This window comes from Trichomycterus rosablanca, chromosome 18 (genome assembly GCF_030014385.1).
Source record: "Trichomycterus rosablanca isolate fTriRos1 chromosome 18, fTriRos1.hap1, whole genome shotgun sequence".
Taxonomy (NCBI): Eukaryota; Metazoa; Chordata; class Actinopteri; order Siluriformes; family Trichomycteridae; genus Trichomycterus; species Trichomycterus rosablanca.
Window position 1 is genome coordinate 5,350,177 of NC_086005.1, and position 288,246 is coordinate 5,638,422.

The 288,246-nt window shown below is 39.9% G+C and overlaps 8 protein-coding genes and 1 long non-coding RNA gene across 9 annotated transcripts; 5 read left to right on the forward strand and 4 right to left on the reverse strand.

Moving 5' to 3' along the window:
- The first annotated feature begins 1,982 nt into the window (after positions 1–1,982).
- slc27a4 (solute carrier family 27 member 4) lies at positions 1,983–31,044 on the forward strand. The gene is made up of 13 exons (XM_063013718.1): positions 1,983–2,107; positions 10,391–10,552; positions 13,551–13,945; positions 17,611–17,769; positions 17,873–17,942; positions 18,531–18,622; positions 19,750–19,859; positions 20,986–21,195; positions 22,805–22,931; positions 24,280–24,417; positions 24,518–24,682; positions 26,373–26,519; positions 27,655–31,044. The coding sequence occupies exons 2-13, from the start codon at positions 10,392–10,394 to the stop codon at positions 27,810–27,812; spliced, it is 1,932 nt and encodes a 643-aa protein (XP_062869788.1). The 5' UTR covers positions 1,983–2,107; position 10,391; the 3' UTR covers positions 27,813–31,044.
- Positions 31,045–34,420: 3,376 nt separating this feature from the next.
- LOC134332186 (uncharacterized) lies at positions 34,421–41,394 on the reverse strand. Its single transcript, XR_010015226.1, has 3 exons — positions 41,292–41,394; positions 35,940–36,188; positions 34,421–34,828 (listed from the first exon to the last, which is right to left on the reverse strand). It is a non-coding gene; the product is annotated as an uncharacterized LOC134332186 (long non-coding RNA).
- ptgdsa (prostaglandin D2 synthase a) lies at positions 36,105–41,152 on the forward strand. Its single transcript, XM_063013717.1, has 6 exons — positions 36,105–36,197; positions 37,946–38,085; positions 38,372–38,448; positions 38,593–38,703; positions 40,172–40,273; positions 41,073–41,152. Exons 1-6 carry the CDS (start codon positions 36,105–36,107, stop codon positions 41,096–41,098), a joined length of 549 nt encoding a protein of 182 aa, XP_062869787.1. The 3' UTR covers positions 41,099–41,152.
- An 828-nt stretch (positions 41,395–42,222) lies between the features above and the next one.
- On the forward strand, positions 42,223–51,824 carry ambp (alpha-1-microglobulin/bikunin precursor). The gene is made up of 10 exons (XM_063013715.1): positions 42,223–42,354; positions 47,455–47,597; positions 48,586–48,662; positions 48,779–48,892; positions 49,119–49,220; positions 49,587–49,633; positions 49,839–49,917; positions 50,263–50,430; positions 50,678–50,851; positions 51,494–51,824. The coding sequence occupies exons 1-10, from the start codon at positions 42,244–42,246 to the stop codon at positions 51,520–51,522; spliced, it is 1,044 nt and encodes a 347-aa protein (XP_062869785.1). The 5' UTR covers positions 42,223–42,243; the 3' UTR covers positions 51,523–51,824.
- A 25,136-nt stretch (positions 51,825–76,960) lies between these two features.
- On the reverse strand, positions 76,961–78,224 carry nrarpa (NOTCH regulated ankyrin repeat protein a). Its single transcript, XM_063014144.1, has one exon. The coding sequence runs from the start codon at positions 78,079–78,081 to the stop codon at positions 77,743–77,745; it is 339 nt and encodes a 112-aa protein (XP_062870214.1). The 5' UTR covers positions 78,082–78,224; the 3' UTR covers positions 76,961–77,742.
- A 12,357-nt stretch (positions 78,225–90,581) lies between these two features.
- exd3 (exonuclease 3'-5' domain containing 3) lies at positions 90,582–172,295 on the reverse strand. Its single transcript, XM_063013982.1, has 20 exons — positions 172,211–172,295; positions 166,132–166,197; positions 154,190–154,254; positions 152,362–152,709; positions 150,884–150,937; positions 150,637–150,776; positions 150,135–150,241; positions 149,579–149,652; positions 148,255–148,293; positions 148,002–148,168; positions 147,729–147,876; positions 147,027–147,225; positions 146,678–146,787; positions 145,037–145,214; positions 144,080–144,243; positions 142,161–142,364; positions 141,954–142,007; positions 140,891–141,022; positions 93,622–93,688; positions 90,582–91,382 (listed from the first exon to the last, which is right to left on the reverse strand). Exons 2-20 carry the CDS (start codon positions 166,154–166,156, stop codon positions 91,042–91,044), a joined length of 2,616 nt encoding a protein of 871 aa, XP_062870052.1. The 5' UTR covers positions 166,157–166,197; positions 172,211–172,295; the 3' UTR covers positions 90,582–91,041.
- Positions 172,296–175,260: 2,965 nt separating this feature from the next.
- Positions 175,261–186,537, forward strand: cdc37l1 (cell division cycle 37-like 1). The gene is made up of 8 exons (XM_063013936.1): positions 175,261–175,485; positions 178,669–178,944; positions 179,048–179,144; positions 180,567–180,682; positions 181,770–181,892; positions 182,844–183,014; positions 183,174–183,245; positions 184,134–186,537. Exons 1-8 carry the CDS (start codon positions 175,384–175,386, stop codon positions 184,248–184,250), a joined length of 1,074 nt encoding a protein of 357 aa, XP_062870006.1. The 5' UTR covers positions 175,261–175,383; the 3' UTR covers positions 184,251–186,537.
- A 2,562-nt stretch (positions 186,538–189,099) lies between these two features.
- On the reverse strand, positions 189,100–203,022 carry ak3 (adenylate kinase 3). The gene is made up of 5 exons (XM_063014151.1): positions 202,758–203,022; positions 198,744–198,863; positions 194,515–194,687; positions 191,704–191,822; positions 189,100–189,702 (listed from the first exon to the last, which is right to left on the reverse strand). The coding sequence occupies exons 1-5, from the start codon at positions 202,903–202,905 to the stop codon at positions 189,585–189,587; spliced, it is 678 nt and encodes a 225-aa protein (XP_062870221.1). The 5' UTR covers positions 202,906–203,022; the 3' UTR covers positions 189,100–189,584.
- Positions 203,023–220,548: 17,526 nt separating this feature from the next.
- On the forward strand, positions 220,549–264,177 carry ugcg (UDP-glucose ceramide glucosyltransferase). Its single transcript, XM_063014038.1, has 9 exons — positions 220,549–220,662; positions 233,639–233,780; positions 250,215–250,317; positions 252,485–252,586; positions 254,031–254,143; positions 255,452–255,630; positions 256,958–257,044; positions 257,979–258,165; positions 258,462–264,177. The coding sequence occupies exons 1-9, from the start codon at positions 220,565–220,567 to the stop codon at positions 258,630–258,632; spliced, it is 1,182 nt and encodes a 393-aa protein (XP_062870108.1). The 5' UTR covers positions 220,549–220,564; the 3' UTR covers positions 258,633–264,177.
- The last annotated feature ends 24,069 nt before the right edge of the window (positions 264,178–288,246 follow it).

Genomic DNA, 288,246 nt, shown 5'->3' on the forward strand with positions numbered 1-288,246 from the left:
TGCGCAGACTGCGCTGTGCTTGCGCAGACTTGACGCTTATGAACAAGCGCTCGGCTGTTTAGCGTGGTGCGGGACGCAGATCCACCCTTTTGTTTCTGACTCTTCTGTTTTTTCCTCCACAGATCTACTTCACATTACTGCAGAGGAATTCTGGTTCCATCCCAGTTGGCTCCTTGCTGGGTATTCAGGGCACTACAGACCATTAGTGCTCGGTTAGACAGCTAGTAAGGAGAATCAGGACCTGCTGCAGTCTGTGCGACTATAATACTGCACTGAGCAGAGTGACAAAATACCCACCTATTCATATGTAACCATGTTTGTTATACACACTATTTTGACATGTTTTACCGTAAGCTAGTTTGCAGTCAGGCTGACGACAATTCCCGAAAGGAGTCGATTGCCTGATCATAAGATTCAAACGTCGATCCAAAGAATCGGAGTTGATTCAAGTAAAATTGATTCAGCCAAGAAATGCGCTGATTCTAAAGCACTGATGGGCTAATGAAGGGTTTATTTTTTATTCTTTAACTGTCGAGTCGCTGTTTTATTCATACGCATAGTATAATGTGGAAATGACAGTGTATTTAACATTCACTCATACATACCAGGAGTTATATTTGACCTGCATATATGTGCAGGAGGTGTGAGGAATCAAAAGAAGCAGGTGAACAACCCCCCCCCCCCCCCCCTCCACACACACATACACATACACATAAAGAAAATGGAAAACCCCAGAGAGACTGCATTACACCAATTTCACTTGCTGTACAACCAGGCCATGTGCACCCCCACAGCTAACCCCCCCCACATCTCTCCTCCTGGCAAGGTTGCACTACAATCCTTTTTCTGCTAGGTATATCATTGGTACATACCTCATAACTCATTTGTACATAAATTCCATATATACCGTATACATCTGTTTACCATGTTTTATATATACATTCCTCTATCATGTCCATAGCACCTTAATCTGTATCACTTTAACCTGCACAGCACCTTAATCTGCACCTTAATGTACATTGTTTTTAGCTGTATATCTTGTTTATAGTACATTCAATAATATATTCAACTTTATAGATCTTGTTCATACCACTGCTATTTACCCACTGTAAATAATGTATCATAGATACTGTATATCCTGCACTTTCTGCTTATTGCACTTCTGCTTAGATGTTATGGGACATGTTATGGGACATGTTATGGGACAGTGGTAGCCTTGTGGGTAGAGCTTTGGGCTATCAACCGGAAGATTGGCGGTTCAAATCCAGGCTCTGCTAAGCATCCACTGTTGGGTCCTTGAGCAAGGCCCTTAACCCTGTCTGCTCCAGGGGCGCCGTAAGGTGGCTGACCCTGCGCTCTGACCCCAGCTTCCAAACAAGCTGGGATATGCGAAGAAAGAATTTCATTGTACTGCACATCTGTATATGTATATGACAGATAAAGTATATCTTCTTTCATCTTCTAAACTGCATTTCGTTGCCTTGTACTTGTACATGTGTAATGACAATAAAGTTGAATCTAATCTAATCTAACTTTAAAAAAAAGAAACAGGTGTTCTCACTATCAACTATGATTAGTTGTTTCCGGTGGGCGACCCTGACCAGGGTCCAGCGGTTAGTGAAAATAATAAAAAAGATCAAATGTTTTCAGAAACCCCGAATTTGTGCGTTATGAACCGACTCTTTGAATCATATTAAGAATCGACTCCACAATTAAGATCGAACAGCGCTAGAATGCGGCTAAGGATTCCGCGTATGTTGTATGTCAGTCCCCGCCCATCTGTGTGACGTCACAAATCTCCTAACCGCGATTGGCTGACGGGGCTGTCACTCAGAGCTTAGTGAGAGCGAAGAGGGAAGGGCGGGTATGGTAGGAAAATTATAAGGTCATTTTGAATTACTGGATGCTACAATTAGCCTGTCGCTGAAAATGGAGCTGGTGAATCGATGACGGATGAGAAAGCGCGGAATAATTAACGTGCTCTGTGTTGTTATTCGGTATAGAAGCGAAATAAAGCGACAGTCGTGAGGCGACGGGAGGTTTGTGTCTATAATCTGATCAAGGTGTGAGAGGTGCTTCTGATATCACACTGCGGATACACAGCCAGGTACTTCATCTCGTTTTACTATAAATAAACACACTGCTGTTTTTATTTCTCTCTCTAATCTATCCATTCCTGGTGTTTCCTTTCTATATGTGTTTCATTGTGGTGCTGGTGTGAGGACTGGCTCCCTCCACTGTCCTCTTCACAACCTTGTCAGTATCAGATGCGTCTAAACCTGCTATAAGCAGGATGGCTGGATTGTATCATCCTCTTTAAATCTAACTATTATTCTTATTAGTAATATTATTTTGAAAATAAATACACCCAAAATAAAGAAATCTGTCCACTCATAATAAGCTAATAACGCATTGCTAGCTTATTTCAGATCGAGTTAATCGGTTGCTTAGGAAACCGAATTGCATCTTATCGACATAAGTAAATGTATATTCCTATTTAAACTAAGACATGTTTTTATTACTGATATATGATTGGATTGATTTGCTAAATCCCTTTCAGTTGAACTATGATGGTGCACATGGCTTACTTGGATGAGTCAGTTCACATTAGCTTACATTTGCACACTGTGGCCGCGTCCCAAACCGCATCCTAGCCAACTAGATCACACGTCACTGTAGTGTACATACAACGTTAATAAATGGGCTGTGTTTTAAATTGCACATCCATTTGAACATTATATGCGCAATTTCTCATTGTAGTAGGCAGAAAAGTATATACTACACACTACTATTCAGATTAGTATTTAATCTGTACACTGCATCATTGCTCAATCTAGTATTTATTGGTTTATTATGATTTTAACGTCATATTATCACACTTTGGTTACATTCATGGACAATTTAGCATCTCCAATTCACCTCACTTGCATGTCTTTGGACTGTGGGAGGAAACCGGAGCTCCCGGGGGAAACCCACTCAGACACGGGGAGAACATGCAAACTCCACACAGAAAGGACCCGGACCGCCCCACCTGGGAATCGAACCTTCTTGCTGTGAGGCGACAGTGCCGCCTTCTCAATGTAGTATTCAGAGTAGCAAATACTGTGGGTACTATTGTTCCTTTTCTGTTTTTATTTAGATACATATACAGTGTATCACAAAAGTGAGTACACCCCTCACATTTCTGCAAATATTTCATTATATCTTTTCGTGGGACAACACTATAGAAATAAAACTTGGATATAACTTAGAGTAGTCAGTGTACAACTTGTATAGCAGTGTAGATTTACTGTCTTCTGAAAATAACTCAACACACAGCCATTAATGTCTAAATAGCTGCAACATAAGTGAGTACACCCCACAGTGAACATGTCCAAATTGTGCCTAAAGTGTCAATATTTTGTGTGACCACCATTATTATCCAGCACTGCCTTAACCCTCCTGGGCATGGAATTCAACAGAGCTGCACAGGTTGCTACTGGAATCCTCTTCCACTCCTCCATGATGACATCACGGAGCTGGTGGATGTTAGACACCTTGAACTCCTCCACCTTCCACTTGAGGATGCGCCACAGGTGCTCAATTGGGTTTAGTCCATCACCTTTACCTTCAGCTTCCTCAGCAAGGCAGTTGTCATCTTGGAGGTTGTGTTTGGGGTCGTTATCCTGTTGGAAAACTGCCATGAGGCCCAGGTTTCGAAGGGAGGGGATCATGCTCTGTTTCAGAATGTCACAGTACATGTTGGAATTCATGTTTCCCTCAATGAACTGCAGCTCCCCAGTGCCAGCAACACTCATGCAGCCCAAGACCATGATGCTACCACCACCATGCTTGACTGTAGGCAAGATACAGTTGTCTTGGTACTTCTCACCAGGGCGCCGCCGCACATGCTGGACACCATCTGAGCCAAACAAGTTTATCTTGGTCTCGTCAGACCACAGGGCATTCCAGTAATCCATGTTCTTGGACTGCTTGTCTTCAGCAAACTGTTTGCGGGCTTTCTTGTGCGTCAGCTTCCTTCTGGGATGACGACCATGCAGACCGAGTTGATGCAGTGTGCGGCGTATGGTCTGAGCACTGACAGGCTGACCTCCCACGTCTTCAACCTCTGCAGCAATGCTGGCAGCACTCATGTGTCTATTTTTTAAAGCCAACCTCTGGATATGACGCCGAACACGTGGACTCAACCTCTTTGGTCGAACCTGGCGAAGCCTGTTCCGAGTGGAACCTGTCCTGGAAAACCGCTGTATGACCTTGGCCACCATGCTGTAGCTCAGTTTCAGGGTGTTAGCAATCTTCTTATAGCCCAGGCCATCTTTGTGGAGAGCAACAATTCTATTTCTCACATCCTCAGAGAGTTCTTTGCCATGAGGTGCCATGTTGAATATCCAGTGGCCAGTATGAGAGAATTGTACCCAAAACACCAAATTTAACAGCCCTGCTCCCCATTTACACCTGGGACCTTGACACATGACACCATGGAGGGACAACGACACATTTGGGCACAATTTGGACATGTTCACTGTGGGGTGTACTCACTTATGTTGCAGCTATTTAGACATTAATGGCTGTGTGTTGAGTTATTTTCAGAAGACAGTAAATCTACACTGCTATACAAGCTGTACACTGACTACTCTAAGTTATATCCAAGTTTCATGTCTATAGTGTTGTCCCATGAAAAGATATAATGAAATATTTGCAGAAATGTGAGGGGTGTACTCACTTTTGTGATACACTGTACATTGTACACTACATTTTATCTGCACACTACATGCTCTTCCCTCTATTAGTACTTTGTCCACTGCATACTATTTCTTTTAGGAGTAATATAAATTTAGTATATGCTGCTTAATACATACGCTTCCACAATATTTCACTTACACACTGTACATTATATACTGTCTGCACACTACATGGTATTCCTGCTAGTAGAATTCACATTAGTATTTTCCGTACACTACATACTGTTCATCTGAGTACTATTGAAATGAATGCACACTGCACACTACATACTGTCTGCACACTACATGCTATATCTCTTAGTAGTATTCAGATTAGTATGTACTGTACACTGAATACTATTTCTCTTAGTAGTATTAAGATTGGTATATAGTGTACACTACTATTCTTTACAGTAGTGTTCAGAGTAGTATTAGTATATAGTGTACACTACATACTATTCTCCATAGTAGTGCTCAGATTAGTATATAACGCACATTACATACTATTCCTTGAAGTACAATTCAGATTAGTAAAAACTGAACACCTTATACTATTCCTCCCAGTAGTGCTGAGATTATTTTATAATGTGTGCTACATATGGTCTTTTGACATCATACTATTGTTCTTAGTGGTAAATAGATTATTAGCTATATAGTGTGCACTAAATACTGTCTGCACACTACATGGCTAATCCTTGTAGTAGTGGTCAGATCATTATATTGTGTCTGCAATCTACTCAGTGATCACATTATGAACGTGGCAGTAATTTAGAACTGTTACACAAACGTAAAACCACGAGCAATGCCTATTCAACATTCATATAGATTTTATGCAAAGAAAGTAGCTGGTCCTCTATTACAAAATGGGACTTAGTAAAGATGCTAATCGAATAATAGAAAAGCATCTGGTATCTCAGAGCTACTCTTTATTACATTATGTTTTTTTCCTACAAAAAGTGTGTGTGATTATAAAATTACAAATATCAGGGATTTAGCCAATTAGCTAACTAAAGAACCCTGATGCACTGTTGTGACGCATTGGTTAGTGATGTAAGTTACACATCATTGTTGCCTTGCAGCAACTGAAGGTGAGAGTGGGGGCTGATCTGCATGCCTCAATATTAGTCAAACATGCCTGCTTATATAAAGAGAACGAGTCTGCAAATAGCTTTTCCACTAATCAAATTCTTTCAGAAGTGCAGAATCATGGAGCCTGGATCAGGTAGCAGTTTAGTTCGTCTTCAAAAGGCAATTCAGTCCAGCTTTTTTAATAGTGCTCGGTAGTTACAGTAATGTGCTCTATTAACGAGGTGTGCGGTTTGTGTTGATGTTTGTTTGAGCATGCAGGATGTCCACACTGACATCCTCCAGGCTTGCTGCTAGAGTGCTCTGGTGTCCCTCAGCTTTTCACAGCTTTGGGGGGGAAACGTTGCCTTTACAGCATAAACATGCAGATGCTTACCTAGAACACTACAGAGAATCCCCTATTTACACAAAACCCTGCTTACGAATTTGTTGTCAAAAAGATCTCCTTATCTAACCATCAAAACCTGGTCCCATGTTCCTGTCCTGCTCCAGTTTGACTGTGCACAAAGCAAGGTTAATGGCATGAGGTTATAGACATGGTGTAATGAGTTTGGTGTAAAGGAACTTCAGTGGCTTGCATAAAACCCTGACCTCAACACTACTGAACATTCTAGGAAGAAATTAGAACATTAATTGCAGGCCAAAACTTTTTGTCCAGCATCAATGCCTGACATCATGGATGCTAATACTTCATGTGCACAAATTCCTACAAAACGGTGTGGAAAGCCTTCCCAAAATAGATTAGGCTATGATGTCTGCAAAGTGCGGGACAACTTTGTCTGAGAAGGCTCTGGTGGTCTGTCAGGGGTGTGTTGCTGCTTTGCCCTGTGATTTTACACAATTATTCATCAATGCAACGTCAGCTAAGACATTATGAATCAAAATTAGAGATGGGACGATCGATCGGCTACGAATCGGTATCGGCCGATTTTTAATCAAAATATGCTATCGGCGATCGGCGATATTTCCTAAAAGTAGCCGATCCGATCGTGTGATATACAGGTCCTTCTCAAAAAATTAGCATATTGTGATAAAGTTCATTATTTTCCATAATGTAATGATAAAAATTAAACTTTCATATATTTTAGATTCATTGCACACCAACTGAAATATTTCAGGTCTTTTATTGTTTTAATACTGATGATTTTGGCATACAGCTCATGAAAACCCAAAATTCCTATCTCAAAAAATTAGCATATCATGAAAAGGTTCTCTAAACGAGCTATTAACCTAATCATCTGAATCAACGAATTAACTCTAAACACCTGCAAAAGATTCCTGAGGCTTTTAAAAACTCCCAGCCTGGTTCATTACTCAAAACTGCAATCATGGGTAAGACTGCCGACCTGACTGCTGTCCAGAAGGCCATCATTGACACCCTCAAGCAAGAGGGTAAGACACAGAAAGACATTTCTGAACGAATAGGCTGTTCCCAGAGTGCTGTATCAAGGCACCTCAGTGGGAAGTCTGTGGGAAGGAAAAAGTGTGGCAGAAAACGCTGCACAACGAGAAGAGGTGACCGGACCCTGAGGAAGATTGTGGAGAAGGGCCGATTCCAGACCTTGGGGGACCTGCGGAAGCAGTGGACTGAGTCTGGAGTAGAAACATCCAGAGCCACCGTGCACAGGCGTGTGCAGGAAATGGGCTACAGGTGCCGCATTCCCCAGGTCAAGCCACTTTTGAACCAGAAACAGCGGCAGAAGCGCCTGACCTGGGCTACAGAGAAGCAGCACTGGACTGTTGCTCAGTGGTCCAAAGTACTGTTTTCGGAAATCAAGGTGCCAGAGTCTGGAGGAAGACTGGGGAGAAGGAAATGCCAAAATGCCTGAAGTCCAGTGTCAAGTACCCACAGTCAGTGATGGTCTGGGGTGCCATGTCAGCTGCTGGTGTTGGTCCACTGTGTTTTATCAAGGGCAGGGTCAATGCAGCTAGCTATCAGGAGATTTTGGAGCACTTCATGCTTCCATCTGCTGAAAAGCTTTATGGAGATGAAGATTTCATTTTTCAGCACGACCTGGCACCTGCTCACAGTGCCAAAACCACTGGTGAATGGTTTACTGACCATGGTATTACTGTGCTCAATTGGCCTGCCAACTCTCCTGACCTGAACCCCATAGAGAATCTGTGGTATATTGTGAAGAGAAAGTTGAGAGACACAAGACCCAACACTCTGGATGAGCTTAAGGCCGCTATCGAAGCATCCTGGGCCTCCATAACACCTCAGCAGTGCCACAGGCTGATTGCCTCCATGCCACGCCGCATTGAAGCAGTCATTTCTGCAAAAGGATTCCCGACCAAGTATTGAGTGCATAACTGAACATAATTATTTGAAGGTTGACTTTTTTTGTATTAAAAACACTTTAATTTTATTGGTGGGATGAAATATGCTAATTGTTTGAGATAGGAATTTTGGGTTTTCATGAGCTGTATGCCAAAATCATCAGTATTAAAACAATAAAAGACCTGAAATATTTCAGTTGGTGTGCAATGAATCTAAAATATATGAAAGTTTAATTTTTATCATTACATTATGGAAAATAATGAACTTTATCACAATATGCTAATTTTTTGAGAAGGACCTGTATAAAGACCATGTTAAGTTAACAGCTCAGTGGATTGATCCAGACTTTGAGCTACGAAGCACCAACCATCACATCACCATTCATCAACAATCGTACAGAAACCATCGTGAAAGCTCTTACGATGTAATTTTGCTGATTGTAATATTTACTTTAAAAAGATAATTCAACCCGGTCACATCGGAGTCGATTCTATCAGCACGTTATATAAACTCCTGGTTCACTTTGGTAAATCGTGAGCGGTTCTTACTTGTGATGTAGATGAGAGCAGAACACGTTACAGAGCCAATCCGAGGCAAAAGTTTATTCATTACCAAATTCGTTAGTTCAGGATCATCTGCTGAACTTTTAGAAAACTTTTAGCTCCTTAGACGGAACGAGTCTGACTCGGTTACAGATCTGTGGTAATAGCAGTTTAATTAAGCTTTTTAATGAAGCTTTTTAATGTAAGAGAGTCACACAAAATGTTCTGTAGTAGCTGGTGTTTATTTAAAACCACGACATTTAATTAATAACAGTAAACACGGAGAGATAACCGAGAAGAGAAACTTACGCTTCACATAAAAACGAATCAACTCATGAATCAATGAATCACTTATAGCGATACTGTGAACAAAGCGTCTCTTCTAAAGGCACAAACACACACACACACGCATGCGCGCTGCTCCGGTTTATCTTCACTGTGAGGCTCTTTTTAAGTTTATTTACTGCTAATACCCCCCCCCCCCCGATCGGAATCGGCTATCGGCCGATGTCTCTGAAAGGAGATCGGAGATCGGAATCGGTGCCAAAAACCCCGATCGGTCCATCTCTAATCAAAATCATTAACTCAAATGACAGAAATTAGAATACAGATTGTCCTAAAACATTCATTATCACACCAGTTATAAGCCAAAAAAAAGTAGCTGATAGTTAACTTAGTTAATAATTTAATCATTTATTTTAGCAAGATCACAGTCAGGATCACAGAATACTTTGTATCACTTCTAGATATACATGTATTATACTTTTATTTTTTTAAATTCATGTTTTTCTGCCACAACAATTGCTAACAGGTATAATAAATCAGTTCTGCTAAGGAAATTACATGCCTCCAACTTTGCAGCAACACTTTAGGGAACACCCTTTCTTGTTCCAGCATGACTGTGCCCCTGTGCACAAAGCAAGGTCTATCAAGACATGAAGAAAATCTTGGTTTAAAGAAACTCCAGCGACCTGCACAGAACTCTGACCTCAGCCCCTCTAAAAAGCTTTAAAATTAAACATAAATTTAGGCAAATCAGTGGCCAGCCATACAAATGCTCTTTTGACTGAATGGGCACAAATTTTACCAGACATACTTCAAGTCTTGTGAGAAGACTTCTCAGAAGAGGGGCTGTCTGTATATCTGAAACACATGGAGGCGACATCATTTTAATACCATTTGTTATTGAAATTGGATGTCCGACAAGCTCATAGTCAGGGGTCCAAATACTTTTAGCCATACAGTGTACCTAAACGTCCCCATCAGTTTATGTAGTCATCATTCATGGAACTAAAAGACTGGAAACTATTGTATTCAATCAGCAAAATATGCTAACTGAATAATATCTAAGGGAAACGAGCAGCTAATGTTGCTTTGAATTGGTCCTGTAACATGATGCTCTGTTGGCAGCATCTGCTGAATGGCCTGATCTTTAATTTATAAGGGTGAGGAGGAGCGCACCTTGACTCGGTCTGATGACTGTGTGTATATCTCAGACCAAAGATCAGAGGTTGTGTTCCATTACCGCCTGCTCTCCTCAGTATAGCTACGACTTATCTCCCCTTATCTACTGCCAATTTAACTGCACATCTTATCGTTATATTAGTTTTATTCCCCCCTCATAGTGTCACGCATGACTGGTGTTCTAGGACAAGCTAACTTATTCGCTTTTAATGTGCTGATATCAGTGTATTTATTTATACCTGTTCTTGTGTGAAGACTTCTCCTAAAGTCCATTTCTCTGATTCCTGTGTGTGTAGGATGTTGCGTCTGGGATGCTCGACTGCGCTGCTCTTCGGGCTCAGGCTGGTCCTGGGTTTGCCCTGGTTACAGGCCCTTCCTGCCGCCTTCATCTTTTTCCTGGGCACAGGGGGGTGGAACTCCCTGCGTGTGTTCGCGAGGACTATCGGCCGTGATTTACAGTAAGTGTACAGTCTGACAGGTCCTACTTATAGAGGTATTACAGCAGCTGAAGAAATAGTGAACGGTAGCATTTCTACTTAGATGATTTTTTTTTTTCATGAGTTTCAGCCCATCACCTCAGTTTGGTATGCATGTGTTGTGAGAATGAATCTATAAGCTGAACTAATATGCTTGCTTTCAGTCATTAAGGCCACACTTTACTGCACTGTGATCAATGATGTGTAGTGAACAAGAGTGAAGAGTTCAAAGATAATTGAAACAACGTTCAAGCATTTAGAAGCCTAAATTGGGGCTGTGCATGCATTTTGCCCGAAATTCTCTACTAATGCAGTCATATCCAATTACCCAATCATATTTCACCTGGAAGGCTGTGACCAACAGCAGTAGCCGACCTCTTCTGTTAACCTGCACAAGGTCGGTTCATATCAACCCATATCTTCACACAAGATCTCCGTTATCGCCCGTCTTATTATACAAGCATTATTGATCAGCCAGCAGAGCTTGCAACTGTAGCAGTTATGAGGAATCCCTTCGGCCCTCCCTCCCCCAGACAAGCCAATTGTCCGCGTAGGCGCATGGCTGCCTGATAGCAGCACTGAAATGCCTGTACCGGTGGGCTAGCTTGTTTTACCTCTGCGCCCCCTGAGCACCTCTGTAGCTTAGTTTTATCTGAAGGTTATGATACTATGTGGATATAATTAATGATATTTTTATATTCATTGCATTTTTATCAACCACTTTATCCTGGTCAGATCTGTGGCAGGTCTGGTGTTACCGGGAAACACCGGGCGCAATGCAAATACCATTAAATACAAAAATATTCATTTAAATAACAAATTATTACAATATCTATTTATTTGTTATCTCTGTGGATGTCCCTGCATACACTAAAGGAGCTTTTATGACATCATATTCTAAATCCATAGGTATTAATATGGCATTGGTGCCCCCTTTGCAGCTATAACAGCTTCCACTCTTATGGGAAGGCGTTCTACAAGATTTTGGAGCCTCAGCACTCGGCGACCAGGCACTTTATGTGGTCAGCCAGTGTGTGCTGCTTATAGATGCTTTCAATAAAGGACAAGAGGCAGAATGGACCCTTTGACTGGCCTATGACTACAAAGTCCCACCTACAGAATGCACTGTGTGTTGTGAAATATTCACCTCATTACTAGCATTAAGATGATCTGCAATTTGACCCACAGAAGTCCTTCTGTTGGCCCACGTCAAAAGCCATAGCCTTCTTGTCCTCTTGCATCAAGTATTAGCCACCCAACAGTCTGTATGTGGTATTTACTATCACCCCATAATTTATTTTTCCAAACCAAGACATTTTAGGGGTTATTTCATTGTTATTTGTTGGTTATTTGGTAAACCATTAACATGTTCAGAAATAAACCTTGCAGTTTCTAGTCTGTTGAGGCACACAAAATACCAAAGTAATAAGAAACCACTTCCTAATACCTTCACAAGGATTCTGTCTTTAGTTCTGAATACAGGGGTTTCTCTTGAGCCTGTAATGCAGGGCTTTCCTGTTCTACGGGCTTTAGTGGAGGAAGTGCTTGTAGTGGATTATCTTAAAGTAACCCCGACAGGTTTGACACGTCCCACCCTGGAGGAGTGAACAGAAACTTGAAATATGTGTTGTACTGAACACTCAGGAGAGATGGGTCTGTGTACAAAAGGTCAGAAAATGTTCAAGTCCGTTATCAAGTCTGTGTGGGGTTCAGTTAGAAACTGGCATTAGCACATGATTTCTTACTGATATGAGTGTGGTGTTATATAAAATATTGATTCACAATGTCGGTGGCGGCTTGGACTCTGGGTCAGAGGTAATGTGTGAATCGTTTGTCATTGTGCCGAAGTGTACACACATACCACTTCCTTGTCAGCAACTGATTTGTGGTGAATCATTTTCCAGTTGACTGCACTAGTAAAATCACTAGTTTTAAATGTAATAAATTAGAAATGAGGTTCTCTTTATCTGTATAAATTTTATTTTTATTTTATTTGCATCAACTTACTTGTAAAAAGTGTTTGGGTGGCACAGCTGTAAATGATGCAAGCCCAGTACCACTGGGAACCAGTGTTTCGAATTCTCAGCAGTGCTATCGGCTGGACGGGCGTCTACATACAGACACAATTGGCTATGTCTGAAGTGGGGAGATGCATTGTGATGGATGGGGTCTGGTCCAGGATGTGTTACTGAATTAAGCCCAGTGATTTAAGGAAACCAGACCTACTCTGACCTGATGAGGATAAATAAATCGTCAATCATCTAAATGTATTAATAAATAGATCTAATATTTTAAGTTTACAAGCTCTAAACACACCTGAGTCCCTACATTGTACAAACTACCACAAAGTTGAACAAAGTCAGTGAAAACATTAATAATCTTTTCTTTCTACATTTGTCAGTTAAATAAAGATTCAAGAGAATAAACAAATCCAAGATTTTACTTTTTTTATTCAATATTTTTTCTGGAAATGGGGTTTGTCCATACAATTATTTTATGTGTATGGTGCTCTGCAATGGATTGGCGTATTGGTATGGTGTATTTCTGTCTTGTACTCAGTGTTTTCCAGTGGAACCGAACCCACTAGGACCCTGATAAGGATAAAGTGGTTGCTACACATGATGAAAAATGTTAACAAAATGGTTATTAGTGTCAAATCATTACACATTTAGCTAACATTAAGAAGTGCATTTGGTTGTGCTGTCAATCCACTATGATGAATTGATGTCTAAAAAAGTCCACACTGACAGATCTTGCTTAATATTTAATATCTGAAGTTTATATTTTTGTAACCTGAAGTAACAGCTGATTTATTTAATCCTTTACTGACTCAATAATGCTAGTACATAGTTACATACAGCAGCTTTAAATGCTGATGCTGAAAAGGCAGAAATACTTTTGGTTCCACTTGCTATTCAGTTATTCAGCTCAGAACCCTGTGAAAGCTTCTAATCGAAATCTTTTATTTTCTCCTTCACAGTGCAGCTGTTGTGCTCCTAAAAGTAAAACTCAACGTGAAGCGACACTTACGCGAGCGTAACACCGTGCCTAGAATCTTCGCCGAGACGGTGCAGAAGTACGGTGATAAAACGGCACTAATCTTTGAAGGCACCGGCGAGAGGTGGAGCTTTAAGCAGCTGGACGAGTATTCGAACCGCGTGGCCAACCTGCTGTGGGAGCGAGGCTTCAGGGAGGGCGATGTGGTGGCCCTGTTCATGGAGAACCGCTCGCAGTACGTGGGGCTGTGGCTGGGCATGGCTAAGATCGGTGTGGAGGCGGCTCTCATCAACTTTAACCTGCGCCTAGATGCCCTGGTGCACTGTGTTAACATCTCCAACGCCAAAGCCGTCGTGTTCGGGAGTGAGCTGACGGAGGGTGAGTGAGACGCAGTGGTTAGGACACAGACAGAGGGTTTCGTTACATTTTTACATCATAATGGGAAAAAAAGCAAATCAACCCCCTACTTTTACTATCCAGCCATGATACTAGCCATAGTAGATGACATGGCATTAAGAATTAAACAAACAAACATCATAATGATCAGTTCTTAATGTTTACAGTATCATCACATTTATTTATTTAAAATGTTAAAAATGACCTGTTCTTGTTTCCATTTCATTGGTGATTAGTTGTTCTATCACACTGTTCACAGCAACACAAAAACATTTGTAATGTTTTGGTCTGGGTTGTGGTGTCGGTCTTTTTCCTAAAGTTATCCTTTAATTTGACATGCAGAAGTTGCACAGTTTTCTCTAAACCATGACCTGTCTAGCTACAAGCACCTCTTTGACAGATAAGGCCACAGATTGCACATTTACTTCAGCAGATTTATGTTTACATTTTCCTCATTTACCAGACGCTTTTATCCAAAGCGACGTACAGTACTGTGACTATATTGTCTAAGCTATTGAGGGTTAAGGGACTTTCTCAGGGGCCTAACAGTGGCAACCTGGCAGTGGTGAGGCTTGAACCAGCGACCTTTTGATTACTAGTCTAGTACCTTAACTGCTAGGCTACAACTGCATAAAAGCAGTCTCTCTCTCTATCTCTCTCTCTCTCTCTCTGTCTCTGTATTTACTCTGTGACCATTGACTATTTGACTATTTACAATCCACGCACTTGAGGGTTAAGGGCCTTGCTCAAGAGACCAACAGTGGCAACCTGGCAATGGTGGGCCCTGAACCCCCATCCCACTCGACTTTGAGTTGAGATCAAGATATCTCTCCCTGGAAAGCTGGAGCTTCAGTCACAAAGAACAATGATCTATGAGAAGAGACATCAGGATTAAACGGTTTGGCAGAAATTGCACCTTTATAAGTGATATTTCGAGCATTAGTGTGATAAGATAAACAAAAGAGCAGCTGTTCAGGTGGCAGAGAGTCAATTAATTAATCAATACAAAGTTATTCTGATTTCTCAGCTAACTGATCTGTTGGTATTTCTTGTCGAAAAAGAGGCCAACGCCCCCATTCACATGAGACGAGAGCTTATCGAATGGTTTGATGTGTATGAAAATGATGTGCTTTGGTCTTTACAGTAGATTCTGAACTGTGTTTGGCAGAACACATTGTATCCAGCGTTTTTGTAAGAATGATATTTTGTTTAACCAGATCTAAAACTTGCAGAATCGCTGGCATTAAAGCTGTGCTGGTGCATTATAATGGCCTTACATCTAACTAAGACACTGTAAATACCAAGAAGAACACACCAGCGACGGCGCATAGACCAGGTCATATACACAAGATGCAGAATCGGCCACACCAGAGTAATCCACCAACACCTGATAAAAGGAGAAAACCCACCAACCTGTGAAATCTGCCAAACTCCCGTTACAATAAAACACATTTTAATAGAACGTCCCAAATACATCAAGAAAAAGAACAAGTACACATGCCTGAAACCATAAAATAAATTCTTACACAGGACAACACAAGAACAGTTTTAACCTACCTTGCAACCATAAAAATGAAAATTAAAAATGGACTAAAATATAAAGACAAAATAAAATAAATAAACAGAAACTAATATCTATTTCTTGCCGTTAAATGACACGTGTTAAATATGGCATTTAAACCCAAATAAATAAATAAATAATAAGACACTGCTGTTTTTATACTTTTCACCCACTGTCATATTGCAGTAATTAGACCCTGCAGTTGTAACTTCCTGATAAAGTATCTTGAGCAATTGGCTGTTGTAAATGAAGAAATATTGGGTGGATTTGAATTTTACTAGAGCAGGGAGCAGCAGCCATTACAGGGAGTAGCACACGTCGCTATGCAAGAGGTTGTGCAATTAACCAGGCTAGTAATATGAACAGGAAGTGAAACTCGACCCAGGGCAAATGTAACTTAGAACAGTAAACATTATTCTTGGGATCTGTGTCAAGAATGAGAAGACTGAGCATCTGTGAGAAGTTACTCTGGTGCATAAACATGAGTCTGATTTTGAAATAGATCATGATGATTAAAAGGTGTTGACATTAGCGAGGGCTGAAAGAGGAACAAAAAGCATGTAGCTCTGCAGTAGAATCAGTGGATGTATTTATGTGCACCAAGCTGTTCTTTAAGAAACTGGAGCCTGTGCATCACAAAGCTGGTGGGAGTGAGTCAGCACTTCTCTATATTGATTTAGCCGAGTCAAGCTTTTTATACGGCTCTGCTCGACTTGGAGAATGCAGACTGGTACCTTTGCCTCAAGCATTCTCACTTTTGCACTATATCGTTATCTCAGTAGGATAGTTTATGAGTGGGGTGGGGCAGAGGGAGGGGGGTTGTTGACTGTTACACTAAAGTTCATTCCAGTATAATTGTGAATGATGTAGGTGGTTAGATGTACACATTCCCAGTAATCTCAGTCTCGTGCCCATTCTAAATAATATTGCAATATTTGGGGATATTTTTGCATTATTATTCCAAATTAACAATATAAACTGAATGCTTTGAAAATATTTAGATGTGTTTTACTACATTGTGCTTTAAAAGCAAGTGTAAATATACAAAATCTTAGGATATTCAGTGTGACCATAAACAGCTAAAATAATGCAATACAGATTACCAAGTGTATTGAAGTAAGTGTGAAAAAATAGCCCTAAATGCTGCTCGGGTGGTGCAGCAGTAAAACACGCTAGCACACCAGTCCTGAGATCTCAACCTCTTAAGTTTGAATCTCGGCTCTGCTATCAGCTGGCCGGGCATCTAAACAGACACTCGACTGGCTGTGTGTCTGTAGGGGGAGGGACACTGGTTGAACAGGGTTCCTCGTGGTTGGGCAATTACAGTGCGTGGCTCTGCACATGTGATACTGCGCTCTGTGAGACGCTGTCCCTGGCGGGTGAAAAGAAGTGAGAGCTGCATGCGTGTCGTACAGGGCAAGTGATAAATCAGGGGTGACGCCAGTTTTTAAACATATCTAATGTCTTTTTGTATGTATTATCAAAGCACAATGAGGTTATATTTTTTAGCTGTTATACATTATTGCGTTTAATACTGTTCTAGAAAGCAAAATGAAACTATACAGCAATGTGATTATGATTTTTATAAGCAGTATTCACTTTTATGTTTTCACTTCCTGTGTCAAACTCACACACTGTGTGTGTGTGTGTGTGTGTGTGTGTGTGTGTGTGTGTGAGAGAGAGAGTGAGAGTGAGTTTGCATAAGCATGCAAATGTGAAGGGTGCATAAAGAATATTGCACTGCTTCACTGGCAGATTTCACTACACCAAGTTTAGTTCAAGTTAATAATGACAGGGCGCTCGGTGGTAAATCACATTAGCCCACTACCCACTGGTCTGGGTCTGGTTTCCCGGAATCACTGTGCGATGCAGTAAGGCACCCGGGACAGGACACCAATCCACTGCCACACAACAACAGACATAGCCAATCATGTCTGTAGACATCAAGATTTGAACCCTGGATTCCAGCAGTAGTGGGCTAGTATAATTAACCACTACACCTGAGAACCCTAAGACAATTATATATTTAATATTAATTTATGTTGACAGCTGTATTTAATTAGTTTATTCGCTCTCTTTGTTGCAGCAATGTGTGAGATACACAGCTCTATGGGGAAGACAGTGAAGCTCTTCTGTTCAGGTGACTGGGATCCTAAACGTGTACCCAATGGAACCGAGTGCCTAGAGCCACTTCTAGATGCTGCGCCCACTTACAAGCCCAGACCACCTCAGCGCGGCTTTACTGGTGAGCAGGCCAATCACATCAACCTAGCTTGTTTGGGCAAGTATAGGACCCATGTGGTTATCTGGGTAATACATTATGCTTTTTTCTTCCTCTGTGTCTGTAGATCGTCTATTTTATATTTACACATCTGGAACTACCGGCATGCCGAAAGCTGCCATTGTTGTGCACAGCAGGTAAACAAACAGTTTTTTTATTTGCCTTTTTCATTTTACAAACTCGCAGCCCTGGTTCTATATTACACTATGAATTAATATAGTATATTTCACTCAGGTTTGCTAAAAGCTGTGTGGGATACATGTATCCAACCTTGTGCATTAATCTAGTACGTGTATACATGGTATTACTGTAATGGCTAGGCTCAGCTAATGAGGAAACAGTGGTTATAAGCAGCTGCCTAGCTTGTGTTTATTGGTTCAGTATTGAATTCACCTAGATTTTACTAATGCAGCATCAGAAATCCAACTTCAGCTCAATAATTAACAAAAAGCTAACTTTTATATGAAATGTGGCATAATTTTTTTAGGCTTTGTCCTGTTGGCGAGCTTTAGCCATCTTGGACTTTTTTGAGCCACTTTCCAAATTAGACATGTTTGGTCATTAGTCCATTGCCCTCTTAGTGTCACTTCCTACATGCCCTACATAATATCAGCAATGCACTCTAAGCCAAAGGGTCGTTGCATACCAAAATACCCCTCTCTTTCTTGATGTCCCTCTCATTTTATCACTTCTTTTGTTTCCTGTTCTCTGGCTTTTATGTGCAGGTACTACCGTATGGCTGCTCTTGTGTACTACGGTTTCAGGATGAGGTCAGAGGACGTGCTGTACGACTGTCTTCCACTTTACCACTCGGCAGGTAAACAATTCTAGCTCACTGTGCACTTCCTGTTTTATAAACTCTGCAGTAACCGTGTGAACAATGTCATTTCCTTTGTGACACATCCTGAGCTGCAGTATATTTACATGTAGTGTACGCTCATTAACATTCATTTCATCTTCATGTTTTACCACCACTTATCCTGGTCAGGGCCGTGGTGGTTATTTTCAATGATTTAATGTTCAATGATCATAGTAAACATCCTACTTAAACTTTTCAACCAGACGTTAATGGACTAAGTACCCAAATTTTAAGTGAGATTCTGAGTTTAAAAAGTATAGTGGGAAAAGCGGACAGGCACAAGAGCATGTTGCGAGTAGCTCAATAACAGTATCCGACAATATTCAAAAGTTCAAAGCAATGCAGTAACACACCCCAGACAGGACGCCAATCCAACATGGGCCGACAGCCACCCCCCCCCCCCCAGCAGACAGAGAGAATCATGGCTGTTTGTAGAGGTCAACCAGCTGACAACACTGCTGGAGATTTGAACCTTTGATCTCAGATGTGTAGTAGGCTAGTGGGACAGTATCGAGATCTTAAATTAAACTATATACAAGTGAGATGCAGAGTTTTGATGTTTATATCGGTTAGAATATAGAAGATGAGATCTCAGCCAATCGTGTGTATTTTTTCTGAGAGTTATTGCTATGTCTGTAGGTGACAACAGGAAATAAAAGAACTAGGTGAAACTGCTGCAGTTGCGGCCTCTGCTGGCTGGACTATGGTGTCTGCACAGAGGCTGTGAAAAATGGGGATCAGTACACGAGTCTCCCTAAATAATATTGATCCCTGTTTGAAGTTTGAAGCTCATGTAAGTGAAAAGAAGCGCTTGACCACTATACATGTGTCGGAGATTGTGTGTGTGTGTGTGTTAGGTACAAGCCTCCTCGATCAGAGTAGTGGTCTGCAGCAGTGAAGGAGATAGAAGTGTGTCATTGGGTACAACTACATTGGGAGGAAAGAAAGGGAAAAATGCAGAGACTGAATAAAAAAAGCATGTTCGAGTCTTGAAACAGATCCTGGGGTTTCTGTGACGTTTTTACTAAAGCATACATTGAGCAATTAATTTTGACGTGTGTCACTTTTTCTTCTGTCCACTATAGGCAACATTGTGGGAGTTGGACAATGTCTGATTCATGGCATGACGGTCGTCATCAAGAAGAAGTTTTCAGCATCCAAATTTTGGGAAGACTGTATCAAATACAACTGCACGGTGAGTGCCAGTCAGAAAAGCAAATAAATCTTTTTTTTAAATTCAACAAAATCTCATTTTTTGTTAGACTGCAAAATATAATGTAATGACCTTCCAAAGATTCAAAGATTTGGCCGGTCAGGTGTCTGCAATGCCCAAGACGGTGGTCATAACAGCCTAGCCATTAGCTTGTTAGTGCACTCTCAGTGCCGGCCCCAAGCCCAGATAGAAATAATATAAATCAGGAAAGGCTTTTGGAGCAGCGGTCCTTAACCTTTTTTGCGAGGGGATTTAAAATAGAATAACTATAGAATGGAAAATCTGTGTAAATCCTGAGCTTCTTTCGCTGCAATGAGACGCTGCTCCCACCTAGTGGTGATTAGGGACAATAACACCCGAGTATTGGAAATTTAATTGCTCTTCTAGCGATCTCTAATTATTTATTCTTTCTGTGCGGCCTGGTAATAAATGACCAACGGACCGGTACCGGTCCGCAGCCCAGTGGTTGGGGACCACTGATTTAGAGTAAAAACTATTGCAGGTCTGGTATGCTGATCAGATTCGCTGTGGCGACCCCTGAATACAGGAGCAGCTGAAAAATAAATAAATAAATAACTAAAATAAAAATAAGGAAATTATCATTTAAATCATAGGTGGGAAATCTAAAACGCATCAGTTCTTAGTAACTGGCGTTCAGATTGCCTCTACTACTGTTTTAATTTTGGCTAATGCAAATGTATGTCTGCTACTACTAAAGAAGAAGATGTGAAGAAAACAAACTATATAGTTTGCAGTATACGCCATCGTATGTGCCTTCTGAAGCCCCTGAAACAAACAGTAAAAGATTCTTTCTAGAATAATCGAAACCTGGGAGGATCTAGTCTGTCCATGCTACAGTATTGTTTATGCTGTCCAGATAGCTTGTGTAAATCCAGCCTCATATGGCCGTGCATGCACAAGTGACGTACTTTGGTAACTGTGTTCACTTATATTTAGGATGCATCATTAAGAGAAGGTTTTATCAATATTCAAACTGCTTCAGATGATCACTTTCTCCAGTATCACAGCAGATTGACATGCAGAACAAATTCTATCTGTGCTTTAGTGCTGTTAACTTTAATGATGCCAATTCATCCCTACCTCACAGATTGTGCAGTACATCGGTGAGATCTGTCGGTACCTGCTGAACCAGCCGGTGCGGGCTGTTGAGAAGCAGCACCAGGTTCGCATGGCACTAGGCAATGGCCTGCGTCAGTCCATCTGGGTGGAGTTCATGCAGCGCTTTAACATTCCTCAGATCGCTGAATTCTATGGAGCCACCGAGTGTAACTGCAGCCTGGGCAACTTCGACAACAAGGTGAGGCTTTAAAAAAACTAAACATTTATTAAAAACACAGAAAGAAAAACATGGTGCTAGAGATTTGCTTTGCAGACCTAATGTTCATATATACCATACAGCCAAATGATTGTGGACATACTTTTTCTTCCATTCATTGTGTTTTTTTGCCACATTCATTGCTAATTGGTGCACAAAAATCTATTCTATAAAATATATTTTATGCCTATGTTCTTGTCAATAGACCCTGGACTAATAGGCACAAATTCCCATTGACACACTTTACATTTTTATTACTGTCCATGGGTTGGAATAAAATGTCCAAAAGGCTCATGTCCAAATGCTTTTGACCATATAATGTATCAGTATATAGTAGAGGTGTCCGATTGGAATAAGCAGATGTGCAGTTGGCGATTTAGTAGATTTTTTTAGACATACATAATTAATTGGGTAACCTAAATATTAGTGGTTTGAACATATTTTGAATATCTGCTGTAGTGTAATTAATTATGATTAATCGTTAGCTAAATAGTCAGTTGTCTCCAACTTCCAAACATGTGCTTTGGGACAGTGGAAGCCTAGTGGTTAGAGCTGTGGGTTTGTAGGTTTGAATCCTGGCTCTGTCATGCAGGCCTGTTGGGCCCTTAAGCATGGCCCTTAAGCATGGCCCTTATCACCTGGTGCTCCAGAGGTTCCATACAATGGCTTCTGCCAAAGAAGCTGGGATATGCAAATATTTCATTGTACTTTATGTATGTATGACAAATAAAGGCATTCCATCTGCCCTAAATTATCCTTATTTAATTTTCTGTTGTTTAAATCAACAAGTGATTTTTCATTTTCAAGCTTAAGTGTATTAGTTTATATAAGTATAATGAAAATACTGTAAATTGCTAATGTGTTGTATTTGTTTATTTAGACCACAAAATAATGCTAATACAAATTGGCCAACAAATCAGCTTATCTGTAATAAAAATCTCTGACTGGTGAAGCTCTACTAGTCCTTCTGTTACCCTCACTCCGTCACTCTCGCTCACCCACTGCTGTAATGCAGATGCTGGCTAATGCATTTTTAAGTGCATATGTGGGAAGTGTGAGAACAGAGGGCTTTCTAGCTAAACTCTAGAGGAGCTCATTCCCAACCGGATGTTTTAGCTGGTAAATAAAGTACTCTGAAAGCTCAGTGTTAGCAGATCATTACAGCTGCAGTAGGTAGTCAAAAGCTGTACGACATTAAGGTGTGCTGGTAGATGGAAAAGAAGAAAAAAAACAAAGCAGGGCTGCAAACTGCCAAACTTCATGCTGTCTGTTGTATCCTCACTGCCTACTACATTTACTACTCAAGTAACAAGCATTTCATACCCCCACACATCTGCTAACACAGTACACCCAACCTCTCCATCTCAAGCTGGACTTGCGCAACACATTCTGCCATGCTTTTGATGTTGTTTATGACCTGGAAACAGGAAACTGGTTTGATCACTGTAAGCATGTCAGAATGTGGAAACTGTTGGTTGTTGGCCAATATTTAAAGCTCTGATTTACGCACCTTTTGAAAAAGGATGTGTATACTTCTAATAATAATTATAATTAGCAATAGCAATAGATGTTGTGTGTGTTTTCTGTGCAGATTGGTGCATGTGGCTTTAACAGTCGAATCCTGCCCTTCGTTTACCCCATCCGGCTGGTCAGAGTGAATGAGGAGACCATGGAGCTCATCAGAGGACCCGATGGAGTGTGCATACCATGTGGTCCAGGTAAGCAGCCCCACAGACGGGTGAATTTCAAAATCAGTTTTAGGTATAAAAATAAGGAGATAAACATACACACATGCAGGTGATTGCTGAAGCTTGAGAATGAAACAACATTCCTACAAGTGTCCTTGTTAAAGTGCATAATGTCCCCTGATACGGAGCGTAATAACCATGTCTGATAATCTGTGCCAGTATATCACAACTAAACATTTGTTCAGTATTTTAAAGGCAAAATCATGTGTTGTCTGTTAGTGTTTGAATAAAGTCATATCAGTCTAAACCAGGGGTGTCAAACTCACGGCCCGCGGGCCAGATCCGGCCCGCCACATCATAAGCGAGAGCTTAAACGACTGTATGATTGTTGTTTTGGTTCGAGTCGTTACAGAGACGCGCTTATAATTTAATGGTAGTCCTGCGCCTTTAAGTGCAACTGGTGACAAAAGAACGCGGGGTAGCGTAGTCAGTAACGTAAACAATAATAAATAAATACAGATAATTATCTTGCAGTATCATACCAAAGCATCGTCTGTAAGTAGTGGCGTTTATATTCTCAGTTGTTTGTAAATGTTTAGTGAGTATATCACAGCGCTTTAGTTACAAATTTACCTAATTAAATACAATTGTTACCGTTACTATAGCAATTAGTATCTTTACACAAAATGCTAACTCGTTAGCGCTATTTTACGTTTGGTTAAATCTCATATTGTACCAGATGTAACACTCGACTACAGCTGTGTGCTTGTACTGTATTAAGTTCTTTATTGTTTTTATTGTTTGTATTTTTACTTCATTTTGATGCACACAGTGTATCACACAGCTGGCGAGCAAATAAACCGACTGTATTCTGAAGGGAGCTGTCTGTCTGTCTGTCTGTCTGTCTGTCTGTCTGTCTAGCTGAGCAAGGGGGATAAACTATTAGTGAGGACAGAATGATTGTCTTAAAAATACACTGTAAAATCCTAAACAAACTGCATCTTTCAAAATGCAGGCTGATTTTGTGACCTGCAAAGTGACACATCCCGCCAGTAGATGTTACACATATTTACACATGATCCTAAAATGTACAACAAGATAAATAAGAAAATTAAGCAGAAGGAGGAAATTTAATGAAAATGAAAACAAGTTTGTGCTTCAGGAAGAGAAACCGGTGCGTCTCTTGTGTTATGAGGCCGTGTCTGTGGTAAAGTAGGACAATATAAATGCAGAATTCAGCCTCCAAGAAAAACAACAGACTGCAATCACAGCAGGATACGTTACAATCGGCCCTTTGAGGGCCACAATAATGCTGATGTGGCCCTCGGTGAAAATGAGTTTGACACCCCTGGTCTAAACTGAGTTTGCTGTCTTACAGGTGAGCCCGGGCAGCTGGTCGGCCGGATTATTCAGAACGACCCCCTAAGGCGCTTCGACGGCTATGTCAGCGAGACAGCCACCAGTAAAAAGATTGCCCAAGATGTCTTCAAAAAAGGAGATTGTGCCTACCTGTCAGGTAAGTTTATCAAAAAGGAACAGCAGGATTTATACAAGGTGCTGAATTGATCAAATGTCTCCGACTGAAATAAATGAAACATTTTGTCCCTGTTTTGCAGGAGATGTGCTGGTGATGGATGAGAATGGCCATATGTTTTTCAGGGACCGTACAGGAGACACTTTCCGCTGGAAGGGGGAGAACGTCTCGACCACCGAGGTGGAGGGCACGCTGAGCCGCCTGCTGGACATGAAGGACGTGGTGGTGTATGGTGTTGAGGTGCCAGGTACACAGACTGTTTATATTCCAAACTCCTCGCAATTTGCATCTAGAATAGATTGTTCTTTCTTCGTGTTCTTTTCTTGTGTAACCTCAGTTCTCTCTGTCCCTTCCTCATCCAGCAGAATCGATCTTTCTGCTGTTGTCCTTACATTTATTTATATTATATTATTTTTACTTTTCCTTTTGCCAATGTCTTGTCCCTTACTGCCCTGCCATGCTGTCCCTCTCGTCCTTGTCTTGTTCATGCTTTTTCTATTACCATCCTTTCATTGTTGTTTTATGAGTAATTTGTTCTTCAGGCACTCAGATGGCCGTCTATTATGCTCTTGCTACTGTTGCCCTCGGCTTGCTCATTAGGGTTTTTGGTCCTGGAATCTATAAAGTTGCTTTGAGACAAAGTCGATTGTAAAAAGTGCTACACACCTAAATTTGATTCGACTGTCTTTTCCTTCCATGTAATTTTCTTCTGTTCTCCTCTGTCCTGTCTATCTGCATAGTTTTAAAAGATGTGCTCTACATTCTCTTGTCTTTATTGTTTTTCTCTCTCTGATAATCTGACCACCACTTTAAACATTTCCTGTCCTTCCCTCTGTTGCATTTCTTGCTCTGTGAGGTGTAAAATGCATGCCGGTGTGACTCTACAGTGTGTACAGAGCTGCTATATTTGGATTGTTTGTGATCAGGTTCAGGATTTACAACTCAGTACTGAGTTCCTGTAGAACAGTAATGATAGCGAGCTTACTGTGCTGGTTTAATAAACATTCCTGACTTTTACAATCTAAGTTTCTGCTCCAGTGACCACAGCCATGTAATGCTTCATTTGGTTTACATTTAGGACTGCGTCAGTGAGTCAGTCGGTCGTACTTTAAAACAGAAGGAACGCCTCAAAACAGGAAACTCAATCCACACTGGATATGCAGCTGGAAAACGAGGATTTAATACTGATACGTGTTTTACCATTTCCATTACCAACAGTTTAACAAAAAATCAGTGGTAGTTTTGCTGACAGAATTATATAGTACAAATATGAATAATTATTTAAAGTATTTAATTAATGTTATTAATTAAAATTGTATTTTAGGGTATTTTGTAGAATCCAGCTTCAGTCTGTGGCTGAATCTCAAATCTTATTCTATTGAGCATCAAGTGTACTAGAGCACCTATGTAGGTAGGTGTGTAGCTAGGTAGGTGTGTAGATAGGTGGATAGGTAGGTAGCTAGGTGTGTAGGTAGGTAGGTGTGCAGGTAGGGGGATAGGTATGTAGGTAGGTACTTTATTTATCCAGAGGGAAATTATTGCATCATACTCTGTGGTTAAATCTGATCGAGATAATAATTGTCTCTGATTTTTACATTCAGTACTTTATGAGTACACAGGTTTGCTCGCACTCTTTCATTTTATATTCAAATGCATTTCCAATACAAAGTCTGTTATTTTTCGCCCACTCAAATGCAGAGTCTATGGTTCATTTACACACACACACAAAGGACTATGCATTGAAACGGGCACAGTGTGACACATGGGCGTTCTACGTGTTCCTAGCGCTGCTGGTGTGAACTGAAAGCTTGTTTGCTACAATTATAAGTGCAGCGTGTGAAATAAAAAGAAAAAAATGCTTTAGAATCGTGCCCAGCTGTATCGTGTGTTGTGGGGGAGTACTTGCTGCTTTTTACAATGTTGCTGTTTCCCCCCAGGCGCAGAAGGGAAGGCTGGCATGGCAGCCATCGCGGACCCAGACCACACTACCAATCTGGAGAAGTTCAGCAGGGAGCTGGATAAGGCGCTGCCCCCTTATGCCCGACCCGTGTTCCTGCGCTTTCTGCCTGAGGTTAACAAGACAGGTAGAACACCTACACACTATTTTTACATCATGTTCATTATGTCAGTGCTTGTTTCTACAGGCAAAATCAGTGCATCTTTTTGTCATTGTTTGTAGAACTTAAAAGTGTAAAAAGCCCCCTTCCCAAATTATTTGGACCTTCCAGAAAACAAGATTTAAAGTAATTTCAATAATAAATATTAAGAAAATGATCATCAAATGGCCATTACTTCATTCAGATTCAAGAGCAGTTTCTTCCCACAGGCCATCTCCCTCTTAAATAAATAAATGACTGATAATACAGACCTAAGCGTAACAATATTCATCTGCTGCCAATTGACTACACTGTAGTACTCATCCTACATGCTGTGCACTTTACTGTTTTGTAAATATTTCACACGCTGCTAAATTACATATCTGTATATTGCCTGTATATAATCTTAGAGTTTGTATAATTTATTTATAATTTTTGTGTTTAATGTATACATTGCCTGTACACTGTATTATTACTAGAGAGATACCATCAGCTGGAAACAAATTCCTTGTGTGTATCCACATACTTGGCCAATAAATCTGATTCTGATTCTGATTTGTGGACTTGGGCAGCACTGTGGTGCAGCTGGTGGAGTGGTTCATACAGTAACATGGGTTTAAGGCTCAAAGTTTCTCACTTTGGTTTCCTGCCATTTCCTAAAAGACATGCAGATGTGACACTTTGATGGCACAGAGCTTTAATGCACTATCCCCCCCAACCAGGCTCCTACGAGGACACGCGATTGGCTGTGTGCCTGTAGGGGCAGGGACAATGGGGCAGGGATTCCTCATCACTGCTGCAATTATGGCCTCTGCTGGCCAGTTGAGGCGTCTGCACAAGGGGTGGTAGATCACAGATGGGACGTGTGACTCTCTGTATATGATACTGTATGTGATACCATCCAAGAAATAAACATGCAGATGCTGGATTGGCTACACTAAACTGCCCCTGTGTGTAAATTATGGTGGTGCACTTTCCATTTCTGCTGAGCACGCAGTGTTTCAGTGGGGTTCCAGATGAACCCCCACCCAAAAGATAAAAATAAATAAATGGGCTGTGGGCCTACAGTTGTGTCACTACATTAAAACCCTAAAAATAAACTCTGTTTCTTTGTTTCTGGCAGGAACTTTCAAGTTCCAGAAGACGGAGCTGCGTTGCGAGGGCTTCGACCCGAATGTGGTGTCAGATAAGCTCTACTTTCTGGACTGCACTAAGGGGTGCTATGTACAGCTAAATGCAGAATTGCACCGTAGCATTGTCTCGGGAAAACAAAAACTGTGAGAGACTAATGCTATAGGCTTCACCCAGTTTCTCATCGAAACCCCCCAGTAACGTTCAACACCAGCCCCTCGTTACCTCAGCGACCATTGTGAGGGGCAGTACGAGCACGTTTATGTTACCCACCTGGTTTATCCATTCACAAACAGCAAGGGGCATCGGACATCTGAGTACAATTATTTAAGACGTTAAGAGTAAAGGGAATTAAAAATGCTAGAAAATCAAGTTAAGGCACAAGGTGTAAGAACATCTGTCAAACAGTGAAGCTGGTCCTCCGCCTAATCTGCACAATACCAGTTGGTCTAAAGAAGACGATATTGTATGAAATCAAAATCAAGGGTGGTCTTGAACATACCCTGGAGTTCTACCTTTGTTTAGAAGGAAAATCCAAATCTACAGGGATAAATGTGCAATATCAGTCCAGCCCTGCAGAGCAACAGACAGGCATATAAAGACTCGGTCAATGCTATTTATTAAAATCTAAACCTGCACCAAAAATATTTATGCTAAGGAATATCTATGAATTGTTAAGCATCAAAAATGCTGTCAGATTGCCTCAGCTGGGCCTGGCTAATTCTTTTGACCTGTAGATGGCAACCTTCTTGATTCTCTCTTGTATTGTTTCCTATGTGTAACCGATTGTCAGCGTACGGACCGACACATGGACACGGTATATGGTAGCACTGTGCAGATTGGGCTCGAAGAGTTGTTTTTTCTTTCATTTGACATGCTTTGAGGCGCACCAAATTTCTGCCAGATCTTTTTGGCTCGCTTTGCATGGAGACTCAAGAGGATCGCAGAGCTTTAGCGCTGGAAAAGTTCCACATCATTGCAGCACATCTTCATGACACAAATTTCAGACTCGAAGAAAGAAACACGCAAGAAGAAGAGCAGGAACGGGATGACACTTCACCGCTCTGTTATTTTGGGTTCCTAGTGCAGCAGCATGAAAGAACTGAACAGACGGAGCACTGTGCCTTACCGTGAGCTCAGCACTGGGTCTTACAGGCCCTGTCCAAATTCAAATCCCTTTTAATCTTGTAGTCTGACTTTCTATTCTCTGTTGCACCCTTTCTTAAGCTCCCTCAGCTTTCATCCACCCTGTCATACAGTAATATTTAGCTGCAGCTTCACAGACTTCAAATATCAAGCTCTAGGCTGGGCAAAAAAGCCCCTAATTGTCCATTAGACCCACCTACAGCATCAGCCATTGTTAGATGGCATTACCTGACTGTCCACTAACTATGTGGATATCTTGGCTAAGAAACTTTAAAACACCAAATTGTATTAACAAGTTTACAAGCAGTGTTGTAATTCATGTAATTACAGCCACTTTTAATGAAATATATTTACTTTAACATTCACATTTCCAAAGCACTGCAACATTCCAGCATTTACACACAACTCTGGCCACCCTGAGACCCGGGGCCCAGCGTAGAGCTTTTTCCTGTCAAGTTGCAGCTACATGTTAATTCTCTGATATCCAAAATCCGCATCAAAACCTGAAATCACAACAGTCTGTTGTTCTGTAGAGACCGAAGCAGTGTAACGAGTTCCACTTTTATCCTGAATGACGACATGTTAATTTATTTCTAGCGATGTGTGTGTGTGCACGTTTTTGTGAGTCTGTATGACGACGTGGTAGTCTGAGTCACTGTTTAGTTCACTGCCAGCACCCCTGTTTAACACATACAAAGGGAAACAAATGACCATGCTAATTTTAATGCTAACTGAGCAGGAGGTTGAACTTGATGCTGCTTTTCACACTTTGATTCCGTTAGCAGTGGTATTGATTAACGTTATTGGGTATGTTCAAAAAGTGCAGCTATGGGTTCTAGTGTTCTTTTGGTAGGTTTTTTGGGTAATTTTATTTATTTTTGAACTGTGATTTGTTTTGAATAGTAATATGTTGATCTTTATTTCTCTTCCATCCAACAATCAGTTTTTTTCCATACTCCAGCGTGTGTACGTGTGCTTGCACATGTTTGTTTGGCAGTCCTATGAAAGCAAGGAAACTTTGCTGAGGTTTGTCCTGTCTAAATGTCCCAGTTCCAGAGGCTTCTGTTAATTCAAGTGCAGACACACACTTGCAGGCAATAATTCATGCACAACACCAATCCTATATTCATCAGATTAGAATTCATACAACATTTTGGTGATATTGATAAAGTTATGAACATTATTCAGTTTGATCGGACTAGTGACCCATAATCAATGTCTTCTGAGGATCTTATTTTGGAACAGTTTAAAGATAGTAAAATGGACTATTTTACTAATGCATTTCTAAGTAAATTCTTTTAAATAAAAATGCTACTGGTACATTATTTGTGTTAGAAATACAGTAAAATTTTATAATTTGATTAAAAATCCCTGAAACATCCTAAGTTCAGACTTTAAGTCATGAACACAGCACAATAGGCAATACTTTAATGTATACTGACTTGCTACTCAAAACACAACAAAGGTTGTGCAGTTTGACTGAAACTGCAAAAATGCTGTTTTCCCCATGTGTTACAATACCCAAAAGTTGTTTACCGCAGCTTTAAATGTTTAAAAAGCCTTAATTTGACTGTATATGAAATGTGGTAAAAGATAAGTGTGTTTTTGTGGTATGAAAGTTGTTTTTAAAGATGGAACATTTTAATATTATTGCATGAACACAAAACAATTCCAACTGCAAGTCTAATGCTTTTAGGGTGTGTGTGTGAATCAAGTGTGTGTCTGCTCTTTATATATAACAGTATTTCCCAGCTATTAAGTCCAAAATGGGCATTTTGTTGTCGCTCAATCGCAGCTCTGAACATCTTAACTCAGGTGAGAGTATAAACAAGGGCTGGAAAAAACCCTGGTGGTTTGTGGGAAATACTGCTGTATTGTACATGTGGGCCAGTGAAGGGTAGGAAAAACATGATGAAGCTTTTTTTTATGTCCTGCAGAGGGTAGTGTGTGTGTGTGTGTGTGTGTGTGTGCGCCCTCGACCAAACTCTAGTAGTACGCTTTATTCCATAAACACTGTTCTTAACTTATGACTGATGTTTAAGAATGTGCTTAATGTTTGAATTTTAAGTTGATTGTTTTTAGCTTTGATGTGTATTTGTTTTTATAGCTTTTTCAATATACAAGCCATGAAGGACCAAGCAGGGGCTGAAAGTCATGAGCTAATTTGAAGGTTCAAGATAATTGAAATGAATTCAGTGTAGTTTTAAATAAACGTGACTTTAACGTTTACATATTCCATCCAAATCATCAGTACCTCAGTGTTTTCGGTCTTTTACATACCTGAAAGTGATGAGTGGGTTTAAGTGAGCTTATCCTGCAGAGTATTTGAGTCTGTCCCAGCAGTGCAAATAAGCGTTTAAGGTCTAAACTGAATATTGTATCTTATTGTTTGAACAGTTTTAATAATTAGATGAGAAGCTAGATGAAAATGATTCACAAATGATATGTGCTGATTTCTGTGAACAAATGTTTACAAAGATGAACAAAAGCAGGATTTTCTTGCACAGCACTGAGAAGTAAAAACATATTTATACAAATTGGGTTGGTGTTTGTGACAGTGGTAAGCTTTATGCTTCTGTTATAGGGTCAGGGATTTTTTTAGCTAAATAATGTTTATGAATAGCCAGTGGGATTAGCCAGGTTGTTATGAGAAGATGGTGTTTCTTTCACCCCCTACCATTTGATTTACAACCCCTGGCAAAAATTATGGAATCACCACTCTTGGAAGATGTTCTGTCAATTGTTTAATTTTGTAGAAAAAAAATAAATCACAGACATGCCACAAAACTATCATTTTTCTGGCATTAAGAAACAAAAAAAAGAAACAAATATAATAGTTGTGGTCAGTCACAATTGCTTTTTTTAGATCAAGTAGAGGAAAAAAATATGGAATCACTCAAATCTGAGGAAAAAATTATGGAATCACTCTGTAATTTGCAGTTTAAAAACAAAACATCTGCAGCAGATTAGATTTGCTAATTATTCTTCAGTTTAAAAAGAGTGCTCACACCTCGGAGAGCTGTTGCACAAAGCAGATTGTCATGAATCTTGGTTCCAACACAAGATATGTCAGTTGAAACAAATGAGAGGATTATAAAACTCCTTCAAGAAGATAAATCATTGTGGAATGTCGCAAAAGATGTTGGTTGTTCCCAGTAAGCTGTGTTTAAAATCTGGACCAAGTACAAACAAAATGGGAAGGTTGTAAAAGGGAAGCATACTGGTAGACCAAGTAAGACATCAAAGCATCAAGATAGAAAACTTAAAGCAATATGTCTTGAAAACAGAAAATGCACAACAAAACAAATGAGAAACAAGTGGCCGGAAAGTGGAGTCAATGTCTGTGACTGAACTGTAAGAAATCACCTAAAAAAAAATGGGATTTACATACAGAAAAGCCAAACAAAAGCCATCATTAACACCTAAAAAGAAAAGAACAAGGTTAAAGTAGGCTAAAGAAAAGCAATCGTGGACTGTGGGTGACTGGATAAAAGTGATCTTCAGTGATGAATCGCGAATCTGCATTTGGCAAGGTGATGATGCTGGAACTTTTGTTTGGTGTCTGTCCAATGAAATTTATGAAGATAACTGCCTAAAGAAAACATGTTAATTTCCACAGTTGTTGATTATATGGGCCTGCATGTCGGGTAAAGGCACAGGGGAGATGGTCTTCAATAAATGCCAAAGTCCACATTGAAATTTTGGACGCTTTTCTTATTCCATCAGTTGAAAGGATGTTTGGTGATGATGACTTCATTTTTCAAGATGATAATGCATCTTGCCATAGGGCAAAGGACGTGAAAACTTTCCTTCAAGAAAACATATAATGTCAATGGCATGGCCTGCAAATAGTCCGGATCTCAATCCATTTGAAAATCTCTGGTGGAAATTGAAGAAAATGGTCAATGACAAGGTTCCAACCTGCAAAGCTGATCTGGCAACAGCAAGAGACAGTTGAAGGCAGATTGATGAAGAATACTGTTTGTCATTAGTTAACTCCATGCCTCAGAGAGTTTAAACCATTATAAAAGCCAGAGGTGGTGCAACAAAGTAATAATGGTGCAGTGTTTTCTAATGATTCCATAATTTTTTCCTCAGATTTGAGTGATTCCATATTTTTTTTCCTCTACTTGATCTAAAAAAAAAAAGCAATTGTGACTGACCACAACTATTATATTTGTTTCTTTTTTTATTGTTTCTTAATGCCAGAGGGTTGACAGTTTGAGAAATGATAGTTTTGTGGCATGTCTGTGATTTATTTTTTTTCTACAAAATTAAACAATTGAAAGAACATCTTCCAAGAGTGGTGATTCCATAATTTTTGCCAGGGGTTGTACATGTAAAGACCAATAACCAACAGGAAGCTTTATTTAATTTAGGTTAAATTGTGTTCTACATACCCAATGTACTTTGTATCCTTAGTAAACATGATGTGTGTATTACACAGTTCTCCAGCACCAACTTTATTCTGCAGTTTGTTGAGATGGCTGTTTATTGAACTCAGCCTGGTATTATATTCTCACCAACATGATTCTTTCCTCTATGATTAACTTCAAACATTCACTATTACATTAAATAAACAACAAGTAAAAGTGCTGCAGAGGAACGTCATTGCATTTTCCTTTTATGTTTGAGTTGGACCATCATGTATCATCTCATTACCATAATCATTCTGCTCATCACCAGAAAGATTTATATGTTGCTACCAGTAGTGACAAAGACACTAGCAAAGCTCAAAACTAGAGAAGAATCAGTCTGGAAGGATAAGGAGAAAGTAACTGTAAAAACATTCCCTTTTTGGTGGTTGTCTTGCTGTTGCCTCTTCAGTGCACCTGTTGTCACTTTATTTGCACATAAGCAGGTGAAATTGATTTAATCGCTTATGCTTTCTAACTGGACAGATTAAACCCCTGAAATTTTAATAACTTCTTGTTATGCTGTGACCATCAATTCTGCTTTTGTTCCATTCTAACCTCAGTTATTCTACAAAAGCTTTTACATTACAAATACACATACTGTATATGGGGAACTGTCACAATTGACTATTTTTGCCAGATGGTAACGCAAAAATGTTGTACAATGCCAGCACTTTTGCCATACCCTAAAATCTACTTACAGAAAAAAGCAAGACCATCATGGTATCAGTTTAATTCTTAGAGCTAACATTAACAAGCAACTAGCCCGTCCGCCAGCCCATTTTCTTTCCTGTCCCTTAATGCCTGAAGTTCCAGAGATTTCCAACATTAGCAGCCTGATGTGGAGCATGAACGTTTCTGTACTTTATTACATACCAGTGTTCTCAGTTATTTTATAAGCAATCAAAGAATAAAATAAAACTGAGTAAAAGAACACGAGTGCCGTGATTAACCTGAGTTCTAGCTGAACCGTATTTATACTGCATATTTTTACTAAACAAACAGAAAAAGAAGTATGTGCTTTTTATTGTTGTAGGCTCACCTCAGCTCAGGTTTCTTAGTTAATTTTCTGGGGTCTTATCGATTAAAGTCCACAAAAATACTTCTGGAATACTTATGAAGGGTTTTGAAGTTTCAAACCAGTTTTTTAATGTTTTAGTTTAAAATGGTTTAAACACTCAAATGTTCCTCAGTGTAGCACGGTGTTACTTGGTAGTTTGAGTGACATTGTACCGTGTGGCTGTGAGCAATGATAAGTTCAAACCTATGACTAAGAAAAACAAGTAACATTATTTATTAGGATTTTAACGTCATGTTTTACACTTTGGTTACATTCATGACAGGAACAGTAGTTACTGGTTACAGAAGATTCATCAGTTCACAAGTTTAATGTTAAACACAGTCATGGGCAATTTATATCTCCAATTCATCTCACTTGCACGTCTTTGGACAGTGGGAGAAAACCGGAGCTCCCGCAAGAAACCCATGCAGAAACGGGGAGAACATGCAAACGTCACGCAGAAAGGACCCGGACTGCCCCACCAGGGGATCGCACGCAGAACCTTCTTGCTGTGAGGTGACAATGCTACCCACTGAGCCACCGTGCTACCCAAAAAAAACAAGTAACAATAAAAGTTCAAAATAGTTTGTGTCACATTTTAAATAGCAGTTCATAAGTTAACAACTAATTGGTTCTGGTTCAATTTGCAATTTAAATAAGTACGTTTTACTTTAGTTTTGCATAACTGCATTAATTCAAGTCATTGAAACAAAAAAATTAAAGACTTACATGTGAAGTTAAAATGAACGTGAAATATAAGCATAAAAACTAAAGGAACCAAAGGTACAATGAGTAAGTGAGTCCAGGGGTTTTGTTTACAACCCTAAAAAGGCGAGCAGGCACTTGTATCCTGAGCCAACAAATATTCAGTTAACTTTTTGTGTCAGCCAATCAGCAGCGTAGAAATACGATCTTTACATCTTTGGCCAATTAAGTTAACAACAACAATTAAGTTAACATCTTGCTGTTAAACAGGCAAGAATTTACGACACAGTATGCAATTATGGCTTTAGGGTGCAATGGCAGTTGTAAACATACCTGGTGAAAATCCAACACTTACAGCAAATTAAATAAATGTATCAAGACATTTAATAAGATTGGCTATGGAGCGGTACACAGTAAAATGACGCTTCCGATTTCCCTGTCTTGTATTGCATAGATAAATAAGGTATGAATGGTTATACAAATAATAGTGTTTTTATTGTACTAGACCTCCTTTAGTTTGGATGTGAGAGGAAAGGTGAAAGTTTTAAACAAAAATAATACCCAACCTGATGGTAAAACACACCAAGACACTGATCTAAGGTTTAATAAACACTGTATTTTAGACAATATGATAAAATGCTAGAAATGCTGTATTATTCCAGCATGCACTGATGTATAATGTCTAAGTTGAACTTGTGGAACAACAAGCTAATTTAAGGGCGTCAGTTTGTTGATCTTAAGTTATTTTCAGCTTTTCACTTTAAATCACCAAGAAAGGACTTTTTACACACTAACACATGGATCTCAATCTTACAGCCACACGTGTGTTGTAAACCCTCCCCAAACCAGCGCACATTTACTGCAAATTACACCAGGCAAGAAAACAAGAGTAAAAGGTTATTTTTGGACCCAATGTAAGGCCTGTTAATGGCAAAAAAAATTCCACCTTACCCAATGTTTAGATGAAAAGAAACATTGTTCGGTGCTTTTCCGTGTCCGTGATTGGCTGTCTGGGTGAGGGGAAGGGCCGTGTAGGCTGGCACCTCAGGCTTGAGGTCTCTGAGACTCACTTCTGTAGATCTGCTGTATTCATCCTTATTTTCTTCACCCACAATCATGAAGATCACGCTGGTGACCATCAGTATGGCCGTGTTCCTGACTGGCATCCATGCAGATGTTCAGCCCCAGAAAAACTTCGACCTAAAAAAGGTGAGAGGTGAACTTCATTTGTGTTGGTGTTTAGAAGATGGCAGTTCTGGGTTGGGTTTGGTATTTAGAGATACTAATATACTTAAAAAAAAACATTAACCAAATCTTTTAATAATGCTCAGTATTAGAACTGAGATACGTACTACACAAACCAATGTAAATAGAGAATGTTTGGACTTCCAAACATCCACATTTAGCTTAGTGTTGGTCAGGCTTGGTGTTTATAATAATGGACATGCCAAAGTGTGGCACTTAATAATAAAAAAAAACTATGTAATCATCATGTAATAATTTATCCATGGTTAATGGTTTAATTAAGTGTCTTTATTAAACCACTAAAAGGACTGTATAATTCCAGTCCATCTGACAGGTGATTAAGGTGTTGACGGTTAGCTATTGTCTTTGACTGTGATGAGTGCATCCAGACTTTATTAGTGTAACATCTGAAAAACATCATGTGGTCCAACATGGAGATTATCTGCCAAGTTGTTCTAGTCTAATCAGACACAAAAACACTTAGATACTACGGTAGACACATTATCCTCTTGCAAATGGGTCAGAATAATAAGTGATTTTTAGCATATGCTAGTTTCACTTTTGCTTTTATTTCACTAAACTTCTACAGTGGTTTTAAATTTCGGTCTTGATTTTTTTTTTTTTACCCCTTTTTCTCCCCTTTTTAGCGCATCCAATTGTTCAATTAGCATCGTGCTTCCTCTCTGTCTATGCCGAACCCTGCCCTGACGGAGGTGATTGAAGCTAACCCGTATCCCCTCCGAAACACGAGCAGCAGCCAGATGCATCTTTGCCACCCACACATTGACGAGTTTGGCGCCACCTAGCGTTGCATGCGGAGGGACACACCCTAAGGGCACCCTCTCCCATCTCTGTGTAAGCGCCTCCAATCAGCCGGCAGAGAACGCAATCGCAATTTTAACAGAGATAGACCCACATCCGGTTCTTTGTCCCACCCCCCCATATGAGCAACCAGCCAATCGTTGCTCATATAGCCACTCAGCTTCGAACCGGTAAAGCAAGGCTGGATTCGATACCACGTTCTCAGAATCCAGCCCTGGTTGCAGCGCGTTTCTTTTTACCGCTGCGCCACCTGAGCGGCTTACTTAATAAGCTAAACATGGGTTTTATGCCCCTAATGACATTTGTGCCACTGCACAATATACCAAAACATAAGGCACCTTGTCCAGGGTGTTTCTGCCTTGCAGCCAGTGTTTCCCAGTGAAACCAGACTCGCTGTGATCATGACTAGGATAAAGCTGTTATAAATAAAATAAAATAAATGTTACTCTATCCTTAGATCATAACAAATTTGAACCAGAAGACAAATATCAGACATAAATGGCTAACCCTAGCAGCCAAACAGTAAAAAAAATCCATTATAAAAACACTTAGATGTTAATATGTTTAGAATCAACAGCATTTTTAGACAAACAACATTACAATCTCACTCATGTGGCACAGCAATAAATTATGTTTTTGCTACCACATCACCATGCAAAGCTGAAAATAGTCCACTACCCAAATAACATCTGGTCAGTTGGGGGTACTATAGGGGGCCATTTTGATTGATTTTGATTGAAAGTGTACTGCCAACAGATGGGCTACAGTCAGTAACAGTAAGTAATTATTTAATAAGTGGGACCAAAGAAAACATCATGACATCAGGAGGTTCTGCAGAAGTAGTTTTGAAGTTTGGACGGTCATGTTTGTGATTTCATGTGTGTGTTCAGTTTGCAGGGAAGTGGTACCGTGTCGGCCTTGCTTATGACTCACCCAGCTTTGCCCGGTACAGAAAAAAGCTGACGGTGTGCATGGGACTGGTGGAACCTACAGAGACCGGTGATGTCATCATGACAGTGTGGAAGACAAAGTATGTGACTACATTTTAAAACAATTTGTATTGAAAAGTATGAATACCTACGGTACTGTACATAAAAAAAAATTAATATGTAAAGTTTACATACTAATTACTAACAAGACGCTATATCAAGCTGCATCAATAGATGCTTGGTAGGGGGGATGGGGGTTGATGGGGGTTGGCATGCTGACCAGTTAAAATGATACAGTCTGTTTAGATCTTAATCTATGAGGTTGTGACTGACTCTTGTAACCAGGCATTTAAGTGATCTGCAGTTATAAGCTGTATTTGTCTGCAGGTCCTCAACGTGCCAGAAGGAAGTCTTCAGATATGAGAAGACCACTTCACCTGGCATGTTCACCTACTTCAGCACACGTAAGTAGATCACTTATAATCACTTAGAATTTGCTAAAGTTTTAGCTAAAATACTATCAGAAAATATGTTTTGTGTAGAATTTAATAGGACATGCAGGCAAATGTTGCTTTGTGTTCAGAAAATGTGCCAAATCTTTATTACAGGTCACAACAAGGTTAAGGACATCACAGTGGTGGAGACGAACTACACAGAGTACGCTCTGATTTTTAAATACAAGAAGTTTAACAAGGAATATTCACAAGTATCTCTTTATGGTAAGCTAATAAATCACCAAGGGCTTTAATGCAATGAGGATGCAGTGGTAAAACCACCACTATGATTTGAACCAAGATCTCAGCAGTGCTATCAGCCGGTCAGGTATCTACACAGACGTGATTGGCTCTGACTAGGGTGAGGAGGATGGCTGAATAGCCTAGCCTTGGGGAGGTGCACATGTATCAGTGAGCTCTCAGTGCTGGTCCCAAGCAAGGATAATATAAGGAGGGTTGCGTCAGGAAAGGCATCAGATGTAAAACGGTGCGATATTAGGCACGCAGATCCACTCTGGCAACTCCTAAATACGGGGAATCAGTAGAGAGAAAGCGAAACACAATCGGGTAATTGGATATGACTAGATTGGGATATAAATTGGAGAAAAATGCAAAAAAAAAAAAGATATCTAAAAGATCCTTCTGGCAACATTAGTGCAGTTATTAAGACGAGCAAAGTTTTATGTTTTAAGTTTTAGGTTTTTATGATGCAAAATCTCCCATCATTTTTGTAATACAGTACAACGCACAAAAACGTTACACACAGATTCACTAGTGCAGAGTTTAACATGCACTCACACTCCATACTGACACAAACTGGCTTCACTGTTTGAATTTAATGTTTATTAAATTACTGTTTGTTATTTATATTATACAGATGCATAAAAAGGTTTTCCTGTTAGGATTAACATTTCTGAATGCAGCTTATAAACGGAGCTGGAGTTGTGCACTGGGGGCGTGATTCAAATCAGTGTTCTTATTGTGTACAGATCTGTATCTGCGTTCGCAAATGGAATCAAGCAGCAGAGATCAGAAATGAATTTAAATGCGACTTTTAGCCAACATCATTAATCACACAACGAGCTCTTTGTAAGCTACTGGTTAACTGGTTAATCATTAACATCCCTAATACAAACCACTATATGGCCAAAATCATGTTAACTCTTTTGGGGTGGCTTTTCACAGGATTTCAGACCGAGACTGTGGTAATTTAGGCCCACTGATTCCAAAGAACATTTGTGTGGTCAAGAACTCACGTTCGATGAGAAGGCCTGGCTTGCAATCAAAGAGCCTACTTTAAATTTTTTTTAAGCATATTATTTATTTATATAAAATGTTTTGTAGGCACTCAGGTGGCACAGAGGTCTGTTATGCTAGCCCACCATGGCTTAGTTTCGGGTTCTAATCTCAGCTGTGCTATACACAGCGTATACACAGACAATATTGGCTGTGTCTAAAGGAGTGGATGGCTGAAGCCCTGCAATGGATTGGCACTCTGTTTAATGTATTCATGCATTATGTCCAGTGTTTTCTGGTGGAACCGGACCTGCCGTGACCCTGACCAGAATATTTTTTTGTAAATCACAGCAATGGGTGCGGCTCAAACACATGAACTCAACAATAAAAAAGACACCCAGATGTGTTTTACAATATGTACTCTCATGTTTAGTGCAGCTTGTTGATCTGTTTGTAGGTCGGACTCAGAAGCTGAGGCCAGAACTGCTTGAAAAGTTTAAAAGATACGCCAGACAACAAGGCTTCTCCGAGGAATCCATTATAACTCCAGCACTGGCAGGTAAAATGTAAAATACACTACATGGCCAAAAGTTTGTGAACACGCCTCTCAACTCCTCTATGCCTATTTTAGCCCTAGCCACACTTTACTAATGCACTTAAGCATACAACCACGCAATAACCACTAACATTGGCAGTCAAACAGACTGTTTTACTGAGTTTGGTGATTTTTAACATGGCACAGTTACAAGTTAGTTTATTACACTTCTGCCCTGCTAAAGCTGCTGCAGTGGTGAGTGCTTTAAAATGAATACAGTTGCAAAGTGTACAACTGCACAAATTAACAATAAGAGTTTGTTTGTTTATTGGGATTTTAACGTCATGTTTCACACTTTTGGTTACATTCATGACAGGAACGGTAGTTACTTATTACACAAGATTCATCAGTTCACAAGGTTATATTGAATTTAGTGTCTCCAATTAACCTGACTGCACGTCTTTGGACTGTGGGAGGAAACCGGAGCACCCGTAGTAAACCCACGCAGACACGGGGAGAACATGCAAACTTCAACACAGAAAGGACCCGGACCGCCCCACCTGGGGATCGAACCCAGGACCTTCTTGCTGTGAGGCGACGAGGCGACAGTGCTACCCACTTAGCCACCGTGCCGTAACAATAAGAGATCGACAAAGCATGTGGCACATAATAATGGTTTATTCTTATTGACTGCTACTACAACGTGGTGTCTCTTTTTTTGGCATCAAGTGTATCTGCAAATATTTTCACATCACAGCATATTTACAAGTACAGTACAAGTATCATGCAAACCACTTAATCTCTGTACTTTCTCTTTTCTCAGATAGCTGCCCTACCGGTGGCCATTAGGTGAAGAGAAGCTATTCATACACACAGAGGCACAGTAAAGGCTAAAATCTTCATGAGTATCTTCATCAGATTTTAAATCACAATTATTTAAATCACAATTTTAAGGACACAATAGTTTTATTGCACTTTATCATTTAATACATTTAAATCAAACAAACAAACTCATAAAATAAAGTAGCCAAAGGTTACTCACTACTACTTAAGTCTCCTCATACTGACTGGTTGAATTTTGCCAGCCACCCCTTTTTCAAGTTTACAAATCTTGGAGCATACAGAGCCCAGTTTATTCCTGAATATATACTTTACTAAGTTTATCAAATATAAAAAAATTATCAGTTGCCCCTGTTTCTTTAAACACCCCCCAAAAAATCAATATGTGTGATCGCTATCAACAATCTAACATGGTTAATAATTTGTTATGGGATTTTATTTACCCAAAATATACAATAACTGAGTGTAAACCCAGTTGTATTCATGCTATATTATTATGTATACTCATAGCTGCTATAAGCTCCTGTTAATAAAAACATGAAGGAAAATAAATGTTTTTGTGACCAGCCTGGTTCTGTGTTTACTTGTTAGCTGCGTGTGTGTGGGTACCTTTAAGGTGCTTAAACATTGGGACATAGACAAGCTGAGATGTGTTCACAGTTAATTAACACCAAAATCAATCATTTTGCTTTTGAGCAAAGGACTAATAGAGAAACAAGCTATGTATGTATGTCAGTAAATAGTTTGACTTTCATCTGCCCTTCATGTGCTGTAAAGACAAGCACATGCAATCTGCCAAATCTACTTAATCAGGTTAAGCCTTGTTTAGCTTTAGATTCCTCCCACTATTGGATATTTTTGGAACATGATGAGTTTATATACCTGGATTTGATTTATGTGTACAGTTTAAGTTCGTTACTCATTTTGTCTAAAGAATTCTAAATAAACAACGGCACAGGACAGATGAATCAATTTATAGATAAGAAGACCTTTGCTCTGGTTCAACTAATTCTGGGCAGCAGGGCTAAAGCACACATAACCTACAGGTCAATGGCTTTAGCAAGAGGAGGTGGAGGAAAAGGATTGAGATCAATGTACTGTTCTCATCCAGCCATTACAGACTAAATCCTCATTTGGATCTAAGACAGAGAGAAATGCAGACTGCAACTGTGATCCTCCTGCTGGGCAGCGTGAGTCTGCTCCATGCTGGACCTCTGCCCACCGAACCACTTCTCCAGACCCAGGAAAACTTTGACCTGAACCGGGTAAGCATACATTTTGAGTACATCGTTTCTGAATGGTTCCAGGGAACAATATTTCTTTAAAATTTGTTCTTTGCCACTCCGAATAGTGCTTTGGATGTCAAAATAGCTTATAGGGTAATACTAATGACCTCTAATGTTAAAGAAAAACAAAGAACGCTTTAGGAAAGTGGTTCTTAACTGCCTTAGCACTAGGGCTTAAAGATATCTATAATTTGCAGCTTACTTGTTTCAGTAACTCAAAAACTAAATGCTGGCCTATCAGCGTCCATACATCTCATAACCTCACACACATTTTTATGGATAACAATCTGACTTTAAAGGAGAATAAAACTGTTTTTGTAAATAAAAGTACATGTACAAAAGTATAAAAGTATAAAAAAGTATGAAAGTACAAAAGTATAAGTATTGGAATAAGTATTTGCTCAAAGAAAATGTATATATTTGCCAAAATCTCCCAGCTCTACTTGTGACACACATGCCTTTCATCACTGCCACATACAGTGTTGGTTAATCTACTTAAAATGATCATTCAAGTTAGTTGCTTCTTATGGCAGCTACACTACAAGCTACACAGAAAAAGTCATTTAGAGCTGCAGTACATGGTTGTTTTCTTTCTATTTTTTGTAAACTTTGACTTCTGTGCTGCTTTGCTCTTCTCCCTGGTATTTAACCAAAACATGCAAAAGATGAACTGGCTACTTTTAATGCATGTTTAAATCCTGAAGTAGACTGTTCCCTGTCCGTGGTGTTTTCCTGGCTCGCAACCAGGGTTTCCAAGTGGCTTCAGACTCACCATGACTAGGATGAAGTGGTTTGTTAATAAATTGAAAAATGAAAATCCTTACAGGTCTTGCTTGCAACACTGCATTTCTGTAGTGCTTTAATTTAATTTAAGTGTCCAAAATTTACATACTACAGCTGTAAGATTCTTCTGCCAAGTGCAATAATAAAATGTAGCTGCCAGAATACTTGCATAAAATTGTTTATTGTTCGTATAGTTATATGTGTAACATATTTTAAACAAAGCCCTAGTACGGTATATTGGTACAGGGGTTCTTAACCCAATTATCTACTATCTTAAAATGTCAATGACTCTGATCTCATTTCAAAACTAAAACCATTACTACTGTTCATGAAGCTGATGCTGCCATGTCAATGATATGAACCACAAACTAAATGAATGGCACATGATTAATAATTAAGGCATCCTTAAAACTTTTAGTACTGGTTAAAACTATTCCATGTTTGTTGGCTGTATGACCCCAAACCTGGTGGTTCATATATAGTGGTCCTGACCTCAAGCTTCAGTGTACAAAGGTGTATTAAAAAGTTTATGTTTTTTTTTTTTTTTTTTTTTTTTTTTGGAGGGGGGTGCTAAGGGAGACAGTTTGCAAACTTATATAAATAAATGACAGATTAGCAGATTACTAAATTCTATATTACAATTGTTTTAAATCGAACACCAAAACTAAACGTACAACATACTGTACCAACACTCACCATGGTAGGAAGTGGCGGTCAAAAACGGATGAATAACTGAACCGTTTAGCTTAAATTATCTACTGTTTTAAATTAACTACAAAATTATATTAAACAGCTTCAGATTAACAGTGCCAACAATTGCCAAACAAACCATCTTAACTCTGCCTCACAATGAGCCGAATCACTCTGTTAGTGTAACCGACTAAGAATCGACTCTTTAGGGACCGACTCCTAACCCTATACAGCCAACGATGGCGAATGAATCACGTGATACTACACATATCACTATATGTTTAAAATGTGTACAAAAAAATACGAAAAATAAGACATGAAAACACAAATGACACAAAATAACATATTTTCTGTATTAAACTGTATAAAAAGTCAGATGTTATGCTATTTATATTATAGTGCTCTGCTAGTTTTAACAATCGATGTAAACAATAAATTACTCCAGAACACAAGTATTGTATTTTTTGTAATGCGTTTGTATTAAAATAGATGTATTAAATAGTTGAGAAGCTAATCTTTTAAACAAAAAGTGTTTTAGTAGCAATATTATACATCTGATCCTAGAGCTTAGCTAAACCTTAGCTTACAAATCCCTTTGACAAAATTACGTTTGGTTTTTGTTGGCACAGAATGAAAAATGGTTTATGTTACATGTTTACAATGATGTTTCTGTCGAAGTTCCACTTCATCTAACGTACCAGTTATAATAAGTGCCACAAAACCATGATAACACTTGTGTGTAACAAGAAAAACATGTATTATCCTTCGCCCATCAGGCTGTTGCCTTCTGGGTGTTGGGGAGACTCTATGGTTAATAATATATACACTAAATATGTTAGTAGACTCTGTAAAGTACTATAATAACAATAGTACATTTTAGTAAAAGTCTTAGTCTTTGTTGTTTCATGTGATATTGTCAATGTCTGAGTATCTTATCAGGGTGGATGTAACAAATGTTTTCCCCCTGATCAAAGAGCAGTAGCATTTACACAAGAGGTTGTTTCGCAATGTGGACGTAAATATAAGCTCTTCCTTTAACAACATTGTTCTACTTAAAAATGTTAAATGAATTAATATATTTAGCTAAACTGAACAATTGAACAGTAGATTTGAAGAGAAGGAATTGACCAGAGGCTGAGCACCTTGATAATATAGATACTTAGAGATGCATGAGTACTGATACTGGTATCGGGTATTTGCCCGATACCGCGCTCAATAATTTGTACTCGTACTCGCAAACGAGGCTCCGATACTAAACATCCGATACCGTGTGCCTAGTGCACGTTGCTGCGTTATGCCTAGTTCACACTACACGATTTTCTGATTTGTCAGGTCGCTGTACAGTTCACACTACACGACTGAATCTTTTGCACTCGGGAGTCTTTCAGTTGGTGTGTATTTCACACTACATGACTGATCGGCGATAGGGGGTTTCACACTACACCATCTATCACCAACTGGAATCTCAGGCGAGCTTCTCTGGTCTCCCTTTTTTCCTTTTTTTTTACAAAAACACACGTGAGAAGCAAGGACGGATTAACGATAGTCTGGGCCCCTGGGCAAAGAGGAGCCATGGTAAACGACTTCTATGGAAGTCAAGGGCCCCATAGCAGGGGCCCTCGTGATCAAGGGCCCTCTAATGGTATGCCCTGCTCTTCTCTAGGGCCCCCTGGTAGGGGCTCTCATAACCAGGGCCCTCTAAAAATATGCCCCCCTCTTTCCTAGGACCCCTAATAGCCAGAAGTCGAAGTCAGAGCAGTGCCAAAACGCCTCATCCATTTTCATAAGGGGCCCAAAAGCATGGCTAGAGCCCCCAAAAGCATGGCTAGGGGCCCCAAAAGCATGGCTAGGGCCCCCAAGAGGCCCTGGGGTCAAAGTCCCTAATAGTCAGAGGATCCTTAAAATGGAGGGCCCTCGGAAATAAAAATATATTGTATCATAAATGTTGATAGGCATCGCAAAATGTTTTGGGCCAGGGCCCCCCCGGGGCCCCCTGACCTCAAGGGCCCCTGGGCACTGGCCCCACTGGCCCGGTCAGTAATCCAGCCATGGTGAGAAGTGATGAGAAGTCAAAGTTTGTGCGCTGATGTGCAGCGTAAAATCAAGGAGGAAAAAATAAATGAATCTGAGTGGATTTGGCAACACGAACAGTATGGATTGTTCTATAGTGAGTTGGAGGTTAATAAATATTTTTGCAATGCAGTGTTGGTGTTATGTTTTGTAGAGGATCAAATCAGAAATACTGTAAAACGTGTGTGTGTGCCGGTGTATTCTGATATAAACTATATTAAGCCCCTGTCCCACCTGTTTACACTCCTCTCCTGCGTTTCCCCTCACACCGTATCCTGCGTTCTTAAAAGCCGAGTTTTGATTGCCGAGCGAACACCGAGTTGCTCCCGAGACTGCAAATCAAAACTCGGCTCTCGATCGTTAAGTGTGAACTATCCAACAACTCGATCCGACCGACTCGTAGAGCGTCAGATATCTGATCTGAGTTGTGCAACAGGGAATGAGTGACATGTCGAACAGCCAATGAGAACGCAGGATACGGTGTGAGGGGAAACGCAGGAGAGGAGTGTAAACAGGTGGGACAGGGGGATAATATAGTTTATATCAGAATACACCGGCACACACACACGTTTTACAGTATTTCTGACCTGATCGTTCTCTACAAAACATAACAACAAAACACCAACATTGCAAAAATATTTATTAACCTCCAACTCACTACAGAACAATCCATGCTATTCGTGTTGCCAAATCCACTCAGATTCATTTATTTTTCCCCCTTGATTTCATCACATCAGCGCACAAACACTTTGATCACTCGCTACTTGTTGATGTGCATTTTTGGACGTGGTATCATTAAATGTCACTTCTCACGTGTGTTTTTGTTTAAAAAAAAAACGGTATTCTAAATAGGTATTGGTATCGGTATTGGCAAGTACAAAAATACATGTACTCGTACTCGGTTGGAAAAAAATTGTATTGATGCATCCCTATAGATACTTGGATGAACTCCTGGTCAAACCACATGTTTTGTTGATTTTTTAAAACTGAATTTAATTATTATATGTATTATACTTACCTCTTCTACAAAAAAGATCAGAATTGTCCGGACTATGGTGCCTTTGAATTTGTTTCTGGTGAAGACTTTTAAAAATACATTGGATAGCAAAAATTTTGATTAAAATGATCTTTTACAAAATCAAACCTAACCTCTCACCCCAAACCCAGATCACCAAACTGAAGCTCTTTTATTCTAAACACATATTGAGAAGAACTAGTTCGTTAATATATATATATACTTGGAAGAGTTGAAGGTAAAAGAGGAAGTGGCTGCCCAGCAAGAAGATGTAGGGAGACAATTAGAAGATTAATGAACTAACCATTAAAAAGCCTGAAGACCCAAACAAAAGAGAGCATGTTCTAAAGAAACCTGTAGTCACCAGGAGTCTGAATCGGCTTGACGGCAATGAATAATTGTATTTTAACCTTTGCTCAATTATTAGTCCTTTTAAATGAACATTGAATATTATTATATGCAACACTAAATATTGCGATATGCTATGTGTGTGATTAAAAAAATGCTCTGTGTTATTGCAGTACTTGGGCAAATGGTATGACATCGCCTCAGCTTCAAACTGCCCCTGGAGAAGGAAGCATAAAAGAGAGTCTTCTATTGGAACTCTGGAGCTGCAACGCAATGAGTCACCAAACACCCTCAGCATGAACCTAATCATGTCTAGGTACACTTGACCTTTCCCATTCACACACAATAAATAACCACATACATTGTAGTCAGTACTTTTATATTTATATATGCAAACAATACCCTATGCAATATATTTTTTCTTTTTGAGAACCTGCTGAAGAAGAGCAAGTATAACTTTGCCTGGGCACCTAATCGGCCCAATCAAATACTGACACCAGTGATACTGACATGGTATTGTGTGTGGTGCAGGTATCAGGTGTATCAAATGCTGCAGTTTTATCCACTTACCTTGTTGATGGAGTATGTAGGTGTAGTGTATAGAGTGTATAGACTACAGCTTATCTTTTTCCATGCTTAGTAAGTGCTAATCTCCTCTAATCCTTGATCAGCGTCAGTTGGCTGGAGAATTTGGAAAGCTATTTTCAACCTGACAGTGACGCAAATGTGTTTAGAAATCTAGCAACACTCACTGCCTAAATTATGACACCCAATACCAGCTTTATACACAGTACACTGTCAGTGTCATGGCTGTGCTGGGAATGCCCACCAATCACACAATATCTGGTCAGTAGTGATACGGTAACAGTACCTTTTCATTGATGGCAGTTTAGAGAAGAACTGATCAACTGTGTATAGCAACACAGATGCCCAGAAATACGTAGTGACAGAGTGGCAAAGTGGCACAGTAGGTAGAGTGCTGTCCTGGGGATCTTGGTTTAATCCTCACCCTAGGTCACTGTTTGTCAGTAGTCTACATGATCTCCTTCTGTTTGCATGTATTTTGCTTTACCTTTCAGAAATCAACCATGTGTACAGTCTTGCTAAAAACTGTCGCTTCATTAAGAGTGTAATTGTACCATTCTGCATGGCAAAAAACTTACTGCAACCATACAAAATGATAAAAAGGATAGTAAAAATAAACTATTTATATAGTTGAAAAGCTGTTTGCACGGAAAACAAAGCAGTTAAATGATTACTAGGATGTTCTGAATGCATTTGATACTTTAATGCTGATTGTACAGGCATGGTTTGTGTAAGAAGATCAGTGGTGACTATGTTATGACTGAAACCCCAGGAAGATTCTACTACCGCAGTGTCAGTGAGTACAAATACTAAAATAATAAAAGTTTTAAAATGTTAGCGAAAGAAAAATCTTACTAGTGAATATAAGTAGAGTAGAGTGGTTATTTTTCCTGATTGGGCCTGTGTCTGCAGAATGGTCAGCTGATGTGGATGCCTATGTAGTGCACACCAACTACGATGAGTATGCCCTGGTGGTGATGTACAAACAGCATGGAGGAAACAAAACCACTTCTGTTAAACTCTACGGTGAAGGATTCTCTTTAAACATGCTTTAAACCGAGTAGCAGATTTCCTATGAGACTTTAGTAGAAATGTGGGTTATAAGTAAGATTTAGTAATTGCACACAACTATGCGTTTAACTATGCTTCTACAGCTTGTAATATATTAGTATTAAATGAGTTAAATAAGATGTTATTGCTGGACAAACACGTTGATATGTAATAAGGTTACGTCTGTCACTGCTCTCACTAGGTCGAAAAAGGGAGCTGCGTCCCACACTCATCGAGGATTTCAAAACCCTGGTGGCTGAACAGGGAATAGCTGAAGATGGCATTTCTATCAGACTGGACAAAGGTAAACAACTTAAAACATGCATATCATGACCTACCATTCTATAAACAGTGCTCAAAAATTACTCAGCCACTAAAATATTTTGGCCACAGATTCTAATGTCACACATTTTAAATCTAAGAATTTTGTGTTTTTCCTTAGTGGATCTATAAACATTTCCATTGTCTAAGGACTAAAGCCAATAGTTTAAAAATGTGGTTAAATTGTCTAAAAAAGTTATATTAGTATGCTACCACAGTGATACTGACCCACTCCTACCCTGAACAAGATAAGGTGGGAAATAAAGAAATATATAGAAACATAAGAAAGAATAAGAAACACACAGCAGTATATTGTCTCTTACTGTCTCTTGTCTTTCATGTTTGTTAGGTGAATGTGTCCCAGGTGAACAGACAAATCCAAAACCTGTGATCCAGGTAAAATACAATTATTAATTTAACAATTTTACATAATTATTTTAAATGCAATCAATCATCCAAGACCAACATTTATAGCTACTACTTGAGCATTAGGTTACGTGTATAATTATAGCATTATATACATACACACTGTACAACACAAAACATGGAGTTATGGAATAGCTAACTTAATGGTGTGCCCTGTGCCTGCTGACTGGTAAAGTCAAGGGCGAGAAGATCTGCAGTGCTGCCCCCACAAGAGGACGGATCCGGTGATGACTCCCCCATGTTTAGAGGAGCAGGTGAGTGACTGATTCACCTCCTTTCCCTGCAAAAACATGATTTCAATTTCATTGCATTTTCAAAATGTCCCAACTTTGTACATTTACAGCATTTTGCAGATGCTATGTGACTTACAACTGTAAACAAATACAATCCACGCAATTGAAGGTTAAGGGCTTTGCTTGAGGGCCCAACAGGGCTTGAACCAGGGACTTTCCAAATACTAGTCCAGTACTGAGACTGCTGTTCTTACACTGGCACCATACATTATACTGTTGGTCCCCAAAGCAAGGACAACACAATTACAGTGATGTTACTGAATGTTACTGAGTGTTGTATGTATGTGTGTGTGTGTGTCCGTGTAGATTCATGCACAGCTGAGCCAGACTCTGGCCCATGTTTTGGAATGTTCCAGCGGTACCACTATAACTCTTCTATCATGACGTGTCAGACATTCGTATATGGAGGCTGTATGGGTAACCAGAACAACTTTAACTCTGAAAAGGAATGTCTACAGTCCTGCCGCACTGAAGGTGATAGATACCTGTGTGTGTGTGTGTGTGTGTGTGTGTGTGTGTGTGTGTGTGTGTGTGTGTGTGTGTATGTCATATACTTTACATCACAAGTGGCCTGTTGCCATAACTAACCCACATGTATCTAGCTTAACTACATCTGGTTACAATAACTTACTATCTATAATACTCCAGTTTCATGACTAATAAAAGTGTGACATGTTCTCTGTATTACACAAAACATCCTCTATTCACTTCACCTCTGCAGCTGCCTGTCGCCTCCCGATTGATGTTGGTCCATGTAAAGGAGTTCTGCAATTGTGGGCTTTTGATTCGGCCAAGGGCAAGTGTGAGTCCTTTACATATGGAGGCTGCAAGGGTAACGGGAACAGATTCTACAGCCAGAAAGAGTGTGAAGAATACTGTGGCATCACCAGAGATGGTAAATACATAAAAGCACAGTTACTAATTGTATTGTACTATGAACTACAGTACTTGACCAAATGTTTGAGGACACCTGACCTTGAGCTTACCTTATTAAGTATTAATATGGAGTTAACCGCTCCACACTTTGTGCTTATAACAGACTCCACTCTATTGAAAAGGATTCCCATAACTTTTATAACTCCCATAACATAATTTTTGAATGTTTCTGTGGGAATTTGTCTCATTTAGTCAAAAGAGCATTTGTGACAAATGTTCTAAATCATCCCCAAAAATGTTCAGTGAGGATGTAGTCAGACCACTGGAGAAAGGACCCAGTCTCACAGCAAAAGGGTCTGTGTTTGATTCCCTGACTGGGCGGCCAGGGCCCTTTCTGAGTTTGCATGCTCAACATGTGTCAGCATGGGTCTCCTTCGGGTGCTCCAGCAACTAAAATTGCCCAAAGTGTGAGTGTGTGTGTGTGTGTGTGTGCGTGTATGTGTGTGCACTGTGATGGACTGGTGACCTGTCCATGGTGTTTCCTGCCTTTTGTCCAATAAATCAGACCCACTACGACCCTGACCAGAATAAAGCAGTAATGAAACAGACAATGATGAATAAAAGTGTTTGAACATTAATTTCAACATTTCCTGTGTTTTAGGTGATGATGAGTTTCTGAATGTGAACTAAAGAAGAACAGAATATTGTCAGTGAACTCGGGCAGCGGCACCATTGTTCCTTTTATGATGTAGAGTTAAATAAACAGACCTTCGTACTGGATCGCTTTCACATACAAACCCCACTGATCAACTTTGAACATTAGATAAGACATTCTTGGAAATGTAATGTTTGTGTTCTATGCTTAAATCCACAGTGATTCAACTTAACATGTATTTCAGGATAAAAAGTGCATACATTTACCATGTTGTCTTGTCATAAAGATTAAAGATGGGCAATGTTCATTTAAATATATATTAAACAGTTACAAGTAAGTATTGTGTGGTATTTTTTATTTAGATTTTGTGTTGCTTCTGTTTAAAGTAATCTCATTAAAACTATTTATGTGTTTTTTCTAGCATTTACACTTTGCAATTGTTTTTAGATGTTTTTAGAATACATTTTAATACATTTATTGGTTTATTGATTTGTTTTATCTTGACATCTGTTCACATTAGGTCTGTTAATCTGTGTGTTACTATGAAATATGCTGCAACCAACTAAATTGTACCATACCCCATTAAACGCCTTTGGAATGAATTGGAATATTAATTACAAGTCAGGAGTTCAAGTCCAAATTTCTAACTTAGACGGCTAAATTTTCTAGATCAAATTGTGTATCTAATGACAGATTTAATTATTTGGGCATTTAGTTATTTAAAAAAATGTAAAAAGATAGGTGTCCTGAATAGCTAGGGACCTGAGGACCTGGATTTAATCCTCACCTTCGGTTACTGTGTGTTGAGTTTAGCGTTTTCCTTGTTTGTACGCGTTTCCTCTGTGTACTCTGGTTAATTCCTGTCTCCTAAACACATTCAGAAGGTGGATTGTTTACTCTTTTACTGCCCATAGGTTTGTGTGAGAAAACATGTGTTGAACTAGAAGAAATAAGCATGCAGGGTAAACTCTCACCTTGCACCCAGTGTTTCTTGATGAAGCTACACCCATCACAACCCTGATCAGGATGAATCAACTAGTGAGAATGAATGAATAAAAACTTGCCACTCCAGTGCAAAAGTAGAGAAGCACTTAAGACACCGAACATGCCTTAAATGATCTGATTACTTGAACAGATTTGCAAAAAGGTAAAAGTACCCATTTTACACTTAGCACTGTGGTAATATGAGATTAGTTTCAGCAGAGGTCAGCATTGTCCCACTCAGGAACTCAGGAACTCACACGCGATGCTAGTCTTTGGTTCAGCCTGTTAATCTGGAGCCACGTTGGTGTTCAGTGTCTTGCTATTCAAGGTTAAGAGTTACTGGTCTGAGATCAGGGCATTATCAAGGGTTTTTCGGCCCAAACGGCTGCAACTTGGTTCGGCTTCCTGCCCCACAGATTCTCAGCGTTCCCGACCTGCAATACTGGCAAGAGAATGCTGGGAATATCCGGAGAGGAAAAGGAACTGACGGCTTTCTATGACCTTCCGGCCAGGGCCGTATCACCTGTTTACACACACACACACACACACACACACACACACACACACAAAGCATCACTGGGAAAAGTATAGAATTAAAAATTACAGATGCCAACACACCTTAATGTCCACACGTATGAGACCGACAAAATGATTTCAGCTACGTAAATAGAGATATGACAACATACTGTATGTGATTGTAACTTCACACACACACACACACACACACACACACACACACACACACACACACACACACACACACACACACACACACACACACACACACACACACATCACAGGGAAAAGTGCAGCTACAATAGAAAAATGAAAGATGCCAACACACCTCAATGTCCACATGTACACAACTAACAAAATGGTTCCAGCTACGTAAATAGAGATATGACAACATACTGTATGTGATTGTAATTTATCACACACACACACACACACACACACACACACACACACACACTTTCTCTTTCTCTCTCTCTCAAACTCAAACTCAAACTCAAAAGAAGCTTTATTGGCATGACAAATAAGGACATTCGTATTGCCAAAGCAAGTTACAGGGAAATATAAACAATAAAAATAAGAAAGAACAAAAATATACAGAACAGTTACATGTGCAAAAAATATAGAATAGAATAAAATATTAATAAAAACAGTGCAAAATAATAACAATAAAAAGTATAATATTTACAATAATGAGGTAGTAAAACAATCAGTTTGTGTGTGTGTGTGTGTGTATGTGTGTATGAGACATGGTCACCCACTGTCCCTCACTTGGTGGCAGGTGTGTGTATAGAGTGCTGCTAGTGTGCAGCTCTCTCTGTGCTCCCCCAGTAGATGGGGCAGTTTGTCGGGGTCTGGGAGGGAGGTAAAGTTGAGGATGATGTTATTAAATTTAGGGAAGAATTGGGAGCGGACGTGGTGGTACTTGGTACACCGGGTGAGGAAGTGCAGCTCCGTCTCTACTGTACTGAGAGTGCAGTGCTGACACAACCTCTCCTCCCGGGGCAGCCAGGACCGGGTGTGTCGCCCCGTCTCCACGGCCAGGTCGTGTGCGCTCAGTCTGTACCTCGTCAGGGTGTTTCTTAATTTAAAGTCGGATACTGCGCTCAGATAATCTGCTGCACTGTAGTGTCTGTTTAGGGTCAAATAACACTGCATTTTACTTTGAGTTTTAGTTTCAGTTTCCCAATAATTCAGATATTTAGTTCGGAGTTTTTGTGTAATTTGGTTTATTCTAATTGGGTTTGCAGATTTCTTCTGTTCCTGAGTCTTTATTGTGTTAGTGTGTGTTAGTGGTGTGGCGGCGTGTGTTAGTAATGTGTTTGTGTGTGTTATTAGGGTGTCTGAGTGTGTTAGTGGTGTATCTGTGTGTGTTAGTGGTGTATGGGTGTAGTGACTCAGGACCAGTTGGATGAGGGGACTGGTATGTTTGCTCAGCTCTTGGTGTTTCAGGGCTTTATAATGATAAGATTGGGGGTCGCTCTCATTTAGATGGTTCCAGAAGTTGATTGCTCTTCTCTGTATGTTGATAATTAGTGGAAATTGGCCTAATTCTGCCCTGCACGCATTGTTCGTGGTGTGTCTGTGCACCTTTAGGATGCTTTTACAGAACTCTGTGTGCAGGGTCTCTCTCTCGCTCTTACACACTTACACACACTTACACACACACACACACACACACACACTGTACACTGTACACTGTGCAAACGTATAAAGTGCTGTGTTGATATTTCTATGTTGATTCTTTCCACAGTCGGTCATTCACCACACACACATAGCAAAAACACACAGACACAGCAAACACACATTCATTTTTATAAAAGGTCTAGTGTATCTTAGAGAGCTAGGCTGTATACACAAATGGAGTGGCAAGTTTGCCCAGGAGATAGTCTTTGTACAACACAGCTCAGTTCTTTTAAGTTCTTTGGCTATATCAGTTTTCTCCCACATGCCCAGAACATGTCAGTAGGTGAGTTAGCAACTCTTAATCACTCTTAACTGTAAGTTAATGTCAATATAAGAGCAAGCACTTCCTGGGCCCAGTGTTTTTGGGATTGGCCCTGTGCCCACTTGAACAGTAATCAGAATTATGAATGAATATGTACAAACCTTTGTAGACCAGTGATAAAGCTCAGATTTATTCTTTTCATGTGTTGTTTCAGATAAGACAAAACAGCCTACACTCAAATACAGTTTAATTGGGCCATTTTCCACAATAAAACAATAGTTTCTATTCTTTTTGGGTTAAACCCTGATATGAATAAAAAGTGGGACCAATTGTCTGGGTGGTTGGCAGCAGTCTAATGCACTAACCCACCAGCACTGAGATCTTGGGCATGTGAGTTTTAATTTCAGCTGGACACCTACACAAGCACAACTGGCTTTGCCTGAGGGAGGAAACGTTCAAACGGGTTCATTAATGCTGCTGCAAGTGCGGCCTCTACTGGCTGGTTGAGGCACTTGCATGAGGGATGGTTGATTCATAGATGGTAGTGCGTAACTCACCGAGCATAATACAGCTCTCTGTCAGACTGCATCTTGCAACGGTCGGTAACTGCGTGCTTCTGCGGCTCTCCTCGATCAGGATGGAGGTCTGCAGTGGCAGATTAGCTTTGATTAGGAGGATAAATGGGGGAAAGATAGAAAAAAGCTTACCAGTACTGTGTTTTCTTTTAATTAGTTTGTAAGTTGAATCTTCAAAGAGACGAGTGATCAGTTCAGCATTATTGTAGACTTTAGACTAACCTTTAAGGTACAGACTTTTTATATAAAAATGACATACGTTAAGCTTTGTAGCAACAGTTTGGGGACGGCACTTTCCTGTTTCATGACTGTGTGCCTGAAACAAAGCAAGGTTCAAGTGAGGTCATCCCTGACCTCATTCCCACTAAACACATTTGGAAAAGCTGCTTGTGAGCCAGATTTTGTCCAACATCAGTGCCAACAAAACCTTTCCAGAACAACAGGAGTCAGATATAGACATCATGTATAAGCCTGCTTTATGTTAAAAGTTAATGATCAGGGGTTCACATACTTTTTGCCATTTATATTGCATATTTAGAAGCCCACTGATCTGGGCTACTACGAATCAATACAAAGTTATTCTGAATGACCAACTGATTAGTGTGATGAAATAATTCTATACTAATGTGAGTGACCTCTTCTAGGATGACAATGACCACATACATAAGGTGAATAGTGGAAATAGTAAGAAAATAATGTATGCTTATGCATATGCTTTGGCCTTTAGAGTCACCAGATGTCAATCAAGATGAACACCTTTTGAACTGACATGTTAAACAGCACTTTGACCATCATCAACTGAAAGAGGAACGTTTAGAAAAATGCTCTTCTGTCCAAATAATACATTTCAGGAATCAATACCAAGATGCACTCATGGCTGGATTACTGACCGGGCCAGTGGGGCCAGCGTCCAGGGGCCCTTGAGGTCAGGGGGCCCCGGGGGGGCCCTGGCCCAAAACATTTTGCGATGCCTATCAACATTTATGATACAATATATTTTTATTTCCGAGGGTCCTCCATTTTAAGGATCCTCTGACTATTAGGGACTTTGACCCCAGGGCCTCTTGGGGGCCCTAGCCATGCTTTTGGGCCCTAGCCATGCTTTTGGGGGCCCTAGCCATGCTTTTGGGCCCTAGCCATGCTTTTGGGCCCCTTATGAAAATGGATGAGGCGTTGTGGCACTGCTCTGACTTCGACTTCTGGCTATTAGGGGTCCTAGGAAAGAGGGGGGCATATTTTTAGAGGGCCCTGGTTATAAGAGCCCCTACCAGGGGGCCCTAGAGAAGAGCAGGGCATACCATTAGAGGGCCCTTGATCACGAGGGCCCCTGCTATGGGGCCCTTGACTTCCATAGAAGTCGTTTACCATGGCTCCTTGACTTTCTAGGGACCTACAAATTGCCAGGCAAGCTACCATATTTCATAACAGACGTTTTGTTGCAAATATGCGATTCAGGCCCTTACTTTATGTTTCTGAATTTGTATTGTTTCAAAATTATTATGTTCAATTTCTCTTAAGCGCAGAGACACAAATTAATTTAGCAATTTTGCAATTATTTATATTTAAGACAAGCAATTTCAAGCAGTTTGAATGCATACACACACTTAACTGAGCTATTTGATGTTCTTTTCATGCCTGGCAATATGTCCAACAGTGAGCTCACTTTAAAGGCTAACTCACTCGCTGCAGCATATCCTTCAGATCTGAACATGAGCCTGGCAGATGAATTGATACAATACAAATCATTCATAACAGAAAAAGAAAAATGTCCTAGTAAAATGCTCAAAACCATGATCAATTTGAATTTACAGTCAACCTTTCCAAATGTCTACATAGCACTTGACTGTGCCTATCACAAATTGTGAAGGGGAGCGTTCATTCTCCAAACTGGCTCGTATTAAGAATGAACTCAGGATTAGGATGCGCCAAAACCACCTGAACTCACTGTCACTTCTGGCCATTGAATCAGATTTGGTCAGACAGCTTAATTTTGATGAATTAGTGGATGACTTTGCAAGAAAGAAGAGTAGAAAGAAACTTATATAAAATAGATTCTTGTGTTAGGGTTAGTTATTGACAGGTTGTTTAATGTATTAATTTATTTATGTTTTTGGAGAGGGGGCGCGCGTGCGGGGTGTGGGTCCCTGGGCAACTCTTTGCCCAGGGGCCCAGACTATCCTTAATCCGTCCTTGGATGCACTGAAGGTGTTTCAGCAACAAGTGGTGATCCAACACCTTCCTGTGAGACTGTATGTACTTTTTGGACAGTTCTCACAGCCCATATGTGCATGGATTAAGTGAGTAAGCCAAACTCCAGTTCAGTCCTTTCCCATAATGCTGTGGTTTTGGATCAAGACAGCCAAACATTCTCTGTTCCAAGTGTGTATGAATGTGTCTGAAACTCTGACTGGTTAGTGATGTGTGTATATGTAGAGCTCTGTCTCTCTCTCTCTTCTGTGTGTGTGTGTGTGTGTGTGTGTGTGTGTGTGTGTGTGATGGGTTGGCCGGCAGCTGATTCAGACCACTGGATAGGATCAAAGCTGTTCACAGAAGGATTTGCGTCTTCCTTACGATAGACACAACACACACATTTCCATGGAACATCATACGCTCCAACTTTCCCACAAAAACTCATTAATCATGCCATCATACTACTGCGGAGCTTCAGGTATTCACACCCTTATGGATTTAGTGATGCAAATGTAATAATCCCTCAGAGAAATATACAAATACTTTTTACATACTGACGTATACCTACAGATTCTCTATTCAAAGCAACATTCAGATCTCAGAGCAGTTTCTCTTAGATCCTTGGAGGGCTGACATGTTTTATTGCTGTGTCACACAAGGAAACTCTGCTCTGCTGGCTGATACCACTGCTGAGATTCAAACCCAGGTCTCAACAGTGGTGGAATAGTGTGACAGACCGCTGCGCCACTCGAGCATGTATTTCCTAATTAGAAAGCATTAACATTTGTTTAAGCTATTGAATGGAAAATCACATGGGATGTTAAAGAGGTCAAAACTGTTATGGCTGCACAGATGCTGTGTGGGTGCTGCACATCAACTTGGATCCTGGATTTGATCCTTGCATCTGGACACTGTCTGTAAGGAGTTTTGTAGCTGTGTGGGTTTTCTCGAGGGATTTTTGTTTCCTCTCACCTCTTAAAAACACAGAGCAGGAATTAGCTGAGTGAGTGACAAATGTGTAGGAATATGTTGCACTTGAACTGGCACATTGTTCAGAGTTTATTTCCCACCTTTCATAGTGTTTCTGGGTAGTGCCAAACACAGCTCAACATGACCAGGATTTAAGTAAAAATAAATTAATAATGTCTTAAATACACTATATAGGCAAATGTATTCAGATACATGGTCATGAGCTTGTTGGACATTTCAAAAACAAATGGTATTAAAATACAAAGCCACTCTCAAGTACGTCAGTGGGAATTTGTGCCCATTCAGTCAAAAGCATTTGTATGGCTGGGCACTGATACTGGTCGAGAAAGCCCCAGTTTATGTTTCAGTTCATTTCAAAGCTGTTCAGTGGGGCTGAGGTCAGTGATCTGTGCCGTTTACTCATGGCTAAAGAGATCTGACTTTGTGCACAGGGACACAGTCATAGAGGAACAGGAAAGGGTCTTCCCTAAAATATTGCCTTAACTTTGGAAGCATATAATGCCTCCTATATAATTGCTTTATAACTCCTCTTAGCAATTGTTGTTGCTGAAACACGCAAATTTAAACATTTTAAGTCCGCCACCTCCACAGATTCTTTCCCCAGGCAATCAGCTTTCTAAACAAGGACTACTCCCACATCCCTCCGTTTTAATAAATGCTCATGGGTTTCACACGAGCTTCCAGTTTACAGTTAATGCACATATGCACCTTATGTGTAAATAATCTCTATTGCACAATTTTTATCACTACTATATTGTTTATTTTATTCGATATATATATATATATATATATATATACAGTGTATCACAAAAGTGAGTACACCCCTCACATTTCTGCAGATATTTAAGTATATCTTTTCATGGGACAACACTGACAAAATGACACTTTGACACAATGAAAAGTAGTCTGTGTGCAGCTTATATAACAGTGTAAATTTATTCTTCCCTCAAAATAACTCAATATACAGCCATTAATGTCTAAACCACCGGCAACAAAAGTGAGTACACCCCTAAGAGACTACACCCCTAAATGTCCAAATTGAGCACTGCTTGTCATTTTCCCTCCAAAATGTCATGTGATTTGTTAGTCTTACTAGGTCTCAGGTGTGCATAGGGAGCAGGTGTGTTCAATTTAGTAGTACAGCTCTCACACTCTCTCATACTGGTCACTGAAAGTTCCAACATGGCACCTCATGGCAAAGAACTCTCTGAGGATCTTAAAAGACGAATTGTTGTGCTACATGAAGATGGCCAAGGCTACAAGAAGATTGCCAACACCCTGAAACTGAGCTGCAGCACAGTGGCCAAAATCATCCAGCGTTTTAAAAGAGCAGGGTCCACTCAGAACAGACTCGCGTTGGTCGTCCAAAGAAGCTGAGTGCACGTGCTCAGCGTCACATCCAACTGCTGTCTTTGAAAGATAGGCGCAGGAGTGCTGTCAGCATTGCTGCAGAGATTGAAAAGGTGGGGGGTCAGCCTGTCAGTGCTCAGACCATACGCCGCACACTACATCAAATTGGTCTGCATGGCTGTCACCCCAGAAGGAAGCCTCTTCTGAAGTCTCTACACAAGAAAGCCCGCAAACAGTTTGCTGAAGACATGTCAACAAAGGACATGGATTACTGGAACCATGTCCTATGGTCTGATGAGACCAAGATTCATTTGTTTGGTTCAGACGATCTCAAGCATGTGTGGCGGCAATCAGGTGAGGAGTACAAAGATAAGTGTGTCATGCCTACAGTCAAGCATGGTGGTGGGAATGCCATGGTCTGGGGCTGCATGAGTGCAGCAGGTGTTGGGGAGTTACATTTCATTGAGGGACACATGAACAATATGTACTGTGAAATACTGAAGCAGAGCATGATCCCCTCCCTCCGGAAACTGGGTCGCAGGGCAGTGTTCCAGCATGATAATGACCCCAAACACACCTCTAAGACGACCACTGCTTTATTGAAGAGGCTGAGGGTAAAGGTGATGGACTGGCCAAGCATGTCTCCAGACCTAAACCCAATAGAACATCTTTGGGGCATCCTCAAGCGGAAGGTGGAGGAGCGCAAAGTCTCGAATATCCGCCAGCTCCGTGATGTCGTCATGGAGGAGTGGAAAAGCATTCCAGTGGCAAACTGTGAAGCTCTGGTAAACTCCATGCCCAGGAGAGTTAAGGCAGTTCTGGGAAATAATGGTGGCCACACAAAATATTGACACTTCAGGAACTTTCACTAAGGGGTGTACTCACTTTTGTTGCCGGTGGTTTAGACATTAATGGCTGTATATTGAGTTATTTTGAGGAAAGAATAAATTTACACTGTTATATAAGCTGCACACAGACTACTTTTCATTGTGTCAAAGTATCATTTTGTCAGTGTTGTCCCATGAAAAGATATACTTAAATATCTGCAGAAATGTGAGGGGTGTACTCACTTTTGTGATACACTGTATATATATATATATATATATATATATATATATATATATACTGTATATATATATATATATATATATATATATATATATATATATATATATATATACTGTATATATATATATATATATATATATATATATATATATATATATGATACCTTTTCTATTTTTTTTTTTTTTCTTGCTCCGTCAGTGTACCATCAGTGCACACTTTGCCTGATGTTGTACTGTTCATGCTGCTGCTACATTGTTTATTGTTTATTATACGTTTAGAAATAGTGTACCTTTTACTATTTAACTTGTATGTATGTTGACACCTGCACCAAAAGAAATTCCTTGAACATCTGCTACTTGGCGAATAAAAATATTCTGATTCTGATTCTGAATGATTGCTGTTTATTATGTTGCTGTATTGCACTAAAGTCAGTGCAATAATATTTAGTGAATATTATTTTGGTAAAGTGAACTGGCCCTTTTTCTGTGATGTTAACTAGTGTAAGCAATTAAATTTCCTAAATTGTTTCCATTTAGCCTGAAACATTACACTGAAACATTTTTAGAATACATTAAACAAGGGTGAGTTTTTAGGAGCTTTAACAGTCCACACTACAGAAGCTTCCCCAGTTAGTAGACATCTTTCATCAAGTGATTAGACGTTGATGCTCTGAGGAAAAGTTTCATCAGACGAGGACGTGCCGGCGTCACAAGTTTCTGACCTGGTTTTTCTTTGTAACTGGTGCACACATGTGATATGATCAGGCTGAACTGAGCCTCCTGTGCGCTGGCTGATTTTCTCACAGGCAGTTGTGTCAGTTCAATGGTCCCAACACACGCTTTCTTTCATCACATTCAAACCGCCAAGATTACGTGCTTACGTTCTAACCAAGTTGTGGTAGTTTTTATGTCTCTCAAGACAAAAAAAAAAAAGTTTCTCCAGCCTGTTGGGAGAGAAAAAGTCAAAGTTGAGTTGTTGCAATGTGTAAAAGAACAGAAAGCTTTCATTGTTGAGCTTCCTGTGGTTTGACAAACCAAAGCTGTGGAGCTGAACTCCATGGTCAGTTGCACGCCTTGTTTCGCTGGTTGGTTTTCCTTAAACACCGTCCACAAGCAGTTAACATTCTCATTTTCAACTGCCTGGAACAGGGACGGAGTTCATGGGGGGAAGGGCGCACAAAGAACAAGGCAAAAAATGGAAGGAGGGAGGGAGAAAGGATTTTTGCACTCCATTTTCACCCTGCCCTCACTGTTCGTTTGCTCCCCAGCCTGCACTTAGACACCTCAATGAAACGGAAGAATTAAAAAAAAAGATGGAGAGAATTGCAGAAGGAGGGAAGGCAGATAAGCAGGAGATAGTGAGATGGAGAAAAAAGGAGCGAGAAAAGAATGATAGAGACAGAAAGACGTAACAATAAGAAGAAAAGAGGCCTGCAGTAAAGGGGCTTTTGTTGAATAGCTCCATTCATTTTGCCCAGTCAAACAGACACTCATCCCTCCTCTAGTTTCAAACCCGGAGTTTTACTTCCAACAAGTGGGGCTTTATTCCCCATCATTACTTCCCAACGCACGCACACAGACAAACACTGAAAACAGCAGTGGCTGCAGTGGCATGGGCAGTTCTACACTTCTGAATTCACACACACGCAAACAGGTATGGGGGCAGGACGACAGGACATGGTCACAGACACAATCTGCACTGGGGTGGCATGAGACGAGCACCAAGCTCCACATTGGTGGCCAAAGTAAATCTAAAATAAAATATCCTGTCATAAGACATTTTTATTTTACACAACACTTATTTATTTAGCCTATACTGGGAGCACTGGGTGCAGGGCGGGACCAAAACTTCAACAGGGTGACAGTTTATTGTAGTACATCACATGCTCATACATTCACACTAGCATATACAGTATGTGGGATGATTTTAAAAAGCCCCACCCATTGCCAATATGTTTTTGGGAGGTCAAAGAAAATGTCCCCATACTGACTGTAATTAAAGTAATGATTAAACCTGGTACCCTGAAGTTGTCACCCCAAAATACACAATAAGTTTCATTTTATTTAGAAAAGGACATTTGGTCTTTGTTAGCAATGTGTCAATGGATAGGACTAGACTGTGAGGAAAATTGGGGGGAAAAATGAAAAAATGAAGCCTTGTTATGACAAATTGAAGACATTTTGAACTGTCCATATTTATAAAAAGTACATTAATAAATAAATAAAATACAAAAAAGAAAAATTAAATAATAATAATTATTATACTGGTATTATTACTATTACTATTATTGTTGTTTTTGTTGTTGTTTATTTAGTTATTATTATTACAGCAATAACAGAGTTGACAACTCTGACAACTGGCACTACCCACAATACCAGAGAAGTGTACCTTATTATACATTGATTCATTGTAATTTTTAACATTTAAGTTTGTTCCTAATCAGGGTAGTGGTGGGACGACAGCCTATTCAAAACACCAGTCATGAGGTGAAAGTACACACAGAAAAGAACATCAAGTTATTGCAAGGCATCAGTGACTCTCTCACACCTTTAGACTTCCACCTTTTCCAATTTACTTGGTGTACTTCTGGCAGGTGGCAGGACCAATGGTCCCCATGACCCTGGAGCTGTGTGGCACCTACTGTGTCACCATGCTGCTTTGGATAAGTGTGTTATAATGTTTATATCTACAATATTGATAGTAAAGTCAGATGTATTTGTATAGCACTTTTTACAATTGACATTGTCTTAAAATATCCAAAACTTTCTGTAGAGCAGCCAAGTGCAACAGTGGCAAGAAAAATTCTCTTAATTCTCTTAAAATTATAAGGAGAAAACTCTGGAGAAATCAGACTCAACAGGACTTATGGTTTTTTTGTGGCCTAGAGGATAAACTGATTAGACAAACCAGACATATAAAATAAATTCTTTTTAACAAATGTTATAACAAGTGAAAAATAAATAAATTTGAACTAATCATCTTTCAGTCCAGTCTGAGGTACAGTCTAATACTGAGTTCTGGATGCACATTGTAGGTGCAGATGTGGCTTTGTTTAGCATGGCAGCCTCAAACTTGCAATATTTTGTGTATAACAAACCTGTCCATACAGTCTAAATTCATTCATAAATCCACGTGGAAGTTTTTCAGCTATAATCTGATGCTCTGGTAGCTTTGCCACGCATTAAGGGTGAATAAGAACAGTTCTTTTGTGTGTCCTAAAATAATAGAGATACGTTTTTTGTGATTGTAGGTGGAGTGGGTGAGTGTTACCTGATAACAGGTTATTAAGATAAATACAGTCTCACAAGCTGCTATTTTAGCTATTGCCAGAGAGTCTGGCAGTTTGACGCCAAGTAGCATCTACTCTTACAGTAAGAAGTCATTTAAATGTTAATGCAAGCGATTAGACTGAAGATTATTGGTGTTTATTGTTTGCAGTAGAGAACAAAATAATTGGAAAATGGTGCTACAAAACAAAACCAGAAAATAATACGGTTTAGTCCCAGTGTGAGACACTTTGTTGTGCAAAATTACACACATCCAATCAGAATCAGATGACCACAAGAGACTAGAAGTTGTTACACAGAGAACAACAGCATACAGAACTTGGTCTCCAAAACTCAGTAGGAAAACTACCCCTTAAATAAGTGCATGAAAGTGATTTGAATATATTACTCTTACACACATTTGAAGAAAGCATGTTATTAAATACATATAGGAGCAAGTATTTAGCATTCAGTTATAAATCATTTCTCAACTATTCTGGCCAAACATGTGTGAGTAATGTTAATACTGCCACTTTGAGGTAAATTCATTTGTATAGATTTGTTTTTATAATCAAATACCTGGGACAAAAGTGGTAGGGAAAGAATCCCTAATATTATCAGGAAGATACTAAAAAAAATGGACCAGAAATTAAAAGTGATCCGTCCTACTTGGTGGCTTTCAACTATGACAAACAGCTAATTGTAACATTTTTGCATCTTATACTTAAAAAAAAAATCATTTCTGTAATATTGTAGTACATTCTTATGCCTATGCAATGTTTTAGCTGCTTGCTTGCACTGTTCTGAGCCCCATTTGGGACAGTGGTACCCTAGTGGGTAGAGCTTTGGGCTATCAATAGGTTAAGGTTCAATCCATGCAGCCACTGTTGGGCCCATGAGTAAGGCCCTTAACCCTCTCTGCTCCAGGGGTGCAGTACGATGGCAAACAAGCTGGGATATGCGAAGAAAGAATTTTGTTTTACTGTACGTCTGTATATGTATATATAACAAATAAAGACATTTCAATCTATTCTATTTTGTTTCACACCTGTTTTCCGTCCCCCTTATTACCTTTATTAAATGCACCTGTTTTGCATTTGTAACGGCTGTGTTTGTTCCATACCTAAACCATCTTGTGTTTGCAGACCAGTGCAAAGTATCAGTGCATATCAGAGCCAGTACAGTGTTTACATGTAATCTACTGCTATATGTTTAACCTTTGCCTGTTTAAGTTTTTGACTTTGATATATTACCTCTTTATGTAAACCTGTTTGCGGTTCACCTGTTTGAATCACAACTACGTTGTTTGGATTCTGCTTTGACCTGCTTGTTTGTATTCTGCACTTTGCTCATAAAACCACCTGTACTTGCATCGTAAAAGTCTCTGCGAGTCCTTGTTAGACAAGACATGTCATGGGCAGCATGATGGTACACCTGGAGGATAAAGGACCTGAGTTCTACTCTTACTTCTGATCACTGTCTGTAAAGAGCTTCTCTTCATGTCCATGCAATCTGGCGTTCCTAAAGATACTTCAGTTCTCCACTACCTCCCAGAAACATACACACGGTGGGTGGCTCTAGATTACCCCAGTAATAAGTTAGTAAGTAATGTGAATGTGTCTTTATATAAAATAATTTAGTGATTTATATTTTGCTCACACCCGCCCCTAATAGAGTTGTTAATGTGCATATATAATGTCCTAAACACACACAGTGTGTCCAGCTGCGAAAGGTCAGCGCTGTGGGTCTGTCGCGGGGTCGGGACATGTGTAAAGAGGGGAGGACCACATACAGCCTGCTCCCCAAACACAGGCCTCACACCCAGTGTGTCTGAATATTTATACAAGATCAGGGGGGAGATCCTACCCTGTGCATTAATGCTTCGCTGGCCAGACAGGCCTGCTGAACACACACACGCACATAACACTTACACACTCATACACACACACTTAACTTTAATAGGCTCCATAGGAATGACGAGAAACGCAAACAAGCCACAAGCAGCACAAGCAATGTGTACAGTGTATGTGTGTTTGTGTGTGTGTATGTGTGTGTATGTGTGCTCCATCTGGGTGCTCCTTCACCCTCCTTTCACAAAAAGGCAGATGCCACATGGGCCTTTGGGTCACTGCGTGCTGCGACTCCCAACAAATACTGAACAGTAGCGAGAAGACCAGCTGCCTATACACACACACACACACACACACACACACAAGCATATTCATACATCAATTTAACCCTTCAGTTTGTCAGAACTGTTCCAGCTCTCTGTTTGAACAATCAGGGTTCAGCGAATGTTAGACCATTGCTGTTACTTGTTTGTTGGACGTCCATATTTCTCCCCCCTGCAAAGTCTTAATTACAGAGTCTTTTATTCGTGTGCACTGATTACAGTAAAAGTCAGAAGTCTCAGTGCACTTGTAAGACACATGCATGTCGACTGAAGTATGTTGCTAATTACAGGAACAAAGAAAATCTAGTGGCAGAGTCTTCCACCATCCAGCAGGTCAAAGTCACGTCAGACATGTTTTTATGTTGTTGTTAATCTTGGACAACGTTTGGCCACCTGGACAAATGTACCGTTAGCAAAAGGTTTGGGTTTTCTTTCTGATTTGGCAAGAAGACCACTGTTATGTGTACTTAATATACACGAACTATTTTATGGGCACAGTAAAGTCACCAGCAGTCAATCGTAATCAAACACGAAATTATGCACTGAAATATGTAGAATGAATATACACAGATGAGGCATAACATTATGACCACCTCCTTGTTTCTGCACTCACTGTCCATTTTAGCAGCTCCACTTACCATATAGAAGCATTTTGTAGTTTCACAATTACTGACTGTAGTCCATCTGTTTCTCTGCATACTTTGTTAGCCCCTTTTCATGCTGTTCTTCAATGGTCAGAACCCCCACAGGACAACCACAGAGCAGGTATTATTTGGGTGGTGGATCATTCTAAGCACTGCAGTGACACTGACGTGATGGTAATGTGTTAGTGTGTGTTGTGCTGGTATGAATGGATTAGACACAGCAGCGCTGCTGGATTTTTTAAACACCTCACTGTCACTGCTGGACTGAGAATAGTCCACCAACCAAAAATATATCCAGCCAACAGCGTCCTGTGACCACTGATGAAGGTCTAGAAGATGACCAACTCAAACAGCAGCAATAGATGAGCGGTCGTCTCTGACTTCACATCTACAAGGTGGACCAACTAGGTAGGAGTGTCTAATAGAGTGGACAGTGAGTGGACACGAGTGGACACAGCGCTGCTATGTCTGATCCACTCATACCAGCACAACACACACTAACACACCACCACCATGTCATTGTTACTGCAGTGCTGAGAATGATCCACCACCTAAATAATACCTACTCTGTGGTGGTCCTTGGGGGTCCTTACCACTGAAGAACAGGGTATGTAGAGAAACAGATGGACTACAGTCAGTAATTGTAGAACTACAAAGTGCTTCTGTATGGTAAGTGGAGCTGCTAAAATGGACAGTGTGTGTAGAAAGGAGGTGGTCATAATGTTATGTTTGATCGGTGTATATACACACATACATATAAACACTCTTGACCTGTCTGGGGTGTTTCCTGCCTTTCTCCCAATAAATCAGACCCACTGTGACCCTGACCAATAAAGCAGAGGTAAACCAGAACATGAATGAATGAATTGTTGTGCATTCCTATATGAGTGTTATTACTATGTTATTATTATAAGAGCAGGAGGTGTTAAATAGTTAATGAATAAATAATTAATAATTACTTCTCTGACCATGTAATGAGAATACATTTAGTTTTTATTTTAAAAAATGTGGTCACACTACACATTACATTTAATTTACACTTTAAAACACTTTCTCTATTATATTAGACCACCACCACTGAGACGATTAGTGAACCCACTAGCTTTCAATCGGCCATCCATCTACACAGACATGATTGGCTATGTCTGAGTAAAGTCCTGTGATTGACTGGCGTCCTGTTCGGGGTATTCCTACTTTGCAGTCAGAGTTGAGCTCGGTTCAGTGGACAAAGATGAGCTTCAAACCACATTTGCTTAAGCCCTCGTGAGACTTTGTTTTAACCCACCTTTAAGCCAGAGTCCCCCCATAAGTTTCTCCAGACTTATCTTGTTAGAGATAAAATCTGGTCCTGAGAGATTCTTCTCTCAGTAACTGTAATGAAATTACAATCATCTGAACATTACTTTTGTTACAGAGACATGTAATCAGATTACAGTAACCCATTACATTGTGCTGCATTACCCCAACACTGATTATTATTGGTGCCACCTGCCTGCGTGAACTGGGTTTGGGTGTAAAGGTGTAAAGGTATGGGGATGAGCTTCTGATACAAATGTGACCACACACACACACACACACACACACACACACACACACACACACACACAATCACACATAAAGAGTAAATTCTGGTTGCCTTGCTTTGCAGTTTGGGTGTAATATGGAATATGGAGATGAGGAAGTAGAGACCCACTCTCTCACCCCATCCCTCCATCAGTAGGTAATTAGCATAGCAGCTGCTTAGTGTAGGGTGGATGAGGTGGGGACAGACTGCTGTATGGGTGTGTGTGTGTGTTCAGAAGGGGGTGAAGGGGCAGGGGGCTTTAGTCAATGGGGGCTGTCTGGAAACTGAATAGGATAGAGGGCGAGCTCAGTGGGGCGGACAAAAGAAGAGAAGAGAGAAGAATGGAGGGAGTGAATGGGCGTGCTGGAGAAAGAGCAGAATGGAGTGAAAGAATGAAAGAGTTAAAAAATGAAGAGAGTACGGTGAGGGAAGACAGACCGAGCCACCTGTCTCTCTCTCTCTCTCTCTCTCTGGATCCCTGTATGTGTCTGTTTCTCTGGTCGAAGTGAGAAGACGTAACAGCGCAGTGTGTAAAGTCAAGTCAGCAGGTTTAGTTTAAGGTCAGTCAGTTTATTGCAGTATTAATTCATTCCGATACTCTCTGTGGAGAACAAATCCTCGCAATCTGATCTGCATTCTCACTGTTACTGAGTCTCCGCTGAGGACAAGCTCAGCTGCTTTTACTTCTCTGTATGTGTGAAGACACTTGAGTAATGCATCACATCTACAGTAAAGCGTACGCATTCCAGTCCCGCAGGCTCCACAGACTTCATGCAGCGCTCGTTTTTACATTTTTGACCTGACAGTTCAAATATGGCTCATGAATAAAGCTAGTTAGCTAATTTTCAAGGGATTTTAGTGCTCAGCTTCTATAAAAAGTTACATATACATTTGGATTTCAAGAAAAAACACTTTTTAAAAATGTTCCTGAATGATTGCCTGTAAATATATAGATGGTTTGAAGGTTATATTAGTTTGGGGAAACCACATTTCAGTATCTATTTATCACATGTCAAGAAGATGCACCTAGTACTAAGACTAGTCCACACTGTTAATTTAAGCCTGATTTTCTAGTTTTGGAAAGGGGCCTGGGCACTTGGATTGAATTAACAGCTTATAAGGGATCTGATATTTGCAGGATTTTTGAAATGATTGAAAATTACTAGTGATACACACTGACAAGCAACTAGCTATAAACATACACATGGGCCAGCAAGAACATAAATGTACACAACATTCAATGACAACACGAGACAGACTGGAAATAACAACAGATAAAACTGTTGTAAATAAAAAGGAGTGTATTACAGGGTACGTGTTATATTAGAGGTGGTTTAGAGGTCTACAACTGACACCAAAGTAAAAATGAACACTTCCATACCACCATCGGCAATATTACTATTTGCTTCTATAGCGTGCAATTTGAGGAACAGCATTTCAGCCTACATACAGCACCTTTACTCTGCTCCGACTGCATTTCTAAATGTTTTCTCCAAGATCTGCTTTTATAGCATTAATGAGCAGTTCTTCCTCAGTAAATTACTTCCTTAATTCCTTCCATTAAATACTAAAAGTAATTGTATAACAGTCTGACTTTTTAGCTTAAGTGTAAAAAAACTCTGCAACATTTAGCCAATGACATCCAGTATACAAATCATGACAGAATGATTCTCAAAAAACCCTGCAGTTATTATTAGCACTTAGTTAGCCAACTTAGCTAGATAACATTACCAAAACACATAAAAGCATGGTTATTATTTTACATTTATAGATTTGGCTTCTAGTCATTGCAACATTAAGAATATGTTGATGTAAATTAATCTCTCTTGTTTCTATCAGGACGTTGGCTAGCTGAGCTGCTATGTATCATACTGCGTAGTATGTCATTCACCACTCACTAGTTTACGAGTGCTTTACATGTTGTTTAGAAATAAACTGCAGTCCGGCGTGGGTGGTGTTTCTGCACCTGATAACATGCATTTAATCAATAATCTGATAGCAAAGCTAAAATTAATGCTCTTTAAAAATGAGATAATTACAGAAATGTAATAATATCCAACAACTACCCTTAGACTTTCAGCATAAGTGAGACAAATGAACAACAAACAGGATTTCTGTTTCCTCTAAGCACAGAGAAATGTGTAGAATTGCTTGCCAAGGGTAACTAAACATATGCTATAAAGCATAGAAAGTTTGTCAAGTTTTGCTTTAAATCAATAAAACTATTAATGGCAATATTCTATTCAATAAAACTATTAATTTATTTAATAAAACTATTAGGAATCAAATAAACTTTGTGGTTCTCATACTTTGTTTTTAGTGACTGATTCAAAAGTGAAAAAATCAACATTAGGCTTAAATATGTGCAGCGTGTTTTTACGCTAAGAAAATCTGCTGCGTCGTGTTTTTGTCTTTTATATTTGCTAAACGTTAACGGCTGTGCAAGCTAAAGCTAATGCACTGTGGAAATCCATCAATTCCAAGTAAAATAACATTCCAAAGTTAGAATTACAGACAGTATGTAAACCGCAGATTGTTTTGTTCGCTCTCTCGCACGAGCGTGTTTGTTAAATTGGAGTTGTTTTGCAATTACAGCTCCAAATGAAACTTGAACATTTTCGTGGTTCTAAGCAGGAACGTCCCATTCTGTCCAGAGAAACGGCGCGACGTGTAATCCTAGACCCTCACGGCACCGAGCGAGAGCTGTTGTAGGCTCTTGTAAATGCTCTGCTTAAACATGAGCCGTCCTAAAGAATGGGCCTTTGCAGGGGGGAGCGGCTTTGTTCTGAGGAAAGCTGTTTGGTCGGGTGCCAGTACAGTGAAGGTATGAGGGATCTCGACATTCCTCAGCTCAATACACAACTGCAAACAAAAAGACAGGAAAACGGAAAACTCCAACCAACACAAGGCCTTATTTCAGCTCACACCAGCATGAGAGGAGTAAGCTTTCACTACCTCTTTCACTGCCTCTCTCTCACTTTCACTGCCTCTCTCTCACTCGGCTTCACTCTTTCTCAGAAACATTCATTGATGAGAATCTTTTTCACCTTGGCTCAGACTTGAGAATGTGCACCCCCCCCCCCCCCCCCCCCCTCTGTACTCTTTCCTGGTCGGGAGAAGGTGAAGAGAGATGAAACTCTGCTAAAATCATTTCCAAATTCCTGCTCTGCTGAGTGTCGAAGCTGCGGCACATGAAGAATCTATTAGGGGGGCCTCTCTGTTGCACTCTGGGACGGCGGCCAGTCCCGGCATCGGACAATGGAAATTCAACTCAACAATAACATCCTGCCTGGTGGGAGGGAGGAGGGGGGCAGTCTGTGGATCTGGGGTGTTCTCTAAATGAATGCTGGAGGCGCTGGCTACCTGCTACAAGAAAATCTAAAATACATTTAAAAACTTTGAACCAAATACTAAGAATGTGTTTACAATCCCTGATGCACGGTGCTTCAGCCAAAACAAACAACTGTTTGAGAGGATTGGTTTGAATTTGACTAAATCATGTGTGGCAAACCCACATGCTGCATGTTTTCCAGCAACTTAAAGTGATTACAGAGCTATTAGAGGGAATAGCATCCCTTATACTCCATTACCTCATGCTCTTTAAAAGTTAAGTCATGCAAAAGATCAATAAATAGTGAAATCGATGATCTAGCAAAGCTTTCTTTAAACAACACAAATGTAAAATAAATTATTGAATATAAAACATCTGATTTGCTTGATTTCAGTGATGGATGTATAGAGTTATCTGGCTGTGTATATACTTTGTACAGTGATATTACTGCAATGTTAGAACTCTTCTCAATTTTAATTCTAATTATAAGTATGTATGTACATTAAATTATACAGCTATATAATTATAAAAATACTTTTAAGTGCACTTCATTGATTGATGATTCATTTTGAATTTAAGTATGTAGCTTAAATGTCCCAGGATTAAGAGGGTCTTTCTGGTGGTAATCTATAGACTAGATCTATAGACTTTGTATGAGATATGAGTTAGATATCGTTTTCATTTTCTGTGTAACTGTTGCTCCTGCTACTTTCAGGTTATCCTGCAATTCTCTTTAGTGACTGCTGGCTTTTCTAACTTTACTCAGTGCTTATCAGTCTGCATGTGTGTTGTAAAATCTTGTACTTATCAGGGAGCAATTTGTGGTTCCATGAACGCACCTGCTGACTGTCGAATCAATAGTATCTTAAAAAGGCCTTAGCCACAAAACTTTTTATTTGCAGCTCTGCTGTTTAAAGCTTGTTTTGGTTTTAATGTGATCTTTACATGTGTACGTTAATACAGCTGAAATATCTAATGTACATTAATGTTAAAACATCTTTCTATATGTTTAAATGATTTTAAACATATCTTTAATTATGTCTAAAAAACAAACTTAAAAGACATTTAAAAATGTTAATAGGATATTTGCACTGGCAAATATTGACAAAATTGATTACATACTTGTTTCCTATCTACTATAGTACCTTATATGATACAATTATTTTAATTATTTAATTTTTTTTTACTAAAATGGCTTCAAAGACTAGACTAGACTAAGTGTTAAATAAATAGATTTTCTGCTTCTTTACTCTCATTACAGGAAAACATGCCGGTATTGTCTCCGGTTCTACCGTTTATGCTACAGATGCGGAACTAAGAGTTTTAGGGTTGTTTTAATACATGTTGTAGTCATGGATAAGAAATGTTCAGGATTAAACAGCACACATAAAATAAAAGCAAAAAACTATTCAAATTATTTTCTGTGGTAATTGCACAACCATTAGTGCCAGAGTTTACAGACTTGTGGCATGTTTCTTAAACTTGGTACCGATTTAAAGTAAAGTGATGCTGTGGCTCCTGAACAGGGTTGCAATACAAACTGAATTCAAATATGTTCATCTCTAATGTTTATTATTTGGGTGCTTTAATGGGTTATGTGTGAGTTTTTATTGATCCTTTTTATGGCGTAAATACAAAACAACATTGTGTGATGGAACTGCTAATGTAGACAGTCACGAAAAAGCCAGATCTCAACACTCAAACCCACCACTGTGAGAAGTAACAGTGTGAAAGAGAAAATGTGGATGTGGTCAGTAGTACAGGAATATTCTTCTCTGTCGTAAAGCATCATTTTTATTTAGTATGTAAGGCTGAATGATTTGTTGGTATTATATCAGTTTTGCAATATCTGAACTATCCATGTATTAAACCAACTTTTTTTTCTTTAAAATGCTACTGGCTTTATAACTCATTTGGTACACGATTATTGTTTGAATGTAAAAAAGCACCAACTGTAAATAAAAAAACAACTGAATTTAAAATAAACAATATAGTTCAATTAACCTATTGTGATAGCTTTGCTAACAAAGTACAAAGTGTAAAAATGATTTGTCAATAAACTCCCATGCTTTTAAGTATAATTCTATTGAATATTAAAAAAGCAAAGAACTGATTATTTAAAGTGACAAATTATGTAATTAAACTCTCATTAGACAGCCAATCATCATTTATAAGCCATATTTTTAAAGTATTGATAACCATGAAAATTTCTACAAAGTTTTTGCTGTAATTTAATACAATATTGATATTATTTAGCTAAATCACCTAGCAATAGTATCGGGCAACAATGTACTTTTTGTAAATAAAATGTACCTACTTTATGAAAAGCAGTAGCTAAATAAATAATAAAAGCAGGATGAGGGGATGTGAACAAAGTCTGTCTCACACTGACAGAAAATAACTGGAGAGAGAGTAAGAAGCGTCACAGTCATGCCTTTCAGAAGGTTTAATGATTTCTTTACTGGCTTGTACACAAACGTACAAAACATATTACAGCACTCGGTCATCTGAGCACACACATATCACAGTGTTACAAACGTTCAAAAGAAAAGAAAAAACATGCACATACGAACACACACACACACACACACAAAGATAAGCTACATCCACAACAGCACTCACATCACTCAAAAATGAAAATGTGTTCACTGGAGACACAAGACAAAATAGAACTTGGTCCACAACAATAACAAAAAACAAACAAAAAAATCACACACACACAAACACACAAAATCAGCTCATTCACTTACACCTAACGAGTTGATTTTACTCCTAATGTCATAAATGTTATGACAAAGCAGGAGCAAAGCAACCACACAACGTGCAACTTTTACGTTTTGTTACAATGATCTTACCATCAAATGTATTATTCCCCTTTGATAACATCGGGAGAGCACTTCGGAAAAGAAAGCGCCCCTGGGATTTCAGCGTTTATATACTGTATATATATTTATATATATATATACACACACACAAGTACACCCAAGCACAGAGATACAGGCCTCTTTGCAAACACACTGTTATGCAAAGTAACACACAACATAGACTATAACCTGGAGTTTTTTATACAATAATATTTTGCTATGTTCCTTTTTTCTATTTAGAAAAAAAATTACATGTTGACCCAAAGTCAACCGAACGACAGTCATCAGTGCAACATTTCAACGAGTAAAAAATATCAAGTTTAAGACATGCAATGCATATTTAATCTGTAGACCAATGGTCATTACTCCAGGTTTAAGAAGGATTCTTAGTCTAACCAGGGCTTATCCATGGGGCTAGACAAGCAAGAACCAGTTCAACAGTGGTACGCATGCAACACTTGCACGCCGTCCCCCTCATTCACACACACACACACACACACACACACACTCTCTCACGCTTACACACCCACACCGGAGACTTCATACGAATCATTGTAACTGATATTTGCCCTCTTTCACTGTTGGCTATTGTTTTAAGGAAGAACAAGAAACAAAAAAACTTACATAAAAAGCAGCATTGAAACAAACATTGGGGTGATATGACTCGCAAAGGCAGGTTTGCAAATTTCTGTCTCTGCAGTAAGTCATGCAAAAGTCCCATATGATAAATCTAGTGGTGCTCAGTAGTAACTCGATTGCAGCCTCAGCTCCTGCAGTTACCCGAGCAGGCACGAGGGGGCACGGAGGGCTCCATGGATTTTATGTGCAACAAAACTCCCTGCATTGATCATCATGCCATACTACAGTCCACTGTTTTTGTAACAGTTGACACAAAAATTAAAATGTGTTCGGCTGAGAGTACATCTCTACCATGCTTTAAAAATCATATAACCTTATAATAAAGAATATTCAGGCTTTTTCAAACCTGAACCCTATCGGCCGCATTTGGAGAGTATGCACAATTACCACGGACAATCATTTCAGCGTTTCCTAGTACTGAGGAAGCTCTGCATGGACAAAATAAAAAGAAATAATGATAGAAATTTCTCATATAAGTTTCTTAGTACCAGGAAACACTCTAAAATCCCTGTCAATGGTAATCCATGGTGCACATGCTGTAAATTAAAAGTGCACATCAATTCCTGAAGATTCAGGGTCCAGCAGCTTGGTGATTTGCTTCCTGATGTAACTCAGCAGTTAGGGATCAGGTTTAGTAGATGTGTTAAAAGATAAAAATCACCAAATGACTGAACTCTGTCCCTCCAGAAAGCGCTGTGCAGCCCTGATAAAAACAGCAATGAGAGTTGAAAATGCTGGATTAATCCTATAGTCCTTATTTTGGTTGTTGGATTTGTCCCGAGTGAAGACATTCTAAAATGGGAATGACAAGGAGGGAAAGACGAACGTATAAATGTCTAAATTCATAAATACAAAACAAAATAGCCTAAGCTGTATTTTTTAAGCCTACATGAGGCTACAAGTTGAAATGTTGGGAAAGAAGACCATGCAAGGCTGTGCGACGGATCAGTAGGCTAAAAAACGTGGCGAATACTTTGAAGTCGAGGTAGCTGATGCAGAGATCCATAAGAAACGATGGGGAAATTGCTTTAAATATGCAACAGGTAAGCTACGGCAGCAGTTCCCAGTTCCGCTCCGTATTCTTGTGCCTTGTCCGGCTCTAACACACCCAATTTAAGCTCATTCAGGGCATGTTAATGGGTTGATGAGTTGAGACAGGTGTGATAAAGCAAGAAAATATGCAGCGTAGGAGAAGAACTGAGAAAAGCTGGCTTATGGAATGAGGAATCTCCACACGGGACATTTATAGGCTACTATGAAATCCGAAGCAGCTTAGTTTCACCCTAACCACATTTATTTAGGCTATAAATTCAGTTCTTTTTACACAAAGAACTACAACATAATTTAAATGCATTATCATTAATGTACCTTCATAAATAAGAAACCCAGCCTGTATTCACAGTGATGACTAGGGTGTTAATAAACTCAAAAATACTGAGAAGTTGATAAACTGTGTTTCAAACTCGACTTTCCTGACGTTGATCCGAAGCAAAAGCAGCAGTTCTTTAGTAACACATTAACCATATACACTTATACTCACAGAGCTTGTGTGAAAGCCATCTGCTATAGGCGACTGCAGGGCAAAATGGACTGCTTTATGAAGAAATCCCAGTAAAGCTATCGTGTACAGTACTTACAGTACAAATACGGTATTGTCTGCTGTGATATATGCATTGAATATAGGTTAATGACTTCTGATTGATCGAAGAATATCATTAAAACAGTGTTAGCCCAAAATCAAGGATGGCCTTCATTCACCTTCCCTTTGAAATATTCCAGCATACCATACTCAAGTGCCATCTTTTTCCCCTCTAAATTCAGCAAAGATCACAGAAGTGAACCGGACAACAGGTCACCCAAGCATCCACTGAGGCCCGATGAGGGACATTTCACATCCAGCAAAGACTGCCCCCATTAGAGTTCATCCAAGCCAGCTTTCCATGCCCTGATCTGATCTGAACATCCAGGGCAAAAAGCTTTAGTACCAATGCACAACACGTATGCGTGAATGTCAGATGTGGATCAGAGATGGATGGATCACTCATCTTATGAGTTTTACCCTGAACCCCTTTCAACCCACCCCATTTGGTTTTAAAAGATTTGTGCCATGGTCTCTGAAATTTGGCCAAGCAGTGATTTTCTTTCCCCAAAGGTCATCACCGTGCTCCATTCGAGTACTTGGCCTTGGTGATGAGGTACAGCACAATGTCCTGGTGGCCACCGAATGCGGCAATGTGCAGCGCGCTCCAGCCTTCTCGGTTGGCCAGCCGGATGTCCGCTCCGAATTTGACCAGCAACTTGACCAGCTCCAGATTGCCATCGATGACGGATTGGTGGAGCGCAGTTTGACCCTCCGGTCCGAACGAGTTGACGTTAAATTCGCAGCTGCTCATGTTCTGCAGGAGCGAGTGGAGCTCCTTGGTGTTGCCCCGTCTCACAGCCTCCTGGAAGACATGCTGGGGAGCAGAGCAGGTTGACACATCCGCCTGGCTCATGGTGCAAAATGAGAGGAGACACCTCTAGTGCTTCTCAGTGGGCAAGTGAGGGGTACAGCTTGGTTAATGACTCGGGTGTTGGGCTGGAGAAGACCACAGATGCACAATATATCCTAATTAGATTGATGTGCAAATGGAACCAATGGCTCAATCCAAAAGTCGATGTAGAAGATCCCAACTCCAATATGTAATGGAGTTAAATGTCCTGTTTCTGGTTCAATAGCAGCACCAGTTTAAATGTATATGGCAGAAAATCTGAGGTTATTTCAGCAGCAGTTGAAGTTATTTCCAAAATAAAGTTGAACTCAGAAATATTGAGAAGTTGAAACAAGTCTTCAGTCCTCAGTCACTTTTTCCTCAGGATACGTGTGGAGCCGCTTTACCTTACAAACCTGAATACGACGAGAAATAAACAGTGTAATGACTAAAGAATCAAATTAATACTCATTACTAAACTTAATCTTCGAATAAAAGTATTAAAAAGTAAGTTTATCTTACCTGAATTCGACGTTTTTGGGACAAATCGACCGTTAAGACTTGTTGTGCTTCTCTGTGTGCGCGAGCGGTTCCCAGTCTCTCTGACTAACCACAAGCTGCGCGCGCCTGCTTTTAGACTCCCCTCCTCATTTGCATAAGAATCACTCTCCTTTAGAATAAAGTCTCGCCGGGTGGGCGGAGTCGAGACAATCTGATTGGCGGATACGGTTTGGGGTGGAGCTAACGATTGAAACCGAGGCGTGTGGGCGTGGCTTTATCAGGCTGGAAAAAGTTCCCACGGAAAAAGACGAGCGGCGGATGATGCGCCCATCTACCCACATCTACCAACTCTGGGTGCGCATTTAAAAATAAGGCATTTTCTCACTGTTATTTACATTACCATATTTAGGGGGGCTCATTCTTACTTCTTTAGTAGTTTAAAGTTTTAGAACAGAGCATAGCGTACATAATAAGAGTTAAATGTATGCAAGTCATATAAAAGATGGTGCTTTTTTTTCTTTTAACCTTAATATTTAAAGCATGAATTAAAAAAAAAGATAACAAAATTAAGCTGTCATTGCTGTTAATCTATACAAATCTAGATAATAGCCCTGTCGGGTCTGGTGCCACTCCAGACATTTCTCACTTCAGTATTGTCATACACATGCGTATGTATGTTTAGATATGGCTATATTGGCCCAACTCAATGTGCAACACTCGCCACTCTATCACTTCAGGATAAAGTCAGTCAGTCAGTCAGTCAGTCAGTCAGTCAGTCAGTCAGTCAGTCAGTCAGTCTGTCAGTCTGTCTGTCTGTCTGTCTGTCAGTCTGTCTGTCTGTCCCATCCATCCATCCATCCATCCATCCATCCATCCATCCATCCATCTATCTATCTATCTATCTATCTATCTATCTATCTATCTATCTATCTATCTATCTATCTATCTATCTATCTATCTATCTATCTATCTATCTATCTATCTATCTATCTATCTATCTATCTATCTATCTAATCTATCGCTGTTAATCTATACAAATCTAGATAATAGCCCTGTCGGGTCTGGTGCCACTCTGAACCATATATAGGGTGCATTTAAGGCTGGAATACACAAGACATTTCTCACTTCAGTATTGTCATACACATGCGTATGTATGTTGATGTATATATAATTATGGCTATATTGGCCCAATTCAATGTGCAACACTCGCCACTCTATCACTTTACTATTTAATATTTAATCTACACGTATTTGTACCATACACTGTAGACTTGGAACTGCACCTCCCTGCACTTTTACTTTCATTCATTAATTTTTCACTCAAATCCTTCCTCATCATTAATAACTGCACTGTAGTTATGCAATATATGTACAACTCAGATTACTTTCAATCTTGATTGTTATGTGTCTACTGTTTTTTCGAATTTATATTGTTGATTTTTTATAGTGTGTCATTGATGTATAATGCTGCTATAATGCTAATGATACTTTAATTTCCTTCGGGATTAATAAAGTATGTATGTATGCATGTATGTCTATCTGTCTGTCTATCTATCTAACACAGAGAGACTTCAAGCACCCAGTCCACCTTCTACATGTTTTATGAAGGTCGAAGAAAACCAGAATCCCTGGAGGAAACCCACTCTGACAAGGGCATTACAGGTGAAACTCCTCACAGTGACTAGTGCAAAAATCCACTCTAACAGTTGTGCAACCGTGACGCCATTTTTTCAAAGTAATAATTAAATAATCGGGTTTAGCAATGATATTGTTGACAGCAGTTATGCATTAAATGTTCTTTGTTCCCTGTAGATGTGTCAGCTTGAAATCTGACCTGGGGTGTCCAAACGAGGCTTAATGTGCTGCGTCTTTGGGACGGTCCATGATCGTAAATTAGTGCGTAAATAAAGCTGCAACGTAATATTAGGAGCATGGCTTTATTTTTGTATATGTTCATGAGTTTGATATTTAGCTGAAGCCTTAAATGACCTTATAGAGCAGACCCATAGACACATGCGTGTAGATACGATTTTTTAAAATATTTTATCATTAAATAAAAAGCATTTCGGGACATGTATAATATACAGTAGATGTAAACTAATAATGTAATCATCATGTGATTCAGGAAAACGCCAAAAAGTTATGTGTAAAAAGTTTATGAAAGCTGATAGGCTGGATTTTATTTCAATAATTAGGTTGGTGCATTAATTAGTTTAAACTACTTAATTTGAATAAATTGGTTTATTTTCCTACTGTAGAAAACATGCACTGATGCAAATTCACATGTCTTTTTGCGAAGTCATTGCAACTAACTGACCCCCTTAAATTCTTTTATGGTCACTGATGGTCCAAAATATAGATCTACACCAGTCTGACTGGCCTATACAGACTTATTTAAGTCAAGTTGTTTACAATCACAGGCGCTGCAGCCTGAACAACAAAAGCGCGCACCCGACTTCCTGTGCGCGTCAACGCCGAGGTGCGCTCAGAAACACGCGCTACCGTGGGAACCACCACACACACACACACAGGTATGTATTCTCTCTCTCTCTCTCTCTCTCTCTCTCACACACACACACACACACACAGGTATGTATTCTCTCATATTTCCCTCTCTCTCTCTCTCTCGCTCTCTCACACACACACACACAGAGGTATGTATTCTCTCATTTCCCTCTCTCTCTCTCTCTCTCTCTCTCTCTCACACACACAGAGGTATGTATTCTCTCATATTTCTCTCTCTCTCTCTCTCTCTCTCTCTCTCACACACACACACAGGTATGTATTTTCTTTCTAGATTTCCCTCACACACACACTCACACACACACACACACACACACACACACACACACACACACACACACACACACACACACACACACACACACACACACACACACTTATACACGCAGGCATGCAATCTCTGTTTCTTGCTCACACGCGCGCGATTATGCATCACCTCTCTTACACGCACCTATACATGCAGGCATGCATCCATTCCCTCACACACACACACACACACACACACACACACACACAGTGTGTGCATGCATGTGTGTGGCTTTCCACGTCTAATTGCGAGTGAGACGCACACACCGTTTGCTCTGTGCGCAGTGTGTGTGAGGTGCGCGGTTACCGGTAGTGAATAACACACACCCGGATCGGCTTTCCCACAGTAAAACCAGCCTCTCAGCTTCCGGCCTCATCGCCTAGTTCAGGCAGTAAAAGTTCAAACTGCAGCTACAGCTCCATACTGTCCGCCTTTTGGTCCCTGAGTTAAACTGCAACCAAATACATAAAGAACAGCAAGCAGACATAACAACCCCCAGAGCTGCACACGTTTGTGCACACAGATAACATGACTACAAAGGTAAAACAAATGTAGGGCCCATTAAAACACTTTAAAGAATGATTAATACTTAAAATATACTTAAATCCACAAATGATTTCACTTTAAATAATGTCTTCTAAATGTTGTAGATATAAACAATAATAAATACATCTTTTGTATTATAGCAATACACATCTCAGTTATATGCATTACATAATAAGTAATATGCAGCTGTATAATATATTTTTATTTGTTTAATTTTTAAGCTTTTCAAAACCAGTGAAGCTGCAGCACAAACAAATTTACATTTACATTTTTGGCATTTAGCAGACACTTTTATCCAAAGCGACTTACAGTACTATGACAGTATACAGTCTGAGCAATTGAGGGTTAAGGGCCTTGCTCAAGGGCCCAACAGCAGCAACCTGGCAGTGGTGGGGCTTGAACCAGTAACCTTTCGATTACTAGTCCGTTACCTTAACCACTAGACCACAACTGCCCTATTGTAGCTATTCTGCGTGGTGTTTGCATGTTCTCCCTCTGTCTGCGTGGGTTTCCTCTGGGAGTTCCGGTTTTCTCCCACAGTACAAAGACGTGCAAGTGAGGTGAATTAGGGATACAAAATTGTCTATGATTGTGTTTGATATTAAAGACCTGAAGTGATGAATCTTGTGTAACCAGTAACTACCTGTCCTGTCATGAATGTAACCAAAGTGTAAAACATGACGTTAAAATCCTAATAAACAAATAAATAAATTTGAAAAATTGAAACACATTAGGTAAATGAGCACCAGGATGCTAAGGGCTCCAAGTGCTACTGACAAATACCATTTAAAACCAGTTAACAGAACAATCAGCATAAATCTGTAACTGATAATATTTTGACTGCAGCAACAACATTCATATATAACATTGAACTGTAAAGTCAAAACTACAGCTAGAAACTGTAGCGTTGGTGGTGTTCATGTGCACCCACCTCGTAAGGTGGCATATGTCTTGGGCATGATGGGATTTGTTATACTATGATGACGTTTGATGCCTGCATCCCAAAACTCCTGCCAAATCTGACAGCTCTGTAGAAGAATTATTACTAGAGGCTTAACAGAGATGTCTTTCACAACTTCTTACTCATTTCATGGCTGCAGTACAACTCACAAATCTGAAAATGTGACTTAAAACTAAGATTTTGACAGTGATTTTAAGCTTATTTTATTCAAATGTCCATTTAATTAGACAGACTCTTGCATCAAACAGTGAATTCCACTGTATGCACAATGTTGCATGAATGTCTGCACAGTGTTACATTTTCAGGATTGGCGCTCGGGGTGTTGGGGCCAAAAGTGAGCACATCTTTTCATGGGGCCGAAAAGCCACTAAAATCTGGGATGTAAATACAACTACTATATAATCAACTAAACCATAACAAAATCAGTTCTTTGTGACCACCGTAATCACAGCGTTACAGATCATTACAAATTAAGAACTTAGATAACTAAATAAACAGAAAAATGACTCCCATTTATAATGGCATGTTCCCTAAGGACAGTATGTTGAAGATTGCCATTTCCTTTAAAAGCATATAACCCCTCCATTGTTTATCAGTTTAACCAAAGAGGCCTGGTGTGGTTCCATATTACATGCCGTAATGCTGTTGTGCTGTTACAAGCACATATTTAAATTAGGCTAAATAAAGAGTATACTCATTATGAATATATTCAGCTTTCTCAGTGTTAGAGAAGTAAACCAGTAAAACAAAAGTGGAACAAATGTGAAGGAGCTGTTCATCATGTGCCAAACAAAAGTGCTGACAACATCTGTCTGTTAATCTGTGTCTCTGTAGTGACATTTAAAAAAATGTTTGCACAGAAAAGCAGGGAGGGAACACTCGCTCCTCCACTGTCCCAAAAAAGATCATCCTATTGCACCTTTTGTCCAGGCCTGGAAACAAAAGCCCAAACACAAATGGCTCCCTACTGGACATACAGTGCACTTTTGGGGTGGAACATATTACTTTAGGGCCTGTGTAGCCTATACAGTTGTAGTCGAAAGTGTACATGCACTTGTAAGAGATAAATGTATCATGGCAGTCATTACTTTTCATGGCAACTGTCCTTTATGTGACAAAAAACCTGTAAAAATGTAAGTTTTAATACGAATTATTGTATTACAGGCTTTTTTAAAAGACTGCTGGGCTAAAATGCACCTTTATTAATGCAATATTTATTGTTTTCAATTACTTTAAATATTATTTGATGGTGGAAAAGTTTAAAAACACTGAGATATTCACTTAACCTACTATATCACGTCAATGATGAGGATGGCACAGTGGGTAGTGCTGTCACCATTTTTTTATTTATCCAAATTAAAAAAGACTTTTCATACAATTTGCACATGGTTTTATTAAAACAGATGTTACCAGTGGTTCGAGACAGGTCTGTCACCCAAGACAGTGAGCTTTTAAACTACTGGTCCAGCACTGACTTGACTTCTTGTTGGATCACATGAAAGCTGCAGGAACAGCAGTTACACAGAGAACTATAAGAATCACCTTCTGTCCATTCCACACAAGCTTAAACAGATGTAAAGCTTAAACAATGTACTTGACAGTTCCCTCAAGCATGATTTCCCAAAATCAAAAGGACAAAGGTGAGTTATTAAAAATTCATCCCAAGCCAAAGCTAAACTTCATCACACAGCTGCTGTAGCCGTTACTCTGTAATGGAAACTGTACTCCAGTAACTTTATCTAAGCTTCCAAGTCCAAGTTAGCATATGTTATTTTACTAACACTACCAGCTTCAATAAGAAAACACATCACTGCAGAACTGTCTAACTGAATCTGCTGAACCAGATCTGTTTAAACCCCAATAAAATACACACCCATCACACAAACCACCCATGAAAGGATGTGGTTTATTTTATTCACACTTTCTGTGCTAAGTTGAGCAGCGCTACAATCACAGTTAAAGTGTGGGAACAGAGATCATTTAACTTAAAACTAAAATATATATAGACCAAGAGCGACATTAGCTAAACTACATTCAGCTCACTTATTTGAGATTTGAGCCAAAAATATGTGGACACCCAAACATCACATCTATACTGTAAGTGCTTGCCAAAAATCTCATTGAAAACCATGGGCATTATAATGAAGCTGTTCCCATTCTGTAGTGCTATAACAACCCTCACACTGCTGGAAGGATTTTGAAACACAAGATCATTAGTAAGCTCAGGCAGTAACGATAAGTGAGGCTCTCAATAAATCCCAAACGTGTTCGATAGGTATGAGGTCAGAGCTTAGTACAGGCAAGCTAAGTTCCCCAGCATCAAATTCACCAAGGAGTTTCTTGTTTTTTCTTTTTTTTTTTTTTTTAATTTATGCATTTTCTCCCATTTTCTCCTCTTTAGCGTAGTCAATTTGTCTTCCGCTGCTGGGGGATCCCTGATTGCAGTCTAGGTGGGTTGCAGCCCTTAACAGAACCCTGTTTCACCCATGCACTCTGCACAGGCGCCTCTATCTGCTAATCATGGTCCTTACACAGCGTTTGAAGACCCCACCTACATAGTCCGGTCATTCGGCCTTAGCAGAAACGTGTCTGCTGCAGGCACTGCCAATTATGCCCGCCAGCCGACCGGTGGCAACGCCGAGTATCGAACCGAGGAGTTCAGAATCTCGGCGCTGGTGTGCTAGCGGAATATCCCACTCGAAGTTTCTTTGTTCTGTCTGAGCACGAGAGCATTATGCTAAACTAAAATAAAGCATTCCCCAAACTGTTTTGCAATATTTAGGGCACACTGTCTTTTTAGCATGTTATTGTATCCATATACAATAACATGGCTGCAAATTGAATTTGGGCAGGTAGCTTTCTGTGGCATCTGTAAACTGTCACTGTTTTAAAAAGTGTGTTAGCACTGGGCAAGAGTCCAGCAGTGGAGTGCTTTATGTTTTGTCAACAGATGTGTGGCACTGTGCTCGGTGACTAGGTTTGAATAAGGATGGTCAAAAAACCCCACAACAAACAGTTCTTAACCTTAACTTGCTCCAAAGACAGTTTGGAACTTAGCAGTGAGTATGACAAACACTCTGTGTGGTCAGAAATTTGATAAACTACGGGGAGAGTCATGAAGTTCTGCAATACGGCCCATTCTACATCCAATGTTTGCCTATGGAGACGGCATGGCAGTATGTTTTTTATGCACCTGTTAGCAGTGGGTGTGGAGGAAATAGCTGAATCAATAGTAACAAAGGGTGTTCACATACTTTTGGCACTGAAGTGTAACATTTGCGAGAAAGACAGTCTATAAACAGCGAGCAGAAGTTGCTGGTGGCCCGGATTATTCCGTGTGTACATACACTCTTTCTTTTTAGTGCCTCAGACCGAGCACTGAGAATGAAAGGTCTGTGTATGTGTGAGCCTCACAGACAGACTCTCTAAAGTTACTGACCGGGGATTGGAGGAAATTTTGAGGACCTCTGTGACATCAGAGAACAAGGGCGGAACCTGGGAGCCCGATTCAGGCCCCACAGGCACCACGTGTTGCAGGAGCGTGGGAAAGAGGCGAGCTTTTCTTCCCAGTAAAGAAAGAGTGAGGATCAGATGACAGCGCTGCAGAAAAGGCTCGGCTGATCTGGTGCAGGAGCTGAACGTAGCTACCGCTCTGCAGGAAAAAAAAATGCAGCAGATTATTTCCAGCTAATGCAAACATGCTCGCTCTGATAAAGTTACACTTACAGTCTCTGATATTTATATTCAGATCTAAGGGAGGGACGTTTGTAGGTCACCCTGCTGGGACTCTCTGAAGGGTTGCACTTCCACTCTTTCACTCTTTATTTCACACACTCGCTTCTGCACAGAAAACAAATCAGTGTAGAAGAATCTGTGAAGCTCATCCTGTTTCAAAGCTTGCAGAAAAACCCTGGCAGAAGTCGCAAGCAAAACAAACACCTCCCTGTGTCATTTCAGCAGGTCTTCACATGGTCTTCAAGCCTTTTTAAGAAAAAAAATAAAGATACATTTCTTTTAAAATATATAACACAAAAAATCTAATTATGAATCAACTGCTAAATATATTTCATGTGGTCAAGACTGCAATGATTAGTTTAAACAATGTCAAAAATGGTTTAAAAAAATGATGCCATGGAAGATCTGCAGTTTAGGTACAGGGCTATTAATACAAATGTTGTCATTATTGGGCCCTTCAGCAAGGCCCTCAACCCTTAAATTGTAAGTGCTTTGGATAAAAGCATCCACTAAATGCAAAAAATGTAAATCTTTATTCATCATTAATAAAACATTGTTCTGAACTCTGGGCACGAGGCAGGAACATCCTGGACAGGGCGGCAATCCATGTCAGGGCTTCAACTGCTAGATATAGCCAATCTTGGTTGTGTTGAGTAAACACTCGCCCGGACGATAGCACAGCTGAGATTCAAACCCAGGATCCCCAGATCTGAGCAGTATTGGGTTAGTATAGACATGGCATGAATACTTAAATATGCAAATATCCAAAGTCTTCTTAGTATACAGCTAAACCAGCATTATAATTTAGTATATCTAATTAAAATAAATAAGAAATAAAGAAATTTTGGACAGTTTTGGTCTCTTGTTTAAGCACATAATAAAACTTTGATTTTTTTTCTATTGCTATCAAACATAAGTGGCGTCCGAAATCACATACTTAAACATTACGTACTAAATTGGAGGAAGTGTGCGCTGCTCAGCTGGTAAAGCAGTATGCTCTTTCAGTACGTAAATGTGCAGTATGCACACAACCTCGTACATACTACGTCCACCATTGTACCAACTACAGCTATAGTTTTAGAAAGTACTTACTTTAAATTGCTGTTCTTTAGAGCTTAAGAGTGAATTATTGGAGGATTGCATGTTTGATCCCTGATAAGGCCAATTTATTCTTTGTTCAGGAGTCTAAGAGAGCTCAGCTGGTGCTGCACTGCAAGTAGGAGGCATTTTTTTGTTCTAGCAAATTAACCCTAGTGAGTCTTTGAGCTCATGTGTAAAGATAAGAGAAAAGAGAAAGCGACTGATGGGCTTCCAGAAGGGTAACTGTTGGGAGTTTCAGCCAGCAGGTGGGAACTGGCAACGACAAAATTGTAGTAAAATGGTGTTGATTTTTTAAAATATTATTATTAATAATAGTAAAGTTTTTTAATACTATTATTACTGTCATGAACCACTTTGCTTTGTACTTTTACTGATCTGTCATTTATCGGGATGTTAGTATTCTTTATTTTACATTTCCCACAATGCCATTTATTACATCAAAGTTACATTCTGATAAATTTATTATGAGGAAAAAATGTTGCCAGCTGGACGCGCTCCTTAATTAAGCTCAACTCTTCCATATACACTCCATGGCCAAATGTATGTGAGCATCTACACCTACACGTGTAGGTGTGTGTGGGACTTTGTGCCCATTTATTGTAAATAGTATTTTAAAAGGCACAAACTGGACAAAAATATCTGACTCGCAATCAGTTCCAATTTATACTAAATGTGTTCAGATAGGTTGAAATCAGCGCTTTGTGCAGAACACTGAAGTTTCTCCTGACCAAACTCATCAAACAATGTTTTGGACTTCGCTTTGAGCACAGGTACAGAATCATGCTGCAACAGGACCTCATGAAAAGGACCTCTTATTCACCTGTTAGGATGATTAGGATGAGAGTGTCCACATGCTTTTGGCCTGCACGTCTGCATTTCTCTGCTGGTTTTCTAGCTATTGTTACCATGCACACTGCAGAAAATGAGGAATGAAAGAAAAATAAAAATGTCTTTTGTTTCCGGGAGCTAAAAGTGAAACCTGATGTATTGAAACGTTACTGTTCAGTTTTTACAAGAACAAACAACATCAGTACCATCAAACCACAGATAAACACAAGGAATTAAAAGTACATCACAAATTCCTCAGTATAAACAGATTGTTTAGGTGTGTTCAGGTGCATGTAGGCAAGTTATTAGATAAAGCAAAGCACCTGCTACAGTAGCACCTGTTTACCACATTGTGTTTTTGTTGCCCTGCAAACCAAACTCAAGCCCGGTTCACACGGCTCGGTTTGTACGAGATGTTCATCTTACCACATTCTGTTTCATTTCAGTATTGCAAACGTTGCTCAACTTCAACAGCACGATCAGTTTGTTTCCACAGTACAGAACCAGTACAGTACAGCGTGTCTTACATGTATAAAGCATTTTTAATTGATGTTACAGGTATTTCAACAGTGTCAAAAACATGGCACATGAAATTATAAATGATAGCATAGAACAGTTTAATAAAACAGAGAGGCGTTGATGATGGCACAACCACACCCAGTCCATTATGCAGGCGCTGGTGTGGTTACAAATTAAACCTCGAAAACATCACCAAGAATTCATGAAAACAACCCCAGGTTACACCTGATGTTGTAATGCTAGATTTTCTCAGTATATGATATGATTCTATTCTATGCTACAACACAGGCCTTCATACAAATCTGAGCCTTCCACAAGATTTTGGAGTGTGTCTATGGAAATGTGTGTCTATGGAAATGTGTGTGGAAATTGTGAGGTCAGGCACTTACAGCTCTAAAAAATGGACCCCTCAAATTTTTTACTTAAAGCAGCTCTGCATGTATGGCAGCCATTCCATTCCAGCGCCAGATGAATTTAAACACCAGCACACCTTATTCTTCTAGGGTACTGAATAAATCTCACCTAATTTTAGCAAGCAAACAAAACAAGCAAAAACTAGCAGTGCTATAGAAGAACAGGACACGCGAGACAGATGGCTTCAACTTCCCTTAACACATCCAGTGAATAGTAACAGGAATTATTTGAAAGTTGTGGGATGAAATGAAAACATTAGGAACAACAGTTACTCAATAAAGATAAACCATAAAACTGCACTGCCATCGTTCCTCTTCCTACAGTCCATTCAAAACACCCCTGAAACACAAAGATGCATATCGGCATGTTTGAATAAAGAAGAATTGCCCACACCTACCCAAGAACATCATATTAATATGAAAGTATGTAGGGATTATATGATTATATGAGGATTATATGGGGCAGTTAAGGTACTGGACTGGTAATCAGACGGTTGCTAGTTCAAGCCCCATCACTACCAGGCTGCCACTGTTGGGTCATTGAGCAAGGCTCTTAAACCTCGATTGCTTAGACTGTATACTGTGTATTTTTTATGCATTTTCTCCTATTTTCTCCCAATTTAGTGTAGTCAATTTGTCTTCCACTGCTGGGAATCCCCGATTTTTTGCAGTCGAGGTGGGTATATAGCTGCTCACGCCTCCTCCGACCCCACGGCGCAGCCCTTAACGGAACCCTTTTCCCACCCATGCTACTTCTGCACAGGCACCTTTATCCACCAATCAGGATCCTTACACAGCGTTTGAAGACCCTGTCCACATAGTCCGGTCATCCCTCCCTGCAGGCATTGCCAATTATGCCCGCTAGATGGTGCCCAGCCGACTGATGGCAATGCCGAGTTTTGAACAGAGGACTTCAGAATCTCTGCGCTGATGTGCTAGCGGAATATCCCGCTGCGCCACCTGGGCGCTGTGCACCAAACAACCTAGCCATCAGCCTGGTTGCTTGCTGACTTGTCAGTGCACTCTCAGTACTGGTTCCAAGCTTGGATATAATAATGAGGGTTGTGTAAGAACTGTGCCAAACCAGGTATGGAGACCAGAATAAAAATGTATTATATATCAAGAAATAGGAAAAAACCCATTAAAACATTCTTAGTTACTGGTCTAAGCATTTATCAATCAAACTAGTGAACAAACTGAACATAAAATAACCTCCTAACAGGTCAGTTAAATCATTTTTGTACTACAAACTAGAGGACCAAGAGTAGCACCTGGCAGTCCTGACAACACTTCTGTAATCTAAACTGAGAACCTACTGGTCTCAAAATCTGAACCTCCAAGCGATCAAGTGTCTAGAAACTAAAGATTCCTGAAGTTCTTGGACTTGGTGCACAATCCGGAAGGGAACAAGCCACCAAAATGTCAAACAGTCAGTTTAAACTCGAACTGCTGTAGGATGTGGTGTGTGTGTGTGTGTGTGTGTGTGTGTTTGTATAAGTGTGTGGTTCCAGATTGTAACTCAAGCTTCATTGCAGTCTCCATCACTCATCTCACTGCTGACTGGCCGAGGCCTCGTCCGAAATGTACAGCACATCCTGGAACTGCGACAGCGCCCGATCGAAGTGGGTTCCCTCCCAGAACACCTTCCCACAGCGGGTACAGATGAAGTACTCTGGGATCCGAGGGAGCAGACCGGGTGGAACAGTCTCCAACTGCACCTCGGCACCTCCGCTAAACCTGAACGTGTGAGGGTCGAGGGAGGAATGGGGGGCCCAGCGGCAGTGAGGGCTGAACACAGGGCCGTCAGGAGGCCTCGACCTGTTGTAGTCCAGTTGACCATCGGACGGTTGGGACCAGTCAGCCTGTTTTGGGACGGTGTCCTGAATCAGGCCTGTTGTAGGAGAAGAAGAAAGAAATGAAACAAGAGAAATGTGGAACCAAAACCTGAAGTCATTCATATTCTAACATTAATTTCATTAATCTGGGATGTAGCTGATTACTCGAGGCTCGTCACTGCATGTTTGGTTCTATCATTTTTGCACTGAAGCTAAACTGCTAATGTTGCTAATTCATGTCTGTTCTACCCTCAAATATAAAGCCACACAGGGCTTTTAAAGGTCTCACAGACTACACTATGGGTGTGTTCGAAAACCTAGTGAGCTGTCTACCTAGGCAGCATTTTACATCATCCTGTGCGCGCTCCTGAGAAGGAGGCTGTTCGAAATCCTAGATGCCTTAAAATCCTCACTACTAAGGCATCTTAAAATTTCAACTGTATTTTGACTCAAGAACGAGGGAGCGTCCGATGCTTCCTCAGCGGCGAAGGCAATCCCAGCATTCCATGCGGCATGACTTTTCTCACAAAAAAAGAACAAATATGGTGGACGATGCAGGGCAAGAACGGAGTTATTTTTTTAACGTCAATAAATTACCATTTATTTGTATAAAGGTGTACAATTGTGTATTTATTTGCAAATTCGGGCTTGTCAATGACAATATAACCATTTTCGGTACACAGAGGGAGATGTTATTTGACGTTGTGCCACCTCATCCCATTGGTTTGAATGGCATGATGCTAACCATGTTAGCTTAGTAAGCGAAAACCGATGTAATCGCTGTCTAAGTAGTGTGTTCGAATAACCTGACTTATAAGTCAATGACTTATAAGAATCCTCTCTACTTAGGAAGCTGCCTATGTAGACAGTAAGACAGCGAGGCAGCTCACTAGGTTTTCGATATCATACTAATAAAATATTACTGAATAGCAACTTTATAGCAGACTGGTGCAATGTTAAAAAGGCAAAAATAAGAAAGCAAGGTCAGCATCATGGGGTGTAATTTTCAAACAAATTGTAATAAAGTTCTTTTTAAACTTGAGAAACTTTATTCATATAAAAATGAGTAAAATAAAAGAAATATAAACCCTAAATTTGTTTGGGGTCTTTGGGTTGATCTGAACTTTTGTAAATAATAAACAATTCAGAATTTGAAAATTCATACATAACACTAAAATATGTGTCCTTTTTAACTGTTGGTGTAAAAAGTAAGAAAGTAATGAATAAATAATGTTCCTGAACACTCAGCGGTGCTGTCGGCCGACCTGGCATTTACACAGACGACTGGCTATGGTCAGGGCAGCAGTGGGTCACTTTCTCACACCTAGAAGAAATATAATCAATAGTCAATCCACCCTTTTCACGTTTTTGGAAGATGGGAGGATTTATGGACGATTTATCACAAGTCTATTAGTCTGCTTGCTGTTCTTTTTGTAATAAGAAGGCCTTGCCCCTCTGTGGGAAGCCTAACTTGTAGTAGCTGGTAAAGTACCAACAGTCCGTTACTGGTTTGCAGTTTTGTGGTGGAAAAACTCTGTAGACCAGAAAACTTTAAGTTACCTGGATAACAGAATAGGTACATTTTACCATTTTTATTTGTAAAAATAACAACACAGTAGTTTAATGTTGTGAGCAAGAACTAAGATTTTGGCTTGTTAGGTAAGACAGGTGACTCTTTTGGTTGCAGGGGTCACCGCAGGGGTCACCGCAGGGGATCATTCTGGTCCACATACCTAATTTGGCGCAGATATACGCGGGATGCCCTTCCTGACACAACCCTCTTTATTTTAATCTGGGCTTGGGACCAGCACTAAAAGCGCATTAACAATTGCACCTTCCAACAGCTAGGCTGTTCAGGTGCTACCCCATCCTCCAAATACCCTCCTTAGACATAGCCAATGGTTTGTGTAGAGACAGCACCACTGAGATTAAACACAAGATCTCAGCAGTAGTGGGCAAGTGCATTTGAGCGAATATTAACATGAGAGGTTTAGAGAAAAGACAGACATTACTTGCAATTTACATCAAACTGTGAAGTTGTTCATCACACTTTTAATGTAATGAGTCAAGGTGCCCGAGTTGAAGTCAAAGCTTTGTTGTAATGTTATTCATTCAAAAGATGTTGCTACACATAAAAGCTTTAACTTTAAACACAGTCAGAAAACGTTCACAATGGAAAATTGCTAGAAGATGAAACCACAATTACAGCAATTTGAGCTTATTTACCAAATTAACAGTCATCTGCTAATTAAAGCAACTAATGTGTTGTTAGCACAGAACCATCAATTTACACACCTCGCTTGTTCATCATCCGTGTCATGTCTTCTCTGTTCACCTTCAGGTACTCGTCATTATTGCAGGCCTAAAAAACAGTTTATTTAATAAATAAATACATATACAATGGTTATGAGCTCACATTTATGACACACATTCAAATAACATCCGAAAACATTATTATAATTTCTCAAACTGACAGGGGTGAGACTGATGGGACAGAAATATCGGTAGACTTATCTGTGAAGTGGAGACAGATCACACATTTGACATGGTGTTATAAATCCCACACACACACACACCGCTGGGGTGTGAGGGCAGGTCATGCCTCAGTGATGTTCACACCCCTGTGTGGCTTTTGTCTCGTCTTTTTCACAACAACAGGCTCCTGTGTGTGAGCCCCCCCTCCAACATAGCAGCACTTCAAACAACACAGCACAGCTAAAAGCCCTGTCACTGCGCCCAAACTCACCCTGACGATCAACATTTTACACACACGCGCACGCACGCACGCACACACACGCACACACACATGTGAAAGAAAACTGTTTGTGTAAAACAAATATTTATATTTTGATAAATATAATATGTAGTATAAATAATGATTATTATTTACATGTATGAGTAGATGCATTATTTATTGTGTGTGATAAGAATTATAAATAACACATTAAATACTATACAGTGTATGCTAAATATTACTTACGTGTACAATAGATAGTAAAATAATAATAAAAGTGGATAAATATACTATATACAGTGACTAATAAAAAATCAGACCAAAAAAATTTGATTTATTTCCACCTATAATGTGACCAACATGTGCAATGCAATTGAAAAACAAACTGGAATCTGGGGGATAAAAAAAACCTACAACAAGTTTTTGCATGAGCACAACCTCTTATAATAAAACATCACATTTAAATTCATGTCAGAATAAACCTGCTGTTAATTAAAGTGACTCTGATGAACTCGTTGGTGAATGGTATCGGTCAGGAAAAGGGTCTAAAAAATCCAAGGCATTACATATACCATAGAAGACAATTTACACAACATCAACAAGTAGATAAACTATGGCACAACAGGGACATTTAAAAAAAAATGGACGTCAGTCCACAATTGATAAAGAGACATGAAGAAAACTGGTCCGGGAGGCTGCAAAGAGGTCTGCAGCAACATTACAGGAGCTGCAGGAATTTCTGGCAACTACTGGTTGTACTACATGTGACAACAGTTTCCTGTATTCTTCATCTGTCTGGGCTGTGCAGTAGGCTGGCAAAAAACATCCAAGCCCGACTACATTTTGCAAAAACCTTCATCAAGTCTGCCAAAGCATGTGGGAGAATGTGTTATAGTCTGATGAGACCATGGTTCTTTGGGGCTGTTTTTCTTTAGCAGGGACTGTGGCTTTAGTGGAGGTGGAGGGAATTAGGAACAGTTCCAAATATCAGTCTACTATTATTATTATACAAAACCATCAGGCCTCTGCTAAAAACTGTAAATGAAGAGAGATTTCAGCACGTTTAGCACAACAACCCAAAGCATACCTCCACATCAACAAAAGATAAAAGTTTTGGAATGAACCAGCCAAAGCCCAGACCTGAATCTAATATATACTGGTGCTGGTCATAAAATTAGAATATCATGAAAAAGTTGATTTATTTCAGTAATTCCATTCAAAAAGTGAAACTTGTATATTATATTCATTCATTACACACAGACTGATATATTTCAAATGTTTATTTCTTTTAATGTTCATGATTATAACTGACAACTAATGAAAACCCCAAATTCAGTATCAGAAAATTAGAATATTACTTAAGACCAATACAAAAAAAGGATTTTTAGAAATGTTGGCCAACTAAAAAGTATGAGCATGTACAGCACTCAATACTTAGTTGGGGCTCCTTTTGCCTGGATTACTGCAGCAATGCGGCGTGGCATGGAGTCGATCAGTCTGTGGCACTGCTCAGGTGTTATGAGAGCCCAGGTTGCTCTGATAGTGGCCTTCAGCTCTTCTGAATTGTTGGGTCTGGCGTATCGCATCTTCCTCTTCACAATATCCCATAGATTTTCTATGGGGTTAAGGTCAGGCGAGTTTGCTGGCCAATTAAGAACAGGGATACCATGGTCCTTAAACCAGGTACTGGTAGCTTTGACACTGTGTGCAGGTGCCAAGTCCTGTTGGAAAATGAAATCTGCATTTCCATAAAGTTGGTCAGCAGCAGGAAGCATGAAGTGCTCTAAAACTTCCTGGTAGATGGCTGCGTTGACCTTGGACCTCAGAAAACACAGTGGACCAACACCAGCAGATGACTCCAAACCATCACTGACTGTGGAAACTTTACACTGGACCTCAAGCAACGTGGATTCTGTGCCTCTCCTCTCTTCCTCCAGACTCTGGAACCTTGATTTCCAAAGGTAATGCAAAATTTACTTTCATCAGAGAACATAACTTTGGACCACTCAGCAGTCCTTTTTGTCTTTAGCCCAGGCGAGACGCTTCTGACACAGTCTCTTGTTTAAGAGTGGCTTGACACAAGGAATGCGACAGCTGAAACCCATGTCTTGCATACGTCTGTGCGTGGTGGTTCTTGAAGCACTGACTCCAGCTGCAGTTCCCTCTTTGTGAATCTCCCCCACATTTTTGAATGGGTTTTGTTTCACAATCCTCTCCAAAGTGCGGTTATCCCTATTGCTTGTACACTTTTTTCTACCACATCTTTTCCTTCCCTTCGCCTCTCTATTAATGTGCTTGGACACAGAGCTCTGTGAACAGCCAGCCTCTTTAGCAATGACCTTTTGTGTCTTGCCCTCCTTGTGCAAGGTGTCAATGGTCGTCTTTTGGACAACTGTCAAGTCAGCAGTCTTCCCCATGATTGTGTAGCCTACAGAACTAGACTGAGAGACCATTTAAAGGCCTTTGCAGGTGTTTTGAGTTCATTAGCTGATTAGAGTGTGGCACCAGGTGTCTTCAATATTGTACCTTGTCACGATATTCTAATTTTCTGAGATACTGAATTTGGGGTTTTCATTAGTTGTCAGTTATAATCATCAACATTAAAAGAAATAAACATTTGAAATATATCAGTCTGTGTGTAATGAATGAATATAATATACAAGTTTCACTTTTTGAATGGAATTACTGAAATAAATCAACTTTTTCATGATTTTCTAATTTTATGACCAGCACCAGTATACAGTATATTATTACAGTATATTTATATTTGTGTTTATATAGTATAATACATTGATGTGTTATATATAGTGTTTATGATGTGTACAGGATGTCAGAGGTGTAAATTACACTGAACAGTGGCCAGTGATAGCTCAGTGGTTAAGGTACTGGACTAGTGAACAGAAGGTTCCCGGTTCAAGCCCCGCTACCACCAAGTTGCCACTGTTGGGTCCCTGAGCAAGGCCCTTAACCCTCAATTGCTCATCGTGGAAGTCGCTTTGGATAAAAGCGTCTGCTAAATGCTGAAAATGTAAATGAACAGATGGATGGTTCTGTTCGGTATGACACATACACAGAGCATGTCTTCGAGGTAGCATGAAATGATCCAGGCGTGTGTGTATGTACAAAGAGATCATGAAAGGTGCAATACTGAGAGCGTGAGAGTGAGCAGCAAGGGCTTGCAAAGAACCTGTGACACACACACACACACATGTCTGCACGGTGAAAATACAGTCAACTATTTACCTAACTCCTGAGTTTCCCATGGCAGAGCAAGTCAAAACCTGCTCGAGCTACACAGACGGCGGATCCCAATCCTGCCTCGCTTTTCACCCAGTGTGTGTCGAGCTTGAGAACCTTGTACATGAGCCGGCTCTCCTGCACGCACACTGTACACACACACTACACTGAAAATCTAGGACTAGACCAGGACTAGACACATCTATATGGTAATGAATGGGTCACCATCATTTTTCACAAGATTTCCCAACCATTTTAAGTGGCTGTTACCTAGACATCCCTAAAAAAGCAGTCTGTTAAAATGAAGGAGCAAAAATGGCTAAATAATATATTATGACCAATGAAAAGACGATAAAAAACAGACACATACATCAGATGTAATGCAGTCGTGTTAGAGTAATAAATCATAAACAATGTCAACGCGTCAACTTTGTTTTGGTGGGATAAAATTCTCACAAGTGCCCTTTCTCAGCGATTTCCAGACGTTAACACAACACATGGGGGTTCAAACAACAACGCTTCTGACTAAAATGATGAGAGAATAACAGTCAGACAGAGAGACCACAGAGTGCACGGAGGGTGGGGGTGCACCGCGAAAACAGTCTTACTGACTCACACGATGCCTCTCCAGCGCTGTCGTTCTGCCGCTCCCATGGGAAAATCCTGGACTGCACACAGGAGGCAGGCCTGCACTGCGGCTAGGTCATGTGACCAGGCAGCCGGCCAATGATGTGACAGAGCTTTGATTCAAACGCAGGCAGGAGCAGGTAGAAGCTGCAGAAGAAACGGCTCGTGTGGGAAAACGGAGACAGTCTGTGCTGGAGGGGGGTAGGGGGGTGTCAAAATTAAATCCTCTTCTCACTCTCTAATGCTGTTTTATTGCTACATGTAAAACAAGCCCGGATGACAAGTGACATTGAGGGGAAAAAAACAAAACAAAAACAGGCCTAAACAGAGACCTACAGAACTTGAATCAGGTTCAAGTATTAGTTCTGTTTATTCAGCAGTCACAGCGACACAGTCTGTTCACATGCACAGAATAATCAGATCACAGTTTTTTTTTTTTTTTAAGTTAATCTGTATTGGTCAGTGTCACAGTGGGTCCTGTTTCACTTGGAAACAATAAAGGAATAGCCTTGACAGGGCACATTTGGTGGGTTAATAATGGTGGTTTAGCAAAAAAGACCACTGAACCACTTGAGCGCCCATGCTTCAGTTATATACCTAGTTGATATTTAGCCGGTCCATATTCCAATTTTTGGCAGAAGCATCTTCACAATTAGCGCAGGAGTAACTGTAAGTGTCATTTTCAGTAGTAAAGTGGAAGCATCAATACTTAAATAAACAAACATCCACATGGCAAGTCCCATTCAAATACCTACATGAAACGTTCTATATTTATTTTCGAACGATTAAAAATGTGCGGCATGGAGGCTCAGTGGGTAGCACTGTCGCCTCACAGCAAGAAGGTCCTGGGTTTGATTCCCAGTTGGAGTGATCCAGGTCCTCTGCGTGGAGTTTTCATGTTCTCCCTGTGTATGTGTGGGTTTCCTCCAGGAGCTTTGGTTTCCTCCCACAGTCCAAAGACATGCAGTCAGGTTCATTAAAGCTACTACAGTTGCCCAAGACCTGAATGTGTGTGTGTGTTTGGCCTGTGATGGACTGGTACCCTGTCCAGGGAGTTTTCTGCCTTTCGTCCCGTGAATTGTACCCACCACGACCCTGAATAGGATAAAGCGGTCGAATAACAGAAAATGAATGAATGGTTAAAAGTACATTTAAGTTGGTTAGTCATGCTAACATAGTACATGTTCATACTTCATCTGTTTACTTAAAAGCTTTTAAACAGTGACAATGCCTATATAGGTGCTTTTGGATAAAGCCAGAGCTGTTTGTACAAAACTGTCTTTCTTACACTGTAAGTCATGAACAAAAAGGGAACTCTGTACCTTTGCCCATAACTTTGGCAAATGTTAATCAATTGTTTAAAGTTTTTCAACCTGCCTGGGAAGCCAAAAATAAAACCCAAAAAAACAAAAGCAGGTAGACAGATTGTTTTTCATTTTGCTTATTCATCATCCAGTTCATTTATCTTGATTATCATGATTTATTGTGCCAGAGCTTTGAGCTATAAATAGTTCTCTTACCTTTATTCATCAGATTTACTGTGTGAATGTTTTGGTGCATTAAGCAGAATTAAAGTGGTTTTGTTATAATGGGTTTATAATGACCGTGAGGCTTAACATGAAACTGTGTCATTTATATTAAGGTTTAGTTATTATCAGTACTTATCGACAGATTCTGAAGTAAATCCTGTGTTTTTTTATTGCAGTTTTACCACATTAAGCCACTTTTGGCTGCTACTTGTAGCTCCTGCTAAGTTAAAAGAAAAACGTTTAAATAAAGACTGTGTTGCATTAAAATGAAATAAATTAAGTGCAAGTCAAAGCAGCATCACTACTTAAAAAATTAATCAAACTTCAATGTATTAATCTAATGAAATGTGAACAACACAACCACCAAGAAATGAAGCTTCCTCTTACAATCTCTTCTCAAACCAGAGGCTCCGTCCCAAACCACTTGCTTTTATTTTAAGTAGTATTTTTTTGCAGTTCACTACTTAGTAGCTATATTATTTTGTACAGTAGTATGTGGTTTGGATTCGTATCTACTTCAAATGCACTTATGCAGTCTGACCAATCACTGCAGGGGAGGATTGAAACTGAGCTATTCTGATTTGAAGAGTTGATTTGATCTGAATCACCCTAATACAAAGCACTGTTACAAATATTCAGCAGGACTGTTCGAGTGGTCAAACCTAAAACCTGATTACAGTTTTAAAAATATATATTTTTTTCTTCCGGTTGCTCCTGCATGATCCTGAGATCGCCACGGCCGATCTGGTCTGCATACCAGACTTGGCAACCCTCCTATTTTTTATCTGGGCTTGGGACCAGCACTGTGAATGAGCATGAGCACTGACGAGCACATTTCATGGGCTAGATTGTTGCGACCATTAGACGATGTCTGTGCAGATGCCCGACTGGCTGATAGCACCACTGAGATTCAAACCCTGGATCCCTGGATCTCAGCAGTTGTGGCCTAACGTACTTTGCCACTATACTTATACTTGAGATGTTTAGATGACCACATTAATGAGATAATCTGTTACTCAGAATCATTTTTAAATCAGATAGACATAATATACATAATGGAATTAGTACATTTGTTGTTTTAAATGAGTGCATTATGACTCAAACGCATATTTAAAAGCTTATTATTACAAGGTTTTTTACATTTTGGCAACAATAACGACGACACAAAAAATTCTCCAACAATTAATATGATGAAACATGATAAAACAAACAAAAACCTTTAAAAATCACAGTGACCTTCAGTAACCACATTCACTATGCAAACAGGAAACTGTAAATCCCCGTCTATAATAGCAAGATACCAAAAAAACAATCCCCACAAGCCAATTTCACCTCTCAGTGCAAAAGAAAAACACCTTTTCGAATACAGACTAGAGAAAACAACAGATCGGTTGAGTGTAATCAGACTCTGAAGGGCTGGTTTCGTTGCAGTAAAGTGCTCGGAGTTGACCTTCGCTCCCTCCACACCGCTGTAAGATGGTTTTCATTAGCGGTCCTGTCAGTGCTAATAGCCTGTGTGTTTTCTTTCTCAGTGTGTGTGCGCCCGTGAGAGAGACCGAGTCTCAGTTCCTTATCTGTAACTGGTAGGCGGCTGGAGACAGTCGGCCGGTCACGAACTGTCCACTGGCATGTGAACTTTCTGAAAAAGCAGAAAGAAGCCCTGCAGCTGTGCAGATAAACACTGATCTGGAACGTTCCTAACTGAAGGCACGAATGGATGGATCAGCGGCTCTAGCTAAGGGGAACACGGGATACGCTAGAGCCCAGAGCGGAGATACAATAAGCAGCGAGGAGGCCCTTTGTGTGGGCTTCAGGGTCTACGATGGGTTGTGTATGCCACTCGGAGCCTGGGGCATGTGGCCTTTCCACCCTGCACCATTAATGCCCTGACTGCTCTCAGAGCCGAGCTCTTTAGCACTGTGGATAATAGCACGGAGCTGTGACTGAGCTCAGCTTCTCCCCTTTCATTCACTCTCAGGGGTCACCCCGAATCATTTGCACATACTTGCATCTACCATGGCAATGGGGTAATTGTTCTTAACAGTTACTTAGGGATAAAGACAGAAAGTCAGGAAGAGATACATGCTAGTGCTGCCTGTGAGAGCTCCACAGAGGTGACTGAGGGTGTGTAAGGCTGGCTGCTTACAGATTACTTATAGGTTTTTATTTCCAGAGACTTTGATATATTTTGGATGGTTTTAAAAATGTAAACGTTTGTGTGTAATCCTGTCTAAAATAAATAAAAATATAGTTCCACATTCTGTAGCAGAAATTAAACACTTAAGGTATCATTAATTTTGTAATGAAATGTATTCATATATAATTATAATAACAAGTAACACGTTTTACCGTCTCAATTTTAGTGGGGTTAAAGTTTTTATATGCCGTGACATATTTAGGTAATTGTTTGTTTATTTGGATTTTAACGTCATGTTTTACACAATTTGGTTACATTCATGACAGTACAGGTAGTTACTGGTTACACAAGATTCATCTGTTCAAGTTTAATGTCAAACAAAGTCATGGACAATTTTGTATCTCCAATTCACCTCACTTGTACGTCTTTGGACTGTGTGAGGAAACCGGAGCTCCCGGAGGAAACCCACACAGACATGGGGAGAACATGCAAACTTCACATAGGAAGGACCCGGACCGCCCTACCTGGGGATCAAGCTCTGGATCTTCTTGCTGTGAGGCGACAGTGCTGCCCACTGATACACCATGCCACCCCAAAGGATGTGATGTTTGTTTGTTTATTAGGATTTTAATGTCATGTTTTACACTTTGGTTACATTCATGACAGGAACAGTAGTTACTCATTACACAAGGTTCATCAGTTCACACACAGTCATGGACAATTTTGTATCTCCAGTTCACCTCACTTGCACGTCTTTGGACTCTTGGAGGAAACCCACACAGACACAGGGAGAACATGCAAAAGCATAAACAAGCAGAATATCAGAAACGAGCGTTGCAGACTAAAGAAATAAAAAAAAAAAAGAATTAGACAATCACCAAAAGCATGTCTGAGGAAAAGAGGGGCAACCTTCCCAACTATTTAGTCCTGGAGTCGGCCTGTTATAATTTAAGATTGTGTAGAAGCCAACTGCATAGGAAACACTGTACTGCTGGTAAAATAATACATTTTACTTAATATCAGCACATTTTGTGAATGTTGGATGCTTTAAATCATTTTCCTGTTCCTTAATGCAAATGTGTCACATTTGTTTCCAATGAACTACTTTGAGAAATGCAAGCTGAAACTTTTTGGAAAGGCTTTTACATTCCCCTGGACGTTACCAAAACAGTTAGTGGGTTTTAAACATGCTGTGCATGCAAAAAGGTCCAGAAACTAGAGGCATTTTTCAAGAAAGTCGGGGTAAAAATGTCTAAAACTAATTAAAAAAAAAACGTTGAGTTGGGTGCAAAAGGCAATTACAAGCTGTAATATCAGACAAAGGGGATTTACTGTGTTTACTGTGTACTGAGTTTGTAGGTGGTGAAAACCTTAAGACGAGTCAGAACAACTGGATCAAACATACACTGATCAGCCATAACATTAAAACCACCTCCTTGTTTCTACACTCACTGTCCATTTTATCAGCTTCACTTACCATAAACAAGCACTTTGTAGTTCTACAATTACTGACTGTAGTCCATCTGTTTCTCTACTTATATTTTTAGCCTGCTTTCACCCTGTTCTTCAATGTAGATATTATTTAGGTGGTGGATCATTCTCAGCACTGCAGTGACACTGACATGGTGGTGGTGTGTTAGTGTGTGTTGTGCTAGTACGAGTGGATAAGACACAGCAGCGCTGATGGAGTCTTTAAATACCGTGTCCACTCACTGTCCACTCTATTAGACACTCCTACCTAGTTGGTCCACCTTGTAGATGTAAAGTCAGAGACGATCGCACATCTATTGCTGCTGTTTGAGTCGGTCATCTTCTAGACCTTCATCAGTGGTCACAGGACGCTGCCCACAGGGCGCTGTTGGCTGGATATTTTGGCTGGTGGACTATTTTCAGTCCAGCAGTGACAGTGAGGTGTTTAAAAACTCCAGCAGTGCTGCTGTGTCTGATCCACTCATACCAGCACAACACACACTAACACACCACCACCATGTCAGTGTCACTGCAGTGCTGTGAATGATCCACCACCTAATTAATACCTGCTCTGTGGGGGTCCTGACCATTGAAGAACAGCATGAAAGGAGGCTAACAAAGCATGCAGAGAAACAGATGGACTACAGTCAGTAATTGTGGAACAACAAAGTGCTTCTATATGGTAAGTGGAGCTGATAAAATGGACAGTGAGTGTAGAAACAAGGAGGTGGTTTTAATGTTATGGCTGATCAGTGTAAATCTAATGTATTTAACATACATAGAAAAAAAAGCTTTTAAGAATGCTGATCACAAAGTAATTTATGACCAAAGCAAAACATTTTAATATATCTGATGAGAATCCATCTACGATCTTGTACATTTCGTGCTCTGTAGATACTTTCATTTCCTTTAGTTTACATTTGAGCTTGTTGTGAAAGCTATTAAATAATGACATTTGTGTAAAACAAGGCAGATGTAAAGTAAATTTAAATCCCTTTTAGTCTGCGGCCCATTTCAACAGAAATGACTCAGTTATTAACTGATTTGGCAGAGAGTGAAGTAATGCTACTTTACATAATCCAATTATCTATGCTTAAAGGAAATAAATATAATGATAAACCTGAACCTATTTCACAGGCAGAATAAAGTTCAGGAGGAATTCTCTTAAAGCTACTGAGAAAGTCTAGTCGTCTGTAAATTTTTCCCACAGGTGATGTGTGAGAATTTTAGTGAGGTTAACACATGGATACGCATGAGTCAGTAAGAACCAGAGAAAGAAAAATAAATTACAAATTACACTGAAATAATAAATGAGCTGGAGAATATGTGGGTGAGAGAGAATGTGTGAACAGGTTCGGTTGTTGCGCAGTCGTTTCTCCACGCCCGTTTAACCGTGACAATCATCCCATCCTGTTTCCCAGTGCCCTGTCATGGGAGCACCAGCAAACAACCTGCTGCTCCATATTTCACACTTACATTAATCTGCCTTTTTTCCAGCATTTCCTCTCGACTAACACACATACAGTAAGCATGTGGAGAATGTTGTCTGAACACTGACTCATCCAGACTTCAAATATTGACAGAGGCCGCCTCCAGGCCAAGAGCATGCCTGAGAAAGCTGTGGGCCATCCCGATCATGCCCAAATCCACCTCACCTGCATGTGTACCTGCAGCCACGGGGGTCTGATACATCCCGGAAGAGAGGAAGTACTATATATGGTCTGTCATATACCCTGTCTAAGAATAATAATAATAATAAAAATAATAATAATAATAATAATAATAATAATATATTTATAAGCAATCAGTTAAGGGGCAGTTGTAGCCTAGTGGTTAAAGTACTGGACTAGTAACCATAAGACTGCTGGTTCAAACCCCCCCACTGCCAGGTTGCCACTGTAGGGTCCTTGAGCAAGGACCTTAATCCTCAATTGCTTAGACTGTATACTGTTACAGTAATGTAAGTCGGATAAAGGCGTCTGCTAAATGCCAAAAATGTAAATGTAAATGAATTAAGACCTGGAACTTGTCAGTGTGATGTAAATGTACTGAATACTGATATATTCAGTACAATATAAATATAATTATATTAGTAACTGACTTTTTAATATCATTGTTATGTTCATACTGTTCATACCAGTAATTAAAGAACAAGTACAAACTATGGTTAAGTACAAACTATGAACTTCTCAACACCTAAAATATACTGATACTAATATACTAGTGCTGAAAATGACAGATAAGCTTTGATGCTCCCTGAGAAAGAGGAACTGTACATGTATACCACGCTTTTCACTTTATTAAAGTTCACTTTACACCACTTCACTTCTAAAACAGACCTACATTTGTACCTGTTCTTGAAAAAGACAAAAAATAACTTCTGACATTTGTTTTGAAGCAAGCCGTTATAAGAGCAGCGAATCTGGAAAGTAAAACTACACTGTAAATACATTAAACAATTTAATGATTTAATATAACTTAAATACATTAAACAATTTCCCTTAGGATTAATAAAGTTCTATCCATCCATCCATTAATTCTACTTTATACAGGCTGGGTATTTAATATAATTCGAGCTTTATCTAGTGTTCTTTTGGGTTTTGTATTTTCATTTGTATGATCTGGGTTCTGAAAAAGCTCAAACAATAAATGGTAATAGCTTCTTCACTTTTTTGCCATTTCGGCTTACGAAATATTTCACAGGAACGCTCTACTTTCAGATAGAAGGGGATATCCATATGAAAGAATTGTGCTTTTCATTACAAAATGTGACTTTTTTTGTTTTGACATATAAACATTTTGAGAAGCATTTAAAAAAAATATTCACAGAATCAGTATCCGGGCGGCACGGTGGCTTAGTGGGTAGCACTGTCGCCTCACAACAAGAAGGTCCTGGGTTCAATCCCCAGGTGGGGCGGTCCGGGTCCTTTCTGTGCGGAGTTTGCATGTTCTCCCCGTGTCCGCGTGGGTGTCCTCCGGGTACTCCGGTTTCCTCCCACAGTCCAAAAACATGCCACCAGGTTAATTGGAAACACTGAATTGTCCTATAGATACCTAGCCGCTAGATGCACTAGTGCATTGTAGTGCCAGTCCCAAGCCCGGATAAATTAGGGAGGGTTGTCAGGAAGGGCATCCGGCGTAAAAATTGTGCCAAATCAATGAGCGATCATGAGGATGACTCGCTGTGGCGACCCCTGAAAAAGGGAAAAAAGCCGAAAGAAGAAGATTCACAGAATCAGTATCCGGTCCAGGCTAATATTTAAAGCTCTTATATAATTTGACAGTTTTATCCTGCTAAGGCATCTGGTATATTATAAAAGGAGAGAATGTAATATAGAAAAGCTTGATTTTAGATTATCCTAATTTTTTTTTACCTTGCGCCTATCAAAGATATGTATGCTGTACTGTAAAGAGAAGTCTGGGCTACAAAAGCAAGAAGAGCAGTCAAAGATCAAACTAAAGTTTACCACAAACCTGCTGCCATCAAACATGGTGAAACATTTGTTTCAATCATTTAATCACAGAACAAGTACAGTTTTGCTAATTATTAAAATCCCAAGACTGCAAGACATTTTCCTTATAATTGTACTCAAACTTTTGACTTGGACTAAAATAAATAAAAAAAAAAATAAAGGTGGTGGTAGTATTTGTAAAAAAACAGCTCTCAGTCTGTAGCAGTATGAGAGCTGGATGCTAAACTAGGTGTTAGCTGGTAGCTCTGCAGGAGGTCGTGTTTCGCTGGTAACATCCAAGCGTCAACAACTTCACGGTCATAAATGACGTCTCATTTTGTCCCGAGCAGAGAATGTGAATGACTGTGAAGGGCATTTATCACAGCAGAGAGAAAGCACACACACAGACAGACGAGGCTGATAATGAGGAAATGAGGGCTTCAGTGGGTGCTGTGTTGGGTGATGTGTCAATGACGACACCTGAGATGAACATGAGAGCAAGGTGGGAACTTCAAAAAGATTCTCACTCACAGAGACAGTCGATGGTCTAACAGTACACTGGTGTTTACACGAGGAGCACAGAGGAGGTGAAAAGTAGCAAACGTGAGGAAGACAAGTGAGGTGTGCCAAACATCACATCACTGTACCCATTTTTATATTACACACTTTTGATTATATTATTTAGTTCTGTTAACACGTAAGACCGCAGGCATTAAGAGAATTAACAAAAAGTAACAAATAAATACAGAACATAAGTAATTTACTGTCAGATTAATTATTTGCTCCAGTAATGGCACACTACTAATCTGATAATCAGATATCAACAGGTACTTAATTATTTAACTTCACATTGTAAAAATATTTACAGAAATCTGAACCCTGATTTTTGGCCCAGAAATTGATTGATTTTTATCTATATCTCCATCCATCCATCCCTCCATACATCTATATTATATTCAGATAAACGGTGTACAGTTACCCTAGTGGTACACTGTGTATTTAGAGCTGGAAAGACAATAGGATTAGGCACAACTTGCAGTGATAAAAACTCAAATAAATGTGACCAAACCAGTTACCTTTCAATGAAAGAAAAATATGTTGGATCAACTATGTATTGTGTATTTTAGGATAACAAAATAATTAATTATAAAGAATGTAATGTAAAGGTAAACATAAAGGTAGGGGTAAATGTGACAGTAAAATCTAAGTAAATGTAAAGATAAAGGTACATGTAACAGTAAATGTAAAGATGAAGGTAAAAGTAAATGTAAAGATAAATGTAACAGTAAATGTAAAGATAAAGGTAAAAGTAAATGTAAAGATAAATGTAAAGATAAAGGTACATGTAACAGTAAATGTAAAGATAAATGTAAAAGTAAATGTAAAAGTAAATGTAAAAGTAAATGTAAAAGTAAATGTAAAGAAAAATGTAAAGATAAATGTAAATGTAAAGATAAATGTAAAAGTAAATGTAAAGATAAATGTACATGTAAAAGTAAATGTAAAGATAGAGGTACATGTAGGTACATATGAAGAAAATTGTAAAGGTAAAAGTAAGTGTAAATGTAAAGATAAGAGTAAATGTAAAGGTGAAGGTAAATTTAAAGGTAAGGATAAGGTAAGGATTTGAAGGTATATGTAAAATTTCGTTTTCATGTAGAGGTAAATATAAAGGGTAATGTTAATGTAAAGGTAAATACAGTGTATCACAAAAGTGAGTACACCCCTCACATTTCTGCAAATATTTTATTATATCTTTTCATGGGACAACACTATAGACATGAAACTTGGATATAACTTAGAGTAGTCAGTGTACAACTTGTATAGCAGTGTAGATTTACTGTCTTCTGAAAATAACTCAACACACAGCCATTAATGTATAAATGGCTGGCAACATAAGTGAGTACACCCCACAGTGAACATGTCCAAATTGTGCCCAAAGTGTCAATATTTTGTGTGACCACCATTATTAGCACTGCCTTAACCCTCCTGGTCATGGAATTCACCAGAGCTGCACAGGTTGCTACTGGAATCCTCTTCCACTCCTCCATGATGACATCACGGAGCTGGTGGATGTTAGACACCTTGAACTCCTCCACCTTCCACTTGAGGATGCGCCACAGGTACTCAATTGAGTTTAGTCCATCACCTTTACCTTCAGCTTCCTCAGCAAGGCAGTTGTCATCTTGGAGGTTGTGTTTGGGGTCGTTATCCTGTTGGAAAACTGCCATGAGGCCCAGTTTTCGAAGGCAGGGGATCATGCTCTGTTTCAGAATGTCACAGTACATGTTGGAATTCATGTTTCCCTCAATGAACTGCAGCTCCCCAGTGCCAGCAACACTCATGCAGCCCAAGGCCATGATGCTACCACCACCATGCTTGACTGTAGGCAAGATACAGTTGTCTTGGTACTTCTCACCAGGGCGCCGCCACACATGCTGGACACCATCTGAGCCAAACAAGTTTATCTTGGTCTCGTCAGACCACAGGGCATTCCAGTAATCCATGTTCTTGGACTGCTTGTCTTCAGCAAACTGTTGGCTGCCTTTCTTGTGCGTCAGCTTCCTTCTGGGATGACGACCATGCAGACCGAGTTGATGCAGTGTGCGGCGTATGGTCTGAGCACTGACAGACTGACCTCCCACGTCTTCAACCTCTGCAGCAATGCTGGCAGCACTCATGTGTCTATTTTTTAAAGCCAACCTCTGGATATGACGCCGAACACGTGGACTCAACTTCTTTGGTCGACCCTGGCGAAGCCTGTTCCGAGTGGAACCTGTCCTGGAAAACCGCTGTATGACCTTGGCCACCATGCTGTAGCTCAGTTTCAGGGTGTTAGCAATCTTCTTATAGCCCAGGCCATCTTTGTGGAGAGCAACAATTCTATTTCTCACATCCTTAGAGAGTTCTTTGCCATGAGGTGCCATGTTGAATATCCAGTGGCCAGTATGAGAGAATTGTACCCAAAACACCAAATTTAACAGCCCTGCTCCCCATTTACACCTGGGACCTTGACACATGACACCAGGGAGGGACAACGACACATTTGGGCACAATTTGGACATGTTCACTGTGGGGTGTACTCACTTATGTTGCCAGCTATTTAGACATTAATGGTTGTGTGTTGAGTTATTTTCAGAAGACAGTAAATCTACACTGCTATACAAGCTGTACACTGACTACTCTAAATTATATCCAAGGTTCATGTCTATAGTGTTGTCCCATGAAAAGATATAATGAAATATTTGCAGAAATGTGAGGGGTGTACTCACTTTTGTGATACACTGTATAAGAGGTAATGTTAATGTAAAGGTAAATATAAAGGGTAATGTTAATGTAAAGGTAAACAAAGGGTAATATTCATGTTTAGGTAAATATAAAGGTAAATATAAAGGGTAATGTTAATGTAAAGGTAAATATAAGAGGTAATGTTCATGTAAAGGTAAATATAAAGGGTAATGTTAATGTAAAGGTAAACATAAAAGGTCATGTCAATGTAAAGGTAAATATAAAGGGCAATGTTAATGTAAAGGTAAATATAAAGGGCAATGTTAATATAAAGGTAAACATAAAGGGTAATGTTAATGTAAAGGTAAATATAAAGGGTAATGTTAATGTAAAGGTAAATATAAAGGGCAATGTTAATGTAAAGGTAAATATAAAGGGTAATGTTAATGTAAGGGTAAATATAAAGGGTAATGTTAATGTAAGGGTAAATATAAAGGGTAATGTTAATGTAAAGGTAAATATAAAGGGTAATGTTAATGTAAAGGTAAATATAAAGGGTAATGTTAATGTAAAGGTAAACATAAAGGGTAATGTTAATGTAAAGGTAAATATAAAGGGTAATGTTAATGTAAAGGTAAATATAAAGGGTAATGTTAATGTAAAGGTAAATATAAAGGGTAATGTTAATGTACAGGTAAATATAAAGGGTAATGTTAATGTAAAGATAAATATAAAGGGTAATGTTAATGTAAAGATAAATATAAAGGGCAATGTTAATGTAAAGGTAAATATAAAGGGTAATGTTAATGTAAAGGTAAACATAAAGGGTAATGTTAATGTAAAGGTAAATATAAAGGGTAATGTTAATGTAAAGGTAAATATAAAGGGTAATGTTAATGTAAAGGTAAATATAAAGGATAATGTTAATGTGAAGGTAAACATAAAAGGTCATGTTAATGTAAAGGTAAATATAAAAGGCAATAATAATGTAAAGGTAAACATAAAGGGTAATGTTAATGTAAAGGTAAATATAAAGGGCAATGTTAATGTAAAGGTAAATATAAAGGGTAATGTTAATGTAAAGGTAAACATAAAGGGTAATGTTAATGTGAAGGTAAACATAAAAGGTAATGTTAATGTAAAGGTAAATATAAAAGGCAATAATAATGTAAAGGTAAACATGAAGGGTAATGTTAATGTGAAGGTAAACATAAAAGGTCATGTTAATGTAAAGGTAAATATAAAAGGCAATAATAATGTAAAGGTAAACATAAAGGGTAATGTTAATGTAAAGGTAAATATAAAAGGCAATGTTAATATAAAGGTAAATATAAAGGGTAATGTTAATGTAAAGGTAAATATAAAGGGTAATGTTCATGTGAAGGTAAACATAAAAGGTAATGTTAATGTAAAGGTAAATATAAAAGGCAATAATAATGTAAAGGTAAACATAAAGGGTAATGTTAATGTAAAGGTAAATATAAAAGGCAATAATAATGTAAAGGTAAACATAAAGGGTAATGTTAATATGAAGGTAAACATAAAAGGTAATGTTAATGTAAAGGTAAATATAAAAGGCAATAATAATGTAAAGGTAAACATAAAGGGTAATGTTAATGTAAAGGTAAATATAAAAGGCAATAATAATGTAAAGGTAAACATAAAGGGTAATGTTCATGTAAAGGTAAACATAAAGGGTAATGTTAATGTAAAGGTAAACATAAAAGGTAATGTTAATGTAAAGGTAAATATAAAAGGCAATAATAATGTAAAGGTAAACATAAAGGGTAATGTTAATGTAAAGGTAAATATAAAGGGCAATGTTAATGTAAAGGTAAACATAAAGGGTAATGTTAATGTAAAGGTAAACATAAAGGGCAATGTTAATGTAAAGGTAAATATAAAAGGCAATAATAATGTAAAAGTAAACATAAAGGGCAATGTTAATGTAAAGGTAAACATAAAGGGTAATGTTAATGTAAAGGTAAACATAAAGGGCAATGTTAATGTAAAGGCAAATATAAAAGGCAATAATAATGTAAAGGTAAACATAAAGGGTAATGTTAATGTAAAGGTAAACATAAAGGGCAATGTTAATGTAAAGGTAAACATAAAGGGTAATGTTAATGTAAAGGTAAATATAAAGGGCAATGTTAATGTAAAGGTAAATATAAAGGGCAATGTTAATGTAAAGGTAAACATAAAGGGTAATGTTAATGTAAAGGTAAACATAAAGGGCAATGTTAATGTAAAGGTAAACATAAAGGGTAATGTTAATGTAAAGGTAAATATAAAAGGCAATAATAATGTAAAGGTAAACATGAAGGGTAATGTTAATGTGAAGGTAAACATAAAAGGTCATGTTAATGTAAAGGTAAATATAAAAGGCAATAATAATGTAAAGGTAAACATAAAGGGTAATGTTAATGTAAAGGTAAACATAAAGGGCAATGTTAATGTAAAGGTAAACATAAAGGGTAATGTTAATGTAAAGGTAAATATAAAGGGCAATGTTAATGTAAAGGTAAATATAAAAGGCAATAATAATGTAAAGGTAAACATAAAGGGTAATGTTAATGTAAAGGTAAACATAAAGGGTAATGTTAATGTAAAGGTAAATATAAAGGGTAATGTTAATGTAAAGGTAAATATAAAGGGTAATGTTAATGTAAAGGTAAACATAAAAGGTAATGTTAATGTAAAGGCAAATATAAAAGGCAATAATAATGTAAAGGTAAACATAAAGGGTAATGTTAATGTAAAGGTAAATATAAAGGGCAATGTTAATGTAAAGGTAAACATAAAGGGCAATGTTAATGTAAAGGTAAACATAAAGGGCAATGTTAATGTAAAGGTAAACATAAAGGGCAATGTTAATGTAAACATAAAGGGTAATGTTAATGTAAAGGTAAACATAAAGGGTAATGTTAATGTAAAGGTAAACATAAAGGGCAATGTTAATGTAAAGGTAAACATAAAGGGCAATGTTAATGTAAAGGTAAACATAAAGGGTAATGTTAATGTAAAGGTAAACATAAAGGGTAATGTTAATGTAAAGGTAAACATAAAGGGTAATGTTAATGTAAAGGTAAATATAAAGGGTAAATGTAAAGCTACATGTACGCCTACATGCTCAGTGACAAAAAAAATAAAAATGATAAGTAACAATATTAAAACCTGACTAGTTACCGCAGTACATGGAATTGTGATGTTAATATATAAATATAAATATTACATCATCAATTTTCCAGACTTATGCAAAAGATAAAAGAAACCAGGATATGATGGTGAACAAAAGAGGCATATTAAAAGGGGGTAGGAGCGCGGCTGAAAGGTTCAGGGTGGTATGTTTGGTGAGGGGGGTCATCTTTGGTGTAAAAGAGAGAAGTGAAATCTAAAGAATGGCCTGGCCTGAGAGAGTTCCTGTGTCACAGACCCCAGCGCTAACCCCTCATACCCCCTTCAGTTCCCGTCTCACTCTCATTCTCTCAGAGTCTATCTCTCTCATCCCCAGGCCGGCCTCAGTGAATTCCCCAGGGCCAGAGGCAGTCCCCTTTCAGTCTCCTGTGACACAGTCATTATAAGTGTGGGAACTGAATGCAGCCCTCAATGCCCCTCCGGCCTAGCTGCAACCACCCCCCCCCCCACCCCACCCCAAACACACACATACACATACACCACCATTACCAACCAACCCTCTCTCTCTATTTCTCATTCTGTCCTTATATCTCTCGCCCCCTCCTCTATCATACACTGATATGATGGAACCTGTTCTAACCCCCAACCCCCCTCTCCGCCAAACCACCCCAACGTCCCTGCTATCTCCCAGCACAGAGCTGTCTCTGCCTCTCTCTGTCTAACCCGACCAAACCCCCAGCGCGACTCTCTCCATCACTGACGCTATCTCAGTACCGATAACCATGGGAATGGCTGTGTGGGAACTGGTCGGCCCAGCTCTCCTCACCAAAATAGACCCGGGAAAGAAAGAGAAGCCAAAGAGGGCAACAATGATGCAGATAAGGCTGGAATGTTATTATGACCCAATTATATTAATATTATGATTAATAGTGGACAGTGGACTTTGTGTTGTGTTGATTTTAAATATATATAAATGAACTTTAGCAATTTACCAATCACCAATCTACACTACACTTTGTTTTTGAATAATAATTTTTTAATAAAAAACTGAAACCTATAAAATATAAAAGCATTTATACTTTTTGTTGTGTCACTCAAAATTGTGGTCAGGTGAATCCAGTTTAATTAACCTTGATTAATTAAATGTGTCTTGAAATCATCTCAGCCCCACCTGTTGCAATTACACAAACCAAGTCTATATGGACCAACTTTACTAGAGTTGGCAGTCTGGGCAAATTAGGACTATATGTAAGAATGATCTTAATCAGGGTGTTCACTCTAAAAGAGCTCCAAAGGTTCAAACGGAGAACCTGTTGGATGGACAACCATCTGTGCATCACTCCATAAACCAGGCCTTTAAGACAAAGTGGTGAAACAGAAGGCACTGTTGAGTAAAAGGCTTATGACAGCCTGCTTGGAGTTGTCAGGGCGGTGGCACTGGTTAGAGTACAGGACTAATAGCTGTAAGGTCACTGGTTCAAGCCCCACATCTGCCAGGTGGCCACTGGTGGGCCCTTGAGAAAGGCCCTTAACTCTCAATTGCTTGCAATGTCTCAATTGTAAGTCGCTTTGCATAAAGACATCTGCTAAATGCTGAAAATGTAAAGGAAGTTACTTAATACGTTGTTTGTTTGTTAGTTTAATTCTTAATGCCACATCAGCTGCAATGGCTATTATCATGGCTAACTAATAGAATATTTAAACGTCAAGGTGGTGGGTCCATTTCTTTCATGTGCGTATGGTGGTCAAGAGTGTTTGTGTGACCATTTACATTTTCAGCATGTAGCAGATGCTTTTATCCAATGCGACTTACAGTATACAGTCTAAGCAATTGAGGGTTAAGGGCCTTGCTCAAGGGCCCAGCAGTGGCAACCTGGTAGTGGTGAGGCTTGAACCAGCAACCTTATGATTACTAGTCCAGTACCTTAACCGCTAGGCTACAGCTGCCCTACTATGAGGGTCTGACATATGGTGTTTTTAATTGCAAGTGATTCCATTTTTTTTGGGGGGGGGGGGGGGTAATGATGTGAAGATTTCCTTGTAGCTGTTCATAGTTTGTATTGTAGAATTGTGTTCTGACGGTGTTCATTTGTTGGCATAAGTAGAGGATGTGTTTAATAGAAGTTCATGATTTACAGAGGGGGCAAGTGGGGGTCTGGTCTCCTTTTAGCAGGTAGGTATGGGTCAATTTGGTGTGTCCTGTGTGTCCTGTATCTTGTGTATATACATTGTTCCCATCATTTTTTGGGGTATTGAGCTCTATCAGCGATTATGGTAGGGTGGATCTCGTATAGTCTGCTGTTGGTTTGCGTTTCTCAGCTTCTGCGGTGTACGCTTTTATGGCTGGTCTGGGATCAGATGGTGATTTTAAAGGGCAGTTTGTAGCCTAGCGATTAAGGTACACGGTTAAGGTTAAAGTAATCGAATAGTTGCTGGTTTACGCCCCACCACTGCCAGGTTGCTATCGTTAGGCCCTTGAACAAGGCCCTTAACCCTCAATAGCTTAGACAACATACTGCCACAGTACTGTAAGTCACTGGATAAAAGCGTCTGCTAAATGCCAAAAATGTAAATGTAAAATGTAAATATCATATCGGCCAGCCTTGAGTTAAAATCTAACTTTGCACCTGTAGTTTCCAATTTGTTAAATATCAACAAGTTAAATGGCAGTGGCAGCTCATGGCTTACTGTACTGGATTAGTAATTAGAAGGTTGCCAATTCACACAAACACCCTGTAATAATAATAATGATAATGTTTCTTGTGTCGCCCATAAAAGGAGTTGCTGGAATAGTTTCGTGTGTAAAGACATAACAGCACGTAATGAACTCTGGCAAAGTGAGGAAAAATATTTATTGGTCTGATGAGACAAAAATCAAACTCTCTGTGCAGAACAGCAAGAACTTTGACTGGTGAAAAAACTCAGACACCTGGGGTGAAACATGGTAAGGGCGTGCTTTTCAGAAGCAGGGACAGCAATTAAGGGACGAATAAATGCAGCCCAATACAGAAACATTCCTAAAGAAACCCCCCGAGAGCACACGCATAACAATGACCTAAAGCATCCAGCCAAAACAATGGAAGAGGATATCTGAATGATTTAACTGGCCCAGCCAGAGCCCAGATTTAAACCCTATCAAACACCTGAAGGGACCTGAAGATTTCGGTTCCCAGATTCTTGCCAGCCAATCTAACAGAGCTTGAGAGGATCTGCCATGAAAAATAGGATAAACTCCCTTTAAATTCCCTTTGTCATTATGGGCAATTAGGTGTCACTTGGTTAAAAATGGCATTTATATCCATTCAGATTTACATTTTTACATTTTTTGGCATTTAACAGACGCCTTTATCCAAAGTGACTTACAGTTACAGTATACAGTCTGAGCAATTGAGGGTTGAGGGCCTTGCTCAAGGGCCCAACAGCAGCAACCTGGCAGTGGTGGGGCTTGAACCAGCGACCTTCTGGTTACTAGTCCAGTACCCTCAAGGCTACAGCTAATGGTGATATATTTGAATATCATAAAATCAGCAAAAAGTCATGGGGTCTGAATACCTTCTGAACCCACTGTATTATGATAGATATTATAATTACATTTGATATCAGGGCTCAGTGATTTTAAAGGGCAGTTTGTAGCCTAGCGGTTAAGGTACTGGACTAGTAATCGAATGGTTGCTAGCTCAAGCCCCACCACTGCCAGGTTGCTATTGTTAGGCCCTTGAGCAAGGCATTTAACCCTCAATAGCTTAGACAACATACTGCCACAGTACTGTAAGTCACTTTGGATAAAAGCGTCTGCTAAATGCCATAAATATAAAATGGAAACATCATATCGGCCCGCCTCGAGTTAAAATCTAGCTTTGCACCTGTAGTTTACTAGAGGGTTACTGTACTGGATTAGTAATTAGAAGGTTGCCGATTCAAACAAACACCGTGTAATAATAATAATGATAATGCTTCCTGTGTCGCCCTTAAAAGGAGTTGCTGGAATAGTTTCGTGTGATTAAAACATTTGGGAGGGATGAAGACAAAAGGTGTTACAGGTATCATTAGCAGTTCTATAACTGACAAACCTGGTACACATTGAATTAGTTTACGAAACCTTTAATATCACTTTCTGTTTCTCCATGATAAATACACTGTAAGGACAAAAGAACAGAAACACGACGACTAATTATTGAATTAATGTGTTTCAGCCACACCCAGCGCAGGTGTATCCAATGATTCATTTAAAATAAATGATATGGTAATGTGTGGTAACGGTTTGGGAAGATCCTTTCTGTCCCAATGCACTAGCACCATAAAGACATGGTTTGATGAGTTCAGTGTGGTCTGCACAGAGACCTTCTCATCAAGCATCAGCGCCTGGCCTAAGAGAAGGGGCAAAAATTCTGACAGACACTTACAGATTTGCCCCCAGAAGAGTGAAGGCTGTTATAGCCACTGGATTGAGACATATTAATGCACATGGTTTTAAAATAAGTAGAATGTCCAACACGTTTGTGGTCAGATATATGTAGACAATAAATAAAATATAAATACATAAATTATGACCATTAGTTACTTCATATCCAGTTTAAACTCCTCCTGCTAATTTATAAACTTCTAGATGGTCTAGGACCAGCCTGTTTAGTAAAACTCCTGAACCCTTACTGCCCTACCCAAACTCTCAGGTCCTCAGGCCCCAAAATTTAGACTGGTAACTGTTGGATCTTCCAGCATCATGGCCCCAAATTATAGAACAAATTATTATAATTATTATTATTGTTGTTGCTGTTATTAATAATAATTTCAATTTATATTGCACCTACCTCATATCCAGGGTCACTTTACAGAGACAGGATAAAATTGTGGTAATGTGTTATTATTATTATTATTATATACTATTATTATTTACTTATTTATTATGATACGCACTTTGTACGTCATGTACGCACTTTGGTTACATTCATGACAGGACAGGTGATATCTTGTTACACGCATCAGTTCAAGTTTAATGTCAAACAATTTTGTATCTTGAATTCACCTCACTTGCATGTCTTTGGACTGTGGGAGGAAACCGGAGCTCCTGGAGTAAACCCACACAGACACGGGGAGAACATGCAAACTCCACACAGAAAAGACCAGGATCACTCCACCTGGGAATCGAGCCCAGGACCTTCTTGCTGTGAGATGACAGTGCTACCCACTAAGCCACCGATCATATACTTTGATCATTATTTTAAATAAAACAGCTTTTTAAAAATGTTTTGTTAGCATGTTTGTCAGCAACACCAAAAATCTTAATTAAAAAAATCATCAGGTACAATAGGACATGCTTGCTATACTGGTGCTCCACCGTGGACAGTCACTATAAAGAGTAAGTGGTCAATTACGAATATCAAGTGATAGGTGACCAATAATGAACAAACGATTTGAACTGATAAATTCAATCTACCATAATAAACCATTTAAAGTGAAGTCAGTATGACTCTGACGCCTCAGTGTTTCCTTCCTTTGTGCATTAAAAGGTGAAGGACGGTCACGTTTGACCTCCACCCTCCTCCTCTATGTGCGTAAGCAGCGTGGAGCAGTCGTGCGTTTCCTATGAGAAAAGCAGACGGAAGAGCAGAATGGATAGACAAGTGCATCTCTGTTTCGCGCTGAGCTATTTTTCCATTCCACTTTTATCCCGTGTCACTGGCGAGGCCGGGCGCTCCCGCTCTCAGGCCTTTCCCAGGCTGGACCTTCCGTCCCACAGGAGGAATCTCCGCTTGACCCTTCCCACCCCAAGCGCACACACACACTCCCGGTCCTCTATAGCATCAGAAGCGGAAGCTTTGCCAATCAGCGCTGATCTCTTATTCCCAGGACTGGTGCACACACACACACAAAGGCACAAAGGAGTTCCGTTCACTGCAATGAGCTACACTGTATGGTCACAGGTATGTGGACACTCGTCCTAATGAACATGTTCTGTGTATAACTGCTGGCTGGTATTTTTATTTATTTCTTTTTATCCCGGTCAGGGTTGTGGGTGCTATGCAGTAACACATCCCAGTCAGGACACCGACCCATTATGGGACCATTTCACCCTTAAACACCTTGGGATTTAAACCCTGGATCCTAGCTGCAGTGAGCTGGATTACTTACTGCTGCACCATCTGGGCACCTGCTAATAGGTAACAATATATTAAATAAAACAAATAAACTAATTCATTATTAGTGTCTGACCTAACAAGTGCATTTCTGACTCAATGAGGACCACAGTCACATACAGTGTATCACAAAAGTGAGTACACCCCTCACATTTCTGCAAATATTTTATTATATCTTTTCATGGGACAACACTATAGACATGAAACTTGGATATAATTTAGAGTAGTCAGTGTACAGCTTGTATAGCAGTGTAGATTTACTGTCTTCTGAAAATAACTCAACACACAGCCATTAATGTCTAAATAGCTGGCAACATAAGTGAGTACACCCCACAGTGAACATGTCCAAATTGTGCCCAAATGTGTCGTTGTCCCTCCCTGGTGTCATGTGTCAAGGTCCCAGGTGTAAATGGGGAGCAGGGCTGTTAAATTTGGTGTTTTGGGTACAATTCTCTCATACTGGCCACTGGATATTCAACATGGCACCTCATGGCAAAGAACTCTCTGAGGATGTGAGAAATAGAATTGTTGCTCTCCACAAAGATGGCCTGGGCTATAAGAAGATTGCTAACACCCTGAAACTGAGCTACAGCATGGTGGCCAAGGTCATACAGCGGTTTTCCAGGACAGGTTTCACTCGGAACAGGCTTCGCCAGGGTCGACCAAAGAAGTTGAGTCCACGTGTTCGGCGTCATATCCAGAGGTTGGCTTTAAAAAATAGACACATGAGTGCTGCCAGCATTGCTGCAGAGGTTGAAGACGTGGGAGGTCAGCCTGTCAGTGCTCAGACCATACGCCGCACACTGCATCAACTCGGTCTGCATGGTCGTCATCCCAGAAGGAAGCTGATGCACAAGAAAGCCCGCAAACAGTTTGCTGAAGACAAGCAGTCCAAGAACATGGATTACTGGAATGCCCTGTGGTCTGACGAGACCAAGATAAACTTGTTTGGCTCAGATGGTGTCCAGCATGTGTGGCGGCGCCCTGGTGAGAAGTACCAAGACAACTGTATCTTGCCTACAGTCAAGCATGGTGGTGGTAGCATCATGGTCTTGGGCTGCATGAGTGTTGCTGGCACTGGGGAGCTGCAGTTCATTGAGGGAAACATGACTTCCAACATGTACTGTGACATTCTGAAACAGAGCATGATCCCCTCCCTTCAAAAACTGGGCCTCATGGCAGTTTTCCAACAGGATAACGACCCCAAACACAACCTCCAAGATGACAACTGCCTTGCTGAGGAAGCTGAAGGTAAAGGTGATGGACTAAACCCAATTGAGCACCTGTGGCGCATCCTCAAGTGGAAGGTGGAGGAGTTCAAGGTGTCTAACATCCACCAGCTCCGTGATGTCATCATGGAGGAGTGGAAGAGGATTCCAGTAGCAACCTGTGCAGCTCTGGTGAATTCCATGCCCAGGAGGGTTAAGGCAGTGCTGGATAATAATGGTGGTCACACAAAATATTGACACTTTGGGCACAATTTGGACATGTTCACTGTGGGGTGTACTCACTTATGTTGCCAGCTATTTAGACATTAATGGCTGTGTGTTGAGTTATTTTCAGAAGACAGTAAATCTACACTGCTATACAAGTTGTACACTGACTACTCTAAGTTATATCCAAGTTTTATTTCTATAGTGTTGTCCCATGAAAAGATATAATGAAATATTTGCAGAAATGTGAGGGGTGTACTCACTTTTGTGATACACTGTATATACTGAAGCTGGAGGCAAAATATTAAAATTCTTTATAAATAACTACGCAGTCCGATTAACGGCAGCTTTATAGCAATGCAAATTAAAACCCCCTGATTTATATAACAAAACTGATAAGATTTCCCATTCTTACCTTAAATGGTAATATTTTCCTTGCTACTGTTTTAAACACATGATAGTCTTTCTATTGAACCTTTAACTGATTCACACTTTCACCTGAAGGAATGCATCTCAATTCAGGGGTGCAGAATTCTGCATAAAACTGCAATATTGCATACTAGACTTCACTGCATGATGGTCATGTGTGTGACGTTTGAAGCGACACTTAACCATCAGCTGTTTGAAACGAATTTAAACGACCTTTTTGATCAAACAATGACTGCTGGTTATCAGTAAATCATCAACATTCCTAACACACACAGTTACATTTATCATTACGCTGTCATAGCACCAGTGATGGCATAGTTACCTTGAAAAAGTAATCTGATTACTGATTACTCCTTTAAAAAGTATCTTAGTTACTTTATGGATTACTTAAGTTACTTTATGGATTACTTAAGTTACTTTATTAGTTATATAATGCGGAATATTTCAAAGATATTCCTTTGCAATACTTTATCATTTGGCTGCCAACTTGTGTGTACTGATGAGACTCAATTGAATCCCAGAACATGCTAGTGTGAATGCATGGAAAATTTTTTTTAATTTTCTTTCAAGAATATGATACAGACTGACCAACACTATTACGCTAAATCAGCATTGAAAATTGACTTTACTTTTAATAGCCTTCTACAATGCTGAAGCTTCTTAAAACGGAAGATTTTCTTTTAAATAGAAGTGTTATTTACCTGCTATTAAATTGTTTTCCAACAAAATCCGCCCAATTTGGCGGATAATCGCCCAATCTGGCAACACTGGAATGCGCAGAGCCAGCTGGTAAAAGTCCTGCCATGAATCAACAAAGCCTCTGAAAAACTTCATCCTTGGCCCAAATGTCAGACAAATCTTTATTTCTGAATCACTACTGTTTGCAGACTTTTCTCTTGTTCTGTTGTTTAAATGTACCGTTTCATTAGGTATCAGTGTATTTTATCTAGTAATCTCCTCCCTCAAGTGCTAACCGTCTCTCTGTAAAACGCTGTGTACACATGAGCTGCGCTGGTATTTAAACAACAATTGTACTGGGTCGCTTGATTGGCATGTCAGTCTTACCAGGATTTCCACTCTGGGGCTTTTTCACACCTAAACCCTTCCTAATAAATTACTGGTACATTCTCAGGTAAAACTACATGTGGGAATTACATCATACACACAATTCAAGTGCAATATGCAATGTGCTTGTAACAATAAATGCAAAGGTATAATACATTTTACCATTTTTGCTGTTTTAACTGATTTTAATATAGCGTAATTTTGAATGAATAAATGAAGGCCTTCTATCTGCCCTAAATGATGTTCCTTTCCACTCAGCTTTCGGAAACTTTTAAGGAACTACAGTTCTGAAAATCTTATGAATGAGAATTAAACCGTTTCTAGACAAGTTCCTTTTCTGCATTTCCATGGCTTTGCAACAACTGTTGAAATGATTTACAACAACTGAAGTCATGCAAACTGTACAGCAGTTCAGGAAAATACTGAACATGTAGGTCAAGCCAAGTCAAATTTATCTGTATAGTGCTTTTTACAACAGACATTGTCTCATAGCAACTTTACAGAACCCAGGACCGACAGACCAAAAACCCCTGTTGAGCAAACCGAGGGGAACAATGGCAAAAAGTCCACTAAAATTACAGGAAGAAACCTTGAGAGGAACCAGACTCAGCAGGGACCTCCGTCCTCCATGGGTGGCCTTACAGAACGTGTGGGATGTTGGAACTGAAGTTTTTCTGTTTAGTAGAAGCATGTTTAATATGCAGTCAGATCAAAATCATCACAGAGATGTTTGGCTCTAATGAAGATGCAGTAATTCCTGAGTTAAATAGAATAGAATAGAATAGAATGCCTTTATTGTCATTGCACAGTGCACAACGAAATTTTTTCCAACTGGTTAAATAAACAAAGTGTTTATTTAATATCAGGAAAAAGTAGTTATAAATTCTATAACATCTGAAGCCCAGAATGCCGAAAGTATTTGTTCTGAAATGTCATATTTAATGTAGAGGTCAGCATCATCATCAATATCAGTCAATAGCAAACACTGATGTAAAGCTTGCTTGGCTGTGAATCTGTACATTTCTAAAGTGAAGTAAAAATATGGCCCACAAATTATTCTTATTTGGATTTCTGTATTCAAGGAGAAATCTGCATATTTAGAGTCAGAACTAAGCTAGTCCTAGGTTTGATATTCTCTAAACAGAACTGAGTAAGACCCAACCAACCCAAAAGGCTGGAATATGTCAGAGAAAGACAAACACAACCTCACCGTATCCACTCACGCCCAACACATTCTCATGACAAGCAATGAAACTCAACTGACTTTCGCCACACCCAACACGTCCTTCACAATAATCGTTCTCGGTGTGAACCAGCCAACCTGACTTCATACATCATTTTCCCTTTATTTTAAAGGTGCCTCATTAATATTTAGTTCTTTTAACTATTGCAAATAGGGTGAAAACAGCTGGAGAACATGATGAAACAGAACTTTTGGGGAAAAAACCCAAAGCATTCCATTAGAAATTTTGGGACCCAGTATTTGAAATCCACAGAACCAGGCTGGCTTGTTTACATTCCTCCTCCTAGTAATGTTCTATGCATGTATTAAATGACCCTTTTCCATTGCACAGTACCCTACAGCATGGTACCCTATAGCACAATCTTTATTTAAACCTGCGATTCCACATTTAGTAGCTGTTTCCATTGTCAAGTGACCCATACTGTAATTTAGTTATCGTCTTGACCAGGGACCAGGCGTCCCGATGCGGGTCGTATGGGTGGTGCAAGACAAAGTGACGACTGTTACCTGCTCGAATGCAGCATTCACAGAATCGCCACTGGAGTGACGCAATGTAAAAACCATATTTATAACCCAACTGCAACAGATTTTGGAGCTTGTTGCCTTATTTCACCACTCGGGTCAAAAAGAATCCAAAATGTACCTTACATTTTTTACAGTTGTACTACATATACGTACATACACTACTCTAACACACACACACAAATATAATCACGCACAAATGTGTCATTCAGTTGCAGAGCTTTCCTCCTTTAGCAAACACAACTACGGCTCTTTAATTTCTCTCCATGCTAAAACACACAGTCCTACAGACCCAGACAAAAACACACACAAGCACTTCCCTGCTGTTTTGGTTTTCTCACACACTCACACACACCACACTGGGTCTTAATAGGCGACATTCCCATAGACCAACAACAAACCTACTATCTGCAACATTAACATTAGGAATGATATTCATTTTTTATTTTATTTATTAATCAACAGTTTATCCTGGTCATGATCGCAGTGGACCCAGTTGAACCGGAAAACACAGAGCACATGGCAGAGCACCAATAAATCGCAGGGCTTTACATCTGGGGTTGAATCTGGGTGGGCTACTGTAAAACACAGCTGCGCCACCCAAGTGTTTTCGAGGTGATATCAGTATTTAAATCAATACATGCAGAACCGGATCAAAATCATGTGACTAGAACTGTGATCCTTTTCAGAGCTGTTACAGTATAAAGAATTAGTTCATACAAGTTGTTTGTTTGTTTGTTTATTAGGATTTTAACGTCATGTTTTACACTTTGGTTACATTCATGACAGGAACGGTAGTTATTCATTACACAAGATTCATCAGTTCACAAGCTTAATGTCAAACACAGTTATGGACAATTTTGGTGGTCCTACAGACCTGACTCAGTTCCACCAGTTCTGTCTGGAGGAACTGACCAAAATTCCAGCAGCTAGTTGTGAGAAGTTTGTGGAAGGCCACCTGAAATGTTTGACCCATGTTAAACAAGTTGAAGGCAAAGCGACTAAAGACAACCAAGTGTAGGTAAACCATGAGCTACTGGGAATTTGATAAAAGAAATAAAAGCTGAAATAAATCACTGTGTCTAGTATTACACATACTTAAAATATAGTAGTGACCTTAACTGATCTGAAAGAGAGCAAATGTGAACTAGGATTAAACGTCAGTAATTATAAAACCGAGTTTAAATGAATGTGGCTAAAGTGCCTGTAAACTTATGACGTGAACTCTTCACACCTTTATTTAAGTTATTCTGAGGAAGCGAGTTGGAAAGATGAGTGTGAAAGTTCTTCTTGCTTTCCATTCTCAGAGTGAAAATATGAGTCATATCAGATTCGACACGTGGATGGTGCAGATGAGTCAATCTTTAATTATAAATGACCTTAATGGTGTAAGAGACATGGAAACGATCTGTAGAAACAAACCAATCAGATTAATAGCTCTAAGCAGCAACAGCTGGGAGTCCTGAATGTATCCTGCAGCTATGATTAAGTAATGATCAGGCTGCAATCTGAGACTTTTACTCAAGCATAAAAGAGCAATAAAGGCGTAAATCATGTCATTTTAAAGTACCACATGCTAATTAGTTACATCAAAAAGTCCTAATGTTTAACAGACCATTATTTATTTATTAGGATTTTAACGTCATGTAGTAGTAGTTACTGGTTACACAAGATTCATTAGTTCACAAGTTTAATATCAAACACAGTCATGAACAATTTAGTGTCTCCAATTCACCTCACTTGCACGTCTTTGGACTGTAGGAGGAACCCAGAGCTACAGGAGGAAACCCACACAGACACGAGAACATGCAACCTCTACACAGAAAGGACCTGGAGCAACCCACCTGAGGATCAAACCCAGGACCTTCTTGCTGTGAGGCGACAGTGCTACCCACCGAGCCACTGTGATCTAGCGTACTAGCACACCACTGACCTGGACGGGCGTCCACACTAACAATCTGTCATGTTTGATAGAGGGAAGGTCGAATGGGATTTCTTCCCACTGTGATATCCGATCTCTGGGCACCTGTGCAAGTAGGGGTGGGAGGGAGTCATGAAGCTTAACGTAGCTCTGCGTATGTAAAGCAGCTCTGTGTGGAAACACCGGCATGTGATAAGAAGCGGCTGCAGATTGGACACCTGTCTTAGGAGGTATGGGAGAAAAATGTTAGTTTATACTAGAAGTATTAATACATAATTAATTACTACTTAGAAAGTTTGGATATGCTTAGGGTATGATTACCAGTAGTCATATTTTTCCACATCAGGGACGTGTAGTGATCCAGCTCTTGTTGATCAAGCGGAAGCAGGTTCACCATCAGGAATTGGAAATTATAGCAGATTATTAATGTGTCAAAAATGTGCTCCATCTTCTTTTACACGCCATCTTAATAGTGTGATTTATAATTGTGACAAACACTGTAACAGCCTGGAAAAAATTGTGTATACTATATTTTGATGGCAACCCCCATCAAAATACAATTACAATTGAGGGGCAGTTGTAGCCTATTGGTTAAGGTATTAGACTAGTAATCGAAAGGTAGCTGGTTCAAGCCCCTCCACTGCCAGGTTGCCACTGTTGGGCCCTTGAGCAAGGTCCTTAACCCTTAATTGCTTAGACTGTATACTGTCACAGTACTGTAAGTCGCTTTGTATGAAAGTGTCTGCTAAATGCCAAAAATGTAAAATAAATGAATAAATATCTGGACATGCACAAGAAACTCAGTTTAAACATATTTTAATCAGCATGTCTGCAAGGAGCATGCATCTCACCTATGTTATCTACAGTACTAACCATTGTAATATGTTCATGTATAGGGAGTGCGAGAGAGTGCGAGTGAGTGCGAGAGAGAGAGAGAGAGAGAGAGAGAGAGAGAGAGAGAGAGAGAGAGAGAGAGAGAGCGAGAGAGAGCGAGAGAGAGCGAGAGAGAGAGAGAGAGAACATTAGCAGGCCGGTCTGCCCAGGGCCAATTCTCATGACATCACCACCCTGCTGGAATGCAAAAGCCCTCGACTGGAGGAGCCCAGAGGGAAACAGCTCTCGCGCTCACTTGCTCTCTCATACCATTCCAGTCTCTCTCACTTCCACATATACATGTCTCCCAAGAATGCGCCACCCAATTCGTTTTCAGTTTTACGTGTCGCAATGTTGGATTTCGCTTCATACTGTTACACAAAGGGAAGAATTCAGTGAGAGAAAAGGAAATCACTTCTTTCCACTTCGTTTTCAACCCTCTCACATCTCTGACTGACTGGTTGGTATTAGGTGCTTATTAAGCGGGGGTTGGGGGGTAATGTGAGGAGAGAGTGGGACACCCGAGAGAACAACTTAAGTACTAATGACTCTTGAGGAAGGTTAAATCAAAGACTGGGGCATGTCAGTGTGTGTGTGTGTGTGTGTGTGTGTGTGTGTGTGTGTGTGTGTGTGTGTGTGTGTGTGTGTGTGTGTGTGTGTGTAAGCCAACACTGTCTGAATTCCTCACATATTACGCAATACCTAAACGGAAAAGGATTAATTCCATTCAATTAGTTACACTGCACTATCACACATGTATTACTGAAATATAAAACATGAGTCATACAGCAAAATAAGAGTGTTTATATACATATATATCCAAAAGTAAGAAAAAACCCTCCTAAATATTAAGTTCAGGTTTTTCCAGGTACACCCACAGCTTACAGGTTAACAAAATCAATTCTAAAAATAAACTATATGCTACTAAATTTAAAGCAACAGTTTGATAAAGGGCATTTCATTTTCCCAGCATGACTGTGCACAGAGCTCATAGAGAGTTCATAACCACATGGTTTAATGATGTTAGTGGGGAGGAACTTGTATGAAACATTCAATCTTACTGAACACGTCTGCAATGAATCAGAATGTCGCCTGCGAGCGAGGCCTGTTCATTCAACATCTTACAAATCCAGCTTTAAAAGAAAATTTTTTAAACAATTAAAAAAATCTCAATCTTTACACAATACTATGTAGACGATCCTTTGGGAGCAATTACAGCTGCAAGCCTGTTGTAATGCATCAGATTTGGGCTGGTTTATCTTGAGCTATGTTAGACAGGATGGTGTGTGTATGTGAACCATCATCTTCAGGTCCTTTCACAGATGATAAATGAGGTGAGTCTTTGGCTGGGCCGCTCTCGGACGTTCAGACACCTGCCCTGAAGCCATTCCACCATGAAAACACCAGATTTTCTTCAAGGACGTTAATCTATTTGGCTGCATTCATTCATTCTTTAATTCTTACCACTATTCCTGCCACTGAAAGGTACCTCCATAGTATGATGCTGCCACCACCATGTTTCACAGATGATGTGAAGTGCTTGTTTTTGCTAAATTTTTTTTGCCACTTTTCCAAGGCCTGATTATGGCATGCAGCAGAGCTCATACAGTTCTTTTTAAGTGGATGGTTAATAATGTTAATATTTCAGCATGTGATTGTGCCTCTTTAATTAAATGGTACTAGTAGTGTAGATTAGCTGCTTGGCTTTGTCACTGCATTACCACATTGTTATTTATTATCTAAAAAAAGTATAAAATAATAGTTTTTGGAGGCGCTTTTATATGTATTATATCAGAAATGGATTTAAATAGGATTTTTAAATCAATTTTTTTAGATTGTAGCAGATTCAAAACATTTAAAAGCATATAAAGAATGTAAAAAGTCTATACTAAACATTCACATTAATTCCTCTTATGAATATTTAGGAATGTGTTTAAACTGACAGTCTTTAAACAGACGTGTTTGATCTTTGACCTACAAGAACACACTCTCACGCTCTGACTAACCTCAGGTTCATGTTCAGGTGTGTGTGTTTGTGCGCTTTTCTCCTGCAGACGTGACTCGGGCTGAAAGATTATGAGCTCACACAGACCACAGCGGCTCGGGAAGTGAGAGGTGTAAAGACGAGGTGAGGATTTCACAAGCATCTCGGGCTTCCACCCCTTGTGGGAAAATGTGAACTCTCGCTGTTGCTGCACAGATGAACACGTACACAGAGAGCGCCGTTTACATGCAAGACAGACGTCTGTTTACATGCAAATGAATGATCGGATCTTTATCACACAACTGTAATAATCTGACCACACGTGTTTATATAATTACTATATCCTCAATCAGAGAATGGTTCTTCTGCAAATTTGAGAAATCTGATACAGCCACCTGGATTTTTTTTTACCCAGAATTCAGGTAATGGAGCACATGTTTACCCTTAAGCAGATCTCAACTGTTTTTCTGCAACCGTGCGTAGAGAACTGGTGTGGGGAATAAAAGCTCAGGTGTACCAAAATGTCTACCACTGTGCTTATTTAATCTTTGATTTTCCTTTAGTTGTGATGGCTTTAGTGCCACCCCAAAACATTGGGTGCATAGCATTAAATCACTATAAACATGCCAATCTGCTGCCAAGCATCAAACACTTTTACATTCACTCAGAGCTAGGAGAAGTTGAGAGAAGCCAAGCTGTATGAGACCGTAATGGTAGACTGTACCATGTGTGAAAGTGATCTGCTACTGAGGCGCAACCAGAAATGGACAATAGCTAGCATGCATGCACTCATTTATTAACTTATTAACACTGATCAGCCATAACATTAAAACCACCTCCTTGTTTCTACATTCACTGTCCATTTTATCAGCTCCACTTACCATATAGAAGCACTTTGTAGTTCTACAATTACTGACTGTAGTCCATCTGTTTCTCTACATACTTTTTAGGCCTGCTTTCACCGTGTTCCTCAATGGTCAGGACCCCCACAGAACAGGTATGATTTAGGTGGTGGATCATTCTCAGCACTGCAGTGACACTGACATGGTGGTGGTGTGTTAGTGTGTGTTGTGCTGGTATGAGTGGATCAGACACAGCAGCGCTACTGGGGTTTTTAAACACAGTGCCCACTCACTGTCCACTCTAGTAGACACTCCTACCTAGTTGGTCCACCTTGTAGATGTAAAGTCAGAGACGATCGCTCATCTTTTGCTGCTGTTTGAGTCAGTCATCTTCTAGACCTTCATCAGTGTTCTAGAAGAACAGGGTAAAAGCAGGCTAACAAAGCATGTAGACACACAGACTACAGTCAGTAATTGTAGAACTACAAAGTGCTTCTATATGGTAAGTGGAGCTGATAAAATGGACAGTGAGTGTAGAAACAAGAAGGTGGTTTTAATGTTATGGCTGATCAGTGTATGTATTGGTGTGTATACTTCAATAAGCCAAGATAATAGGACCACCATCCTAAAATGTGCATGCCAATGAACATCTGTACAAATCACAATCAGGGATTTATTAAATATTGTGCTGATTGGTGGTAGTTAATCATAGCTCATGTGTTGAATGCAGCAGATATGATCCGACATAAAGACTTTAATAAGGGTCAAATCTTTATGGGCAGACGACTAGGTTGAATTATTTCTGGAACAGAAAGGGGCTCTCAGGCAGCTGTGGTAAGTACCAGCCAACAATGGGGACAAAAAGGGGCAAGCCATTAACCACCAACTTGTTCTCGGCCAGGCAAGACTTGTTGTATTGAGGTGTATGATACGGACAAACTGAAGGGCTACTGTGGCTCAAACTAGAGATCATTTTAATAATGGTGATGAGGTGAATGTGTCACAACACAACGCATCGAACCCATGTTAACTCCTGCCCACCGTTGACAGCACCTACGATAAGCATGCAGGCATCAGAACTGAACATTGGCACAATGGAAGAACTGGTCTCCACCAAAATCATGTGGACGATTGGGCATGAGTGCATCGCTTGCCTGCGGAGGGGATGGCGCCAGGATGAACTGCAGGATGATTCATCTCACGCCCCTCAACAAGTAGACAAAGGGGCTGCTTGAAATGAAGAGAAGATTCCACAGTCAGATGTCATGTGGAGTCCATGTGTCCTCTGTTTTGACAGCATACTAGGCGGGTTTGAACCTAGGCACAGGCGATTGCTGGAAAAAGCGACATCATCCCCCGTTCAAACCTCCCATAAGCATCTGACATGTCTCTCTGCCTCAAACAAAACAGAAGGTGGATTTGCTACTTTAAAATGCCCTTTGATGGAGTGGTGACAACCCCCCACCCCCTTGCCCCCCCGGACCTCAAATAACTGCAAATTTCGGACTCGGCTGCAGATATCTTTGTCGGTAATTATGTCAGAAAGGCCCCTGTAACCCCCCCACCTCTTCCCACCAACACACACACACTAATGACTGGAATGGTTTTCCCGTGGAATGTCTTGGAAAGTTTGCGGAATGTCTCTGCTCAACACACACACACACACACACACACACACACACACACACACACACACACACACACACACACTCCCCCACCTTGGATACTTCTCTCTCACACACTAGCTTTTTCTCTCGTGCATGTACAGTAAATGTGGCGACCGCAGCATCTAATAAAAACCTGATTTTGCATGTTGAGAAGTTTCTCAGACTCACAATCTCCACCATAGATCACAATCATGTAAAAGGGAAGTATTACAAGCAAAAAAGGAACCAAACAGTTATTGACACACTAACAAAGGCATTTATAATCACATGTTCACCTACAACATGTGACACACACATTTACAAGGAGATGATGCAAGACGGCACTGAAGCAAAACCGAATTCTCAACTCGTCCGTCTTTTCAGCTTCTTCAAAACACGGGGCAGCGATCTGAGATCAAAGCTTCTGTACAAACCCTTTCTTTTAGGAACATGCTCACTCCCTCTATCTCTCGCTCACTCACTCGCTCTTTCTCTTCCCCTCTTACTTCATCTTCTCATGCAGTTTCAGTTCCTGTTCACCCCCCACAGAGGGATCGTGGGAATCCGGGTTGTAGTGCCACCGTGTTGTCTAAGGCGCTGCTGATGGCTATCTGTCCTATCTCCACACTCTTACAAACACACAGCGGATATCTGATGCTAGACCAGGAAGTCTACAGAAACGGACTGGCATGCCGAGCCGCAGCCTCCAGCCTAAAACGCTACGGTACAAAGTCAGACTGCTGGAACCTGCTGTTTTTAAAGAGCCGTGAAGATACAGTGGCATTCAAACAATCCTTGATTGCCATCATGATGCCCAGTGAGGCATCCTTATAACATCCCTTATATTATTACCTCCACCACCTGGAAATGTTGACACATGCCATTTATGCCAGATGTTAAACATACCATTAGCATGTTGCAACAGATAGAAAATTACATTCATACAGCCTGTCAAGCAAATACTTTATTATTATTTAATAGTTCAGTTTCTGTTTGCTGGTGTCCAAAGCAGCAAGAACTACAGTTACACAGAAAAATCTGCACAAACTTTTGGACTAATAAACATCTGGATCAATGTATTAATTTGCCAATAAATCCGTTTGTCATATTTTGTGAAAAAAAAGTGGCATAATAATCCTAACACCACCAAAACCACAGCAAAGTATAAAAATAATTCCATGCATCCTGTAAGAAAGCATGAGCTGGGACATACACTGTATGGCCAAAAGTATTTGGACCTTGACCATGAGCTTGTTAGACATCCTATTCCAAAAAATAAACACTATTAAATAGAGAGTGACCTACAGTATATTCAGCTATAATTATCTTTCAGCTATAATAACAGTCGCTCTTCTAAGAAGGCTTCTCCAATGACTTTGAAGTATGTCTGTGGGAATTTGTGCCCATTTGACTGAAAAGAGCATTTATATGGCTGGGCACTGATGTTCCAGTTCATTCCAAAGCTGTTCAGTTGGGCTGAGGTCAGCATTTGCAGCATTAATATCCAGAACTACATTTATAATGAACTTTTATATCACTTTTACATCAACTTAATGTGTATTGTTTTCTTATAGGGCGGCACGGTGGCTTGGTGGGTAGCACCGTCACCTCACAGCAAGAAGGTCCTGGGTTTGATTCCCAGGTGAAGTGATCTGGGTTCTTTCTGTGTGGAGTTTGCATGTTCTTCCCGTGTACATGTGGGTTTCCTTCGGGAGCTCCGGTTTCCTCCCACAGTTCAAAGACGTGCAGTCAGGGTAAGAAATAGGTGTGACTGTGTGTGACTGTTCGCCCTGTGATGGACTGGCGACTTGTCCAGGGTGCTTCCTGCCTTTCACAAAGAGATTTGCAACTCTGAGCAGGATAAAGCGGTGATAATGTAAAACAGATAATGAATGAATAAATGTTTACTTATAATCTTTTCTTAGAAATATGTTACTACAATTGTTTTATTAATACTAATAAGTGCAAGGTCAAAAACATTATTTATGTAAACAGGGTTGCATGATGATTTGGTGGGTAGCAAGGTCACCTCACAGAAAGAAGGTCCTGGGTTTGATTCCCAGGTGGAGTGATCTGGGTTCTTTCTGTGTGGAGTTTGCATGTTCTCCCCATGTCCATGTGGGTTTACTTCGGGAGCTCTGGTTTCCTCCCACAGTTTAAAGACATGCATTCAGGTTAATTAGATATACAAAACTGTCCTCTGTGTGTGTGTGTGTGTGTGTGTGTGTGTGTGTGTGTGTGTGTGTGTGTGTGTGTGTGTGTGTGTGTGTGTTTGACCTATCCAGGGTGTTTTTTTTTTTTTTTTTACCCTTTGCCCAGTGAATTGCACCCAACGCAACCCTGAGCAGGATGTTGGTAAAAGACAATGATTGAATGAATGTTTCCTTATAATTTTTTTTCTTATAAATATCTTAATTTATGCTTCTTATTACAAAGTTTTTAATTAAATACTTATAGGTGCAAGGTCAAGACATTATGTATGTAAACACATTAAAATATATAAAACACTGCACATATTCAATTTTAAAATTTTTTTTTTTTTTTTAAATGGTAGAATGCTGTACCTTTTTATTTGGCTTTAAAATGATCACAAATGAATTATACCTGAGGGGGAAGGATTGATGGTAAAACAAAAAGAGAAAGTCTAGCACGAGAAAGACCGAGAGAACGAAACTGAACTGAATTGCTGCAGAGCGAGAAAGTGAGTAAGATAATAGAGAGAGGGGTCCTGAGTATGGCGGGACCAGCACTGGAGGGGTTAATGATTGGTGATGAGTATCAATGGGCCACACAGGGGGTTTGAGCTTTAGTCAGAGTGAAGGAATGCCTGCGAGAGGAAAGAGACACAGCCGCTGCTCATCAAAGCCCAACAATCAGATAACAAAAGAGTTAACGTTGCCTGGGTGGCCTTTCAACAGATCAGCCCCTGGGGGAGCTTAGAAAACCTCCAACCTTCTCATTCAGCCCCTTCGAGGCCTTTCTCTGCATCTGCCCTCTCTCTTTAACACTCCACATTCCTTCACTCACCTTCCTGTACCGCTCCGACACATTTCTCTAGTCCTGTGGACTGGTGGTGGTTAGTAAAATGGGGGACACTGTGATGTTCGGTACAAACTGGTTTTACAGCAGGTCCAAATGTTGTGCTGAATGACAGGACTGTCAACCAACCAGAGGCAAGTAATGCACAAATGGAAGAGAAGCTGGTCAACATATGAGAGAAGAAGAGGAAAAATGCCTGTCATATATACATATACACCAGTACAGTGCAATAAAATTCTTTTTCCACATATCCCAGATTTTTTGGGACGCTGGGGTCAGAGTGCAGGGTCACTCATTGTATGGCGCCCCCGGAGCAGACAGGGTTAAGGACCTTGCTCAAGAACCCAACACTGACTGCATTGCAGAGCCTGGATTCGAACCGACAATCTTCCAACTGATAGCCCGCCCAAAGCTATCAGCTTACATGCACACTAATAATACAACTGGTGATGTCATGTAAAAAGCACAGTACAGCATCTTTTACTAGATGAGGATGATTATTCATTTACATTTTCAGCATCTAGGAGACGCTTTTATCCAAAGTGACTTATGTTGTTTACAATCTAAGCTATTGAAGGTTAAGGGTCTTGCTCAAGGGCCCAACAGTGGCAACCTGGTAGTGTTGATGCATGAACCGGCAATCTTCTGATAACTAGGTCAGTACCTTAACCACTATGCTACAACTACAATTATTCAATACTTCTTACAGGTAGCGATATTTCAAAACAAGAACCTGTCATTGATGTGAAGCACCAGAAAAACAGCAGCAATAGCAACAGCAGCAATGGGTCTCCTTGGTGGAGAAACATCAATTTCCTTAACATGAGTGAATAATATGTGGATTCATGATGTACTTTGCATATTAGCCATTTTGCAGAATAGATATTTTATTTTGCTAAGAATAAAAACAGTAAAGAAATGATGTCCTACTGCAGATCCTGGGCAGCTTGTAACAGCCCTTTTCAGTGCATGTGCAGTCAAGTGAGAACTGCTGCCTCAAATTCCCACAGACATACAGTGGGGTCAAAAAGTATTTAGTCAGCCACTGATTGTGCAGGTTCTCCTACTTAGAAAGATGAGAGAGGTCTGTAATTTTCATCATAGGTACACTTCAACTATGAGAGACAAAATGAGAAAAAAAAATCCAGGAAATCACATTGTAGGATTTTTAAAGAATTTATTTGTCAATTATGGTGGAAAATAAGTATTTGATCAATAACAAAAGTTCAACTCAATACTTTGTAACATAACCTTTGTTGGCAATGACAGAGGTCAAACGTTTCCTGTAAGTCTTCACCAGGTTTGCACACACTGTAGCTGGTATTTTGGCCCATTCCTCCATGCAGATCTCCTCTAGAGCAGTGATGTTTTGGGGCTGTCGCTGGGCAACACGGACTCCACAAATTTTCTATGGGGTTGAGGTCTGGAGACTGGCTAGGCCACTCCAGGACCTTGAAATGCTTTTTACGGAGCCACTCCTTCGTTGCCCGAGCGGTGTGTTTGGGATCATTGTCATGCTGGAAGACCCAGCCACGTTCCATCTTCAATGCTCTCACTGATGGAAGGAGGTTTTGGCTTAAAATCTCATGATACATGGCCCCGTTCATTCTTCCCTTAACACGGATCAGTCGCCCTGTCCCCTTTGCAGAAAAACAGCCCCAAAGCATGATGTTTCCACCCCCATGCTTCACAGTAGGTATGGTGTTCTTGGGTTCTTCTTCTTCCTCCAAACACGACGAGTTGAGTTTTTACCAAAAAGTTCCATTTTGGTTTCATCTGACCACATGATATTCTCCCAATCCTCTTCTTGATCATTCATATGCTCTCTGGCAAACTTCAGACGGGCCTGGACATGTACTGGCTTAAGCAGGGGGACACGCCTGGCACTGCAGGATTTGAGTCCCTCTCGGCGTAGTGTGTTACTGATGGTAGCCTTTGTTACTTTGGTCCCAGCTCTCTGCAGGTCATTTATCAGGTCCCTCCGTGTAGTTCTGGGATTTTTGCTCACCGTTCTCATGATCATTTTGACCCCACGGGATGAGATCTTGACCCCAAGGGAGATTATCAATGGTCTTGTATGTCTTCCATTTTCTTACAATTGCTCCCACAGTTGATTTATTCACACCAACCTGCTTGCCTATTGTAGATTCACTCTTCCCAGCCTGGTGCAGGTCTACAAATTTCTTCCTGGTGTCCTTCGACAGCTCTTTGGTCTTGGCCATGGTTGAGTTTGGAGTCTGACTGTTTGAGGCTGTGGACAGGTGTCTTTTATACAGATAACGAGGTCAAACAGGTGCCATTAATACAGGTAACGAGTGGAGGACAGATAAGCTTCTTAAAGAAGAAGTTACAGGCCTGTGAGAGCCAGAAATCTTGCTTGTTTGTTATTGACCAAATACTTATTTTCCACAATTATTTACAAATAAATTCTTTAAAAATCCTACAATGTGATTTCCTGGATTTTTTTTTCTCATTTTGTCTCTCATAGTTGAAGTGTACCTATGATGAAAATTACAGACCTCTCTCATCTCCCTCAAGTAGGAGAACCTGCACAATCAGTGGCTGACTAAATACTTTTTGACCCCACTGTATATAAAAGTCTTGTAAGAAGCCTCCTGAGAAGAGTGGCTGTTATAATAGCTGGATGTACACATAAAGTTGTGGATGTAAATAAAGAGATCTACTTTATAACAGTCATGGTGTTAGAAATTAATGGTGGGTACCAGCAAGCCAATCAGAAATAAGATTAAATTTATGTTTGGATCTGAAGAAGCTTAAATAATAATACCATAAAAATACAATATAATATGAAAACGTTTGTCAGTGCAAATTAAAAAAGAAATCGAGTAACTACAATAAACAATCAGAATTTTACATAAACACGTGCACACTGACATTGATGTGAAGCACGGTATTCAGTGTGACCACAGAGTTATTACTGTGAAGAATAATCCATCACCTAATCATGAGTACGTTAGTGGGTGAGTTTAAGCCAGGTCTTGGCATCTCAAAACAAATCTGTGATTCAATGGAAAAAGTGCAGAGATTTCAGTTTGGGCGGGGGGTTAGGGGTCATTAAGAAACAATCAGTTGTATTTGTATGACTATTTGTATTTTCCTTTCCAGTTGAACTTGACATTATTTTATGAGCGACTTCCCTGGCTCGATGAAAGTCTGACCCTCACGAGACGGCGTGTCTGTGACGCAAATGGCTGTGAACTCTCACACACCGGCACAAAAGGCAGTGCTGATGAGAAGCAGATATGCTACAAAAGTGCAAAATCAACGACTTATCTGTCTCCATCTTGTCCCGCCATCTCTACCACTCCTTTTGTCTCCAACACTGCTGGCATCCCTCCACCTGTCGGCTTTTTCCTGCTGCTTTATTCAGCGGGCTTTGCAATCTGCTGCGTCCCTCTACTTTCGTTCATTTAAGCTACAAATTCTTTCCTAAACTTTGCATATGTTAATCAGTATTGTTAATATTTGCAGTTAAGACAGCGTATGTGGAAAAAAAACACCGCTTCAGGACACGTGCTGAAAAAATAATTTGGACTGTTTGCTTTTTTCGGGCATGAAAATACACTAGCCCACCACTACTAAGATCTAGGGGTTTAAATCTTAGTATTGCTACTGACCAGTCAGGCATATACACAGACATGATTGGCATACTGTCTTGGGGTGGCAGAACAGTCAAGATATGGGAGGTGCACATAACCAGAATGATCCACTGTGGCGACCCCTAAATATATATATATTACATATGGTTGGATCATTCACAGTGGATGAATCTTAGTGGTGGTGGGCTAGTGTATTTTAATATTTAAAATATATAAACACACACACACACACACATTATATATATATATATATATATATATATAGTCTGAAATCTTGTGCACCTGTCCAGGGACTATTTGTGGTTCAATTGACATTCCACCTGCAAATTATTCCAAATAATTGGTACAAAGTACAATTTGCTCAAGAACATATTAAATTTTTTTGTTTGCAGAACATATTTCTAGAATTTCGATGTTGTTAATGTAAACTTTACATATACAATGGATTGTAAATTAGATTTAATATATTTAATATAATCACCTTCTTTTGAAAAGAGCTGATTAAATCAAAAGCTTCGACTAACTTCTGTTATTATTCAGACCCGTTGCTCTGGCACTCTATATTGTAATCAGGTGCGTCCTGTTTGCTTATAATTACCTCTGAACTGTGTAAACAATCCAGTTAGAGTCCACCGAGTGCGGTAGTTCGGACAATGCAAACACTTGTTCACTCTTAATCTGGCATAGAAAATGCACTCCAGTTACAGTGATTACCACCAGGCAGTGACGGACTCTTACGGAGAGCCGCATCACAAACACAGAGAGACATGAAGGCCTGATTGTACAGCAGAAATGAAGAAGAAAGAAAAAAACCCATTCGACTTTTCCTACATTAGGCACGGCCAATTGTCAAGTCAAGTCAATTTGTATAACGCTTTTTACAATGAACATTGTCTCAAAGCAACTTTACAGAATCCAGGACCAACAGACCAAAAAAACCCTGTCGAGCAAGCCAAGGGACAAACTCCCTTAAAATTACAGGTAGAAACCTTGAGAGGAATTATACTCAGCAGGGACCCCCCTCCTCCTTGGGTGGAATTGCTTCTGTTAGTTGAGTCTTCGAGGGTTTCTGGGGGCAAATCGTTTTTGCTGAAGCAAACTTCATATGTTTACACACCGGAGAAAATCCCTAACAGTGTCTCAGTGCTTTCTCACATTGCTATGCACCATTGTGTTTCTGTATTTGTTGTGATTTTATGTTTTTTAAATCTTGTTACAAATAATCATTTCAGGAACATTATGCTACACTGTGATATAGTAACAAACTGTAACAAAAGTGTCTCAATGCTACGCAAAACGTTGGTGCCATGGAGCTTAAAAATACCGGGTTTAAAACTTGCTTTGAGAAATTATCTGTGTGGTTGCTTTTCCCTAAACATGCTTTTCCCTAAACATGTCAGTAATATCCTCTTAATTTTATGTGTGTGTGTGTGTGTGTGTGATGCACTGTGTTAAACTGGCACACTTCAGTGTGTATAAGTGGGCTCCAGATCTACCAGCCCACTTATGAACTGATCATTAAAAACAGTAAAAAAATAACCTACATTGTGCTTAATGCTGTTATATTATGGGACAGTGGTAGCTCAGTGGTGACTAGTAATCAGATGGTTACTGGTTCAAGCCCCACTACCCTGAGCAAGGCCCTTAACTCTCAGTTGCTCAGAAATGTTAGTTATAATTGTAAGTCGCTTTGGAGAATTTATTTATTTATTAGGATTGTAACGTCATGTTTTACACTTTGGTTACATTCATGACAGAAACGGTAGTTACTCCTTACACAAGGTCCATCAGTTCACAAGGTTATATCGAAAACAGTCCTGGACAATTTTGATCTCCAATTCACCTCACTTGCACATCTTTGGACTGTGAGGAAACCGGAGCACCCGGAGGAAACCCACACAGACACGGGGAGAACATGCAAACTCCACACAGAAAGGACCCGGACCGCTTTACCTGGGGATCGAACCCAGGACCTGCTGTGAGGTGACAGTGCTACCCACGAGACACCGTGCTGCCCTAATGTCCTGTATTAAACTGGCACCCTACAACCTACAACCAAGAACTGATCATTTAAAAAAACAATAAAAAACCCACATTGTGCTTAATGCTGTTATATTATGGGACAGTGCTAGCTCAGTGGTGACTAGTAATCAGAAGGTTACCAGTTCAAGCCCCACCACCCTGAGCAAGGCCCTTAACCCTCAGTTGCTCGGATTTTTCAGTTGTAATTGTAAGTCGCTTTGTATAAAAGCGTGTGCTTAATGCCACAAATGTAAAAGTATCAGGAGTGTCTCTGAAAGCAGACCATTCAAGGGTTTGTTGTACATGCTGTCCATTAAACAAGGGGGTGTGAAGGTAACACACTGTAGTAATGGATAAAATAATAGCACCATTTCTGTGAGACCTTCTGAAATGTCAAATGCAAAAAAATCCTCACATTACACCACTTTCTGAGCTAATATGAAATAAAAAAAGGGGAAAAATAAACTTTCGATAAGAAAATCACATGATAAATTTAATATGAAGCCAGAAATGTTAAACATTTAATAATGGAATTGAACAAATGCCCTCATGCGTTTACAATAAGGAAGTTTCACGTAAACCGGTTTTACAGTAATTTTTCAGTAGACGGAAACTTGTCGTGATCATTGTTCTAGGAAAACACCCACACAGTACAAACGACAGGGATGGAAAAAGTGCCCGAGTATTCCTATAAGCTCCCCTGCTAACGTGTATTGTCTACATTTTGGCAGGCAGCCAGAGCCACTTCAAACATTTCAACACATAGTGATTTGTATTTACCCCGTTCCCTGTATTCTCTTCACCTCATTCATTTTTCTCTTTTTATTCAACCATCCACCTTCCTTCAAAGTGAGCTTCCCCTCTCCTCCACCCTACCTGTTTACGGCCCACAGTTCAATAAAAGAGCTGCCATTGTTTCAGTGAATGCCTCAGTGGCACTTCAAACGAATGATTCACAGGAGACGCGTCTCCAGAGCGCCGCTCTATCTCCCTCGCTTCCTTCCTGCTCGTGGCCTGTGCGCTTCCCTGCTCTGATAAAGCTCATCACAGCCGGCACGCTCGGGACATCTCCGCCACCGCGGGCCCCCACAGCTTTGTGTTTAGTTCATTCTGGTCACTGAACTTGGCTTAAAAAGAAGACTGTCTGTCTGGGTCGTATCAGCAGGAAATGCACACACGCGCGCGCGCACACACACACACACACACACACACACACACACACAAGATGCATGCACTGACCTGGCATCGGCTGAAGATGTCCGAAGCGGTGAGACGGACGTTGAAGTGTTTGAGGACGCGGACGGCCTGATCCCGAGCTTTTTCAGAGCAGTCCAGAGTGAGACAGCGTCCCTCTGCAACTTGTGACCTGAGCTAAACACAACGCAGTACAACACACACACAAACACACCGTCAGAATGCAACAGTTTGTAACATGCAACGAGATAATTAATGGTCAAAACCATGACTTAAATAGTCAAAGCCCAAAGTTAAAAAAGTTAAAAATACACTCAATGCTTAGCAAGGGAAACATAAAAAAAAAACTAAAACCCTAGGGAAAAAACTATTTTCATTTTATCAGCTCCACTTACCATATAGAAGCACTTTATAGTTCTACAATTACTAACTGTAGTCCATCTGTTTCTCTAAATACTTTTTTTTAGCCTGCTTTCATTCTGTTCTTCAATGGTCAGGACCCCCACAGGACCACCACAGAGCAGGTATTATTTGGGTGGTGGATCATTCTCAGCACTGCAGTGACACTGACATGGTGGTGGTGTGTTAGTGTGGATCAGACACAGCAGCGCTGCTGGAGTTTTTAAAATACTGTGTCCACTCACTGTCCACTCTATTAGACACTCCTACCTAGTTGGTCCACCTTGAAGATGTAAAGTCAGGATGGATATTTTTGGTTGGTGGACTATTGTCAGTCCAGCAGTGACAGTGAGGTGTTTAAAAGGTCCAGCAGCACTGCTGTGTCTGATCCACTCATACCAGCACAACACACACTAACACACCACCACCATGTCAGTGTCACTGCAGTGCTGAGAATGATCCACCACCTAAATAATACCTGCTCTGTGGTGGTCCTGTGGGGGTCCTGACCATTGAAGAACAGCATGAAAGGGGGCTAACAAAGAATGCAGAGAAACAGATGGACTACAGTCAGTAATTGTAGAACTACAAAGTGCTTCTATATGGTAAGTGGAGCTGATAAAATGGACAGTGAGTGTAGAAACAAGGAGGTGGTTTTAATGTTATGGTTGATCGGTGTATTTACACACTTCTACACGCACATACTTACAGATTGAAATGGCTGACCAGAGGTAAGGATGATACGGCCTTCAGTCTGAGCGATCTGTTGTTCACATAAAGAACATGTAAGAAAAAACGTTAGCCGTCAGTCTGCACGTGCAAAACATGACTCATTCTATTAGGTGTAAATAAAACAAACATGAATAAAGTATCTTTATCTTTACACCCTGAAAACCCCCATTTCGGTGTCTCTGACCTTAGCTGCCACTTTGTGGTCGTCTGTATTCTCCAGCATGAGCACGTCCACACCCAGGCAGCGCAGGTACCTCCCGAGGCCCTGCAGCATGTTGTCACACACCACTCGCAGTTCCTGAGGCACGATCGTAGCTCCTTGCTGCTCCACGTTTCCCCGCAAACACTCGCCCTGGTCGCCCACGCAGCTACTGGCACTCTGACGAGCCTGGAAAAGAGCCAAACAACCATGTTACACTTTACACCTGTCACACTCGTATACAGCATTGCACAATTTAGGGTTTGACCACACGTTATGCACCTGATGCAACAGGTTAACAGATTACATCACGTGCGATTAAATAATGATAACTTCAGGCACGTCTGAGGTTCCTGGTGGAATTAGCCTGATCCGCTCTGTGTATAAAAGGCACATTTCTATGTAACCAAATATTCATTTGACTAATGCCAACACCTTGTAAGCAGTGTTATTTTAATAAAACAAAAGTCACGTGACTGGAGCAAGAGGGTTTAATGCGAACTGAAGAGAGTGATCCATGATCAACTTCTCAAACTAATTAACCTGGTTCTGTCCCTGACAGCTCATCCACGGGTGGCACGGTGGCTCAGTGGGTAGCACTGTCGCCTCACAGCAAGACGGTCCTGGGTTCGATCCCCAGGTGGTCCTGGTCCTTTCTGTGTGGAGTTTGCATGTTCTCCCTGTGGAATTAAATGGGTTTAACAAAGAGTAACAAACATCACTGATGTGTCATCCCCAAGCCAATTAGAAATCAGGTTGGGTCTCTGTGTGGGTTTCCTCCAAGAGCTCTGGTTTTCTCCCACAGTCCAAAGACAAGCAAGTAAGGTGAATTAAAGATACAAAATTGTCCATTACTGTGTTTGTAAACTGATGAATCTTGTGTAATGAGTAACTACCGTTCCTGTCATGAATGTAACCAAAGTGTAAAACATTAGGTTAAAATCCTAATAAATAAATAAATTACAGCTCATCTACCTAATGAGACCCAACCTGATTTCTCATTGGCTTGATGATCACACATCAGTGATGTTTGTCACTGTTTGTTAAGCCCATTTTATTCCAAGCTAATAAGCAACCAAGAGAATGTCAGAAATTAATCAAAAGATGCTTAGGATGCTTTATTGCCCTTACTCCACAGCACAGGACCTCATAGTATGGTCTGTTTTATAATCTGTGAATCCACATTTGAACTCTGTGGTACAGCTAGCCCACCACTGCTGAGATCTGCTGCTATGTCTAAAAAGTGGTGAAGGCCAAAACCCTGAGACGGATTGGGATTGGCACTGTCCAGGGTATTCCTGTAAAGACACCCCTCGTAAATCTGACCAGTGTGAAGCAGTTGAAGAAGATAAAAATGAAATGAAAGAATTTTTAGTGGGTGTCTCCCTGCCAAGTGAACTGTACTGTGTCCAAGGAGACATGCTAAGTTTGGATAGCCTTTGTGAACTGGGACCAAACACACCTAGGCGGGTCATATGGGTGGGGTAAGCAACAATGCATTTATTAAAGTAATGTCATGAAAAATATTTCAACAGCAGTTGAAAATTTGATTTTTGATGTTTCTTTTTCTTTTTCTTTTTAATTAAAAGTTAAAGAGTTTAATTAAAAAGATTTATTTTTGATATTTGATGTTAATCTTTAATCAAAGATCTGACTGTGTATTTAATACTTTGATTTACTACAATACAAGCTAAAGCAGGACAGGCTACTCCTAGTTTTTCTGAGCAAACCATACCAGCAATTCCCTCTGTTACATCTTTTTCCTTTGCTAAAATCACAGCCTGTTTTCAAATCATCAGCGTTTTATATCCAGATTTATTGCAGTAAGAATGCCTGTGGCGCAGTGTGAGAGAACTGCAGCTCATAAAGCTCTCAGTAAAGTGCAGCGTGTTCCAGTGACTGACCCGCCGGTCCGCCGCCTGTTTCTTTTTGTCCTTAGCTTTCTTCTCCTGCCCACTGTTAGCACGAGGACTCGGCCCAACCGAGCACAGATCATCAGGAAGCCCAAACGCCTTCAGATCCTCAGAGAGAGTCAGATACACCTCCAACAAACAGTACGCATCCACAGCTACAGAAACAAACAGGGGAAAAAAAGAAAAACAAAAAGGAAAGAAAAGCATTAAAAACAGAGAAGAGTAAGGATGCAGCATGAATGCAAAGTACTAAATCAATAAAGAATGGAAATTAAAAGAAAAGAAAAGCAGACAAATTTGAAATGACAAGTGACAAGAAAAGAATGAGAAGAGAAAATAGAAAAAGTGAAAAGGGTGAGGAAGGAAAACAAGTCACACAAGTAGAAATAAAAAAGGTACAATGAACAAGAATGGAAATAACAGGAAGAACAGAGCAGAGGCATAATAATAATAATAATAAAATTTAAGAATAAGTGAACACTGAGTATATTTTCCAGACATGGACAAAAAAACTACACCTATAATAAAATGATAATGACTGTGATTCATGCAGGGCGCCACAGTGGCGTAGTGGGTCGCTCTGTCGCCTCACAAAAAAAAGGACCTGGGTTTGATTCCCCAGCCAGACAGCCAGTGTCCTTTCTGTGATGGGTTTGCATGTTCTCCCTGTGTCTGTGTGGGTTTCCTCCGGATGCTCTGGGTTCCTCCCACAAGTTCAAAGACGTGCAGTCAGACCACTTGGAGCTATAAAAAATTGTGTCTAAATGCGTGTGTGTGTGTCCTGTGATGGACCGACAACCTGTCCGAGTGTTTCCTGCCTTTCGCCCAATAAATCAAACCCACCGTGACCCTTACCATGATAAAGCAGTGATAAAACAGTGAAAGAATGAATGTAATTCATGCTTATTAGTGTAAAAGTTTAAGACTGAAACACACGTGATATCTGACCTGCATATCGAAGCTGGCTGGTGCGCAGAGGGCGTCGTTCCCAGTTGGACAGCTGTTCGGTTTTGTCCAGCGGTTTACCAAGCACCTGCTGCACCAGCAGACTCAACCCTTTCTCCGCTGGACCTTCGTTCACCTCCACAGAACGAGAGCCAGTGTTCCTCCGCCAACACCGCTGCAGCTAGTTTAGAACAGACAGATATAAGTCATACACAGGTCATGTACAGTTGAATCAGTGGAGGAATGCAGGGGTGTGTGAACCAGGGGTGAGGAGAGGGGATGTTTCTTTCTATAATATTTTTTTTTTTTTTTTTTTTTTTTTTTAATAGTCCCAACCATGTGTAAACAAATTTCCTTTTCAATTAAATACATCTTCTAGGATTTGATGTTGGAACTAGTGCTATGGGGTTTTTTCATGGTTAATATTTGGCAACCCTAGCTGCAATGAGCAATGAACAGGTGGATGAATGAATGAATTCTGTACAATGCTGTTAACTGTTCGTTTGTTTATTAGGATTTTACCGCCATGTTTTACACTCTTTGGTTACATTCATGACAGACACAGTTGTTACTGGTTACACAAGAATCATCACTTCACAAGCTTATATCAAACACGGTCATGGACAATTTTGTATCTCCATTTCACCTCACTTGCACGTCTTTGGACAGTGGGAGGAAACCAGAGCTCCCAGAAGAAACCCACACAGACACGGGGAGAACATGCAAACTCCACACAGAAAGGACCGGACCGCCCTACCTGAAGATCGAACCCAGGACCTTCTTGCTGTGAGGCGACAGTGCTACCCACTGAGCCACCATGGTAACGCCATGATGGTAACTGAGGTCTGTTTTTAAGTCAAATTGAAATGTAAAGATGCAGATTGTTTATTCATGTAGTTAATTTAGTCATGTAGTTTAAGCAGGTTGTTTGAAACAGAGGTGTGAGGATTTGAGCATGTACTTATAAAAACAATTAAGGGTACGGCATACTCCCCTTAACTGTTAGACACCATAAGCTGACAGCCAAGACCAAATATACACGATATGGACAAAAGTATTGAGAAACGCAGTATTTCAGCCACATTCATTGCTAATAAGTGTAATAAATCAATTACATGAAGCAAATTACATGCTTCCAACTTTGCAGCAACAGTTTAAGGAAGGTCCTTTGCTGTTCCAGCATGAGTCCCCCCCCCGCCGCCCCCCCAGTGTACAAAGCAAACTCTATAAAGACATGAAACAAACCCAGTGACCTGCACAGAGCCCTGACCTCAGCTCTACTGAATAGCGTTGGATCGAACTGGAACATCAACTGAGGCTTCCTTGACCAACATCAGTGCCCAGCTATACAAATACAAATGTCCTTTGAATGTATGGGCACAAATTCCCACAAACATACTTCAAAATCTTGTGAGAAGCCTTCAGATAAGTGAATGTTGTTATAGCCGAAAAGGTCAATAGAGGTCACTATCATTTGTTTTTGGAATAAGATGTCCAGAAAGCTCATGGTCAGGTGTCCAAATACTTTAGGCCATATAGTGTATTTTTGTGTGTGACAATTTCTATGAATTAGCTCTTTTTCCTGAACTATTCCAGGTGTGGCTGGTGTTATTGGATGGAAGAGAGAATGTTGTTAATGGACACCTGTTGATGGACATGAAGCAGGTCCAGCACACCTTTAACCACCAGAGGTTCTTCCTTTAATTCAGGCCATGTGGCCACTAGGCTCTTCAAATCCCCAGACATCCCATAACCTACAGACACACACACACACACACACACTTCAAAATGACCACAAACTGCAATATGTTCACCATATGTTAGATCCCTCTAAAAACACGAGTGTTCCTGTGTAGGAGACTGCAGATCTGTGGTACCGTTATTTAGTCTACACTTTACATAAACGTTTGTGAGACCGTGAGAACGTTAACCTTCCCATGAAAGCCACTGCAGCCCTTATGGATGCTATTAGAACCCGGATCTGCGCACTCACCCAGTTTGAGGATGCTCTCGTCAGTAAGCAGGGACCGGATGAAGTTTACAGTCAGGCTGTGATGGCTGAGGCCAGGAGCACACAGGTCCAGCAGGAACACTTGCCCCTTCACTGCCAGCTGGATAAGAGCGAGTCGCTGTGTGCACACTGTACCAAAACCGGCTCTCCACTCCATGTCCACCCCTACTACATTCCCTGTCTAGACAGATTAGGAAGACACAGTGCTTAGAGTACTTCTGCAGGTGATTAGGCTAGCTTGCTAAAATTAACTGACCAGCTAAAGTCACAATATTGCTCACTTTAGCCAGACAGAATACCTCACTGACCAAACTTCTGTATAACATGGTCCCACATAAAAACCCCAAAATATTCTTTTTCCTTCCTATTATTTTCATCCTTATCTCCTAATCTAGTCATTTCTTATTCCAGATGTGTGTCTGCTGCCACTTGCACAAACCCCACCGCTTATTATCACCTGCCAGTATTGGGTTCCCACTCAGAGACGTATTATATACGGAGAGCCACACTAGGCCCTGTGTCAACCCCCCTGGGGTTTTAGGTGATCTAGTCAAAGTCCCCGATAGAGATGCTGTGATGAAACCTAAAAACCGAGCAGTGTGTTTTATTTAAACCAGTTACTGTATGGTATCTGAAGTGCTGAGAGCTAATGCAGCATGTGAGGAGAGCAGCAGAAGTTTGTACCTGTAACACAGCCTCTCTGCAGTGCTGCAGTTCCTCTAAATTCTGCAGGAAATGAACTTTATCTTTGGTCAGAGGTAGCTGATAAAAGTGCTGCTGATGAGAAGGAGGAACCCACGACTCCATAAGAGAATCCACATCATTCAGCTCTCTGAATAGGACAGCACAGAAATATTACGTACTGTCGTCAGTTTAGTTATATCAGAGACTGTAGAATAAGAGATGATTACTGTTGATTACTGATGAGTACTGGTAAAAATGTATTACAAAACTCACAGCTGACTCAGTGAGAGTGTCTCCATGGTGTCCAACACACCAAAGGGCAGTCTGTCTCTGGGTACACCAAAGCGTTTGGCCCACTGGGCAGCAGCTTTCACCCCACAGTGTTTCACCAGCTGCTCTACCAACACAACCTGAAGCTCCACATCGCCCTCCACCGTGACCTGATTATACAGTATATCCAAAAACACACTAATAAACACAAGATTAAACAAAACCTACGGGTACACACTTACAAAACTAGTCCTACCTGCACGTGGTCCCGCCAGTTCTCCTCAGTCATGCTTTTCTGAATTGTTGGTAATAGACAAAGAGTTTTGAGATACAGGAGAAACAGAAGATATTATTAAAATATTATCATTTTAATAATAATACTTATTATATTATAAAAAAATATTCATAGCCTACTGTCTATATTTCAATGGAAAAATCAGGTTGTTATTTTAAGTGTTTTTGTATAGAGAAATTATTTCTCAATTTCTGTTAATTAATGTAGAATATATATATATATATATTCTAGTCAGGTCAGGGTGGGCCTGGTTCCCCCAAAATCACTAGACTCAATGCAGCCCCAGCATTGCCAATCATTTTTGTATGTATGGGCCCAGCTAGCCGACAGTACCGCTGGGAATTTAAACTATGGATCCCAGCAGTACTGAGCTAGCGTAATTTACCACTGTGCCACTATTAAATGCTTATGGTACAGCAGGGTTTCTTACTGCTGGTCTTTAAGCGTCACCACTCTGCACATACAGGTTTTCCCTGCTTCCATCATGCCTGATTCTACTAAACAGCTAAAATTCCATTACTGAACTAGCTTGGAAGAACACTACAATACAAATAATTAAGACCATGGATTGAGAATATAGTAAACCATAACGTAAGTTAATAATATAATCACAATAATTACTGCACCGTCATCTTTACTTGGAGTATTGTACGCACAATGCATGGCCACACATTTACATTTTCGTCATTTAGCAGACGCCTTTATCCAAAGCGACTTACATTACAGTTAATGTATACAGTCTGAGCAATTGAGGGTTAAGGGCCTTGCTCAAGGGCCCAACAGCAGCAACCTGGCACTGGTGGGCCTTGAACCAGCGACCTTCTGATGACTAGTCCAGTACCTAAACCACTAGGCCACGGCTTGCCCAGACTAGTATATTCCCCTTGTGGCTATAACAGTCTGAACTCTTAGTAATCTGCTCATTCTGTCAAGAGAGCATTTGTGAGGTCAGGCAGTGATGTTACATGAGAAGACCTTGCTGAACAAAGATCCATCATTTTATTCATTTTCATTAATTTCTTTATACTGGTCAGGGTTATAGTGGGTCCAGTTTACCCAGAAACACTGGGCATAATTCATGGATACCCCACAATCCCGCCACAAATGTAGCTAATCATGTCTGTGCAGATAGAGATTTCAACCCAGATCTCAGTGATGGTGGGTTTGCGCAACAGACCGCTGCACCACCCCAGCGCTTGATCGTAGATCCAATCAATCCCACAGGTGTTCTTTATCAACAGAAATCAGTTTATGAAGCAGACTGCTCTGAAGATTCATTACTCACCTCCCCAAATCTCTTATACATGAGGAACCTCAGCGAATCGAGCTTCCTCTTGTGGACAGAGTTCACACACAGGCCTGCAGCAAATCAACCACATCAAGCACAAAGGCTACAAACTAGCATCTTTATGGAGAAAACATGCAATGATACCTTTCAGTAATTCTTGGAAAAGCAACAAAAAAAACTTGAAATGAAGGAACTCAAATGTATGAAACCGTTACACAATATGACAAAAATGAGGAGGGTTGTCCACGTTTCTTTGGAGTTCAGGTGTTTCAGCCATTTCAAAATTGTGTGGGAAGTTTTCCCCATATAGAAATGATTATAGTAACAAAAGAAAGGCAAGTATATATTAATGTCTATGGTTTAGATTAAGATGTCCAACAAGGTAAGTCAGGTGTCCACATACTTTGTCACAGTGTGTTTAGATAAAAAGGTGCATGTTTTAATGATTTAGTACAGAGAAAAAACCAATAGAAATCATTTGAAAAACAGACATGAAGCTCAAGTCTCTTCCAAGTCTACATTAAGTGTTTTTGAACTCTTCAATCACGCATACCTGGATCAATGTTGAATCTTTCCATGAGCCGGAACACTTGCCGAATGAGCAGTTTGGGCTGAATTTGGTCTGTTCGGTGTTTGGACAGCAGCAGATGAGGATACTGCCTGAATTTAAACCAAAGTGGAAAGAAATACATGTTTACTTAAATACTTTAATAAAACATCTTGGAAAAATGTAACCCATAGTTACAGAGGTGTTTAATTCGTCTTCTGATACAATATGATGCTCCTGAATTTGTGATCATTGCTTTTATTGACAATACGCAATTAAAGCACCAAATAATTCAGTTTGATTCAGCAAGCTGACATTTTTAAGCAAATGAAGGCGGTGCAGTATTATTTAGTAGCTTCCCCCGCAGCTACACTGATGCTGTGGCATACGACTGATGGAACCAGCATGACCTTTAAATGTGAATTCACATGAAACTGAAACTAAAAGGTCTGACCTAATTCAGCCTAATTATTACAAAAGCAACACATGTTCAGGCCTGTACTGTTACCTCTGAACTTCCTTTAGACTGAAGTCCGGGCTGCACCATGAGTCCAGCAATCTGACCAAACGCTCCTGCAGTTTGTCGTCACCACACACGAATGCCTCGGCCAGGGTCAGCTTGTCCAGCAGAATCAGAGGAACACACATCTGACAAAGGAAAGAGAAACAAGATTCAACGAATACATAGATGGAAAAAGAAAGAAAGAAAATGCATTAAGTAAAGCAAAATGTCTTTTTATTACAGGTTCACCAACCTGCTGCATGTCCAGGTCTTTCTGAAGTCCTACTTTTATGGCAAGCATTGCTGCCTGTCAGGAAAAGAAACACTTTTTAAGTGCATCAAATGTATTATCCATTAACAGGCTGTCATTAGTCAACAGGTTTATAAAAACCCATTTAAATATTAAACATCAATGCGTTTGGCAAACGTTGTAGAAATGAGTCATTACATGCACTATAGAAGCTAACTGTTCATTTCAATGTTTTATTTCCATGGGACTCACGCACGCACGCACGCTCTTAACCACTTATCCAATTAGGGTCGTGGGGGGGTGCTTGAGCCTATTCCAGCTTTTCAATGGGCACAAGGCACACAGTAACACCCTGGACGGGTCAGTCCATTGCAGGGCAGACACACACACACACACACACACACACACACACACACCCATTCACCTATAGGGCAATTAAGTGTCTTCAATTAACCTGACTACATGTTTTTGGACTGTGGGAGGAAACCGGAGCTCCCGGAGGAAACCCACGCAGAGAGAACATGCAAACTCCGCACAGAAAGGACCCGGACCTTCTTGCTATAAGGTGACAGTGCTACCCACCAAGCCACCATGCCGGTGGGACTAACTAAGTAAGCTAATCAAACAGCCTGTATCTCAAAGCCTGTTCCCATAACACTACCATGGTTAGCTGTGTCCTACCTCAGACGTAAGGGCAGCAATTAAACAATTACTTACAGAATAAGAATTATTTTGCTACTTATTATTATTGGTTATGTAATTTATAATGAACATCCAAGTCATTGTATGTAAAAGCAGGACTAATTGCTATTAAAAATATAAATAATAAAATAATAATAAAAAAAGTAATAAATAAGTAAAATAATAATAATAAACCATTATTATTAATAATAATTAATATTATTATTAATATTTTTTTTAACATAGTGGTTTCTAAGGACAGTTTACAAATTGATCAAACATACAAATGAATATTTAAAATAAAGACAAATAAATATCTTTAAATAAATATTATTAATAAATAAATGAATAAAAACAATCAAATAAATAAAAAAATAAAAACTACATTAGATCAGAATTTGAGACATAGGCCTGTGTAAAAATGTAGGTTTTTAGCAGCTATTTGCGAGACTTATGTTTTGCAGTAGTGACTTCCAGAGTTTGAGTCATTTCTGTTTATCATCATTTTCACACGCAACAGCTTTCTATTGTTTTCTACCTGTCTAGTGCTCAGTGTCTCTGGGTGATGCCAGACCAACCATAAACCTCAGGAACATACAGTTATAAAAGATAAATGAATAAATCATAATAATAACATAATAACTCAATGTTGGGAAGAGTGACATGCACTCGTCTCTTCAGGTTAAGTCTCTCACTGATGTAGCTGATACATAATAACGTAAAAAGAGGACACAATGACTGTGTGTGTGTGTGTGTGTGTGTGTGTGTGTGTGTGTGTGTGTGTGTGTGTGTAGCTGCACCTCTCTATAGCAGGAGCTTTTCTGCAGGTAGACCACATGTTCCAGCAGAAGACTCTGTTCCAGCTTCTCCAGCTCATAGATCTCCAGCAGAGGCTCCAGGTATCCGGGCTGTGAGGAGGTGAGGAGACTGAGAGCTTGAAGTCGCAGGTCCAGCTTCTTCTGCTCCTCCAGCACCTTCAGACTGACCCGCGGGTGACTACGTCTCCATATTACAAACTCGGTGAGGATGATTTGGCCCAGGGTGGTGGATCTGCCCTTCTGGATACCCGGACAACCCTCCAGTATGCTGAGCAGCCCAGACAGGGGCTCCTGCAGCTGGGAGAATCCAGAAACCGCCTGCAGTCTCAGCTGGGCATGCAAGAGGAAGAGGTCAGTAAGGGTAGTTGTGTGTTTACAGATTGCTATAGATGCATTTATTATATTAAAATTAGAGTAAAATGTCGAGTATGGGGTGCTTGGGCGGCACAGTGGTAAAACACACTCGCCCACCAGTACTGACATCTCAAGCTCAAGGTTTTGAATTTCAGCTCTGCTAATGGCCAGCCGGTGCCTAAACGGACAATGACAGGCTTGTCAACCTGTGTTGGCTAAATGCTTGTGTCTGCACAATGAGACGGGGAATAATGGAGACCCATGCATGATTCTCTGTGCGTGATACGGATCTCCATATGAACCAGCTAGTGTAGTTGGAAAAAAAAAAGCAGTTGGCTACTGCAAATGTGTCAGAGTTACAGCCTGTGTGTTAGTTCATCTGGACACAAAGTTTGGTGGTCTCCACACCAAACTTTGTGTCTAGACGAACTGATTCAACTTTGTGCACTGGATTGAGTATGAATCAAGAGGGCCTGTGTGTTAGTTAGGCCTTCATCAGTCAGGACTGGAGGTCTGCAGCAGTTTGTTTGTTTATTAGGATTTTAATGTCATATTTTACACTTTTGGTTACATTCATGACATTACAGGTAGTTACTCATTACACAAGGTTCATCAGTTCACAAGATTATATTGAACACAGTCATGGACAATTTAGTGTCTCCAATTTACCTCACTTGCACGTCTTTGGTCTGTGGGAGGAAACCGGAGCACCCGGAGGAAACCCACACAGACACGGGGAGAACATGCAAACTCCACACAGAAAGGACCGGGACCACCCCACGTGGGGATCGAACCCAGAACCTTCTTGCTGTGAGGCGACAGTGCTACCCACTTAGCAACCATGCTGCGTGGTAATCGGATACGACTAGACTGGGATGAAAACTGGGATGGAAATATATGAATTAAATTGTCAAGCAAGGCAGCAAATGGTTTAGCAACGTTTTCACATTCATCATTTGATTCTCATGAATTCCTTTTATTAATTTAAGCTACAGAGCGAGAGGAAAAACATCGTCACTTCGTCTGAAGAGCTTAATGAAAGATTATACATATGGTAGCTACAATTACCGTAATTCTTTTTTTTTTTTTTTGCTTTCTTACTGTTGAGTGTAAAACGGTGTAAATGTCATATTCTAAGGTTTTCGAAAAAGAGCTTTAATGAAACACCAGCACTGACCTAAAAAGCAACTTTTTTTTAAAACAGCTCTGCATTTGCTGAATCCAACAAACAGCAGATAAGCGTTTTCAGGCCTGAGAATGTTATTTCAATTTGGCCCATAATATAATCTCTTTAACTGGTGTTCAGATTCAATTCCAGGCTTTATTTGTTCAACATATATTTCATGTCCACAGCAGGTTTTTGTGTGTGTGTGCGTGCTGTAACATCCTGTATTTTAGCTCAGGTTTACTGTGTGAGCTGCTCTTTAGAGAGAGTGGAATTACAGGCGTCTCTTACCGCCTCCAGCTCCTTCCTGCTCCACAGGTCAAAGAGCTGCTCTCTCAGGGCTCCCGGGTCAACACCTGTGGGTACAAACACACCATACGGAGTCACATTCTGCCCTCTCGAACACAACCCGTACCACCCCACACCACCCACCCCACCTGTCACCTACACACATATACACACACATCGTCATCTTCATCCTCTTTCCTGCTTCCGTTTGTCATTATCATGACACTTTTCCTTCCTATCTCCACTTTCCTGAGCATTGTTCTCCCGCATCAGTGGGGCTTGAGAAAGTGGTGAGCACACACGATGATCACTTTTTAATGGCCGCTCAGGTCTGCGTTCACTGTGGTTCATTGTTGGTTTATTCTCTATTTATATTTTAGGCACTTCGTACAAAACGTAAAACAATTAGGAATAGAAAAATGCTTTTTAAAAATTAACATTTTTAAACAAACAGTATTGAAATATCCAAACAAGAAAATCCGTACAAATAAAATAATAAAAATATCGAGGGTTTTACATGTGTTTGCTAGTAAAGACAAGCATTTAAACTTAAAACTTTAATAATATTTTACCTACATCATCATCATCTACATTTCCTTTTAGGGTGAATCTATAAAGTAGCTATCCAACATACATTTTGCTTAATTACCAAAATAAGTGAACCTAATCTGGATGATAGTTAATAACAGTACATTTACTCATTTCATTATTACCTTTTATAACCCACTGAGTTCCATTTAAGTTAACATTTTTTTTTCAACTGCTCCCATATATGGGGGTCACCACAGCTGTGATTTTTTCCCCATTTTTCACTATTAGGACCGAGTACTGGCTAACAACACACTTGTCTTTTGATTCCCGAAATGTCCCTTGTATTTATTGCTCTGTTTTTATCTCCACTGTGTGTATTACGCTGTTTTGTTTGCACTTGTTCTGTCTTGCACCCTGGACCTGGAGAAATCGTTATTCATTTCAATATGTATTTGCATAGAGCTGAAATGACAATAAAGCCTCTTTAATCTTAAATCGTGAAGTCACTTGAAAAAGCCTGTGGTAGCTCAGCGGTCAAAGTACTGCACTAAGAAGCAACTCTCGGATTGTGTCTTTGAACAATTCACACACAGCAATCGAGAGACAATTTTCGAGTCTCAAGCAAAGGCCACATCTCATATACAGTGTATCACAAAAGTGAGTACACCACTCACATTTCTGCAGATATTTAAGTATATCTTTTCATGGGACAACACTGACAAAATGACACTTTGACACAATGAAAAGTAGTCTGTGTGCAGCTTATATAACAGTGTAAATTTATTCTTCCCTCAAAATAACTCAATATACAGCCATTAATGTCTAAACCACCGGCAACAAAAGTGAGTACACCCCTTAGTGAAAGTTCCTGAAGTGTCAATATTTTGTGTGGCCACCATTATTTCCCAGAACTGCCTTAACTCTCCTGGGCATGGAGTTTACCAGAGCTTCACAGGTTGCCACTGGAATGCTTTTCCACTCCTCCATGACGACATCACGGAGCTGGCGGATATTCGAGACTTTGCGCTCCTCCACCTTCCGCTTGAGGATGCCCCAAAGATGTTCTATTGGGTTTAGGTCTGGAGACATGCTTGGCCAGTCCATCACCTTTACCCTCAGCCTCTTCAATAAAGCAGTGGTCGTCTTAGAGGTGTGTTTGGGGTCATTATCATGCTGGAACACTGCCCTGCGACCTAGTTTCCGGAGGGAGGGGATCATGCTCTGCTTCAGTATTTCACAGTACATATTGGAGTTCATGTGTCCCTCAATGAAATGTAACTCCCCAACACCTGCTGCACCCATGCAGCCCCAGACCATGGCATTCCCACCACCACGCTTGACTGTAGGCATGACACACTTATCTTTGTACTCCTCACCTGATTGCCGCCACACATGCTTGAGACCATCCGAACCAAACAAATTAATCTTGGTCTCATCAGACCATAGGACATGGTTCCAGTAATCCATGTCCTTTGTTGACATGTCTTCAGCAAACTGTTTGCGGGCTTTCTTGTGTAGAGACTTCAGAAGAGGCTTCCTTCTGGGGTGACAGCCATGCAGACCAATTTGATGTAGTGTGCGGCGTATGGTCTGAGCACTGACAGGCTGACCCCCCACCTTTTCAATCTCTGCAGCAATGCTGACAGCACTCCTGCGCCTATCTTTCAAAGACAGCAGTTGGATGTGACGCTGAGCACGTGCGCTCAGCTTCTTTGGACGACCAACTGAGTCTGTTCTGAGTGCACCCTGCTCTTTTAAAACGCTGGATGATCTTGGCCACTGTGCTGCAGCTCAGTTTCAGGGTGTTGGCAATCTTCTTGTAGCCTTGGCCATCTTCATGTAGCGCAACAATTCGTCTTTTAAGATCCTCAGAGAGTTCTTTGCCATGAGGTGCCATGTTGGAACTTTCAGTGACCAGTATGAGAGAGTGTGAGAGCTGTACTACTAAATTGAACACACCTGCTCCCTATGCACACCTGAGACCTAGTAACACTAACGAGTCACATGACATTTTGGAGGGAAAATGACAAGCAGTGCTCAATTTGGACATTTAGGGGTGTAGTCTCTTAGGGGTGTACTCACTTTTGTTGCCGGTGGTTTAGACATTAATGGCTGTATATTGAGTTATTTTGAGGGAAGAATAAATTTACACTGTTATATAAGCTGCACACAGACTACTTTTCATTGTGTCAAAGTGTCATTTTGTCAGTGTTGTCCCATGAAAAGATATACTTAAATATCTGCAGAAATGTGAGGGGTGTACTCACTTTTGTGATACACTGTATATATATTTATATAACTTTTATCTTGTACAATACATGTACATCTTGGGCTATGTTATTATCGTTATATTATTATTATTGTTATTAATAATCTAGTGGTGATAATGGTAGTGGTAATTATAATGGTAATAATAACTGTGTATATTGATACTTGAAATTATACTGTTTTTTACTCCATAATTTTTTATAGCAGTGCCCCTATATATCCCTCCCTTACTGTTTTTTTCTATATTGTTCTATCTATCTATCTGTCTATCTATGCAATAATTATTCTACTCTTTACGTATCCTGCTATAAACATTTGCATTCCTCATTACCTTTTCCATACTGTAATCTTTGTATGTCTGTACATTAAAATCTTGAATACAATCACTTGTATATATTAAACAGATGGTGCTAGTGTGTGTAAGTCAATGTCTATATTTTGTATTAAATGTGTATTTACAACTGTGACACCTAAGATTTTCACTCACCTTTCACACCTGTGTTAATGTGATGTTACAGTAAAAGTAATTTGATCTGTTAGCAAGCAGAAAATCAGGGCTAAAGTAATGTAGTATGAACTTAGGCTAAGTCGTTTTGGATAAATGTGTCTGCTTAACGCCAGAAATGTAACCATGAAGTGTCTTCTCATGAAACTGTGCAAGTCAGGATGAGTTCAAATGTCAGATTCATAAACAGGAATCACCCTGAACCGTTTATCCACAGGCCTCCTTTATGATTTCAGCTGCTGTTGAGCTGACAAGTCTGTTTAACAACACAATTTACTTTGTCACTGCCAGCGTGGCTTCTTGCTAAGCATAATGCAACATGCCTTTGAACTCCGGGATATTGCATAAAAAGAAACTTTCTGCCTTTGATTCTATTCTTTTGGAGCCCCCACCCCAATCATTGTTACATGTAGATACTTCACACCGCATGTGAATTGAAAAAGAGGGTCACAAAATTACCATTTAATATGCGTAAGAGGGATAAGAAGGAGGGGGTCATTGTCACTGAAGAGGTGCTGGGCCTTTGTGTTTTTTGGGAACGATTTCGGGCCACAATACCGCGAGAAGATGAGACATTTTCTCAAGCAGGAGGGGGAGGGAGGGAGGTGTGGGGTTTAGTAAAAGGCGCTGGAACAATGGTCGAGCCGAGGGGAAGTATATGTTCCTTTGAGTGGCGCTGAAAGCAACTGCTCCGCTCATGCTGTGTGGCCAACACCTCGACTCTCCTTCCCCCTCCTCGCTCTCTCTTCTTCCCAGGACCGGTCTTACCCCTACCCACCCCCACCCGCTCCAGGTCTGTGTTTGTCTCGGATTTCCCCCGGAAAGGGCAACGCGGTGGCTACGGTGTAAAAAATCCAGCCTTCCTGAGTAGCAGCCTGGGAAAGCAGAGCAAAGGGCTTTTCTCTGTCCACACTTCAGCCTGTAGCGCACACACACACACACACTCACACTCTGCAGATCTGCACCATACTGAAGTACAGCACATCAACGTACATGTTCATCAGATAATAGATAGATAGATAGATAGATAGATAGATAGATAGATAGATAGATAGATAGATAGATAGATAGATAGATAGATAGATAGATAGATAGCTTTATTTATCCCAAAGGAAATTATTGACCTCCATAGGTGAACAATATATGCATGATACACAATATGCAAATAAATGCAAAAGATGTGCAATTCGTGCGTCTGACAATATGGCTTGAAAGACAACTAAAGGTAATAATAGCTGATTATTAAGTGGTCATAGGAACAGTACAGTTATAAGCTGACGCTGACTTAAGCCAGCTAACCTACTTAACTCCTGTAGCTCCAATGTCTGTTTTTCTCTTTGCTTTCATTTAATCAGAACTGTGAAGGTGCATTTCGCCCAGGTGCCACAGCAGGATATACTGTTAGCTCACCAGCACCACGATTCTAGGCTCTCCGGTTCAAATCTCATCTCTGCTACCGGTCGGCTGGGCGCCTGTAGCAGACAAAATTGGCTTCCAGTCTGCTGTGTGGGAAAAGTCCGGACTAAGGGGTGGGGTGTAAGGACCCAGGGCGCCTGTACAGAAAGTGAAGGAGCGCAGAGATCGGGGCGTGGCTATCCGTACGCGAAGCCGACCTTACACGCAAATCCACCGAAGTACGGGTGAATAAGAAAAGATTGGTGGACTGCACACATATGGTGGGAGTGTGTGTTAGGCAAACATACACCCTCCTAGGACGCCGTTGGGGTCCCCAGCAGCGGACTGGCTATGCTAAATTGGGAGAAAAAGGGGGGGGAAATGCATAAAAAGATAATCAAAAGATTACTAGAAAAACTGTGCAGGTGTAGAAACTAGAACTGTACTGTCTGCAAACGAGTCACTTTTGGAAGTCAACTGGCAGGGGCAGTTGTAGTCTAGTGGTTAAGGTACTGGACTAGTAATCAGAAGGTTCCCGGTTCAAGCCTCACCTCTGCCCGGTTGCAGCTGTTGGGCCCTTGAGCAAGGCCCTTAACCCTCAATTGCTTAGATTGTATACTGTGTCTGCTAAATGCCAAAAATGTAAATGTAAACTGGCAGTAAAGTTCTGCTGTATCAAGAAACGTCATGTCAGTCGTTCCTACCACCTGGAATGTGAGTCCCATTACAGTCTGGACGACACCAAGCTCTCACTGTCTAGCCATTACCAGTGCACTGAATTTGTACAGCATGGTATAAGCAGATAAATCAGAATATCTTTATTGTCATTATACCAGGCATAACGAAATTAAGGTGCAATACTCTACAGTGTTACAAACAATACATTTAAAAGAATATAATTTACCAAGATTGCCAAAAATGTGCATTTACAAAATTACAATAACAACAAAAACAATAACACACAAATAGACCTTCTGTCAGTAACAAGCTGGTGGGATTGCACATTGCCCTTTGTAAATATTGCCCCTAAAATTGCACAGTCCCATGTGCTTAGTGTAATGAATGACAAATCACCTTATATAGAGGTATTTAGGGTTCGTACTGCGGTGGGGTAAAAGCTATTTTTGAGAAGAAGAAGAGAAAGAAGAACCTTTATTGTCATTATACTTGCGTACAACGAAATTTAGTGTGACACTTAAAAAAAGAACATCTAACATCTGGATATTTACAAAGAATGAACCAGTACAACTAAACTATGGATTGCAAAAATAAATGATGGGTGTATGTGTGTATAAGGTGACCGTGCACAGATTAGGATATTTACATGGGTGGAAACAGTACAGTGCATTCTAAGAAAAGTCTGTAAAGCTACTGTAAGAATTGCAAGAAAGATTACGTGTGTGTGTGTGTGCGTGTATAGAAAGTGAATGTGTGCATACGTGCAAAATGCAAAGAGAGCCTGATGTGCTGGGTATACGTCATCTACACACATTAATATCTACTTCATGGACATAAGATGTGGTTTCTTGCACCCTATGATTAAACTGTGTGTCGGGTCTGTGGTCCAGAATACTCTGCTATGATGAATAAATACAAATACAAGAGCAGCCTGTATTGTACACCATATTGTAAATGTTTACTTTATGTTTACAGTCTTACATATTTCCATGTTTTTTTATAGAATTATATATTTATATTTTTCCCCACTGGTCAATAGGAGCTAAAACACCAGCATTGCAGTGCACACGAGTTAAAATTTGGATTTCATAATCTCCACAGTGCAGTCACGAAGAGTGGCACAGTTCAGAAAGCTTTACTGTGAAACTGGTTCCACAAAGGCAGATTGTGCAACTCCATGTTGTTGTATACGACTAAACATTCCACTCAAAACTATGCATGTCCCTACAGAAAGCTTAGACAAACAATATAAATCTCCAGCGAGCGTGACAGAACAGAGTTACACTGCATGTTACTACACAGAACTCACAGCAAAACACGCCAGGATGAGTGAACCTGGACCTGGAACTATCTCTGTCTGATCGCTGCACAGGCGCATGCATTCACACACGCACACACACACAGGCGACATTTTACGCTGACAGCACTTAGCAGAAGCTTTTACCCAAAGCAACTTTTTACAAAATACAATGCAAGTGATTGGAGTTAAGCCCCTTGCTCAGGGGTCCAACAGGGTCCCAACAGTGGCATCAATAGTCTAGTATCCTAACCACTGAGCTACCACAGGACTAAATACATGCACACACAGACTGAGGCAGGACGCATCAGCAGCAATCGATGAGCTGGCGCCAGTGATCAAATCATTAATATACATGTCTGCACATTCAGACGCTTCGCTTCATCACCGCAGGCCAAATCTAATCCGCAAAGGTTAGAATGTGCACACACACACACACACTTGATTTTGCTTTGATCTGTTATTAAAATGAATGTAAGCACAATTAATTGTTTCTCTTTGTCATCACCTCAGGCCCAAACTTGCAAAGAGCAACACATTTTTTGGCTTTTTTCTGTTTTACTATTAATATTTACTATTGAGCCCAAATTGTCTCTCAGACACACACACACACACACATACACACACACAAACACGTTTTTACTTTCGATCCAATTATTATTAACGTGCATGTCAGCACACTCAATCGTTTCTCTTCATCGTCACCTCAGGCCTACGATCACACACAGACACACTCAGATACACGCAAGGAGCAACTCATTTTTTTATTTTGCTATTGCTCATCAACATAAGGACGTAACAGCATTAAACAATGTTTTGAATTTCATGATCAGACTTAAGTATTGCAAAGAGCAACACATTTTGTCTTTTTTTTTTTTTTTTTTGCTATTATCAGACCATTAATTATTGCACCTTATCTGGTTAATGTCTTTATATTGGGCCCGTTCTCTCTCAGACACACACACACAAACACATGTTTTGGCTTTATATCAAACTATGAAGGTGTCCTATCAGCACACTCAATCATTTCTCTTCGTCATCACCTCAGGCCTGCAGTTACACAAACAAACACACTAAGATGCACACAAGGAGCAACTCATTAAAAAAAAAAATTTTGTTTTGATGTTGCACATCAACATAAGGATGCATCAGCAGGAAACAATGTGTTTTATTTTTATTTTTTTACTATTATCAGACTATTAATTATTGCACTTAATCTGTTTAACGTCTTCATATTGGGCCCTTTCTCTCAGACACACACGTTTTTGCCTTCAATCCCATTATTAACGTGCATGTCAGCACACTCAATCGTTTCTCTTCGTCACCTAGGGTCTATGGTTACACACACAGACACACTCAGATACACGCAAGGAGCAACTTATTTTTTTGTTTTGCTATTGCACATCAACATACGAAAGCATCAGAAACAATGTTTTAAAATTTCATGATCAAACTATTTGGCTTTTTTGTTTTACTATTATTAGACTGTTAAGTATTGCACTTAATCTGTTTAATGTCTTTATATTAGGCCCTTTCTCTCTCAGACACACACACACACACACACACACACGTTTTCACCTTCTATCTGATTAGTAACGTGCATGTCAGCACACTCAATCGTTTCTCTTCGTCGTCACCTCGGGCCTGCAGTTACACACACAAACAAACTCAGATACACACAAGAAGCAACTCATTATTTTCTGCTTTCTTTGTTTTGCTTTTGCACGGCAACATAAGGATGCATCAGCAGGAAGTATTGCACTTAATCTGTTTCATGTCCTCGAACTGGACCCATTCTCTCTCAGACACACACGCAACACATATACTGTTTTTTTGTAATTTTTTTTTTTATTACATGTCAACATGAGGGTGCATTAGCAGTAAACAATGTTTTATTTATTTATTAAGATGTTTCACGCGGTGCTTACACAGTAATTATATTCATGGCAGGAATGGAAGGTAATTCTTATATTTCATTACATTTACATTTACAGCATTAAGCAGATGCTCTTATCCAGAGCGACCTGCAGAAGTGCTTCTATAGTGAACATTACCTTACTCTAGTTTAAGTATTTCACTTTATAGTGCTGGTCAAGTGTTGTTCTTGTATGTTGTTTTTTTGGATGCCCTTTTAGACCTATTTTCTCCCAAAAACATGAGCACTGTTTGCATTTTGGCTTAATTAAAGATTTTTCTCACAGTGTTTGGTTTTGCTACAGACTGTAGTTAGAACATGCAGTTAATATATGTTTGATTTAAATGGGTATATGGAAGGTATCACAGTGGAGGAGCTTCTCCTCTTACAAGATGTGTGTGTTAACCGTGTGTGTCCAATGCTGAATGAATGAATTTTATGATCAGACTATTAATTATACTGCACTTGAACTGTTTAATGACCTCATATTGGACATCAACAGGGCAGTGGTAGCTCAGTGGTTAAGGTACTGGAGTAGTAATTAAAAGGTGGCCGGTTGTGTGTTCAGTCAGAATTGTAAGTCGATTTGGATAAAAGCATCTGCTAAATGTGCACAGCAAATGTAAATATAAATATCATATTGGGCCCTTTCTCTCTCACACACACACACACACACACACACACACACACACACACACACACACACACACACACACACACACACACACACACACACACACACACACACACACACACACACTCTCTCTCTCTCTCTAGAGGGAAAGGCTGACGGAAGAAGACAGTGGAATGTGGAATATGAGGATAATGGGAGCAGTGAGAGTTAGGAGAGGATGAAGACACACTTTCAGAAGTCTATATCGTCCTCCAGGCCTGCTGTGAACCCACCCGTGATACTACAGCAGCCTGAACAAATTGTAGACTAAACAATCTGCACTAGCAATGATTAACCACCAGCAAGACAACCCAGGACACCTAAAGGGGATCCTCCAGCATTGTCTCTACAATCCAGACCATGTGTTTTTACCACAAACATTCAGAGAGAGAGTTCACTGCAGTGAGAGGAGAGGGAAAAAATGCAGTGAGTGGAAACCACTTTTGTTCTTTATTTCCACTGTGTTCATCGACTTTACATTTACACACAATGTCTCCAGTTTGTATTTGTAAACATAACATATGCATTCATGTACATCACCAGAAGTACATAAAATACTCATTATTTACATTTACTTTTCTGGCATTTAGCAGACGCTTCTATCCAAAGTGAGTTACAGTAATGTGACAGTATACTGTCTAAGCAAATGAGGATTAAGGGCCTTGCTTAAGGGCCCAACAGTGATAACCTGGAGATGATAGGGCTGAAACCAGTGACCTTTCGATTACTAGTCCAGTACCTTAACCGCTAGGCTACAACTGCTGAGACCACGAGAGTTTGGGTTCGAATCTCAGCTCTCTGCTCTGCTATCAGCCACCCGGGTGCCCAAACAGACATGACTGGCTGTGTCTGAAGGTGGGAAGAAGGAAGGGATTCCTCACTGCTGGTGCAATTGCGACCTCTGCTGGCTGGTCAATGGCGCCTACACAGAGACGGTAAATAATGGAGATCAGTGCGTGACATTCTGTACACGATACTGATCCTTGTGCAGGCAAAAAAGAAGTGGTTGGCAACTGCATGTGTTAACGGGGGGGGGGGGATACTGTGAGTCATTGGAACCCTGAGAATGGAAATCTATTCATTTATGTATTTATTAGGATTTTACCATCATGTTTTACACACTGTAGTTACATTCATGACAGGACAGATTCATCAGATAATGTCAAATACATTTATGGACAATTTTGTACCTTCAATTCACCTCACTTGCATGTCTTTGGACTGTGGGAGGAAACCCACACAGACATGGGGAGAACATGCAAACTCCACACAGAAAGGACCCGGACCGCCCCACCTAGGAATCAAACCCATGACCTTCTTGCAGTGAGGCAACAGTGGTTGCAATGTGTATCAATCCTGGTGAAGGTAAATGAGCTTTTATTAACCCACATTAGAATGTAAAGCAGATCCACAGCAAACACCTTAAACATCAGTGTCAGTACAACTGGTTTTATAATCAGCAAGTGGTAACTTTAGAAAACCACAAGTGGTCACTAAACAGGTGGCCACCAACTGTGCTCTCAAAATAATGTTACAAATGTGGGAAAAACACATGATGGTGCAGGAAACCTGAAAGTAGCAGGAGCAAAAAACCACAAACCAAGAAACAATGGACTGTAGCTCTAACACAAAGCCAAACTGCTGAAAAAAGCCCAAAGATACTAATCCAAAATTTGCACATTAGCATTAGAACAAAATAAAACAATGCTCTGCCAAAATACAAACAAGAACAATAGATTCCTAAAGTTCTTTATTTGTGGTGTGTTAATATTTCCCTCCTAATACTCTTGTATTAGACTAGAATTAAACTTGTACTGTTTAATTGTTTATGGTGTGTACTTTTATTGTTGTATAATGCTACTGGGGCTTTAATTTCCTTCAGGATTAATAAAATATCTATATTTATATTTGTAGACAAAATCAAAAGACAGTATGTGTGTGACATGGAGCAGCTATATGCACTGAAAAAATATGAAATAATAGTTCAATAAACATCAGTAAAAATTCACATAAAAAGTCTTTTTTAAAGCTACAAACACAGAAACCAGGAGCCCTTTCTTTAATATTTTAATTTATTATTTAAATTGGCTTTCTTGTGCCTTTATGAAGTAGGGATGCCAAAAAAAGTAACCCAAGCCCTCAGCACACACCATACATTTTTCAAGGCTGAAATATGGCAACCCTAATCAAATGTTTATTTCACTTTCACATTTTCAACAGTTTTACTCCGGGCAGAGTCGAGACAGGTCCGATTCCACCAGGGAACGCCGGGCGCAAGGCAGGAATACCCCGGACAGGCCGGCGACTTAGTTTTGTTTATTTATTGTTTTAACACCATGTCAACACATTGGCTACATTCATGGCAGGATCGTTCAGTCTCTTCTTTATATACAGAGTTTGAGTTCTGTTCCAGCTTTAACTTTGCTAAAAATTTCAGGCAGTCAGTTAGAACATGCCTGATATAGACGGGCACTTGGCAGGTGTGGCCGGCAACAAAAATCATGACTGTGTAGATGTCCAGCTGGCTGATAGCTCTGCTGAGATTTAAACCCGGATCTCAGCAGTGGTGGGTAAGCATGAAAGATCGGTGTGCCACCCGTACGTTCTAGTGTTCTAGTGCTGAACTACTGTACCAACGTCACCCAGCACACAAGATACAAAAATCAGTTCAGTTTTATCTTACCCTCCGATTCCTCGGCCTGGTTCATTCTTCCACACAGTGAAGCTCTCTCAACCCTGGTTCAGTTACCTTTACATAAAAAAATAACATGCAATGCATTAAAAACATGTTCCAGACTTACGTGGGATTTTCAGAGGTTGCAAGCACAAAGACGGCCGATGAGACGCATCACATTTGAATCATGAATGTTAAAGCTGGGGAGTCCTATCCAAAACCTTACAACCGACTTTTGTGTATAATACTGGATATTCTCACTTTAAGGGAATGGGTTTGGTAAAAGACAGTTTTACACTTTACAACAAATACAGAAAATCTAATAACCTCTACTTATTTATGGTAGAGGCTCAGAAAGACCCTGACTTTATTTTTATAGCCTGTTACGAGAGCCGTACCAGGCTAAAATAAATAGTTTTTGCTATCTGCAATGGGGTGAAAAAGTTCCACCTCCATTATTTACATAAATTAATTCAGATAATTAAACAGAACATAATATTCAACAGGACCTTTAATAAAAACACGATTAATTAAACAGAATGATCCCAGAATGATACCCAGTGATACCCAGTGATTCCTGAGAAACCGCCTCAACCCTGACCAGGATAAAGGTAAAACAAAATTAGATGAAAATGAAATTGGATGTTATGTGTATGAGGAAAGATAAAATAGTTTCATACTTTTCAGTAAAGTATGAAAATGAAATTTATTTATTACAAAGTCAATTAGCTTCTGTAAGTCACTCTGGATAAGAGCGCCTGCTAAATGCTGAAAATGTAAATGTAATTAGCAATTTTCCGAGCTCTATAGATACCCATGAAGCACATGCCTTGCTTATAACTTATAAGCCTACATTTAAGAATTGTATTTATTTAAATGGGTTTTAGCGCCATGTTTAACACATATGTGTCATTTAATAGCTAAATAAGTACAGTAGTACCTTGAAACTCAACATCAATTGGTTCTGGGAGTGGCGTTGAGTTTTAGGGTATTTTTTTTCCATAAGGATGTATGGGAAACCTGTTAATCCGTTCCATGGTCCTGTGAACTCATGTAAAATAATGGGGTTGTTGACACTTATACACTAAAAACAACACAAATATAATATAAAAAAACACTGAAATAAAAAGCTGATTCTTACAATTTCTCAGAACCTCGAGCTGTAACAAGTATAAAAGTGAAACAGGAGGAAAATCCAGCTAAACACAGATACATGTGGAGCTTCCAGAGTGAATCTGACGGTTATTCCACACAAATGCAGATTCGTCTCATATTCGCACTTTAATGACGTTTTACCGCTCAAGTCGAGCGCTGAACAAAGCAGCTGTTCATTGGTAATTTGAAATTAAATAAAAAAATTCTTAAAAAACAAACTGAACAGGCCGAGTTTAAGGAAAACGTTGAGTTTAAGGGTACAAGTTTCGATGATTTTGAGTTTAGGAGACGTTGAGTTACAAGGTACCACTGTACTGTATTATGTTTCTGTTTGTTTATTTCATCTTCTCTTTATATTTTGGTCTATTTTATATTTGTAATTTTAAGGCTGTTAGGTAGGTCAAAACTGTTCTTGTGTTGTCCTGCGTAAGTTTCTTTTATGGTTTCAGGCTCGTGTACTTGTTGTCTTTCCTTTGTGTGTTTGGGGCATTCTATTAGGACGCAGCCTACATTTAAGAAAAGAGAAAAATCGTGAATTTGAGTTTTCAACTCAACCAAGGACAGTTATAGCGGGATCAACATTTTGCATAGGAACAGAAATGATTTTCTTCAGAACAGAATAGATGTGGTCAGTACACAGGTGTGCCGAGTCCTCATGTTGCAGCAACATTTGATAAATGACCAGAAACAATAAAAACTCAAATCCTTTTTTTTTTTTCATTCCAGCTTCAGAACGGTTCCATTTTGGCATCTGTTCCTAATATTCATCTTGTTCAGATACAGAACATGCCAGCGATTTGGGCCTTCACACGGTCCAATGCAATCTTTCGCAAGACTGCAACATCCTTGCTGACAGCAGACAAAATATTTCACACAGACTTTTCCTCCCTCAGATCGATCCGGACGTTTCATCAGCAGAAATCCTCAGATTTGGAGAGGCGCTCAGCTGTGACATGTGATCGTCAGAGGGTCGATCGCACCGACACAACTTCAGCCGAGCTGAATTACTGAAGTGTATTCTGCTGCTTAATCGCACTTCAGTGTTTCAGCTTGGCTGAAGTTGTGTTGGTGCGATCGGCGCTCTGACCCTCAATGTGTGAGCGACCGCCTGAGAAGCAAAAACGCAGAACACACAGACTGGCACCCACATGTACGTGTCTATTTCTCACACACACATCTCTCTCTCCATCTCTCACACTCCCTGTGGGAATGGCAGGCCAGGCTGGGGCAGGCTGCCAGCTGGCTGGGTGACATGCTTTGAGGCTGAGGATGTTTTTTTAGGGATGGAGTCTGGACTGTTTCTATTTCTTTCCCTCGCAGGTCCCAGGGGAGGGTCCTGGCACCGAACTGCAACACTGACGCACACACACGCACACACACGCGCACGCGCGCACACACACACACACACACACACACACACACACCTGTGACACGGTACTGCCACCACATGGACAAACAACAGCAAGACACCCTGAGAAAAGAAAATTATAGGAATATTCACAGAGCTTTGGACACTTGTTCTTTTACTCATTTGTTTATTTTATTTGCATGGGAGCAACATGGCTGGTGCACCAGGGGTGTTGTCAGAGATTTGGGCACCATGAAAATATCACTTCAGGCTCCAGCACCTCAGAAATGTTTCTCTTTCTTTTGTTTCTCATGTCTTGGTTTAGTAGTTTAATAATGTATTACGGAAAAAAAATTAGGGCCCCTGATCAGTAATAGGCCCATCCTAACCCCAATGTGGTGCCCATAAGTATCTCTAATTCACCTCACTTGCATGTCTTTGGACCGTGGAAGGAAACCGGAGCTCCTGTAGAAAACCCACACAGGCACAGGGATACCCAAACCGCTCCACCGGGGAATTGAACCTAGGACCTTCCTGCTATGAGACGACAGTGCTACCCACCGAGCCACTGTGCCGCCCAGAACGGCATCTATTAAAATCTTCATTATACTTCTGCATCTGTGTCTGCATTTCTGCAAACAAGCGACTGTCATACATGGATCTACACACAGACTCCAAACAACACAAATGAGCTCATTGGACATCCAATACAAAACCACGAGCACTAAAAGAACATTTTGGAGTGTATCCGTGGGAACCTGGGCCCTTTCAAAGGGCAAGGACAACGTGTGTCAGGCACTGGAAATGCCTAGCTCACATTTAAGCTTCTAAATTATCTTAAAGGAGGTTTTCAGTGGGACTGAAGTTAGTAGAGATCCCCCACATCAAACTAGTCAAACCATGTCTTTCAGAAGGTCCTTGCTTTGTGCACATGGGCAGTCATGCTGTATCAGGAAAGCTATTAGCATATGATGTATGCAGTATAACCGAGGGTAACTGTCAGTGATGGGTGTGTCCGAAACACTTGAACTATAGGAGGTTAATGAATAATTAGGAGGGGTGTCCACATACTTCCAGCCATACAGAACGCTTTAATAATGTTTAAGTTGTCCACGAGGTGGCTGGCAGAGTTGCATAAACTAAACCATAAACATACAGAAACCTGAATCAAAATCATTGTTTGTTTTCATTCTCGTGTTATCGATTACAAATTTATATTACAAAACATCACATCATGTACATTATTTACTAAGCAATTCTCACATATCAGTCCTTTTAATTTATTAATGTTAATAACCAGTGCAATCAACTAATGATGCTAGTAATCAGATAATAAATACAAAATAGGACGTTCCTAATTACACATTTAGAATAAAACAATTCAGTTTTACTGTGGGTTTATAAACACCTACAAGAAGATCAAATGTGTCTTCACTATTTTTAAGTCTACTGTATTTAATTTGTTCCCTTTTGGCTGCTCCAGTGTTTAGGAGTCGATTTTGTTTGTTTTGTTTGTTTGGATTTATTGCCATATCAGCAACGTATTGGCATTTTGGCATTGGTATTTTATGGCAGGGACAGGTACTTGAACAGTAAAATATTACATGTTCATATCATTTGTTTTAAATTTAGACTTCCTAAAAAATTAACAATTTGAACTGGAGGAATCCTCTCAAACAGTACTTTTATATTCTCGACGCTGTAAAAAATGTCTCTGATAGTAGAAACCGTAGCGCATTCTAATAAAATATGTTTAATTGTTAGGGGGTTAGCACAGAATTGACAAACTGGTGCCTGCCCACTAACCATGAGGTGTCGGTGGGTGAGGGCAGTATGGCCTATTCGACAACGGGTTATAATCGTCTGGTCTTGTCTATTTAAAAAGTCTCGATTGTGTGAAATACAGATGTTGGGAGTTATTTCATGTAGTTTGTTTTGGGGATTGCTGGACCACTCTTCTTGCCATTTCTCTCCGCAGTAAACTTTGATTTGTGGGTTGGCATCAGTTTTGGGGAACATATTTCCAAGCAATGTCTTGATTTGTTGCTTCCTTTGCCAGGCTGTCTGCTTTTTCGTTTCCTTCTATGCCACTGTGACCTGGAATCCAGCAGTAGAAGATGGAAAAAGTTTAGGAGTCGATACAGCGGATCTGTGGTCCTCATACCAGACTTAGCACAGTTTACATGTGAAATACCCTTCTTGAGGGAACCCTACTATTTCTATCCAGGTTTGGGATCAGCACGGAGAGCACACCAAAAAGTGCATCTTCGTTGTTTCAGCCATCCCTCACCCTCAGCCGTTAGACAATCATGTCCACGCAGACGCCCGACCAGCCGATAGCACCACTGAGATTCGAACCCTGGATCCCCAGGTCTCAGCTATAGTGAGCTACCACTGTGACACGGGTCTGCTGTATTTCATATGACTATTAACCTTAAAGCTAAATGCTAGTGGATTATCAAAATAAACAGAAATGAAGCCCTTGTGTGATTCATTAGTGCGTAATAGTAATCAACATTCTGAATGTGCTCGTTTTAGTTCTGACACATTTTAAATAGCTTTTAAGTGTCTTTTCGGTTTACACTGCTCTAATTTCTTCTGTCATGTCACTACGCCATCATCGCTTTGTGATGGTTGGATGCACAGATGCGTTAGCTTTCTCCAATGCCCTCTTTCCTATGTCGCTTGTAGCAGACTAGCCCCTGATAAAGCAATCCATGTCATTATTTTGTTCATTCGTCTTATTCTTGGCCTTCTTAGTCCTTCCACAAGTCTTGTCATTAATGTTGTTGTGTGAGAACTTTATTACATGCCCAAAGTAACATAACTTGCAGGACTTAATGGGGTTCAATAACTTCAGTTCTGGCCATCCTGTACACCTGCTCAGTGGTGATCATCTTCCTCTAGAAGATGCATTTTTAACTCAAAAACCTGAAGGCATTTTTCTTGCTCTTTCTTTAGTGTCCAGGCTTCACATCCACATGTGGCTACAGGTCAGACCAGAGCTTTCATCTAACTTAGCATGGTGATGGTCAGATTGTTAAGGATATAAAAGTCAGTGAGCACATTAGCAGGTCCTGTACATGATCACATCTGACTTTACTTCACCGCCACATTCAGAGACCACTAGTGAACATGTTTCTATTTAGCATTATCCTCTCATTTTAATTACATTTTTCAATAATAAATTCATATGACTAGTTTTTATCCTGGTCAGGGTCGCTACGGGTACAGTTCCACCGGTAAACACTACCTGCAATATGTATGAAGACATTTACAAGTGTGTAAGTGTATTTTTAATTGTATTTATTTCACTGTTTATTGCTAGAATGCGGTGTTTTAACCACGATAATTATAAATAACAACAACAATAATAATGATAATTATAATAATAAAGTTATTTAGACAAACACAACAACCTCCAGACATTTCGTTATCCACCGTCAGCCAAACCAATAAGCTTTGGTTAATTCAATATCTACTAAATAATATGAATCTATTTAGTAATATGTAAACATGTATTTAACAGTTTATATGTTTATATTTGTATTTTATTTGACGGGAATAAGAAGTGTAAAAACTTACTCAGCCTTCCAACACCGATAGCAAACATTTCAGTAAAATGTGTTTCCGGACGGAACCAAATACAAACAGTTCTGTTTCTTACGGACATTTAATACAAATTGTACAAGTAAAAAAACATTAATTTTATTTCGCAAAGTGATCAGAAATACGTACGCATGATGTGATTTAAATATAACAGCAATATATACATATTCATTTTTTTTTACTTGTTTCATGTTTTAACTATTTAACCAAGCTATACAGTCTACCATTGTTTTGAACCCGCCTACTTTCAGTGAGTCAGATCAATTGATTCACTAGAGCCGACTCCTTTTCTTCCAAACGACTCTCCGAGGCTTGTTTTGCAAACTGGCAATATGAATGTACTTGTTACTTTTCTTTTATGCCTGTCTAATACAAACGATAATCAGTCCTGATCATGGTCGCAGTGGGTCCGCTGTCACATTGAAACACTGGACTTAGGGTATAAGTGAATACACTTTGGACAGGGAGTTACACTTTTGCACCTCTCTCACTCTCTAAATTAGACCTCTGGGGTCATAAGAGCACGTAATCAACACTTACAGGCCCGGGAGACCATGCCAAACCACTCACAGACCCTGACCAGTGGTATAGTTTAAAACCAGGTTCCAAGGAGACGGAGCTACAGGCCAGTAAAAACCCAGACTAGCAGGCTGAGGAACAGCTTCTTCCCCAGAGCTGTACCCTTCATCACTCCCTCTGTACACCCCTGCCTGAACCCCTAAGAACTCACGCTTTTTTGCACCTCATTTTTGTCACTTTGCACTTCAAATCTTATATGCTGCTATTATTGGCTGCATGTTTTATGTCTGTGTGTTATCATGTGTTGTTTTTCTTGTTGCTGTTGTTTTTCGTTTTTATATGATTCATTTATGTTGAGAAGTACCACAAAGTATTTTGTTTTACTATGTTCAATGACAAATAAAATGTAAATTCTATTTTATTCTATTGTTGTCTGAAAACACCTAAAACTTAAACTTAAGGGACTTTGGGACAGGGCACCAATCCACTGCAGGGCCACATACATGTGTATAGGTAGAAACTGGAGTAATCCAGTAACACAAGAAAAAATGCATTAAAACTTAATCACACAGTGACCTTAGACTGGGATTAGGCTTCCCAGACCCATGTTACTGTCACAGCACCCACATAACCAGCTGTTCCACTGTACACTGCCACTGATTATTAGATTGTAACCCAATCACATTTTAATCAGTTTAGTTCATCAATGTAGATGGCCTAGTGGTTTTATATTTTGTCATAACAGCAAATTATGCAAGCCCAGTGTAACAAAGGAGTTTTTATGCAAATCTATTGTTAAAACACATTATACATCATAAAGTCTATTACCTGCACACACACAAAATCAGTCTGAAAGTGAAGGTAAAACACAGCAAGATTACAAAAACAAAATATCTGTAGTGGTGATGAGTAACATGTCATGAATATCTTTGGGTGTGTGTGTGTGTGACTCACATTTTTGTTCTTACTGCTTACATTTATTATTATTATTACTCTTACTCTTACTAAAAAATTTTTTTTGCATTTTTCCTCCCAATCTAGCTGTATCCAATTACCCAATTGTGTTACGCTTCCTCTCTACTGATGCTGATCTCCACTGCTGATTGAGGAGAGCGAGACTGACACACGCCCCCTCCGACACGTGTGCAGTAGCCGACTACATCTTTTCCCCTGCACGAGGCGAGATCAGGATCAGCTTTGTGTACGGAGAGCCACACCCGGATCAACGCATTATCCCTCGACTTAGCAACCAGCCAGCAGAGGTTGTAATTGCCTCAGTTATGAGAGATCCCCCTCCGGCTCCCATCCTGTATGAACAACAAGGCAATCGTTGGTCATGTAGTCGGATGGCAGAGCTGAGTTTCGAACCAAAGAGTTTGAAATGTCAGCTCTGGTGTGCTAACGTGTTTTACCGCTGCGCCACCTGAGTGGCCATTTGCACTGTTTTACTAATTTTTATGTAAATCTGTAACTTTTTTAATATATTATATATATTCTATTGTTATCATTTTCTTTTTATTATATTTATTAAAACTGTATTATAAAACGGATAGTTCCGGTCCTAAAATCTGATTGGCTGAGCCGCGTTCGAAGCCGTTGTAAAATCCCCGATAAACTCACACCTATGACCGCCTCACATCATTCCATATTAATACGCCACTGAATAGAAAAAATTAATGTTATTTTCGCCCTCATGTTGCCTAGCAACACTGTTAATCGAACTATTTTGCGTCGCGGAAGAATGCTTTATTGTAAGTTTATACACAATAAATACATTTATGAATTAAACATTGTTGTATTTATTATATTTTATGTTGACCGCCGTTTTATAAAAGCAATAAGCCACTCGAGACCGTACGTTACTGTTACGATTTTAGCACGGGGAAAGAAGTTTTAGGCACTCCGCTTCACGTCGTGCCAAAACGTCATCCCCGTGCTAAAATCACAGTAATGCACGGCCTCTCGTGGCTTATTGCTTTAATAATTTTGTCACACACATACACTACACAAACACACACCGACTCTACACAGACTCACACAGACACTACACAAACACAAGAATAGCCCTGATGGACCCACACAGACATAATGTTTGATAAGCACATCTGTTTTTTTATTCTATTTTTATTTTATGTTTCTTTTTTAAATTTTATATTTTCCTAAAATTATTTCTTTTTGTATATTTAGATGAATGTCTTTTCAATGCTCTGGCAATACTGTAACCACTACAACAGTCATGTTAATAAAGCTCCTTGAATTGAATTGAATTGAATTGAATTGAATTGAATTGAATTGAATTGAGAGAGAGAGAGAGAGAGAGAGAGAGAGAGAGAGAGAGTGTGTGTGTGTGTGTGTGTGTGCTGAATTCAGTATTGTGATGAACCGAGTCCTGGTACCGAATTGAATCGAGTTGCGTCAAACGACTCTAACTCTTTTGATTCAGACGATCAAACCTTAAAATAGAACTTGCTGATCTCTACCACGTGGAATCAGATTAGGAATCGACTCCGTGATTTCTGAACAGTGGTGCTGATGTCAGGGCGAATAGGACCATGCTCGTAAATCGAGTCTTTTCTGTTTTATAAACTTGAAGTTGAAGAGTTTATTCTCGGATAAGTAAAATATCAGTGATGGATTTGTTTGGGAATAAGGATGACATGATTCAATCTGAGGCGAACTGCTGTGAAAATGTCAACCAGAATCCTGCTCCACACTCACAGCAACTTCATGAGGTAAAGAGTTTAACCAAACCAAAACAAGCTGTTCTGAATAACCAGTTTGGTATAAAGTAGTGAATGGTTGTGTTTTGAAATTAAAGCAATGCTGGTTATTTGTTATAGTGACTACACATTTGAATGCAAACAGTTAACGTTAGCAGGTTAGCATGTTAGCCTGTGGCAAGTTCACACCCCCAACAAGTAACGCAGTGGTAAACAAGCGGCACGTTTCTCTGCACTCATTTTACTAAATAACTTCGTTATATGTGCTAAAGTAATAGAATTTACACTTGTTTGTTATCTTTATTTACTTTGTGTTAGTTGCATGGATAATATTGTAGCATAGCTACTGTAACTAGTGTTAGCAAATGTTTCTTAATGCTAAAGTGATAAACAAGGTTAGTGCGCAATCGCAGTAAATATTGTCATTATTTCATTTTCATTATTTTCTAGTTTAGTGTTATTCTTCCTAATCCTGAGACCTTGTTTGAAAACAAAATCTACTGTCCACGTATGTGGGTATACAGTTACTGAGACTGGTCCATCTGATATTGTTCAGTGTATTAGTACTAGGGCTGGGCGGTATGACTAACAATTTGTATCACGATATTTTAACGGTTTCACGGTATGTTTTTTGTATGACTGTGACTATTTATATGTCTGTGGCTTGTTCTATTGTCATAAGTACATAGAATATAGTTTCACCATGTATACAATAAAGGTTTTGAGGACTATAAGCTTTGCTTGGCTTTACAAAATAACACAATATATGATGGAATCAGTACGCGTGAAACTGTTGCAATAAATACACATTTTATTGTTTATTTAATATTTAAGTATTGTACAATTACCCTTAGCTCTCCCTTTAACAAATAACAGGACAGAATGGCTGTATTTGAGGAAACAAAGATGGTATACTGAATGTACCGTCTTACCTGCCAGCACTAATTAGTATCCACTACCATGTCAATCATTTTAAACGAACCACCAGAGGACCATCAGTTATCAGAGATTATTGTGGTGGTGGACCATTTTCATCACAGCAAAATCACAGTTTCTGCATAAGGTTCATGGCTGAATAGTAACTATACTGTACTGTCATAAGTGTATTTAATCACATGCATATAAAGAATAACACCTTTCTGATTGTTATGAGTGTACTGTTGTAATAATGTTACAGTGGTCATTGGCAAAGGCTGATTTGAGGGGGTAAAGGCGAGAACAGTTCCACTATTATTTATTTATTAGGATTTTAACGTCATGTTTTACACTTTGGTTACATTCATGACAGAAACGGTAGTTACTGGTTACACAAGATTCGTTAGTTCACAAGTTTAGTTTCAAACACAGTCATGGACAATGTAGTGTCTCCAATTCACCTGGCTGCATGTCTTTGGACTGTGGGAGGAAACCCATGCAGACATGGGGAGAACATGCAAACTCCACACAGAAAGGACCCAGACCACCCCACCTGGGGACCGAACGTTGTTGTGAGGCCTTCTTGTACAATTAGAACTAAACAGCTACTTTTATAACTCGTGAAACTTGTAGTGCACTGGATCACATAAAGCAGCGCTTGTGGTAAATATTAGAAGTTAAATGTGTTTGTAAGGAAAATAATAATTTGTATATAAAATGTAAATTGCTTTGGCTTGTCGTCCAGCAGTGATGGTGAGCGTCTCTATAAAATGGAAAAAAGGCAAAAGACTCAACAGTGAACACCACAATTTGGAGCAGAATAGTTTATTATTTTACAATGACACAGCAGTTTGTCATTTTGTAAACATTACATGGCTGCATTAGGACTGCATTAGACTCTTCGTGTGATAGCACAAGACTTTGGAGCTAGCAGCAGTAATGTTGAGTTTTGATATGTGTCTGTATAGAAGATGACATCAGTATCTCAGCTGTGTGAGAACACCCGATTGGAAACAACCTGCAACATCATGATCTATTTTCTGCTCTCTTCTGTTGTGGTGACTTGAGCATGTTACAGTGCAGAACCCCAAATCTTTAAGCCTTTTGGACCTAGAGATTAGTCAGAGGCCTGAAACGATGGATCAGAGCTTAAAAAACACCAAACATAAATCCATGTGTCTTAGGGAGTATATACGATAACATCAGCTGATCTTGTGTTGCTCTTTGAAGCCTGGAACAATCCAGTAAAAAGTAAAAATGAATCCAGTCATTGGTGCTCTCTGTAATGTCCTGTCCTGTGTCGTCAGGCTACAGAGACACTTCCATGTTCATTGGTCTGTGCTGATAAAGCAGAACCACACATTCTTCTCTCTGAGAGATTTGACAGCCAAATTACTAAACTGCTGTAACTGTAAATTCCTTTTAATCATTTTTTGAAACTGTTTTGCATAAATATCAAGTGCCTGTTTAACTACTGTCCTTAGGCCTCCTTAATAACAGAGTGTCTCTTTTCTCAGTCTATTTATATATTATTGTTTTATTTAATAATGTATTATTTATCTATGCCCTTTTAAAGTATCTAGGATCTTTACATATACATCATAAGCAGAGTAAAATAGTAGCTCAGAATACTGGATGCAGTTACTGTAATAGTGTCCATTTCAGATTAAGCTTTGTTATGGCTAAAAGTATTTGGACACCTGACCATGAGCATCCCATTAAAGTGACCTTTATGTGATCCTTTCAGCTGTAACAACATCCACTCTTCTGAGAAGGCTTCTCACAAGACTGAGGTATATCTGTGGGAATTTGCGCCCATTCAGTCAAAAGAGCATTTATATGACTAGGCACTAATGCCGGTCAAGAAAGCCTCAACTGACGTTCCAGTTCATTCCAAAGCTGTTTAGTGGGGTTGGGGGTCAGGGCTCTGTGCAGATCGCTGGAGTTTCTTTAAAAGTTGTTCTTGATGTCTTTATACAGTAGATCTTGCTTTGTGCACAGGGGCACAGTCATGCTGGAACAGGAAAGGGCCTTCCCTAATCTGCTGCTAAGTTGGAGGCATATTATTTTCTTTATATAATTGATTTATTACACCTGTTAGCAATTGTTGAGGTTAAAACACATTTTTAAAAATGTAATTAGAAGAGGTGTCCCAATACTTTTGACTGAACATTTTAGCTTGTAATACGTCACCAACCCTTCATGTTACTGGTTTTAAGACTGGATTTGGACTTTATCAGTGAGTGTTGATGTAAACTCTGTCTCTATGTCCTCTCACAGGCCAGTGCAGAGAGCATAGCGTCTCTGTGCGAGCGGCAGCAGCGCTGTGTCAAAGCCTCCATCGTGTCTAGCTGGCAACTGGTGGAGGCGCAGGATCAGCTCTGCGGCCTGGAGCTGCACGGGTCTGAGTCAGCAGAACAGGCCCGAGCTCGAGCCCTCGCCAGCTCAGCACACCTCTCCAAGACTGAGGAGGAGTGGAGGAGGAAAGAGAGCATGCTGGACTCGAGAAGGAGCCCAGTCCTCGGACAAGAGTTCTGCGACAGCGGCTTCGACAAGGTAGTAACAGTTAATCACTTTATGACTTGTTTGGCAGTAATCAGGTAATTGATTAATTAAAATCCCTGGTGGCAAGGCACTGAACAAAGTGTTTGTTTACCAGAGTATAATAAATGACACCCAGCTGAGGATGAATGACACGGAGCATGACAGGAGTTTGACGTTTGTTCAGCGGCACGAGCAGGAACTTCAACATTTCGGTGAGCGAAAATTTTAATTTTATTTCAATGTTCAAGCTGTTTTTTTTTTTTCCAGAACAGCTTTAAACAATTGCAGAGAACAATTGCCCCATAAATATTTTACATTAACCATATATCATTATTATTGTAAGTACAGGCATACATTTTTAAAAAGGTCACAGGTTTTTTTTCAGTACTGCATTACAAAAAGAGTCCAGATATTAATGCTAAGCACAGCTGTCATAATTGCTGACCATCAACTGGAACACCAAGCAGGTATCTCATTGAGGGCATCAGCAGAACATCCAATCAAATACAAAGCAGAGAGTAGCACAGAGGTAAAATACACAAGCCACTGTACACTTCCACTGGTTCAGATTTTAGCAGTCCTATCAGGTGTCTAAACAGACATGTCTTGGGAGGGGTTTTGTGAGGGCTGCATCAGAAAGTCTGGTATGCAGACCATAATGAACTGCTGTGATGACCCCTAAATACTGGAGCAGAAAAAAAGACACAGTTGGCACAGTTTTACGCAGGGCATGGCCCTGCTTAGTGTATTCTGCTTTGGACCAGTAGACTGACAAGTGCACTTCGGCCACCACTCCCCACTAGACACAGCCAGTCACGTTTGCGTAGGCACTCGACAATCCGATAGCACAGCTGAGATTCGAACCCTGGCTCTCAGCGTATTGTATTACTGTGTCACCCAGACACCCAGAACAATGCACTGTTGTGAATACAAGAAATGTTTGCAATTCCAGGCTTAACCAACAGATGGCAGTAGGGCTGCATTTCTGGCGATGAGGAGACGCTTTTTATCCAAAGCGACTCACAGTTGTGACAGTATACAGTCCAAGCGATTGAGGGTTAAGGGTCTTGCTCAAGAGCCCAACAGTGGCGGTGGTGGGGCTTGAACCGGTAACCTTTTGATTACTGGTCCAGTACCTTTACCACTAAGCTTCAGCTGCCCTGGACAAATGTCCATTTTTAATTCCTGCTTGAATAAGCCCAAACAGAGACCTTTCCTAGAATCAAACCCTCCTGTGGAGAATCAAGGGTTTCCTACCACAGAATTCTTTACAACTAGTGGTTTGAATGTTGTCAGCTGAGCAAAAGTGAATTATTGTTGAACTAATGAATTAAAATGTCATTTTTTTCATAGAGTATTTAATTTATTTAGGTTTAATATTCATACTGTAATTTTATTAGATGAACTAACCTACAAGCATTCAATGTATACAAGTGTAACCGTGCAAATATTGTCTATATTATCTGCGTATTTTATTTAAATGACTTGCCATTTCTTTCCTCATGCAAATGCACCCACTGGACCTCACAGTAAAGTCCTCTCCTGACAGCGATAACCATCACATTAAGCCCTGTGCATGCATGCATGTCGTGCTTGTTTTAAAGCATCTTTCTGTTCCCTGATTCTGTTATCAGGAATGCTTAGAAGATGGGACGACAGTCAGCGCTTTCTGGCCCAGTCGCCCCACCTCATTTCAGAGGAAACAGCCAACTATCTGATTTTGTGGTGCTTTCGCCTTTACGCTGAAGAGGTAAGACAAGAGTGATGAGTGGAGGCTTCTGTGAAACTAAAAATCGCTGAGCTTTTTAGTACAACACATTCTGCTTGTTTTGACATTCTGCAGTAGCTAAATCTTCTAACTGGGACAGTGGAAGCCTAGTGGGTAGAGCTTTGGGCTATCAATCGAACGATTGTCGGTTCAAATCCCAGCTCTGCTATTCAGCCACTGTTGGACTTTTGAGCAAGGCCCTTATCCCTGTCTGCTCCAGGGGCGCCGTACAATGACTGACCCTGTGGGGAAAAAAGAAATTCATTGTCCTGTACATGTGTACATGTGTATATGTATATTTGACTAATAAAGGCATCCTCCCTTCTTTTTCTTAAATAGAAGTGGGGTCCAGATACACAGTGTGTATATTGTCAGTATGTACAACAGCTTCTGGGGCGGCACGGTGGCTAAGTGGGTAGCACTGTCGCCTCACAGAAAGAAGGTCCTGGGTTCAATCCCCAGGTGGGGCGGTCCGGGTCCTTTCTGTGTGGAGTTTGCATGTTCTCCCTGTGCCTGTGTGGGTTTACTCCTTGTGCTCCGGTTTCTTCCCACAGTCCAAAGACATGCAAGTGAGGTAAATTGGAGATACTAAATTGTCCATGACTGTTTGATATAACCTTGTGTGAACTGATTAATCTTGTGTAAGGAGTAGCTATCGTTCCTGTCATGAATGCAACCAAAAGTGTAAAACATGACGTTAAAATCCTAATAAACAAACAAACAAGCTTCTGAAACTGGGAAAAAGATGGACATAATCACAAATTAGTTTTTTTTTATAGCAACAAATGAGGGAAATTTCTGATAGCACAGACAGCACTTGTTAATTTGTTTCACTTGATTGAAAGATTATTGCAGTGACTCAGCAGTCTGGCTTTTTTAAATTGCTTTTGAGACTCAGGGAAATGACTGAGAGTGTAAATGTCATATATAGCACACAATTCAATCTGAAAGAAACATCCTAAAAGAGCCGAAACCTTGTGGAGATGTTGCTGACCTTTAATATTGTTCAGCTGATGAGGTGATGACATTCTGTTCTCTTTCTCTCTGTTTGTCTTTGATTTCCTCTCAGAAAGAAGCTCTGATGGAACAGGTGGCTCACCAGGCTGTTGCCATGCAGTTTATTTTGGAGATGGCTCACAGTGTGCAGCAGGATCCACGGGCCTGTTTTCGCCAATTCTTCCAGAAAGCCAAAGTTAGAGCCGAACACGACCACTGTGCCCTACAGTAGCTATGTTTACATACAGCCCAAACCTTTAAACAAGCAAAGTTCTCGGATTCCTTACACTAACAAGACTGGAAACACACATTTAATAGATATGGATGGATGGATGGATGGATGGATGGATGGATGGATAATGTGTTAATATGGTGTTAAACCCACAAACAAACAAACAGCCCAGTCTAGCAAGACCAGAAGTAATTTCTAATGAGATCACTTATGAGAAAATTTGGCTTAGGAGTTCTGTGAATAGTACTAAATAAACAGATTTACTTGATTTTTTTTTATATAAAAATATTGGGTTTAATCTTCTAAAAGTCAAGCAAATTGTGAGCTAATGTGGCATAATGGTAAGAGCTGGTAACAGCAGTGCCCGAGTTCCACGTTTTGGAATCCCAGGCTTGGCTCACAAATACAAAAGGCGCATGGCACAACATTAACCTAGACATTGGGTGGGCCACATCAATGCACCCTTAGTGCCAGTCCCAAGCCCGGATAAATAGGAGCGTTGTGTCAGAAAGGGCGTCCGGTTAAAAAAAACAAAATAAACAAGCTGGCATATGCAGAAAAAGAATTACTTACTTAATGAACTGTACACACTTATACATGTATACATGACACATAAAGATGTTCCATTCCTATTATGTTGTCATCTTGTGCCCAGTGTTGTCTGAGCAGGCGCCTGACTGACCACACTGGTTAAATAGATGAACACATAAATAAATAAAAATATGCACATTTAGTCATTATATACGAATGTTTTGTGTTGTTTCACCTTGTTAGTGTAAGTGAAAAATGTGTTTTCACACTATAAAAAAAACTGTACCTCTTAGCTAAATTAATCCAGTGAATTTGTTTACATTGTGCTGTACTGCATAAAGATTACATTTATCACACTTTCTGCTTTTCATTCCTTTTTTTAAGGAGGGACAGGAGGGATATCTGGACGTCTTCCACACTGAACTGGAGGCCTTTAAACGAAGAGTAAGAGAGTACTCTAAGCAGCCTAAAATGAACAACCCAAAAGTTCCTGAGCAGCACGTTTCAGCTGGCTGCCGCCTCGATCCCAAACAAGTGCTGGAGTCACTTCCTCCTGTAAGTAATATTTAAACACCATCAAGAGAAACAGTTGTTGTGTTTTAAGCTTAGTGTGGTTATTTACTTACTTTGTTTGATTACAGCATTTTAAACAGTAAAGAAATTTACACTTAAGAATAATTTCATTTTATTTGTCTTTAAACTTTTGATGCTCAGGAACTGAAGGCGTGTATCCAGTCACAGGACATGCACATTCTCCAGAATGTTCTCAGCACCATGAATCCACAGGTAGTACCAATTCCACCCAATGCACAGCTTGAGTTTTGTTGGTTGGTCCTGGTTCTCACACTGATCAGTCGTATCATCTTGTGTTCAACAGAATAAAATGAGCGTATGTCCTTTGTAGAAGAAAAACAAAGCAAAACCCAGTAATTGGTTCCTGTAGTCTGGCCTATTATTCTAATCACTGATCCAGTACTTTAACCACTAAGCTTCATTACATGGACAAAAGTATTGGGACACCTGACCATGAGCTTGTTGGCCATTCCATTCCCAAATCATGGGCATTTAAAGTGAATTGGTCCCTCTTTCCTTAGTAGCTTTAATATCATCTGCTCTTCAGGGAAGCCTTTCTACAAGACTTTGCAGTGTGTCCATAGGACTTAGTCAGCAGAGTCAGTGAGGTCAGGCACTGATGTTAAAAAAGAAGGCCTGGCTTGCAATCCAAGTAAAATTAATCCCAAAAGTGTTGAGTTGGGTTTGAGACTAGGGCTCTGTGTCAGCAACTGGAGCGCTTCTGCACGCAACTAGTCAACCATGTTTTTATGGTGCTTTCTTTGTGCTCAGGGGTTGTAATCATGCTGATAGAGAAAAGGGAATTCCCCAAACCGTTGCCACAATGTTAAAAGCATATCATTTACCACATGTTAGCAGTGGATATGGCACAGGCGACTACATTCATCCATTAGGAGGGGTGTCCACATACTTTTGGTAATATAGTGTACCACTACTCATTGCATAGGATATTTGTAGAATCAGGCAGTAACAGAGTGCAAGAACTCAGTATATGTATTCAGTGTCCACAGTGTGATTGTATTAATAGTGTACATCCTGCTTTTCTCCACACCTTGACTAACCAGTTGCTCACACTTTTACTCTCTTCACCTCGTCCTCTAGGTGGCAGAGTATCATATTAAGCGCTGTTTGGCTGCAGGACTGTGTACACATATTGGATGGAGCCCCAAAGAGGAGGACTCAGAAACAGAAGAGCTAAGAATGATGGAGACCTCATAGCGCACTTGGCTTACATGCCACCCCGTTCTGTTTGGCCATGATCAAGCTTTTAGTTGCACACGGGCGACCGCTGATCTTGTAATCTGCACCACCCGCTGCATTCACTGGCACTACAGATGAATTCGACCCAGTCTGTAATTCCGATGAGCTCCTGCTGAGGGGCGGCAGTGTCTGTGGGATGTGAGACAAATCGGATGCATGGTTTCAGGCACTTATTAGAAACCGAATGTTAAAGAAGGAAGATGGAGCTTTTTTTTTTGTTTTGTTTATTTGAGTTCACGCATGAATGTGTGCTGCACTTTCAATTTGATTGAGATGATAAAGTTTATATAGATCGAGGACAGGAAGAGAGACTTTCCTGCACATTCTGTTACATTTATGTTGTGAAGTCCAGGACCTGAAACGAGAGAACTGATAGGAAGAAAACATTTGTCACTTTGTGTGTGTTTGTTGTTTATTTGGAATCATGAGGATGATAACACTATGTCTCTCAATGCCCTTTGAAGCTGACTGGATAAGGTGAGTGGAGACAGTGCAGGTTTTTTTTTGGCTGCTCACGTATTTAGGCGACACCACAACAGATCATTTTGGTTTGTGTACCTGAATTGGGACAGTTTTACACCAGATGCACTTTCTAACACAACCCTGCTTAATTTGTACAGGCCTGAGAGTGCACTCTCTCCAGACATGATGAATCACGTCTGCATAGACACCCAACTGGCCTATAGCGCTGCTGAGATTCAAACCCTGGGACTTGCATGTTTTACTGCTGCGCCATTCAAGCACCCTGTTGATGCTTTAGCCAAAATTAAAATTCACACAATGTTTCTCCAACCCCACATGCTCAGTTTGCCAGGGTATTTGGTCTCTAAAGCTTAAACTTTAGTTCAGTACTAAAACTACAAGCCTAATGCAGCTCACATAATAAAACTTTAGATTTTTAAGCCCTTATCAGACTGGACTAGATTTACATGAATGATTTTAGGTCTATGTCAAGTGCTGGGTTTCAACAGGTGTTGTTGCAATACCAATCTTTGGAATTGGTTAATGCCTGGTGTGACTTGTAACCAGTGTGGAAAGTGTACTCAGGCACTTTGTGTTGCTGTTATGAGTTACTCCCACCAACAGGGGGCATTGTAGCAGTGTAGTGTAGCAGTGTTTGTTAGCACAACTGGGCTGTAAACTGAGTGTCACATACCTGAGTTTCATGCACTGAGACTTACACATTTAAAACTCAGGCCCTGGTCACTGTGAGGACATTGTGTAAGGCTATTTCCCCCAGTGTTTTGCATGGTGTTACAAGAACCAAGCCATTGTGTGGCACATATCAGTGCACTCTAAGTGCTGATCCCAAGCCCAGATAAAAAGAAGGGTGGCATCAGGAAGGGCATCTGGTGTAAAAACTGTACCAAATAATATATGCAGACAAACGATCTGCTGTGGCGACTCCTAATGGAAGTAACCAAGACGAATCATCATCGTCATTATTCAGTTTGGATATACAGAATTTCCTGGAGCATTTAGGCGACCTCTAGCAAGTTGTACACCAGTTAGCTGTAGATTCCTTCAGAGGGTCTTGGCATGTATGGAGGACTACGCTGTAAGGCAGAAAGGTACGTTACTTCTGCTATGTATTTTGTGTTCAAATAATGTTGCTTGTTAGCTTCAGTATGAAACTAAAGAAGCTTAACTTTAGGCACCGAATAAGTTCTGGTCAAATGGTAACATAGGATAATTCTTAAATCGTTTGCATTCTATCGTGTCTACAATATCCCTCCAATTAATTAGCTCTATAGTGCATCATGGTGGTTTCTAGGCTGCGCTCAGGCATGTATTCAAATCCACTAGATATAAAACATTGTTTTAAGGTCTGCGAAATAAACATTAGCTGCAGAACTTGTAGCTAATCATAGCTGTGTCAAATCTGGATCCGTTTCAGATGCAGCTAAACGTTTTCTCATGGTGTTAGTTTGCAGTGTTCATATACCTGTAAGTGTAGAAGCTCCAGATACACTAGAGCGCATGTAGATTACATTACAGGAGCAAATCCTGCTTGTGCTAAAACGACACTCTGAAAAGCAGTGCAGGTTCATGGGAGAGCACTTTGTGGTGAAGAGGACAGAATGGCAACAATACCAATGACTACATGTTCTCAAATTACAACATTAAGCTTTTCTAACTAAAGCATGGCAAAACAATATTGCCACATTCAACCAAGATTGGACTTAATTATATTTTTATGTACAGTACATGAACATCTACCATTAAAATAATTTCTGTGAAATTATACATGTTTTTGTATATTTTATTATTATTTATCTATACTACTGTATCCTTGTTAAAGTTACCACAATCCTAACCTGGCTGGTAACTCAAACCTGCACAGTTAGCTCTGCAGGCCTGTACCTGGATAGGGTGTTCATGGAGTTTATAGCGTGTCTCTGTGTGCAGTACAGTATGGTTCTCTATGTGATAGTCTCTCTGCTCCCCTTGGCCAGCGTGGAGGTGGTACAAGCAGCAACTCTTAAACTGGGTACAAAAGACAAAATCTGTGAATATTAATGAATATTCAAACTGAAAACACCCACATGTTTTTCTGGAATCTTATATAAGCAGGCTCCACAAGCACTGGCCACAGGTAAACACAAGTAATATTTTAATATCAAACTAATTAAATGCTAATGCCAATTTCAAGATGTCTGCTCCTCATAGTTCCGGTTTGACTGACATACTCTGTAGGTCTCTGTTTCAGAGGTGGACTACAAATGCTCTGGAACGATTTACATCTTGAGGTTCCATATGCTGGGCAATATGGGAGTCTGACATGTTTGCATTTGAGAAATGCAAATCGCTGCGGGTGTGTCTATAATGTATCCATCTTATTGGTAATAGTAGAAACAATATCTGATCAGAGCACCTTTCAACAGAAACATTTAACATGATTTAACATCATTAACATTAATCATTTAAATTTTGGGGAAAGTAAAAACCTACGACAAGGAGAAGGAGGATCAGTTGTACAAAAGTAAATTTTAATGCCTTAGTAGGCTACAGTTATATCCAGAATCTAAGCTGGTCTAGGTGTTCTACATCTACTGACTCCTGATGAAATGCAGACGGAGATGCTGCGTGGGTTCATTCATTAAATCAGGTTCATAAGGTGGTGTAGCTGGTGGATTGGGTACTGCAGAGCAAGATGGTTTCTAAGAATTTCATTTCATTGCTTTGGTTACTGACTGTGAATTTTGCATGTTCTCTTTGTGTTTGTGTTCGTTTTTTCTGGGTGCTCTGGTCTTCTCCCAAACGTACAATACAGAAGGTAAACCGGCTACTGCAAATCACACCGTGAAGTAGTTAAGCGAGTCAGTTAAATGAATCGGTGAGTTGAATGATTCGGTGAGTTGAATGAGTGAGTCGAAAGCGTCCACTGATAAGACTACAGTAAGATTACATTTACATTTTCAGCATTTAGCAGACGCTTTAATCCAAAGCGACTTACACAATGAGCTGAACACGATGAGCAATTGAGGGTTAAGGGTCTTGCTCAAGGACCCAACAGTGGCAACTTGGTGGTGGCAGGGCTTGAACCAGCTACCTTCTGTTTACTAGTCCAGTACCTTAACCACTGAGCTATCACTGTCCCTTTTACCACTCAATGTACATGAAAAACAGCATGTAATAGCTCCAGTCAGTAACTGTATACCGACAACCAGTACTAACAGTGTTCCTAATAAAGAGGCCAGTCAGTCTAAACAGTATAAACATGTTATACCAGAACAACACACCACCATATTTTTAAATGTTTGAAGAGCTGTTAGATTCCTACAAACATAATTCTGTCCTTTTGATACAGAGTTTCTGACACTTTCAAAATAAAGGCATTAAAATGCACATTTGTATAAGCAGAAACTCTAAAGATTGCATGTTAGCTAGCACTATAAAAGTTCTTTCATATGTAATCCACACTAGTTTTATTATTACTTTGGCTCAGTGGGTAGCAAGAGGGTCCTAGGTTCGATCCCCAGGTGGTGCGGTCTGGGTCCTTTCTGTGTGGAGTTTGCATGTTCTACATGTGTCTGCGTGGGTTTCCTCCCACAGTCCAAAGACATGCCAGTGAGGTGAATTAGAGAAACAAATTTGTTCATGACTGTTTGACATTAAACTTGTGAACTGATGAATCTTGTGTAACGAGTAACTATCGCTTCTGTCATTAATGTAACCAAAGTGTAAAACATGACATTACAATCCTAATAAATAAATAAGTTATAAAATAACAAGCAATAACAAGGTTACACATGTTAATGATCTTCGTAAACGTTTAATATAAAATTATATAGTATTAGAAATAATCTGCATTTTGTTTTCATAATACCTTCATTTACAAATGTTTATAATCATTCACAGTATAAACTGAAACTTGATTTAGACAAATAGACATCATCAAAAATGATCACATTGGCGTTGGTACATATAACACAGCAACAGTTATAAGAATTAAGGCTACTTTCTTGGTAAGGAGTGTTAATTAAACACAATACCTTAATAAAAATGGAAATACAAGGGTCAGTCGGTACTTAAACAAAATTAAAATGTATTGAAATGTTTGTTTAGTCAGCAGTGTTACGAACTGTCATAGCGTCTCAAACTTAAGACATGAACATTCAGACCTCCACATGCACTGTTTTTAAATGATCATTAGCGTTGCATTCATTAACAATAATAAAAAGGTGCAAAAATTGTGCTTTAAGACTAAAAAAAAAACTCACACCAATGCAATTTAAATGCAAGGTGGGAAAAAAGTGACTAAAATGAAAAAAAAACCTTAAAAACAAATTAACTAAAATGCATCAATGCAAGCTAAAATTTAATCTACAGAACCTGACTAAAAACATAACTACTTTAAAGACCTGAAGTCCACATTTAATCCACAACAGCTGGAAATGTTAAGGCAATGCAGTGAAGTGAGTGAAGCTGGAAATGCAAACCTGCAGCATCATTGTTCTCAATTAAGACTATTATGTGATTCACAATACTGTAATTCCTAAAAAAAATACAATTAAAATCAAATCCCTTGGGTATTTAGAGAAGCAGGAAACATTTGCATCAGGAGCCCAATACTAATAAAAGATCAGCCTTACACTTTTCTCAATACTGTAAAGACATCCGTATGTAGGACCAGACTCCTGGGATAGGGTCCTGTCCATTCATGAGTTTGTACATTCGTCTCCTCCAGTGAACAGTACGTTGAGTGTTGGACGTCATGTAAGTCTGTTTTTATGGTCAAACCACACTGGCGGTTTTTAGGGCTCGGAGAGTCGAGGTGACGTGCTGTGATTAAACATGTCCTCTGATCTTCCGGCTCTGTGTCATTTTCTTGGAGAGGAAGGTGTGAACGTGAGGCCAGATCTTGTTGGTTTCGGTCCCAGTAAACGTCGCCAGCACTCCTTTACTCCTGTTCATTTAACAGAACAACAGAATAGAATGATTATTAAACAATCTAATATTGTATGTACAGTGTATCACAAAAGTGAGTACACCCCTCACATTTCTGCAAATATTTCATTATATCTTTTCATTGGACAACACTATAGACATGAAACTTGGATATAACTTAGATTAGTCAGTGTACAACTTGTATAGCAGTGTAGATTTACTGTCTTCTGAAAATAACTCAACACACAGCCATTAATGTCTAAATGGCTGGCAACATAAGTGAGTACACCCCACAGTGAACATGTCCAAATTGTGCCCAAAGTGTCAATATTTTGTGTGACCACCATTATTATCCAGCACTGCCTTAACCCTCCTGGGCATGGAATTCACCAGAGCTGCAGAGGTTGCTACTGGAATCCTCTTCCACTCCTCCATGATGACATCACGGAGCTGGTGGATGTTAGACACCTTGAACTCCTCCACCTTCCACTTGAGGATGCGCCACAGGTGCTCAATTGGGTTTAGTCCATCACCTTTACCTTCAGCTTCCTCAGCAAGGCAGTTGTCATCTTGGAGGTTGTGTTTGGGGTCATTATCTTGTTGGAAAACTGCCATGAGGCCCAGTTTTCGAAGGGAGGGGATCATGCTCTGTTTCAGAATGTCACAGTACATGTTGAAATTCATGTTTCCCTCAATGAACTGCAGCTCCCCAGTGCCAGCAACACTCATGCAGCCCAAGACCATGATGCTACCACCACCATGCTTGACTGTAGGCAAGATACAGTTGTCTTGGTACTTCTCACCAGGGCGCCGCCACACATGCTGGACACCATCTGAGCCAAACAAGTTTATCTTGGTCTCGTCAGACCACAGGGCATTCCAGTAATCCATGTTCTTGGACTGCTTGTCTTCAGCAAACTGTTTGCGGGCTTTCTTGTGCGTCAGCTTCCTTCTGGGATGACGACCATGCAGACCGAGTTGATGCAGTGTGCGGCGTATGGTCTGAGCACTGACAGGCTGACCTCCCACGTCTTCAACCTCTGCAGCAATGCTGGCAGCACTCATGTGTCTATTTTTTAAAGCCAACCTCTGGATATGACGCCGAACACGTGGACTCAACTTCTTTGGTCGACCCTGGCGAAGCCTGTTCCGAGTGGAACCTGTCCTGGAAAACCGCTGAATGACCTTGGCCACCATGCTGTAGCTCAGTTTTAGGGTGTTAGCAATCTTCTTATAGCCCAGGCCATCTTTGTGGAGAGCAACAATTCTATTTCTCACATCCTCAGAGAGTTCTTTGCCATGAGGTGCCATGTTGAATATCCAGTGGCCAGTATGAGAGAATTGTACCCAAAACACCAAATTTAACAGCCCTGCTCCCCATTTACACCTGGGACCTTGACACATGACACCAGGGAGGGACAACGACACATTTGGGCACAATTTGGACATGTTCACTGTGGGGTGTACTCACTTATGTTGCCAGCTATTTAGACATTAATGGCTGTGTGTTGAGTTATTTTCAGAAGACAGTAAATCTACACTGCTATACAAGTTGTACACTGACTACTCTAAGTTATATCCAAGTTTTATTTCTATAGTGTTGTCCCATGAAAAGATATAATGAAATATTTGCAGAAATGTGAGGGGTGTACTTACTTTTGTGATACACTGTATATACCATGATAAAGGAAACAGCTGGTTTCCAACTGACTGTCAGGTGTGTAAAAAATATATTACAAGATAGCTGTAAAGTTAATATGATAAAAAGTTATTACACTACTGGCCAGCAGGGAAAGTAATTAGCTTGTCAGGGCAGTGAAGGCTGGTAAGAGAGTGAAATGTAGAAGTGCCAGTACTGTGTGCCCATTTCAAACACTGTGCATAAATGAAGTGTTGTTGCAGCTGCTTTTAGGGTTAAAATGCATTATTTGTAGGAGAGCAAATGAGATATGTTGGCCAGTGAGGAGCTTGATTAGTTTTTTTGTCAATACAACCCCAGTTTTCACACTGTATCATGTACCTGTAATACTCCAGGACTGGTTCAGTCTGGTTTTCATAAGCCTTCAGTCTGCGGGTCACCGTCTCAGGCATGTCATCGTCCCGCTGGGTCAACGGTTCACCTGTGATATCATCAAGACCCTGTAGTGCACACAACAGAACACACTGAGCATGCTCAGAAGCCACAGTACTCTAATCAACATCATTAATTACCCCCGGCCAAAGTACAGCATCATAAAGTTACTGATTACATTTAGCATACTGTTAATTCTTTAAGTCTTTTTCAAAAATGTGTACTTGTTAATATTAACACGTGTACTTTTACATTTTGTTCATTCTGATGTAAATAACATTCACAGCACTTTTTACTTCTGTTACAGTTACAGTGAGAAATACTTCTGTACTTCTGCACAGCTGGATTGTTTCTTATCATTTCATATCGGACGCGTACACGCCCTCTCACGGAGTCAAGTCCAAACAGTGTGGTGAAATGTACTCCGCCCAAACAGAACTCGGGCTGTGTGAACTGATCTTTCTTTAACTAAAAAAAACCTGAACAACCGATTCCTCGACACTACCAGCAACAAGAAGCCACAAAATACCCGACAAAATTACAACAATAATCATTAATAATATCACAATAAGCAATTTGATTTAAAAATTGTAAATGTATCATGAAAAAGATAGAAAGACAGAAAGAATAAAAAAGCAAACAAGAAAGAATGAACAAATAAAGAAAGAATGAAAATAACCCAAGAAAGAACGAACAAATTAATAAAGAAAGAATAAAAACAAGAAAGAAAAAATTAATGAATAAAGAAAAAGAAAGAAAAAATATAAAGAAAGCAAGAAAGAATTAATGAAAAAAAAAAAACTAAAAATAGAACAAAACAACATAAACGAAAGAATGAATGAATGAGTAAAGAAAGAAGGGAATAAAATGGACTCCATAGGTAGATTTTGCTTTGTAAGAAATACAAGAAGAAAGAAACCACCAAAATAAAAGATTTTTTTTTAAATTCCATTTGCCATTTTTTTCCTTTTTTCTTCTCAATCTACTCATGTCCAGTTTCCTGATTATAACTGCCTCCACCACTACATCACCTCTCCTGAGTCAAGTAGTGTAATTTACCCCTTTCTAACCCAAATAACTGAATCCTCAAAATACGTCATGATCAGTTTCCCGAATGTAACGTGTAAATGTAATGCCTCCGATGCTACACTGCCCCCTGCGCTGATCAATTCAGTCAAGAGTCACATGCTGCTGACCGTGAATCATCCATCTCGTGTGCAAACACCTTGACCAAGTATCTGTTGGACACCTGGCCAGTTCGATTCAAACTCAAGAGCTGAATTTCTCAACGGTGGTGATCTAGTGAATCAGACTGCTGGCCTTCCAAGAGCCCAGAGTTTTAGAAAGCGAACTACTAAAGCATACTGAATGAAATATGAGTATTTTCTCTTAAGTTGATTTCGCCGGCTGATTTTGATGTAGCTAAACATTCAGTAGGTTCTGAGGTCTGTTTTAATGCTGCCGTCACTGTATAAGAGAGACTGATTCTGCATTAGAAGAGCAGCATTATTCTTAAACGCTGCTGTACCAGGAAGTGAAGCAAACCCTGATCTCTCAGCAAAGTAAACACAGCCATATAAGGACAGAAGGAGTTTCTCAAAGACGTGACCTTCCTTTTTCTTTTCCCTTATCCTGTAGCCTCGTCTGCACTCGTGACCGCAGTACAAACACTCTTTCACACTGCATGAGTTCCTCCAGACTAGCTGCAGGAAACCCTGACACAACACAAACCCCCGGACAGCATGCACACACCTGTAGCATGTAGATTTTATACCAGAGGCTCACACTTTTTGTGCTGCATTGATAATTCTACTCAGTTTCACAGTACTTTCATAAATACTTGTAATGAGCTCTGTTGTATAGACTGTCAAGGGGGGGTGGATTACAGTATTTTGCCCACCTGCCATGCCATTATGGACCAGCAGGAGACATGGATCGCAGATTTATAACAGTGCTGATTCCTATAATCAGCAGTCGCTGCACCTTATTAGGTGCAGAGCATTAATCCAGGTGATATACATTCATGTTTCTACATTTAGGATTTTAATGTCTATGAAAGTGTAATAGTGTTGTATGTCATAATTGAAAAGATGAAGGGCTAGGGTGTAGCAGCAGTCTATTATGCTAGCCCACTACTGATGAGACCCATGTTTGAATCTTAGCGGTGCTTTCAGCCAGCCACACAGATATGACACAGAAAATGGGGGCGAGACGAAGCCCTGTGATGGATTGTTTCCCAGAACTGGACATGTCTTTGTCCTGACCAGGGTAAACTGGTGATTAAACTAAATGAATGAATAATTTAAATGATATTAATGTGTTAAACTTTCTTGTTTGGGCAAGATTTGCTCTGCAGAGAGGGGGTACATCTGTAAACAAGGTACATCAACTAACATAACACCTGAGTAAACATGTTAATGAAACTGGTTCCTGCACACTGTGGGAGTTTAAATACTACTAAGCCAGCACTCTCCCTCCATAAAGTGGGTGTGTGGGGGTGGTGTGGTGGTGGCGTTTGTGAACTCTGCAGCTCCACTCTGAATTAAAATCAATCATCAGCTACCAGAATCAAAACAGTACTAAACTGCACCACACTCTCCATTAAAAACGGCATGTGTACATTCAATTACAGCCAGTAAAACTCTCCCAATTATTTAAAACTCCTGAAACCCCTGATAGCAATCATTCACTCTGACTTCGCCCTTAAGACCTCATTTAAATCACAGATGAATGTTGATAAAATCACCCAAAATCACTCACAGGAATCTTGGGGGGGTTGAAGTCTATGTTGTAGACACGCCCGCTCGGCAGGTGCACCCAGCGCGAAGTGAGCCGCTCTTTAATGGTCTGGAATGGCACGTCCAGGTTGACGACTGTGTCCACTGTGAATTCAGAGTCCAAACTCTCTGCCTGAGACACCGTCCGTGGGAAACCTGCCAACAGACCGGGGTAAATGAGTGGTTACTCGTGGTTACGCTCCCCTCTTAGATCCAATACAAGCCTGCCAGGTTTCTCAGACCGAGTTACAATAGAGGACAGAATCTTCATTGTAGAACACTCACTATAGTCACTATTCATTACTCAAAGCCTATTTTCTACTCCGGTAAACTCACTATGGAGGATCAAATAACATCCTTCTGGTGAACATACACAAAAACATGACATCAAATACAGCAAAATATTTTCTAAACTTTTACTCTACTACCACTACAGTAAGATTGTTACGTTCTTATAGTGCAGCTGCTGCCACCACTAATGATACTCATACTACCACTGTTTTAGATTATAATTAAGGCCCTACCTAATTCACAGACCATGAAACAAGCCTTTACCCATGTAATATGCAATTTGCTCTGAAATTCAAAATGTAAAGTTTGTGTTTAGCGATTTAACGGTTTTCAATCGTGTTGCGTCCAAGTGCCTCATGTTTACTTGTTAGTCTGCACTATGAGGCAGTTCTAGCAATCCTACGGCAATTCAGTTAGCAATCCCATAGTCAAAATGTCTAAAGCAGCTAAAAACTCCCAACCAATTCTGTGGACGCAGGGAGGGAGGGTGTCAAAACACGGACAAGAATTTTCGTCTTTCAGATGTCACTGAATGTTCTAGGTTTACATTCAACTATTAATGTAGGCTATGCTGTGTATTGTAGCTTCTATTTATTATATCATTTAATTTATAAGTGTTATTTAATAACTGAAATTTGGCTTTTTGCTTTTCTGTGAATTTAGTTGAGCCCTAGTTATAACACAGCTGCTATTATACTCTTATGACCACATTATGATTACTACCTTTGTTATACTGCTACTATGACACTATTTTACTGTCTGCTACCACTACAACAACTACCACTACTCCTAATGCACCTACTTATAAAACTAGTGCTACTGTTGCTCAAGTCAGTAATCACAATATCCACAATATCTATATTTGCATATCTATATATGCAAATATATTATACTCCCACTTGACTGGATGACAATGCAATCTCTACTACACATTAAAATGCAACTGATGCAGCTGCACGCCTGGTTTTCATTCAACCCAAGCGCTGCCACGTCACCCCATCACTGTGCTCTCATTACCGGCTTCCTATACATACTGTATATATAGTGTTTAGTAGTAGTGTGTTTAGTAGTAGTGTGGCATATATATATATATATATATATATATATATATATATATATATATATATTCTAAACCACTATATATACAGTGTATCACAAAAGTGAGTACACCCCTCACATTTCTGCAGATATTTAAGTATATCTTTTCATGGGACAACACTGACAAAATGACACTTTGACACAATGAAAAGTAGTCTGTGTGCAGCTTATATAACAGTGTAAATTTATTCTTCCCTCAAAATAACTCAAAATACAGCCATTAATGTCTAAACCCCTGGCAACAAAAGTGAGTACACCCCTAAGAGACTACACCCCTAAATGTCCAAATTGAGCACTGCTTGTCATTTTCCCTCCAAAATGTCATGTGATTTGTTAGTGTTACTAGGTCTCAGGTGTGCATAGGGAGCAGGTGTGTTCAATTTAGTAGTACAGCTCTCACACTCTCTCATACTGGTCACTGAAAGTTCCAACATGGCACCTCATGGCAAAGAACTCTCTGAGGATCTTAAAAGACGAATTGTTGCGCTACATGAAGGATGGCCAAGGCTACAAGAAGATTGCCAACACCCTGAAACTGAGCTGCAGCACAGTGGCCAAGATCATCCAGCATTTTAAAAGAGCAGGGTCCACTCAGAACAGACCTCGCGTTGGTCGTCCAAAGAAGCTGAGTGCACGTGCTCAGCGTCACATCCAACTGCTGTCTTTGAAAGATAGGCGCAGGAGTGCTGTCAGCATTGCTGCAGAGATTGAAAAGGTGGGGGGTCAGCCTGTCAGTGCTCAGACCATACGCCGCACACTACATCAAATTGGTCTGCATGGCTGTCACCCCAGAAGGAAGCCTCTTCTGAAGTCTCTACACAAGAAAGCCCGCAAACAGTTTGCTGAAGACATGTCAACAAAGGACATGGATTACTGGAACCATGTCCTATGGTCTGATGAGACCAAGATTAATTTGTTTGGTTCAGATGGTCTCAAGCATGTGTGGCGGCAATCAGGTGAGGAGTACAAAGATAAGTGTGTCATGCCTACAGTCAAGCATGGTGGTGGGAATGCCATGGTCTGGGGCTGCATGAGTGCAGCAGGTGTTGGGGAGTTACATTTCATTGAGGGACACATGAACTCCAATATGCACTGTGAAATACTGAAGCAGAGCATGATCCCCTCCCTCCGGAAACTGGGTCGCAGGGCAGTGTTCCAGCATGATAATGACCCCAAACACACCTCTAAGACGACCACTGCTTTATTGAAGAGGCTGAGGGTAAAGGTGATGGACTGGCCAAGCATGTCTCCAGACCTAAAACCAATAGAACATCTTTGGGGCATCCTCAAGCGGAAGGTGGAGGAGCGCAAAGTCTCGAATATCCGCCAGCTCCGTGATGTCGTCATGGAGGAGTGGAAAAGCATTCCAGTGGCAACCTGTGAAGCTCTGGTAAACTCCATGCCCAGGAGAGTTAAGGCAGTTCTGGGAAATAATGGTGGCCACACAAAATATTGACACTTCAGGAACTTTCACTAAGGGGTGTACTCACTTTTGTTGCCGGTGGTTTAGACATTAATGGCTGTATATTGAGTTATTTTGAGGGAAGAATAAATTTACACTGTTATATAAGCTGCACACAGACTACTTTTCATTGTGTCAAAGTGTCATTTTGTCAGTGTTGTCCCATGAAAAGATATACTTAAATATCTGCAGAAATGTGAGGGGTGTACTCACTTTTGTGATACACTGTATATTCTAAGGATCAAGGATCAAGGAGGGTTTATTGTCATTGTCATATACAATACAAAAGAATAATCATAGTATGAAAAATATTTACAAATATAAAAAGTAGAAGTAAATGTAGCAATGTAAAAATGTAGAAATGTAAAAATGTAGAAATGTAAAAATGTAGAAATGTAGAAATGTAGCAGCAACATGAACAATAAGAGTGCATTTAACTTATAAGCATGGGTAGTAGAACTGAGTAGCAGCATAATAAAGTGACCAAGTGCAAGGTGCAAAGACAGTGTCTAAACCACATTCTAAACCACAATATGTCAGTCTATTACGCTAGCCCACAGGATTCGAGCCCTGGATGGGGTGCTCTCTGCTGGCCTGGCATCTACATAGGACTGAGAGGAGGATAAATTGGCACCCTGCCCAGGGTATTCTTGCCTTGAGCCCAGTATTTCTGGTGGAACCGGATATGATGTGACCATGACCAGGAAAAAGTGGTAAATTGATGACAATTAAATGAACCACTTCATTTACATTACTAATAATGTTATACAACCACTTTTCTACCGCATTACTCTTATAGCACAACTACTATGCTAACACTAATCTACCACACTATTAAACTACTGCTACTACTGCGCTACTGCTGAATCATCACTATATCACACCTGCTATTCCACTAGGATAGTACAGCAATGTACTAATTACTATACTAATATGCCATTACTAGTAAATGACAATACCAATACAATACTATTAATAAACCATTATACTACCACTACTACTACTACATGATAATGCACTATCATAGCACTAAATGCTACACTTTATAGTAGTGTATGGATGCTACTGCTTAACATTTACTAATACTTGTACTATAATACATCACTTCAATTATGATATTATATCAATAATAATTGTTATTTCATTATAATTATTAAAACAACACTGGGGGTATACAGTTAATTAAGGTAACTGCTGATAAACTCACAGTTACTGAGTTGTACCATGACCCTAATCTTAAAAACCATTTTGACCATTACGCTTTAACCTCCAAAGCTGCTGTGTACCAGTCCTGAGCTTTTTAAATGCTTAAGCCTTAAAAACTTCATAAGCTTTAAGATTTAACTATAGAAGAGTTGTACCATCCAAGAGCCAGCTGCTGTGATCCATCTCCCTGAGGCTGGCCAGGATGAGGCGAGAGATGACGTCATCGGGTACCAGCTGACCCTGATCTATACACGACTTCATTAGCAGACCCAGTTCTGTACAGAGCAGAGAGAAACATTATCAGCTCCACACTGAGTGATGAAATACCGGGTAATTACACAAACTGATGCTCTTCTACATGCTTTTGTAAAATGTTTAACGCTTCTGATTATCTGAATCAATAGTAAAGCAATAACCATCAAACTGACTCCTTACTGATTTAGTCACTTAGCAGTTCATACAGGGTAAACACTGAGTAACAAAACTGCCCAGATCATTCCAGACGCTAGAGAAAGCATCGCACTGTATTAATAAAAATACAAATCTGTTGTTCTTTTGTAATTAATCAAATTAGGCTGGATTTACTTTCCTACTTCATGGTGTATTAACACTTCAACCCTCTTATTTTCACCATTAATGCACTGAATTTAAATTGCACTAAAAACATTAATCCACATTGGAGTTGAGGATTTAGATAATCAGATCTGAACTGATACTGACAGTCTAACAGTAAATTCAGTTTTATTTATTTTCTACATTTTGGTCAGGGCCACAGTGGGTCAGGTATAACCGGAACCACTAGGTGCAATGCAATAACACACCCCTGACAAGAGCCAATCCACTGCCCAGCATGACCCAGCTTTGTGTTATTTATAGAGGATGGCTTCAATCAGCATGCATTTTACCAGCATACAAACTTCCACACATGAAAGACCCAAGAGCCATTACATCTCACATATGACAAAACTGGTAGGTTTAAGTAGCAGGTAGCAGAGTATTCCTGTCTGACCAGGGTAAAGCGGCCGATGGAAATAAGGAAATGAAATAAAAAAAACAATCTAAGCCTTAAAGCACTTACAAACATTTTGTTGTTTTTCTCTGACCTTTCATGTTTTCTTTTCACCTGTTCTTACAGTGAAATAGGTCATGTTAAATGCACTTATTTTAACCAATGTTACCAAGGACATGTGGGCTCTAGCATTGGTCAGGTATGGAGAAGCATATGCAGGGAATCTTAAAGGTGACAGTAGCGGGTTAATCATCTATTATCTGGCACAGCAGTTCCAAACCAGCAGATATCCTTGACTGAAGGTTATTCTCACAGCCTTCAGTCAGAAGATTGACTTGTTTTACAGTGGCATTAGAATAATTCAAGTTTTTGTTCCTCTTTATATAAACACAGAAATGTAGAAATAAGAATATACTTTTACTGAGCACTTGATTAGGTATACCTATGTGGTACGTGCAGTCATTGATGTTTGATAATCTCCACCTATCTTAAAGATAAACATTGTGGCTATATAATTATGAACTGTAGCTCTTCTACATTTACATTTACAGCATTTAGCAGGCACTTTTATCCAAAACGACTTTCAGTACTGTCACAGTATATATTGCCCAAGCAACAGAGGGTTAAGGCCCTTGCTCAAGAGCCCAACAGTGGCAACCTGGCAGTGGTGAGGCTTGAACCAGCAATCTTTCAATTACTAGTCCAGTACCTTAACCACTAGGATACAACTGCTCTCTTCTGTTGCTCTGTACACTTTGTCACTTTCTTGTACCCTATTTATCAATCACACTGACCAGATGTTACTATGTACACTATATGGTTAAAAGTATTTGGACAACTGACCAAAGTGACCTCTGTGTGATCTTTTCAGCTGTAACAACAGCCACTTATCTGAGAAGGCTTCTCACAAGACATTGTATGTTTTTGTATGTTTGTAGGAATTTGTGCCCATTCAGTCAAAAGAGCATGTGCATGGCTGGGCACTGATGTCAGCCAAAAAAGCCTTAATTGAAATTCCAGATTATTCCAAAGTTGTTCAGTGGGGCTGAGGTCAGGGCTCAGGCAGGTCACTGGAGTTTCTTTAAATTGAGCTTTTCTTTATAGACCTTGCTTTGTTCAGGGTCACACTAGAACAGGAAAGGCATGACTGTGCCCCTGTATTGTTGTTTAAAGTTTAAAGCATGTAATTTCCTAATTTCCTATATATAATTGCTTTATTACAGCTGTTAGCAATCGTTGTGGCTGAAACATATGAATTCAAACATTACAGCGAGTATCCCAATACTTTTGTCCATATAGTGTATTTTCATGCACAATATGTTCATTGTTCTCTAGTCTTTTATCAGAGGACACTTTCTTGGTTGATTGAAGAACTATTCTCCACCCAGAATTGAGACTGAAGTGTTTAAAAATCCCAGCAACACTGCTGCACCTAATACACAAAGTACACAACACACAACCAAGTCATCATCATAAGTGTCATTGCAGTGCTGATAAAAGTCCACCATCCAAACATCATTTGGTCAGTGGTGGTCCTATGGCGTTTCTTTTAATTTACGAATGGGGTACTGAATGACAAAACATATAGAGGAAAAATGAGCTACTGTCAGTGAGTGTATACCCACAACATTCATCTGTATGTTAGGTCTAGCTTATACTCAGCTATAGTGTAAATGTCTCTTCTTCAATGTATTTCAGTGTTTTAAATAAATGTTGGTTGATTGAAAATAATTTATGAATGTATGTACAAGCTTGGTATACCTAATAAAGTGCTCAGCAAGTGTTTTAACCACCTTCTTAATAAAGGCATGCATGCTGATCGTACCTGTATGTACCGTATTGCACATGTTTTAACATGTCAGTAGTAACTTTCCTCCGAAGAAGGAGCTAATATCTGCGTCTCCTATCATATTAAAAATGAGCTTTGATCCTTTAATGGTGCATGTCTGATTGATCAAGATCTTTAGGAATGATTAGAATGTTTCAGAGTGTTTGATCAGTTATTGATTGGTGATGAAACTAAACTGCAGTGTGATTGATCTACTCAGTCAGTGGGAATCTCATCAAGAAAATTACTGATGAAACACATCATGACAAAAGGTCATTAAAGCAAGTCACCCCAACCGTAGGCACTAGTTAACTATTATTTGAGTGTGTGTTGCTTCTTTCAACCAGGTTTCTGCCGCAAAACTAATGTTGCAAAATGTTTTAATGTGAGTTATCTGCATGAACGTATTTGCCAGAAAAGGCCGTTCATCATAATTGTATTTTCAATACTTGCATTATCCTGATTTGAATTGTGGTGGTCATGCAAGGTAGGACAGGGTTCCAGTCCACCACACAGTATTAAACACTTACACGTCCCCTTACTCACTTGTTTGCTTGGAGCTAAGGGCAATTTATTATTATTTATTATTTCCATTTTCCCATTTCCATTTTCAGCATTTAGCAGATGCTTTTATCCATAAAAAGGGCCTTGCTCAAGGGCCCAAGAGTGGCAACCTGGCAGTGGTGGGGCTTGAACTAGCGACCTTTGGATCACTAGTCCAGTACCTTAACCACTAGGCTACAACTTACTTACTTACTTACTTATTAGGATTTCAACGTCATGTTTGACAGGACAGGTAGTTATTCGTTACACAAGATTCATCAGTTCACAAGTTTGATGTCAAACACAGTCATGGACAATTTTGTATCCCCAGTTCACCTCACTTGCATGTCTTTGGACTGTAGGAGGAAATCGAAGCTCCCGGAGGAAACCCACACAGACACGGGGAGAACATGCAAACTCCACACAGAAAGGACAGTGCTACCCACTGAGCCACCGTCCCGCTAGGTGCAATTTAGAGCAGCCAATCCACCTTTTGCATGTTTCCTAAGAACAGCCATGCGTATCACAGTGACTGAAAGTGCAGATCGAACCCAGGTGCTCAGGTGCTGTGCAGCACCCACTCTTCCAGCTGCGCAACCGAGCTGCCACCACAGAGGTCCCCAAATCCCTCCAAGCGCAGAAGTGACACACTGCAGCTTTAATTATTACGCACAAACACCAAACGCGTCATCCGGCGCATTTTCCTTTAATCCCCTGCTAATGCACACCAAGTGAAATGCACATGCAGGAACACTGTTGATTTTATCTGCTGATTTGCGGATTTCTTACCGCTTTTAGCCTCGATGTTAGCCCGGAGCATGTCCCCGCTGGAGAGATGCTGCAGTCCGAAACTTTCTCTGATCCGAGAGGACACGGTTCCCTTCCCCGAACCCGGAGGACCCATAATCACAGCACGAAAAATCTTCCGTAAAGCCATGTTTAATTCACTCAGCTCAACAGAAACACTTAGAATAGAAATGCAAACGCAGAAATAAAATCTAATATCACACGCAGATCCAGCCAACAGTTTCCGAACCGCTACCGAACCGCCGCGATCATGTCCACCCGACTGAAAACAAGCCCCGGATTATATCAGCCATCAGCGACTCACTGAATCAGCACAAACGACTCTCTTAAGTCAAACGATCAAAGAATCGATTCTTCTCCACAAATGAATCGAGAGGTAAAGAACGCGTTTTTAGCACATAGCTAATCCAAATAAATACTCTTCAGTGTTTCCTTCCAAACAACACTCCACAAAACACACAAACATGCCTGTCCTGAGAGCAAGCTTTGGCTAACTGGGTATACTATTTATTTATTAGGAGTTTACCGTCATGTTTTACACACTTTGGTTACATACATGTCACAAGATTCATCATTCTTCACAAGTTTGATATCAAACACAGTCATGGACAATTTTGTATCCCCAGTTCACCTCACTTGCACGTCTTTGGACTGTAGGAGGAAACCGGAGCTCCCAAAGAAAGCCCACCCAGACACGTGGAGAACATGCAAACTAAAACCACCTGGGGATCAAACCAAGGACCTTCTTGCTGTGAGGCGACAGTGCTACCCCCTGAGCCACCATGCCAACCTAACTGGGTATACCCGGCTAGCCCTACCATTCTGAGATCTAAATGAACCTGAATTGAATCCTAATCAGAATTAAAATAAAATATTCTGGTGATTATTTCAACTGCCCACTGATTGGTCTTTGTACTGTGACCCCAGACCTGGCTGGTCACCATATCACCAGCAACACTCACCAGTTATCTGCACCAAACCGTTAAACAAGCCCAAACGTGTTCCATAGACCATCATAAAATGGTATTTTTGTAAATGATTGTTATGTAGTCAAAAGTCATAGTCGCACTTGTGACTTCCATGCAAAAAAGTCTTCAGGTGTTTTTTTTTATTTGAGTTTACAGACTGTCCAAGGAATGAGCAACACAAGCTACAAATCTACAGTAAACTAGACCACAATTTACATTTAACCATGTGTATATGATTGTATCTAAAACATTTTAAATTACTAATCATACTTTTACAAAACCCAAATGTTTTTTATTATTTTCACTGAAGATAATTATATAATAAATTAACAAAGATGAAGGGAAAGACATCTATTACGTTTAAATAGTTTACTGTTTTCTGTGGTGACTTTTTTAGTAATTTGAGAAGGAAAACAAACAAGGAAAACAAAAGGCATCCAAACACAGTGTGAAATCAGATGCAAACCTTTCAACACTTGCGGCCAATATGGCAAATTTGTACTAACCACACCGTGACATCCGTTCCCAAGAATAATGTTTTTTAACATTACAAAACCACCAAGCGTCATTAATATAAAGCACTACTAGAGTGTTAGCAGCTTTCACTTTGTGGAGAAATGTCCTCCTGCTAAACATGAGTATGTGAGTAAATTACAAGTAATGATTCTGATGTAGAAAAGAGTTTTTACAAGCTCATAAATTATTTAGCAGAGCCAAATATATAGAGCCAGATCTGATTGCAGTCTCTGTATATTATGCACATATGTATGGTTTATTGTCCTCTGTGGAACTTGAATAGAATAATTGTAATGAAACTAACACAAAGATCCCAAAATGTCACTTGGCAAAGAGTTTAATTCATTGGAAGCTTGCTAATATGTATAAGACCAACTTTTAGTCACATCATTCTATTCAAAATGCCAAAGATCACAGAATATTTTACTTTTGCATAATTTTGGGAACAGGGTAAAATAACTCTGGAATGTATTATTACTGGGCAAAATCAGACACACATTACATTCTCACTCATGGTTGGTTTGGGTGTTGGCTGCCACTTAAACAGTAGGTTTAAACCTGCAATCACAACAACAAAGTAAAAAAAAATGCTTGCTTTGTACTCAGTCACTTTGGATAGAAGTGGCTGCTTAATGCTGCAAAAGTACAGTACTGTTCAACAGTCTTAGGCCACCATTAGATTTGTTGTTTTAGCAATGGTATAATGACCAGAGATAATGACAGTATTTATCAATTTCTTTGTTAGGATACAACCAGACAATACAGAAATTGTGCATCCAATACCTTCTCTTACACTTCAGCAACAGCAGAAACCTGGCTGTCTTAGGCCCAATGAAATAGAACCTATAGAAAATAAACTGGTAATTCATGTAAAAGATCAAGATATTCTAAAGTTCACAAAGACTGGAATAAAGGTAAGTGGAAGAGTGGATGGCATGACAAATCCAATCATCAACAGTATGTAAAAAGGGTTGGAGCGAGATGGAAGAATGAGTGCTTGTGGCCTTCAGTGAAATACGGTGGAGGGTCTGTCCTGGTTTGGGCTGCATTTCCTCCAGTGGTGTTGGAGATATTGATGGGATCATGAATTCTGAAAACAGACAGATTTTATTTCATCCTGCCATTCTTTCTGGAAAGTGCATGATTATGAATGGTTTTTATTTTAAATGGATTTTATTTTTCAGCATGATAATGCTTCCAAACACATTACTAATGCAGTGAAATCATATTGGAGTGGAGAATCTGGGAGGTGTTAAAAGAAGCTTGATGTAATATACCAAAGGATTACTTTAGAAAACCAGGAAGGTCCCGCAAAATACTGACTTTTGTCAAAGTCATTTTGTCATATTTCCTGTACTTTCTGTTTATGTCTCAATAAAGAGACCAAAAAATAAATACAGATGGTCATTAAAACTAATCAACAAACCTAGTGGTGGCCTAAGACTTTTACACAGTACTGTAAATTGGAGTGAAATTGCTATGGTAAACAAATGAAGACTCAGGCAGATGTCTCCTATATCCAGGGTGCACACTTGGGTCTTGACCTGAAGAATTTGCTCCTCTTTGTTGGACCAATGGGAATATGTAGCGCTTGTTTTGTCTCATTACCATCCATTTCTTTAGAACAGGTTTTCCAGCTGGCCACACAGCAACATGGCTTCTGATGTCCCGGGTTTAATCCTCAGCCTTGTCGGCATATGTACTCTAGTTTCCTCTCACCTCTTGAAAACCTGCTAACAGCCTAGCCATTGTGTGGTGGACTTGTTAGTGCGCTCTCACTGCCGCTCCCACACACAGATAAAAATAGAAGGATTGCATAGGGAAGGGCATCCCACAGAAAAACTGTGCCTAGTATTTGTCCAAGGGTATGACTGGGTGATGGGGGGGCAGTAGTCTGGTATGTAAACCAGATTCCCTGTGGTGACCCTTAAATATGGGAGAAGTCATATTTATATTTGGGAGCACATAAAAACAATACAAATGAAAAATAACTTTTTTCTGTTAAACTAGCCTTTTTGACATGGGCATGCACTTAAACTGAACAACTTTGGCTTTACCACAGGGCTTCTATTAAAACTTCAGCTATAATTTAACATTAGTTGTAGTTAACTAGAGATACAAATAGCTAAACTTAAGCTATGGTGATTAGTGGTGGAAAGTAACATGCTACATTTGTCATATTTAATTAAACTTTTACAATTTTGCACATTTAAACTGTACCTGTTAGGATGATATAAATTATGGATTTTTTTTTACTATGAAATGTGCAAAGACGATATATATATACTTTTTCTTAATTTTACTTAAAGACTAGAACAGCGCACCATAAAAGTAATTAGCAGCAAAGTTGTCACAATGATGGGCTCAAGAAACAGATGATGACGTTTTAAAACAGTTTATTTTACAATAAATATTTGAATTACAAGTTAAATTGTGAACTTTAATTCTTTATTTTCTCCTCTAGGTGGCGAAAACGTACTTCTGTCCACATACATCTGCTCTAGTGTGTGATTACCCAGCTAACAGGGAACGTTCCCACAACTGTTACTAACGTTACGTGAAAGTTCTCCTAATGTTATGAGCAAACGTTCTCACAATATCCCTGAAAAAATCCCTGACTAAGAAATAATTATTTTTCATAAAATCATCTGTTCCACAATTATTGGCACCCCTAACAATTCCTAGAAAATAAATGTAATTGAAGCATTTCTGTCATTTCTACTGTGGTTCTACTGTGATCACAGTATCTAGGAACCTTTAATTAGTAATTCATCACTTCCTGTTTCACTGGGGTATAAATATGACGTGACACAGACGTGACCTATTTCTCTTATCCACTCTTCAACATGGGAAAGACAAGAGAACACACCATTCAAGTAAGGCAGATGTGTGTCGACCTTCATAAGTCAGGCAATGGCTACAAGGAAATAGCCACTTGCCTACACCTGCCCATATCTACCGTCAGAGGAATCATCAAGAAGTTTAAAACAACTGGAACAGTGGCAAACAAGCCTGGACGAGGACACAAGTTTTTCTTGCCACCACGCACAGTGAAGAGGATGGTAAGAGTAGTAAAAAGTTCTCCAAAGCTCACTGTTAGAGAATTGCATCAAAGAGTAGCATGGTCACAAAGTCTCCATAACAACCATCAGGCGCTATCTACAGTACATGCCAACAAGCTGTTTGGGAGGCATGCACGGAAAAAGCTTTTTCTCACTTACAAGCATAAACGTAAACATCTGGAGTTCGCTAAGCGGTACTGGGGCCAGTGATAGCTCAGTGGTTAAGGTACTGGACTAGTAAACTGAAGGTTGCCGGTTCGAGCCCCGCCACCACCAAGTTGCCACTGTTGGGTCCCTGAGCAAGGCCCTTAACTCTCAATTGCTCATCGTGTTCTGATCATTGTGTAAGTCGCTTTGGATAAAAGCGTCTGCTAAATGCTGAAAATGTAAATGTACTGGGACTTCAACTTGGACCGTGTGCTTTGGTCAGATGAGACCAAGATAGAGCTTTTTGGCAACAAACACTCTAAGTGGGTCTGGCGTAACACAAAAGATGAGTATGCGGAAAAGCACCTCATGCCTACTGTGAAGTATGGGGGAGGATCGGTGATGCTGTGGGCCTGTTTCTCCTCCAAAGGCCCCGGGAACCTTGTTAGGGTACATGGCATCATGAACTCTTTGAAATACCAGGACATTTTAAATCAAAATCTGGTGGCCTCTGCCCGAAAGCTGAAGATGGGTCATCACTGGGTCTTTTAGCAAGATAATGACCCTAAACATGTGGCCAAATCTACACAAAAAAATCAAGCTCCTCCCATGGCCATCTCAGTCCCCAGACCTCAACCCAATTGAAAACCTGTGGGGTGAGCTGAAGAGGAGAGTGCATAGGAGAGGACCCAGGACTCTGGACGATTTAGAGAGATTGTGCAAAGAGGAATGGTTGAAGATCCCTCTCTCTGTATTCTCCCATCTTGTGAAATGTTATAGGAGAAGATTAAGTGCTGTCTTGTTGGCAAAAGGGGGTTGTACAAAGTATTAACATCAGGGGTGCCAATAATTGTGGCACACATGACTTCATGTAAAAGAATTATTTCTTAATGTGGGATTTTTTTCCCCACTGAGTAAATGCACTTGAATTAAAGGTTTTTTGCAGGTGCCAATAATTGTGGAGGGCGCTGTATATATACAGTGTATCACAAAAGTGAGTACACCCCTCACATTTCTGCAAATATTTCATTATATCTTTTCATGGGACGACACTGTAGACATGAAACTTGGATATAACTTAGAGTAGTCAGTGTACAGCTTGTATAGCAGTGTAGATTTACTGTCTTCTGAAAATAACTCAACACACAGCCATTAATGTCTAAATAGCTGGCAACATAAGTGAGTACACCCCACAGTGAACATGTCCAAATTGTACCCAAAGTGTCAATATTTTGTGTGACCACCATTATTATCACTGCCTTAACCCTCCTGGGCATGGAATTCACCAGAGCTGCACAGGTTGCTACTGGAATCCTCTTCCACTCCTCCATGATGACATCACGGAGCTGGTGGATGTTAGACACCTTGAACTCCTCCACCTTCCACTTGAGGATGCGCCACAGGTGCTCAATTGGGTTTAGTCCATCACCTTTACCTTCAGCTTCCTCAGCAAGGCAGTTGTCATCTTGGAGGTTGTGTTTGGGGTCGTTATCCTGCTGGAAAACTGCCATGAGGCCCAGTTTTCGAAGGGAGGGGATCATGCTCTGTTTCAGAATGTCACAGTACATGTTGGAATTCATGTTTCCCTCAATGAACTGCAGCCTCCCAGTGCCAGCAACACTCATGCAGCCCAAGACCATGATGCTACCACCACCATGCTTGACTGTAGGCAAGATACAGTTGTCTTGGTACTTCTCACCAGGGCGCCGCCACACATGCTGGACACCATCTGAGCCAAACAAGTTTATCTTGGTCTCGTCAGACCACAGGGCATTCCAGTAATCCATGTTCTTGGACTGCTTGTCTTCAGCAAACTGTTTGCTGGCTTTCTTGTGCGTCAGCTTCCTTCTGGGATGACGACCATGCAGACCGAGTTGATGCAGTGTGCGGCGTATGGTCTGAGCACTGACAGGCTGACCTCCCACGTCTTCAACCTCTGCAGCAATGCTGGCAGCACTCATGTGTCTATTTTTTAAAGCCAACCTCTGGATATGACGCCGAACACGTGGACTCAACTTCTTTGGTCGACCCTGGCGAAGCCTGTTCCGAGTGGAACCTGTCCTGGAAAACCGCTGTATGACCTTGGCCACCATGCTGTAGCTCAGTTTCAGGGTGTTAGCAATCTTCTTATAGCCCAGGCCATCTTTGTGGAGAGCAACAATTCTATTTCTCACATCCTCAGAGAGTTCTTTGCCATGAGGTGCCATGTTGAATATCCAGTGGCCAGTATGAGAGAATTGTACCCAAAACACCAAATTTAACAGCCCTGCTCCCCATTCACACCTGGGACCTTGACACATGACACCAGGGAGGGACAACGACACATTTGGGCACAATTTGGACATGTTCACTGTGGGGTGTACTCACTTATGTTGCCAGCTATTTAGACATTAATGGCTGTGTGTTGAGTTATTTTCAGAAGACAGTAAATCTACAATGTTATACAAGCTGTACACTGACTACTCTAAGTTATATCCAAGTTTCATGTCTATAGTGTTGTCCCATGAAAAGATATAATGAAATATTTGCAGAAATGTGAGGGGTGTACTCACTTTTGTGATACACTGTATATAGTCAACTGATTTACATTGATATAAAGAGGTCATAAGATGCACCACTGTAAGACTGAGTTCTTTGCTTCCTAACAGTTGCTTTATATAATATTTTATTTAATAATATATTTAAGATAAACCATTATTTTTCATGATTTTATAAAAACTGCATTAAAAACTGCGGTTATCAGACCCATCCATACAGGACAAATATTACATTACATATCATTCAGTTAAATGACTTTATAGCACCTTGTATTATGTCTATTCTGCACAAACCTCTCTTCTTTACACAGCATGTCAGTTTCCATCTACGGATGGTCGGACACCTCGTTCTGCACATGCGCACATCCGCACTTGATTGAGACCCACCGTCTCTGCCTCCACACAGAACTTTAAGCGAAATACAAATGTCGTGTTTTCAGTTATTTTACTCTGAAACATGAGTCTGCCAAACTACGTGCTTGTGTACTTCTTTGAAGATGAAATTCCTGCCACATGTGTTATTGAGTCAGTGCTTATTGAAGGTCAAAAGAATCTGACAAGATCTCATCGACGGCTAAACTTACAGTGAGAAATGAAAAAAAGACGTTCGTCATGCCCTGCTAATAATAAACATGAACAACTATATTATCTCTAAAATGTTATTAAAAATAAGCGGTCATTGTAGAAAGTCGAATGTTTTCAAATGAGTAACTTGGGACGTTAGCTAAATGTTAACATTAGCCTTCTCACTGTGCATCTTAAATACTTAGTAATGCTTGTTAAGACTGGTGCAATTGCTTAGTTTATAGTGCTGTTATTGTGCTGAACTGCACTATAATAAACTTATGACTTTTAATGATTTTAAGTTTACAGATAATATAACTTAGAAATGAACATAGAGAAGTTTGTAAATGCTTTTAACATCTGTTACGAGACAATTCACCTTTGATGACATATCTATACACATATCTGTACACATGAATTAAACGTGGACGTTAACCTGCATGTTACACTTAAAATACTGGAGGTCCAAAATGTTCTTTCAAATAATAGGTTATATGTGTGCTTTAAACCACCTAAACCCACCAACAACCCAGGTAAAACCCTGCATCTGTGCCATTGTGTTTAGTTATTGTAGCATTCTGTTAACTACAGATTTAAAATATGAAATTAAAAACAGTTTTTTTTTATTCCAGGAAAATGGCCACATGTGAAGGAGGGCTGCTGAGGTAGAGAGAGTCTCAGTGTATTTGCCTTCATTCACATCAGCACAAAAGGATGGGTCGCCCATATTTATGTTTATAATAGTGGCAACAACTTTGACATTTAGTACACTGCTCCACAACCAGATTTACAGAACGTCAATGTTTTTGTAGCCCATATCCTACATCAATTGTGTTAGTTGACTTTTTTATTAAAATATGCTTGTGTAAAAATATATTGTGGAACAACTCGCTTTTTTCAGTTCTGGTGCTGACAATATCTATTCATTCATCCACCTTTGTGCCCACTCGCCCACCTCTGTATGCTTAAAGCCCTGACTTATCACATTTTGTTGGGTGTGTTCACCTGAGCTACTTTGCAAAATAGATGTACTGCAGCATAAAATAAAGAAGTTAAAGAGAGAGAACATCTGTCTGAGGCAGTGCATTAGTGCAGGCTCCATTAATGTTGTGACCATGAACGTATTTCTTTTCTTTTTAAAGATCTTTTTTCAGTTGCTGCTACTATTAAAAAAAACATTCAACGAGTTTAATACCATATTGCAGCCAATAGAGTTGTACCAAGAGACTGTAAGAAAAGTGCTCTTCCCAAGTGAACGATTTAATCTGACTGGTCAAACCAGCTGCTGAAATCCATAAGAATGCAAGTACAGAGAAGAGCACAGATTAAGGAAGCAACCAATAGCTGATCTGTTGCTGCACAGTTTGTGTTAGTCATCCTCTAGTCCTTCATTAGTGCAAAAACAGATTTTTATTCATAACTTCAAAAGCATTTAAAGTATTCAGCATATTAATAACTTCAATAGCTTTTAATTTAAAATATTCATCAAATTGCTCCAAAACAAGTTGTATTTTATCAAGTGTAACCCACATTACATACTACAACTCTTATATTGACACTTTTACTCTTTATTACATGATAAAAAACAGATTTTTATAATAGCATTTAAAGTATTCAGTATATTAATAACTTCAATAGCTTTTAAAATATGCATCAAATTGCTCCAAAAACAAGTTGTATTTTATTTACATAATAAAAAACAGATTTTTATTCATAACTTCAATAGCATTTAAAGTATTCAGCATATTAATAGATTTTACGTAATTTTGTTAGCTGGGTAGCTACAAAAATCATGATCATCCAGCTAACTGCTTCTGTAACTTCTAAACCTCACCACAAGATGACAGTCTTTATTTCTTCTATATTGTTTATGAGTTACCATGAAAATTACTGTAGATATTTTGGTATCTATCAACTCTATCATAATTAATTTATTATTGACTTAACAATACAACAACAAAACAATAAGAATGATGATTAAGCTTGTTATTGTGATAGCCTGTTATTATGTAGTCCTGTTATAATTACAATCTTCTTGTATAAGGAATTCTTTATTTTCTATTTTCCAGCTGTTACATGTCATTTTCAATAATTACAGTTTATTTGGTAAACCCAGCAACATTTTTAAACTAAATTGTTGTGGAAAGACTTTAAAGACACACTATACACATGAAACGTAAAAACATTCTTGAGCACTTGGTGTGATGTAAAAAAAATATATCATAATAAAATGATGACAGCACCACATTTTTAGAGAATCTCTAGATTTACTTGTACCATTTTGTTGGACAGCTTTGCCTTTGCAAATTGGCACTATAAAATTGTGTAAGATTTGCATCTGTATTCGATCCTCTGACTCTTTTACAATTTAAATACACATCAATTTTTTTGCCCCTTGTTTCCTTATACAAACTTCCTGTTTGCTTTAGCTTACTCTGGTGACAGTGTTCCCTGTGTCAATGTCCATATTTAATTAGGTTTTAATCTCGCTTTTCAGGAAACATTGCGTATTTCTGTCGAAAATCTAAACAATAATTTTCTAGTCTTTTGTGTTTTAACATAATGTCCTACTGCCTGGTTTGGCTCTCTACCTCATATCTGATTACTGAGTATGGCTGTTGGAATAACAGAGGACAGACTTACTTCCCAAACCAACACCCACTCCACCTGTAACAACGCCTTTAATAGAAACATCTTCTTCTACATTGTAATGAATTATCTTTATGCATGACTTTCCTCTGAGTCAGTTGCATTACCTGAATGGAAACCACACCACACATGACAATCTGAACATTACGTCTTCACTTCTCAGAATTTGGAATGTAACCTGTGAGACTTCAGGACAGGGGTGATCTTATCTCATTACATATTCTGACCAATGTACTCATATCTGTTCTGTAAGACTTCAATTGCTTAGTTAAACATTTGTTTCAAGCAGCTTGAAATTATAATCATATTAAATGTAGTGACAGTGTCATCTAGGTGTGATTAATAACTTAATCGGTTTCTGTGGAGTGATGTGTCATAGCACATGATTCATGAAAAACTGGTTATGACCATGCAGCTTCACTAATTCATTATTGTTTATAGTCCAAATAATAATATATTAATATTACTTGTGTAAAAGATTAAATGAGTTTGTAAAACAAGGTTTATCATGATTACAATGTACTAAAGATAAAAAAAGAGATTCCATAATCAATACATTAGGGAGGCACCACACATATTTAAATAGTTTTAGATATTTATTTGTAAATTTAATCCAATTACAGCCTACCAGAAAAAACTTGGCAGGATGCTGATCAGGATGCGGGTCACCTCACATTCAACATTTTAACCACTCACTCGCCCACTCAAACTTAGGGGAAATTAGATGAAGGCCCACCTACAAGCATGTTCTTGTGAAGTGTTAAGGAAAGAAAGAAAAAGCACATAGACATTGGGAGAACAAGCTCTCATTGTGTTAAATGACCGGACAGAAAGATTAAAAGTATTCAATGTGCACTGGTGCAGAATACAGTGTGCAGTACTGTATATACTACTGTATTATGTAGTATACAGTAAATGCGGGTGCAGTATGTAGTACATACTGGTGCAGTTTACGGTGTACAGTATACAATGGCAGTGTAAAGTATAAACTGGTGCAGTATGAGCATGCAGCTGGTGCAGTTTACAGTATACTGTAGTATACACAGATGCAGTATGCAGTGTGTAGTTTATAATGGTGCAGTATACACTGGTGTAGTTTGCAGTGTGTAGTTTATAATGGTGCAGTATAGTGTGTAGTATACACTGGTGTAGTTTGCAGTGTGTAGTTTATAATGGTGCACTGTAGTGTGCAGTATACACAGATGCAGTATGCAGTATAGTGTGCAGCATACACAGATGCAGCATGGAGTGTGTAGTTTATAATGGTGCAGTATAGTGTGCAGCATACACAGATGCAGCATGGAGTGTGTAGTTTATAATGGTGCAGTATAGTGTGCAGTATATTCCGATGTAGTATGCAGTGTGTAGTTTATAATGGTGCAGTATACTCTGGTGCTGTATGCAGTGTGTAGTTTATAATGATGCAGTAAACACAGATGCAGTGTGTAGTTTATAATGGTGCAGTATAGTGCAGTACACGCAGGTGTAGTATGCAGTGTGTAGTTTATAATGGTGCAGTATTGTGCAGTATATTCAGATGTAGGATACAGTGTGTAGTTTATAATGGTGCAGTAAACACAGATGCAGTGTGTAGTTTATAATTTTGCAGTATAGTGTGCAGTATACACAGATGCAGCGTGTAGTATATAATGGTGCAGTATACTCAGGCGTAGTATGCAGTGTGTAGTTTATAATGGTGCAGTAAACACAGCTGCAGTGTGTAGTTTATAATGGTGCAGTATAGTGCAGTATACTCAGGTGTATTATGCAGTGTGTCGTTTATAATGGTGCAGTATACTCAGGTGTAGTATGCAGTGTGTAGTTTATAATGGTGCAGTATACTCAGGTGTAGTATGCAGTGTGTAGTTTATAATGGTGCAGTATAGTGCAGTATACTCAGGTGTAGTATGCAGTGTGTAGTTTATAATGGTGCAGAATAGTGTGCAGTATACACAGATGCAGTATGTAGTGTGTAGTTTGTAATGGGGCAGTATACAGTATATAATGGTGCTGTATGCAGTGTGTAGTTTATAATGGTGCAGTATAGTGTGCAGTATGCACAGATGCAGTATGCAGTGTGTAGTTTATAATGGTACAGTATAGTGTGCAATATACACAGGTGTAGTATGCAGTGTGTAGTTTATAATGGTGCAGTATACACAGATAATAATAATAATAATAATACATTTTATTTATATAGCGCTTTTCAAGATACTCAAAGACGCTTTACATAAGACAAATAATCAAAACAAATACGTACATACACCATACAAATCATAGTACAAAATCAAAATAGTACATCAACATCAAGAATAATTAAGATAAAAACAAAGAGAGCAGCATAAGACAGTTCATTAAAAATTAGCTAAATTATGAGAGAGAACAACAAATATAGAACAATTTCTTAAAATTAGACAGAAACAGGACAGATTTACATGCAATCAGGAAACTGAAAACTTTACAAGTTTTAGGATCTAGGACTTCACATTTCTGTCGTGATCTAAGTATAAAAACTATTAAAAAGAATAGCAAAAATAAAAGCATTTATTTTGTGTTGTTACAAGTTAAATGCCACTCTGAATAGATGAGTTTTGAGAAGTGACTTGAATTTGGACAGGTCAGGACAATCTCGTAGGTGTTTGGGGAGAGCATTCCATAAAGATGGAGCAGCTATGGAAAAGGCCCTGTCACCCCAGGTCCGGTGCTTGGTCCTAGAGGGTATGGACAGTAGGTTAGCCTCAGAAGAGCGAAGGCTACGGGAGGGAATGTGCTGATGGAGCAGGTCGGTGAGGTAGGATGGGGCCTGATTATGGAGAGCTTTGTGAGTGAATAGAAGAATTTTGAATTGAATGCGTTGAGCAACGGGAAGCCAATGAAGTTTTTGTAGAACAGGTGTAATATGATCACGGGAGCGAGTATGAGTAAGGAGGCGAGCAGCTGAATTCTGGATATACTGAAGTTTTTTTAGGATTTTGTTAGATGTACCATAAAGGATGCTATTGCAATAATCAATTCTGGATGTAATAAAAGCATGAATCAAGGTTTCGGCGGCAGAAAAGGAGAGTGATGGACGTAGACGTGCTATGTTTTTTAGATGAAAGAAAGCAGTTTTGGTGATGTGATTTACATGGCGGTCAAAAGAGAGGTTGCTATCAAAAATTACACCAAGATTTCGGATGTTAGAAGACGGAGACAAAGTGTCATTATCAATGGTAATTTGAAAATTTTTTGTGGTTTTTGCCAGGGTTGTAGGACCTACGATGATCATATCTGATTTTTCACAGTTTAATTTGAGGAAATTAGCTTTCATCCACAATTTCATTTCAGTGATGCAATTTGTCAGAGTGGAGTGAAGTTCAGTATTAATGGATTTGGAGGAGATGTAAAGCTGAATATCATCAGCATAGCAGTGGAAATGTAAACCATGCCGACGTATGATGTCACCAAGGGGGAGCATATAAAGAATAAACAAAAGGGGACCTAACACTGAGCCTTGGGGAACGCCTTGGGACAGTGGAGCAATGGCAGAACTACAATTGTTGATATTAACAAACTGTTGTCTGTTTATGAGATATGACCTTAACCACAAAAGGGCAGTACCAGTGATGTTGACAGAGGATTCAAGGCGGGACAGAAGAATGGAGTGATTAATGGTGTCAAAAGCTGCAGTAAGATCAAGGAGGACGAGAATATTAATTTGTCCAGAGTCTGAGGAAAGAAGAAGGTCATTTGTGACTTTGAGGAGGGCTGACTCAGTGCTGTGCTGGGGGCGGAAACCAGACTGAAATGATTCAAATAGATTATTGGAATTTAGGTGATCTTTGAGCTGTGAGGCAACAACACGTTCCAGTATTTTCGACAGAAATGGAAGATTGGAAATGGGCCGAAAGTTACTCATAATGTTAGAGTCAAGTCCAGGTTTTTTAAGTATGGGAGTAACAGCAGCCAATTTGAGTGATTGAGGGACTGAGCCAGAACTAAGAGAGGAATTGATTATCTCTGTGATAAGTGATGAGATAACTGGAAAACAACCCTTAACAAGTTTTGATGGAGCAGGATCCAAAACACAAGTGGAGCTTCGCATCCCTGTTAAGATCTCAGATAGGTCCAAAAGAGACACAGGTGAGAACTGAGACAGAGGCTGGGTAATAAATTGAGATGAGATAGGCGGAGAAACAGAGATGACAGGGGAAACTGTCAGAAAATTGTGGATATTCTCAACTTTTGTTTGAAAAAATGAGAGGTAAGAGTTACACTTGTCAACTGTAAAGGAATTGGTAGTATTGTCAATTGGTTTGAGAAGTTTATTTATTGTGGAAAAGAGAGTCTTAGGATTTGTTGATCCAGCATGTATGAGTTCGGAATAGTAAGTGGATCGGGCTGCCGTAAGAGCGTCTTTGTAATGTTGAAGATAATCAGAATAAATCTGATAATGTACTGTTAGACCGGTTTTCTTATAAAGTCTTTCAAGCTGGCGTTTACGGGATTTCATTTGGTGAAGCTCAATTGTGTACCATGGTGCGGAATGACTAAATGAAACAAATTTGGTTCTCAAAGGAGCCAGCTCATCAAGACATGAGGCGAGTATGTCATTATAGTAATCGACAAGGTCAGATGAATTACTAGACAGTACAGGACAGACAGACATCTTTTTAACAAGAGAATCTGAGAAAGCAGAGGGAGAGATATATTGAAGATTCCTGAAGGATATTTTACGTTTAGCTCTAGTGATGGGCCTAGTGACCTCAATGTCCATGATGATTGTCAAATGATCAGAGACAGTAAGGTCATGGCTGGACGGCTGATGAACTAGGACACCAGTAGAGCAGACAAGGTCAAGAGTATGACCTTTTTTATGAGTTGGAAAATGTATATGTTGTGTGAAATTAAAACACTGTAACAATTCCAAAAATTCCCTGGCAAATTTACAGTTGTTGTCATCAATATGGATGTTAAAATCACCCATAAGCAGTACAGAGGATGAGAGGGCACTAAGCTGGGTTAAAAAATCTGAAAAATCAGAGAGAAAGGAAGCGTTTGGCTTTGGCGGACGATAAACTACAGCAGTGACCAGAGGAGTAGGCCCTGACAACTTGAAAGCCAGGTGTTCAAAAGAAAGAGCAGCAGGAAAAGACAAAGTGGTTATTTTAATATCATCCCTATAGACTGCAGCAACACCACCACCTCGCCCTTCCATACGAGGTTCATCAATATACGAGTATCCCATTGGCGTGGTCTGATTTAACATAAAATAATCCAAGGGTTTATGCCAAGTTTCAGTGAGACAGAAAAAGTCTAGTTCACTGTCAGATATAAATTCACTGAGTACAGTACTTTTTGTGTTGAGTGAACGAACATTAAGCAATGCCATTTTCAAGTGGTATTGTTGTGTAGTTGGCTGTGAGGAACGAGGAAGAGAACGGAGATTTGCTAAGTCCACTCCGCGTTTCCCATCCCACTCCGTGGACAGCGTTGTCATGGAGACTACACCGCTACTGGTGTGCAAGGCAGCAGCGCTCTGATGACGTGTTTGCGGAGCGACAGTGCGCACGGCTGACCAGAAGGATGGAATAGCGTTACCGTTTCGAAGATAAACAAGCTTTCTCCGGGAGCCCCTGTGAATATAACGAGGCCGGCGAAGGAGTCCAAGCTGTTTGATGACTGAAATACACGATGGAGTAGTGCAGTTGTTGAACTTCCTCAGCTGGTCAACGGAATAGTTCAACATCGTGCCGATCCCAGGAAAACTCATCCACCGTTCACCACCGGCCGCAGACGCGATGTACAGTAGAAAGAACAAAAAGTATCAAAAGCACAAATAAAAGTATCAAAAGTAACATAAAAGAAATAGATCCACAAGGTGTGTAAAAAGATGAAAACGAAAAACGATAAAAATACAATAAAATACGGTAAAATACGGTAAAATACGGTAACGGTAGCGGCAGCCAAATGCGCCAGCGTCCACCATCACCATGGCAATGCAGTGTGTAGTTTATAATGGTGCACTATAGTGCAGTATGTTCAGGTGTAGTATGCAGCGTGTAGTTTATAATGGTGCAGTATACACAGATGCAGTGTGTAGTTTATAATGGTGCAGTATACACAGATGTAGCGTGTAGTTTATAATGGTGCAGTATACACAGATGCAGCGTGTAGTTTATAATGGTGCACTATAGTGTGCAGTATGTTCAGGTGTAGTATACAATGTGTAGTTATAATGGTGCACTATAGTGTGCAGTATGTTCAGGTGTAGTATACAGTGTGTAGTTATAATGGTGCACTATAGTGTGCAGTATGTTCAGGTGTAGTATACAATGTGTAGTTATAATGGTGCACTATAGTGTGCAGTATGTTCAGGTGTAGTATACAGTGTGTAGTTATAATGGTGCACTATAGTGTGCAGTATGTTCAGGTGTAGTATACAATGTGTAGTTATAATGGTGCACTATAGTGTGCAGTATGTTCAGGTGTAGTATACAGTGTGCAGTTATAATGGTGCACTATAGTGTGCAGTATGTTCAGGTGTAGTATACAGTGTGTAGTTATAATGGTGCACTATAGTGTGCAGTATGTTCAGGTGTAGTATACAGTGTGTAGTTATAATGGTGCACTTTAGTGTGCAGTATGTTCAGGTGTAGTATACAGTGTGTAGTTATAATGGTGCACTATAGTGTGCAGTATGTTCAGGTGTAGTATACAGTGTGTAGTTATAATGGTGCACTATAGTGTGCAGTATGTTCAGGTGTAGTATACAGTGTGTAGTTATAATGGTGCACTATAGTGTGCAGTATGTTCAGGTGTAGTATACAGTGTGTAGTTATAATGGTGCACTATAGTGTGCAGTATGTTCAGGTGTAGTATACAGTGTGTAGTTATAATGGTGCACTATAGTGTGCAGTATGTTCAGGTGTAGTATACAGTGTGTAGTTATAATGGTGCACTATAGTGTGCAGTATGTTCAGGTGTAGTATACAGTGTGTAGTTATAATGGTGCACTATAGTGTGCAGTATGTTCAGGTGTAGTATACAGTGTGTAGTTATAATGGTGCACTATAGTGTGCAGTATGTTCAGGTGTAGTATACAGTGTGTAGTTATAATGGTGCACTATAGTGTGCAGTATGTTCAGGTGTAGTATACAGTGTGTAGTTATAATGGTGCACTATAGTGTGCAGTATGTTCAGGTGTAGTATGCATGCAAGTATGCAGCCTAGAGCAAAGCCCCGCCCACGTACGTTGGAGCCCCGCCCCTCTGTGCTAGTGCTGGACTTTAGTATCGGGGTTGCCGCACACACACGCGCACACACACACAAACCCAGCAGTGGTGTCAGTACATCACGGCACAGCCATGGCCTTGCTGGAGCTCGCTATGCAAGGCTTTGCCATCTTCGGATTTCTCTTATTTCTTGTCCTCTGGCTCATGCATTTCATGTCCATCATCTACGTGTAAGTAGCCGCGATGCTTTATGTTTTCTCCGCTGTAATTGCTATCTGTATCGTGGAAGTCTGCTGAGGTCCGGTATCAGCTGGGCTGCGTGTTTTACATTTTCTGTGTTATTTATTCTCGTTGTAGAATAACGGCATCCCTGTTCACCGCATATTATGGATATTCAGTGTAATACTTTAAATATGAAGTGTTTCTGTTTTTTTATTGAGTACAGCGTCTGCCGGACATAGCTAAGCTAGCTAGCTACGTTACATGGATGCGACTTAAACTGCATACTACCGTACTCAGTAGTATGTCGAATATCGTGTTTGGTACTAATTTAGCATACTAGTTAGTACGCTAGTATGCGGTGTACAGCCGTTGCTTATCTTGTCCAGCGACGTTGATTCTAACGACACCAAGCAGCTTGTGTATGAATTGTATTCGTTATTGCTTCTTACAAGTCGCCTTTCATTTACAAAGGACGTGTTTTGCTTTTATTTTACAATATTTAACTTAGTGATGTGCGATATGGGCTTACATATATCGCGATACTTTTGGGTTTTTAACCATGCTCAGTAAATATCGCGATATTTCGTTGCTCACACTAGAATATATAGTAGTTATATGGATAACATATATGGGTCCTGATAACCTGGGTTGGATGCTTGTCTCCTGTCACTGTCTGATTAGTTTTAAGTCATGCCAGTGTTATCTGGGTTTCCTTCAGGTACATTGGTTTCCTACCACCTCCCACCCTTATCTAAGGTAACCAATTACAATACTAGCATCTATTTGAGGGTTAAGGGCCTTGCTCAGGGGTCCAACAGTGGCAGCTTTTTGGCACTGGTGGGGTTTGAACCAGTGACCTTCCAAACACTAGTCCTTTTAACTGCTGAGCTTCCACTCCTCTTAATACAACCCACTGCCCACCTACATGACGGTAGGTAAATGGCCTGCTTTCATTTTCCCTAGATTAAGGGCCTTGCAATCGATAGCCCAGAGCCCTACCCACTGCGTTACAACTGCCCTAGGATACTTTATTAGGAACACCAGTACGCCTGCTCATTCTTGTAATCATCCAGTCAGTCATTCATGCATACAGTCTTACAGACCGAGTCAAGAGCTTCAGTTTATGTTCAGATCAAACATCAGATTGAGGAAACGATCATCTTAATGTTATTATACTTGACATGGTAGTGGTGCAAAACTGGCTGGTTTAAGTATGTCAGAAACTGCCGACCTTCTGGAACAGTCTCCGGAGAAAAACGTCCCGCAATCAGCAGTTCTGCAAGCGATAACACCTTGTTGATGAGACGCATCAAAAAAGAATGCTCGGACTGGTTTGGGGGAGAGCTGCTGTAACTTAAATGACCACTTTTTACAGCTGTGCCGATCAGGAAAAAAAAGCGGCTCGTTTACACTACATGCTGGAACATGAGGGAGGATAATATTCAGCTCCAGAACACATCAGGTTCCACTCATGTCAGTCAAGAATAAAAGGCTGCCTAAAGCAGTACAGCTGATTTGGAAATCTTTGCCTGGTCTGATGAGTCTTCGTTTCGGGTGTTATGTGCGCCATGCAGGGGTTTGGTCAGAATTTGTGTAAATACATGGACTCAACAGTTAAGCCCACATTTGATCTCAAATACCAAATTGAGCATTGTTTAAATGCTCCAGCATTAGTATGATTAGTGTCAGTTATAGTGTATGTTGTGTATATTGCAGTTTTGTGGGTGATGTGTCCCTCCCAGTATATATACTGTAATTACGGCCTTATAGAAAGCCATTAAGAAATTGATTGAGACACTTATCACCTACCATAATGTCTAATACCCAAAGTATATGATAGCCAAAAACCCTTTAAAACCCCAGAACAATAACAACAGAAATGTCTGAGCTTATATATTGTCTATCTTTATTATGTTGTTGTATTTCAGTTTCTGTATATGTTGAGTTTACGCTCACGCTTAATCTGTTTTAGGCTTAATGGGGGTATAAATTATAAACGACCACATATTTTTCTTCAGCCATAAGGACTGGAATGCTGGAATGCTATTATTAAATTACGTTGAGTGTTATCGGTGGGTGGCATTGTGGCACAGCCGGTACAGGTTTGATCATCCCCCTCCGGTCTGTCTGTGAGAAGTTTTGCCAGTCTGTGTGGGTTTCCTTTAGAGACTCCAGCAACCCCCCACTTTTAAAAATGTTCAAAAAGTGAATCGGCATCTCTGAAGTCTCTCTAGTTTATGTGAGCTACTGTGTAAATGTGTTGATTTGTGATGAGTAGAGATGGGACGATCGATCGGCTATGAATCGTATCGGCCGATTTTTAATCAAAATATGCTATCGGCGATCGGCGATATTTCCTAAAAGTAGCCGATCCGATCGTGTGATATATAAAGATCACGTTAAGTTAACAGCTCAGTGGATTGATCCAGACTTTGAGCTACGACGCGCCAACCATCACATCACCATTCATCAACAATCGTACAGAAACCACAGTGAAAGCTCTTCATGACCTAAAATAACATCATTAACGTTGTGCATCATACATACGATGTAATTTTGCTGATTGTAATATTTACTTTAAAAAGATAATTCAACCCGGTCACATCTGAGTGGATTCTATCAGCACGTTATATAAACTCCTGGTTCACTTTGGTAAATCGTAAGCGGTTCTTACTTGTGATGTAGATGAGAACAGAAAATGTTACAGAGCCAATCGGAGGCAAAAGTTTATTCATTACCAAATTCGTTAGTTCAGGATCATCTGCTGAACTTTTAGCTCCTTAGACGGAACGAGTGTGACGGTCGGTTACAGATCTGTGGTAATAGCAGTGTAATGAAGCTTTTTAATGAAGCTTTTTAATGTAAGAGAGTCACACAGAATGTTCTGTAGTAGCTGGTGTTTATTTAAAACCACGACATTTAATTAATAACAGTAAACACGGAGAGATAACTGAGAAGAGAAACTTACGCTTCACATAAAAACGAATCAACTCATGAATCAATGAATCACTTATAGCGATACTGTGAACAAAGCGTCTCTTCTAAGGGCACAAACACACACACACACGCGCGCTGCTCCGGTTTATCTTCACTGTGAGGCTCTTTTTAAGTTTATTTATTTTATTTACTGCTAAACCCCACCCCCCCCCCCCCCCCCCGATCGCAATCGGCTATCGGCCGATGTCCCTGAAAGGAGATCGCAGATCGGAATCGGTGCCAAAAACCCCGATCGTCCCATCTCTAGTGATGAGCAAACAAATACAGTACAAGCACCTCTGAATGGTGAAAAAACAACAAATTACATGTTTGGAGTGGCCTGGTTCTGTTGAGTTGCTGTATTAATATAGCTGTATTTAATGTAGCTGAGTTAAAGCAATAATGCATCTCTAGTGACATTTCATATAAGGATCTCAAACCATTTAGTGTGACATGCAAAAATAGAGGAAATGGGAAACAGGATACTCTATCACATTATTACAGTAAAATAGACTGATTAGCAGACAGATAAGAGTACCAGTCTTGTCATAGACTTGTTATGCACTTCTTGCCTCAACACTCCCTCAGCCAGCTTCATTAGCTAGATATGTTTTACCATCAGGCTTATGGTAGTTTCCACATAAGCTGAGCACTTGTTTGACACTGTTCCCTTCACTCCATGGGAAGTTTAGTTGTGTTTAGTTTTTTAATGATGGTATGTACGTACAGACTGGCCGTTTACTTAACATTTTGAATTTAGTTTGCAGAAAGATGAACTGATGTACTTCCTACACAGTCACTGTTTGTTTTAATCATCATGTGAAACTTGAGACCTGTTCATTTATTTAATGGGAAGCATCTTGGTCAGAACCACTTATCCAGACCACGCTGCTTAAATTAATTTAGCTTTAGCTTGTTTAGTTTCCCAAGCCAGTTCTTTAAATCTCGTGAGCAAGCCAGCGCTTTAAAACCTGCTCTTGTTTTATCCTTTCACACGTCATGAGAGACTTTGTCTTACATGAGGACACTGGTGACAGCTGAATTAATCATACATCTCATATATCAGGGCTCAGGCCAGAGTTTATTATTATGAGTCACATCATGACGTGCTGTTGTGAGTACAGTGTTAGGGTGAAAATTTACCTATTGTCAGCAGTGTGTGTGTGTGTGTACACATTCATGGATGGGTGTGTAGTGTGCGTGTGGGTGTGTACTTGTGTGCATGCTCATGTGATCCGCCTGCTCTGATTAGAACTGACTGTCGGAGCTTGGTGAACGTTCTGGACCTGGATTACCACACATGGTTGCTCCATTTGCTGCCTCGCTGCACTAATTTGGAAAAAACTGATTTTTGAAATCTAAGTTTCCTGCTTGTTTTATATTACAAACATGATCTAATACACAGTGTTTAAGCTTTATTTATCACCCAAAGGCTCAAGCTGTCCTGCTTTATCTGACTGTAATATGCTAAGAGTTAGGAAGACATGCCTAAAGATGCCCACTAAGTCTGATGTCTACCTGGCATTTGTTGCCTCAGATATATCATACATGTTATTGGACAGATTAACTACCTTTCAGACTACCTTCTCCATAAGCATAGGTCTGTGTGGCTGAAACTGGCTATAGTCACAGGACTAATAGGGTCACAGGAATTTTTCTTTTTAGAGAGCAGGGCCAATCAGCTCCCAGCTTCTAATGGCTTCTGCCGTATTCAGGCCTTGATTGGCAGTTATGATTAGTTTAAAAGAAATTTTATTGAGGCAATCGCCCTGCCTCAAAAAGTCACACATTGTATGGAAAGCCAGTTTAAAATCAAACATTTAAGCAAGGTCATGATCACAATAAATTTTAGGAGGACATGTCCTACCTATACTCAGATATGCTCAAAATTCCCCACAATATAATAAACATGTTCCTCTTACTAGCTTTGCATTATCTTAGGACCTGTCAGTGTTCCCATTACTTGTTGGTATGACAGGAATGTTTTAGAATAGCAGGGAACCCCCAGCCTGGTAGATTTGGTCTCCCACAATGTTTCATGCATGGCTACGGACTTGCATTTTGCTGTGAGATCTTGGGTGATTGTATTACAATACTAATTGTAACTATTGTAACAAAATTTAGTTCTCTAAATGTTCTAAAATATTAATAATTAATAATTGGGATTGGAAGTTAAAACATTTGTGTCTAAACTCTGGATCAAGTTCAGTTGCTTCGTGTAATTTTAAAGATATTTAAGATAATTGAAGATAAATTCTCTTCAATTTGGTTTTAAAGAGAAGGTCAGTGAACTTGAGTTTAATATCCACAAAATTATTGATCAGGTTAATGAATAGCTACAATAATAAAGGATCCTGCTTGTTCCTGTAATCCACTCTGTGGTCTTATTTGGCCCTCGTGCTGGTCATTCCTCTGCCATCGCCCTCCTCACTTCTGGTCATGAGGTCAGTCACATCAGTCTGGTGCTAAATGCTCTTGTATGATGTCGCTTGTGGGTTTGTTTAGCTGAGAAGGGGTTCAGGATCTGAGGAATGCCGTGTGGACACAGTAGGCCTCTTGTTGTCTATTTGTAGCAGTGGACAGAGTCCAGAGTTCATTCATACGAGCTTTTCTTCTGGGAATTTTCATCACTGATCTCAATTAGTTCATTAGAGAAAAACATTCCACTTGATTACTGGATCTGAACCCAGCCTGTACTGGTGCGCTCACAATCACAGTCACAGCGACTGCACTGAGTCTGAAGCAGAACAAAAGTTTCTCCTCAGTAAAAGAAAAGTAATCAGTTTGTCTCAGACTCGGTTCTCCTGTGCTGTTCAGACGACCGGACTGGTTCTAGAGTCAGGAGTGAAACGTGTCCGGCTTGACCTCAGTGTAGTTGGCAGCTGTGAAGGCGTTTGTGCTGCCCTGACAGGATATCGTGTTCCTTCTGTGCCGGGTGTCTGAAAGTCATGGGTTCGTTGTGTGTTGGGCAACTTAGATTTCTTAACATTAACTGATTTTGTGCCCCAGTTTACTTAATTATCATGACTTTCTAAACCAATTACTACAGGCTGTTAGCAAGGGCACTGTGGCAAAACCAGCATGTCACCATACCAGTGTATTTTCGCAATGGCATGGTGGTAGGGATGTTAGTGATTAACCACTTAACTGACAAAGCAGTCATTGTTTGATTAATGCTTCTGATTAAAAACTTAATTGATTTTACAACTAATGGTTAATTTAATTGAGAACAAACAAGAACAGCAAATTGAAACACAGCCTCATTCGTTAAGCAGCATGAGGAGTTTCTGATCCAAACAGGAAAACTTTTTATATCATTTAAATAATGAACCACAAACAGTAAAGTTGTTTTATGTCAGTGTGAAGTCTGAATGCATATTAGGCTTAGGATTGCCTCTATGTAAAACTCTGCTCATCATCTTTTATATATATGACACTGACATGGTGGTGGTGTGTTAGTGTGTGTTGTGCTGGTATGAGTGGATCAGACACAGCAGCGCTGCTGGAGTTTTTAAATATCGTGTCCACTCACTGTCCACTCTATTAGACACTCCTACCTAGTTGATCCACCTTGTAGATGTAAAGTCAGAGACGATCGCTCATCTATTGCTGCTGTTTGAGTCGATCATCTTTTAGACCTTCATCAGTGGTCACAGGACGCTGCCCACGAGGCGCTGTTGGCTGGATATTTTTGGTTGGTGGACTATTTTCAGTCCAGCAGTGACAGTGAGGTGTTTAAAAACTCCATCAGTGCTGTTGTGTCTGATCCACTCATACCAGCACAACACACACTAACACACCACCACCATGTCAGTGTCACTGCAGTGCTAAGAATGATCCACCACCTAAATAATACCTGCTCTGTGGTGGTCCTTTGGGGGTCCTGACCAGTCAGTAATTGTAGAACTGCAAAGTGCTTCTATATGGTAAGTGGAGCTGATAAAACGGACAGTGAGTGTAGAAACAAGGAGGTGGTTTTAATATTATGGCTGATCTGTGTATGTGTGTATATATATATACAGTATATATATATATATATATATATATATATACAGGGGTTGGACAAAATAACTGAAACACCTGGTTTTAGACCACAATAATTTATTAGTATGGTGTAGGGCCTCCTTTTGCGGCCAAATGACATATACAAGTCCTGCACAGTGGTCAGAGGGATTTTAAGCCATTCTTCTTGCAGGATAGTGGCCAGGTCACTACGTGATGCTGGTGGAGGAAAACGTTTCCTGACTCGCTTCTCCAAAACACCCCAAAGTGGCTCAATAATATTTAGATCTGGTGACTGTGCAGGCCATGGGAGATGTTCAACTTCACTTTCATGTTCATCAAACCAATCTTTCACCAGTCTTGCTGTGTGTATTGGTGCATTGTCATCCTGATACACGGCACCGCCTTCAGGATACAATGTTTGAACCATTGGATGCACATGGTCCTCCAGAATGGTTCGGTAGTCCTTGGCAGTGACGCGCCCATCTAGCACAAGTATTGGGCCAAGGGAATGCCATGATATGGCAGCCCAAACCATCACTGATCCACCCCCATGCTTCACTCTGGGCATGCAACAGTCTGGGTGGTACGCTTCTTTGGGGCTTCTCCACACCGTAACTCTCCCGGATGTGGGGAAAACAGTAAAGGTGGACTCATCAGAGAACAATACATGTTTCACATTGTCCACAGCCCAAGATTTGCGCTCCTTGCACCATTGAAACCGACGTTTGGCATTGGCACGAGTGACCAAAGGTTTGGCTATAGCAGCCCGGCCGTGTATATCGACCCTGTGGAGCTCCCGACGGACAGTTCTGGTGGAAACAGGAGAGTTGAGGTGCACATTTAATTCTGCCGTGATTTGGGCAGCCGTGGTTTTATGTTTTTTGGATACAATCCGGGTTAGCACCCGAACATCCCTTTCAGACAGCTTCCTCTTGCGTCCACAGTTAATCCTGTTGGATGTGGTTTGTCCTTCTTGGTGGTATGCTGACATTACCCTGGATACCGTGGCTCTTGATACATCACAAAGACTTGCTGTCTTGGTCACAGATGCGCCAGCAAGACGTGCACCAACAATTTGTCCTCTTTTGAACTCTGGTATGTCACCCATAATGTTGTGTGCATTGCAATATTTTGAGCAAAACTGTGCTCTTACCCTGCTAATTGAACCTTCACACTCTGCTCTTACTGGTGCAATGTGCAATTAATGAAGATTGGCCACCAGACTGGTCCAATTTAGCCATGAAACCTCCCACACTAAAATGACAGGTGTTTCAGTTATTTTGTCCAACCCCTGTATATATATATATATATATATATACACACACACTTGTTTCATATTAATTTCATATTAATTTCATGCTTTAACGCTACTTTATCCTAGTCAGGGTTGCAGTGGGTTTGGATGCCAGTCCACTGCAGGGCCTCGGCATCTGTGTAGACGGCAGTGCTACAATTTTAACTGAGATCTCAGCATTACTACCATTACAGATCACCATACCATGGTATTTGTTATGCATTAGGATCTGTTACACTGGTTACCATCATGTTCAGTCTCTTACAGATACAGGGATGCAGTTTCACCCATGACTACTGTGTGTTTACAATCCACCCCACTGTTTGATAGATAGCTAAAATACTCCTACCGTTCTAATATCAGTGAAAGCTCCAGGCTATCCGGTGTTTGATTTGGGCCGTTGCCAGACCCATTTTGGCGCCAGAATGGCACAGCCTTTAATACAGACTTAAAACCGTTTAGTACAGCAGTGAAGAAATCAAAACGCACTTCCTTTCCGCCTGCAGTGCGCCTTTCACTAAAATACAGATCTTATCAAGAGGATGAATGAATTCAGCCTGGTAAGAAATATTTCCCAGTCATAGATGTCATATGATACAGAGATCATGTGGCAGAAAGCAGGGCAGGGGTGACCCTGAGCCGGGGTTCGTCATTTCCTTTTCTGGAAATTGGTAAGACTTTCCATTCGTTTTCACACCCGTCTAGATGATAAGCTGATAACTGGAGGTTCTGACTTTCAGAAAATGAAATGACATTGAGTTGCTGTCATGTTCAAGCAGCTCGAATATTTTCTGAGCCATGTTTCAGCTGCAGAGCAGCTGGAGGGAAGATCTGAATGCCTGACACACACATTATCATGCCATGGGCTGACGGGAAGGAGCTCAAATTTTTTTCATACACTTGACCAAAGCAGCCAGACAGGAAACGTAGATTTGGAGCAGATTTGATTCAAGCGACTTTATTTTCTGCAATTTGTCTGTAAATGCTGAATGTAAAACACAGGAGCGTCTAACAGACTTGGAGTAAAAATGTAGTTTATTCCTAACCTGAAGTATTATGCTGTTATTTAGTGTTAGTTTTCTGTTTTGAGAGACATTTTTGCATTTGAACTGTGAAGTATTTTGTTATATACATTATAAAACCCTATACACCGATCAGCCATAACATTAAAACCACCTCCTTGTTTCTACACTCACTGTCCATTTTATCAGCTCCACTTACCATATAGAAACACTTTGTAGTTCTACAATTACTGACTGTAGTCCATCTGTTTCTCTGCATGCTTTGTTAGCCCGCTGTCATGCTGTTCTTCAATGGTCAGGACCCCCACAGGACCACCACAGAGCAGGTATTATTTAGGTGGTGGATCATTCTCAGCACTGCAGTGACACTGACATGGTGGTGGTGTGTTAGTGTGTGTTGTGCTGGTATGAGTGGATCATACTGCTGCTGCTGGAGTTTTTAAACACCTCACTGTCACTGCTGGACTGAGAATAGTCCACCAACCAAAAACATCCAGCCAACAGCGCCCCATGGGCAGCGTCCTGTGACCACTGATGAAGGTCTAGAAGATGACCAACTCAAACAGCAGCAATAGATGAGCGATCGTCTCTGACTTTACATCTACAAGGTGGACCCACCAGGTAGGAGTGTCTAATAGAGTGGACAGTGAGTGGACACGGTATTAATACACACTGACTATGGCCCTTGCTAAATGTGGAACTAAGCTTTGTGATGTGCACACTAAGGTTAGCAAGTCTTTAAGAGCATAAGTAAGGGTACGAGTAGGTATATGGGTCAGCTTTCTTCAGCAAAGACTACTATTTGCTAGAAGGTGGATTTGTATGAATCTGTTTTTAAGTTTTCTTCATCAGAGGTCTCGTTGTGCTCTCTATGCTGATATGCTGATACTGAATGGCAGCAGATAGGGAAGTGAAACTAGCTGGTGCATGTCTGAAAAGACCAGATGAAACCAGATCTACAGCCCAACCAGTTGGATCACCTTGCACGTTTGTGGTTGCTCTGCCTTTTTGTAGCTTTTTGACCCATAACATTCATAGCCAGTTAGGTTGCCGGTTCAAGCCCCGCCACCACCAAGTTGTCACTGTTGGGTCCCTGAGCAAGGCCCTTAACCCTCAATTGCTCATTGTGTAAGTCGCTTTGGATAAAAGCGTCTGCTAAATGCTGAAAATGAAAATGTAAAATAACCGTTCATATTGTACGAGCAGCCTGGCTTTTTAGCTGCTGAACTGAGCTCACCTGTCTGAGCGAAGTACAAACGTTTGAGTAAACATAAACATTAGGGATAAACACTAGACGTGACGTACCACTGTTCCACCTGTACCTTTCATTTACAGCAGTGTTTATCCGATTAATGTTCATAAAATGGGAAGTTTTCGGATTGTCTTTGTGGCAGTTGTATACGTGAACATTAAGACATTAAAGTTCTGGAAATATGTACACTGATCAGTGTCAGTGTCCACTCACTGTCCACTCTATTAGACACTCCTACCTGGTGGGTCCACCTTAAAGATGTAAAGTCAGAGACGATCGCTCATCTATTGCTGCTGTTTGAGTCAGTCATCTTCTAGACCTTCATCAGTGGTCACACGACACTGCCCATGGGGTGCTGTTGGCTGGATATTTTTGGTTGGTGGACTATTTTCAGTCCAGCAGTGACAGTGAGGTGTTTAAAAACTCCAGCAGTGCTGCTGTCTTTTCCACTCACACCAGCACAACACACACTAACACACCACCACCATGTCAGTGTCACGGCAGCGCTGAGAATGAGCCACCACCTGAATAATAATGGCTGTGTGGGGGTCCTGACCATTGAATAACAGCATGAAAGGAGGCTAACAAAGCATGCAGAGAAACAGATGGACTACAGTCAGTAATTGTAGAACTACAAAGTGCTTCTTTATGGTAAGTGGAGCTGATAAAATGGACAGTGAGTGTAGAAACAAGGAGGTGGTTTTAATGTTATGGCTGATCAGTGTATATATATGTATGTATGTGTGTGTGTGTACATATCTATTTTTTTTATTTTCATGGTTTACCACCACGTTATCCTGATCAGGGTTGTGGTGGTTTCCATTTCACCTTTAAATCCTATGCTTAAAAGATTTTTTTATTAGAGCCCAGATGGCAGAAGCTTCAGTACCAAAAGCTTTTGTATTTCTGTTGTGTTTAAAACTCTCAACCAGTACACACACTATTAGCGCTTATAGCACTGGGGTCTGGTGTCAGCTGACATGGCTTGACTTCACTTGTCCCCTTACTGAAAAGTGTTTAAATGTCAGTTCAAATGTTTGAATTATTCTGACTGCTTTATCAATATCCGGATTGGAAGTGGTCCCCCCCGAACAGTCCTAACAATAAAGATGAAAATATAAAATGGACCAAAATATAAAGACAGATACATAATACCTATTGTTGCCATTAAATGACACAAATGTGTTAAACATGGCGTTAAAATCCAAACAAACAAACAAACAAACAATAACTGGCATGACAGGGTTTTTTTTTAAATCCAGAACTAGTGTATCGATCTAGAAGTGACACCAGTGCTGTATGATTAATCTTCACCTAAGCTACTACTGAAGCTACAGGAAAAAAAAAAGAGTTAATCGAAACTAAACACAATGCTTGGATTAGGTGCGAGTACAATACAGGGCTATAAAGATTAGTTACTAAGCAATTAGTCAAGCCCCAAATAATACCATCGTGTTACTTAATAATAGACAATAGTTGAAATTCAAGTGGCTTTATTGTCATTTCAAACATTTCATACAATGTATACAAGAACATCGTGAAACGAAGCAACATTCCTTGAAAACCAGAGTGCAACACAGAACATGAGTCCTAACAACACAATACAGAACAGTACATACACAACAGTGTAATAACCACTTCCAGGAAATATTAAACACAGAGCTGATGAACACACAATAAGTATAAAGTATTTAAAGTAAGTCCACGAACAGGGCTAAAGGACAGTCTAGTGATAATCCAGTACACAGTACTGAGTGTATTTAAATAATAATAGAGAAATCATTCTAACAGACTCGTGTGTGACAATAACAACACTAAACAAACAAACAATAAACATAATTATACAAATTGTAAATAGTTTACTGTTAATTCTAGTGGCTGGATGGCTCGTTCTGGTGACAGTGGTGTTTTTAAAAGTCAAAAATCACTATTTTTAATTACAACTAAAACTTTCAGTACTGCTTGATTTCAGGAGTGTGGCGTTTGGTCATATATTGGGTCTGCGAATCAGTTATCTCCCTGTTGTATGGAAAATAGCTAATTCAGGCCTAAATTACAACCAGATTAACTAGATCTGTGTCAGTAATAAATACATCAATATTTATTATTAATTCAGTAAACTTGAAATAATGATAGTGGTGCACAGTCTACTCTACATAGGAGAGTGTTTCATCCTTTAGCGTTTTGCGATATAACCACGACTTTGTATAGCTGAATAACAGCTGGAATTGTAATTATTACAGGATGACGTGGCCTATGCTCCTAATCTAGCAGAGTTTTTTGTGGCTAAAATCTAAGACAAGATTTCATGTTTGCCTGTGACTGACGTGCCCATAGGCCATGATCTCTGTAGAGAAAATATGTCAACAGATATCACTCTTAAGCGCATGATTGGTTTTAATCTTGGTTAATCATTTTTTTTCCTCTCCTTACAGTCGCTTGCATCTCAATAAGAAGACCACTGACAAGCAGCCCTACAGCAAACTGCCAGGAGTCTCACTGTTAAAGCCATTAAAAGGAGTGGATCCAAATCTAGTAAACAACCTCGAGACCTTCTTTGAGCTGGATTACCCAAAGGTAACATTTTCCTACAGTGTTAAGAAGTAGTGCAACATTTTCAGTCTACAGTTTACCGTGAACCGACAAGCATAGTGTCTAATCGAGATATTAAACGAATCGCTGAGTTTTATATCAAGAGGTTTTCTACTTTAGTGATTAAACACAGCTCAACAGAGAAGCTGGCAGTCATGTAAAACAGTCAGATGAACATAAACGAGCAGAACCAGTTCAGCTTTCAGAATGCTGATTTTTTTTTAATATAAGATAAGACAATATCGTCTATTTCGATATAGATGTTGCGTTCCAATTAGATCCGACAGTTCGCCTTTCTCTTCTCCCAGTTTGTCTCTGTGCATGTTCACCTGCCCCGCCCCTCTCCCTCACTGTACACAACTTGCCCCTCCCCACCGCCAATTCTTTCTGCCCTCAGAACACGTTTGTGTAAGTAAAACTCCCATGATAGCATGGAGACGGTGGAGGAGCTGCTTAGTAAAAAGAATAATAATGGCTCAATTATTTGGAGATGGTTCGGATTCAAAGTATCAGATGAGCAGCAGAACAATGTATTCTGTAGAGAATTCCGAAAACAAGTCCAGACAAAAGGTTCCAGCTTCGTGTACCTTTGGTCATTCGTTTTTCACTTCAAATCCCAAAGTTGAAAAACAAGAAAACGAGTCGTTATTCGTTTAAAAAAACAATATTGAAAAACGGAAATACATACAAGCGCATGCACGCGCTGACATGCATGTATTTACTTCATATTTAAACAGTGTAAATCAAGCACAAGTGTTATAAACAGTAATAATAACGTAACTGTGCGTCTCCTGTTGTTCTGACTCTTGTGTTTGTATATGTGATGTGCATGTATAGATATTTGCTATATCTGTAAAAAAAACATTATGGGGAGTGATTCTGTACTGGATGTTGTACGTGGTCGTGTTAGTTTATACTGGATGATCGCCCGGCGTCCGAGACTCATTTATTTATTTATCTTCTATTATAGTATTTCTTGTTCTTGGCCAATAAACAACCAAAAATTAATACAATTGCATGAACTAACTCTGCAGTAAACAAGGAGCAAACAGCAATTAAACAACAAACAAAGCTGTTAAATAATAATAAAGTGCATGAAGCAGAACGCTGATTAAAATGCATTAAATGTTGTAATAGTTACACAGTAACATTAACGATTAGTTCTGCCTGTATTACAGAACTGAGTTCTATACAGTAAAAAAATAATAATGTAAATGTTGTGGCGACATATACATAATAATGTGTAAAGTCCAAACATGTGAGGGGGGTTTAACGAGAACGCTATATTTAATGTCACACAAGCTCAGTGCAAAACAACAGAAGAACACGAGCACAGACGGAAACGATAAAATCCGACACCTTCCCTACACACTCGCTCCCTGCGCCCTATAGTGCACTTAACATTTTTAAAGGGCCAGACAATATATTTGTAATTGCTATCCGGTATGTACCAGCATGCCTCTGAACGTTGAGGGAACGTTTGGCGGGGGAGAGCATTGAGGAAACGTTGAGGGGGAACGTTGAGGGAACGCTGAGGGAACGTTCGGGGGGGAACATTGAGGGAACGTTTGTGTGGAAACGTTCGTGAAGGAACATTGAGGGAACGTTCGTGGGGGAACGTTGGGGGAACGTTCGTGGGGGAACATTGGGGGAACGTTCGTGAGGGAACGTTGGGGGAACGTTCGTGTGGAAACGTTGGGGGAACGTTCGTGAAGGAACTTTGGGGGAACGTTCGGGGGGAACGTTCAGGGGGAACGTTGGGGGAACATTTGTGAAGGAACGTTTGTGTGGAAACGTTTGGGAGAACGTTCGTGAAGGAACGCTGAGGGAACGTTTGTGGGGGAACATTCGTGGGGGAACGTTGGGGGAACATTCGTGGGGGAACGTTGGGGGAACGTTCGTGGGGGAACGTTGAGGGAAAGTTCGGGGGGGAATGTGAGGGGGGAACGTTGAGGGAATGTTTAGGTAGATTGTTGGGAATGGTTGGGTGAATTGTTGAGGTAATGGTTGGGTGGGTGGATCGTTGAGAAAACGTTTGGGTTTTCAACAATTCACCCAACCATTCCCTCAACAATCCACCCAAACGTTCCCTCAACAATCCACCCAAACGTTCCCTCAACAATCCACCCAAACGTTCTCTCAACAATCCACCCAAACGTTCTCTCAACAATCCACCCAAACGTTCCCTCAACAATCCACCCAAACGTTCCCTCAACAATCCACCCAACCGTTCCCTGAACAATCCACCCAAATGTTCCCTGAACAATCCACCCAAACGTTCCCTCAACAATCCACCCAAACGTTCCCTCAACAATCCACCCAAATGTTCCCTGAACAATCCACCCAAACGTTCCCTGAACAATCCACCCAAACGTTCCCTCAACAATCCACCCAAACGTTCCCTCAACAATCCACCCAAACGTTCCCTCAACAATCCACCCAAACGTTCCCTCAACAACGTTCCCTCAACAATCCACCCAAACGTTCCCTCAACAATCCACCCAAACGTTCCCTCAACAATCCACCCAAACGTTCCCTCAACAATTCACCCAAACGTTCTCTCAACAATCCACCCAAACGTTCCCTCAACAATCCACCCAAACGTTCCCTCAACAATCCACCCAAACGTTCCCTCAACAATCCACCCAAACGTTCCCTCAACAATCCACCCAAACGTTCCCTCAACAATCCACCCAAACGTTCTCTCAACAATCCACCCAAACGTTCCCTCAACAACGTTTACATCACACGACAGGAGATACCTTAGAAACAACTTTCTTTTTCTTAGAATAGCTCTTTTTTTTTTTAAGTAAAAATTGTTCTTGTGTGAAGCTTCCCCAGCATGAATTTTAATAAAAGTGCCTGTAAAAAATTTGGAACATGTAGCTTTGTCTCAGAAGTGTCTTGTTGTTATTACCTTATGGGATAAAAAAATATCGAGATATATCGTATATCGCCGTTCAGCAAAAAAATATCGAGATATTATTTTTGATCCATATCACCCAGCCCTAACAAGGAGGATGGGGGTCCTTGCAGAGTCTGGTTCCTTTCAAGGTTTCCTCCTATAATTTTAAGGGAGTTTTTTTTTTCTTGGCCCTTGGTTTGCTCAACGGGTTTTTGGCCTGTCGGTCCTGGATTCTGTGAAGTTACTTTGAGACAATGGGTGTGTTCGAAAAGCTAGTGAGCTCTCTACATAGGCAGCATTTTACATCATCCTGTGCGCGCTCCCGAGAAGGAGGCTGTTCGAAATCCTAGATGCCTTAAAATCCACACTTCTGAGGCATCTTATTATTTCAATGTTATTTTGGCTCAAGAACGAGTGAGCATCGAACGCTGCCTTAGTGATCAAGACAATCCCAGCATTCATGGCTGACGGGGCGGAGAAACGAATGGAGTTATTTTCAAACGTAAATAAAATATTACTGATTTTTAACTTGTACCGAGTGTTTTTATTTGCAAGTTCGGGCTTGTCAGGAAATTTAACCGTTATCGGTACATGAAGGGAGATGTTATTGACGTTAGCGTGCTGTGCTACCTCAGTTTATTGGTTTTAATGGCGAGATGCTAAATGCTAAACGCGAAATGCTAAACCCGATGTTATCGCTATCTAAGTAGTGCGTTCGAATAACCTGCCTTATAAGTCACTAACTTATTAGAATCCTCTCTACTAAGTCAGCTGCCTATGTAGACAGTAAGACAGCAAGGCAGCTCCCTAGGTTTTCGAACACACCCAATGTCTACTGTGTCACTGTGTCACTTCTTTTGTTCTGTGCCCGTACATCACATTTTTATTGGATGGTTCAGTTAAGATTTATGTATGTTTATATAGCACTGAAGTTAAATGTTCCTGTGCCATCATTTGATGGCCGTTGCTGAGCAAACAGACCCAGTGGTGTCCTGCAAACATCATTAGCAAAGTTTCATCACTGCTGGGTTAAAGTGAAGAGGTAAGAACCAGAAGACAGAGTAGTATCATTGGTACTGACACAGGACATTGGAATGTTTACATTCTACTTTTTTTTGGGCACAGCCCATGTGTGTTTGGGTTGGGTAAGAGTCGCCAAATACTTGCTGACTTGGTAAACATTTCCTAAAGCGTTGCTCTTCATTATGCCCCGCCTGGATTCCCCTGTCAGGGTGTAAACCAATTTTAATTTGTTCATTTATATAGAGAAACAGAGTCATTGTGATCGCGAGTCCAGCGCCACCCAAAACAAGTCATGTACTCATAGCGTTCTTATTCTTAAGCTTTGTCTCACCTCTTAAAACAATGGCAGTAGGTGGATTGACTGTCCAGTAGGCTCCCTAGTGTAAGTGTGAATGACGGAATGGGTGTGTGGTGCCCTATAATTAGGGCCCTACCAAATTCACAGAAAAATGTGCTTGATTTCACGGACCTCGATTTTCAAGAATCACAGATTTCTCGGAGTTATAAAGAACAGTGCCTCATTTATGTCAGTCATTAAATTACACTCATAAATTGAATGATAGAATAAATGGAAGCTACAATACACAGCACAGCTCTACCTTAATGGTCGAATGTAAATTTAGAACATCCAGCCACGGTGCGAAGCTTCATGTTCTGTCTCAAAGACGAAAATTTTTGCATATTACACAGAAAAAGGCTCATTTCACAGCCGTGAGTTAGATAGGGCCTTACTTATAATGTACTGGTGCTTTCTTCAGGGTGTGTTCCCATCATGGGCCCAGTGTTCCCAGTACAGTCTTTTTTCTTTACTCCCAGCTCCCAAAAACATATCGATAAATGGATTAGCTACTCTTATTCAGCCTTGGCTGTAAATGCGTGGGCATATAATGCCCAGGAATGGATTGGTATTCTGTCCAGGGGAATCCTGCCTTATTTCTGTAATATAATAAATAATTATATATTTTATCATTTTACATTCCAATATAAGTCATTTATTATATAAAAAATACATAAATTACATGTTCAGGCTCATGATTCATGTACCAAGTCTCAGTATTCAGCAGGTTTCAGTTTCTTTTGATTTTATTAGGTATTTTTTGGTATTGTTATTAGATCAGATTTTTCTTGGCAGGCCTGTGGTAGCTTATTGTTTAAGGTACTGGACTAGTGATCAATAAACTGATGGTTCAAGCCCCATTTCTGCCAAGGTTCCACTGTTGGGTCCTCGAGCAAGGCCCTTAACCCTCAATTGCTTGCACTGTATTGCACTTAGGATAAAAGCGGCTGCTAAATGTAAAGTTTATATCATTTTAAACATTCCCTATATCCGACATGCATATTGAGGCATTGGCAGCTCAGGGCTAGTAATCAAAAGGTCACTGGTTCAAGTCCCATCACTGCCAAGTTGCCACTGTTGTGCCCTGAGCAAAGCCCTTAACCTGGATTGGTTTGCATTGTAATCAGCCACAATTGTAAGTTGCTTTGAATAAAAGTCTGCTAAATGCTCTATGTAAGACAGCTATTTAAATTCTCTGTGTAGTTAAAGCCCCGGTATTACCTGGTATTGTTTGCTGATTGGTATTATTAAAACTTGCTTAATAGCGGTCACACTCTCTGCTGTTGCAACAATGTGATGTACAATAATTAAAACATTCTCAGCTGGGTTAAACCACGTCGTAACTAATGTGACGGCTCAATGTTGGACTAAACCAGGCTTATTTTTAAGTCTGTACTGCTGCAGTTTTGGTTCTGCATCTCATGCCTGTGGGTTTGCAGCAGGCTTTACTTTGCCTTTACTTTACAGAGATTTGAATAGGTGGGGGACAAAAGATTTTCCTTGCAAATGCTTGAGTTTATCTGTCCTCTGCTTCCAGTCACTTCTTTCTCTTCATTTCAAAGGACTTTAAAACCCAAATTAAACCTGTACTTGAACTCGACTTTGATCAAAGTTCCAGGCATATTGAGAATGACGGAGAGCTTAGAGAGCTTATTGCATTCTTATCTCAGTAGCCGAGCGTTAGAAAACATGATTACAGTGCAGTGCAACATGCAACATTTAGATTTTTAAGCCCTCGTTCAAGTCTGGGGATATGTTGCTGGCACACATGTGGTAAATGTTGTCTAATGGGGTGTAATGCCTCGCCACTGAGGCACCAGGTGAAGCTCCATACCTGCAAGAATTGAAAAAGGAATTCAGTTAGAACAATACTATGGCTAAAAAGCCGCAAACAACAGGGGTAACCAGAAAAATAAAAGCAGTGGCCAAAATAACAGAAACAAACAGTAACAAACAAAAGTCACAAGAACATCCACAGCCTGCAACGGAGAAAGTGGATAGAAAAATAATAATGTAAAAATGAGAACTGGTTGTCACAGTATGGCAAGCTGCTCCATTAAGAGGAGTCTGGATCAGCTTCTTCATCCTGGTGGTGCTATCGTGATGGCCCCAGCTGAGTTCCCAGGAAAAAGGAGTGTCGACATCTGCGCTGGTGGATACCAGGACCAGATCAACCTCAGCTAAGACAAAGCAGGTTACCAACAGAGGAGCTGGGAACACTGTGAGGAAAAAACGTGATCAATAGAAACACCCACCTGGAGTGAATTAACGCTCAGTGAGGCGCAGGTGATGGTCAGTTAAGAGGAATCTACATATCGCTAATTGGTGTCTCTCTTATTCTATCAATTATATTTGTTTAAATTATGCTGTACAACAGTGCAGTGCAAGTTTTAAAAAGGTCTCTGGTCTCTTTCAGCACCCCACACTCATGAACATAGACAGAAACAAGTGATCTGGACCACTGACATCCATTTAATAATGAGAAGGAGTTCACTGTAATAACCAGAATTGTACTAGCATTCTGCTGCTGTCAGCAGGTACATTTTAGAGAGAACGCTGACGAGAGGGACTGAATTTGTTTAGATTTTAAGTTTTAAAACAGCTGCCCAAATCAGGGACTGTACCTTTTAAACCTGAACTGCATGTATAGATCTGTACCTACAGACTGAACGGTGCATGAGGTGTGTAGTGTTCTATTCCCCTAAGGAGGGTTTTTTTTCCTTCATTTTACACCCGTCAAGCAGTCACTCATGCACATTTCACAAGGATTCCCAAGACCTCGGCTTCCCCCTCCTCCCCGTTCTACTCCTACTCTTCCTCCTCCTGTTTCTACAGCTGATCTGATGACTGCTGGGAAGGGAGGGAGTGGAGGATAGTGGAGTGTGTCTGATGCCTATCGTTCCAGCCGGTTGGCTTCATGAAGGCGAGTCTGCGGGCACTGCTGAGTTTCTCATGTACTTTTAATACACACTCATGCCGGTGGAGTGGTGTAATAAACTCCTCTCCCAAACTCCTCTCCCAAAAAGATGATTTCCTCTTTTAAAGGTTACGAGAGGTCTGGGTTTCCTGGAATCGCTAGGCACAATTCAACAACACACATTGGACAGGATGCCGGTTCTCTTGACGGTTCACATCCTGCTTTCCTGTTGGCTTTTTGCATAATTTTTAAACCCTCTGACTAGGATGTTTAGAGACCTGGTTGGTAATGATTCAATTGAATCCCCTTGTTTAGGAGTAGCTGTGATATGATCTCTATTATAAGCCAGTGTTTTTTATACTGTTTTGTCTTAGGAAATAAATGTATCACCAGTTTGCTGCTCCTAACAGTCACACAAGCTATCCGGATTTTAGGCTGATTTAAGATAATCCTGTGGTGTGGGGTATACAATCCAGTCTTATCCCCGCTAATTTACAAGTTCACTCTGTGAATCTGCTCCCATTCTAAATCATCAATGTTAACTTACCACCCTGTAGTGTGTGGGAAACACTGTGTCTTATAATTATTGGAAGCCAAGCTTAATCAGCATTTAGGGAAAAGGACTGAGTCTCTTCCTGCTGCAGATGCGATATGTGATCTCTGGGAGTGGTCCGGTGCCTGTACGAGTGGGGGGATGGAGACACATGAAGCTTAGCTTGGCTTTCCATACGTGATATGGCTCTGTGGGGGAACTCAACACTGGCAGGTGATAAAAAGTGGCCGCAGACTGGACATGTCTCGTTGCAGACATGTGCTGACCTGGCTTCCACTGTTGAGCTTGTCAATCCTCAAATTCCTTAATAATTTAAGACTGAAAACAGTGATATAATACAAGACCTATTAAACTAGCATAAAACACCGATTGCTGCCGTGAATATTATAAATGTGACAACATGGTATTATAAAAATAAACATGGCGCAGTGGTAAAATACGCTAGCACACCAGAGCTAAATACATCGTATCGAATCTCAGCTCTGCCATACGGCTAGGCTGGGTGGCTACATGAAGAACAACAGGGTGGGACAAGTCGGACCAGGGTTCCTCAGAACTGGTGCAATTACGACCTCTGCTGGCTGATTGATGGCACCTGCGCAGTAGTGAGTAGAGGAATAATGTGATCAGGGTGTGGCTCTCCGTACACAAGGCTGAACCACATATGAACTCGCCTCAGTACTACGCACATGTCGGAGGGGGCGTGTGTCAGTTGCAAAGCTCCTCAGTCAGCAGTGGAGGGTTGTATCGTAGAGGTGAAGCGTAACACAATCAGGGCAATTGGGTACGACTAAATTAGGGGAGAAAAAATTGGAGGAAAAGAGAAAAAAAAATAAACAATCAAACAAATCCTTGATGCATCCATGGTGTCGTCATAGTGAAATATTACTGTAGAATTGTGCTGTATTGATATCGTCAGTTACAAACACTAGATTTAACTGATTATTTCTTCCGGCAGATCATTCATCTGCTTATCTGTTGTGGCCTAGTGGTTAAGGCACTGGACTAGTAATCAGAAGGTCACTGGTTCAAGCCCCTCCACTGCCAGGTTGCTGCCTTGACCCTCAATTGCTTAGACTGTATATCGTCACAGTACTGTTGTCACTATGGATAAAGGTGTCAGCTAAACGCCGAAAATGTAAATGTCGGCAAGGTTTTTGCTCTAAATGCCCTTCCTGATGTAACTCTCCGATTTATCCGGGCTTGGGACCAGAACTAGGGCTGCACTGATATGTGTCCCCTAAATGGCTAGGTTCACATAACACTATGCACATTTTGTATTTGGCTCTTCATTACACCACACCAGCTCACTAAACACTAGATTTTACTAAAGACCCAAAACCAACTTCAACGGTTTCTGTGGAATTGGGTCACTTTATACTGTCACACCACCTAAGTACCTATTATTTATATTAGTACTTTAAATCAGTAAAATAAATCTAGCAGCATGCATGAAATGTATTTTATACCATAGTGTTTAGTTCCCCATGTATTAGTGGGCCTGTCCCTGCCCGATCAGGTTTAAGCTCACATAATCATGGCTTTGATGTTTCTGCATAACTTGCTCACAGCTTTCACAGTCACAGAGGCTTTGATTTTCTTCTGAACAGGCTGAACAGAAAACATGTTGCTATGTGGCTTCTATGATTACAAAGGGGAAATGAATCTACTTTCAGAACGGTACTTTCCTTAAAATAAACTCAGACTGCCTGGTGTGGCCGTTGATCTTTTTATTTGTCCATGCTCTCAGATCTGAAGGTCTTTTACATGAGCTGGACTATGCAAAATAATTAAAAGAAAATTATTCCATGATTTAATATTCTGACTGACCGGCTAAGTAATGGTCAGTTAATGAAGTCTTGTGTCCATCTGACTCCAGTCTGACCTGTTTTTACAGAGCTGTAGACTGAGCTTAAAGACTCACAGCTATTTATTAGCTAATAAATGAACTGATATGATGTTTTATTTAAAAACAGACATTTATGATTTATAAACCATAAACACGTCATGGATCAGATGAGTTTCTTAAAAATCATTATGTAAGGCTGATAATCTGGTATGCTGTCAGCACTGATGTCCTCTGGGTGTTTGTTGTGAAATCGTACGATCTATGAACTGTAATAGTCCTGGCTGAGGTGTAGGTGTGATGTCATTTCCGGATGCACCTTTGGAAATACTGCTGCGTCATTTTGCCGTTTAAGGTAACGGCCTGTGCTTTCATTTCTAATTATAGTGAAGCTGATTTACTGTAGTGATTCATTTTATCTGAGTCATGGCATCAGTATCGGATGACTTGCTCAGGTACTGTTTGAGGAATGTACCACATTTCTGAAAGATGATTCAAGATGCTTTCTGCTACCGTGACATCATCCTGATTTAAGCATCGTGACATGTTCAGTGTTTTTTTTGTTGTATTTCTTTTTTTCTACACAGATGTTGAAACCTTGTGTTGGCACGGAACAGGATTTTAAAATTTGGCCTCTCAAGCACTTGTGGCTTAGCAGTTAAGGTACTGGACTAGTGATCAGAAGGTTGCTGGTTTAATTCCCACTATCACCAAGTTGTCACTGTTGGCCCCTAAGCCTCTATTGTTTGCATGGTATTCAGTCATAACTGTAAGTCACTGGATAAAAATGCCTGTAAATTCCATAAATGTAAATGTAGCATTAACACAGCCTTGCGTCACCTACACTTTATTTCATTTTCCTTATTTTATCAAATGCTATGTCCTGCTCAGGGTCAAGTTAGGTCCTGGACCCAAGGCTGAAATACCCTGAATAGGGCACCAATCCATAACAGGGCTTCATCTCCCCATCCAGACATAGACAACTGACCTGCTGATAATGTAAATAGACCACAGCGCCACTGGAATGCCCAACTAAAGCTTCATTGTTATTTTTTTGTGATACAGCTTTTGTTTGAAGTGTTTGAGTGGCATGGCAGTAAATTTTACTAGCCCACTACTGCTGGGATTCAGAGTTTAAATCCACAGTGGTGCTATCTGCCGGTCGGGCAACTATATACAGACAATTGGCAGTGTCCGAGGTGGGAAGGGATGGCTGGGACCCAGCGATTGGTGGATTGGTGTCCTGTCCCTGGTGTGTTGGACCTATCGAAAACCTGACCAGGATAAAGCGGGGTGACTCGGAGACATCAGAGTTTTACTCCTGAACTGATTTTGTTCATTTTGATTTTTTCAGTGATGTAATAGCACAGAAGGGCTGATTTATAAGTGAAGCTGGAGTAACCCTGATACATGTACCATAACCTATCTGGCCTGCATTTCTCTTCTCTGAAATTGCGTTTGTGGTTAATAATGGAATTTTTTTTTAAAAAGCTCTTGCATTATACAACATCAGAGCACTCAACACTAAAATGTGGAAGCGCTCGGCTTGTGCTTCGGACAAAACAATGACCACATGTTCGTGCACAATTTAAGCTTTTTATTCTGCACCCACACCGCTAAGTCACTGATGTGGCTCCAGGTTTGATTCTTCTCAGTGTGAAGCACCAGCCGCCTGATTGTATGTCTTTAAGTTCCAGTTAGACACTAATGCAGTCTGCTGTATTATCTTTGCATGTTAATTTTTTGTAAGTATAAAGGACTTATTTTTGAGGCCTGGAAGAACACGAGCATGATTTTGTTTAGTTTACTTGTAACTTGCATTGCTTATCGACATGTAATGACCATTTACAACATAAGAATAAAGTAAAGCCAAACTTTTGAATTTGGTGCTTTAATGGCTAACTCTTTTATATTTTATATATGAAATAAATCGTTAGAACAAAAACACATGCTAGACAGCATTTCTAAAACTGTGAAGGATGAGCAAATTTTGTGGGACGGCTGCGGATTTAAAGATTCAAATGTACTTATCCCTTACAAACACGACTGTTCCCTTTGACACAAACGTGCCTGTGACATTAAAGCTTGGTTGTTTTTTATGTTACATAAATGAATTTGTATTCATTATTAGTTCATGTTTCTCTATTTGTTGACTTGCTTTACTGGAATCTTATTTAACTGGACATTACACTTCAGCTGGTTTCGCCTTCCTTTTAGATTAATATACTAATTCTATCACAGTAGCAACGAGGAACAGGAAGAGCACTTTGTGCTTGCTTCTCTCTCTCTGCGTGTGTGTGTGTGTGTGTGTGTGTGTGTGTGTGTGTGTGTGTGTGTGTGAGCGTGAGCGCACTAGAGCATGAGGGTTCTGTCTTAAAGCACAAAGGTTACTGTGGATCACTTTGGTGAGCTGCAGGTGTTTTGCATCTTTTTTTGCATGCTTGTCTGTCTGTGAGTGTATGTGTTTGTGTGTAATCGATCACTTAATTCATACCAATTTCATATCAATCATGGATAAACAAACTCCTTGTGTTGTTATAAGCTGTTAAATTTGACACAAGATGATAAATGTTGTTAAAATCCTTCTGGGTTAATTTTCCCCTCTTACTAAAACCGAACAACAGAATATAGGTCAACATAAAACTGAAGCTCTGGAACACTAAACTACGATGATGCTCTGGTTTTTGTAAAACTGCTTGGTGGTTTTTTGATGCAGGATGTGGGATTTTGGTGGGCAGATTCATCGAACCCAGAGACATGAGCACTGGTGAAACCTGAGCATTTTGATTACAGTTATTTGGTTAAAGAATTTTATACTGAGTTCTTATGCCACTGAGGCTGAAGTGGGAGTAACAAAAGTAAATTTTCTTTCCACATCTAGATTTTTGGTGACGTCTTTTTTTCTGTTTGACTGGAACGGGATTTTCTGTGATGATCAAACATAACCCAGATCTGAACATGCCAGTCAGTACTGCACTGCATCGGCCTTCCCCTGCTTCATGCTGCTTCCTGTTAGATTTGCTTACACCAGACTAATGTCCACCAGGACAAAATCACAACAAAAAAAAGGAAACAAAATAAGCCGTTTCATGTATTGAGATTTAGTATTTAGTTTAATAGCATTTCAGATAAGGTTTTTTTTTTTTGGCATTTTCCCCCCCAATTTTCCTCCCAGTCTAGTCATATCCAATTACCCAATTGCATTACGCTTCCTCTGTACTGATGCTGATCTCCACTTCTGATTGAGCAGAGCAAGACTGACACACGCCCCCTCCGACACATGTGCAGTACCGACTGCATCTTTTCACCTGCACGAGGCGAGTTCATATGCGGATCAGCTTTGTGTATGGAGAGCCACACCCTGATCAGCGCATTATTCCCTGACTGTGCTGGCAGCATTATTCAGCCAGCAGAGGTCATAATTGCATCAGTTATGAGGTCCCGTCTGGCTTTCACCCTGTATGAACAACAAGCCAATCGTTGTTCATGTAGCCGCCCAGCCCAGACGAGTTCGAAATGTCAGCTCTGGTGTGCTAGCGTGTTTTGCTTAAGTGGTGCTGCTATCTATTATACAACCCAGCACAGCTGAGATCTGGGTTTGAATCTCAGCAGGTGCTGTCAATCTGCCGGTCGGGCATCTACACAATTATGATTGGCTATGTCCGAGCGGGGGTATGTGACTGAAGCCCTTCAATGGATTGGCACCTTGTCCAGGGTGTTCCTGTTTGTTCCTGGTGGAACCAGACATGCCATGGCACTGACCAGGATATGGCTGTGATGAAAATGAAATGTCAACACTACAAATGCTTGTAAACTAGTTACTTACAAATAAATAGCATTGCTTGTATTCTGGATGGCAGCACGTGGCTCTCCGCACTCGGTCCTGCCCTCTGTCAGACCACTAAGGCAGCTTGGTACAAAAATAACAGTGATGGTGTCTGTCTGGCAGAAAAACTGCTGTTATTGACTTTCACTTCTCCCCTTCACTTGTCTGCTGATGAGCTGGTGAGGTTCCCTGTCTGATCCCTGTACAGTTTTCTTATCCCTGAAGCAGAAACCGAACTGAAAGGCCGAAGCTCTCCAGCCCTCCCACTCTTTCAGCACGGCTCTGTTGCTCTGCCCTGGAACATTGTGTAGCCTGTGCCCCCGGTCATGCAGAAAAAAGGGCTTTTGTCTCACTCTTCCCAGGTTCCCCAGCATAACCATGGCAACGAGGTTTCGGTGGCCCGGCATCTGAAGTGTAAAGCATTATGGGAGGGTGCCGGAGCTTGCAGGCCAGTTTGCTGTGGTGTTGACTGGTGCACCGGCTGCTCTAACACCACACGCCTGTTTTTTTCTGGCCGTCTTCTATGAGGCTGTAAGCCAGAACTCCTTATATAGAGAAGGGAAGTTCTTTTCTCGGTGTTTTCCGTAAGCTCGTGTTACGAGTAGCTTCAATCGTTGTTACAGTAAACGGCGAGTGCAGCAGGCAGTTCTCTTTTGTCTTCCCATTTATTTAGGTCAGCAAAGTATCAGGAACTTTAGCTTTTATTAGATCCCAACAAATGGGCTTATTCTTTCAAAAAGACTTCCAAAAAGCACCGATACTCGAGCGGCTTTTATCATTATCTGCACAAAAGTATGTGGACACCCCTATTATTTCTTCTTTGCTATTTTGTTTATGCATTTTTTCCTTTTTCTCCCAGTTTAGCGTACTCAATTTGTCTTCCGCTGCTGGAGACTCCGAAGGGGGTCGTGTCTACGGAGGGTAATTTTGCCTGCCTTCGCAGTCCACCGACCCCGTCTTATTCACCCACATGTTCGGTGAATTTGCGCACGGAGAGCTACGCACTAGGGATGTAACTATACACTCGATGTGATGCGATGCGATTCACGATATGATTTTTTCCCCCGATGTTTTTTAAACTGAAATTGAAGACAAATTATTTCCTTTTATTATTTCTCTTCAAGAAAGAAAATAAAAATACTGTATTTGTGCTTATCTTTTATTTATCTTAATAATAAATGTCCTTTTATTTCTGAGGTAGGTACAAACTATGCAAAACAATTTTGAATTAAGCCCAATTTGGCTGAAAAACCCTTAATTTGGCAACCAGGCGTGTAGCGCCAGTGACGTCAACAAGGCTAGGTGAATAGTGCCAGCGCCCTCTGCTGTTTATAGTGAATATCAATTCATTTTACATGTCGGTTATTAACTGTGTTGTGGTGAATCGTTACATCCCTACTACGCACTGATCCCTGCGCTCCTCCACTTCCTGTACATTCGCCTGGGGCTACTAACCAAGGTCCTTACACAGCGTCAAAGACCCCACCCAGTTTTCAGTCTGGTCTTTTACCCACTCGGCAGACTTTGATGGCCAATTTTGTCTGGTGCAGGCATTGCCAATTATGCCCACTAGAGGGCGTCCAGCTGACCTGTAGCAGAGCCAAGGTTCGAACTCGTAAGTTCAGAATCCCAGTGCTGGTTTGCTAGCGAATTATCCCGCTGCGCCACCTGGGCACCTCCCTCTCATTTCCTCTGAGTTCTGTTTTTCAGCCACACCCATTGCTAATAGGTGTATAAAGTAAATTATACATAATCACAATTTAAAAGTAGCCCTTTCCTGTAACAGGAAGTGGCTTATAAACACTGGAAGGTTAGTAAAGACATAGTTTGACAGATTTGGTATGAAGAACTCCTTTTGGCTTGTCATATCAACTGCAATCCTGGCCTTTTCATGCAGTGCCTGGTCTTGCTCTCTCTTGACTGAATGGAAGCAAATTCCCACAGACATTCTATCAAATCTTGTGGAAAGTCTTCCCAGAAGAGGGGGAGGTTGTTTTGTCATGCATGTGGGAATTCATGTTCATGTCCATGGTTTTGGAATGCTTATGGTTAGGTGTCTGCATACTTTTGTACTTTGTCATATAGTGTGCACTCTATGTGCCACAGACAAGAATTTAAACAGACAAGAATTTAAACAGATTCCCAGTACTGAGAAAAGATACTGAGAAGTCTTTACACTAACCTGTAATGAAAGCTCAAAACACACCAAATCTAACCCAATACCAAAACCAGCTTCTTATATTTTTTATTTTATGCATTTTCCCCTTTTCTCCTAATCTAGTTGTATGCAATTGTATCTCTTCTACTGTTGCAGACCTAACCACTTCTTTTCACCTGCACGAGGCAGGTTCACATAATGATCAGTATCATGTAAGAAAATGCATTATTTACTGTCTCTGTGCCAGCCAGCAGAGACCATGATTGCAGCAGCCATGAGAAAACCCTTCAGCCCACCCTCCCTCAGACACAGCCAATCATGTCTCTGTATTCACCTGGGTGGCTGACAGTAGAGCTGAGATTCAAACTGACAGTTTAAGATCCTAGCAGGGTGGGCTATCGTATTAGCCCGCTGTTCCACCTGAACCTCGGACCAAGCTAGCTTTTTTTAACAGTAGAATTACCTGTGATACCAATTCTTAGTATTGGATCAGGGCCTCCCTACTGTTAAAACAAGGGACTGTTTTGTTTAAAAAATAAGTGGAACATCATATATGGACAAAAGTATTGGGACAGCCATTATAATTTTGGATTCAGCCACAACAGTTACTAACAGGTGTAAGAAATCTACTATATGTCAAAAAAATCAGTGCCCAGCCATACAAATGCTCTTTTGACTGAATGGGCACACATTCCCACAGGCACACTTCAAAGTCTGTTCTAGCTGAAGAGATCACATAGATGTATATTTGAATAGATCTGGTGTACACAAATGAAGCTTTTGTACCATCACTGTTGATCACACTCACATGATAATATGGAAATGACGTGTCACTGTGCTCTTGTTTTTTTCAGTATGAAATCCTCCTCTGTGTGCAAGACCATGACGACCCAGCGATCGACGTCTGTAAAAAGCTGCTGGGCAAATATCCCAACATTGATGCCAGGTTATTTATAGGTAAGCACTTAATGCTGAACGTGTGTTTTTGTGTGCAGGTGTGATCTAATGCATTTATATTATTTGAGCTGTAGTGCATACATGAGATAACGCTGCCCAGGGAAATTAAACGAAGCACACGGTATTCAGTGGCACTCTTGGGCACCCCTCCTCCTTACCCCCCATGGCCTTTTGCCAGCGTAATTAGTTAGTGCAGATGTCGTCCAGGGGAAAATAAGCATCGTTTTAAAAAATTTCCTCCGAGCCCAGTGAGCCTAAGTGTGTAGATACCCATCCCGACTGTGCGTCTGCGGATTACCTCAGAGACGGGATATTGATTCTCTCTCATTGGAAACATGCAGTGGCTCCGTACCTCCGCCCTCCAGGGTCCTGTTAGCCTCCTCTTACGTGCTGTCTCAATTCAACCATCGGTTTATGCACAGAGAGTGGCACTGGATAAAAAAACAGGCTGGCTTTATGTGTGGTTTCCTGAAAACCCAGTGGTCCTTGTTTGGTAGTGAATATAAAAACTCTGGTCACCTCATGTAAAGCTGGGCCTGCACCATTATGGCTGAAATAAAAACCAGGATTATGTTGCTTTATATTAAAATCGTGACTTAAAAATAAAAGATTCTACTTCCCCAAAGCTCTGAATATCAGTTCTTACCTGATACAGATTCTCTATGGCCAAAAAGTATGTGAACACTTTCAAAATGCATTTGTACCCCATAGCATTAATAGTCCCCTCACAGTTGCCCATGCATTTGGCACTAACACGAACCCAGTACTATTACATACGCTGACTTCTGAACTTTGCATTGCTGACAGTCGAGATGGTCCTTTTTGTCTTTTTGGCCTGGAGATCACAACATCCATCACTTTCAAAAACTATTTTGATATCGTAGTTGTCAGACTCTGGGTCTGTCCGAAAACCTACTGAGCTGCCTTGCTGCCTACTGCCTATCTAGGCAGCTGCCTCAGAAGAGAGGATTGTAATAAGACATTAAACTTATAGACAGCAATTACAACACCACCGTTTTAGCCTCATGCCATTTAAACCAATGGGCTGAGCCGGCACAACCCGCTAGCATGCCAGCTAACGTCTCCCTCTGTGTACCCAAAACGGGTAAATTGTCCCTGACGAGCCCGACTTTGCAAATAGATTCCACTTGTTCATCTTTATACAAATTAAAAATCATTGAGAATTTATTTACATTTCAAAAGAACTCTGAGGAAGCATCGGACGCTCCCTTGTCAGTTTAAAGCTTTGAAATAAGCCACCCTAGTAGGCAGCATTTTAGGGCATTTAAGAATTCGGACAGCTTCTTCTCGGAAGCATAGTATGACGTAAAATGCGTCTATGTAGAGAGATCACTAGGTTTTTGGACAGACCCATATTGCACACATTTTCTACACCAGTCAATAATCCAGTTTAAGCCTGGAGATTTTAATGATCACTATGTTACCACTGCTCTGGGTTTTCCAAAGTATCCCTAAGCCTGTGGGATCCTACTCATTCCAAAAGCAGTGCCATCTGAAGGATTGAAGGTTATGAACATGCAATATTGTCTTTATTGTTTTCAGCTTTGCCCTGTAGATTAATTTTTACCAAGTACCATGTTGCTTATCCTTGCTCGTAAAAAAGTCTTTCATTAATACTTTTTGCACAACCATTCTTAACATAACATCACCTGTCACCTGTTTACATGGGTGAAAATTAAAAACTAGTATTTTTTTTTATCATTCCACAAACTTCCCAGTCTTTCACTGCCTCTGTCACAGCCGTAAAAGTATCATATATTTACAACAATCTATAAAGTTGAGAAGGTAAAACATTAAACACTTCTTGTTCGTGCTGTTCCCAATAAATGACCTGTTAAAGAGAGTTTACAAATCACTTTTTATTGCATTTCACCCACAGGTTCAACTGAATTTATAGGAAAAACGTGCACAGCTCGTCTCCTTGGTTATCTGCAGAGCAACACCTCTAAGCAGCTTTAAAACTACAGTCGTCTGCTTATAATTCTAAATATAAATAGTTGTTATAGCTGTTCGTTATTTTAGCTTTTAATCAGATCAATAAACACGATTAATGTGCTGGCCTAAGAACGTGGGTTTGTATTGGACTATAATAATGACTTACAGCAGACAAGTGAAGTGCTCTTCCTGTCTTTGTTTAATCCCTCAGGTGGAAAGAAGGTTGGCATTAATCCCAAAATAAACAACCTCATGCCAGGCTACGAGGGTGCAAAGTATGATCTGGTGTGGATCTGTGACAGTGGTATTCGAGGTGAGTTCTCACCCATTTTATGTGTAAACAAGCTGTTCATGTTCAGCCACAGTAACTTTCCAGGCTCGGCGCTAATAAAGTCTCAGTGTTTCTGTTATTTAAGAGGTTCTGTGCATGCAATGACAATATGGCTTTTACTTTTAAAATAAAAACCTCCTAATGCTAAAAAGCTCATTAGTGACTGATCATTGAGTTTTTGTTTTTTTAACTGAACCTTTTCAGGCTAAGATACATTTAAAGAAGTGTACGGTTGAGCACATAGCTTATTTATTATACACTGTTTAGCCGCAACATTAAAACCACTGAAAAGTGAAGTGAAAATTAAAACCACTGACAAGTAAAGTGAAAAACATTGTTTATAACATAACAGTGGTACTTGTCACGCAGTGGGATATATAAGGCAGCAAATGAGTAGTCAGTTTTGAAATTGAAGCTTGTGTTAAGGGCAGGTGAAAGGATTTGTGTGATCTGGGATCTGAGTTGTGTGGTGTTCCCAGTATGCAGTGGTTAGTTTCTTCCCAAAAATCTTCTGACTTAAATACTGTTAAGGGCAGCGTGGTGGCTCGGTGGGTAGCACTGTTGCCTCACAGCAAGAAGGTCCTGGGTTTGATCCCCAGGTAGGGAGGTCCGGGCCCTTTCTGTGTGGAGTTTGCATGTTCTCCCCGTGTCTGTGTGGGTTTCTTCCGGGAGCTCTGGTTTCCTTCCACAGTCCAAAGACGTGCAAGTGAGGTGAACTGGAGAGACAAAATTGTCCGTGACCGTGTTTGATATTAAATCTTGTGTAACGAGTAACTACCTGTTCTGTCATGAATGTAACCAAAGTGTGTAAAACATGACATTAAAATCCTAATAAATAAATACTGTTAAGAAATTTGTAGGATTTTGAAAGTACTAGTCCATTAGAGTGACCATTCAAGACATTTTGTTTCCTATAATAATTTTAATTTACTGAATTATTTACAGATTTGTTTCTTTCTAATGAGGTTTTTAAACATGCAATATTCTTTGGCCACATTTATGAGGTATGAAGTCTAACTCTCTTGTGTGTAAATGTAATTTTCCTCTTATGGTGGTACTGTTTGGTTTTCTGCCAACAGCGCTGTGGAACATTTAGCCCCACTGTATTTAAACTTTTACTTTGTATGTGTATTTTATAGGAATTTGGAATCAAAATACATTCAGATAAATTTATTCAGAATTCAACTTTTATCACCATGTCTGAATTCTTTTTAATAATGAAAAAAATAAATGCATGAATTTACATTTAGAACCCGAGTCTTGGAAATACTGGAACAGCACAGTTGAGCTATATTGCTCGTCTGTATCTGCTGTAATTTTGTACCTTCCTGTTTGCACCACCAGCATTTTAAATGTCTCTCAGTGTAATTGGTGTAAGTGTACATGTACAAGCTCCCTCTTCCTGACTGTGTTTAATTTCCGACAGTGAGACCAGACACCCTGACTGATATGGCTAATCAGATGACTGAGAAGGTGGGACTGGTCCACGGCCTTCCCTACGTGGCAGACAGACAAGGCTTTGCTGCTACGCTCGAGCAGGTGACGAGCCTTTTCAGATCTGATCTTTGGAACCGTCTTGTGTGGAGTGTCGTGTTAAAGCCTGCTGAGATGTGCTGAGATGAATTTGAATATTTAAACTGATTTGACTGCTGGAAAAGGGCGTGCTAACTTCTGAACACGTAGAAGTCTGTGGCACATTTGGAATGTCAGTGAGGACTTTGGCAATAATTCAGAAATAAATTCTACCATTATATAATGAGTTCAGTACCTGTCTCGACACATTTCTGTGAAACAAAGCGGGAAGGAATGAGGAACAATTGTTGTTGCAGCAGACTCACAGTGCAGGACGTTCAGGTTTAGCTGAACTGTAGACGCTGGAATATTCCTGTAGTATAAATAAGGGCGTGTTACAATAAATGAATGTTCCTCACACATTGATATGCAGGTTTTATTGGCTTTATTACTTTATCATAATAATCTTTATACATCTCAACAAGGCTCCAATAACCGGGTGTGTCAGTGGGGTGACACATACAGAGCAAATCAGATAAATACATGTAAAGTGGAAACATCCAACCCCAAAGCAGAGGACAAGGTTCTCACTGGAGGGACTTTTTAAATCCTTATAGGACTGCTAAATCAATACGATATTTATTTCAGTCTGCCGTTGTTTATTTATTTATGAGGAATTTGCTGCTAGGACTGTCTCTCACTGTTGTTATTCGAAATCTTCAGTGTTGGGGTAATAGCTAGAAAGTACATCTATCTGTTAATAGCTAATTAAAGCTGTTGTCTGAACCTTAATAACCTATTTTGAGAGCGTTTAACAAATTACAATCAAATTACATGCGCAAGTCTTATTTATATACAGATGAGTAAATGTGTGAGGCAGGGGAATAATATATTTTCTATCAGAATACATAAACAAGCTTTGCAGTACTTGTGACCTTATAATTACTTATGTTTATCAAAGAATATTTATTTGACTTCCAACTCTCTCTGCAGAACAGAACAGACAATCCATGCTGGCTGTGTAGTCAAATCCACTCCTCCTACTACCTGTCTTTTCCAGCTTCATAAATGTATCATTTCTAAATTAAGTGCACAGATAAATGAAGTTCATTACACCGGATGACCTTTTGAGTCACAGTTTGGTCACTTCTAATTTGCAGGGAAATAAAAGCGAAATTTTTTTGTACAGTGGCTTTACAGTGGCACAATATGTTAATGATTACAGTATTGGTCTGTGCAGTCTTAATGTTAATAAAGTTGTTGATTTGAGTTTTATCCTCTCTGGAGTTTTCTGTGTGTAACACTGCAGGTGTTTCCCTGTGTGCAATCCTGCAGGTGTATTTCGGAACATCACACCCGCGCTCCTACATATCTGCTAATGTGACTGGGATTAAATGTGTGACCGGGATGTCGTGTCTGATGAGGAAGGATGTGCTGGACCAGGCAGGAGGACTCATTGCTTTTGCCCAGTATATCGCTGAAGATTACTTCATGGCTAAGGCCATTGCAGACAGGTACGTTTTTAATCAACCTGTCACAGTAAAAATTCAAGTGTGATTATCAGGGTGAATTTAATCCACAATAGTGCAGCAGGTAGCTTTGGCCACCAAGATTAATGCTCCTCTCCTGTAACTGTCTGTGTTAAATTTGATATGTTCTTCTTGTGCCTGTGTGGGTTTTATTTGGGTACTCAGGTTTTTAATATAGCTTTAAAATCAGTGCATTCGGTAGATTGGCTTATCTAATATAGAATGCTTTTATTTGTCATATATACTGTAGATATACAGTTGTGCAGTACAATGAAATTCTTTCTTCGCATATCCCAGCTTGTTTGGAAGCTGGGTCAGAGCACAGGGTCAGCCATTGTACGGCGCCCCAGGAACTGAGAGGGTAAAGGGCTTTGCTCAAGGGCCCAACAGTGGCTGCATGGCAGAGCTGGGATTCGAACTTGATAGCCCAAAGCTCTACCCACTAGGCTATCATTGTCCTGTGTAAATAAGTGACAGTGTGATGTTCTCTCTGAAATGGATTAAAATTGTGGCATTATATGATTCTCTTTGATTTATTATTTTATGTTTATGTTTTACCACTGCATTATCCTGGTCAGTATTGTGGTAGTTCTGGTTTTCTCAGAATCACTGGGAAAATGCAGTAACACACCATGGACAGGATGCCAATCCATCACAAGGCTTTGGCACCTCTGATAAAGCCTGTAATGTCTGTGTAAACACTCGACTGGCTGATAACACCACTGACATTCGATCCCAGATCTCAGAGTAGGTGGGGTAATGTAATAGACCACTGTGCCACCCTAGCGCATATTATTTTGTGTATTGTTGGAAACCATCATTATTCTTTTTTTGTAAGGTCAGTTTCAATAGATCTGGTAAATTACTGTGTTTCCCAACAAACCACCCTATTTTAATAATACAATAAATTATTCCAAATAACTCACCAAAACTCAGGAACCGCTGAACCCACATTGAAATAAATGTTGTATAGCTGCTCTAAGGCATCATGGGTAGTCTTTCAGGCTGTCAATTTAATGGCCTCCCACCCACACACTCAGTTTCTGTGGGGGAAAAAAACATAAAAGTTCTAAATAATTACCAAATAAAACCACAAGACCATAGAAATGAGTTCTTCCATCAGTGCTCACATTTATGTTTTTACTTCTTGGACTCATTTATTTCACATTACAGCTGAATCAGTAGTACTGCCTCAGCCCCAGGTCTTACTCTTGCAGTTCTGTATTATCTGAGGGTTTAGGGTTTTTATAGACTCTGTCATGTGTTTGATCAGGTAGGAAAATCTCTCTCTTCTTTCTCTTTTGTTTCACAGAGGATGGAAATTTTCCATGGCGACGCAGGTAGCCATGCAGAACTCTGGCTCTTATTCCATCGCTCAGTTCCAGTCACGCATGATCAGGTACTGCTTATTTTCTTGTCAATCTGCTTTTGGTTTTGTGCATCCACTGTCCTGTTAGTCACACTGATGATTCGGTACAGGAGTGATGATTTATGGCCCTGTCACATTTACTGTAGGGCTAAGCAATAAAATGTTATTTCTGTATTATATATCAGTTTAGGCAAAACACTGTTTATAGACATTATGTTTCTGCTTATAGTAGTTTTATGAGATTTTTCATATTAATCCTAATATATAAATAATAATAATAATAACCAATAATAATAATACAGAATGCCTGACCTAGTCTGTTTGATGGTTTGATGGTTTTCCAGTTCCAGAGAATAAATTGTGTGTTTTTATTACTACTTTAATGCAGTGTGTACCATACAAATATAAGTGTGTGTGTGTGTATATATATATATATATACTTACATACACAATTACTATGTAGATCCATTTGTTTATTGGAGTAGGTGATTAGATGTGTGGGATGCTGATAGGACAAGAAAAGCTCATTTTTAAGAAACAAATTGTTATATTTTACATTATAATACGTTTATACTGCTAATGTACTCTGAGGTTCTACAGTGTCATGCTAAAATTTGAACCTTGAACAATAAATAGTTGTAATAAATTAGGTGTTTGGTTTGACTGCAGTATGTACAGTGTTTGCATTGAAGTAGTGATAATACACTCACAATTTATTTCTATTATATTTGTTTATTTAGAACTGTGTAAATTAGGAGTCACCATCAAATTATTTTTATTATTGTTATTTTTATTAATATCATTGGTGTAAATATGAACAAACACCAATCATTAAATTATATAGAACAAGATCAGATCATTTAGCCAGTATTGCTCAGTGATTTATAACATGCTGTACATGTTCGCTTCGTTTGAAGTGTCCACTCTCATTAACGTGCTGTTTTGTGCCATGTGTGGACACCAGATGGGCTAAGCTGCGAATCAACATGCTACCAGCCACCATCATTGAGCCCATCTCCGAGTGTTTCATGGCGAGTCTCATCATCGGCTGGTCAGCGCACTACATCTTCCGCTGGGACATCATGGTGTTCTTCATGTGCCACTGCCTCGCCTGGTTCATCTTCGACTACATCCAGCTCAGAGGAGTCCAGGTACCACCACAACTAAATTCTGTTCTTTATTTCTCTGTTCCTACCCAATTCAGTCATGGCCAATTAGAGCTTATCTCTCTTTCATCGCTGCCTTTACCTTCACCTCTGATTGAAGAGGGCCAAGGCTATTAACCTTCAAGGGTGTTGAATGCTATCCAAAAGTCCTCGTACCTACAGTTATACTGGTTTTGCTTTTTATCACGGTCACATAGGTATCCTCCTCACCTACTGCTTTACTTTAACTTTTTCATTTGTTCATGTGCTTAACGTTGCCTTTTCTTCCCGTCCCTGCTCAGGGTGGCCCGCCATCTTTCTCAAAGCTGGACTACGCAGTGGCCTGGTTCATCCGGGAGTCCATGACTATCCAGATCTTCCTCTCGGCCCTCTGGGACCCCACCATCAGCTGGAGAACAGGTCGTTACCGGTTACGTTGTGGCGGCACCGCGGAGGAAATACTGGACGTATAGAAAGTCGCAGCTTGAACGGACACACTCGTGACGGAACAAAACAAAAAGTGTAGGCGAGGACTGAACATGCAGAAATATCTGCGACGGCTTTACTTTTGTTTTGTCTGTGTAGGTTTTAAATGAAGCTGTTCTTTTTTTAATCGTTAGATTTAGAACCTGTGGCATGTCAGCGAGCGAGTATTGAGTATTAATGTGGTGCTTTTAAGGGCCTTACTTTGTTCTTTTGGACCATGAGTTTCACATGAGCCAATTCTTATAGAGGAGCAGACATGGGGAGGCCCGTGACACAGCAAACATTTCCAGGAAGGAAATAGGAATCAGGACAAGATGCTTGAACAATGTTGAGTGGATTTTTTTTTTTTTTTTTTACCTAAACCGCGACCCATCAGAGTTTTACTTGAACCGCACTGCATGCTCACTTCCCGTTTAAACAGTGGTTTTGATTTTAAGCTTAATGGATGATAAAATCTTAAACTGCCGAAATACGTTCAGGGAGGCATTTTAACACAAATCCACCTAATGCAGTGTTGCGCTCCACTGACATCATTTGCCATGTTTGTTTTTTTTTTAGATGTGGGACTACTCACGTTTTAAAAAAAGAAAGCACTCAGGTCCAGAAAGTTCTCCACACAATTCCCCTTTACAGTATCTGACGTGCCGCATCAGCTTAATCAGTATTCCTACGTATAGAGATGTAGGTCACAGCTTAAAACCCCAATAGGGAACAGTGAAGCAACCACTCTCATTTTGACTTGTTTTAGGAATGCACCGATTCTAATTTATTATTTATTTATTGTGATTTTTTAATTAACCGCTATATCCTGGCAGGTCCTATTCCATCAGGAAACGCCAGGCACCTAGCTGGACAGGGTGCCAATCTGTAACAGGGCTTTGACCACACCTCCATCAGCAGTGGTGACGAGCGTAATAGACCACTGCACCACCCAAGGGCTCAATTCCAATTTATATTACATATGTATACACACACACAAAGAGATTCTGTTGTCCTCTTGGTTAAATCCTAGATTTTTTACTACTTAATAAATACTATGTTAAACTGCTATAAGACTGCACCACTCAACACACCTTAGCCATAACAAAAATATATGTATACACAGTATAACTTTATGTAGATCAGTGTGTGGTCAGACAAGCAAATAAAAGCAAATGACAACAAATATATCAAATATCATCTCATTTTAGTCAAACAGCAAGTTGAAGCTCTACCCACACCCATTTACACAACCTTATTTAGTAATCACTGCAGAGATGCACAGCTGGTTTTGAAGAGCTTTGGGAGTTTTTCTTCCAGCCAAAGGCTATGAAACCTGTTCTGATATGAGCCTAAACTTGTAGTTAATGTAAATAAATAACATCACATCAAGTCACCATAAAATATAGTTCATCAAAACTGATCCAAGTTTCAAGCAAAAATCAAGCGGTTCAGTCGGTGCATCCCTAACGATTCCACCGGTGTGTTGGATGAACGCTAGTGTAGAAGAGAACTTGAGTGTGCTTGTTGCTGAGATTCCTGATTGGGGTTCATTACAATCGTTACACTTTGTTATATCTGCGTTATATCTTTAGTCTGATCTGAAGTGAGTGCTGGAGAGGAAACAGAGGAGCTGCTTTTACTGCATCAACCCACTTAAACTAATCAGACCTGCTCAGCATCTGCGTACGAGCACAGACCCCGGCGTCCGAGCTGGTTGCTGGGGGAATGTAGTAAAGCAGCGGTGATTCTTGATTTGCTCTCTGTCTGAATAGGCTGCCCCCCCCCCCCCTCCCCCAAGGCTTTGCCCCTTTGACGTGCCAATGCATTAATGACACACATTCCTGCGCGGTGTGGTCAACACATGGAGGGCATTTCCTCCTGCACTGCTTTCTCCTACCTTAGAAACAAGGCAGTATTCCCTGAGATGTTTGATTTTTACCTCATGGAAGTCTCGTTTGCACAATGATCGGAAGGATTTATACGCACCAAATTATTAAAAAAACTTTAATCCTGTTGCATTTCAACTTCAAATTGATTAATGAGCCTTGGTGCCAGCGTGAATGGGTAGCCTTTATGCTCTGTTTTTGTTTTTTGACACATTTCAATTCAACATGTATAAATTATTAGCATCTTTAAGAAAAATTGCTTCCAGTGTTGTAAATTACCAAACCGCTCAGGGTTTCAGATTTACTGACAGTCTGACAGTCATCCGTAACGCTTTATTAATACTTGATCACAGCATTAGCTTTATCTGTAAAAAAAAAAAAAAAAAAAAAAAAAGACACAAAAAATTCCATCCACCCTTTCCTTAGCTTTTCTGCCCCCCGACCCCGCTAGATTTAGCACCATTGTGTGTATGTACTTGTATTGTATTTCTCTTTCTCTCCATGCCGATGCTGACAGTATTATCTCACAGATCTGTTAAATAGGGCAGTTTTGGTTTGACCTCTGTTATTAGAAACAAAAAAGGTTTTGTCTTGTATTTTAGATCTTTTTAATCCTTTAAACACAGGTTGGGACTGTTCTTCAGTAGTCATTTAGTCACCTGCTTTAATAAATCACATTTCCATCTAATACAAAGAACAAGAATTTAAACACATTTTCTTGTACTGAGTAAAAAGTCTTGCAATGCAAACCGAAAGGTAGTTTTAAATATTAAATATTAACTATAATATAAAATATATTTCAGAGCTTCCAGGCTAACAAATAAGCTCTTAAGCAGTTGTTACACCAGATTTCTGTCTCACTTCTCTTCCACTCTGATGGAGGAACAGTCAGGTGATTGGGATTAGTCGTATTAGTCTTGTGGGGCCGGCCTTCTAGATGAAGTGTTTGCAGAAGTTAGTGCTTGATTGCACTGATATCCATCCCACCCATGTCAGACTTCTTTTGGCTGAAAGAAATCTGTTCAAATGTAAACCTTAGTGACCGACTCTAGTAAATAGATGTTTCAGAAATAGGAATGACGTCTAATTCTGTTGTAATGCTTGTGTGTACTGTTTGCATTTGATCTTATGGGGTCAAACCACTCCGCCTAACAACAAAGCAAATTCTACTGTTCATATTTCCCTGATTTTAGCAGCCAAATCTTTCAGCATGTGTTTAATCAGACTGTTTGGTCGTAGTAGGTGAACAGCAGAGCTGCATTATTGAGCACTGTTATTCCTCCTGTACTGAGATCTCATCTCGCTGCAGTGTATTAAGCTTTGACTTACTGGCCATGTTTACTCCATAGCTTGTGATTCTTGCACATCACACTGAACTCAAATGCTACCTGGTTTATGAAGCACACACTTAAGCTTTTCTGGCTGTGTCCCAAATGGCTTTTTAAATGTTAAATAGTGTCTAACCACACAATTTGTGGTGCACTAGTCTCACATACTGTGTAGTACACAGGGGTGAGGTTCAACTCTTCTGTTTGTTTCGACCCCACCTGCTTCTAGTAAAATTTGGTTACCTCCCACCTAAATTTCTAATCTCATTAGAGATGATGCCTGGCCCCTCAACAGTAATGTGATGTTAAAAAGGCTTGAATTATGAGCATGATGAGGCTTCCTACAAGAAAATGTGTTTATTACATAATCACTGTCTTTAGACTTCCTGTACAAAGTGAGTTCCAGTTCCTCCAGTTCCTTAGTCTTTTATTAACAATAACTATTAGGTGAATTTATTTGCTGAAAACAAGACAAACTAGGGAGAAACTGAGGCCGGGTATCAGGTATCAAGTTTGAAAGGTTGCTTGTAGCTCATTTAGCAATAAGTCCTGCTCTGATGCAATGTTGTTGGCTACATCAGTCATAGTGTAAATCTGTATAAAAGATTTTATTGAACATTTCAACTTCATTAATCCGACATTTACAAGCAATGGAATGCAGTTCCACCCCATGATGTATAACTCAATGTATCATTGCATGTAAATGTGTTAGCTGTTTATACAGACCATGTCTCAGTAGATGCGGTCATACTATAAATAATTTCGAGGATGCATATTTACCGCCACAAACTATTGAAAAACGTGCTGTTCTTTACCTTCTCTAAGACAAAGAGACATTCAAAATTCCTTCTCAGTGGCAGTAAGTCTACAACACTAAATGCTTTGTTTATAATTCAACGTATGTATGAGCTCTGTGTATGCAATGTATGCAGTGTGTGTGTGTGAACTGTTGTGTGTGTTTACAGCCTTTTCCCAATTGCTGTTGATTGTACAGTTGTGTACGGTGGGGAACTGGACTGGTGTGTGTGTGTGTGTGGCTGGTGGCTTGTCCTACATTACAAACGCTAGAATTATCTAGAACTTCAAAACCCTTGTAAGTAAAGTAAGAGTGTGTGCACACTCTGTGTACTACATGGCCACATGATCTTTTAGTGGTGTGTGTGTGTGTGTGTACGTGTACAAAAGAGATTGCACGTGCAAGTTGTTCATGTATCCTAAAAACACCCTGCATCTTCCTGCAGTGCTGCACTGTTTATTATGACCAACAGCTCATCACTAAACTAAAGTTAAACATCAGTCTGTTAAAAGCCCGCAGCAATGAGAGTCACCAAACACGTCCCGTCAGGCGACATCTCACAGTCCTGACATACTTTACTCTACAGATACCATAAAGCCTTATCTATCAGCCTTCAAACTGTACGATCCCAGTACAGCCTGACCTCCAAATTATTATTTTCCTCATACCAGCATCTTCTTAATGTACTAATACTGTACTAGTGCACTGTAAAATACCTTAATCTAAAGTGGAACCAAAATACAGAACTAAATGATGAATGATGCAGTCAGAACTAAAGTGCAGTCAACTTCTGTTTAGATACCTGGCCGGCCGATAGCCAAGTTTCGATCTCAGCTGTGGTAGGCTGGCGTAACAGACCACTGTGCCACCTCAGCACCCTAGAAAACAATGAAAAGTAGTTAGAATCAAATATTCGAAGTGATTAAGTGAACGGTAACATAAGAGCTTCATGTCCGTGGTTAGACCAATAACATAATGGTGCCATTGTGGATTTTGCATGCGTGTTCATATATTTATATCTTTAAAAAAAAACTTTTGATATACAATTTCAAACTTTCTTAATCTAACAGATTTAATGTGGAATTTAAACTGGGACTTGAACAAAAATTCTGAATTTTACACAAATAATAATTATAACATTGACTGCACACACACACTTCTGTATGGTCACATGACTAAAGCTTTTTTTTTTTTTCCCAATCGTCCTAAAGCCACCAGTCTCACGTGAATGGGAATGAAAAGGTCCAGTTATGATCCACCGTTCTATTTTATGTGCTTTATGCTGAAAATATTTTTGTTTTAAATACTGTACAGACTATTTATAATGTTTGGTAATTCTTAATGAGGCTTAATTTATTTTCGAGTTGGATATATGGTCTTGTTTTAGATGATTTTTGTTCCTTTTTTGGTCTGCTATGTAAAACTGTGGCTGAAAGATACTTCTCATTTTGAACTGTGTACAGAGATGAACTTCTGATGCTCAGCAGGGAACTGTAATCACACAGAAATTAAAGCTTTGTTATATCAACCATGAACCACATTTTGCATTCGCTGTCGTGTGTTATTGTTTATGTCTGTTGTGTTGGATCTGATATGATCCGTGCTGAAGTTTCTAGAGCTCTGAAGCTCTATTGTTTTCTCTCATTCTGGTTTGTGGGGTTTGACCAGCCGTGATTTGAACAGGAGGATCTTCTTACACTGCTCGCTCAGGTAACCTCATTTTATTACAACTCTTCCAGTAGATTTGAATCAGTGTATTAACATACATGTGCACCTGCCAGGATGATTTACATGCAGTGAAAATTCAGTGCAAAACAAAAAGATTAAAAGATTGACTCTGCTTGAGTCTCTTTATTAACTAGGTTTTACCTCATTATGTGTCTTATTTACATTGTCTGCATTTAGCAGACTTTTATCCAAAGCGACTTAAAGTACTGTGCCGGGAGATTGTCTTAGCAATTGAAGGTTAAGGGCCTTACTCAAGAGCCCAACAGTGTCAACCTGGCAGTGGTGGGGCTTAAACCAGCGACCTTTGTATTACTAGTGCAGTACCTTACCTGCTGGGCTACAACTGCGTCTCTATGAAGGTATAAATCCAGACTTTGACTCAACCACTCCAATGTTAATGGTCAGTTTAAGCCGTTTAGGTGTGACCCTGCTGTTGTGTTATGGATCATTGTTTTGCTGCAAAATTACATTTACACTCCAGCTTATGCACAAATGGCTTTGGATTCTCCTACATTCATTGTTTTTTCCATTAACCAAGTCATCCAGTGCACCCCACACCATCACTGCCTTTTCTGTCTGTCAGCATAATGATGTTACTATTAAATACTATAGTTTTTGTTGGCATAATAAGACCCCTGTTGTCCAAATCATTCGAGAGATTTGATTGGTCTGAACACTTGGTGCCAGTTTCATCCTGTGTTACCTTTCCACAACGTCCATTCTTGCACAACGTTTAGATGGCTGCCTGTTTTGTATGTCGTTCTGGATATGTTGTCACCAAACATTTGGAAACATTTTAGCAGGCTGGTCAATCTGTAGTTTTGACATTCACTGTGGTTCGATTGAGTCCTTGACAGACAGACAGACAGACAGACAGACAGACAGACATTCATTCATTCATTCATTCATTCATTCATTCATTCATTCATTCATTCAACTTTGTCATTGCTCAGTACAGGTACAAGGCAGCGAAATGCAGTTGGCATCTACCAGAAGTGCAAATAGTAGCATTGTGCAGAGAATCTTAGTCTTCGAGATGTCTCTTAAAAATGACTTAAAAATCAAAATGCAAACTAAATAACGGTATTCTTTTAAACAGTTTTTAATGCATTTTTCCTCCCAATTTGGTTGTATCCAATTACCCGATCACATTTCACTTCCTCTACTACTACAGACTCCACTCCTGACTAAGGAGGTCCCTGACTAACACACCCACTTCCAACAAGTGTGTAGTAGCCGACCGCTTCTCTTTTTTACCGGCACAAGGCCGGTTCTTACAGAGATTTGTACTGCACCCTGAGAATCACACACCGATCTCCATTATCCCGTTCGTGTGCAGGCACCATCAATCAGTCAGCAGAGGTCGTAATTGCGGCAGTCATAAGGAATCACATCTGGCATTCCTACCCTCGGACGAGCCCATCATTGTCCATATAGGCGCTCTGGCAGCATGGTAGCTGAGATTTGAACTTGCAAAAACTCGAAATGTCAACTCTGATGTGCTAGTGTGTTTTACTGCTGCACCATCTATGCGCCCCCTTTTTAAACAAAACCAACTTAAATATAAAGTGGGTAGCACTCACAGCACAGCAAGAAGGTCTTGGGTTCGATCCCCAGGTTGGGCGGTCTGGGTCCTTTCTGTGTGGAGTTTGCATGTTCTCTCCGTGTCTGTGTGGTTTTCCCCTGGGAGCTCCGGTTTCCAACCACAGTCCAAAGACGTGCAAGTGAGGTAAACTGGAGATACAAAATTGTTCATGACTGTGTTTCACATTAAACTTGTGAACTGATGAGTCTTGTGTAATGAGTAACTGCCGTTTCTGTCATGAATGTAACCAAAGTGTAAAACATGATGTTAAAATCCTAATAAATAAATAAATATGAAGTTTTAAACTTTTAACATAATTTATATCAAGACATCTGCATTCTATTACATAAAAGTGGCTGAAGTTACTTTAACACTGTAGCTATTGTTTAGCAGTGTACAACTAAACAGGGACAGTAAATCTGAATGAATAAAATTTGCTCTCTGTGCTGATCAGTTAAGCTCGTGTGACTGAGCAGGATAAAGCACAGAATGTAGATCAGGGTTTTTTTTGTAGTTCTGCCTATTTTTCCATCAAAGATCTGAGGTTAAGAAGGTGTGGTGAATCTACACGGACTGGTTTTACTCGCTGTGCTAATCATGATGTACCAGGTGATGGTAAACTGTCTCGTATACACGTGAGTAATCAGTACGTGCAGTTTCATTCATTCGACTGTTTACTGATGTGCTTTTTTTTCTGCATAGTTCATGGTTTATTGATTCCCTTCAAAACAACCATGTTCAGATTTTCGTTTCTTTATTCATTAAAATAATTTGTTTAATTTATTAATTCATAATAAAAGAAAAACTAAAAGTCTGGAGGAATTTCACATTTAAAAAAGAAATGTAAACAAACAAGCTGCTCTTATTGGTAATTCCATGAAGTGATAAGGGTATGATAATTATAATGAATACTGCATTGTATTATCGTGCAGTAAGACTTCTAGGTCAAAAATAATTCAATCTAGAGAGCAAATGCTGTGAAGGCGCCCAGGTGGCGCAGCGGGATATTCCGCTAGCACACCAGCCACGCCTCGGTTTGAAACTCTGTGTTGCCCCTGTTCGGCTGGGCACCATCTGGCGGGCATAATTGGCAGTGCCTGCAGCAGATACTAATTGGCCACCGTATCTGCAGGGTGGGGGCCGGACTATCTGTGGGTGGGTGGGTGGGTGGGACCTCATACGCTGTGTAAGGACCCTGATTGGTGGAAGAGACGCCTGTGCAGAATGCAGGGGCGAGAAGAGGAGAGCTGTGCATGTGTCGGAAGAGGCGTGTACAGTGACGTGCTCTCCTTGGATGCAATCTGGTATCTTTTAGCAGCAGAAGACAAAATTGAATGCACTAAATCGGGAGGAAAATGGGGAGAAAATGGAATTTTTAATCTGCATTTTGTTTTTAATCAGACACACTGCCTGATCTCTGGGCCTGAAGTTTTGTGCTGCTAACTTTCTAAATAATCAGACCATCTTGTGTTTTTCTGTGTACATTAATATAAAGATTGCAAGATACACCCCGTCGCTTTCACAGTTTTAATTTCTTTGAATTTGTAGCAAAGGCGGCAACATCACACGTTTTACCACAAGCTTCCTTCAGCTGAACGCTAAATGTGTGGTGCACTTTTTCATGGTTATCACATCATTTAGTGCTACAGTATCACACAGCATTCTCGGAAGTAAAGACGATCTTTCAACTAAAGATGATCTTTCAATATGTCATTTTTATTACATGTATTCATTAATAAAATTTATTATTAATAAATGTATAAGTAGTGGTAGTATACGGTATTGTAGATAGTAGTTGTGATTGTGATGGTAAATGTTATCTAACATTATTATTATTATTATTATTATTATTATTATTATTATTATTATTACAGATAAGTGTAATAGGCTGCTGCAATTTTGGGGTTAAATGAATATTTGGGAAGCACTGGCCTGATCAACACCAAGGCTTTTAACTCTTCTCCTAATGATCCTGTGATTATGAATTTAAATAACGATGCACTGGTCAGCCAAAACATTAAAACCACCCCCAAAATGTGCATGGACATTTCTATTTAATAACAAATGTGCATGTCATGCTCAGGAATATACAACATTTTGGGCCTATGGTGGTTACTTATACTTAGTGTGTGTTGAATGCAGCAGATACGTATGATCCGACATAAAGACATGAGTGACTTTGATAAAGTCAAATCCTAATGACCTGACAACTGGGTTGAAGTCTCTCAGAAACAGCAAGAGGGGCTCACAGGCAGCTGTGGTGAGTACCAACCGACAGTGGTCTGAGGAGGGACCAGTGATGAACCTTCGACAGGTTGTTGAATGCCAGAAGACATTAGAGCTGTGGTATCTGGTACAGAACAACAGAAGGACTACTGTGGCTCCAGCTGCAGATTTGCACATTTTAACACTGATGATGAGATGAATATTTCACAACACACAGTAAATTAAGAAACCAGTGTGTCCTGTCTGTTACTGAAGGCACCTACAGTAGGCACACAGGCACTAGAACTGGACATAAGAGCAATGGAGTGTTGACTAGTCTGACGAATCCTGTTTTTTTTCCCAGGGTGACCAGGCATGGCCAGGCCAGGCATGTGTGCATCGTTTACCAGTGGAAGTGATGGCACCAGGATGCGCTGTATGACGAGCCACCCTGCAACATACAGAAGTCCTGGTACCGGCTTGTAATGTCCTGGTACCAGACACTACAGGACAGAATATTAGGCAGGTGGTCTTAATGTTTTACCTGATCAGTAGATATTAGCAAGTACAAATAATTATCCAGTTCAGGGCTGTAAATGCTCCGATCTTCTTTAATACAGAACCAGGTAAAGATGTGGTCAGTTGTGCTTACTGATCCAGCAAAATTTCTGATCAGTATTCATTCAGTCTCTCATTAAAGCTCAGTCCCCTTTCTTGTAATTAAAGCTGCTATGTCAATTAGTCAATTGTTCCCAGGAACAAAGACAAGCTGTGAGTAAGGGGCAAGGATCACGATGGCAACTTTTGAATCCTTTTGAAGCTGGGTTTAGTACTATGACCCTGGCACTATTCACCACCAGGACCACATTTATTTATTTACATTTGCAGAATTTAGCAGATGCTTTTATCCAAAGCATCTTACAATTATGACTGAATTCAGTTTGAGCAACTGAGGGTTAAGGGCCTTGCTTAGTGGTTGAACCTTCTAATTACTAGTCCATTACTAGCAATACGAGAGTTCTACTACAGTATCTACTTACGTACCACCCTAAATTATTTGTACCCACTGATTTTAGTAGTACAAATGGCTGGTTAAAGAAAAATCCCCCACAAAGGCAGAACTACTTCAGTGTGCTCTGGAACTGTGTGGAAGGTCTGAAACGCTGTTTTTATAAGAGTTTGACACAAGTGCTATTTTGAGGGTGTTGCTGATGTGAACTGTCTAACACAGCAGTCCAGAATCTCCTAAAAGTACTCTTATACGTATTCTCCTTTAGGGCTATAGCATAAAATTTGCATCATTTTAATTTCCACTATTTAAACTATTGTGACCCCTTATACCCTGTACTGACATCATGAAGAAGACCACTTCTATAAGAATGAAAATATGTCATAGACATTGGGTGATGATCTTGAGTAATTAATAATGAGTTGCATTAAACCCACACCATACTAGCAAAATACCTGCCAAAGAAGAACATAGCAGCTAGATATCTTTACTGTAAAGGTCAAGCATGTAGGCCAATACTGTTCTCTTGTTGTATTCTAAACTTTAAATTTACTTTTATTTAGGTTTATTTCTATATACTATTGTTGCAAAAGCAGCTTCACAGTCAACACCCCAAATAAACAAGCCAGAGGAAATTTTGTAAAACTTGTTGAATGAACATTAAATGAAACCTGGCATAGAAAGGAGGTTCATCTTTGTCTTGGTAACACCAGACCATTAGGTTCTTACAGTGATGTTTATTTATTTATTAGGATTTTAACGTCATGTTTTTCACACTTTTGTTACATTAATGACAGAAACGGTAGTTACTCATTACACAAGATTTATCAGTTCACAAGTTTAATGTCAAACACAGTCATGGACAATTTTGTATCTGCAATTCACCTCACTTGCACTCAACACTCATTTTCAGCCTAGTGGTTTATGCACAAAGACTTCTCAGGATTCTTTGAATCTTTTAATAGTTGTATGGAAAGTAGATGGTGAAGTCTGTACATTTCATATGTTTTTCACAGAGGTCAATTTTGAGCCACCCCTGCTTGTGAAAAGCTGAGCCTTTTATTATTGCTTATTTAGACCCAGTCATGACCTAATTTAAAGACCAAATTTAGTTGTTTTTTTTTCCCAAAGCAGCCCCTGTCTTAACTTTTTGGATGGCGTCAAATTAGGAATTGGACAAAAGTACCACCTTGTTGTGCTGTTAAATAACTGTACAAGACAGTTTACAATTAACTTTGTTTTTCTATAACTACTGTCCAAACTGTCCGGAATTAAAAATATATAAGGTGTAGCATGTTGTAAATAATCATTTTGATAAATAAAACGTTTGCTAAGCTGCTACACTGTATAAGCAGCAGTTTTTGGGATGTCCAGGTAAAAGTATCATTTAATGCATCAAAATGGACAAACATGTACTTGCTCATTAACTGCTTTATCCTGGTCAGAGTCCAGTGGCACCGGGAGGTAGTAACATACTGCGCAAGATGCCAATACATTGCCATTCATTATTTACTTAATTACTCATAAAAATAGGAATTTAGTGTCGCAATCCATGCCAACATGGAGAGAACATGAGAAACTGCCAGAAGGCGAGAACTGAATCTAGGTCCCATATATCTAACCCTGTATAGCTGATCACCCACTACTGCACCAGCACGCTGAAACATGACTCACATCTTTGTATAACAGTCTCCATAGATTTAGCCCCCCTGAGGTGAATATGCATGTGTATGTTATGAAAGGTTTATGCCCTGGAACCCTGTTATGATTTGTATCTCTGTATTTCCAGCACTGATACTCTTACTTACCTGAAACAAGGTGCTCTACTATTTTTTTGGCTTTTAGCAGACAACTTCTGATTACTAGTTCAGCACCTTAACCACTTCCCTGCACGTCACCCAAATACATGAGCATCAAGATCACTGAATGTTACTAGTCTTTCGCACAGGTCCAAATCCACACCACAGTGTTAAGTTAATGTTTCTATAGATTTACTTTGTCTCACTTTGTGCTCCAACATGGATGTTTTCCTCTTGCCATGTTGATTAAAGATCAGGGTCCAATTGACCTGTTTAGCATTTTTATACGTTTTACGTATCACATGTATCAAAAAGCCCCTGAACCAATTATTTATTTAGGGTTTCCTTTAACATGTCACCTCTATGTATGTTATTTAATAAGTATTCTATCAATTCTTTTTTACATGGACTCTTGGGTAGAGAGTGGATTTGAATTCATTGCTGTTATTTGATATTTGTGTTTTGTTCCAGCAACATTTGTGATGAATTGTGCAAGCTGAATGTTAATGTTTGCAAAAAACAAAAATGGACCTCATGGACTTGGGTTTGATCCTTGACATCGTCTGTGAAATCCCCACATTAATGTTGGTTTCTTTCAAGTCATTTGATTTCTTTCCTCCTTCCTAAAACATGCCAGAAGTAACTAACCTAGGCAGGGTGGCACAGTGGCTCAGTGGGTAGCACTGTCGCCTCACAGCAAGAAGGTCCTGGGTTCGATCCCCTGGTGGGACGGTCTGGGTCCATTCTGTGTGGAGTTTGCATGTTCTCCCCGTGTCTGTGTGGGTTTCCTCCGTGAGCTCCGGTTTCCTCTTACAGTACAAGGATGTGCAAGTGAGGTGAATTAGAGATACAAAATTATGTATGGCTGTGTTTGACATTGAACTTGTGAACTGATGAATCTTGTGTAACCAGTAACTACCGTTCCTGTCATGAATGTAACCAAAGTGTGTAAAACAGGACTTTAAACATACCCATATATACATAAATAAATAAATAACCTAGGTTTGAGTGATGGCTATTATGGGTTTAGGTAGTCCTGAGATTTAAAACTACAGTATATGAAACTACAGTAATGTCCAGTATACTGGCTGTATATGTGGGAACAGGAGTGCACCACTGTGTTGAGAACACTGTAACTCATCTTGTCTGCGTGTGTGAATCAGTGGATACATTTACACTGAGGTGGTTAATGCTACACACATTTAACAGGCCTTCAGTTAACCAAACCTTTCTTACACACGGCTCTGATTTCAAACGGTCACCCCCGAAATCCACACTCACGCTCATTAGCAGCAGCGTATCAGTAACACACTGGTGTGACTTCAGCAGACGCTCTCTACATTCATTAAGGCCCTGAGAGGATGATACAGGGGTGGAATTAAACCCAGAGGAACAGAAAATGAATATGAAGGAACTTCTCACATCAAAAATTTTTCACAAAAGGGGCAGTTTGTATGGAAATGCAAGGAAATACAATTTTTAGTAGTTTCTATTGGCCTGACTGCATGTGTTTGGACTTGGAATTAACTGGAATATCAACTGAGGCTTTCTTGACCAACATTAGTGCCCAGTCATACAAATTCCCAAGAATACCATTTGTACCATTTTTAATACCATTTGTTTTTGAAATGGAATGTCCAACATGCTCATGGTCAGGTGTTCAAATACTTTTGACCATATAGTGTATGTCTGTTTGTTTATGCTGTATAACTGTATAATATTACAGCTAACACCTAAACACACTTAAGGGCAATATAGAGTAGCCAATGCTAGCATGCTTTGACAAGGTTAAAGAAATTCGGAATGTCTAAAGCAATTCCATGATTTCATAAGGAGAACATGCCAAATGCCACACAGACGGTTCATGGAGGTGAAGCAACTAGAGTCCAGGAAGCGATAAAAACACTCAGATGCTGGATCATTTAAAAGCAAAAATCTGGAGAGTCTAAACATACCCAGAGCTTTGTTAAATCCATTAGAAATGACAGGAGAAAAAAATGATACAGCCACACTGCCTCAATCAGGCCACCTCTGTAAAGTTACTCAATAAAGTAGAAGAGAAATTTGACAGAATGACTACTGTAACATCAACTGTCACTCAGCTATCACACACAGGCAGCAGCAGAGTGGAGTGACAGGTTTAAAAATATTTGTTGTAATAGTTGAAGTGAGTCAGACTAACACGTCTTTATGTTACCTGTGTACTGTTCATATAATCTGCTCCAAACATTTACAATCTATATAGTTAAATACACACGTCTAAAAATAATTTTCAGGTATTTGTGCCCATTCATTCAAAAGACAATACGTATGGCTGGGCACATAACTGATGTTCCAGTTCATTCTAAAGCTGTTCAGTGAGACTGAGGTCAAAGGTCTGTGCAGGACACTGGAGTTTCTTTTCCTGAGCTTTTTTTCATGTCTTTATAGAGCTTCATGTCTCACTTTAGACTTATCCTGGTCAGGTTCTCAGTGGGTCTGTTTTTTTTTTTGGAATAACTAGGCACAATGCAGCAACACACCCTGGACAGGACATTAATCCATCACACTCCCTCAGCCATCATCCCCTGTCAGACATAGCCAATTATGTTTATATTTAGACACCCGACTGGACTTTAGCACCGCGGGGGATTCAAACTGTGGATCCTTGCTGTAGTGGGTTAGTGCAATCGACCGCTGTGCCACCCAGGCACCCTAAAAAATTTTATTAATTAAGTAATTTTATTCTCATTCAGCAATTAGATGCTTTGCAAAATCACTGACTACCTTATTTCTGTTTTAAAATAATGAATGTTTGTATTTTAGAAGCTAGCTAAGTCCCTATTTTTAATTAGTCAATTATTGTTATTTAGCCAAAGTTGGGGTGACTTTTGCTAAGTATGTTTTAACTGTCTGTGTAAAATGACCAGTGTATTTATTACAGTAGTAGAATATTTGTAGAACGATATTTGGAGGAAGTCTTTAAACTGGAGGAAGTCCCATTAAACTTCACTTAAACAGTCACTTGGCTTCTCATTGATGCGTGTTAAACCTTTTTAACTTCCTCGTGTTTGTTTGTTAATAGCAGAACTGTGGGAGCTTTGTTTGCAGATCTAATCCTCATCGGTTTAAGCCTGAAGTGAATTGTTTTAAGCACAGCTAATTAGACCTGAGTGCAGAATTTGATCAACCAGGTGATTTATAACACCTCAGTATAAACAGTCCCTCTATAAACTACCCTCCTATATAATGGCTTCATAAACATTTCACATGTGGCACTGTTACCTGACAAATGTACTGCTGGTATGTTCTAACAGTGCAATCTGTATGTTTGTTAAGAGGGAGTATGATTTGCACATGACACCTTTACTCCCGACGGAAAGTGTGGAGCCTGTAACTGCAGTAATGAGCTTTCTCATGCTCATGTGATCCAGTCAGAAATGTCAGGAATTTAACAGGTGAAGTTGCTGATCTTGTTTCCTTTACTCCAGCAGCGCTGCTGTGTCTGATCCACTCATACCAGCACAACACACACTAACACACCACCACCATGTCAGTGTCACTACAGTGCTGAGAATGATCCACCACCTAAATAATACCTGCTCTGTGGTGGTCCTGTGGGGGTCCTGACCATTGAAGAACAACATGACAGCGGGCTAACAAAGCATGCAGAGAAACAAATGGACTACAGTCAGTAATTGTAGAAGTACAAAGTGCATCTGTATGGTAAATGGAGCTGATAAAATAGACATTGAGTGTAGAAACAAGGAGGTGGTTTTAATGTTATGACTGATCAGTGTATAATGTGTACACGGTTACTCCCAAAGTTTTTGGAACCGGCACTGACTGGAATCTTTGAAGCTGTTTATATTTCCTCTATCCCAGAACATGAAGTTTATATTTAGATCCATAATTAAATCTGATATAAAGTTAGTCTTGATTAAGCAGTAATATACATACTGTACTGTATATATATATATATACAGTATATATATATATATTAAACAGTGCTGAATCTGCCTAAAGTGACCTACTGAAATTTCTCAGAAGAGTGTATCGCTTATTTGTCAGGAAATTCACCAAACTCTAAACTATGAAATCATAAAATCTGAGGCAAATAAGGCCTGATGATGCTTTGCTGTTTGCTGATGATGCTTTGATTTTATGATTTTATAGTTTGGAGTTTGGTAGAGTGGCAAGGGGAAGGGGAAACCAACTTCCAAACAAGAGGAACATGGAGGAAAGTAGCTTCATGACCTTTATCTCAGGATAATGTTCTGTGAACTGATAACACTGACAAAAGACTGATCTTACCTACTAAAAAAGGGGCAAATTCTGAGAGGGGGCAAAAACTTTTTAAGGGAGTTTTTCCACCCTAGGCTTGCTCAACAAGGGTTTTTGGTCCTGGATTCTGTGAAGTTGCTTTGAGACAACCACATTGGAAAAAAAAAAACACTATACAAATACTTTTTCTGCGTGACAGTATTTTGAGTCAGGTGGTGCTTTTCTTCCTCATCATGATGTCTGACTGAATACTTAATGCAGGTCTTTGTACTGTGACATTCATACACTAGTTTTGGATCCTGGAGGGGATTTTTGATCAGGTGAGTTGTGATGAGTAGAGACCAGAGACAGACTTGATGCTAACACGATACGACAAACAAAGGTCAGTGCTGAGATGGCTGAAATCCTATCTGAGTGTGGTGTCATCTGATACATCTGCTGCACTAATTTTTTCTCTTTCATGCATATGTAAGGTTACGCGGTGAGGGAACCTGCAGTAGAACATCAGGTGCAGACACACAGTAGGTCAGTTTAGTGAGAAACAGCAGCGGGAGGAAGTGGTGGACTTGTAAACGTTAATGTGTAGGTTAGCACATCTGAAATTGTTAGGGGGTCATAAGATTAATAGAGGAATCTGTGTGTTAGTGTGAGATTCCTCACGTTTATCTTCATCTGTCACTGAATGTGTAGAATACTGTACATAGCTGCAGGTAGATGGTGCATTGTGGGTCTGTGGTTGCTTTTCTTGATATATGATCCTAATCCCCAGTCTGGCCAGGTAGAACATCAGACGTCAGGCAGAGAAAAGGTTTCTGACTCATGTATTTGCATTAGTATCCTGCTAAACCAATTTGCTGGTCATTAAGCTCTGGCTCCATTGACCACTATTGACCACACTCTACAAACCCTGGCCAGATGCCCAGCAATGGCTCATGCTTTATTTTTACCCTGCACTTCTAAAATATTTTTCTGGACCAAGGAACCATGTAATCATGTATAGGAAGATTATCAACAAGCACACTGAACTTTAAACAATGCTATGAAAACGTTCCTGGGCTTTAAACTTGGGACACTCATCTGACACTGACCTGTACCCCGTCCTAAACTAAAGAACAGAAGTCCACCAATGCAGGCCAACGGACAAGAAAAAAAATGTTAGCTACATTACCAAGGTGTCACATTAAAAAGACATAAGATACCCAGGTGGCGCAGTGGGATATTCTGCTAGCACACCAGTGCTGAGATTCTGAACACCCCGGTTCAAATCTCAGCTCGGATTCCGGTCAGCTGGGCGCAGTCTAGCAGGCACAATTGGCAGTTCAGCAGACAAAATTGGTCACCGAGTCTGCTGGGTGGAAAAAGACCGGACTAAGTGGGTGGGTTCTTCAAATGCTGTTCAAGGACCCTGGTTAGCAGACCGAGACGCCTGTTTGAATCCTGTTTGAATCCACCAAGGCAAAAAGAAGGGGTTAGGAGCGTATGCGTCAGACGGGGCGTGGAGCAGGCAAATACAGGTGCTGGTCATAAAATCAGAATATCATGAAAAAGTTGATTTATTTCAGTAATTCCATTCAAAAAGTGAAACTTGTATATTATATTCATTCATTACACACAGACTGATATATTTCAAATGTTTATTTCTTTTAATGTTCATGATTATAACTGACAACTAATGAAAACCCCAAATTCAGTATCAGAAAATTAGAATATTACTTAAGACCAATAAAAAAAAAAGGATTTTTAGAAATGTTGGCCAACCGAAAAGTATGAGCATGAAAAGTATGAGCATGTACAGCACTCAATACTTAGTTGGGGCTCCTTTTGCCTGGATTACTGCAGCAATGCGGTGTGGCATGGAGTCGATCAGTCTGTGGCACTGCTCAGGTGTTATGAGAGCCCAGGTTGCTCTGATAGTGGCCTTCAGCTCTTCTGAATTGTTGGGTCTGGCGTATCGCATCTTCCTCTTCACAATATCCCATAGATTTTCTATGGGGTTAAGGTCAGGCAAGTTTGCTGGCCAATTAAGAACAGGGATACCATGGTCCTTAAACCAGGTACTGGTAGCTTTGACACTGTGTGCAGGTGCCAAGTCCTGTTGGAAAATTAAATATGCATCTCCATAAAGTTGGTCAGCAGCAGGAAGCATGAAGTGCTCTAAAACTTCCTGGTAGACGGCTGCATTGACCTTGGACCTCAGAAAACACAGTGGACCAACACCAGAAGATGACATGGCACTCCAAACCATCACTGACTGTGGAAACTTTACACTGGACCTCAAGCAACGTGGATTATGTGCCTCTCCTCTCTTCCTCCAGACTCTGGGACCTTGATTTCCAAAGGTAATGCAAAATTTACTTTCATCAGAGAACATAACTTTGGACCACTCAGCAGTCCTTTTTGTCTTTAGCCCAGGCGAGACGCTTCTGACACAGTCTCTTGTTCAAGAGTGGCTTGGCACAAGGAATGCGACAGCTGAAACCCATGTCTTGCATACGTCTGTGCGTGGTGGTTCTTGAAGCACTGACTCCAGCTGCAGTCCACTCTTTGTGAATCTCCCCCACATTTTTGAATGGGTTTTGTTTCACAATCCTCTCCAAAGTGCGGTTATCCCTATTGCTTGTACACTTTTTTCTACCACATCTTTTCCTTCCCTTCGCCTCTCTATTAATGTGCTTGGACACAGAGCTCTGTGAACAGCCAGCCTCTTTAGCAATGACCTTTTGTGTCTTGCCCTCCTTGTGCAAGGTGTCAATGGTCGTCTTTTGGACAACTGTCAAGTCAGCAGTCTTCCCCATGATTGTGTAGCCTACAGAACTAGACTGAGAGACCATTTTAAAGCCTTTGCAGGTGTTTTGAGTTAATTAGCTGATTAGCGCGTGGCACCAGGTGTACCTTGTCACAATATTCTAATTTTCTGAGATACTGACTTTGGGGTTTTCATTAGTTGTCAGTTATAATCATCAACATTAAAAGAAATAAACGTTTGAAATATATCAGTCTGTGTGTAATGAATGAATATAATATACAAGTTTCACTTTTTGAATGGAATTACTGAAATAAATCAACTTTTTCATGATATTCTAATTTTATGACCAGCACCTGTATACCCTCCTCAAATGCAACCAGAGATCCCCAGCAGTGGAAAACTAATTGGCTACACTAAATCGGGAGAAAATGCATAAATACATAAGATGTGGAAATATATAACATAAGTTTATAACATAAAAATATATAACGATTATTGTTATTTATTAACAACCTCACAAACTGACGTTGTTTAAACATACCCAGAAATAAAGGTTTGCTGTGGGATGGTATGCATTTAAATCACCACATTTTGGACCAGAATTTGTATTCAAATAGGGTTTAAATAATGATTTCAGGATACTCAGGTGTTCAGGTGGGGCAGCACTACACTGTTACACTAGCTTACTGTCAGCCAGCTGGGCATCTACACAGACATGATTGGCCATGTCTGAGGGGAGTCCAAGCCCTGCGATGGATTGGCACCCTGTGCAGGATATTCCTGCTTTGTGCACAGTGTCACCTGGTGAAGCCCAGCCCCACCCTGACCAGAGAAAAAGGACTAGAGGAAATTGAACAGAATATTAATTAAGGCAAAATACAACAACGTGTAACAGAAATGAGTATGAGTACATAATTATTAGAGTTTTTAGTATCAAGGGTGGCGCTATTTAACAAACAGGCAGTAACAGCACCTGTATTATTGTTCATTATTTCCCAGTACCAGACTGCTGGAGTATGGGATGTGTGGGACTGCTAACAGTGCAGATGTTTATCAGCTACAGGTATGGCTCCAGGGGGGTATATAATGGCTCTGCACTCTGACCCCAGCTTCAAACAAGCTGAGATACACAAAAAAGACATTGCATTGTACTGTACACGGATATATTTATATAAAACAAAGGCATTTAATCTGCTGTAGATTACAACTGGCTGCTAGTAATTATGGTTCAAAGAAAGCCACTGGTTAGACGATTATCCTTCTAATAGTAAAATAGGCGTGTTTAAGAGTGATCAGTATTTTTAAAAATAGTATTTTATTGTTAGTGTAAGATTGTTTTGTAGGATTTCTTCAGTCTTTTTAAATTCTTCCTACATCTTCACACTTATTTTGACAAATTAAAAAGGTTCAATTTCAGTAATGTTTAGATTCAAATGGAAGGCTATAATAAAAGAAGGTGCACTTTTCAGTGCGCTGAGTCAGGAAGGGGATTTTCTGTCTTAATAAACTGCTGCTTGTCTTCCTCGAGTTCTAATAAATGGATTAAGACGTGCCAAAGTATTACACAATCATTTTTAAAGAAGTCCATTGATAAATAAATATATCAGGACAAAAATCAAGTTTCGAGCATAAAAAAAGAATCAGTGTAGTCGACAGATGAGTCAGTAGTGAGGGACGGGTGGAATCATGAGCTGTTTGGCACTATTTTATAGAGATTTTTGAAGAGCCTCTGGACTTGTTTTTTCAAATGTGAATGGAGTGAAGACAGTGTGCGCTGTGTTCAGCAGATGAATACAAGGAAGGAAATGGCGGCGCGTTAAACAGCCATCAGCAGCTGTGCATGTCTCTTAAGAGGCTGTCAGAAAAGGTCTGTGTCTCTGGAGTCATAAATAATCTAGGAGTGAGAGTGCTGATGTAGCAGAAGGTCTCTCGTCCCTAATGGAGAGTCATGACCCCAAACAGCATGGCTGTTCTGCTACTGCAAACTAACTAGCTAATGCAGTTTTTTTTACGTTTCCTTTGACTAAATGTAACATAAATTATCAAATATTCAGTCAAACATGAACAAGCAATTCTGACAAAAATAAGATGCCACTTGCAAAGCGAACTACACCATCAAGGCTGGCCTGTGCATTAGCCCAAGCTATCGGCTTATGGCTATTTAGAAATTTTAATTTAATTAATTAAATGCTTTTAGAATTAGAATGAGGTTTGTTGGCCAAGTGTTCTGCACACACAAGGAATTTGTTCCTGGGTTTCAATGATTCGTACACTGTTCATAAACAGTGCAACCGCCATGACACAGTGCTTACAAATAACCACTTAAATACATAGGCAAAAGCAAAAAACAAAAGTCCAAAATTATATACATAAACATATTGCACAAATTAAAGTGTTGCTCAAAGTCCAAAAAATGAATGGTTTGAATATTGAACAATACTATTCCAAAATTTAATTATTATCGAGTATTGCAGAGTTCGGAGTAAGTGGTCTTTGTGGTATTTATTTTATTCCCAAGTGCAGCCATTAATCCACTGTAAAGGAAAGGTTAGCTAATGTTACAAAGGCAAATTACAATTGAATCCGTGCATTTTATTATAACCTTAATTTCTTTTATTATTTTTTATTCCTCTTTTGTGACCATTTCATCATGAAAACACTGGGTGTGTAGCAGCAATACAATGCTACATTAGAATTTGGGCTTGACTCAGTTGTGGACTCTAAAACTTCATCTAAAACTATTCAAATAGAATTCTGTGGAGTTACACATTTAAACTGGAACAGTTTGACCATATGGATGAGCTGTGAAAGTCAAATCATATAACCAGACGGATTCTATCCTTGTGGTCAGCGCTGAGGTGGGTCAGTGATGTTGGGATGTTTTCCTGCTGAAGGAAATGGTCACCTGACGGGTATTACACAGCCTGCACCAGAATATTCTTAGTATGTAGCTTGTTTAGTTTATCAGTAAACTTTACCTTATTCTGCCCTCTACTGGCCATAATCACTACATCGTACTGTAACCGGGTGTTTTAAAAGCTTAGGTGGAGCCCCACCCTAGGTGTACACACCCCTGTTACAGTGCCAGGTTTTGTGACGACACCAAGACATATTATTCTGGAACTTTTTCCACCTTTAATAAGACAAATAATCTGTACAATTTAACTGAAAAACAAACTTAACAAAATTATTCATGTTGAGAGTCTATCAGCATGGCACATCTTGACTTGTCAATCTTTGCCCCCTGTTCCTCACAAAAGTGCTCAAATTCTGTCAGATTGTGACCGTGTCTCTTCTGCACAGCCCTTTTTAGGTCACCCTACAGATGTTCAGTTGGATTTGGGTCTGGGCTCTGGCTGGGTCATTCCAAAGCTTTGATCGTCCTGTGATAAAGCCTTTCTTTTGTTGATGTGGAGGTATGCTTTGGGTCATTTTCATGCTAAAAGGTAAAACTTCAGCTTCTTAATCAAAGGATTTGTGCCAAGATAGTAGACCGATGTTTGAAACTGTTCATAATTCTTTCCATCCCGAATAAAGCCCCAGTCCCAGCTGAAGAAAAAACAGCCCCAAATCCTAACGCTGCCACCATCATGCTTCACTGTGGGTATGGTGTTCCTCTGGTGATATGCAGTGTTTGCACCAAACATACTTTTTGGAATAATAGTCAAAAAAGCTCAACCTTGGTCTCAGGGTCTATGAGAGATTGTTATTTAACATAAGCTTGAATGTGATTGGTTCATTCTGAAAACAGCCACATCCCCAATTATAAGAGGGTGTGCACACTCCTTATTAAAACATTATTAAATTAAATAATTTACTTAGAAATCCCTTGTTGTTCTTTATTGTCGCAGCTGATGGATGAATACACTATAGGCACAAGCACACAAATATGAACGTTCTGCCTTTCCTGTGTGTTTTCAGTAAGTTTAATCATCCCAGTAACGGAAAAGCCTTGAGGCCGTTTCTCATCCAGAATGCCTGCACCGATACACAAATCCTGTACATGTCTGTCAGACACAAGCTGTCTTCTATGTAGTACACACATCAAGATTATTATGTGAACGGTCTGACCTGCACAATTTCACAATTCAGCTCTTTAACTAATTACTGAAGCATGTATGAGTTTGATCAGGTGTATTAGGAGAACATGCAGTTTATAAAAACTGGACCCTGTTGCTCTGTTAAAGTGGGGAAGAAATGAATCATCCTTGATGGGCCACTAGCACTTAAACCAGCTGATTAGACGAATCTCAGTGCAAACACTGTACTTTTAAAAGAGCTTATAGGAGATTCTTTACCTCCAGTCTTACATTCTAGCTCATCCTGGTCTTAATCCAGTGGAACGTCCATGAAACACTATTGCCAAACCAGGAGGCATCAACTGGATCCTTTGAACAAATTAATCCAGTCACACTTATTACATTAATTGTTAAACTGCTAATCATGATAATGTGTGAATAAGCACAATTAATCACCAGCTTCCACACTCCGACATTCATCCACTTCGGAAAACACCAGGATAATTAGCAACAATTAAGCCAAAATAATTTTAAATGATGCAGTAATTTGAATAAAAGTTTTGTATTTTTATATATCTTATATACTCAGTGTATTTTAGTAATAGTTTTAGTAATATATTGTATGACGATCATAATTTCATAATTATTACAGGGCTAATCTCAGTCAAATCTAAACAAATTATTTATGTGGATTAGTACTTTGTCAAAGCAATAGACATTTTATTTTAAATATGATCTAATATCATTAGTGATTGTGTATGCAGCTGAAATGACTCTAATCCATCTCTTTAGCAATCAGAAGGCCTAACTTAAGCTTTCACTAGAGCCATTCTATTCTAGCCTGTCGGTTTGTCCATTTAACCAAGTAAAATTCTGTATAAAACTTTTGTTTTTTTGTGTTTTAATTAATCACACTGAGGGCCGCAGTAACTGTGGTTGAAAAAATTATGCAAAATAATTCAATATTGTCTGCAGTTACACAATCAAACTGATGAAAGGAGGGTGAACCAGAGAATCTGCTTTCAGAGATGAGAGCAGCCTGTATTTATTCTCTACTTTTTACTACATAAACATAATATGTTCAGCAAGCTGGCAAACAGAAACTAGAGAAGCATTTATGTGGAGCATAATGACAGTGGGGTCGAGTTTTTGGGGGGTGTGGGGGTGACTATGGTAGCAAACTCATTATTTTAAAACTTTTATTCAATTTGACCAAAATGAATGCAAAATTGTTTAATCTTTAATAACCTTAATTATTCTTAATTATCGTTAAAATCCTTTATTAAACTCTTAATTTAGAAAATACATTAAGTTAAAAATCTTTTTTTCTGTTGTGATCACTTATTATAATTTAAGACAAAAAAAAAAAAAAAAAAAAACTTTAAAATAATTTTATGTCCTAAATTATAATAAAAAAGAGATTTAAGTGTCTGACCTTTACATACTTTTTTCCTTTAGTTTGACTTTAAAATAGCAAATATACCAGCATATATATATCTTGGTTTTGTTGCTTTCTGTGATTAAATGATTTGAATTTTTACACCCTCCCCTTCAAGTGTGACTTTTTAACTCTTTATTAGTGGTTATACTAATAATACACTTCTTCTGCATCCTTATTTTTTGGAGTCACCACAGAGGATCCTGGTTCTAATAACTTACTTGGCATAATTTTTATGGGCCAGATGCCCTTCCTGACACAACCCTCCTTATTATATCTGGGCATGGGCTATTCTTGGAAAAAAATGAGCCACTATCATTACAAACACTGTAACCATTAATTCACCAGAAAAAGGCTCTTTTTAAATATATATACAACTTAAAATAACTTTTGTTAGAAAACCACACTAAATTCTTACTTAAACTTAATTTATATAAAATATAAAAGAATGTGTAATAGAGATTAAAGGAGGAGGAGGAACAGTACTACAGTGCTGTGGCTGTGCAGGCTGTCGGTGTGTTAGAAGCTTTAGCAGTTAAAAGAAAAAGCAGCAGAAAGACAGAGAGCTCCAGTAAAAACCTGAAACACACACTGGTACCATCGCTCTCATACAGACCAGATTAGTGAAAATCATTCCCTTTACTTGGGTTTCAGTAATCCAGTCTGTTCTGAGATCAGCTCTTCAACAGATGAATTGAGCTGGACGTGTCTCCAGGTTCAGAGTCAGGACACAAGCAGAGAGGGAAAAGGACCAAGAGACAGAGGACTGAGGAAAGTACAGATGTCATGACATTTATTCAAGGCATGCTACAATTAAAGTTGATTAGCAAAAATGAGCAAAGACTTTGAACGAGTATCAATAATAATAATAATAAAATAATAATAGCTGTAATCTAATAAGTATGCATATTAGTAATAAGCCGTTTAGAAACAAAAGAAATGCTTTCTAAGAAATACAAAACATAAAACCCTTCAATCAATCATGCACAGCAAAAAATTAGAAAATAAGTTTCTTTAATAGTTATCTTCTATTTGCATTTTATTACATCAAACTCAGTGAATGAATCTGCTCATCATCTCTCTCCGTTTCCCTACAACGTCACAAACGAATTACAAATGAAAGCTGGTACTGCTGGGATATCAAAATACAGAAAACAAACTGGGTCTTTCCTTTGATTCTGTTCATCATAAATATAAAAACAGTTCATATTGACGTGTGTGTATCTTGTTCCCAAAAACCTTTTTTTTTTTTTTTTTTACTTTTTTGGCCAAGTCAAACAAAAACAAAACATCAGGAATACATATTTACAGCAACTGTTTCCTTTTGGTAGTGGAACATTCATGAGTTCTAAATAAGTTAGGTATTTCAAAGCACGTCGGCCATCGTGAGGTCTATGCAGGCACTTCTGTATGTGCACCGTGCCTGAGCAACACCTCCACCCACTTACGTTCCCTCTCGTTTAATGCTCATTTTAAAATTGTAGCCCAGAGAATTTAGAAAATAAAAGAGACTAGAAAAGTCAGGATGGCTGAAATTTTCAGTGAAGAAATACTTAAGTCCTCTTAAGTGCAATAAAAGTTACTTTTTGCATGTGATTGTGTGCATTTTCAAAAACAGTTTTGACAGCCAGTGTCATTTTCTGAACAGTTTTGTTAATTTAATCATTTGTGTGTCGAAAAAAAGAAGAAAAAAAAAGAACAACCCACAAAGCATGCATTCTGATTTCCTTCACTGATCTAGCATACGCAGCATTACAGCAGGTGATTAAATATTAAATAATAAATATTCCTCCCAAAAAATCTGGACAATATGGTGAGGTTTTAAACAGAATAAGAGCACAAAAACGACGCACCCGTAATTTGTATTTATAACCTTTAACCCCTCTGCTTTAAAGCAATATGGCATCTAGAGTTAAAAGAGTCTAAACTCAAATTGTAGTCAGATTGCTTTGGTTTCCGTAGTTATTAATCATATTTAATATGTAAATAAAGCTTTTGTATCTGTGTAAAATGAACTGAAATCTAATTGGTCACAGGCAATAGCAAGTCATTTAGCCTAAAATGACTCCAACACAAGTTCTAACTCAATTTTAACAAGTTAAACCTTTGAGATATCCTGCAGCACAATTTTTTACAAGTGTTAACTTGTTCTAGATATTTACCCTGCATGTTTTACAAGTCATATGGCTAAACTGTAGAGAAATTGATTGATCCCTAATAGAACTGGTTTAATATTGGATTTAATTATTACTAAAACATTGTTACCAGTCACATGTCAACTGTCAATTTTCTTAGCTACAATTCAGAATATAATTGTTTAAAAAGCTATGCTGTAAGGCGCTGAAAGTATGTTAGCCCAACACTGTCGAGATCCAGGGTACGAATCTCAGCAGTGCTATCTGCTGGTTGGGTTTCTGCACGGACATTGGCTAATGGCTAACACATATTAACACTGTCATGTTTTTAGATATGTAACATAATCGTGACTTTTGGCATAAAACATTGTTTTGTTTTCAGATCTCTACAATACAGCTGTAAATATCCAGAATTACATTTTTGATTGAAGGAAACTGTATTAATTATCTAAAAGTAAATAGCTTTTTATAATACAGACTTCTACAACCTTTTAATCAGATGGTAAACAGTGATTATTCTAAACAGCAGAAGTTACAGTGTAAATTTTAGCGCCTTTATAGTTTGGCAACAAGATAAATGAATACAGAGCCAAACAGATGTTATGATAATTTGGAGAAGTGCTATCCATATGGTTCACCAGTAGTCCAATTTAACCTGACGGCACGTATACGAACAAGTTAATGTTCAATTATTTTTATATTTAATTATTAATTTTGAAGTAAAATTTAAAATTGTATATTAGATTTCAGTGTGAACACAAGTACACATTACTTTAGTTTGTATCTGGAACTGAAATATTAAATGTGATTTATCTGAGTATGATTTTTTTTTAGTTAGGCCTTGCGTAGGTGTCAACATTCTGGGCTAATACAACTTGCTGTAATTGTCACTAAACGAATCATAGCCGTAATGAGCAAGGCTTTCGGTCGTCTGAGTACAGTGGAGCTGTTTGTGAATGACACAAATTGGATTTTATGGAAACGTAAATAAGGGGTGAGTAGAACATTCAAGGTCATTTGTTATAGTAACTGGTTATTAGGGGACAAGGTATGGCTTAACCTTCAGTTTTAGGGGAAACAAATCAACAACATTATACACATTCACTTTAGTGGAAACCACATCTGTAACAACAAGCACCCCCTTCCCAAAAATAAGAAAAAAACAACAACAATAATAATAAGTGTGTTGATAAGCTGATTTCCATACAGGAAGAAAGTTACAAACAAGCTTGATGAAAGGCACATAAACTTTGGTCCTGCATTATTTGTGAGTGTTTAGTATAAAACCCATAAAAAGCTGAAAGCAATGTTCCAGACTGTTTGAGTGACAGGTCGGATATCAACAGGAAATTGTCCTACGTCATAGCGAGACGATGTTGCCTGAGTCGAGACAGGACTGAAAATGATTTAGTTAAATTAAGTACAGGCTGAAGATGCAGATGGTAGAAATAAATGTTATCAGACTGAACTGTGTTAGTGCCACGCGTTTGTAAAGTCTGGCTTTTTCTCCTGTTTGTAAATGAAAAGCTTTACAGACACAATACAGATTCACACAGTTTTCACCATGCTCACCAGAGCTGAAATGATCACAACACATCGAGCTCTCTCCCTCATCATCACTCTCACTCATTCATATGATACAACTAACTCTGTTGTGAAGAGAGTCACACACGTCCACCGTTATCCAGTTTTCACATCCTTACAAATAAAAGAAGAAAAAAAATCACTACAGAGCACAAAACAAGTCACACACCCTAAATAAATTCAGTATAGGATACAGTAAATAGGAGAACTCCAGAAACCACACCGACTTACACACATGTACACTTACAGAGGGGAGGTCTCGCATCACGATGCTTCGAAACAGCACGACTGGAGTCTGGAGCTCAAAACTTAAACTGAATGCTGTGAGTTTCTTTAGATTCAAAAGAGCCTGGGCTCTGGACTGAGTTCAGATTGTGCTATTGATTGTATAATTTAAAAAAAGTATCATATAAATACATAAAATATTTTAAATCTTATGGATAGTATCAGATTTTACAAACATTCTAATGTGACTGATACATGCTGTAAATGTTTGCATTGACCCAAAGCCAAAGCCATCAATTGAATATTGGGGGGACCAGATCTACAGGCACATATCAACAACACAAAGCTAGTGAGTGGAATATGTTGATTTATAATTCTGACATCACTATGTCTTCAAAGCTTTGGTCTTGTCCTTTTTTGGACATGAGCAGCCAGTAACCTAATCTGTTATAATGTACTGTATATGTAAGCTCAAAGAAGCCTGAGATTGACTAGTGTTGGTCGAATAGACAGAGACTGTACAATACAGCTAACACTTTACTAATGTGTTAATTGGGAACGTCATATTTGTGCTCCTAATAATTTGCTTTGGAACAAATGACTGCATGAGTCGGGTTTCTGTAGTGAATCAAAACAGTACGATTAATTTTTCACTAAGGATGTGGACAGTGTGTAACACAATCATGTTGATGGTGATTATAAGCTTCAATTGAAAGCTTGCTGCTGATGTTTTAAATAGTAACTCTGTCTAGACGACTGCATTAGGCAGGATGCCAGCACATGATAATGAATCCACTCATTTTTAGATTACTTATCGAGCCAGTATGAGTCTGATATTATTATAAAATAAATCCATGTTGCTGAATCTTAATG

Bases quoted from the DNA above. Each gene is read 5' to 3' on its own strand.
- slc27a4 (XM_063013718.1), top strand. From the start codon at position 10,392: ATGTTGCGTCTGGGATGCTCGACTGCGCTGCTCTTCGGGCTCAGGCTG. The intron at 18,623-19,749 runs GTAAACAATTCT...TGTCCACTATAG, and splicing joins TCCACTTTACCACTCGGCAG to GCAACATTGTGGGAGTTGGA. The intron at 22,932-24,279 runs GTAAGCAGCCCC...GCTGTCTTACAG, and splicing joins GTGCATACCATGTGGTCCAG to GTGAGCCCGGGCAGCTGGTC.
- ptgdsa (XM_063013717.1), top strand. From the start codon at position 36,105: ATGAAGATCACGCTGGTGACCATCAGTATGGCCGTGTTCCTGACTGGC. The intron at 38,086-38,371 runs GTATGTGACTAC...ATTTGTCTGCAG, and splicing joins ATGACAGTGTGGAAGACAAA to GTCCTCAACGTGCCAGAAGG. The intron at 40,274-41,072 runs GTAAAATGTAAA...CTCTTTTCTCAG, and splicing joins TATAACTCCAGCACTGGCAG to ATAGCTGCCCTACCGGTGGC.
- ambp (XM_063013715.1), top strand. From the start codon at position 42,244: ATGCAGACTGCAACTGTGATCCTCCTGCTGGGCAGCGTGAGTCTGCTC. The intron at 48,663-48,778 runs GTGAGTACAAAT...CTGTGTCTGCAG, and splicing joins ATTCTACTACCGCAGTGTCA to AATGGTCAGCTGATGTGGAT. The intron at 49,221-49,586 runs GTAAACAACTTA...CATGTTTGTTAG, and splicing joins TTCTATCAGACTGGACAAAG to GTGAATGTGTCCCAGGTGAA.
- nrarpa (XM_063014144.1), bottom strand. From the start codon at position 78,081: ATGAGCCAGGCGGATGTGTCAACCTGCTCTGCTCCCCAGCATGTCTTC.
- exd3 (XM_063013982.1), bottom strand. From the start codon at position 166,156: ATGAACCAGGCCGAGGAATCGGAGG. The intron at 150,938-152,361 runs GTGCAGCTACAC...TTTTCCTGACAG, and splicing joins AAAGCTCCTGCTATAGAGAG to GCAGCAATGCTTGCCATAAA. The intron at 147,877-148,001 runs GTGAGTTTTGTA...TGTCCTATTCAG, and splicing joins ACACTCTCACTGAGTCAGCT to AGAGCTGAATGATGTGGATT.
- cdc37l1 (XM_063013936.1), top strand. From the start codon at position 175,384: ATGGATTTGTTTGGGAATAAGGATGACATGATTCAATCTGAGGCGAAC. The intron at 178,945-179,047 runs GTAGTAACAGTT...TTTGTTTACCAG, and splicing joins GCGACAGCGGCTTCGACAAG to AGTATAATAAATGACACCCA. The intron at 179,145-180,566 runs GTGAGCGAAAAT...TTCTGTTATCAG, and splicing joins GCAGGAACTTCAACATTTCG to GAATGCTTAGAAGATGGGAC.
- ak3 (XM_063014151.1), bottom strand. From the start codon at position 202,905: ATGGCTTTACGGAAGATTTTTCGTGCTGTGATTATGGGTCCTCCGGGT. The intron at 194,688-198,743 runs GTACAACTCTTC...GTCTGTTGGCAG, and splicing joins CAGCAGCTGGCTCTTGGATG to GTTTCCCACGGACGGTGTCT. The intron at 189,703-191,703 runs GTACATGATACA...TTAAATGAACAG, and splicing joins CCAGTCCTGGAGTATTACAG to GAGTAAAGGAGTGCTGGCGA.
- ugcg (XM_063014038.1), top strand. From the start codon at position 220,565: ATGGCCTTGCTGGAGCTCGCTATGCAAGGCTTTGCCATCTTCGGATTT. The intron at 254,144-255,451 runs GTGACGAGCCTT...GCAATCCTGCAG, and splicing joins TTGCTGCTACGCTCGAGCAG to GTGTATTTCGGAACATCACA. The intron at 255,631-256,957 runs GTACGTTTTTAA...TTTGTTTCACAG, and splicing joins GCTAAGGCCATTGCAGACAG to AGGATGGAAATTTTCCATGG.